Source organism: Phacochoerus africanus, chromosome 15, assembly GCF_016906955.1.
Source record: "Phacochoerus africanus isolate WHEZ1 chromosome 15, ROS_Pafr_v1, whole genome shotgun sequence".
NCBI classification, from domain to species: Eukaryota; Metazoa; Chordata; class Mammalia; order Artiodactyla; family Suidae; genus Phacochoerus; species Phacochoerus africanus.
In genome coordinates this window covers 3172642-3376435 of record NC_062558.1, presented here as the reverse complement: position 1 = coordinate 3376435, position 203794 = coordinate 3172642, and the positions used below count along the sequence as shown (strand labels likewise).

The window sequence follows — 203794 nt, the reverse complement described above, 5'->3', positions numbered from 1 at the left end:
GGGAGCTCAGGAAAGGGTGGCCCAGAGCGGGACCTGAGACTGGCTGCTGCTCTGTCCTCTCAGGGGCAGGGAGAGGTGGGGCTGGGGGCGGGGGGAGCTGGCTCCTGTCGGGAGAAGGGACACAGATGGCGACACTGAGAGAATAGCAAGAAACAAGGAGGGGCAAGTCTCTCTGCCCTTCTCCTGCCATAAGATCAGAAGGCCAGCAATGGGGAGCCCGCCACCAAGAGTCCCACACAGACACCCCAGAGAGACCTGCATACAGGTCAGAGATCACATACACTGACCTCCACAGAGACCCCTGACAGACTGACCCAGAGAAATCCCACCCAGAGACTTCTCTCTGAGACTCCCCCACAGGCCTCACAGGCATTCTTTAGGGTCTGAGTACCCGTGGCCAGGTCCTTTACAGTGGATCTGACGCCACTTGGACGGGCAGCAGAGGAGAAGGACCAGTGACTCCCTCCACCACCCCGAGAAGTCCGGGGCACCCGGACTGGGTCAGCATTGCCCACGTGGGGTTCTCTGCTTGGACGGATGCTCATGAATTTCTGTCCTTTTGTAAACATCATTGCCTCTGAACAGAAGAATCGCATGTTCCACCTGCAGGCCTGCCAGAGTCTTCCCTCCACGCGTTTTCATTAGCTTGAGCTCTGACCCACAGCTTAGAGAATCACACATTTTAAACATGAGCAAAATGCTGCCTATCTCCAATGAGAGAAAATAGCTCATGGGTCCCATTTTAGTCATCTTCCAGTCAGATGGTGTCAGTGTCACACTTTTTATTTCCTTGGGGACAAGATTTGAACTCAAGATGGCAAATTACTTTGCAAACAAGGTAAAGGCCTGCATCAACTGGGCTCTAGAAATAAAATAAACCCACAAAAAGGCATGTGGACACTCCGGAGGCTGTGCAACCAACACATTATTTTGCACGTAACAGTTTGTGTCAGGTTTGTGGGTTTGGTGTTACTTTTAAGTGAAATAGGCTCACCATTATGTGAAGATTTTTCAAACAAGTCATATATCTGGCAATGTTCCCTTTTTTATCCTCTGGAAAATATGCTTTTGCTTTTCCTTAAAATGTAGTGAAGACTCTAATGATATTATACATGCTTCCAAGATGTGACGAAGTCCTAATGTTCAGCTAACATAGCTTAAACTGATGAACTATTTAGAAGGATTGGTTTTTAAATAATTCCTTTAAAATGTACATTTTCCAAGACTCAGTCCATCGGGCTCCATTTTATATTCATTATGGGGCTAAAAAACGACACTTGGCTTCAAATAGTCTGGAATCTTATAAAAGATACCATGTAATCGATGCTTGAGATAGACACCCGGCTTAAGAAAATTACCAGAATGGGAGTTCTCTTCGTGGCTCAGCTGTGAGCAAACTCAACTAGGATCCATGAAGATGTGGGTTCCATCCCTGGCCTCGCTCTGTGGGTTAAGGATCCGGTGTTGCCATGAGCTGTGGTGTAGGGCACAGACACCGCTCAGATCTGGTGTTGCTGTGGCTGTGGCATAGGCCGGCAGCTGTAGCTCCAGTAGGATCCCTAGCCTGGGAACTTCTATATTCCACGGGTGCAGCCCTAAAAAGCCAAAAAAAAAAAAAAATTACCAGAAGGGGTGTTTTAACATCCGATTTGAAGAAAATGTACATTAATTATCAAAGTGTACATTAATGTTCACAAAACGTGCACATCAATCATCAAAATCCTCACATTACATATCCAGCTCTTCCCAAAGCGGCATTTTAGTGATGATACTACATATTTCTTGCTGCTCATAAACACCTAGTTTTCTTTTGCCTTTTTTTTTGCTTTTGTATTTTTAGGGCCACATCCACAGGATGATGGAGGTTCCCAGGCTAGGGGTTCAATTGGAGCTGCAGCTGCTGGCCTACACCACAGCCACAGCAAGGCAGGATCCGAGCCGAGTCTTCCACCTACACCGCAGCTCACAGCAATGCTGGATCCTTCACCCACTGAGTGAGGCCAGGGATTGAACACGCAACCTCATGGTTCCCAGTCAGATTTGTTTCCACTGCGCCATGACAGGAACTGCTCTTTGCTTTTTTAAAATCTATTTGAATGACAACTGTCAAGCTCGTGTCATTGGTTAATTCTCTCTGATTACCCATTGAGATGATAGTATCATGGTCTTTTCTCTAAGAGAAGCAGAGCTGAACTGAGGGCTCTTATGGCCTATTTATTTCACCAAAAATTCCCATCTTCCATTCTCCATAATTTACAAACTTTTAACTAATTTTCTTCCTTGCTCTCTAACAATGCCATTGAATCACAAAATGATGGAATGTGGCTCTTGATGTCTGATAGTATTCTATTGGGTGGCATTTGTTGGTTTATTTTTTGCTTGGGGGGGTGTTGGTAGGGAAAGTTATGCAGTTAAGTTTCCTGATCAAAACCCAATGGGATTTTAGGTTGAGATGTTGGTTGTACAACTATAAATATAATAAAATCCATTGAAATAAAAATCTAGGCGTTCCTGTCTTGGTGCAGCAGAAACAAAACCGAGGATGGGGATGTGGGTTCAAGCCCCAGGCTTGCTAGGTGGGTCGGGAATCTCGTGTTGTCATGAGCTATGGTGAAGTTTGCAGACAAGGCGAAGATCCCCCATTGCGGTGGCTGTGGTTTAGGCTGGCAGCTGTAGCTCTGTTTCAACCCCTAGCCTGGGAATTTCAAGATGCTGCAGGTATGGCCCTAAAAGCAAAAATACAAAAAAAAAAAAAAATTTTAAAAACTGAAATGGAATCTAAAACATGGCACTGGAGTTCCTGCTGAGGAGCAGTGAAAATGAATCCAACTAGGAAACATGAGGTCGTGGGTTCCATCCCTGGCCTTGCTCAATGGGTTAAGGATCCAGTGTTGCCATGAGCTGTGGTGCAGGTTGCAGACAAGGCTCAGATCCCACGTTGCTGTGGCTCTGGCGTAGGCTTCCATTAGACACATAGCCTGGGAACCTCCATATGCCACGGGTGTGGCCCTAAAAAGACAAAAGACAAAATAAAATAAATAAAATAAAACAAAACAAAACATGGCACAAATGAATCTATCTACAAAACAGAAACAGACTCACGGACATGGAGAACAGACCTGAGGTTCCCGGGAGTGGGTGAGACAAAGTGGGATAGACAGGAAGTTTGAAGTTGGTAGATGCAAACTATTAACACTTACAATGGGCAAGCAATGAGGTCCTACTGTACAGCACAGAGAACTGTGCCTGGTCTTTTGTGCTAGAACACGATGGGAGATAGTATGAGAAAAAGAATGTATATATGTGTATGACTAGGTCACTGTGCGGTACAGCAGAAATTGATATAACACTGTAAATCAACTCTAATAAAAATCAAAAATTTAAAAATGGGGGAGTTCCCGTCATGGCGCAGTGGTTAACAAATCCGAGTAGGAACCATGAGGTTGAGGGTTCGATCTCTGCCCTTGCTCAGTGGGTTAAGGATTTGGCATTGCCGTGGCTGTGGTGTAGGCCGGCAGCTACAGCTCTGATTAGACCCCTAGCCTGGGACCCTCCATATGCCACAGGGAACGGCCCTAGACAAGGCAAAAAGACAAAAAAAATTTTAAAAATTTAAAAATGGGATCAATTAGGAAAAATGTCTTGCAGGCAATACTTCACAAAGACTAGTATTTCCTTTTCAGGTTGACTGCTTTAACAGTATTATAACGGTATTAGACTGAGTGATTATTATTTAGTCCTTTGACTTAAAGTTGTTTAGGGTGGCCGTGAATCTGAAAACATAGACAAATGTCCACAATAAATACTCTATTGCTCTGACATGTGAATGTGTTGTCCCTCACTAGCAATTCATAGTTCAATAAACTGTGCAAAAGTGCAACACATAATAAGCGTTAGGCAATGTCCCCATCGGTCACTGCACGTGCATCTGTCACACGTTACCTCCAATGATGTGTGTGTCCAATTTCCATGACATGAACTTGCACCTTTACCCTGGATGAAACAATCTAGGAGGTTCTATCTATTTTTAAAACCATGTCTCTATTTCCAGACTTTATTGTCACCCTATTTTTAACAAGATTCACCTACGGCAAATCATAAACGTTTTACCATTCATATATACCAAACAGAAGTGGATTCCAAAAATAAGATTAACAGAGAAAATAATAAAAGCAAGTCTTTGGTTTATGACATTTTTCACATGAAAACCTTTTGCTGAAAACGAAGTGATTTTTAACCTGCAGATAAAAAGACCGCCTCCACGATATGAAGGATGTATTATAAATTTAGTTTTGAAATGGATTTGCCCTTAAAACAATTCACACACTGATTGTAATGAACCAGGCTTCCTAGAAAAAAATGTGGAGAGTGGCAATTATGTGATGACTTCTTAATACTCCAAGGGGTAAAGCTTTGTAAAGCTTTTTTCCAAACAGGCAAAAAAAAAAAAAAAAAAAAAAAAAAAGGCAAAAAAAAAGAAAAAGCAGTCATTTTACCACGTTAACCCTGAAGAGCTGTTCCCCTTGATAGGTCACAATGCTAAGTTCATTTTCATACACTTGTACTTTGTAACAAACTCCCACAGGAAGTGTTTTGCCAGTGTTCCCAAACATACACAGCCACACTTTGCCGTGTTCACCCCATGGACCCAGTAGGGAACATCCCAACCCACATGATCCAGAAGCTTCATAACTGAGGCTGCCTCTTTGACGTAGGTCTGGTTCATAATCATTCCTGGAACGGGAGTGGTCTTTCTAATTGTGCCTCTGGCATCTGGCCACAGGGGTTGTCGCAGTTCCCAAACAGGCACAAGTTCCTGTTCCTCAGCTTTGCCGTGGCGCCCTCCTGTGGCCAGTGGCCAGACTGGTGTCCTCGCGCCATAGTGACCAAAGGGCCATTTCCCCAGGGACATTCAATCGGTGCTCTCCACAGCCACGCTGTGCCACAGATGTGCAGATGGCACCGATGAAAATAACTTCCTCATAGCTATAACGTAGTGCTGAGCCAGACCCAATAAATGAAGATGTAAAACCCGCCAGCACCTTTCACAGCAAACCTGGGTGACTCAGCTGTCTGACTCCAGGCAACTTTGTGCTTTCTGGTTTCTCACCTTCCCTCACTGTCGTGACTTCTACAGCTCTTCTTTCCTCCTCTGAGTCCAAAAGCTGGATTCACGACTATACCTGTTCCCTGTGGTTTCACAATCTCTGCTATTTGTCTCCAAAGAATACTGCAACCAGACAGACTTCTCCCGGCTCATGCATCGCCATAAACTTCAGAAGCAAGACCACCTTCTTTTCTTTTCATTCCTGACATAATTCTATGCTGGTGACACTTCACTTGCCTAATTTCAACGTCAGTAAATATTTCAAGAGTGTAAATTTATTTTGCAGAATGTGGTCCCTGGAGTGAGATACACTTTCCACCTATCGGTTCTGTGATTTGGGCATGTCACCCAATGCCTCCAAATGTCATTTCCTTGACTTGGAAAATGAGGCTCAGAGTTAACAGTGTTGCAGTGAAAGAGAAATCAGTTAGAACATTAAAACACTGCACAGCGAGATTGAATCATTTTGCTGGTATGGTTGTTGTTATTTTTTCATATTATTACCAAGTTAGTGTTCATTTGTTAAAGTACACACAATTAGTTATTTTTTACAGAGGAAAATTTTCTAGCACAAAAGCTAGTGTCTATCTGTATTAAAATTTTTTAATTCTCTCTGAGAAAATAAACGATTCTTTCAAGAAAATTTCAAATCCTTCCTTGCCACAAGGTATTTAGTAGGTTTCTATTTGCATTTTAAAGGAGTCTTTCTGCCATCCCAAGGTCATTGCTTCTTTCACTGGGTCCAACAAGCTGGACTCACTGGGTACTTCAAAATCAACTCTGTCCTCCTCACCTGCCTGGTCACACCTGCTCACCCTCAATTCATGGGTGAAATCCAAGGGTCCTCTGGCTATCTCCAGTAAGAGGAGAAGCCTGATTTCAGCAGTTAAATTGAGCAGTCCAGCATAATAGTCAAAATGCCGCAGTGCATTTCGTTTTCTTTAAATTTGCGTATAGTTGATATACAATGTTGTATTAGTTTCAGGTGTAGAGCAATGCGATTCAGTTTTACACACATACATTTTCCAATTCTTTTCCCTTATAGGTTATTATAAAATATTGAGTACAATTCCCTGTGTAATACAGTAGCTCCTTTTTGGTTATTTATTTTATACATAGTAGTGTATATATGTTAATTCCAAACCCTTGATTTATCTCTCCTCACCTTTCCCTTTTGGTAACCATAAGTTTGTTTTTGTTTTTGTTTTTGTTTTTCTATGCCTTTGAGTTTCTGTTTTGCTAATAAGTTCATTTGTGTAATTTTTTTTAGATTCCACATATAGGTGATAAAGTATGATTTGTTTTTGTCAGAGGTCTGATGTACTTTACTGAGTATGATGATCTCTAGATCCATCCATGTTTCTGCAAATGGCATTATTTCATTCTTTTTTATGGCTGAGTAATATTTCATTGTGTGTATATACCACATCTTCTCCATCCATTCCTCTGTCAATGGATATTTATGTTGCTTCTGTAACTTGGCTGCTGAGAATAATACTGCAATGAATCTTGGAGTGTATGTATGGAGACTCCTTAAAACTGAAAAAATGGAGCAGCCATATAAGCCAGCAAGCCCCTCCTGGGCATATATCCAGAGAAACCACATTGCATTTCAATGCAAAGCGTCTGCCCCCAGGAGAAGTGCAGAGCTGGACAGGGAGCACATGAACTTCTCCATTTGCACTTGGTGCTGCTTCCTGTCTGCTGGGCTCGCGGGCTCCCTGGGTTACTGTTCTTGAATTCCGACCTCTCTTGGCTCAGCAAGAGGAGAGAGGGAAGGAAGAGAAAAAGAGCAAGAAAGGCTCATGTCACTGACAGTGCATGGTTACAAGCCCATCAAGGTGCCGTCTGGTCTTGATGGGGATTCAGAGTGGGTGTCCTCTTATGGGCATTTCATGCCACGTCTGGGGGCCTCACACCCGTAGTGCCTTGTCCTGGGGAAGCCCCTGCTCTGGTCTGTCCCCTCAGCTCCCTATCATTGGGCAGCGCTGTTGCCATCTCCTCCCCTCACAGAGCAGCTGGGCCACGTGGAACACCTTCAACCCCAAGGCTGGGAGAGCACTTATGCCTGGCACTTCAGCCAGCCCCTCGCCCATGTCTCCAGAATGGTCATATGGTTGTGCCCTGGGTTCCCCAGATGCCAGGGGAACTCAGGCAGCGTCTCAGAGTTGGTTCCTACATGCTGTCTGTAGGGGGTACACTTACAGAAACTTGAAAACACTCTCTAAAAATCTTATTCCAGCTCCAGCTCTCTGGACCATCCCCAAATTCCTATGAGGCTGCAGGGGAATGGTCACGTCAGAGTCACTCACATTCTACTGGCCCCTTTTTTCCAGGGCTTTGTTTCCCCATCAGGGAGCACTCACCTCCTAGGGTTGGTATTAGGCCTTTGAACTACTGCAAAGGCGTCTGTATTTAGGATTTTTCTTTTAATTGTCAACTCACTTGGGTACCAAATTTTACCCATTTTCATTTGAAAGAGCATTTCTTATCCCCAGGAAGTAGAATTAAAATATACACTTATAAAATTTTATATAATTTGAAAAGGTAGGGACTTAGGCTTGGCTGTTATTTATGGCATATGGGCATTTACCTATAAAGATTTTACCACTTTTCTTCCTTCTTTTACAAAGACCAGAAAATCAGTAAAGAGTAACTATGAAAACATCAATATTTAGGAGGTGGTTTTCCTTGTGTGTTTCTTTTTATGTTAAAATCTCTATCTTGACATCACAAAGGAGAGAGAGAGAGAGTACCTTTGGGGGTGGGGTGCCTTAAGGACAAACTAGGTCCAAGCATTTAGATTTCAAGGCTACCTGAACTTTTCAAGATGTTTCTCAAGGGTTAATGAAAAGCTCTAAAAACTCAGAGACAAATTGAGAATTAAGTCAAATGTAAAAAAAAAAAAAAAGTCACATCTACCCAATATTCTGTGATAATCTACGTAGGAAAAGAATTTGAGAGAGAATGGATATGTGTCTATGTATGACTGAATCTCTTTGTTGTACAGCAAAAATTATCACAACCTTGTAAATCAACTATATTTCCATAAAACTAAAAAATGGGGGGGGAAGCACCAAATCATTGAAATGAAAGCTGTCTGACCAGTTTTATGACTCTCTCCTATACCTCTGGTGGGTGGAAATGGTTTCTATGTGGAGAGCACAGCCCTGGGGACATCAGAGAAACCAGAAGGAAGACAGGGCATCCCCAGAATTGAGGCGGGTCCACCTCGCCGGGCTTAGCTCTGAGACACTTTAATGCTTAGAGGCAACTGGATCTCACAGAGAGACATGGAGGCTGTTATCACTGCTGTAGTGATTAGCTGTGGTTTCCTCCAGATAATAAATATTATCAGGTTTTAAATCACATTCAAGGAGTTCCCATCATGGTTCAGTGATAAAGAACCCAACTACTATCCATGAGGCTGTGGGTTCAATCCCTGGCCTTGCTCAGTGGGCTAAGGATCCAGTGTTGCATGAGCTTCGGTGTAGGTCACAGAAGCGGCTTGGATCTGGTGTTGCTGTGGCTGTGGTGTAGGCCAGCAGCTGCAGCTCCGATTGGACCCCTAGCCTGGGAACTGCCGTATGCCGTAGGTGTGGCCCTAAAAAGATCAAAAAATAAAAAACACAATAAAAATAAATCACAGTCAGGCACCTGTTTACCTGCCGGTGCGTTCCTTGATATCGTGGGCCAGGTGACATGTTGAGGGACACTGGTCCAGGCCAAGTGTGGGCACGTGGAACTCTTTGCTGAGTGACTTTGCAACCATGAAGTTTCACCCAACAGAGATGCTAAAATAAAACACATGTCCTCCTAACCTACTAGTAGGGAGAGGGTCCAACACTGTGTTTATCTGGGGACAATCATATGTATTCATTAAAAACTGTGGGCTCTCAGGCTTTGTGTGGTTTTTGGCGTCCTTGTCCTCAGTTCGTGGTCCTCTTTGTCAGGCTCAGGGTAACCCAAGGATCTTGCTATCCAGATAGACACAGGACACCACCTCCAATGGAGGGACTTCATTTCCTTCACTAGCTCTGTTTCCTAGGACACAGTTCATACATGCTAAAGTCATGTTTATGGGTGACTTTTATGATCTCCAGGTAGAATTAAATAACCAATGTGAAAATCATCCTACTGGAAACACAAAGCATGGGCATTTGTTTTCTGTAAAGAGAGACCTTACTCTTCGAGGCAACTGAGTCTGACCAGAGGTCACAGGCACCCGGGATGATGCAATGACAGTGGCTGATCCATTCCACATTAAGGACCAACACACTTGAGGACTAGCAAGGTCACTCATCATAGACCCAGGTCACCTCACAGAATCACAGGCTTTAAGAGCACCTTGCCCAGTCCAAGGGAATCCCAAGTGATCTGATGGGGGATCTGGTAGTTATGTCCTAAGAGGGCTAATGTCCTTTAACTATATCTTCTTGGTGACACCCAAAAGTAGGTAAAAAGCACAATTGTTTTATAAAACAATGAGAGAGTTGAATATGCTTCTTCAAGTCTAATATAATTTGAAAAATGTCTCTAATGCAAAAAGAAAAATCCCATTCTTTTTTTTTTTTTTTTTTTGCTCTTCAGGGCTGCATCTGCAGCATATGGAAGTTCCCAGGCTAGGGGTCTAAACAGAGCTACAGCTGTCAGCCTACACCACAATTTAGGGAAACAGCAGATCCCTGACGTGCTGAGCAAGACCAGGGATTGAAACTGAATCCTCATGGATGCTAATCAGATTAATTTCTGCTGAGCCAAAACGGGAACTCCCGGAAAAACCCTATTCTTATATTTTCATTTATTCCTTTTACTTTGCTGTGAATTTTCCTTTTTTTTTTCTTTTTTGGGCCACACCCACAGCATATGGAGGTTCCCAGGCTAGGGCTCAAGTCAGCGCTACAGCTGCAGGCCTATGCCACAGCCACAGCAACACCAGATCTGAGCCACAACTGTGACCCACACCACAGCTCATGGCAGCACCAGATCCTTAACCCACTGAGAAAGGCCAGGGATCGAACCTGCACTCATGGTTCCTAGTCGGATTTGTTTCCGCTGAGCCACAACAGGAACTACTGAATTTTCCATTTTAGAGACACCTGCTAGTGGGCAAGCCATGCTAATTCACCAATGCCGTGTTGTGTACCGTAGAGTAATGTCTCTCAAAGTAGGCAATAAAGAATCCTGTTTTATATGGAGTTCCTGTCATGGTGTAGCGGAAACAAATCTGACTAGTATCCATGAGGACACAGGTTCAATCCCTGGCCTTGCTCAGTGGGTTAAGGGTCTGGGGTTGCCATGAGCTGTGGTGTAGGTCGAAGACACAGCTCGGATCTGGTGTTGCTGCGGCTGTGGCGTAGGCCAGCGGCTACATGTCGGATTCAACCCCTAGCCTGAGAACCTCCACATGCCTAGCTGTGGCCCTTTAAAGACAAAAAAAAGTAAATGAATACTGTTTTATAAAAATATTCTGTAGGCAAAGAATTGGAAGATTCTGTCAAATAAAGCAAAGCCTTTGTGTTTCATTCTTTCATTGTGTGTGTATGTGTGTGAATTTTCTGAGACTTTACCACATAGCAAGGACGACATGAGTGTCAGAATCTTTCCCAAATTTATCTGACTTACAAAATTTGTCTTTCTTTGTGTTTTTTTGGTTTCTTTGTTGGTGTATGTTTTTTTGCTTTTTAGGACCTCAGGTACAGCATATGGAAGTCCCCAGGCTAGGAGTCGAATCAGAGCTGCAGCTGCCAGCCTACACCACAGCCACAGCAACGCAGGATCTGAGCCACGTCTGAGACCTACACCACGGCTCACAGCAACATTAGATCCTTAACCCACTGAGTGAGGCCCAGGATGGAATCCACGTCTTCTTGGATACTAGTCAGGTTTGTAACCCACTGAACCACAACAAGAACTCCAAGAACAGTTACCATTGGCGGATCCTCTGTGTACCTGCAATGCCCTCTTTATTTCATACTAAATGTTTTCCTCCAAATATAATATCTCTTGAAGTGAACCAGATGCAGAGTAGACTCTGAGGTATGTAGTAGCATATCAGAGTCATCAAAGTGACCTATGAAATTCTTTGAAACAATTAAAATAAGATAGGGATTTTTTTTTTTTGCAATTTCTTTGGCTTGCTGAAAATAGAGAATTGTCCAGAATCATCTGAATGCATCCGTGATAAAAAAAAAAAAATAGAGTAATGACATATTCAACAGTCTAACTTAATCTGGATGTTTGCACATAATGTACAATTCTGCAAAATGGACATCTTGTTTGAAACTTGCCCCCACGCCAGCCCCTAGGGACACAATTAATGCTGGTGTTGGATAGCACTTCAAAGAATAGTGATCTCCTTTTCTTACAAATTCAGAAGGAACTGCATCAATATTTCAAATAAGTGAATCCTTGAGGCATTTTTATTAATTGATAAAGATAAATTTATTCTGAAGTGGAAATATTACCACAAACGTAACTGAATTGGGGGGAGAAAATAAAAAGGTTGGGCCAAAGCCTCACTCATTTCACTCTGTGTTGATAAAACTTCATGATTAAACGTGGACGTTCTAGAAAGGTGGACAAGGGCCCATGCTGAAAGAAAAGCCAGTGTTTTCTCAGAGACTATTAATTGTTGCCTTTCCAAGGTTCACAGAAAAGGAAGAAGACTATTCAAATTTGAATCAGTACCATGTCAGTCTGGAAACACAAAGTCCCCTTTGTGCCCACAAAGACTTCCTGATGGACCTTGAACAAGGGGCTCATGGGGGCGGGGCAGGCTTAAGGGAACTGCTGAGGGATGTGAGCAGCCAGAAACCTGAGGACTAGCACACAGGAAGACACCTCGACTCCCAAGTCCGAAGGGGCCAGGGAGGGGAGGTTCTGAAGCTTGACCAGAGCCTGCTATGGAAGACCCTGGACCCACCGTAATTGTGGCTACAGAAGAATCCCGCCACTGCCAAGTCTGCATCCATGGAAGGCAATAGAACATGAGCAGTCAGTGCCCTGGGGTCTCCTGGGTCCTGCCCTTCTGTTCCAAAGAGCAGCTCCCACTGGCCAAAGCTGCATCTGGGATGGCTGACGAGTGGAGTGCAGAGAATACTCAGTCAAACTTCTGGAGAACGATCCCAGAGTACTGAATGTCATGTCTGTTCAGACATTGGTCTTCTAGGGACTTTACAATGCTTCCCACTTAACCAACACAGCTGTGGTATATATCAGGAAGGAAGGTACCTAGCAACTCCGGTGGGGTCTCTTTCTGTAACACAAAACGTTGCCATTTTCCTCATTTACAGTGCTTTTCTGTGTTTACAGTATTACTAAGCTCAAATAATGGCTGAGTCCAGGAGAGGAAAACATACAAACGAAAAAACACCAACCAAGGGAAAGAGGCAGCATCTGATGCGGAGACATCAAAAGTTTAAGAAAATGAAATGTCATAAAAAGCAGCAAGAAAATTACGCATGAAAAGGAGCATACTAGCTGTCAGATCAGAAATATTAAACTAGAGAACTGGTTCTTAGCAAAGTCATTGAAGAAGTCATTAAGATGGGCTCTATATAGATATGTATGATTGGGTCGCTATGCTGTACCGTAGAAATTGGCACAACACAGTAAATCAATGATAGTCTTTTAAAAATTTGGAAATGAAGGAATAACAGGCAAAATATTAAAGAAGAGGGGAACAACAATACAATTCAAAAGTAAACTTAAAAAAAAAAAAGATGGACTCTAATCCAATGTGACTGTGTCGTAATAAAAAGAGGAAATCTGGATACACAAACAGACACACACATGTGAAAATGAAGGCAGAGCTCTGAGCCATGCATCTACAAGCAAGCGACCCCAAAGATCACCAGCAAAACAACCAAGAGCCAAGAGAAAGGTCTGGAACAGATTCTCCATCACGGCCCTCAAAAGCATCAGACTACTGACACCTTGATCTCAGCTTCCAGCCTCCAGAACTAGGAGACAATGAATTTCTGTTGCCTAAGCCACCAAGGCTGCAGTACTTTGTTCCAGCCACCCCAGCAAAGGAACTCTGCCTTTCCTGAAAGAGTCAAAGCTAGCCAGCAAAAGAGCACGCCTTAGCCACGGAAGCATTGGTAAATCCGAGACACCTTTTCTGCTGTGCTATGGCTCTGAAGGTAGGGTGGTAAGACATCCAAGAAAAAGGTGTTCAGTCAACAGCCAAGTTACTGGTGATAGCAGCACCTGCAACTGTCAGCGCTTGCCAAGATGAAGGATGATGAGGGAAGAACTAGTCAAGACAGAAGACTCACTTAATTTTGATAGTAAAATCCATCTCTTTTGAACATAGATAGTGGTTTGATGTAAGAGTGCGCTGCTCCATCTGCTACATCCTGTTTGTACCACCCGGTAATCTGTTACAACAGACGCATCATTATTTCCCCTCCTCTGCGACCACTAACACCGTGGGGGAGACGGGTCAGGTAAACCTTTCAAGGTGAAGGTGGATGTGAGGAAAAGACTCAGGGAAGGTATGAAAAGCTCACACCCTGCTCTCAGATACAGAGCCATGGCATAAGAAAAATCACATCGGGCCAAAGTACTAGCTTCATTGACGCATTAATAAATAAGAAATGGTGTGGAAAGAGTGTCAATTAGAAACTTGAATAAAGCGTCAGCTGATGGCTTTGAAAGAAGATTCTTTTTTCAAGAGCATGCTATTGGTTGTCTGGATTACCCTGTTTATATTATTTTTGTTAGTGTGATGCTTTCTTTTTCCTTTATAAACTTATGGGTAATTTAGCACTGATAAAATACTTGCTGATTAAAACTTTGTATTCAAATACTGGGCCGGCTTTATGCTAAGTGTTTTGATAGTGGCATACACATAATCTTATTGGTGTTAGTATGACAGAAAACGGTCATGAAAAAGCCTGGCAGAGGAAAGTAAGATTATCCATGATAATGCAATCATAGATAGTGTGTAGAAAATAAATGAAGCTGAAATCGTTTTAAAGAGAGCTATTCAATGGCATGACCTCCGTTACAGTAAACTCTTCTGAGCAAAAACACGTGGTTGTAGACAATGTTTCAGAAATTATTACTCCTGTATTTGGGGCAAAATAATTAAAACCATCTTCAGTCTTATTTCCTTCATCTGTTAAATTAAGGACAACATCCAGAACATATGTGTGTGTGTGTGTATAAATATATATATATACACATGTATATATGAATACATTAAATCATATATCTACATACATATGCATATATGTATATGTGTAAAACTAAAAAGCATCATGAGGGGGAGAATAAAGCAAATAGCAATAGTGAAAATAGGAAGTAAGAGAAAATACTAAGTAATGTCAATATATGATAAATATGTTCTATCTTACTAATAATTAGGAAAATTCAAAGTAAAGCCATGTGATACAGTGAGCAAGATTTCTAAAGTATGATAATATCAGGATTTGAATTAAACCATAGAGAAAGAGAAATTCTCATATACCGTCCCTTTGGAAGTCCATTGAAAATGCCTATTAAAACTAAAAATATGCATATCTTACTCTCTAGCAATTGTATTTCTAAGTATCTACTCTGGAAAAATTATTTTTCTCAAGTGAGGCATAACAATATGTGTGTATACCTTCTGCAAAAAATTTATTTTATATTATTGCAACAAATGGAATGTTTAATGCCTGGGAAGTATTGCAAGAAATTTCTGTCTAAAGAATCATGCCGCCTTCCTGATTAATGTTGCTACCCAAGAATCCGGCATGACAGCAATGACAGAAAACAAAGAATGCAAAAAAGAACCATTAAGAAGCAGAAAAAATAATTTACTTTGTGGTGCTGAGTTCTAAGCATTTTGACAAATACATTCAATCAGATATCCAACATCAAAATTATCAATATAGAACCATTTTACCAGTTCCCAAAATTTCCTTCTGTTGCCCTTCATATTCCTTCTTCCCATTCCCAACCCTTGTCAGCCACTAAGTTATCCAACTCAGTACTTTTTCAGAATGTCATATAAACGAAAACCTACAGCATGTAGTTTTTTGGGTTTGGCTTCTTTCGCTTGGCAAATGCTTTCAAGATTCAACCATATTGGAGTTCCCCTCATGGCTCAGCAGTAACGAACCTGACTAGTATCCATGAGATTACAGGTTCGATCCCTAGCCTTGCTCAGTGGGTTAAGGATCCGGCGTTCCTGTGAACTGTGTTGTAGGTCACAGACTCGGCTTGGATCCCACACTGCTGAGGCTGTGGTGGCAGCTGCGACTCCAATTGGACCCCTAGCCTGGGAACTTCCATATGCCGCAGGAGCAGCCTAAAAAGACCAAAAAAAAAAAAAAAAAGAGATTCAACCCTGTTGTTTATGTGGATCAAACATGTTCATTCTTCTGGCTAAATAGTATTACATTGTATGGCTGTACCGTAGTTTGTCTGCACATTCACCCACTGAAAGACATTTGGTTTTTTCCAATTTTAAACAATTATGAATAAAGTTATTATAAACATTTATGATTTTTTTTTGTCTTTTTTTGTCTTTTTTTTTTTGCGATTTCTTGGGCCACTCCAGTGGCATATGGAGGTTCCCAGGCTAGGGGCTGAATCGGAGCTGTAGCCACCGGCCTACGCCAGAGCCACAGCAACACTGGATCTGAGCCGCGTCTGCAACCCACACCACAGCCCACGGCAACGCCGGATCATCAACCCACTGAGCAAGGGCAGGGACCGAACCCGCAACCTCATGGTTCATTAACCACTGCGCCACAAGGGGAACTCCAACAACATTTATGATTTTTAAATGACAGAAATAAATTCAAACACATTTAGTGTCACACTCAATATTTTGTGGCAAACTACTCTAGTAAAATATAATTATTTGAAACTGGCTTTCACCATTAGGTTCAGCCACATAGTTTTTAAAGGGACTCCAAAGAAAAAGAAGTTAAAAGTGCTATGGGTGCAGACAAACAGGAAATCATCCCTCCCATATGCTTCTCTGCTACTGTCTACTTTGACTTTAAAATGAGCCTTGGCACAGTGGGTTAAGGATCCGGGCATTGCCACAGCTGTGGCTTATTTAGATCAAGACTGTGGCCCGGATCTGATCCCTGGCCTGGGAACTCTGTATGTGGTGGGGCGGCCAAAATAAATAAATAAATAAAATAAAATAAACCAAGCTGTGTTTTCCTTATTCTTACATATACATGTGCTTTTTCTTAAAACTTTGCACTAACAAGATTTTATAAAAGATACTCAAATAAGTTCATTGTGGCCTCAAGAGAATTAAGACACTAATTAGTGCAAAAAAATGGATCTTTGCTGTAAGAAAAAGGATAGATATTTCATATGATGAATTTTTATTCGATTTTTCAAGAAAAGTAATAAATTGGAGTCATGGAAATAATCAGTGTTAATAGGCTCTCATTTTTCATTATCAAGAGGAGAAAAATAATTTTTTCAGTGTATTAATAGGATTTATGTTAGCATAACTATTGTAATACTAAGGACGCTTTCACTTTTTAAAGTGGCTCTGGTAGCACTACAGAAATGTGAAGTACTCAGTAAAAACAACATGAATGAAGAAGAAAGACTAGATTTTTTTTCTCTTTTTTTTTTTTTGCTTTTTAGCGCCACACCCGTGGCACATGGAAGTTCCCAGGTTAGCGGTCCAATTGGAGCTACAACTGACGGCCTAAGCCACAGCTATAGCAACACCAGAGCCAAGTCGCATCTGCGACCTACACCACAGCTCACGGCAATGCTGGATCCTTAAATCACCGAGTGAGGCCAGGGATCGAACCTGCATCCTCATGGGTCCCAGTAGGGATCTTGACCGCTGAGCCATGACGGGACTTCTGAAAAGTAAATTTACCTACTGGTTTTCAATTGTAGTGATCATCTCCAAAAAACTCTTTTTCTAAATTGATTATTTCCAGAACACACTGAATTTCTTTAACAATGAATGTCCAGAACACAATTGAAGTTCTGACTCATGAACATACACCACACACCTAAGGTATTTTACATGCCTGCAGGTCAGTTCAAAGAAATCTGGACTATTTAGGTTACCTTAGGATCAGACCAGAGTAAACGCTAAAGCAATGAGAAGTTTTGGTCAATGAAAATGCCCTCTAGCCAAACAGGGACATGCATTTAATATGTTTAACAAAGTAATCTGGACATCTAATACAAGGAAGAAATTGTGCTTAAAACAATAATTGTGCTTTATCATAAAATTATCCCTTAACTCCTTAAAGCACACATAGAAAAAAGTTACATTATTATTTTAGAAATGAAAGACCACAAAAAAATGTATTAAACGAGTGAGATTTTTCTTTGAATTAAAATTAAAAAGCAAACGTTTTGACATAGGCCTAGCTATAGAAAATTATAACCATAATATGGAGTTCCCGTCGTGGCGCAGTGGTTAACGAATCTGACTAGGAACCATGAGGTTGCGGGTTTGATCCCTGGCCTTGTTCAGTGGGTTAAAGATCCGGCGTTGCTGTGAGCTGTGGTGTAGGTTGCAGATGGATCCCACATTGCTGTGGCTCTGGCATAGGCTGGCAGCTACAGCTCTGATTAGACCCCTAGCCTGGGAACCTCCATGTGCCTCGGGAGCGGCTCAAGAAAAGGCAAAAAGACAAAACAAAACAAACAAATTATTGTATTAAAATAATAAATACAAAAATAAAAAAAGAAAATTATTACCATAATAAATGGCTTCAACAGCAGCTTCCTAAATGTTATGTTAAACATTTTTAAAGTGTGTGTTTCTCAATGTCCCCTTGCCATTTACTTCTTTTTCTTTCTCTTGAGTACAGATAATCAGTGAGACTCACTGTCAGCCTAGGAGAAAGGAACCTAACTAAGGTCAATACTCTGAGTAGGGTAGGCAGGACCAGAGGACACATTGGTTTATTTCATAGTTGCTTCTAAACCCTTCTGGAAGAAGACTTTCCTAGATGCTTCATTAAGGAAGGTTTGAATAAAGAAAGGAGGGGCTTCAGGCCTTCCACCTGGGTCCCAAGGCAGGAAGAGCATCAGTCTCTTTTCTGCTCTGGAAGAGCAAGAGTTTTAGAGCTGCAAATCTCCCTGTGTCTATAAAGAAGGGATGAGAGCACTTAAGAGTTCTCACAAAGCTTTAGTGTGGTATCATCTGGGTCTTGATTATAGCTTTTTTGAATCATCCTCCAATTAGTTAAGACCTCAGCCAGGGTCAGACAGGCTTGTCATCGTATGATGCTCAGCCCCCAAACCCTCATTCCTGGCATCTCTCATTGTTGTGATTTTACATGCATGCACGTGCAGGCTACTTGACTGAAATAGCTTAGGGGTGTGATGTACGTTCACAAGCCAGAACTGCAGTTCTGAACTTTCATGAACTATGCTCTATGCTATGCTCTAATAATATGTCAACATCTTCTGGGTGCCTGGTGTCTGAAAATACTGCATGAATACTTTTTCTGTAAGGAATAAATGAAACAATTACACATTATCAGGCCTCCTCCTTGTGCAGCCTTCCTGCCATTCAGATCCCATGGCCCTTCCCTCATTCTCTTTCTCCTTAGAACTGTGCTTCCTTCCCCACCATCTTACTGCTCAAAACTTCCCAGGCATTGCTGGCAGGTGAGCTTTCCAAAAACACAGCTGTGTCGGGTCATTCTTGAGCTCAAAATCTTCCAGAGCTCCTCCAAATCTGGAGCCCACACCCCAATTTACAAGTCCTGCCATCCCTGCCCAGCCCCTCCTCCCACATTCCTCTCTCCAAAACCCCACCTGAACCACACTGGACCATTCACAGGAATCTCCACGCATGCCTGGTGGCACCTGTACTGCCCTCTGGTCATGGCATCTTCACTTTCTTGAATCTCCTTTGCTGCTTGTTACAATCCTATCAAACTTAACATCAACTGCTTTTTTTCCATTGGCTTCTTCCTCCTGTCTGACTCCAAATGCAAATGCGATTGTCTCTTGGCACTTCCTTGGCATCTTCATTTCCTATTTGCTTCATGATAGTTTGAAATGACACAAATTAATTCTATGTGGTTACGGAGGTCAGAAGTCCAACACGGGTCTTCTTAGACTCAAATCAAGATGTTGGCAGGGCTGAGTTCCTTTTAGAGGTTCTGGAGGAAAATCCGCTTCCTTGTTTATTACAACTCTGAATGATGCTTCTCTTTCTTGCCTGTGGCCCCTTCCTTCATCTTCATCTTCACCATCAAGTCAACAGTGTAGTATCTTCAAATCTCTCTGATTCTGATAACTGACCTCCTTTGTCTCACACTTTAAGGATTCTTATGATTATATCGAACCCAGTGAAGTCATCCAGGATAATGTCCTTCTCCAAAAATCCTTAATCACAGCCGTAAAATCCCTTCGCATGTAAAGTAGCAGAGGTTGCAAGTGTCAGGATGCAAACATCTTTGAGGACACTTGACATCATAGCAATACGTTTTTTATGACTCATGGAACATTCCACCTACTATTTCAGTTACCTTTTTGCATGTTCTCTCTCTCCTGCAAATTCCTTGAGGACGAGAATCAAGCTGTATTTATTTATCTTTGTGCTCGTGGCAAAGTGTGCATGCAGAGTGGAAACCACACTCACAGGGCAGAGAAGCTCAGAACAAAATGAAAGGCTCTTTGCACTGAGCTTCAGAATCACGAGTGAATTCAGGACCTGTTGTTGGGTCCTTTGACCCAAAGGCATCTGCAAGCTTCTCTTCTTCTTTAGCCGCAATTTCCCACCACAGCCATCAACAACCAATGAACTTAAAGTGTAATATCTTTGCAAGAGCTAAATAGCAGTAGGAAAGCAGATCATTGTTTAGTAGATTTATCCTCTCAATTAAATTATAAGGAACACCAAACACATTTTTTCTGCACTATAGAAAACTAAAAACTTAATGTGCATAGATTATTATGCACACTGTGGAATGTGTAATGCAATTGAAAATAAGAAAAAGAAGTGTTTTCTCACAAAATTTGGAAGTAATATTCTCAAAATTCAAGATGTTTCTCTTTCTACATTTGATGGTGTCCAATTTTGTGGGTATGTTAAATGGCTCTTCATTGCCTGTTTTGTATCCTTTTGGTCAAACATGTTTCATTCATAATAAAGATCTTCCTCTGAAAACATGTAATTGGCTGAATTTAAATTATCAAGTATTGTATTAAAGTTTATACCTGGTTACATATTTACATGTGAATTTAAAACTAATTCCAGCTTCTCATGGCCAAGAGCTAAACATGTTTGATAAGCTATCATTTTTATACCCTTCCTGCCTTATCTCCAAAGCTACTATTCTGTTGCAATTGTGTTCTCTGGTACTTTCACATTTATGGTATTTTGTTCATAATTGCTGATGCATTAAATATTCAATTTTACAACTTAGTCATTTTTTTACTAGAAAAATAAAATATGCTGTTTTTTGTTTGCATGTGTTGTTTTCCTTTAAGTTGGCACATCTTTACTGAGCATGTCTCTATGATTTTAAAAGCTTCTATTAATTAAAAAAGATTAGCTTGTCTAATTTCAAGGGTATGCTACAGAAATTACAATTATCAGGAAAGTCAAATATTCCATGCTTCAAAAGGTGATCATAAAATTTTACTACATTGGGCACAGAATACACCTGCAGAAAGAGGACCATCTGTCATCAGCTCTGCCAGAGAGATCTGCCTACCTCAAAGACAATTTTCTTTTCACAGTCTGTTACTTTCTCTACTCCCCAATCCATTACCGTGTCATTCATGCCATTTTCTCTGAAGCAATGGGCAGAAGTCAAGAAATCAATAAATAGAGTTTTATATCTATATATACAGTACACACTTAAAATGCATATACGTAAACATTATAAAAGTGGGCCCCCAGGAGAGTCAAAAATAAGTTCACTAAACCTTAAAATTATAAGAATGAGTTAGAAAAACAAAGAAGAAAATGATATAGAAATACATAGAAAAGAAAGGAAGACTTTAAACAGAAACCATCAAACAGACAGCAGGAATCAAACCAATATATCTGTCATACTAGTAAAAGAAAACAGGAGAAACTTCACCTCAAGAGAAGTGTTTCTTAAAAGAGATCATAAAACAAAATCCAACTATAGCTGCTTAAAACTATCTAAAAACTATGTGAGTTGGAAGCAAAGATAAAAGTATGGGAATTGGTACAAGACATGGAGGTAAATGGAGACAAAGAGAAAACAAAGTAAAAGTAAACAGCTGAAAATAACAATACAAGTCAAGATTGCAGTGAAGATAAAAAGCAGTCGTGAGAGAAAGAGGAGCCTTTCGTAAAAGAGACCATCTGAGTGGATGCCTATAACCAAATCCAAGGGCAAATACTCAACAGGAACAGAAGAGGCAGCATCAGCTTTTATGAGGGTGGATCCAGGTCATTCATGGTGTGTGTAGTTGTTCCTTTCCAGGAATCAAGGTCCTAACATTTTCTTGCTGCTGTAGAGAAGGTGTGAGACAAATTTTTTTTTATTATGGCAAATATTATTTTATTTTATGTTTAAGACACTTATTTTCATTATAGTTGATTCACAATGTTCTGTCCATCTCTGCTGCACAGCAAAGTGACCCAGTCATAAAAATAGGTAGGTAGGTAGGTAGACAGATGGAAATAGAGACATAGATACATTCTTTTTCTCACATTACCTCCATCATGTTCCCCCACGATTGACTGGATAGAGTTCCCTGTGCTATACAGCACAATCTCACTGCTTATCCACTCCAAATGCAATAGTTTGCATCTACTAACCCCAAACTCCCAGTCCATCCCACTCCCTTGCTCTCCCCCTTGGCAACTTCAAGTCTGTTCTCCACGTCCATGAGTTTGTTTCTTCTCTGTAGAAAGAAATTTCTTCACGATGCCTTCCATTTCCAGATTTTGCTTTTAATATTTGAGATGGCCTAGGATTTATTAATAAACATCCACTGGCCTTCTTTGGCCATAATGTCTTGGGTGTTTTTTTTTTATGATTTTCCCATATTATTTCTTTTCTCTTCCTCCATTCTTTTTGAATGAAAGACTACATTTAATTCTAGTTTTTTCTCTATTACGTTGCAAGTTATGTCCTTTAGCTGTATCCTATTACCAATTACCAGAAGATTTAAACACTCATACTTAAAAATGCATACTCGAAAGTCCAAAATTCAACAATATTTCTACACTGTCTTTAAAAAATGTAAAGGGCTTGGAGTTCCTCAGTGGCTCAGCAGGTTAAGGATCCAGCATTGTCACAGCTGTGGCATGGGTACAATCCCTAACCCTGTAATTTCTGTGAACTTCTGGATGCCGTGCGCATGGCCAAGGGGGAGAGAGTGGAATGGACTGGGAATCTGGGGTTAATAGATGCAAATTATTGCCTGTGGAAAGGATAAGCAATGAAATTCCTCTGTAAAGCACAGGGAACTATGCCTAGTCACATATGATGGAGCAGGATAATGTGAGAAAAAATAATGTATACATGTATGTGTGACTGGGTCACTTTGCTGTGCAGTAGAAAATTGACAGAACACTGTAAACCAGCTATAATGGAAAAAATAAAAATCTTTATAAATGAAAAAAATAAAAGTAGAAATAATAAATAATACATACTCCCTCTTCCTTTTACATATTTACATATGTTAAAATTTATAAGGAGTTCCCGTCGTGGCGCAGTGGTTAATGAATCCGACTAGGAACCATGAGGTTGCGGGTTCGATCCCTGGCCTGGCTCGGTGGGTTAAGGATCCGGTGTTGCCGTGAGCTGTGGTGTAGGTTGCAGATGCGGCTTGGATCCTGCGTTGCTGTGGCTCTGGTGTAGGCCCGTGGCTACGGCTCTGATTGGACCCCTAGCCTGGGAACCTCCATATGCCTTGGGAGCGGCCCTAGAAAAGGCAAAAGACCAAAAAAAAAATTTTTTTTTAATTATAAAAGTTCCAAGGTTTTAGTTCTGTCTTTTTAAACCTAAACACTCCTCGTATCTAAACAGTCAATTTTCACTTGGATTTCCTTACCTATATTGATTTATTTTTTTCAGAATCCTTTCCTATATCTCAGTTCTTCCTTTAGGAATCTTTTTGTTTTCTTCTTGTCATGATACTTCCTTTAGAAATAACCTTGATGGTGGCTTATTGGGACTAAAATCAATTTTTTCCACTAAAATATTTGCTCTGGGTACATTGTTGGGTTTTTAATATTCTCTGCTGTGTTCTGGCCTCCATTGTCACTTATGAGATCCTGCCATTAATTTATTTTATTTGTTTTTAAACTGTGTTTTCTTTATGGATACTTTTAAGATGTGTGTTTTACCTTTATTGTTCTCTGAGGCAGACCTCAGAGATATTGTGGATTCAGTTCCAGACCACCTCAATAAAGTATCACAATAAAGCAAGTTACACAAATTATTTAGTTTCCCGGGGCATAAAGTTATGTTTATACTATAATATGGTCTATTAAGTATGCAATAGCATTATGTCTTTTAAAAAGTACATACTTCAATTTAAAACTACTTTATTGTTAGAAAAAATGCCAAGACCATTACAACAGCAACATCAAAGATTACTGATCACAGACTTACATAACAAATATAGTAATATTCAAAAAGCTTGAAATATTGTGAGAATTACTGAAATATGAAACAGAGACATGAAATGAGCAAATGCTGCTGGAAAATTGTACTGATAGACATGCTTGACACACAGTTGTCACAAACCTTTAATTTGCTTTTTAAAAAAAAAAGCTATATCTGGAAAGCACAATAAAGCATAGTGCAATAAAATCAGGTATGCCTGTAGGTTCACTATTATATGCCTAGTTGTGACTTCTTTTTGGTTTTTTTTCCTGTTTTAATTTCATCATGCTCCTAGACTCTAAGGTTAGCAAACCTTAAATTACAGGATATTGTGACTATTATAAACAAAATAGGAGTTCCTGTTATGGCTCCTGCGTTAAGAACCCAACTGGTATCCATGAGGATGTGGGTTTGATCCCTGGCCCCCTCAGCAGGTTAAGGATCAAGCGTTGCTATGACCTGAGACATAGGTCACAAATGCAGCTAGGATCTGGCGTTGCTGTGGCTGTGGCATAGGCTGGTAGCTGCAGCTCCAATTTGACCCCTAGCTCTGGGAACTTCCATATGCCGAGGGTGTGATCCTCAAAAGAAATAAATAAATTAATTTTAAAAAATAAACAAATCAGTCAAAAGCACTTTACGCTGAACAGTCTCAAATGTTGATGAAATAATCATGTGAGAGGTTATTACCGAAATCTGCCACAAGGAGACACAAGATTTAGCTCACTTTAGTGTGTAGAATCTCAATTGATTTTTGGTTACTGATTTTGTGAAAGTCCCTTTTTAATTCTAACAAGTTTTCTACAGATTCTTTAGATTATCTCTTATACAATGACATCATTTGCACAATTCTGTGTAGAAAGGGGTAGAGTGGTCATTTTTGTTTCATTTTGGACTTCACATAAAAAATTAAATACAATGTTTGCTATAGATACTTTTTATTTTTATTTTTACTTTTTTTGGCCATGCCCATGCCATGCATGGGCCAGCGATTGAACCTGCATCACAGCAGTGAGCCAACCTCAGCAGTGGCAATGCCAGATCCTTAACCCACTGAGCCACCAAGGAACTCCTATTTTTCCTTTTTAAAGTTCATCTATCGGGTTAAGGAAATGTCCTTCTATTTCTAATTTGAAAGAATTTTCATTATAACTGAAAGTTGAATTTTATCAAAGAGATTAGTGTTTACTATAGATGTAAAGACACATTTTTCTTCAATTCTGAAAAAAAATTAGCAGTTGTCTCTTTGAGTGTAACTTCTCTGTCACTCTTTCCAGTTTCTTCTATAACTCTTCTATTTACATATTTGAATTTCTCAAGCTATTTTTATGCCTTTTAATGCATCTTCCTATTTCAATATTTTTACCTCTCAATTTGATTCTTCATAAATTCCAAACTATATCTTCCAGATTATCTGTTTTATTATATCGAATATTGAATTTATTTCAATTATTGATTTTATTTCAAATACTATACATTCTAAACATATTATCTTTCTAACTGGTACTTTTTATGTCAGCCTGTTTTAATTTCACATCTGCCTTTTTCTGTTTCATGCTTTTTCATTTTAGTGGGTATTGTTTTATTTATCTTCTTGAGGCTCAGATATATTCTAATGCTAAAAGTCTTCTTCAAACTATTCTATACATTCAATCCACATGCCCTCAGCTAGTTTTCTAATATTAATTTTGCTATTGTTCTTCACACTAGATTTCTTTAGCAGCTGAGTGAATTGAATTTGTAGGCTCATTTGAGTAGAGGGAACTTCAGCCTGTGAGTTATCTGCGTGTGGTGTATGATGTGGTATGGTTTGTGGTGTGTGTGTATATGAAGTGTGGTGTGGTTTGTGTGTGCGTGTGTGTGTGTGTGTGGTGTGTATGTGGTGTCCATGTACATGTATGATGTGAGTGTGTGTGTGTGTATATGCATGAGTGTGTGTGGCATGTATATATGTGAATGTGTATGGTTCTGTGAGTGAGTGTGTGTGTGTGTGTGTGGTTTGTGTGTATATTGCACATATATGCATGTGTATGCTGGGGTTTTTGGTTGCACCCCCAGACTCCCAGCCTCCTCCATCTGGAACCAGGTTCTATAGTGCTTCAGCTCTCCTGCCCCCCAGTGACACTGGCCAAACCACAGACCAGCACTGACTTGGTTCCAATTCTGGTCAGAAGCCTGGTCTTTGAACTCTTGCTGCTCACATCTGCTGTTCCATACAAGCTGTAGGAACTGGTCTTTTTTTCTTCTTGTTCCAGGAGTGAAAATCTCACCCCAGACCCTGGTTTCCAGCACCGACCCCTATCTTGTAAAATACATTCCCTCATTCCCTGCATGAGTGGACCTGATGGCCGGAACCTGGCAGGCAGTAGCTCCGTAACCTCAGTCTCACTCACTGTTTTCACCACCCCCCATTCTCTGCCAAGGTACTGCGGATTTTGTTTAAGAGCTTATTTATTTCTCTTTGCTTTTCTCTTAGGTATTTTATCCATTAGGGGCACATTTGTTTTATTTTATTTTATTCTTTGTCTTTTTAGGGCCATACCCGTGGCACATGGATATTCCCAAGCTAGGAGTCGAATCGGAATTGCAGCTGCCAGCCTATGCCATAGCCACAGCAATCCCGGATCCGAGCCGCGTCTGCGACCTACACCACAGCTCATGGTAATGCCGGATCCTTAACGGTTGAGCGAGGCCAGGGATCGAACCTGCGTCCTCGTGGATACTAGTCATATTTGTGTCTACTGATCCACATCTGACTTTTTTTATTTTATTCCATTTTATTTTTTTCTTTACTGGCACATTTGGAGTAGAGAAGTTTCATCTATGTGTTAATTTACTGAATTGTTTTTACTGGAACTTCCTCTAAACTGTCTCTTCAGAAATACGATGATGGTTATTACGTGGCTTAAGAGCTCTCAGTGAGTCTCTGTCGTTTTGAACATAAAGACTACATTCCATATAATGATATAAAAATGCTTCTATAGCTGTACTTTTCAAGCAGCTCCTCTACACCTTTTTTGACTGTCACATTTTAGAAAACTATTTAGGACAATTAAGTCTTTTGAGTACGTATTACACACGCATGACTACGCATAGGAAAACATCTAGAACAATGGCTGGTACACGATGGTCCGTCGATATATGTTACTGGCTATTGCTGTTTTTACACTTAGCCAAATATTATACTCTGTCATTTCATCCTTAAGATATCTCTATTAGGTATAAATCATTCTTTTCGTTTTGTACATGATGCAACTGAACTGCGACTTGAAGAGTTTAAATAGATTTTCCATCATCCAGAGACAACATAAAAAAGTTAGGATTTAATTCATGTCACTCCTTTTCTTTTTTTTTCCTACTAAATATTAGGATATTCTTCTAAATCTATAAGCAATGATGGTCATAATATAAACAGATTTCTGCCACATTTTCAGACGGTAGGAAAGACTCAGTGTGAAACAATCTTACTTAAGGGCTAGCATTCTTTAACGCAACCATGATGAATCAATCAGATTTTATAAAAGGGATGAAAGCAATGTTCTCTCCCTGCCCAAACCATGCCACCGTGGCCTGACTGCTTCAAAGAAAGCAAATGGCTTCTTTTCAAGAGCTCCTCATTTTCAGAAAGTGTAAACCTACAATCTACTTTTAAAAGAACAAAAACTGGAATAATACATTTTACCAATGAAATTAAAAGTTACACAGTTCAATCATAAATTCTTACTTTGAAAAAAAAAATGCCATGTCTAATTTTCTGTCTAAAATTGCTGGTTCTTTGAAACATATTTGAAGTAAGGCAATTGGTTCTACTGTCTCCCAAATAATTGTTGCGTGGGAAGCATTGCTTAGGGGGAAAAATATCCAGATGACTTGGTAATAAGAGATCATGATAAATCAGTACAACAAAAGAACATGTGCAGGTCAGGAGGATCTTTTAAAAAATCAGAATTTTAAGAAAGAAGACATTGCAGAAGGGCAAAACTTCTTTTTTGTGTTCCAGACTGCACTGGAAATGTGACCTAGCAACACAGTCTAAATCTCAGCAACAGCTAGCCTACCAGCTCCTCCTGGGACTTCCGTTCCTAACCTCGAATTCATGGAATTACATTTTCTGCTTCTACTAACCCACTGTGATACATTTTTCTACTTCGAAACCAACACATTCCCTTCATGTGTTTGCCACTCAGTGGTAATAGAGAGAAATAGTCATAGAGAGTAATAGAGTATAAGATATAGTTATTACCACCCTGGAGCTAAGAAATTCTTTGTGCTTTAACTACAAAATAATGTTGTTTACAGAAAAGCAGAGAAGCCAGAAAGTAATCCAGAAGTTTGAAACAGAAACAGATGCCCCTGGAGTTATGGGAGCTTGTACTTGGAGCCAAAGGAATTTGAGCTCCGTACCATCATGTTGCTGTTATTATTGTCAGGTCACTAGAGGTGGCCCCTGAAGGAAGAGGCCACAGCGCACATCTCTGTACCTCTTCTAATACAAAGTAGGTATTATCAGTGAATCTCGGTCATAACTGGAGCCTGGAGCCTCAGTGATGGCTAGACACGGAGACCAGATGGACACACAAGAGTGGCAGGAGAAGAAACTCAATGTCCATGGGCAAGTGGAGGAGTCCACGGTCTCACCACACTGGACACAACCAGCCAGGTCAGAAGCACATCTCATTGCTACGCGTAGAGAGCTCCAGACTCCACCCCACACCTCCTGTCTCCACTCAACTCTTTGATCCCTGAGTGTTTCATTTTTCCATGATCACTGAGTCTCACTTATGCTGTCAATCAAATTCCTTTATCCTGTTGATGTTTTTAGTAAGACACTCAGGGTTGAGTAGTGGTCCCTCACATGGCATCTTCCAATTCATCCTGCCATCCTATGTGCAAAGCGGTCCCACAGCTTCCAGGCATCTAGAGGGAAGCTGCATCAATGCTTTTTCACTTTTGCTGAAATGCAAGTAGTTTTAGCCTGAGCCTTCAAAATGTCTTCAACAGTCACCAATATTCTTACACATTTCTGTTTATGAGCACACTACTTTTCTTTATTTCCTGACAAATTTACGTTTGTCATCATTTCCTTCTCTAAAACCAAATGACTGCTCCATAATATTCTTAATTTTGATCTATTGCTGGTGGACTGAATGTCATTGCTCTGGGATTACAATCAGATACAGCTGCATCCCCAGAAATAAGGGTCTCCACAGAGCCACATCTCAATCTTGTGGGTGAAGATGTGACCCTTCTGTCTTTGCAACGGTGTTGAATATTCCCAGCCCTTGAAAGTTACAAGCAGTTGAAGGGAGATACCCAGTGGGCATTCGACTTTAGCCACTTTATTACAAGTGAGGAGAATCTAGTCACTCAGAAGACTTTAAGCCAGGTTACCCTTCTGTGTGTTAGGATGAAGGAGCACCATGTCATGAGAGTAAGAGATGCCAGGGAGACGCACTAGAAATAGATCTGTGCCCAAGGTGGACATTTTAGGAAGTAGCTGGAAGAACCCTGATTCAGAGATCCCATAGATTCTATAATCCATAGAGTCCATCTGCCTTTTCTTGCTGATCTCTTAACTCCACTCGTGATATGTCTAGACCTACAACAGAGCTCTTCTAGTGATAGTATTGGGGCAGATTTATCAGCCACAATCTCTCTAAATCACCATTGTACCAGCAGACAAAGAAGGAGAGGCCAAGCCATTTTGCCTCCCGAGTAAAAGCAACTGAAGATCCAGGCAACCAAAAGCAATGATCCAAAGGGCTCCCCCAGTTGCTGAAGTTCAGTTTCACGCCATGAAGATGAGGCGGGGGCTGGTTATGCCCAACCTTTTCCTTTCCTTCTGCTTGACTTCAGTTTAAGTCAAGTCTCCTTCAACTACTGTACCTCCCCTGAAATGTACTAAAATGTTTATGCATCTGAAAAGTATCCAATGCTGCATTTGTTCATTAACATTTAGAAAATGCATTTCCCACTGCTTGCAATTCCTACTTAGATCTTTTTCTGTGGTCTCATTATCACCGTCACAAGACAACCAGACCAAAATCTATTGAAGCAGAATCACGACAAAAAGGAAAGATGTAAAGTTTGCAAGGTCTGCTTTTCTCAATACTGCCTGATGACATGCAATTACCTTCTGCTGCTCAGGGGGTCCAACAGGCTGAAAAAGTCGAAAGGAAATTTGCCAAGCTCAGTTTCCATCAATATCATTTTGCTGAGAAGACTGCAGCGTAGGCTGTTCACAGAGCACAGCCAGTAAGCAAAGCATTGCACGTTGAGAGTGAAGACGTAGAGAGAGGAAAGATGCATTGAAAGACACATGGAACCAGGCTAGAGGAATAAGGTAGAGACTTCAATGACAAAACCAAACAAAAAAAAAAGGCTTATATTTGAAAATGTCACAGGCTAAACTTATGACAGTAAATGGAGAACTAAGAAGGACTTGAGTTAATTTCTAAATCAGTTACATGCTATACGGAAAAATCCAACCAACAGAGCCCTGAGTCCCTTCCCAGGCCATGTGCTACAGCATTGTGGTGACAATTATTTCTCAATGATCACATTTTCCTAGTTCCCTAATACCTGGATTTTTACAACTTGTGCATCATGTCTGTTCTTGGCATTGCCCTTTCATGGTCTTCTAAACCCTAGCTTGAACTAGTTTCACTGAATACTCCCAGGAGAATTGGTGCAAGGGGGAAGTAAGGATATTGATGATCCAATGAAAGGAAAATGACACCAGGAACAGACAGGCCCTACACTTTTCCCTCCGCCCAGAAATGTGTTGTTGACTCTGAACATTACATTTCACTCTTAATGACTCCAGCATCGTCTTCATGAATTATGGAGCAGGAAGCGTTATTGAATAGGGTCCTGCTGCACACTGCTTACAAAATCAATACTCACATATATTGATAGAAAGGAAAGTTGTCTCTAATCGGAACGCCGACAACCTGGGGAGATGGTGGACTCGGCATCCCTAAAAAACCGCCTCTGGATATTCCGCTCGTGGCTCAGCAGAAACGAATCTGACTAGCATCCGTGAGGATGCAGGTTTCATCCCTGTCCTTGGGCAGTGAGTTAAGCATCTGGCATTGTCCTGAGCTGTGGTGTAGGTCACAGATGCCGCTGGGATCTGGCATTGGTGTGGCTGTGGTGTAGGACGGCGGCTACAGCTCTGATTCGACCCCTAGCCTGGGAACCTCCATATGCCCCAGGGCGGCCCGAAAAAGACAAAAACAAAACAAAATACCACCTCTGAAGATTCTGCTCAGCCATAAAAGGGTTTAAAGGGACACAGGGAAGTTATCTCAATTAATCATTGAGGGAAGGGGTCAGAGACCTCAGAACTGCCCAATGCGTGCAGGTTCATTGACTTGCTCTTTCCTTAAATGCTGTCTTGTCCACACAGATTGCTTGCAAGATTACTGAAGGGGAAGCTAGGGAAGCGATCTGGTCATCTGTCAATCACTTATTCTTCGCTTCTACCTCTTTGATCTACGAAAAGAACCAAGAAGTTAGGCAAAGTACTTTGTGATCAAAAGATTTGAAAGGTGTGCTAGGGCTTTAAGTAGAGTGTGGGAGTGTCTCCTGCAGAGAGCTCTTTCCTACAAGGAGCTTTTTCCTGCCAAAATCAGCTTACAGAAGGACCATGGCTTCCAAAATTTCTGGGAATATAGCTGTATTGAAGTACATGGATCTGTAGTTCCCAATGAAACGAATCCGACTAGGAATCATGAGGTTGCAGGTTCAATCCCTGGCCTTTATCAGTAGGTTAAGGATCGGGCGTTGCCGTGAGCTGTGGTGTAGGTTGCAGCCCTGGCTCAGATTCCAAGTGGCTGAGGCTGTGGTGTAGGCCAGCGGCTACAGCTCCAATTTGACCCCTAACCTGGGAACCTCCATATGCCGCGAGTGCAACCGTAAAAAGACAAATTAATTCATTCATTAATTAAAATAAAAAACAAAGTACATGGATCTTACTATCTGTTTCAGACACCTTTTTGTCCACATTTCTTTTGTTTGTTTGTTTTTTGTTTTTTTAGGTCCGCACCCACGGCATATGGAAGTTCCCAGGTCTAATCGGAGCTGTAGCTGCCTGCCTACGCCAGACCCACAGCAACAAGGGATCCGAGCCACGGCTGTGACCGACACCACAGCTCATGGCGATGCCGGATCCTTACCCCACTTAGCGAGGTCAAGGATTAAAGCTGTTTCCTCATGGATCCTAGTCGGGTCAAACCACTGAGCCACAGTGGGAACTCCCCTCATCCACATTTCTTAAAACATCATCAGAAGCTTACAGAATCCAGCCCCATCTCTCCCTCTGGTCCCTTTGCCATTGTTCCCCTAAACCCTATACTTAGCTTCAAACTGCTCTGGACACACTAGTTTCCCGGTGTCTTGTTTTGTTTGCTCACTCGATCCCCTTCTTTATGCCCCTTTTTCTGAAATGCCCCTCCTTACTCCCCAGGCTCTCCACTGCATCCTTCAAGACCAAGCGTCTCATCTTGCCTGAGATGCTTTCTCTAGCTCCTTCTGTCAGAGTAAGGGGCCACTTCTTCTGGGGACCCTTGGGACTCTGTGGAGAGCTGGGCTTCCGCCCTTGGCACATCACCTGTGTCTCTGACACCCTGGCTTATCGTTGTCACCTCTCATCACCTTAGCACATAACTAGGGTCCGGCATACGGGAGACACTTATAAATGCACTCAAAGAACCAATAAAAGAAGAAATGAGGAGCTCCCACTGTGGCTCAGCAGCTTAAGGACCTGACATTGTCTCTGTGAGAATGCAAATTCAATCTCTGGCCTCTCTCCCTGGGTTAAGTGTTATCCAGTGTTGCCACAAGCTTTGGCATAGGTCACTGATGAGGCTCAGATCCAGTGTTGTGGTGGTTATGGCATAGGCCTCAGCTGCAGCTCTGATTCGACCACTGGCCCGAGAACTTCCATATGCCACAAGTATGGTCGTAAGAAAAAAAAAAAAAAAAACTTTAAAAAAGAAGAAATGGGAGTTCCCTTCATGGCACAGCAGAACAAATCTGACTAGGAACCATGAGGTTGCAGGTTCGATCCCTGGCCTTGCTCAGTGGGCTAAGGATCCAGCATTGCCATGAGCTGTGGTGTAGGTTGCAGACACAGCTCGGATCTGGCGTTGCTGTGGCTGTGGTGTAGGCCGGTAGCTATAGCTCCAATTAGACCCCTAGCCTGGGAACCTCCATATGCCATGGGTGTGGCCCTAAAAAGGACAAAAGACAAAAAAATTAAAAATAAATTTAAAAAAAAAGAAGAAATGAACACTTAAGTGATATCATGCATGGATCACCCCTAAAATCATATAGTGCTTGTGGTCAATGAAAATAGCTCTTTCATATCTCTTCTATCACAGTGAACTAAGGTAAATTGCTTGCTCAGCTCTTCCTTGATCTAGCTTTTTTTTTTTTTTTTTTTTGTCTTTTTGCTATTTCTTTGGGCCGCTCCCGCGGCATATGGAGGTTCCCAGGCTAGGGGTCCAATCAGAGCTGTAGCCGCCAGCCCACGCCAGAGCCACAGCAACTCGGGATCCGAACCACATCTGCAACCTGCACCACAGCTCACGGCAACGCCGGATCGTTAACCCACTGAGCAAGGGCAGGGACCGAACCCGCAACCTCATGGTTCCTAGTCGGATTCGTTAACCACTGCGCCACGACGGGAACTCCGATCTAGCTTTTAATTTGCATCAAAGGCCCTGAGGAGTGCTTTAAATCCTCCATTCAAGACAGCCAGGTCTTTGTTACTCAGTCTTAACTCTGATGGTCCTAAAAGTCAGCCTTTTTTTTTTTTTTTTTTTTTTTTTTTTGCCGTTTCTGGGGCTGCTCCCTCAGCATATGGAGGTTCCCAGGCTAGGGGTTGAATCGGAGCTGTAGCCACCGGCCTACGCCAGAGCAAAGCGGGATCTGAACCACATCTGCAACCTGCACCACCGCTCAGAGCAATGCCGGATCCTTAACCCACTGAGCAAGGCCAGGGTTGAACCCGCAACCTCATGGTTCCTAGTCGGATTCGTTAACCACTGAGCCACAATGGGAACTCCCAAAGTCAGCCTTTAAAGCACAACCTGAGCTGGAACTTTGCAAGAACATTGTAAAAGCAAAAATTTTTTAAAGTGAGATAAACTTTAAAATGGATTTGATTTTTTTTTTCTTTTTTGAGAAGGATGTGGTAGGCACAAGAGAATCACTTTACAACTAGCATGGACAAATCAAGAATCTGTGAACTGAAGGCATGAAAAATTTTGATAAGCCGTTTCCACCCAAAATGCCCAAAATGAAATGATATTGAGATGTGAAATATTATTTCACCATGTTTGAATATGCCTGAACTTTCTGAAGAAATAATCCTTTGCAGTTTTAGAGAGAACAAACTAAACCAAATAGGATTGTGCAGGGCCATAGTTCTGATTTTGTCCAGCTAATAATGAAAATAATACAACCCCAAATCATAACAAGTTAGAAAAAAATCCAGTTAAAACAATTACTGTGTTCTACTTCTTAAAATATATACATGAATGAACTGGCTTTCAGAAGACAAAAACAAAGACAAAACAAAACAAAACAAAACAAAAAAACAGAAACAAAAGCCAAAACCCAAAATACCTAAATAATATACGAGACAACACATAAGATGGATAAATAGTCTATGTTTCAGAAATGACGATTCATTCAAAAGGTCTTAATTCATTTAGGAATTGAACAACCACAAGCTTGCTGTCTTAGTTTTCTCTTGCCAAATACCACAAACTTGGTGGCTAAAATCACATTCATTCATTCTCTCAGTTTTTTTCACTTTTGTAGGTCAGCGTTTCAGGGGGGCTTGACTGGCTCTACTCCCAGGCTCATGAGCTAAAATCAAGATTTTGGCAGGTGTGCACTTCGGGGGAGATTCTGGGGAGTATTAGGTTTACCGAGGGAGGAACGTCTAAGGCCAAGTTGGGAAAGCCAGAGAGATTTATTAAGGCATCAGAGGGGACAGGCTGAGCTCAAGACGGCCCCAGCCCTGACTGTGAGGAGATGCTAGGCTTATAAAGGATCTATGGTGGGAATCTGTGGCTAGATGGAGTTCGTGGCAGGAACCTGGACCAGGAAGGATGAAGAAGGAGGAGGGGAAGGTCAAGGGAGGGGTAGGGGGTTGAGTCCGTGACCGTGACCAAGGACAGCTAATCCTTGTAGGTGGTTAATTTATGCAGACAGTTGTTTTCTACAGGCCATTGTTTCTTGCTGCCCAACTTGAGCATCTACATTCCGTGAAAGTGCATAGATTTGTGCTGGGCTGTACCCACGTCCACAGCAGGTCTCCAAAGTGAACCACGACATTTGCCGGGTGGAGCAGTCTGTCTCCATCCTCCTGGGAACCTATCAGGGAACAGTAGGCTTCCGGGCTTATTCCAATTGTTGGCAGAATCTGTTCCTTGCAGTCAGAGGTGCTGGCCATCACCTGGAAATCACACTCTGCTCCTAAATGTCGCCCATATTCCTTCTCATGTGGCCAGGTTCAAGGTTAGAGTCAGATCCTTTCAGTGCTTTGAATGCATGACTTCTTCTGCCCCGTCTTCTTGCTCTAGAACAGCTAGAGCAAGTTCTCTCCTCTTAAGGGCTTTTATGATTAGACGTGGACCACCCAGCTAATCTCCCTCTTTTAAGGATAACGATGCCTTGCACCAGCATGGTCGGGGCTGGTGTTCCATCGGGCTCACAGTTTCCAGGGCTGAACATGGAAGCGGGTGGTCTTTCTCAGACTTCTTCCTACATGTGTAAGTCTGTGGATTAGACCCACACCAGATCACAAAACGCCAGAACTAAAGGGATACTTGGAAAATATTAGCTTAATTCTTCAACTAAAGCATAAATCCCAAACATGGAGCAAAGAATCTTCATTTAATTACATCTAATGATGGAAAATATATTTTCTCACTTTTTGACCATTTTAATCATTAAAAAACAAGAAATGCTGGGATAACTTTTGCTCCCAATAACTTTTAATTTTTAAAATTGAGTCCAATTTACTTCCTGACACATAGCAGTCTTATACTTTTTTCTACATTTCAGTACTCCTATGATTTTGTTTCTAGGCAGTTCACCGTGTTGCTTCTTCCCGAAATACCCAATATCTCTTATAAAATGTGGGCTAACAAGGAAAACGTCCTCGAGATGTGGCCTCATTCTCTGTAGTATATAGACATTTCTCCACGTGATTTTCTCTGCTACTAAGATATCTTTCCTTTTGAAATCATACTTACTTCAATTTCAGACTCACGGGTTCTCGTGAGTTTTCTGAAGAGTCTTCTAGAAATTTCCACCTCACACCTTCACTCATTCATTAGGTAAATATTGATGGATGCCTTTCATGCACTCAGGCTGAACCAGTGTGGGCCAAGTGGTATCTGAGGGACCCGGTTGGCACATAGGTGGCTTTGGCTCCTGATGACGAATTGAGACTATAATGGAGTGGTCATGGTCCAGGCACACTAACATGGAGGGGGGCAGCTATCTTGGGTCTGGTCCCAGGACATCAGGACACATCTCTGCACCACAAACCTTTGGTGCATCTATATTGGCCCACTGTTTTCAGTCCAATAAAAATCCCTGGCTCTCTTTCACTTGTGTTAACCTGTCTTCCGCAATCCAGCCCCAGCATGGAGTGCAATGTGCAGATTTTGGAAGTCGTGAGAGCCTGTCACATTTTACACTCAGTAAAAACTCTCTAGGCTGTTGACTTGAAACAAAAGACTTGCGGCTATTTCTCCAGCAAAGAGAGAACAGCAGAGAATTGCAGTGCAGGTTCTGCAACCATGTTGAGCCATGCACAAGAGCCCCGAAACAAAGGAAGGAAAACAATTTTACAGAGAGGAAAATGAATATAAACAGAGTTCATGGCTTTTCATTGACTAAGTCCTTGCCAGGAAAGGACTTCTCTTCCTGTTAAGCTCTGCTAGGATCTGCTAGGACTTCCTCTTCCTGTTAAGCTCTGCAATGATCCCAGGGTGTGAGAGCCCCCCCTTCCGGTCTCCCCATTGGATGTAATTGAGGCTTCTGTTCATTTTTTTCAAAGCTTTTTGTTTGGTATCTCAGATATGCAATTTTCTGAATGAAGGCATCATAGCTTCAATGGTCAGGAATCACTTGGGCTTGACTTTTCCACGGAGGGTTACCTGTGTCAGGCTCCCCCTCTGTGTGACCACCAATTTCTTTCCTGGGAGATGTTTTTGTCAATCAATGCATTGATGTCGGAGCTCTTACATTTCCAACATTTCAACATCTGGAAGCTTGGACACTTGGCCAGGGCAGGAATGATCATCCACTTGATTGACCTTTACGAAGGGGTCCCGAAGAGGCAGGCAAGTTCCCAAGCGCTTTACAGACAGGATCCGATCCTCTTCATAAACCTGTAATGCCGGGAGCATTGTTATCTCCACTTTGCATGTGAAGAACCTGGGCACCAGAGAATTCATTGGAGTGAGGCCAAGGCCACAGGCAGTCAGGCTCTGAAGCCAGATCAGCTCAGGTCTTGCAATCGGAAAAGCCAGCTCCCCCCACCCTCCAGCTCCCTACCTCCATAAAGGCGTATTTTGCTAAACTGAATTCAGTTGATCATGATATCTACAAATGTGGATAAGCTGTTTATGTGTGGAGTTAAATCAACCGTGCAATCTAGGAACCTAAGGAAAAGCCACACAGTGATTTTCTTCTTATGCTAAAACTAGTTCCAGACCTATCTCTCTTAGGGATTGCAACTGCGTTTACAAATTATTGAGCCCTATGTTTTCCTAGGCCAGTCATAAAGGGAGCAAGATGGAGCAGTAGCCAGAGATTAGAAATGCATTGGGCTGAGCAGGTCTGATAAGACATAGATAGCTGTATTTTAATGAAGACTGCATGGTTGGAAATTTCATTTTTAGTGGCCTCGGTTCCCTGTCTTAATACACCACCACCACTAATAGTGATGGTGGTGATGATGATGATATAGGACTCCCATTTCCAAAACCCCTTGGAGAAAATGATATTTTGCAATCTTTAAGAAACATTATAAAGTTACTATCAATTATTTTGTTGCAAAACAAAAATATACAATGTCTCAAAAATCAAGATTTTTTTTTTTTTACCCAGGAGGCTGGGAAAACAAAAATCCTAATGCACGTCTGTAACGCTCCTGCCTCAAAACAAAATCGTCTTTAAAAGAACTGGCGTTGCATTCGGAACCAAACTTGACTCATCTTACCACATGATCGGGTTTCTCCCAGTTCATGTCTGAGGACGATTAGGTGACAGGTGGTCAACCAGGACCTTTTGTACTCCTTTGGGTATGATTAATGGGTCCTTGGCACAAAAGTGGGGTTTTAGAATAAAAAACAGGAGACGCTTTGTTGAACAGACACAGAGACGCTTTGCACTAGAAGGTAGGTATCATTTCAAAAAGGACTCGCTCCCTGAGAAAACGCTTTCATGAAAAAAGAAGCCATTCAAGAAAACAAAATCCAAAAGCAGTTAAAGAAAAAGAAGGGGAGAAATAACCCTTGAAATTGTGGTTAAGACAATGTCAGCTGTAAAACAAGGGTGAAGCGTGCTGACTGGAGATTGCTGATCCCGAATGGCAAAACAGAAGCATAAACCGAAAAGTCTCTGATCAATTTAAGCATCAATTAACCACTTACTACACGTTAAAATTGTGCATAAAGTCTTTTAAATCTTTAGAAGATAATTTGTTCTGACCCTGTTAGGGCCATGGCGATACTGCCCGGACTAAGTTTGAGTCACAGGATGGAGAATTCAGAGGAAAGAAAGATGAATCTAAGCTCATGAATGAAGACAGTCAACCTAAATCGAGAAGTAGACTGAAGCAAGCTCCTATTACCACAACGTGAATTTTTCGGGAATAGCAGAAGAATTGCATTAGGCAATGCACGCATTAGTGCTACAGGCCAGTCCATTGAAGGGTTGGGGCCAGCTGTGTTTAAGGGCAGGAAGTGCGAAGAGGGGGAAGCCCAGATAGAGGCCAAGCTGTAAGTTCACTGGCTTGAGGATGGGGAGAGAGTCCTGGTGCGTGTTCACTGGTCAAGAGATAAGTCTAAGTCTTCCATAGATCAGGTATTTTTTGGACATCAGTCCCTCCATTCTTAAGTTTCTTTCTTCTGAAAGTGCATGCATGTGATTCTTCGTTTCATATGCTCAGTTCCATTTCAGATTAAAATCCTTTCACACGTCTAAAGGAGAGGTCTAATGCCTTGGATTCCTGGTTTTCCTTCAAATTTTGTTTGGGGAACCAAGTCCATCCATCCTCTTAACTTCTCTTGGTTCATGTCCCAACAACTGACCAGCCAGCCCCACTCTCCTGTGCCTTTAAGAACAGCCACCATTTCAGGGAACACTGTCCCTACCACCCATTTTTCTAGCAGGCTATCCAGTGCCCTGAAATCCTATTCCTTAACAGGATGGCCCAGGCGTCATTTGACACTAGAGTCATGGAGAAGAACCTGGGCCAGGAAGTGCCATAGGTGGACAGGGCAGCACCCAGCCCCTCCTTCAGAGGAAGTCGCTGTGCACTCCAGTTCCCCAGGCACAGCTCAGGTGAATGAGGTGAGAGTGGGTCCACCTTGGCTCGGAAGCCCCGTTGGAGCCCGCTCTCTCCCACCATCCTTGCTTTCTTCCTGCAAGGGACAGTCCCAGTAACAAGTCAGGCCAGTCAGAGAGCCCCATGGGCATACCAGCCATGTAGTCATGCAGTGCCAAAGCCAGGTGCAATTTATGGGTCAGCGTTATTGACTGTAATCGGAGGTGCATGGTGGCACAGCCGACAGCCCCTTTTATCGGGGTTTAGGGAAGCAGAGTTAGACAGCCAACCTAAGGGCAAATGTGCCCTCAAAAGCTTTGCCAACCCTCTACTCACAAGGTTACCTGGTATTTTGATCACAAGGATCTTTCAGAAGAGGGTGCTTTTTACTGTTGTCTGGCTTGGTTTGGGAGAATCAAATAAGAACAGAGATGAGCCCCATGTTTCCGTGCACTTAGATCTATTGATTTTTGTCTCTTCTTCATCAATTTCAAGGTCCAACTCTTTTAAATCATATCTTCTTTGCACTTCTCCACATCTCAGAGCCAAGCCCAGTGATCAAAGAAGCCAACATGAAAAGATGCTGGGCCAGAGCAAGGCATAGACATCTCTGGGTGAGTCAGCACAGGTTGAGTCCTCAAAAAATGGAGAGTGTAAACAATTCACAATAAGAGTATAAATATGGGGAGTTCCCTTCGTGGCTCAGAGGTTAATGCTCCCAACTAGGATCCACGAGGATGTAGGTTTGATCCCTGGCCTCGCCCAGTGGGTTAAGGATCCGGCATTGCCATGAGCTGTGGTGCAGGTCGTAGATGCGGCTCAGGTCCCTCGTTGCTGTGTGGCTGTGGTGTAGGCCAGCGGCTACAGCTCCGATTCGACCCCTAGCCTGGGAACCTCCATATGCCACAGGTAGAGGCCTAAAAAGGAAAAAAATAAAATAAACTAAAATAAAAATAAAAGAATATAAATGTTATGTTTGCAGGTCTATGGAATAAACTGATGCCAGGATTTATGTCTATGGATAGATAAGATTTTTATCTTTGACATTACTAATTGCTGTTTTGAATTTTTAAAGTGTATATTTCTTTTACAACCATTTAAAGGAAAAAACAGGTATTCATAATTTATGTTATCCTGGTGAGCCCAATCAAGGATCCTTAAATGCAGAGGACGTGGGAAGCTAGGTCTCCCAGGTCCTGCATGAGTGATTCACAAGGAGACAGATGGAGACCTGCTGAGTGCCCAGCAAAAGAGCAGCAGGTACCCCTGGGAACTAGAGGGCAACCAGAACTTGATTTCTTATGAGACCTGTGCCTCTTGCTCCCAGGAACCAGATCAGGGCTTCTGGCAAATTTGAAAGTCTCTGGCTCCCTCTCCTGGTGGATCTCTGCACAGCAACCATTTCCCTTGGTGAAAACTGGGTAAATCCATAATCCTGCAACACTGAGACAAAAATCACATACTTAACAATTCATGGTCATCTGATTCTGCTATCCCTGGAATGGTGTGCTTACTTCTCAAAGGGACAAACTTCATTAAACAGGAGTCTGAGTACCTAGAGCTCAGATTTCTTCCTCTGGCTGCCTCCTTCTCTCGACAGAGATACAGGGAATTTTCCACTGCTACCACAAGAGATTAAAAACATTTTTTAACTAGTATTTTTCTTTCTTTTTAGGGCCGCACCTGTGGTGTATGGAGGTTCCCAGGCTAGGGGTCAAATTGGATCTCCAGCTGCCGGCCTACGCCACAGCCACGGCAACACCAGATCTGAGCTGTGTCTGTGACCCACACCACAGCTCACGGCAATGCCGGATCCCTAACCCACTAAGCAGGGCCAGGGATCAAACCCGCATCCCCACAGACACTATATCAAGTTCTTAACCCTCTGAGCCACAACAGGAACTCCTAAACTAGTATTTTCAACTACAATCATGCTATTAAGGTAGAGTCCAACATTTGGAGTCCATATCCATGTCTTCTCTTTGTCTACAGAGAAGCCAAGCAGAGATGAAAGCACCTCTCTTCACAGATGTTCACCCAGCCCCAGCTCAGCTCTCCTTGCATCAGTGACGTTGGGGTGATGCCCACATCAGGCCATGTGAAACCCCATCAGAGCACTTGGCCTTGGGACTCAAAAGTATCCTAATCCCTGGGAATGTGTTACCTTGGGTGGCAGATGTGATTAAGGGTCTTGCAGGGCGTTAATCCCACACAGTACCTGGCTGGCCCCATGTCGTCATCATGGTCCTTGTAAGAGGAGGTGGAGGGAGATTTGACTACAGGCAGAGGGAGAGACGTGACAGAAGCAGAGCCACAGGGAGAAAGAGATATGGAGATGCTAGGGGGCTGAGTTTGATGGGGGAAGGGAACCCTGAGCAAAGGATGCGGGTGGGCTCTGGAGGTTGGAGAAAGTCAGGAAACAGATTATCTTCTGAAGCCCACATATTAAACCCTGACCTCCATGTTATAAAAGGATAAAGCTGTATTTTAAGCCACAGAATTTGTGGTACTTTTTTTTTTTTTTTTTTTGCTTATTAGGGCCACACTTGTGGCATATGGAAGTTCCCAGGCTAAGGGTTGAATCAGAGCTACAGCTGCCAGCCTACACCAAAGGCACAGCAATGCAGGATCCAGGCCGCATCTGCAACCTACACCACAGCTCACAGCAATGCCAGATCCTTAACCCACTGATCGAGGCCAGGGATCAAACCCAAAACCTCATGGTTCCTAGTCAGATTCGTTTCTGCTGTGCCATGACTGGAACTCCAATTTGTGGTACTTTGTAATTAGAAACTATATGGAAGTTCCAGGGGCAGGGATCGAATCCAAGTCAGAGCTGCAACCTATGCCATAGCTGCAGCAATGCCAGATCCTTAACCCACTGCACCACACTGGGAGCTCCATTCTTAGGGTGTCTCTTGAAAGCATAATAACAGACTCAGTAAGAGATCTAACATCTCACTTTTATAGGTCAAGGTCAAGGGCCTCTGACCCTTGGAATTGGAAACACACTCACCTCTGAAATTAACTCAGAGGTCGCTCTTGAGGTGTGCCAGAGGCATCGTGGTGGCAGCCACTGGTCTCTCAAGGAGATGAGAGATGTTTTCACTGTTCTTTCTTCCACGTGTTTGTATTCGTGTGACTTCTCAATAGACTTTGTACCTGCTCAGTGCTCTCTCTCTAATCAACCCTCCCTCTCTCTCTCTCTCCCTCTCCCTGCTCACCCCCATACTGGTACAGAGGACAGGTCTTCTGTTGTTTTCTTTCTCCAGCAGGTCCTCATGGCCACTCCTAAAGTTCCTCAGGGGCTGCCCAAGGCCCGGGGACCAGGCACCATCACTTTCAGATGCCCCGATGACAAGATGATGGGAACGTGACAGGAGGTGAGTGTCCTGGACGTTTCTGCTAGAACTCGGACCTGGGGGGTGGTCACTGGCTTTCGACATCCCTCCGGGCTCTGCCAATGGAAGGAGCAGGACCTTAGGGGATCCACTCCCTTGGGGATCCCAGATTCCTAAGTTGAGAGGGTTGCTCATTAGCCAGTCTCGAGGCTCCTGCAGTTTTCAGATCCTAAAAGCAGAGGGTACAGATGGAGGAGGCACCTCTCTCTCGATGCCGCGCTGTGACAGTCCTGGCCTGGCTCGTGAGTGGAAACATCTGCACAAACAACACAGGCCAAGCCCAGAGCAAGGATAGAGTGCCGAGGGGCTGATTATCACACTTGTGCACTGGTTCCAAAAGGCTGGCCTGAAGTGTGGCTTCAGGGGGACAGGAGGGAGGTGGGGGAGGGCAAGCTCAGTGACAAGGCTGAGAAGATTCCAGCCGGCTCCAGGCTCTCCTCATTTAGACAGATGTGCAAGCAGGACCGTAGTCTTGCTACAGTGTCTGCCTTTGAAAGCTCATCTCAGACGGCTCGCTCTTCTCCTCAGAGTTATTCACGGTCAGCTTCATGTGGCTAACAACATAGTGAATTTAGAGCAAACACAGTTTTCAGCCTGTTGGGATCCTGAATGAACAGGAATAAAATAGATAGTTTCTCTGTCTGTTGGAAATAAGAGGCGGAGAGCCAAGCTGGAAGCCATCCACAAGAGAAAGAATTGAAAAATGTCTCTTGTTAGTGCTGATTTTCTTAACATGCATAAACTGTTCCTGAATCACAGCTCAAATAGCCCAGTTCTAAGATAGCTGGTATTTACCACAGTTAACTTAAGGGAAAGAGCAGACCCACTGGCGGAAACGCTTCCCATCCTGATACATATGTATCTCTTTATGGTGCCTTTTCAACTCTCGCACCTCTGAACATAAACCCAAGACCTGCACAAAGAAGATAAGAGAAGAGCCTTTTTTATTTTTATTTTATTTTATCTTATTTTATTGTCTTTTTAGGGCTGTGCCTGCCGCATATGGAGGTTCCCAGGCTAGGGGTCGAATCGAAGCTGCAGCTGCCAACCTATGCCACAACCACAGCAATGCCAGATCCAAGGCGCAGCTCACAGCAATGCCAGATCCTTAACCCACTGAGGGAGGCCAGGGATCGAACACACATCTCATGGACACTAGTTGGGTTTGTTACTGCTGAGCCACAACAGGAACTCCAGAAGAGGCTTTTTTTAAAAAAAAATAAGAAATAGGATTCTTAGAAGTAGTTCTCCCTTCCTACAAAGTGGAAGGAAAACCACATAATAATGAAAACTAAATACAACAGCACATGTTTAATGCCATTTCGTCCTGCCCAAATCACCAGTTAAATGTAAATAGTACTCCAAATTAATTTTGCTTCTGTCTTCTTAGGGCCACGCCTGCGGCATACGGAGATTCCCAGGCTAGGGGTCTAATCGGAGCTGTAGCTGCTGGCCTACGCCAGAGCCACAGCAATGAGGGATCTGAGCCACATCTGCGATCTACACCACAGCTCATGGCAATGCCAGATCCTTAACCCACTGAACGAGGCCAGAGATGGACACAGGGTCCTCTTGGATACTAGTCAGATACGTTTCCACTGAGCCATGACAGGAACTTCACAAATTAACTTTTAGATAGCATCTAATCCCATGTTGAAAGTACATGACTCCCTTCCTCTCATCATCTCTGTACACACAAGTCTTTGATTTTGACTTTTTCAGGATGAAATACGCACCTTTAACATTTTACCAGGGAGTTCCCGTCATGGATCAGTGGCTAACGAATCCGACTAGGAACCATGAGGTTGTGGGATCCATCCCTGGCCTCGATCAGTGGGTTAAGGATCCAGCGTTGCCGTGAGCTGTGTGGTCGCAGATGTGGCTCAGACCCCCAGTACTGTGGCTGTGGCATAGGCCAGCAGCTATAGCTCTGATTAGACCCCTAGCCTGGGAACCTCCATATGCCATGGGTGTGGCCCTAGAAAAGACAAAAAAAAAAAAATTTTACCAGAGAACAGCATGTGTGGCCCTTTAAGTTGGATCCAGTTGATCTTTAATCAAAGTGTTAAAGTCCTATTTATAAAACAACTTAATAGGAAGGACCCCAGTGGTATAGACAAATGTATTTTTTTTTCTTTTTATGGCCACACCAGTGGCATATGGAAGTTCCTAGGATAGGGGTCAAATTGGAGCTGCAGCTGCTGGCCTACTACCACAGCCACAGCAACACCAGATCCAAGCCACTTGTGCCACGTACACCACAACTCATGGCAACCCGGGATCCTTAACCCACTGAGCAAGGCCAGGGATTGAACTCATGTCCTCATGGATACTAGTCAGGTTCATTACCACTGTGCCACAATGGGAACTCTGGCAAATGTATTTTTAATCAGGTCTAATTCTGTTTTGAATGGTGCTGGTGGAGACCAAAGAGGCAGAGCCCCAGGAGTGATCCAACACAGCCTGCTGTGTGCCGGGGCAGCAGGCAGCCTTATTTGGTGATGGTGGTGGTGGTGGTGGTAGTGGTGGTAGAGGAGGGGCAGGAGGAGAAGGAGACAATGAAGGCTTGATGTCAAATGTTGCTGATGTGACTTGTCCCTTCGCTGACCCAGCAGTGACCTGTGGGTCATGCCCCTGAACCAGGTCCTTCCTGGACAGGTGCTGTGATGAGGACAGGCAAAGCCCTTGGTGAATTTATGTACCAGCGGGGAGACAGAGGTCACAAGGTAGCACAAACAAGATAATATGGGGGGCTGACAAGGACTCTGATGGGAATCCAGGAGGGAATGGGACAGAGAGAAACGGTCCCTTCTTCAGGCTCCATGTCACTTCCTCTGTGAAGGCATCCCCGTCCTTCCCAGGCCGGGTCACTCCTGCTAGGTGGTCTCTGAGGCTTCTCTCCTTGGCTTGCAGGTGGCATCTGGCATCTTCTCCCTGTGTCCCCTCTCCTCTGTGTGCATCCCTGATGTCTCTTCCTCTTCTTATAAGGACACGAATCCCATCAATAAGGACCCCACTCTCAGGACCTTATTTAATTTCAAATTCCCCTGTAAAGGCCCCATCTCCAAATACAGTCACACTGGGGGCTGGGGCTGCAGCATATGGATTTCAGGGAACACAAACCAGTCCTTAACAGCAAGTTTAGTAAATTATGACCTTAAACCACCAAACCGTGGCAGCCATTAAATTAGCTAAATTTGGAGTTCCCGTCGTGGCGCAGTGGTTAACGAATCGGACTAGGAACCATGAGGTTGCGGGTTCGGTCCCTGCCCTTGCTCAGTTAATGATCCGGTTAACGATCCGGTTAACGATCCGGTTAACGATCCGGTTAACGATCCGGCGTTGCCATGAGCTGTGGTGTAGGTTGCAGACACGGCTCGGATCCAGCGTTGCTGTGGCTCTGGCGTAGGCCGGTGGTTACAGCTCCGATTCGACCCCTAGCCTGGGAACCTCCATATGCCGCGGGAGCGGCCCAAAGAAATAGCAAAGAAAAAAAAAAAATTAGCTAAATTTGTCTCTGAGATGCAATCGTGGATCTTAAACATATAAAGACATTTATGTCAATTAGCCTGTGGTAGTTGGGGTCATTTAACAGATAAAGTGACCCACGTTTGCATTTCAAAATCGTGTCTCATGAGGACAACCACAACTCAGTAAGGGATCACAGCATTTACCCAGAAAGCACCCAGTTTCTGTTGTTGTGCCAGGACTGAGTCCCAGAGGAAAATAGAGTTCACAGCCAGCCACCAACCACAGAGCAACTCCACACTGAAGCGCTCCCCCCACAGAAAGAGCCACTGCAGTGCGAGGAACCAGAGAGAGCCCAGGAATACCTGGGAAGGGGGCACTTACAGGAGGTGGGCACAAGGACCCGGCCCATCCACCTGCTGCCGCCTCACCTCCCAGACACAGGCGCACTTTGTCTTTCCTGTCTCAGGCTCCGTTGCAGTTGAGGCCTGTCCAGGAGTGGCAGGATTTCTCTCTCTGTTATTGTTCTTATAGGGTTTGGAGGAAGGATGACTGCAAGAGTGAGTATCATGGGCAGAGTGCGATGGAAGCCTAGGCACATCCAAGTGATGGAATCCGTCACTCAGGGCGTGGGCTGTCTCTTCCTTGGGCTCAAAAGCCCTTTTCCTCTTGCGCGGCTTGGTGGAGTCCGTGTCCTCGGGAAGCAACGTGAAGTCCGGTGTGGATGGAGGGGAGGCAAGGCTGGGTGAGACTGTGACCAACTACAAAGGCGAGGCTGAGCTTAAGATTGGACGCCGCGCCCACGTGCCCGGAGGATTGGCAGATGTGACCTCACTTCCTCTGCCAGTGGCTACCGGGGAGCCCTTGAATAAAACGGGAGTTGGTGTTGGGAGGCTGGAAATAGGCAAACGATTTGCAGAGAAGCTAGGGAGATGATGTGTGATTTACAAAGGAATGATAGACACGGATTATGTCCACAAAAAAATGAAGAAGTAGCTCCAAGATTCGAATGAGAGAATCCAAATGATTTGTAAAAAGTGTTTTCCGATCTGAATTTATTTCCTCATGTTTTGGCTGAACTGCAGGATTGGGTATCTAGAGAAATGATACGAACATAAGTATATACTCCTGTCATCGAGGCATACGTTAGGTCTTTTATGACCATGTGGGGAGCATGGAGGCATGTTTGCTAAGTGCTGGTGGGGTGGTTGACTCAGAAAAATCTGAGCTAGAGCAAGGATTGGGTATCTAGAGAAATGATACGAACATAAGTATATACTCCTGTCATCGAGGCATACGTTAGGTCTTTTATGACCATGTGGGGAGCATGGAGGCATGTTTGCTAAGTGCTGGTGGGGTGGTTGACTCAGAAAAATCTGAGCTAGAGCGCTAAACAGTACAGCCATCAGAACACAGCTTTCCAGCCATTGGGAGGCCTCGGGCTGGCCCTGGGGTGCATATTTTGTCAATGACTTGAATGAAGAGATAGGATTGTAAATGCAGAAGCCTCAAAGCTCTGTGCATCTTGAGTATTAAACCCTCCTGTAAGAGACAGGAGGGTTACCTCAATGCTGACTTTGACCACACTAACCAGTGTGGGGTACTAGCCAGCGAGGCAAGGGTGCCTCTGCCACTTAAGGAAACCAGCTGCAGAACTATCCCTCTGTCTGGTCATTGCAGGCAGACAAACAGCCACACCTGGGGCACTTTGCCTATTTGCGGATTTGGGGAAGGTTGCTGTGGGAGCAGGGGGAAGAAAACCAGTATCTTCCACACATTTGAAGGGCTGATCTAATGGGACTGGGTTTACTCTGTGCCCCCTCCCCCGCCCTCCAGAGACGATCATAACAGTAGGCTCCGTAAGAGACCAGCGTCTCAGTTTTATAGTTCAAAGTCAAAGGCCTCTCATTCTTGGAACTGTAAATACACGCACCTCCGAAATGACCTCAGAGCTTGCTCACAAGATGTGCCAGAGACATCATGAAGGTAGCCGCTGGTCTGTTAAGGAGATGAGAGAAGTTCTCACTATGCTTTCATCCACCTGCTGGTACTCATTTGTTTGTTTGTTTATTTTGGCCGTGACGTGCAGTGGCCTGCTGTGGGATCTCAGTGCCCACACCAGCGCCCAAGCCCAGGCCTCACAGTGAAAGCACCAAATCTCAACCATTACGCCACCAGAAAACTCTACATGTATTTTCAAAGACAGACGTGTGCTCTGAAAATTCTTCAGATTTTTTTTCTTTTCCCCAAAAGGCAGGGTCTCCGGAGCGACCCTGTTAAGTTTAGTCCAGATCTGATAGAGAGGGGGTGCGCGCCTCTGTCTGGCATTCCAAGAACCACTTGTTTCTATGGAAACAGTGCAACATCTGGATCTGCATATTCCTATGGAGCATCTTTGCATTGCGTAGATGGACAATGTAGGTATGTGCTGTGTATGTGGAATGACAAGTTTCAAGTCTTTGCCGTCCCCGGAAAACACAGTGCTAATTTAGAATCATAAACTCTTAGACATACTGGCTTAAAGCTATAAAAAGCAATTTCGTAGAAATTGCCTGGTTTCGTTTTATCAAAACACCACTCCTGTTTGTCACCATGACTGTTTGTCTCTTCATCCATTGCCTGAATTTTAAATATTTTTTTCTTTTGAGAGCCGCACCCGCGGCATATGGAAGTTCCCAGACTAGGGGACGAATCTGAGCTGTAGCCACTGGCCACAGCAAACCAGATCCAAGCTGCATCTGTGACCTACACCACAGCTCAGGGCAACACTAGATCCTTAACCCACTGAGTGAGGCCAAGGATCAAACCTTTCGTCCTCATGGATGCTGGTCAGATTCATTTCCGCTGAGCCACAATGGGAACTCTCTAAATAAATTTTTAATTATGCAAGTATATTTTTAATTATGCAAGTATATTTTCCTTGCAAAAACACCAGGTATTTAATAATATTAGACGGACCCTTCTCTTGACTATTCTTGATCCCAACTGCCTTCCTAGAGATCACGACTTTCAACGTAGTGTGAAAACAGAAAGACAGTACTGCTAGTTGTATTCTCCCATTTATTGGTGAGGAAAATGGAGAATCAGCAGTGTCATTTGTTCAGCCCAAACCACAACAGCTTAAACACGGGGCATCCTAGTCTTGGTTCCAGGCCTCCCAGGTGCAAATCTGTACACCTCCCTCCTTCTCCCCTTGGCTCACCTTGTTAGGAGGAATTTTCACCGCTAAATCCTTCTGACATCTCAGTAGCTGACTTTCTTGGCTGGGCTCCATGTTCACTGACTGCCTCAAACCCATAATGTTATCAGGAGAATCCAGATGTGAAAAGAACACACCCCGGAGTCAAGTCAACTGGAGGGGAAAGTGCGAAGGCAGGGGTTCCCTCTGCTGCTTTGAATCCTCAGCGACTGGCCCAATTCCAGGCCCACACCGATCCTCTCATAAAAGTTTGTTGATTGAATAAATGACTCAATCCAGTGAGTTATTAATGAAAAATTAATAACTTTCTGTATACCTCTCATGAAGACAAGATTATATGCTAAATCCCTAGGTATGGAAGGGTTTCTGTTTGTTTTTTATTGCAGCATAATTGACCTATTACACTGAGTTAGTTCCACGTGCAGGACTGCAATTTGACCGTTTTTTTTTTTTTTTTTTTTTTTAGGGCCACACCTGCAGCATATGGAAGTTCCTGGGCTAGGGGTTGAATCGGAGCTGCAGCCTATGCCACAGGCACAGCAACAGCAGATCCAAGCTGCATTGGAGACCTACACTGCAGCTTGTGGCAACACCAGTTCCTTAACCTACTGAGCAGGGCCAGGGATCGAACTTGTGTCTTCATGGATACTTGTCAGGTTCTTAACATTCGGAGCCACAGCAGGAACTCCTGGCATTTCTGTACATTACAAAATGATCGGCACAGTGAGTCTCGTCACCGTCTGTCACCATAGGAAGATATTACAAGATGACTGACTGTATTCCCCACGCTGTACACTTATTTATTTCATCCCCATGACTCATTTATTTTTTTAACTGGACGTTTGTACCCCTCAATCTCCCTCACCCATTTCACTCATCCTCCCTCTCCTCTGGCACCATCTTTTTGTTCTTGGTATCTGTGAGTTTGTTTCGTTTTTCAGATTCCACATGTAAGTGAAATCATATGGCATTTATCTTTCTCTGTCTGACTTATTTCGCTGAGCCTGATACCTTCTGGGTCCATCCACGTTGTTACAAATGGCAAGATTTCATTATTTGACATGACTAATGTTCCGTCATCACTATATACCATGCCGTCTTTATCCGTTTATATATCAATGGACACTTAGATTGCTGTCACATCCTGGCTGTTGTGAATAAGTCTGCGATGAATGGGGGGCATACATCTTTTTGAAATAGTGTTTTTGTTTTCTTTGGGAAAATATCCAGAAGTGGAGTTGCTGGAATGTATGGTCGTTCATTTTAAAAAAAATTAATTTTTTCAGGAAGCTCCATACTGTTTTCTCATCAACAGGGCAAACAGGTTCCCTTTTCTCCACATCTTTGCCAGCACCTGTTACATGTTGCCTTTTTGATAAAGCCATTCTGGCATGTGTAAAATGACATTTCCCTGTGCTTTTGATTTGCCTTTTCCTGATAATTGCGGATACTGAGCCTCTTTTCGTGTGCCCATTGGCCGTTTGTATGTCTTCTTTGAGAAAATGTCTATTCAAGTCCTCTGCCCATTTTTTATCTGGATTGTTTGTTTTTCTGATGTTGAGTTGCAGGAGTTCTTTGTGTATTCAGGATATTAACTCCTTAGCAGATATAGTGTTTGGGCATATCTTCCGCCATTCAGTATAGATGGACTTTTCTTTCGTTGATAGTTTTTTTTTTTTTTCACTGTGCAAAAGCTTTTTAGTTTAATGTGGTCCCATTTGTTTATTTTTCCTTTTGTTTCCCTTGCCTGAGGAGACATAGTCCAAAAAAATAATGCATCAAAAAGCATACTGCAGATGTTTTTCTTCTAAAAGCTTTATGGTTTCAGGTTTTTTATTAACGTCTTTAATCCATTTTGAGTTCATTTTTGTGCATGTGTGAGAAAGTAGTACAGCGTGATTCTTTTGCATGAAGCTGTCCTGTTTTCTCAACACCGTTCATTGAAGAGGCTTTTTCCCTGTTGAATAGTCTTTCGTCCTCGGTCGTCCGTGTAAGTGTGAGTTCACATCTGGGCTCTTTATTCTGCTCCATTGATGTCTTTGTTTCTGTGCCAGTAACATGCTGTTTTTGCATTTTAAAACCCCACTTTAAAAATGCGCGGGTTTGTTTGTTTGAAAGAGTTGACACCATTATAAGTGTGCAAAGGTAGATCAGTTTAGAATTTTTGAGGTTTTATAAATGCATATTGCAAACAAACATAAAGAGTTAAATAAAGAAAACACAGGTTTTAAAAAAAACACGTTAGCAAGTCCTTGCCTGTGATGGTTTTCTGTGGAGGCAGGATTGAAGGAATTCGTAAGACACTGGAGATATTTTCTCAAATAATTCTAAGAATTTTGCATTCTGACTGGATTTGGAGTCATACCTAATCCAAGTCAACCCGATTTTAGAGCTGACCTGTGTCCATGTCTACATGTGATTGGCTGCAGGAACACTTTAGATTTCAGGAATTCCTGAAGGACTGGACCCAGCTCAAAACTATCGAGCCAGAGCTAAGGGGCTGGCTGTCTTGGTGCCCACGCTGAGGCTCCCTGAGGGCAGGACCAGCTCACGTTTGCCACCTGCACCGAGTTGGGGACCGTTTCAGCATTAGGACCACTAAATGTGTCTTTACAGGTGATTGGGTCCAAAGATGGCAAAAAGCAGCATCAAAGCAGTGGCTGAGAGCAGTATTGGCTTGACTCTTCCTTGTCTGAGACACAGAACAAATGAAATAAAGGGAACATTGACAGAGTTCACTCCAGATAGAGGCAGGAGCACTCAGGGGACATTGTAGAGCCATGTACAGGTTCATGGACCCTTCAGCACTAAGATTCTGTGAGCTCACCATCTCTTGCCTTGAAAGCCTTAAGATTTAGCTTTTGGTCTTTTTCTTTTTTTTTTTTTTTTCTTTTTAGAACCACATCCACAGCAGATGGAGGTTTCCAGGCTAGGGGTCCAATCAGAGCTACAGCTGCCAGCTTACACCACAGCCGCAGCAACATCAGATCCGAGCTGCATCTTCAACCTACACCACAGCTCATGGCAACTCTGGATCCTTAACCCACTAAGCAAGGCCAGGGATCAAACCCGCAACCTCATGGTTCCTAGTCGGATTCATTTCCGCTGCACCAAGACGGGAACTCCGTGGGGGGGTTTTTGTTTTTTTGTTTTTGTTTTTAATCACCACACTTGCAGCATATGGGAGTTCCCGGATCAGGGGTCCAATTGGAACTGCACCTCAGCCACAGCAACACCAGATTCTTAACCCACTGAGGGAGGTCAGGGATTGAACCCAAGTCCTCAGAGAGACCATGTCAAGTCCCCAACCCACTGAGCCACAATGGGAACTCCAGCTTTGGGTCCTTTTAAACACATTATTTAGTAAATAGTAACTAGGCTGTGTTTAACTTTGAAATGGCTGGTTGCTCCTTATTATGAGGTAAGACATTAAAAGGAAATTAAGTGATTCTCACAGAGGGGAGCAGAGAAGAGGTAAAAGCCACCTCTGCCCAGTGGCATCTCTCAATCCCTTTTCTAGTTGGCAGAAGGTTTTACCCATTGTCCTAGCTAATGCTCTTTTGTTTGAAAATGATAGACATCCACTCAGGGTGACTTAATCCAAACCAAGAGGGCATTTTTTTTTTCCTTTCTCTTTTTTTTTCTTTTTTTCTTTTTGTCTTTTTAGAGCCACACCTGTGGCATATGGATGTTCCCAGGCTAGGGGTCGAATTGGAGCTGCAGCCACCAGCCTACACCACAGCCACAGCAACAAGGGATCCAAGCCACATCTTCAACCTACACCAGAGCTCATGGCAACGCTGGATCCTTAACCCACTGAGCGAGGCCAGGCATGGAACCTGCAGCATCATGGATACTCGTCAGATTCATTTCCTTTGAGCTACAACAGGAACTCCCAGGAGAGCATTTCTAGTGGCGTCATTCTAACATCATGGAAGCTTCCAGAAGGCTAGAACGGGAAGCTGGAAGAGCTGGGGATCAGATCCAGCTGCTCCAAGTAAGTCTCTTCGTGGGGCTTCTGACCTCCCCTCCCAGCTCCTGTCCTCACCTGGCTTCACTTTTCTTTGCAAACTGGATCTCTCTGCTTTCCTAAGCATTTGTTATATATGGCAGCCCAGAGGTTCCAACTTTAAATATTCTAAATTAATCTACAAGGACAGACCGGTATCTCTCAATCCCAATTTCCAAGTTTTTGAGGGAGAGTGTGGTTGGCCCAGGCAGGGACATCTGTCCCCCTTTAGACCCTACCCTCGATGACACAGGATGAAGTAATACAAATCTGGCCGACCTGGAGATGGGGGCAGGGCAGGCCTCAGAGATGGACATTTTGGACAGAGCAAACATCCCAAAAGCATTTACTAAGATCGTCTCATTCCACTCCACTCCTTTTGGGGTGGGGAAGCTGGCTTGTACTAAGATCTGCTGACTGAAAAATAGGGAAAGCTCTTATCTCTTAGACTGAGAGAAGGAAAATTAACCATCATTTCCTGTCTGTGGTCCTCACAGCCCTTCCTTTGGTAGCTAAGTAGAAAGCTCATCCTTTCATGAATTTTAGGATTAAAATAAATAAGTGAATGTGTCTAGAGACAGTAAACGCACAGTTGATGGTCCGTCTGCCAAAGCAGGCGAGGGAAGCAGTTGTCAGGGCCATTGCCCCGCCAGTCTCTAGAGCTCATTCCGACGGCCGTCGAGTCAGCAGTCCCAACACACCCTGCTATTATTCCCTTTTCTACCCTCAGTCTTTGCTTTGACTCAGGACTTCCTGTCACTTCCCAATTCAGTGAGGGTGTTTGTTTCAGGCTTCCAAAAGTTAGTTAAAAAAATAATAAAATGTAAAGCCTAAATAGAAGCCACATCTTCCCCCAGCATTAAATTCACATCCTGCATCCACCTTTCCCGCTTTATACATGGAAAGTGAGCCATAATACCATTATTTCCCTTGAAGGGAAAACTATAATCATTTCAAAAGAAATGCTGCGAAAGAGAAAGCAAAGATTCCCGATAAAAGTGGATCCTGGGGCAAGGCTTGTTCTCCATGGGAATTTCTGCTCTTATCATCCCCAGCCTTGTTGAGTTTTGAGTCTCAGAGCTAACAATGGAAATAATAATATGCTAGAAACAGGAGGTTGAAAACAGATACAAAATACTCCAGAGATCTGGCATTTTGTGTCCACAGAGATGAGAGCAAAAGAAAACAGTCATTTTTGTAACACTTTTATCATTAATAATATGTGACCTATGATCTCCACTGCATTATCCACCGAGGTATTAAAAATGGAAGCAGGAGAAAAGCTAGCTTTTGTATGCAAGGTGTTAGCACCAAAATACACAGAAGAAAAACCAAACAAACAAATGCAAAAAAGCATTTTACTGATGGATAAAGATTTAAGGGAAGGCACAAGTAAAACGGGGGATGATGAAATAAACACATGTGCAACATCTACCAGCATATTTAGAGTAGCCCATTTTATTTGGAGAATATTATGAAAACCTACATGTCATCATTGATGTTAATAACTTATTAAGTGGATAATAAAGCAATTGTATTTCTCCATTCTGAAGATTATGTTTGAGAACTGCCATAAACTTAATTTCCTTAATATGTTTAGTGCCTTCATTTTTTATGTCATTAATAATTTTCAGGAGACAAGAAATAGCAAAAAAGACAAAAAAAAAAGGAGTTCCTGTCGTGGTGCAATTGTTAACAAATCCAACTAGGAACCATGAGGTTGCAGGTTCGGTCCCTGCCCTTGCTCAGTGGGTTAACCATCCGGCGTTGCCGTGAGCTGTGGTGTAGGTTGCAGACGCGGCTCGGATCCCGCGTTGCTGTGGCTCTGGCGTAGGCCGGCGGCTACAGCTGGGATTCAACCCCTAGCCTGGGAACCTCCATATGCCGCAGGAGCGGCCCAAGAAATAGCAAAAAAAGAAAAAAAAAATTAAAAAATAAAAAATAATAATTTTCAGGAGAAACAATGCCATTGAAGTTCAATATTTCTTTTCCTGAAATCAATGTATTAAATAGCAGGCAACCATAGGAGTGTTTCTAAATTTTCAAAGAACAGATATATCAGTGAACATGGACTATTTTGAATGTGGAGGATAGATGTAATTCAACCCTGCTGTAGCAGGAAGGGTATCTCAGCTTGTGTAACCAATATGCTCAAGGACAAGCTTCAGGTACCGCTATATCTAGGGGACAAACAGTGTCTTGGATCAGGTCTTTCTCTTTTATCCATGCCTTCCTTGGGTTGGCTTCATTTTAGTCTCTCTCTCTTTTGTAATGACTCTTTTCTCACTTCCTTTGTGTTGATAAGTCTTTGTTCCTGTTCATTTTGTAGATGAAGGTCTGGGAAGGGAACCATGCCTGGAAGCTAGCCTCTATCTATCTCCTGAACCCAGGCGAAAATCCAGTTTTCCTGGAAGTGAATATGGATTTGAATAACAGGATCCTAGCTCTGAATGTGATGTGGGGAGTTTAGGCTGGGAAGGCTTTCCGTTAAAGTAAAAAACGATGGTTTTCCTCTTTTCAGAGTGTGGAGGCGTCTGCCTCACTGGTCTCACAAGGTGCCTGCAGGTACTTCCTTTCCTTTTTTGTGGGAGAGGGGCGTGCGCCTGCAGCATATGGAAGTTCCTGGGCCAGGGATCAAATGTACACCACAGCAGTGACCACAGTAGATCCTTAACCCACTTCGCCGCAAGAGATGTCTAGTACTTTCCTTTTCTAACCTGAGCTCCCTTCCTGCCACAGCACCCATCTTTCTCCCGGTATTCTCAGGCAAAAGGTCTTGAAGGATTCCTCAATTTCCCACCGCCCCCTCACCACTCCACTCTCTCCCATTGGACTTCTGGACCCCTCACTTCACTAAGCGGCCCTTCTGATGGTGCCCTTGGCCTTGCTATTCCATTTCCAGGAGACAGAGTCCAGGCGCCATTGTGCTTGACTTCTCAGCAGGAGAGACAACTGTGACAGCTCTCTCCTTCTTATAGCGAGAATATTCCAACTTGGAGTTCCTGTCGTGGCTCAGTGGTTAACAAATCTGACTAGGAACCATGAGGTTGTGGGTTCGATCCTTGTCCTTGCTCAGTGGGTTAAGGATCTGTCATTGCCGTGAGCTGTGGTGTAGGTCACAGACATGGCTCGGGTCCTGCGTTGCTGTGGCTCTGGTGTAGGCTGGGGCTACAGCTCTGATTGGACCCCTAGCCTGGGAACTTCCATATGCCATGGGTATGGCCCTAGAAAAGACAAAAAAAAAAAAGTATATGTATATATAAAAGAATATTCCAACTCCCACAGACCACAGAGCCTAAGTTCCCTACAGGGCTCAGTCCCAGACTCTCCCCTCTTCTCACCCTCCAGCCACACCCTTGTCTGGTCCCCTTCTCTGTATACAAAAGACAATACACACAGGTGCTCCATACACGTGAGTTCAGGGAGCAGATGGATGAATGAATCACGAATGAATAAACAAGCTTCCAGGCACTCCAACAGTCTGGGCACTACTCTGTAGGACTACTTAGGGGACCCCACCCCAGGGAGCTCCCCTGGGCAGGGCTTTGCCCCTCTGAGCCTAGAGAACCAACTCCTGAAGCTTTTCAGAATCTGCGCATCATGGCAGATGTGGGTTGACGAAGAAAGGCTTGCCCCTGGGGTCCTGTGCTTCCTAGGCGCTTATGGAGAACCATTCTTCCCTATCGACCCACTGACAGAGTGCGAATAACCTTGAGAGACAAAGATTTATTCCTTCCCACATAAATATCAGAGCTTTCTGTGCTGGCCCCAGACAAGTGTCAGAGCACTGTTGTCGGTGGTCCCAACAGCCAGAGAAGGACAGCACCTGTCACTCATCCCCTCTTCAGGGAAATGGCACCTAAGGACCTGATTTGGGGGTGACTGCTTTAAAAACTGCTTTGAGGGAGTTCCCGTCGTGGCGCAGTGGTTAACGAATCCGACTAGGAACCATGAGGTTGCGGGTTTGGTCCCTGCCCTTGCTCAGTGGGTTAAGGATCCGGTGTTGCTGTGAGCTGTGGTGTAGGTCGCAGACGCGGCTCGGATCCTGCGTTGCTGTGGCTCTGGTGTAGGCCGGTGGCTACAGCTCCGATTGGACCCCTAGCCTGGGAACCTCCATATGCCGCAGGAGCGGCCCAAGAAATAGCAAAAAGACAAAAAAAAAAAAACTGCTTTGAATTCCCACAGGCATGTCACAGGCAGCAAATTTTTCCTCAAAAATAAACACGATAAAAAATGTGTTTGATTGGGGGGATTATTTTTAAAGTATAAATACCAGCAAATGGATGCTTATAAAATCTATTCTGAGCAAAAGCTTTTTGAATTTTGTATGACAACAGAGCAATATTAACATGACAGGACTTTCAAAAGCCATTTTGACATGTAATTTTACCATTCCTGACAGTCTGAGTTATTGGTTTTTTTTTTTTGTAATCAGCAACCGTCTAGGCAAAATAAATAAGTAAATAAACTTCATTGCTACATTTTCAATACCTGAGGAAAGGAAAGAAATACATGTGTGGAAAAATCATGTGCTTTTTTATGACAAGAGAAGTTATTTTTCCTGTTATAACTGCAAGAGTAAGATGTGTTTATTTGTATATACATATATGAGAGTATCCCTTGATTTTAGATAGTACCGAATTCTCCTTTTAGTGTAATTTTTATATACTATACACATACTTCACATGGAATGAAACTAAAAAATATTAAGCATTAACAAAGAACAGTGAATAACTCCTACTGGGATCACTTATATTTATTTGTTTTGAGGGTTTTGGTCATATTTACTGTTCCAGAGATTTAACCTGAACGTGTTCAAAGGTGCCCATTTCCACATAATCCCAATTTGATTTTATTAGAGTTGATTTACAGTGTTGTGTCAACTTCTGCTGTGTATATATATGTGTGTGTGTGTGTGTGTGTGTATACACATTCTTTCTCTCATATTGTCTTCCATCATGTTCTATCCCAAGAGACCAGATATAGTTCCCTGTGTAAGCTGTAGGACTTCATTGCTTGTCTATTCTAAATGTAATAGTCTGCATCTACTACCCCCAAACTCCCCATTCATCCCATTCCCTCCCCCCTCTCCCTTAGTAACCACAAGTTTGCTATGTCCATGACTCTGTTTATGATTTTTAGATAGGTTCATTTGTGCCATATTTTAGATTCCATATACAGGATAAACCCAATTCGATTTTTAATATAGTCTCAGCAGAAGCTAACCTGCTCTGCACTGTGTAATAGCGCCACCTAGTGTCAAAATGCTTCATTACACAGCAACCCACAAAATTAAATTCATGTTAAAGATTTGTCAAAAAATCCTAACAACCATTGAAGCAATTAGATATATACAACTCAAAAGCAAAGACGGAAGAACTAGGATGTTTACATGTTTTTCACATATCAAATACATTTTAATATTTTGTGGTGTGTGTGAACTTTTATGTTCTGAAACAATCTCAAGCATTCCATTCCCTGAAATTAAATTCTAACAGGTTTTTGAAAGAATATTAAGTCACACTGAAAAATCAAATACCTCTTAACCTCCCCACCAGTTTTGCTTTCCCAAGTCTCATGGAAGGCTGTGTGTGTGGTGTTTTTCTGTTTATAAAAGCTATCCATGCGAGTTCCCATCATGGCTCAGTGGTAACAAACCCAACCAGGATCCATGAGGATGTGGATTCAATCCTTGGCCTTGCTCAGTGGGTTAAGGATCCAGCGTTGCTGTGAGCTGTGGTGTAGGTGGCAGACGCATCTTGGATCTGGCGTTGCTGTGGCTGTGGTATAGGATGGCAGCTGCAGCTCTGATTCAACCCCTAGCCTGGGAACCTCCATATGCCACAGGAGTGGTCCTAAAAAGAAAAAAAAACAAAAAACCCAAAAAAACCTATCTCTGTTCATTTCAGAAAACTTAGAAGTCACGGGATTTTATTCTTCTGGTCAAATCCATTGGGAGCACTTCCTGTATTGGGGGTGGTAGGAAGAGATGATTTCAGGAGGCCCTGGACACTGGCTTTCCTCCTCCACACGAGGGTCTCAAGCCCCTGTGGGACAGAAAGGACTGGAAATGCTCCCACCCTCCAGCACCCTCCACTCTCCCCCAATCCCTGCCTTCTCTCCTGCACAAGAGCCTGGACTGGGCTCTTCATAAATAAGGAAAATCAGTGACCTCCAAAGCACAGAGGAGAGGCTGCTCCAGCTTTAGCTAGTCAGCCCCAGACTCAGATTCCTGGGTCTCTGCAGTAGTACTCAGAGAAGAAAAGCACAGACCACCGCAGCAGAGCTGGCAAGAAGCTGAAACGGGATCCATTCACTCATTCAACAGTATTTTCTGAGTTCCAGCCAAATGCCAGACACTACGTCTAGGATACAGATGGATGAGACCATTTGGGGTCCAGAAATGTAATCACTAAGGTGGCTCTGAGACAAGAGGAAGGGGTCAGGACACCACCTTTGAAAGAATGACACAGACATTGAGGATATAACAAAAACTAGCTAGAGCCAACAGGATGGTGGAAGATTCAACTTCTGGTAAATCTTGAGCCTCCTTATACACTCATTGTAATACATTAGCTAAATGACATGACAGTTCTGAGGCCAACCAGAAAAAGGCCAAAAAGTGGGCAGTAGCCCAATTCCAGGAAACCCCTGCCCCTTCCCCCAAATAGTTGGAATAATCCTCCCTACTCATTAGCCTGTGATAATACTGAGCCCATAAAAACTAACCACTCCCACTCCAGGCCATTCTCACTTTTTTCAACAATTTTATTGAAGTATAGTTGACTTACATTATTGTATTAGTTTCAGGTGTACAGCAAAGTGAATCAGTTACACGTACATCCATTCTTTTTCAGATTCTTTTCCCATATAAGTTATTAAAGGACATTGAGTAGATTTGCAGTAAATTTTGAAGTCAGAAATGTGAGTCCTACAACTTTGCTTTTTCAAGGTTGTTTTGGCTATTCAGGGCCCCTTGAGAGTCCATATGAATTTTAGGATGGGTTTTTATATTTCTGCAAAAAGTATCATTGGGATTTTGATAGGAATTACAATAAAGTTTGCTTCATAGTATTAACTCTAATATTGATATCTTAGCAATATTGTCTTCCAATCCATGATCATGAAATAGTTCCCATTCATTTGTGTTTTAACATTTCACAATTTATTACAGTTTTCAGTCTACTATTCTTTTACCCCCATTATAAGTTAATACCTAAGTATCTCATTCTTTTTGATGCTATGGTATATGGTTTTCTTAACTTCCTTGTCAAATCGTTTCTTAATAGTGTCCATAAATGCAACTGATTTTTGTATGTTGATTTTGTTTCCTGGAAATTGCTGAATTCATTTATGGATTTATGTGTGTTTGTGTGTATGTGTGATTTAAGATTTTTCTAATGGAGACTGCTTCCTCATGGACGCCAGTCAGATTCGTTAACCATTGAGCCATGATGGGAACTCCTCCAGGGGGATAGTTTTTTGACCATAGTCTGTGGTAATGAGATAGACAGGAACCTACTAAGATAGTGCTTGGAACATATGCGGGGAAATGCCAGGCCTCGTGGCAGAGACCCAATACATGTCCCCAGAGTGGAGACTGACAACTTCTTACCCACTTTCCGAACATAAGTCAGTGTTTCAACTCAGGGGAACTCTTCAACTGAGGGGCAGGTTGTGTTCTAGGCACTCTGCCACATTGTCTCAGTCCGTGCCATGAATCTTTTCCCATGCATTCCCCAGAGAGACTGGTGGCCATTTACTTTGGAGACTACCTGTTTAATCTCTGGGAAGAGAAATACCTACATCTTTGCTGTTTCTAGCTACTGCGTTGGCACCGATGCCAATGTCTAGAGGCCCAAAAAGTCAGGGGAGGAAAGTCCTACTCTGAATCTGTCACAAGGTGGTCCAGAGTGAAGGAAGGGCAGTTTGTGGCTGTTTTCCCAGTCCCATCATGTACAGCGGGAAATAGATACATTGAGAAGCTAAGGATTTTTCATAGTATTGTTCATATAATTATGGCTCTTTGAAAAGAACTGTTGGAGACCACTCAACTGCTGAGTTCTGCAGAAGGCAGACTTGGTATGTCAACAAGCCAAGGCATGCTTGTGGTGGCAATGGTCTGATAGGCATCCATGCTGATGCAGGTTCTAAAGTACAGGGTCTCCTGCTAAGATAAAATAAGGGACAAATACAATCACTTTGCTGTCCTGCAAGCCACTGCATTGTGTCCTAGATAAATCCATCAGAGACTTGGTTGCTAGTAGCTCTCTGTAATCTCACAAGGAGGCAACCTTGAAGCTGCCTTGCCTGTTTCTGCCTAATTACATCATCTTCTCTAATAAAAGCTAGGTGGGCTAAAGCCTAGGGGCCTTTGTTCCAAGAAACAGAATGCCTCCTGGTCCCCTACCTTTTTTTTTTTTTTTTTGTCTTTTTGTCTTTTTTGTTGTTGTTGTTGTTGTTGCTATTTCTTGGGCCGCTCCTGCGGCATATGGAGGTTCCCAGGCTAGGGGTTGAATCGGAGCTGTAGCCCCCGGCCTACGCCAGAGCCACAGCAACGCAGGATCCGAGCCGTGTCTGCAACCTACACCACAGCTCACGGCAACGCCAGATCGTTAACCCACTGAGCAAGGGCAGGGACCGAACCCGCAACCTCATGGTTCCTAGTCGGATTCGTTAACCACTGCGTCACGACGGGAACTCCTACCTTTTTAAAATGTAAGGGAATCTCAGAGTTCCCGTCATGGCTCAGTGGTTAACAAATCCAACTAGAAACCATGAGGTTGCGGATTCGATCTGTGGCCTTGCTCAGTGGGTTAAGGATCCAGCGTTGCTGTGGCTCTGGCGTAGGCCGGCAGCTACAGCTCCGATTCGACCCCTAGCCTGGGAACCTCCATATGTCGCGGGAACAGCCCTAGAAAAGGCAAAAAGACAAAAATAAATAAATAATATATAACATAATACAAGGTAATAAAAGACTCTTGTGTTTTGTTTGCCGCGCCACCCCCTCTCAGGATCTCTGTTGCCCAAGAGCGCTGGATGCGGCAAAGAACCAGCAATACTCCAGAAGTATTTTTATTTTAATCCAAAGAAGATCAGCTTATTTTTCTGCTTATTCCGTTATAGAAATTACCCCGAAGTAATGGCCAAGGAAGAGAATGAAAGTTCTCTTCAAACCAAAGGAAGGTATCTAGTTGGAGTTCCTTTGTGGTACAATGGATTAAGTATCTGGCAGTGTCACTGCTGTGGCGTGGGTTCAATCCCTGGCCCAGGAACCTCCACAGGCCACATGCACCACCGAAAAAAAAAAAAAGAAAAGAAAAAGCCATCTCCAGAGTCAGAGAGTAATCAATCCACATAACACACAGCTCAGCACTGTTTATTCCTTCGTAAAACAACCACATTATGGTGTGCATACACATTTGTTCCTATATTTGGATTATGCAGGGCTTATGTAAGCCCTCCAATTTCAGTTATTCCACCTTCACAGAGAAATGTATCAACATATTTTACTCCCGTTCATACTCACGACATAGAGGTTTCCTTGAAAGTAAAATAAAACACGGCTGCAAACAGAGGTCTTGCCTGGCTTTCATGGATTTATTTGTATTTTTTCTTACAAATCACATCAAATATCACATGGTCCTCAAGTGGTCCCTCTGGTCCGTGCATGGAGGGGACGGTGATCAGAGCCCCTTCGGGAGCATCCCTTTCTTGGGAACCCTGAAGGAGTAACGCCGCTTGCTGCTCAGGTGTCGGGCCATTTGCTTCTGATGATTATCCACCATTTGAGGAAATACAAGCTCATCTTCATCTATACATATTTTAAAACAAATGAAACAATGATCTTCTTTAGACTGTTAAGACATCTCCCATCCCTTAAGCTCGCATTTCCTCACATTAATCTCACAATTGTCAATTGCACAAATACAACACTGCTCTGATTTTGATGATCTCTGCATCCACTGGTGCTAAAACTTTAATGTGGATGTCAGTCAGTTTATATGAAAAAGAATATATACATGTATGACGGGGTCACTTTGCTGTACAGCAGAAACTGGGGAAACATTGTAAATCAACTGTATTTTAATTTTTTAATTAGTTTATACGAAGTGTTTGTATAGAGACTTTGTTACTAGCAAATGAACCATTAGGGAAATGCACAATAACTAGAAAATCTCTTATGAATGAATGGATGGATGAGGGATGGATAGATAAATTTGTAAATGAATGAATAAATGTTACTGTTTTGTGAAAAAATCTGGGGGCATGGAATTAAAAATTCTATGTTAAAAAAAAGTGGGCATATATGGCACATTTCTCAAGAATATAAGCAGAGCGCTGAGGAACAGAATTTAATGTCCAATTGAAGTAAAGCTGAAAAACAACTCTAATGTGACTTTTATCTATAAAATGCCATCCTTTCGCTGGAAGGAGGGAGTGATTTGAGTTGGTCTTCTTCCACCTGGATTTGCCTTCACGTTTTGATACTACGTTTCTCTCCTTCGGGAATATTTGTGGCTAAAGGTATCAAAATAGCCTGAGATACACAGTGTAAATCCTCAAGAGCAAGGTGTGTCTGTGGATAGAAACAACTGCAGTGATTGGAAGCGAGGCCCCCTGCAGGAGGAAGAGGGGCTGAGGTGGGGGGAAGGCGACCCCACCTCCTCTCTCCTGGAGGTCAAAGTTTCTACTCACTGCCTCTTCTGATCTTAAGAGGGGGTGCAACCTTCTTTAGGCCCCTGCAAGTCCAGGGCTCACTCTCTTTTAGTTCTTAATCTCTAGAAATCAAGAGAACTGTCACCCAGAAACTCTCAAAACTGTCTTAGACTCCAAAGTGAAAAGAAGAGGGCTTGTCATGGGTTAAATTGTCATCCCTGCAAAAGATGTTGCAGTCCCGACCGCCACTGCACGTGAATGTGACCTTATGTGGAATTAGGATCTTTGCAGATGATCAAGATGAAAGGGTGGGCCCTAATGTGACTGTGGCCTTGAAAAAGAGGAAATTTGGACAAAGACATGCGCAGGAAGTACGCCACATGAAGATGGAGGCCGACCTCAGGGGTGATGTATCTACAAGCCAAGGATGACACAGCTTGCTGGCAAGTCACCATAAGTTAGGAGTTTGGAAAAGGTTCTCTCTCCTCGCTCTCAAAAGGAACCAGCCCCACTGACATCTTGCTTCTGAACTTGTGGCCTCCAGAAACCTCAGAAATCTGAGGCTTAAGCCCTGTGGTTTGTGGCACTTTGTTACAACAGCCCCAGCAAACTCATTCTCTGCTACACTAGCTATAAATATATATAAATAAAAGAAGAATAAATATAAGAAATTATATAGAAAGGAAGAAGAAAGAAAGAGAAAGAGAGGAAGGAAGGATGGAAGGAAGGAAGAATAAAATAAAGGGAGGAGAGAAGGGAAAGAAAGAAGAGAGAAACGAATCTGTCTGTGGCTTTTCTCACACTCCAAATCTGCTAGTCTTTTTTTTTTTTTTTTTTTTTTTGACTTTTTAGGACCACACCTGGGGCATATGGAAGTTTCCAGGCTAGGGGCCAAAGAGGAGCTGCAGTTGCCAGCCACAGCCACACCAGATCAGAGCCACGTCTGCAACCTACACCACAGCTCATGGCAATGCAAGGTCCTTAACCCACTGAGCAAGGCCAGGGATTAAACCCGCATCCTCATAGATACTAGTCGAGTTTGTTTCCACTGAGCCAAATCTGCCAGAGATTTAAATGAAGGTGGGAGAAGCTGGAGCAGGTGGGCGGTGCCTGCTTCTGGCATGTGCACTGTAGCTTGGAGCACATCTGGACGCATAGACAGCTGGGAAGCGAATGAGCATTAAAATGGCTGATTACATATTTACAGGTGCTTACATTTAACCATTAGTCCTGCTTAAAAGTAGCTGGAGTGTGCCCCAAGTAAATGCTTCTGTCTACACAGCTCTGCAAGTGTGAAGGAGAACCAATTCTTGCCACGAGTGCATCTGGGGACTGGGCAAAGGGCACAGAGGTCAGCTCAGATCCCCCCACTCACTAGCTCTGCGACCTTGGGCAGAAGGTTAAACACGTGGTCTCTTACAAATAGTTCTACTAAGAAGTCATTGCTTACTTGTCTTCTTATTTTTGAAATATATTAATCTAATTGTCTCCAAAAGTAAAATATTGAGGGATCCTTCACTATTCAAGGGTCGAACCTGAGATAACATTAAAAAAAAAAAAAAAAGATTACCATTTCAACACATACTTTTAAAAAGTTGAATTATAAGGTTATTTGCTTATATATAAAAAATGAAGAATAAATATATTCTATTTAAACTACCCCCCAGAACAATGTCGTCTTAAAAAAAAAAAAAAACCCAGAAAATATCAATTAAAGGGAATAAATGGTGTAACAAACTCATGGATAAAATTTCAGAAATCTGAATATCATAGATTAAAGAAATCTGAATGTTACTAACTTAAATAGAAATACATCTAATTTTTAAATTAACTTTTTAAAAGTTATTAGTAACTAAAAGGCTATCCTGAGAAGACTCATCTGCCTTCTCAGTTCATTTTATCAAACAGTTAATGTGGCTGGTTCACATTTAGAATGCTGGAAAAGTATATTTTAATATTTTATGTAGTGGAACAGTCCTTACAAAAGATTTTCTCACTGTTGATATTGTTTCAAATGAGAGAAAATCTCATATAATTGTGACAACTTCCTTCATCTCATTCCTGTACAAACTCCTTTGGCTGGTTCTTGCTATGTATCCTTCATATATATCAGGATTTAATTATTCTTAAATCTTCAGTGAAGTTCTCTCAATAAAATAGCTTTTTGCTTTTAAAGTTTATCTGTATTTTAAATTTTTTGTAGTACAGACACAATTTTTTTATTTTATTGTGAATCTGCGAAATTATTATTACTATTATTTTGCTTTTTATTAGGGCCATACCCACGGCATATAGAAGTTCCTAGGCTGGGATCAAATGGGAGCTACAGCTGCTGGCCTACACCACAGCCACTGCAATGCCAGATCCGAGCTGCATCTGTGACCTACACAACAGCTCATGGCAATTCTGGATCTTTAACCCACTGATGGAGGCCAGGACCGAACCCACATCCTCACGGATATTAGTCGGATTCTTTTCCACTGTGCCACAACAGGAACTCCAAATCTATGAAATGCTGAATGAGAATCCTACAACACCGTTTTGGTTATATACTTTTCCTTTTTTTTTTTTCTTTTGCTAGGAAAATTTTCCATCACAGGATGCAAAATTACACTACGTGAAAATTAATAATACAAGTAACTAAACTGAATGTGGGAATTGACACCTACATTACATGATATAAATATTCATATTACATTATCTATATAAATAAATAGTACATTTATATCCTGACAATCCTGCTTTATATAATGCAAATAAATATCACAAAATAGCTCTTGTGCTAGTACTAAAATGAACCAATTTGGGTTTTTTGGGTTATTTTTACTCTTAGTTAAGCCTCGAAATTACCAAGTGCACATCAGTAAGTCCAGCAAATGCACAACTGATTGCTCCTGGTTCCATTTTCAGTGGGTAATTCATCAGTCACACGACCTCAATGTCAAATCACCTTCTTGAGGGGGATGGTCTGGAGCCACTCCATGGAGTTCACATCAAAGACGTCCACTGCGTTGTCACTGTACACGGAGAGGTACGGGGCACTGTAACCTGGGAGAAAGGGAGGAGGGGACAGCCAGCGTGGGCTTCGTGATTCATTTTTTAATTGGAATTTTTATTAGGATAATTATAGATTCACATGCAGTTGAAGAAATAACACAGAAAGATCTCTTGCACACTGCCCAGGTTTCCCCAATGCAACACTTTGCAAAGCTAGCATACTGATGTTGATAGCATTGACCTAGCCGTCTTAGGCAGATTTCCCCAATTTTCTGGCACTTGTGTGTGTGGGTCTGTGTGTCTGTGTGTCTCTGTGTGTGTATGAAGATCTATACAATTTTATCACCTGTAGAGGTTCATGTAGCCACCATCATAGTCAAGACACGGACTATTTCCAAGGACCCCTAGTGGTGCCCTTTTTAATACCACTCAGCTCCTCTCCATCTCCTCCTCCTTCCTTAATTCCTGGGAATCCATATAATCTGTACCCCATTTCTAACATTCTGTCATTTCAAAAGCATTATGTGAGTGGAACCATATAGTGCTCATGATTAATTATATCTGCTAAACTCAAATACATTTTAAAAAGAAGACACTTCAGATTGGAAACTGGAAAGAATTCCATAAGAGTACTCTAATTATCATATAGTAGCAGCCTCAAAATATTTTTAATAGACACGGTTAACATAAATAAAAACAGCAAACGAATGATGCACATGGATCAAATTACAAAAACCTTTCTAACACCTTCATCCAACAGCAGCTTTATTAAGCAATTTCATAACATTTCAAAATCTGCGGCTCCTAAACCAGGTCATCACACAACAAGAGTATGGTATAAGATTAGAACGGTATAGGAGTTCCCTTTGTGGCTCAGTAGTTAACAAACCCAACTAGGACCTATGAGGATCGGGTTTGATCCCTGGCCTCACTCACTGGGTTAAGGATCCAGTGTTGCTGTGAGCTTTGGTGTAGGTCACAGACACAGCTCCGATCCCTTGTTGCTGTGTCCGTGGCGTAGCCCAGCGGCAGTAGTTCCAATCGGACCCCTAGACTGAGAACTTTCATATGCCGTGGGTGAGGCCCTAAAAACAAAAACAAAAACAAAAGATGAGGACAGTCTATGTGGGGAGTGAAATTAATGAACAAAGCAGTGAAAACTTCCAACCAATAACATTTTTGGAACGTTCTACTTTATTAATGATAACCTCTTGCAGATCCTAAGTACTCTCCTCAACATGAATATGTCTCCCCATTAGGAACAGCAATATAACCACCTCTTCCTATGCTCATGGTGTGCATCTTGGAAGCGTTATTTACCTTTCACGTCCTCCCCTTCCCAGCCCTCTGTCACTTCAGTCCACGGCAATCTGACTTGTGCCTTAAACCCTCCATTAAAACTGCTCTCACTACAAACCATCACCCACCAAGTGTTCTAAAACCAACAGACACGTTTCAGTCTTTATCTTGACAGTTCCATGATACTTGCCTCCCAGAATCTTCCATCTCAGTTTCCTTTGCGGGCTTCCTGCCCTCTGACCGTCCCTCTAATATTTGTATTTCGTGGTCCTCTGACCTGTGCCCTCTTCTCTTGTTACTCTGTTTACTCTCACACCAGCAGTACAGCCTCAGCCTAACCAAGGAAGAAGGCTGACGAGGTCAGAAACCAGTCACTGATTTCATCATTACCATGAGTGGGAGGGCCAGACATCATATGCCTTGATGGGACATATACAAAACTACTAATAAAGTATTCTCATTAGAAGCCTTTAAAGCTCATTTTCAGTGGCAGGAAATTCAGGATATAGAGGGAGAAGTTAGAAAGCACCGTGAGGGGACAGACAGATGCAGACTGTAGAACATCCTATAGGGCAACAAAGCAATGGCATGAAAGACCACTCAAGAGGAGAAGATATTTAAGAGAGAACTATAACATGCAATGTATGGACCTTTTTTGGATTCTGATTCCAAGGGATATACTGTCAAAAGAGATGTCTTTGGGACAATCAGGGATATTTGATAGATGTTGAAAAAGAATCATTGGTGATTTCTTAAGAGGTGATGATAACAATGTGGTTTTGCGAGAAAAATCTCCATATTTTCAGATGCATGTTCAAATGTGTAGAGATGGAATGAGAGCGATGGCTGGGATTGGATTTCAAATACTTCAACAACATAGCAAAAAAATTACATTAGCCTATCCCTTCCTCCTCTGCCCATCTGAATTTGTCCCACCTTGTGTTGTCCTATCTCAGTGAACATCAGTGGCAGCCACTCATTTGCTCAGCTAGGAAGTCTGAGACTCATTCCAATCATTTCTGATTCTCTGGTCCCTGAGCTTCCACTTCCAATCAAAGGCAACGTTTTGTCAATTCTATCTCTTCAATATCCATCAAACCCTCTCTTCTCCATCCCAACTGCCTCTACCATACATAGCTTTAATCCTCAGTTTCTACAGTGACCTCCAAGTTGGTCTCCTGGGCTCCAGTGTCACCTCTCATTATCTTTAACTGCACCACTGGAGCCTAGGGGTTTTTCTGAAGTGCAAATTTAACCACATCAGGGCATCTGTGTCCTGCCTCATGAGAATCCCTCCAGCCCCATCTCCTGAACTCTCATCTTGAACTCCATGCCTGAAACACTGAATTTATTATAGTTCTTCACCAAGTGCAGTGTGTATGGTCTATTCCAGTTATGATGGAGAATTACCCTCCCACCACCAAAAATTATAAAACTGGGAGTTCCCGTCATGGCACAGCAGAAACGAATCTGACTAGGAACCATGAGGTTGCAGGTTCAATCCCTGGCCTCGCTCAGTGGGTTAAGGATCCAGCATTGCTGTAAGCTGCGGTGCAGGTTGCAGAGGGGCTCAGATCTGGTGTTGCTATGGCTGTGGTTCAGGCCAGCAGCTGTAGCTCTGATTAGACCCCTAGCCTGGGAACCTCCATATGCCACAGGTGTGGCCCTAAAAGAAAAAAAAATTATAAAACTGTATGAAACATATGAAATAACTGTCTTTAGGCAGTTATCAGTAGACAGCACAGAACTGCCATTTGTCAAAAGAAGATAAATGCATAAGGTGGGTTCCATATTCCCCTATTTTTCTGCCTAAAGGATATCTCCAAAATTGCAATGCAGGAAAATAGAGCCCAAGCAGAGAGTTGAAGTTTTGCTGGGCAAAATAAACAGATTCTAGTATTTCTGGAATTTGAAAAGCATAGTATGCAGAGAAAGAAGCCACAAAAAAAGTGTTCCAGAAATCTGCATAGCAGTTCTCTGAAGTTCCTGGGCAAGTCCAAAACTGCACGCACATAGGGCAGAACTCCACAAGACCCACTTGGAGCATTGAACAATGAACGGAAATTTTACAGATAGTACAATGCTTGAATTATTTTAGATTTCTGACTCAGACAGAATAGAGAAACACTGACGAAAAATCTAGGCATTCAGTTGAGACCCAGAAAGGCCAGTGTTTAGGTGTAAGGACTAAAAGAAAAGCCAAATAGACCCACCCTAATAAATTCTAAATCCAAGACTCAGCAAAACTAAAGTGACCCATCAGTAGATTAATTGCATGTCAAAACAAAACACACAACCCTCTCTAGAGAAATATACAATATAATCCAAAGTCCATATATCATAGCATTCATAATGTCCAGCAAAGGATAAAAAATAATAAGACATGGAGTTCTGGCTGTGGCATAACAGCATCAATGGCATCTCTGCAGCACCAGAACACAGGTTTGATCCCTGGCTTGGCACAGTGAGTTAAAGGATCCAGCCCTGCCACAGCTATAGCATAGGCTGCAACTGCGGCTGGATCTGATCTCTGGCCCAGGAACTCCATATGTGGCAGGGCAGCCAAAAAAGAAAAAACAATAATAATGACATGGAAAATAACATCCTTAATCAAAAAAAGTAAATATAAGTGGACCTATATAAGCCATATGTTGGAATAATTATAAATAATTTTATAAATAGTTCAATATTTTTTAAGGGCCACAGGTGAGGCATGTAGAAGTTCCCAAGCTAGGGGTTGAATTGGAGCTACAGTTGCCAGCCTACACCACAGCCACAGCAGTGTCAGGTCTGAGCCACATCTGCAACCTATACCACAGCTCACGGCAATGCCCAATCCTTAACCCACTGAGCAGGGCCAGGGATCGAACCTGCATCCTCATGGATACTAGTCAGGTTTGTTACTGCCACACCACAACAGGAACTCCAACAGTTCAAGACTTTATGAAAAAAATATAAACAAATTAGAAAGGAGAAGTTTGGCAAAGAAGTGGAAATTTTTTTAAAAAAGTACTTGAAAATAGAGAATAGAAGATTATAATACCTGAAATGCGTAACAATCCCTGGACAAAGCAGGGGGAAAAGATCAGTGAAACTGAAGACAGAGTCAATATAAATTTAAACCAAAACAGAGAAGGGAAGACAGATTTTTAAAAAACAGAGCCTCAACAACTTGTGCAACAAAATCAAGAAGCCTAATATACATGTAGTTGGATCTCTAGAAAAAAGAAAATGGGTTAAAAAATTTTTAGAAAAGATAATGCCTAAAAAATTTCCCAAATTAATGAAAGATGTCAATCTTCAGATCCAAAAAGTTCTGAAAGCCCCAAGAAGAATACATACAATGAAAACCAAATATAAGCACATGAAAGTCAATCTGCTTAAAACCGAAGACAATGAGAAAATCTTGAAGGCTGTCAAATAGAAAAGACACAGGGAACAATCTTGAAGGCTGTCAAAGAGAAAAGACACAGGGAAACAACAGTAAAAACAGCTGATTTCTCATCAGAGACAGTGGAAGTCAGAGGACAATAGAACTACATTTATAAAGTGTTGAAAGAATAAAACACTTCTCATTTTTTCAGCAAGCCTTCCCAGATTCACCAGTTTAGAATAAGTGTCCTTCCTATGCTCTCCTGTAAAATACTATACTCCTCTATCACAGCATTTGCTTAATTATTGGTCTCATATCATGATAGTAATCTGCATAAGGATACAAACTGTCTATCTTACTGTGTTTAATATTGTGCCCTTAACTTCTGGCATAGCAAGTTGTTCATATTAAGTGTTCAACTGCTATTGTCTAAGTGAATTTTAAAAAAAAAGGCTGTATTTAATTTATAATATGATGACCTGCATCAATAAATTTAAACAGGCTAAAATTACTTAGGAAGCTTATACATAGACTTTATGGAAGCTAAACTTACAAAGCAAAAAGCAATTTACTTAGTAACTATTTCTCATGGTTAATTAACATTCATGTGACTTTCAGTGACCATGAAGATATTTAGGAGCTTACAAAAAAGCAAAAACTTGGATTACGGATATATTTTAGGTAAATAAGCCAATGAATATAGTAAAAATGAAAGGCCAAGTCATTTCCCACGTGTGACTTAGATACAGCTTCACCAGAGCTATTCTACTGAAAAAGACATAGACAAATTAGGAAAATAATCTTCAAAAATAAAGCCTGTCATTAACCATATTTGGACATAGGATACAGAACTGTAATGATGAGGATGGAGAGAGAGAGAGAGAGAGAGAAGGTAATAAATTGTAAGAAAGCCTTACGGCAGTAAGTTGGAGTTGCTGGCCACATCAGTTCCACTGGCCTCGATCTGAGGCCCCTGCTGTCAGTGTAAATTCCGATGCTCTTAAAACACAACAGGTACTCGATACTAGAGATCTCAACGGCACAGAGAGCATCCACTGGTTGATGTGCGATAAAAGACAGTGTAGGGTCACGGGAGTGCAACATCCTGTACGGAATCCCTTCTCTCTTCAAGGGGTATCTCAGGAATCCTGACCGGAATCCCACGCAGAGCTGTTCACTCAAGATGGCCATCCACTGGATGGTGGTTGGGGTTCGCAGCTCTTTGAATTTCCTGTGAGAAATTTTCTTGCTCCTAAATAGCTCATAACAGAAGACCTGGCTTTTCCAAGCAACACAGAGGCAGGTGTGGGCCCCTTGGCACACTGTTCCAGAGGTCATGGTCTGGCACCCTTTGGTTTCTTCCAGCTTGTGGGCATCAGTCTTCTGGCCATCCAAAGCTGACATGGGAAATAACTGGACCTGATGACTTCGTCCCGAGATCACTGCAACCATCCGACCCTGGGGGATGAGCTCAATCTGGTGAATGTTCTTCATGTCACCAACTCGAATAATTTCTACACAAATAAACATATTTGGCAGTCATCTTCAGATTCAAAATAATTTCTATTTATTTCTTTTCGACTGTTCTTCAAATTTTACCCAAAAGCATTAAGAAAGATCCCAATAACAGCAGTTCCTGTGTGGCACAGCGGGGTTAAGGATCCTGAATGATAGCAGCTGTGACACAGGTTGAAACTGCAGCATAGGTTCGATCCCTGGCCCAGGAACTTCCACAGGCTGCAGGTGCAGGCAAAAAAAAAAAAAAAAAAAAGAAGGAAAGTTCCCAATAAAAATGATCTGATAGGGAGTTCCCAGTGTGGCTCAGCAGGTTAAGAACCCAACCAGTGCCCATGAGGATGCTGGTTCAACTCCTGGCCTCTGTCAGTGGGCGAAGGGTCCATTGTTGCCATAAACTGCGGCATAGGTTTCAGTTGCAGCTTGGATCCGTTATTACTGTAGCTGTGGTGACAAGCAGGCAGCTACAGCTCTGATTAGATCCCTAGCCCTGGAACTTCCATATGCCTCAGGGGCAGTTATGAAAAGAAAAAGAAAAAAATGATCTGATAAATCTTCCTAATGTCATTAACTTGAATAATTTCTCTACAAATAAAACAGTAAGTTGCCTTCAAATTAGCTATGTTTTCTCATCTTTAAAAATTTCTTTATCAAGGTATAATTGACAGATAACATTAGTTTCAGAAATACAACATAATGATTCAATATTTGTATATATTGTGAAATGGTCACCACAATAAGTCTAGCTAACATCCAATACCGTACATAATTATTTTTTCTTGTTAAAAAAAAAAAAAACTTCTAAAACCTACTCTCTTAGCAACTTTCAAATATAGAGCATGGCATTACTAACTATGGTCAACTTTCTGTGCATTACATATCCAGGACCTATTTATTTTATAACTGGAAGTTTGTACCTTTTAAACCCCTTCACTCATTTTGCCCATTACCCCCACCACTGGCAACCACTAATCTCTTCTCTGTATCTAGAACTTGTTTGTTTAGATTCCACATATAAGTGAGATCATATGGTATTTGTCTTCTCTGTCTGATTTACTTCACTTGGCATAACACCCTTGGGTCCATGTTGTTGCAAATGGAAAGATTTCATTTTTCATGACTGAATAATATCCCATCGTGTGTGTGTGTGTGTGTGTGTGTGTGTGTGTGTGTGTGTAAAACACATCTTTATCCATTCATCTATTGATAGACACTTAGGTGGTTTCCATATCTTGAATATTACAAATAAGGCTGCAATGAACATGGGGGTGCTGATATATTTTCAAGTTAGTGCTTTTGTTTTCTTCAAATAAATCTCCAAAAGTGAAATTGCTGGATCATATGGTAGTTCTGGTTTTTTGTTTGTTTGTTTGTTTTTGAGGAACTTCCATACTGTTTTCCATGTGGCTGCATTAGCATACATTCCCGGGAGTTCCTGTTGGGGCGCAGCGGAAATGAATATGAATCTGACTAGGAACCGTGAGGTTGTGGGTTGGATCCCTGGGCTAGCTCAATGGGTTGGGGATCCAGCGTTGCCGCGAGCTGTGGTGTAGGTCAAAGACATGGCTCGGATCTGGCATTGCTGTGGCTGTGGTGTAGGCCAGCAGCTGTAGCTCTGATTCGAATGACTATATATACATTCCCAACAACAGTACACAAGGGTTCTCTTTTCTCCATATCCTCACTAACACTTGCTACTTCTCAGTTTTTTGATAATAGCCATTCTAACAGGTGTGAGGTGATATCTTGCGGTTTTGATTTGCATTCTCCTAGTACTTTTTCATGTACCTGTTGGCCATCTGTATGTCTTCTTTGGAAAAATGTCTATTCAGAGCCTCTGACCACCTTTTAATCTGATTGCTTAGGGTTTTTTTGTTTGTTTGTTTTGCTATTGAGTTGTATGAGTTCTTTATATGTTTTGGATATTAACCCCTTATAAGATAGGTGATTTGCAAATAATGTCTCCCATTTGATAGACTGCCTTTTCATTTTGCTGATGGTTTCCTTTGCTATGCAGAAGAATGTTTCCCCATTTTAAAATTATTTCCAATTATTATGCCAATGGATTTAAATCAGGCTCTAATAAAATCAGACACCAACTCAAAGGGGGTTTGAAAAGGATTTTTAAAAGATAGGAAGAGAAGAATAAAAGATCAAAAATCATATAGGTAAAAAAGGTAATTATTCCAGTGATAAATAATTACTTTAATGATAAAATTAGCATAATAAAGCACTAAACTTAGTCCTAAAACTTCAGACAGCAAGGTGAACAACTCTCAATGTCTAACAGATGGAAACATACCACTTCTTTAGGGGAAAAAACTGTCCTTTTTTCCAGTGCTCAATTGATTCCATCACTATACAAATATTTATTGAGTGACTACTATATGCCAGGCGCTGTTTAAGTGCATGGAATACAGTATTGAACGAAGAGTTCAATACCGCTCTTATGCTGACACCTGGTGGACACTTCATAGGCCTCCTCCCCAGGACTGAGTCACCCACACAGCAGGGAGGGCTTCAATAGAGAACAAAGCAAGTTCTCCTTTATCTAACCTACACTGGAATACAAGACATTCAAGAGCATAGCTCTATTAGAATGGCCCCTCTTCACTTCATCTACACCCTCTCCCCCTCTTTCTCAAACAACCATGACAGCCTAACAAAAACAGATATCTCTGCTGTCTTATCTGGGAAATACACAGTTTTATGTTGCTGAGGAATCAAGCAGAACTGTGTTTTCTTTCATGCACCAACTTGAACATGATAAACTAACTTCTTACAGTGGACTTATTAGATAAAACTGCCTGTGAAGATATTTAGACTCCAGGGGATTATGGGTTTCTAAAAGCAGAGAAGTCATCCTTTGCCTTGAAAACACCTCAAATCAGATGTGGAAAATTTCTTTTACACAAAGAGAAAAAAAACTGATATTGTTATTATTATTAGAGTTTAAAGTTATTCTAGAACAGTAAAGACTCTCCTTACCGTCTATGGTGACGTGGACAACAAATAACCCTTCTTCATTTCCCAGAGCAATTCTTTTGTGGTCTATATTTGACACATAAATAAAAACATCAGGCACTTTTTTGGGCAAATATTAAAGTGAAGCTAATAGGATAAACTGGACAACTTTATCAATGTTGAAGAAGTTTAGAAATCAAAGTAAATACATATTTAGTAATATTACAATGAAAAGAAACAGTAAGAATAATTAATTTGTACTATGATTTTGCTTTCAGATTACAGAAGAATAAAACATTACTTTTCTCAACAGAAAGATCATTATAAAGTAATCTTTATAAGTACTTAAAATAACATATACATTCAAATGATACACTTTGAAATTTGATATAAATGTGATGTTTCATGAATGAAAAAAATTATAATTTAATTTGTCAGTGACTGTGGCCTGAGCTGTAACAGCACAGGAGTGTGTGTGTAAGAACAGTGAAAAGTAAAACTGAAAAGTGAAAAGATAGCACTTATGAGTGAATGCTTTGAATACAAAGCACAGAAACATTTATTAGCTTATTCAATCCTCTCCATAGCTGAAAAACTGGAATTATCTGCATTTAACACAAAAAATTTAGCAACTAGCTTTGTGTTACCCAGGGGGCAATAGCTAAGCAGCTCTTACTGTCACCATCACATAAGGCAGAAGAAACGCTGTTTAAGAAATACAGGAGTTCCTATTGTGGCACAGGGGGTTAAGGATCCAACACTGTCTCTGCAGAGGCAAGGATTTGATCCCTGGCCCAGTGCAATGGTTTAAGGATCTGGAGTTGCTGCAGCTGTGGCATAGAGGGCAGCTGCAACCCAGATTCAACCCCTGGCATGGGAATTTCCATATGCCACAGGTGCAGCAAAAAAAAAAAAAAAAAAAAAGAAAGGAAGGAGGGAGGGAGGGAGGAGAAAAAAAAAGAAACACAGGTATTCTTGTTTATTGATAAAACTTTTTTTTTTTTGTCTTTTTAGGGCTGCACCCCCGGCATATGCAGGTTCCCAGACTAGGGGTCAAATTAGAGCTGTAGCTGCCAGCCTACACCACAGCAACACCAGATCCGAGCTGCATCTGCAACCTATACCACAGCTCATGGCAACGCTGGATCCTTAACCCACTGAGCGATGCCAGGGATCAAACCTAAATCCTCATGGATGCTAGTCAGATTTGTTTTCACTGAGCCATGACAGGAATTTCTACTGATAAAACTTTTGATATTAATCTTAGCAATTCATTCATTTATTCACTAGTTTTTCACTTATTTATTGAGTATTGGTTTGGGAATTCAGAACTTCTCAGGCTTGAGAAAGGTATTCCTGTAGATTAAAGTAACACTTTTTTAGGGCGTTCCCTCGTGGTGCAGCAGGTTAAAGATCTGGCATTTCCATTGCTGTGGCTTGGGTTGCTGCTGTGGAGCAGATTCAGTCCCTGGCCTGGGAATTTCTACATGCCATGGGTGTGGCCAAAAAGGAAAAAAAGAAGAAACACCCTCTTGGGCAGGGCCTGGGGAGCCATCATGGAATCAACTATATTTTTGCAGAGAATCTGATGAGTAACATAGGATGGAAGGGGAAGGACACTCCCACCCACCCCACCAATAGCCAGATTTCGAGGTGGTGAGGGGCGTGGACCTAACAGGATAAATATTATAAATCCATACCTACGATTGCAGCTGTCTGGGTGGTTTTGATCAGGGACAGGTTGCTGTCACAAGCCTCTTTCAGAACATAGACTGTGCGGTCTCTGCGATGACTTTTTCTCAATATCTTGTGCAGTTTGCTCAGCACTCCCACCCACGCACTCTTCTCATTCTCGCTATCTGCTAAGATTGGGATTGAATATCTATTACTAGGTGCCGAGAGCTGGGAAGCTGTGACCTAGAACGATTTAAGGAATACCTAGGTTATTAGACAGCAGACATTCTTTAGGCCAGACTGTTCAGCATTTCTCATTCAATGCACCATTGGTAAACGGCACTTCTGGTAATATTACCCTCCTCCTGTCTAAAAAAATAAATGATGTGAGCTCCAGAACCCAGATCAAAAGCAAAATGTCAGAATCCTTTCTATTTTGATCTTCATAAAACCATCCCTGTTCTCCGACTACCTAAAATCTTAATACTTCATTAAATGAAACTAGCTATGATTTACCAAGTGCTCACTCTGTACCAGGAACTGCTCTAAGGAATTTGCAGGGTTTTTTGTTTTTTGTTTTCTGTTTTTTGTTTTTAGGGCCGCACTCATGGCATATGGAGGTTCCCTGGCTAGGGGTCCAATCAGAGCTGTAGCCGCAGGCCCACAGCACAACCACAGCAATGCTGGATCCGCAACCTACACCACAGCTCACAGCTCACGGCAATGCTGCATCCTTAACCCACTGAGCCAGGCCAGGGATGGAACCCACATCCTCATGGATGCTAGTTGGGTTCATTAACCACTGAGCCATGATGGGAACTCGGAAACTTTCATGTTTTAATTGATTGAATCCTCCCAGAAACTTCAGTGAGTGGATATTACTGTTCTCTCCATTTTATCTGCAAGAAGCACAGCGAGGTAGAATGCAGGCATTACGATGCCGGAACCTACACTCTGACCCTCTATTTCTTTCATTCTAACGCACAGCTTTGCCCCTTTAGATATCTCTGAAATGGCAATGCTTTGCAACTGCAATCATTATAATCATTATAATATCGCATTATAATCATTGCGATATTACGGAGTGCTCAGGAGGTTTTCATTGTTGCTGTTGTTACAAATATTCAGAAATACTTAAGTTTTCCTGGCTGCTACCTGCCTCTACTTTACATCATTACTAGTAAATGGCAAATCAAATTTAAATTTTAAAATATATAATTAGGCTAGCAGGACCCTACATTCATTTACAAAACTTTTCTTTTGTGAGCATCAAGGAAGCAGCAATGACACCATAAATTCCCACCCGGTAAGTCAGCTCCAAGAGGCCAGGTCTCAGTAGGCTCTCTGGGTGGCTGGATAGAGTCTAAATAGATTTCTTAGCTCTTTGGCCTAAGGAACGAAGAGTGCTTCTGTCTGGCCTTTGTTAAATACAAGATTTGTAGGCTGACTGTAACCACACAGGTTGCAAGGGGACAGCAGTCCTTTGCTTTCTCTGTCACTTTAACTCATTCCGGAATCACTTTTTACATCACTTTTTACATACATTTTTTAAAGAGCAGAGTGTCTACTTTTTAAGAGATCACAAAACTACCTCCTTCTCCAATTTTTCCACTTTGTACTCTTGGCTTGAATCTGAATTATGACTTCAACATATTGCCTCAGAGGAAACTTATTTTACGAAAATGCCTCTGGTTTTCGAAGCCACACATTCATGTTACTGCAGGCCCATGAATCCTCAGCCATATATATCTTTCTCCCTCTGTCACTGTTTTTTCCCTCTTCTTTCACCACCTTCCCCACTCGAGTACTGTTCTGCTTTGTCAGCTTCACCTGTTTTCAGCTATGAATTGAATCTGTCCTGTTACCTTAGTGCGGGATGAATGGACGCCCTCAGGAATATTTGTATTTTAAGTCTTAGATTTAACTGTAGGATGGAAGACTAGGACATGTGCAAAAAGCTCTTCACAGTATTTCTGAATGAGAACAGGGTGATGGATTTATTGTGGCAAATGGGAGGGAGAGGAAAGTGACTCCACAGCACCTCTAAAATCTCAACTCAGGGGACCTCCGGCAGCCCAAAGAGCCTTGATCCCTATACACAGGCAAGGAGAGAAACAAAAAGGATCTTAAAAGGGATCCAAGGGCAGCAGGCATGCTTACTTTAAACATACGAGGCATTTCCTTTCTCCTTAAGGGAATGAAATCAGAGGGCCAGACTGAACTGACGGAAAACGCTCCATCCCTGGAGGAAAAGCAAGACACTGGGAGTGAGGAGAATCACCCGAAAGTGAGTAAAACGTCACACTCAATTTTAATTTCCTTGATTTTTAACATTCCTTTTTGACAGTGATTAAAATGGAATACCAAGAGGACCCGGCCAGCGACGTATTATCAGAAAATCCAAGTTGATTCTGGGCTGTCCCTGACTCACAGTTCAAATGAAACTAGGAGGAGTTCCTCTCGTGGCTCAATGGTTAATGAATCCGACTAGGAACCATGAGGTTGCGGGTTCGATCCCTGGCCTTGCTCAGTGGGTTAAGGATCTGGTGTTGCCGTGAGCTGTGGTGTAGATCACAGATGCGGCTCGAATCCCACATCGCTGTGGCTCTTGCATAGGCCGGTGGCTACAGCTCGGATTCGACCCCTAGCCTGGGAACTTCCATAAGTCGAGGAAGCAGCCCAAGAAATGGCAAAAAGACAAAAAAAAAAATGAAACTGGGAAATGAGCATCAGTCTGACTCCAAAGCCACAGACCCAGAATATGGGTCACGTGCCCTCAGATCAACTCCTTTCTATGCTTTTGAAATGTTCTTGAGATATACTCTACATATAATAAACTGAACATATTAAAAGTGGACAATCAGATTCGAAGTTTTGACTTATGTATGCACCTGTGAGACCCCCACCACACGGGAGATAATGAACCTGTCCATCACTGCCCAAAGTTTCCTCATGCAGTTTTCTAACCCCTTCTCCCCCTCCAACCTTGGCACTCCTCCCCCTTCCCCCACTGATCCACTTTCAGCCACTCTAGATTAATTTGCATTTTCCAGCATTTTATAGAACTGGAAACAAACGACACATGTTCTCTTTGTCTGGCTTTTTCTCAGAATAATTTTGAGATTAATTTCTGCTGCCACATGGATTAATACTTTTTTTTTTTTGTCTTTTTGTCTTTTTGCCATTTCCTGGGCCGCTCCCGCAGCATATGGAGGTTCCCAGGCTAGGGGTTGAATCGGAGCTGTAGCTGCAGGCCTACACCAGAGCCACAGCAATGCAGGGTCCGAGCCGCATCTGCGACCTACACCACAGCTCCCGGCAACGCCGGATCCTTAACCTGCTGGGCAAGGCCAGGGATCAAACCCACAACCTCATGGTTCCTAGTCGGATTCGTTAACCACTGAGCCACGATGGGAACTCCATTCATTTCTTTTTCTTGATGAACAATAATATTTCATTGTATGCATATGCCACAATGTATTCATCTGTTAACAGCCATGGAGGTTGTTTCAAGTTTGGGGCTATTTTAAACAAAGTTGCTATGGATGTTCATGTATGTCTTTATGGATATATGCTTTCTCTTGGGGAAATACCTAGAACCACAAAGACTAGCTCATACATTAGGTGTATATTTCACTTTTTTTTTCTCTTTATGGCCACACCTGTGGTACATGGAGGTTCCCAGGCTGGGGGTTGAATCAGAGCTGCAGCTGCCAACCTACACCACAGCCATAGCAACACCAGATCCAAGTCGCATCTGCAACCTATGCCACAGCTTGCAGCACTCCCAGATCCTTAACCCACTGAGTGAACAAGGCCAGGGATCCTGTGTCCTCACAGAGACTACATCAGATTCTTAACCCGCTGAGCCACAATGGAAAACTCCTATATTTAACTTTTACGCTCTTCCAAAGTGGTTATATGATTTACAAAGCAATGTAGGAGAGATTGCTTTGTATGAGGGGTCCTCCACATCCTGTCAGCACCTGAAATAGTCTTTTATTTTATTTTATTTTATTTTATTTAATTTATTTTTATTTAATTTATTTTATTAGTCTCTTTTTAATTTATTTTATTTTTGCTTTTTAGGGATGCACCCATGCATATGGGGGTTCCCAGGCTAAGGGTCAAATCAGAGCAATAGCCGCCGGCATACACCACAGCCACAGCGATGCCAGATATGAGCCACGTCTGTGACCTACACCACAGCTCATGGCAATGCTGGATCCTTAACCCTGAGCAAGGCCAGGGATCGAACCTGCAGCCTCATGAATCCTAGTCAGATTCATGAAATAGTCTTTTAATTTTAGTCTTTCTTATGGATGTCTAGTGGTGTCTCCTTGTTTCATTTGAATTTCCCTAATAATTAATGATGCTGAGCAGATGCTTATTAATGTGCTTATTTGGCATATGTATCTTCTATGTTCAAGTATCTTTTCAAATCCTTTGCCCACTTTTTTTTTATTAAGCTATTTTCGTATTGAATTTAAGAAAATTTTATAAAGATAAATTTTATAAATTTAGATAAATTTTATAAATTTATCTAAAGGATATAAGTCCTTTTCAGATATTTGAATTGCCCCAGTCCACAAATCCTATGACCTCTCTTAACCACATATTTCAGGGAGCAGAAGTTTTAAATTTTGAAGAAGTCCAGTTTATCAATGTTTTCATTTTATGTGTTGTCTTTGGTGTTTTATTTAAGAATTATTTCCCTTATCCAAGATCAGGAAAGTTTTCTTCTATGTTTACTTTTAGGTACTTTATACTTTAAGGTTTCACATTTAGTTCTATGATCTATTTTGAGTTAGTTTCTGTGTATAGTAAAAAGTATAGATCAGAGTTGATTTGTTTACATATGGATATCTAAAATTCCAATATCATTTGTTGATAGCTTTGCAACATGTTCAAAATATTGTATATATTAAAGTAACAGAATAGAAAATCCAGAAATATGTTTACAAATATATTTTATATATGAAAATATATATTTATATAACAAACACATACTTGCATGTATATTATAAAATATATATTTATGTATTATATATAAATATACTGTATATACTTATACATATCATATATAAATAAATTTTATATGTATATTATATATTTCCAGACTTTTTTTCAAAGTTGTTTAGGCTTTTCTAGCTCTTTTTCACTTCTCCATGAATTTTAGAATCACCTTGTCAATTTCTACAAAAAAGAATTAAGAAGCCTACTGGAATTTTAATTAAAATTGTGTTGAAACTACAGACCAGTTTCGAGAACATATAAATATGATCCCTGTTACTCCATCTTAGTTGGAAGTAGAAGTCTATTTGATCCAATTCACTTGATATTTTTCAACTTCTCCAATATTTAGAACAAACTCTTTTCTTTCCCCTAATGCAATCGTCTTCCATTATATCCTTAAAGCTGTCAGTGTTACTTTCACTTTCTCGGTCTTGATGACTTAAAACCTCAGTACCAGGGTTCCTGTGGTGGCTTAGCAGTTAACCATGAGGTTGTGGGTCCGATCCCTGGCCTCACTCAGTGGATTAAGGATCCAGCGTTGCCGTGAGCTGTGGTGTAGGTCACAGACGTGGCTCAGATCCAGTGTTGCTGTGGCTCTGGCGTAGGCCAGCAGCTATAGCTCTGATTCAACCCCTAGCCTGGGAACCTCCATATGCCACAGGCATGGCCCTAAAAAGACAAAAACAAACAAACAAAAAACCCTCAGTACCATCTGGTAGTGTTACTTTGTTTGTTTTTTTTGTTTTGTTTTGTTTCGTTTTAGGGCCACAGCTGCAGCATAAGGAAGTTCCTAGGTCAGGGGTCAAAGCGGAGCTGTAGCCACTGGCCACAGCCACAGCCACACCAGATCCAAGCCACATCTGTGACCTATGCCACAGCCTACAGCAACACTGGGCCTAGAAGATTCAGAAGAGTTAGGGGAACAGAGAACATATTGCATTTCCCTCAACAGAATATACTTGCTATACATTCAGAATCTTTATTAAACATCTAAACAGTGTCTGGAGTGACATCTGCAAAAATGGCAGAGTAAGGATCTCTAAAGAGTCTCTCCTGCATAAAATAAATGAGAAAACTAACAAAACTCATCAGAATCAACTTTTTCAGAACTCTCTAATTTAACCAAGGTTTGTGGCACTCTGTGATGTATTTATTAAAAAAAAAAAAAAAAACAGCTGAGGAGATCCTACTCTGGCATAGTGTGTTAAGGATCTGGCATTGCCAGAGCTATGGGTGGTGTCAATCTCTGGCCCAAGAACTTCCATATGCTGCAGATGCAGCCATAGAAAGAAAAAAAAGAGCAAACTAAACCGAGAACAAGCAGAGGAAGGAAATAATAACGATTAGAGTGAAAATGAATGAAATAAAGAATAGGAAAAATAAGAGAAAATCAAGAAAACCAAAAGTTGGTTCTTTGAAAAGATCAGCAAATGATCTTTGTCAAAATGACAAAGCTAAAGCTAAATGGAACAAGAAAAAAAATGAAATTACTAAAGTCAGCAGTGAAAGTGAGAACACTACTTCTGCTCTTTCAGAAATTAAAAGTATAAAGAAATACTATGAATGAGTATATGCCCCCCTCAAATTGGATAATCTAAATAAAATGGAAGCATTCCTAAAAAAACAAAACAAAACCACAAAGCTGACTCAAGAAGATAAAGAAAACTTTAATAAATTTAAAAAAGTAAAGAAATTGAACTACAGTAGAAAATTGACAAAACACTGTAAACCAGCTATAACGGAAAAAAAATAAAAATCATTTTTAAAAAAGAGAGAGAGATTGAACTAGTACTCAAAAAATATCCCATAAAGAAAGGTCCTGGGGAGTTCCCATTGTGTCACAGTGGAAACAAATCCAACTAATATCCATGAGGATGCGGGTTCAATCCCTGGCTTTGCTCAGTGGGTGGGGGATCCAGTGTTGCTGTGGCTGTGGTGTAGGCCAGCAGCTGCTGATCTGACTACTAGCCTGCCCATATGCTGCCCGTGCAGCCGTAAAAAACAAACAAAAAAAAACTTTCTCATCACTTGGTCTTTCCTTTACCTAGATCACTCCTTCACCAAATATTTATAAATTTCATTTCTTTACTAAGAGTTCTGAACAAACAAGTCATTATTTGGTATTAGAAAATAACATTTTAATACAAAAGGCAACTCAAAGTGGTTCAAAGACCTAAATAAATTCGACTCCTGCCCTGGGAAGTTCCATATGCTGTGAGTGCAGCCCTGAAAAGCGAAAGAAAGAAAGAAAGAAAGAGAGCGAGAGAGCGAGAGAAAGAAAGAAAGAAAGAAAGAAAGAAAGAAAGAAAGAAAGAAAGAAAGAAAGAAAGAAAGAAAGAAAGAAAGAAAGAAAGAAAGAAAGAAAGAAAAAAGAAGGAAGGAAGGAAGGGAGGGAAGAAAGGAAGGAGAAAAGATAAGAAAAGAAAGAGAGAGAGAAAGAGAAAGAAAGAGAGAAAGAGAGAAAGAGAAAGAAGAAGGAAAGAAAAGAAGAAAGGAAGAAAGAAGGAAAGAAAGAAAAGTCCTGGACCAGATGACTTGACTAGTGAATTCTACTGAACATATCTAATGCCAAAACTTCACAAACACTTACAAAAGAAGAGAAAGTACTTCCCAACTTATTCTGAGGTCAGTGTACACTAACACCAAAGATGGCCAAAGACAGCACAAGAAAAAAAAAAACTATAGACCAATATCCTATATTAATATAGATGCAAATATCCTCAATAAATTCTATTGAATCCAATCCAGCAGCATCCAAAAAGGATTATATACCATGACCAAGTGAGATTTACTCCAGGATTGTAAGGCTGGTTCTATACACTAATAGCAATCAAAGTAATATGTCATAGGAATAAAGGGGAAAACAACTACATGATCTTCTTAACAGACACCCCAGAAGCACTAGTCAAAACCGAGTGCCCTTTCCGGAAAAAAACAATCAAAAAACCAGAATGGAAGTTCATTTTCTCAACCTGATAAAGGGCATCAGCCATGAAAACTAATGAAGTATCGATAGATGCTACATGAGTGAACCTTGAATCTTCTTTGCTTAGTCAAAGAAACCAGTCATAAAACTCCACATGTGGTATGATTCCATTTGTGTAAATATTCAGACTAGGCAAATCCAGAGAAACAGAAACAAATTAGTGGTTGCCAGGGGCTGGGGGCAGGGGTGAATATAGAGTGATTGCTGATTAATAAGGCTTGTTCTTGGTGTGATGAAAATGTTCCAAAATTATATGATGGTTTTACAACCTTGTGAATATACTAAAAACCAGTGAATTACACACTTTAAAATGGTGAATTTTGTAATACATGAATAATATTTCAAGGTAGAGTGTCTAATTTTGAGGTTATGTTTCTTTTCCTGCTACACACACATACACACACAAAATAAACTTTTGACTAAAAAACTCTTAAAAGGATTATGCAATTATAAGCCATACCTAAGAGGTAATGATGCAAATCTTAGACAAACATCTTCTATTTTAAAGTTCACATGGCAATGGAAAAAATAATAAAGTTACCATAAGTTAAAGAACAACCCTATTGTTAAAATATCAAAAACAATTTTTATTCCCAGTTTTGTTTTTTTTTTTTCTTTTTGGCCATGCCTAAGGCATGCAGAAGTTCCCAGGCCAGGAATCAAACCTGCACCCCCGCAGTGATCCAAACCACAGCAGTGACAATGCTGGATTCCCAACCTTCTGAACCATCAGGGCATTTCTATTCTCAAATTTGTTTGATAAAAATTGTTCTCCCTTTCAAAGCTTACCTCAAGTCAATCACTTGACTCACTACAACACTGGGCTTTGAGTCTTTTTCTTCGTCCACATCATACAGAAAGAGTTTGAAGTCGCAAACTACAGCCAACGCCCTCTGCCATCCTTTTTTCATTCCTGCTTTCTTGGGGATCTTTAGTTTTTATTTTTCAAAAAAAAACAAATAAAAGCAATCCAAGCTGAAACATCAAATCCTACCCAATTATTACATATAAAATTAAAACAATAAAAATGTATTGGAAATCTATCACTTTTCTTGTTAAAGACTGGAACAGAACCATATACATAATTGAAATTTTAAAACAAGGCAGTTCCTTTGAGGACTGAACGATTCTTGTGTTGTGAAAATAAGATTAATACCATTTCAATTAACTTGAATACCAGTCACAGCTTTGCCTCGAGGTAATGTTAAATTCAAGTTGTGTAGCCTCAAATTCAACTCAGATTTTAAATATTTCCCAAGAAGATTATTTTCCTTTTAGTCTCATAATTTATCATTGCTGATTGGAAGTCAAAGTTATATCATGAGTAGAAAGTTTAGCTCTTGCTCATTGCAAGGTAATATCTAAGAGGAAACACTGGGACATTTGAAAACATCCTTTTGGGGACAGCTAAAATTTGTTCTGAAATTACTTTGGGATGGAATAAATATTTTCAATTGCATGTAATTAGTACTGTGTAACAAACATATCATAAATATTTCTGATAAATGTGCACACATCGCACATTTTGAAAAATGGTTAATTAACTCTTTAAAAGAGTTCATCTGGAGTTCCCGTCGTGGCTCGGTGGTTAACAACTCTGACTAGGAACCATGAGGTTGAGGGTCTGATCCCTGGCCTCGCTCAGTGGGTTAAGGATCTGGCGTTGCCATGAGCTGTGGTGTAGGCTGCAGACGAGGTTCGGATCTTGCGTTGCTGTGTCTCTGGTGTAGGCCGGCGGCTACAGCTCCGATTCGACCCCTAGCCTGGGAACCTCCATATGCCGCAGGAGCGGCCCTGGAAACGGCGAAAATACAAAAAAAAAAAAAAAAAGTTCATCTGAACCCCCAAACCGACACTTACCCAGACATGGCCTTCATAGGCCGTTCCCATGCCTTTCTGTGGGTCTAGGCAGAAAGCAACTTTCTTCTGATGAAAAGGCACTGGACAAGCTCTGGGAGCTTTTTCTACACAAGTTGTATGACATGAGAACCCACAGGCTTTTTGAAGGAAAGAAAGAGATATGATTGTGGTGATGGCAGGGCGGGGGGATACAATGATTTGACACCTTGACCCCCCCTGCAGAGGTCGAAACGGTAAAAATGACATTTCCCAGACTCTGTTGGAACTAAGTTTTCGACCTGATTTAAGCTCCACTAAAACCACAACTTTCTGTGAGACTTTGAGTAGAGTCAAAGCCTGGAGATGCAGGATGTAGCACATCCATTTTACTGGCTTGGATCTTGGTAGATGGAGGGTGAGTCACAGCCACAGAAGTGGCTTCCTAACCTGATGGGAGCTTTCTTAACTCTAGAGCAGCAGGGTCCTTCCTGACCCTGGCAGAAGTTGCAGGTTTTTAAGGGCTGCAGTAATGGTGACAACTTCCAGAGCTGCCATCTTGTGACACCAGTGGCAGCTGTCCTGGGCTCAGCAGAGACTGAGTGATGCTGGCAGCAGCAAACACTCCTGGGAGCCCAGCTCAGAAACTGCCTCTACTGACCTAGGAGAATTGTGTTGAGTACGTAATTCTCCATTTTAAATCCCGTTTTGTTTAATACACTGGGACTCATTTATGGCTAAGGTGTCTCTGACTTTCATGGTGTAGAGGGCAGGAAAGTTGTCTTGCTCAGCTCGTGAATGTGGTCCTCAGACTCTACTAGTGCTACAGAGAACAAAACACATCTCGATACATCTTCCTAGAAAGTGTGGCCCTGCCTGCAGGTGCTGTTCACACAGGCTGTGAGAACATGAAGCCCTGTGGAGTTGCACAGAGGTCCCCCTCATCCTCCCACAACCACCCATCCAATCTTTCTGATATGAAACAGATTCAGAGAGACTTTTAATAAAGGGATCAGTTCATGGCCACGCTGCTATAATTCAAAGAGAACAAAATTTTGGACTTCCTGTTGTGGCTCAGAGGGTTAAGAACCCAACTAGAATCCATGAGGATATGCGTTTGACCCCTGGCCTCACTCAGCTGGTTAAGGATCTGGTGTTGCCGTGAGCTGTGGTGTAGGTTGCAGACACAGCTTGGATCTGGCATCACTGTGGCTGTGGCGTAGGCTGACTGCTGTAACTCAATTCAACCCCTAGCCTGGGAACTTCTATATGCTGCAGGTGCCACCCTAAAAAGAGAGAGAGAGAGAACAAAATTTCTGCTTAACAACTTAATGCAATGGACTGAATGTTTGCATTCCTTCAAAACTGATACGTTGAAATCCTAATCCTCAAGTGACGGTATTTGGGAGTGGGGCCTTTGAGAGGTCATGGGGGTGGAACCCTCTTGAATGGAATTAGTGCCCTTATTTATAAAAGACACCCCATAGAGCTCCCTGGCCCCTTCTACCCGATGAGGACATACAGCAGGAAGTCAGGAGTCTGCACCCTGGAAGATGGTTCTCACCAGAACCAGACCATACCTGCACCCTCACCTTGAACTTCCAGCCCGTGAGGAATATATGTGTTTGAAGCCACCCTGTCTGTGTACACTGTTATGGAGCTGACTAAACCACCAAGCTGACAAAACACTGAGGTGTAAGTGCTGTGGCTCTGACTCCATGTATCTTTTCCTTTCTTACCGTCACAGGTGCAGCCTTGTCTTATCAAACCCACCATCAGAGACGTGCACTGGTGACACTTGGTGGGGGCAGTAAAGGATGTAAGGAAAAACCGGTGGGTCTTATTCTACAAAGCAAGGAGACCAAACACACACCAATGGTTAAATAACTTTGAAAAGGTGATTCTGGTGATTCCTCCAACCCACCCTGCCCCAAATTCAGTTTAAACCAAAAGAACAGCAGCTCCCCCTTTTCTCACCAGCATTTATGATTCTTGCCCCTAATTACCTCACAATTGGAAAATTCTGATTAAAGGATCCAAAACTTACCAAGGACAGAAAGGGGAGGAGGAGAGGGGATGGGGGGGGCGGTGGAATGAGAAAAGGGGGAGGAGGAGCCAGAGGGGAAGGGGAGATGGAGGGAAGGAGGAGGGAGAAAGGAATGGAGGGGGGGAGGGGGAGAAGAAGAAGAAGGAAGAGGAGGGGGAGGAGAAAGGGGAGGGGGAGGAGGAGAAGGAGGAGAAAAAAGGGGAGCGGGAGAAAGAGGAGGGGGGAGGAGAAAGGGGAGGGGGAGAAAGAGGAGGGGGAGGAGAAAGGGGAGGGGGAGGAGGAGAAGGAGGAGAAAAAAGGGGAGGGGGAAGGGGGAGGAGGAGGAGAAGAAAGGGGAGGGGGAGGAGGAGGAGAGGAAGGAGAAAGAGGAGGAGGAGGGGAAGGGAAAGGGCAAGGGGAAGAGGAAGAGAAGGAAGAAGAAGAAGAAAGAAGAAGGAAGAAGAGGAAGGATTATTTAGGTGGTGATCAGACCACAACCAACTTAGCTTCATTTTTCAAGGACCTGCTAAGTTTATAACTAAATCATATACCTTAGTTGGAAAGAGGATTCCACTATGACATTCTTTTCTCCTTATTGTTGGTGTGTGAACTGGAAGATGAGCAGAATCTGTGATCTGAATCAAAGAGATTAAAAATATAATTAAAAATTAAAAATAAATATAACCCATATCACCAAAATTACAAGAATTAAATTATTTCTCAAGTGTGGCAAAAGAATTATATGTGTTAGACAAAAAGACAAAAATACTAACAGTCTCACAGTGTTGAAAATATATTTTCAGTAATTTAAATAGATGTTTTAAGTTTCTACAAACAAAATATATGTTTCACACACTTTATTTCAATTTGGCTATTTTAAAATGTGTGTCATAGCATGTAGGCTACATTAAAAGGAGACTATTAATCATACACATATTTGAAAAATAGTTTGAATAAGTAAATATATGATCACAATCTTCAGAAGAGTCTTTGAACTACATGTCATATAAATGTAGGAGGGATTACATATGTTTTTCTGTAAACATGCAGAAATATACTAAAAATCAATTATCGAGGATTCAGCAAGATTTTGTGAATACCAATAATCCAAAAATATGTTCAGGTAATTTAGGTTACATTTTTGGCCACACCCACAGCATGCAGAAATTCCCAGGCCAGGGATCAAACCAGTACTACAACAGTAACCAGAACCTGAGCAGTGAAAATGCCAGATCCTTAACCCTCTGAGCCTCCAGAAAATGCCTACATCTTAAAAATTAGACTTCAAAATCATATAAAATTAAGCTGTCTATATGATATAAACTTTTTCTTTCCCAGGAAACAGTAGAAAATGTATTTTTTTTAAAAAAATTATGGCCACGCCTGAAGCATATGGACGTTCCCAGGTCAGGGATTGAATCCAGGCCACAGCTGCAACTTACACTGCAGTTATGGCAACACCAAATCCTTTAACCCACTGTGCCTGGGTCAGGGACTGAATACCTCCACAGAGATCCAAGCTGCTGCAGCCGGATTCTTAACCCACTGAGCATGGCAGGACTCCAAGAAATACATTTTGAGATAGAAGGAATTGGGATGCTTACAGATGATACTGGGTGATTGAAAGCAAAGATGCTACACAGTTGAGCAGGGCATACAAATATATGGACTTGAAGAATGCCTCTTTTGTTAGGATGCTAAATGCCATGGAGAAAAAATATAATAAAAAATTGGCGGTAATGAAGGAGATTCAGGACATTTGCCAAATTTTCAGATATTAAGAAAAAAATTACCATTTCACAGCCCTCTTTAACTATGCATCCCAACAAATACACTTTTTCATATGGATTTATAATATGGGTATAATAAGGATTCCCTCTTAGGAAGCAATATATTGATTACTTAACTGCAATTTTAGTTTTTTTTTTTTTAGGTTTAAATATGTTTTTTTGTTTAGAAGGACACTATTTTCCATCCAACAGGGGAAAAAAAAACACATTCTCATATCAGTTGAAGAAGAAAAAGCATTTGACAAAACAAGTTGTAAAACAATAGGATTATTATCTGTGTTTTAAGAAGACCAAGGATACAGCCTAAGAGGTAAAGTATAAGAAGGTGGACAGGGAGTTCCTGTCGTGGCTCAGTGGTTAATGAATCCGACTAGGAACCATGAGGTTGCGGGTTCCATCCCCGGCCTTGCTCAGTGGGTTAAGGGTCGGGCGTTGCTGTGAGCTGTGGTGTAAGTTACAGACGCAGCTTGGATCCCGAGTTGCTGTGGCTCTGGCGTAGGCCGTCGGCTACAGCTCTGATTCAACCCCTAGCCTGGGAACCTCCATATGCCATGGGAGCAGCCCTAGAAAAGACAAAAAAAAGAAGGTGGACAGGAAGAAAGCGCAGGAGCTCAGAATATCCAGTAACCTCCCAGGAAAAATAAAGATTCAGTCAGATGGGCTCAATTCTTCTTAATTATCTTAATTTTTTTTTTTTTTTATCTAAAACAGAAATGGTAAACTGTTTTTGTTCAATTTGTGGGAAGTAGGAATATGGGCTCTTGATCAATTATTCCTTGTACCTTCTTCCATGATGGAAATATTTTATTATTAAAATATTAAAACAGTAATCTAAAATAAACTTTTAGAGGTTCAGAGTTCCCTGGTGGCTTAGCAGGGTAAGGATCTGGCATTGTCACTACTGAGGCTCGAGGTCACTGCTGTGGCCTGGGTTCAACCGTGCATACTGAGGGTGTGGCCCCCAAAAAATCTTTTTTAGAGTCTCTGAGTGGAATCTGAAAATAAAGTCTAGCCCTGGTTATAAACCACACTGAAGTTTTCCAAACCAAATTGTATGCCTCCACCCAGCTCCCAGAGTTCCAAAGCGGGCAGCAAAGCAATTCTGCCCACATTAGTCAGCCTGGATGAGATGCAGAGAAGGGAGAGAACAGCATTTCTGAAGAGGGAGAACATGAGCGGAGAGACACCAAACCCTTTGACTCTCGGAGGAAACATTTTCTTCGGCAGAGAGTCCCACTCTCTGATTAACGTGAAGGGCCAATAAAGAGTTATTTTATGGACCGTTATGTAGGAGATGTGGAATTTGCTCTGATTTTAATAAGTGCAATCACCAATGTAGTTTTATGCCTTGCATAATACCAGGCTTGATGTTAGGATATGATTATATAAAATGTTCCTGTTATGACTCCTTAAAGTTCATCACAGCAATGCAACTAATGAGAGCCTTGCCCTGCCAGGCTCTGTCCCCTCATGGTTTGCACCACTGACTGTTTCATCGTTCACCTAACTGTGAGCTCTCTGCTCTGCTACAATCCTCACGTCAGAGTAGATCCCATCAGGAAGCACTCTGTTCAAGTGGGGGTAGAATTTGGTCTCTTTGTGTTGATTTTCAGGAGCAGGTTTCTTATCTGAGTCTCAAATCTCTGTGTTATCACTTAAACTTAATATTCTCTATAGCCTGTTCCTGACTGGGAGGTGCCTTTGATTAGGAGAGGAAGATGACACTGTTTCTGAGTGGGATGCAGCCTCCCTTTGCTGGGCTACAAGTGAAACGTGCCGCAGCACAGTTAACCCAGAGAGGCACCTTAACTGGGTCCACTTCGTCTCCACTGTGTGACGACGGGGATGTGGACCCGGAACTGACGTAAAACTTGATCCTCAGATTCTGCTCAAATACGCTCGCAACTGGATCAGCCTAGAAAAACAAGCGGGGGAAGACAAATAGTCAAGAGATCGCTGTGTAGAATCCAGGACTCTTTATTTATTTATTTTTTTATTCTACTTTATTTTGTCTTCTTAGGGCCGCACCAGTGGCTTATGGAAGTTTGGAAGCTAGGGGTCAAATCGGAGATCTAGCTGCTGGTCTACACCCCAGCCACAGCAACGCCAGATCTGAGCCATGTCTGTCCCACACCACAGCACATGGCAACACTGGATCCTTAAGCCACCGAGTGAGGCCTGCGTCCTCATGGATACTAGCTGGGGGTTCATTACCACTGAGCCATGATGGGAACTCCAGAATCCAGGACTCTTAATGGATGAAGTCATGAACATGACAACATTTCCCAATAATGGGTTACAAAACTGTAATTTTAGTATTTGTGTTAGAAATATATCAATATACAAGACCATAGCCAAAAGGTTTCCATAGTAGGCACGGCTGCTCCTGCCTGTACCTCTGAGCAACTGTCCTCAGCATGTATTGTTCCACATTCATCATTCTGTTCCATGCGGAAGTACCATGACATCAAAACAAAAAACAAAACTGAGCAGGTGGATTCCATCCACAGTGGGTAATAGAGAAATGAACTAGAAACTAAAGATAAGAAGGCCATCCCTGAGAGTGTCTAGTGAAGAGGTTCCGAAGGTGTCACCCCCCAAGTATGCCACTTTGGACACTCTGACCCTCCTTTGTCCTCCTGAAACAGGTTACGCATCTCTCCCGTGTAAGGCACCGTGCCTGGACCAAGAGGAGGGAAACACTCTCATCACCAAGCACAGGGACTCTAAAGCCAGAAAGGCTGCATAGACAAACCTTGTTAAACTAACCCGTATCTCCCACGGTACTTCCCCACTCATTACCCATAACCCAAAGCCCTTTGTCTTGTTAATTCTTCAAGAATATATTGTTTCTTTGTCTAAAAGGTACAGAAGCCTCCTACTCTGGTCACTTTAAGGCTCATTCTCTTGGGAAGGCTCCCAGGTACATACAAAAATTCAATAAAATGTGTATGCCTTTCTCCAGTTAACCTGTTTGTTTTTGGGTTTTGAGGGTTTTTTTTTTACTTTTTAGGGGCACACCTGCAGGGCAGATGGAAGTTCCCAGGCTAGGGGTCCAATCTGAGCTGTAGCTGCCAGCCATAGCCCCAGTCACACAACTTGGGAACGAAACCGGGTCTGCGGCCTACACCACGATTCACAGCAACACTGGATCCTTAACCCACTGAGGGATTGAACCTGTATCCTAAGTGATACTAGTCAGGTTCGTTAATAGTGAGCCTTGACGGGAACTCCCAAAACTTGTTTTTAACTATTTTATTTTAACTAGTGGCGTCTCATGAGGTTTGGAACTTTTAATATGTTTATTGTCTATTTGGAATTCCTCGTTTATGAATAGCCTGTTAAATTTCTTGCCACTTGCCCACCAGGTTAACGGCCTTTTTCTTATTGATTTATAGGGCTTCTTGTATGTTCTGATTTCATTCCCCCTCCCCCTGCCCCCACGGTGAGTGGTGGCTTGATGTGGAATCTCAGTTCTCAGACCAGAGACTGAACCTGGGCAGCTGCAGTGAAAGCACCAGATCCTAACCACTAGACCACCAGGAAACTCTCCTTTGCAAATTCTGATTATGAACCTTTGTTGGTTGTAGCATTGCAATATCTACCTCCACTCTAAGGCCCGTGTTTGATCTTTTCCCCCCACTGTTCTACAGTACTAGCTTTATAGTACATTAAATATTCCTAATACATTTTCTTCTGGGAACTGTTGTGTTCCAAAGATTTATGTATATGCTTTTGCAAATACCATACTGTTTTAATTACTGTCACTTTATAATAAATCTTGATATTTTATAGAGGAAGCTCAAGCAATTCGTTCTTTAAAGGCATTTTTACTTTCTTGGCCTTTTTCCTTTCCACATAAATTGTGACTACATGAAAAAAATTACCATGTTTTTCAAGATTATAATGAATCTTGATATACTGAACCTTCAATCTCGATGGAATCTTTTTAGGGTCGTACCCATGGTGCATGGAGGTTCCCAGGCTAGGGGTCTAATCACACGGCAACGCCAGATCCTTAACCCACTGAGCAAGGCCAGAGATTGAACCCGAAACCTCATGCATGGTTCCTAGTCGGATTTGTTCCCATTGCGCCATGACAGGAACTCCTGTCTTGATGGAATCTTGATTGAATTGATATATTATCAGTTAAAAGAGAATTCATATCTTTATAATCTTGAATCTTTCAATCTAGTATTACAGTGTTATTTTCTATTTAATTTAGGCCTCTTCAAATGTCCCTTTTTAAATTTTATATTTCCTCCTAGGGGTTGTTTAGCTGTTGTTATATTTGTCTTTCGCACTTGATTTCTGGAGTTCTCTTTTGGTGCAGCAGGTTAAGGATTCGGCCGTGTCACTGCAGGTGCCATGGTTTGATTCCTGGCCGGGGAACTTCCACAAGGCACAGATGCAGACAATAAATACAAATAGGAGTTCCCATCGTGGCGCAGTGGAAACGAATCCGACTAGGAACCAAGGAGGTGCGGGTTCGGTCCCTGGCCTTGCTCAGTGGGTTGACGATCTGGCGTTGCTGTGAACGATGGTGTAGGCTGGCGGCTACAGCTCCAATTTGACCCCTAGCCTGGGAACCTCTATATGCCATGGGAGTGGCCCTAGAAAAGACAAAAATAAATAAATACAAACATACATACATACATACTTGATTTCTTATGCTATTGTAAATGTGTGTATTAAAAAGGTAATTATCTAATATTTCTCCTTGGTATATAGAAATACATGTGATTTCAAATGGGCTTTTCTAACACACACCTTGAAACTCTCCCAGCCTTTACCCATTTCCCAGTTCCAAAGCCATTCACATATTTAGGTATTTATTAGCTTCACCACTGTTCCTCTTCTCAGCCCCAAAATCTGTCTTAGGATTCTCCAGAGGAACAGAACCAACCGGATATCTATATCACTATCTGCATCTATATATCTGTACCTTCCATTGGTTATGTTTCACGATCATGGGAGCCAATTCCTTATAATATCTATATCTTTTTACATATCTTTATGCATATTTACAAGATAGGAGGGAGGGGGCAGGGCACAACCTTTAAAAGAATGATACTTGTATCTTAGATGTTTCCCTTATGAACAGTACATGTTAGATTTCATTTTATTTGTCATTTTTTTGTCTTTTTAGGGCTGTACCCACAGCACATGGAGGTTCCCAGGCTAGGGGTCAAGTTGGAGCTGAAGTCACTTGGCCCACAGCCAAGCAACACCAGATCCTTAATCCACTGAGCGAGGCCAGGGACCAAACCCACAACCTCATGGTTACTAGTTGGATTTGTTTCTGCTGCGCCACAACAGGAACTCCCTGTTAAGCAAAAGCAAAAGCAAAAAAAAAAAAAGCACAAGGAAACGTTTGGAGTTAATGGATATATCTATCATCTTGATTGTGGCGATGGTTTCATGGGTATCTACATGTGTCCAAACTCATCAAATTATATACAGTAAATATGTACATCAGTTGTATATCAATTGCACCTAAATAAAACTGTTTAAAATAAATAAAATAAAATGTCTCCATTAAAATAAGTGGTAGTAAAGATTCTGTTTTCCTGACTGGAGCCAGATACAAATCCAAGGGTTCTCCAATAAGAGAATGGGTAAATAAGCTATAGTATCTTCATATAGTAGGCCGTTATACTGAAATAAGGTTGAACATATTACTGCTGCACATGGATGAAACTCAAAAGCTCGGAGTTCCCATTGTGGCGCAGTGGTTAATGAATCCGACTAGGAACCATGAGGTTGCAGGTTCAATCCCTGGCCTTGCTCAGTGAGTTAAGGATCCAGTGGTGCCATGAGCTGTGGTGTAGTTGCAGACAGGGCTCGGATCCCGTGTTGCTGTGGCTCTGGCGTAGGCCAGTGGCTACAGCTCCGATTCGACCCCTTGCCTGGGAAACTCCATGTGCCGCGGGAGAGGCCCAAGAAAAGGCAAAAAAAAAAGAAGCTCAATGCTGTGACACAAAAGAACATAAACAGGAGTTCCCTTCGTGGCTCAGTGGTTAACGAGCCCGACTAGGATCCATGAAGATGTGGGTTCGATCCATGGCCTCACTCAGTGGGTTAAGGATCCGGCGTTGCCGTGAACTGTGGTGTAGGTCGCAGACGCAGCTCAGATCCTATGTTGCTGTGGCTGTGGTGTAGGCTGGCGGCTACAGCTCCGATTCGATCCCTAGCCTGGGAACTTCCATATTTTGCAGATGTGGGCCTAAAAAGCAGAAAAAAAAAATCCATATATAGTGTGCCTCCACTTACATGCCTTCTAAAACTAAATCCCCTTGTGTGGGGATGCACACACTGAGTCCCAAGGACATTGTTACCATGAGCAGCAGAGTAGCAGTCGCTGCCAGCAGCAAGGGATGGCTTGCTACCATCCAGAAAGGCACACTTCTGAGGCAAAAGCCATGTTTTCCATCTTTCCCTGAGGGTGGGTTACCAAGGTGCTTTATGCACTTTTCTGTATGTGTGTCACTGCCCACAATGTCAAATTTTTGGTTGTTATCTTAATTCTAACACGGATGACTTTACAACCTACATAAACCAGCAGCCTTACTTTCCCTGATGCTTTTTCTCCTAGGTGTTCATGTCAAGCCCTCAGTCCGTTCACATGGAATGCTATTAAAATCATTTTACTGCCAGAGGAAAGTGCCATTTTGAAACACGAGCGGCTGTAGAACACACTCAAGAAAGCTGGGTGGGTACTCACTTCACACTGTGCCAGGGCATTGGTAGTTGTATTGTAAAGTGCCAACGAAGATGCACTTGGGCCTTGTTGCCCTAAACCTGGAAGACAAGAGCAAAGTTTTTTTTAAACTAGAAAACTGAAACTAATGTTCATGCCTTTTTTTACCTTAATCCCTTTAAACATTTTTCTCAGACTATATTTGCAGAGATAAATCTGATTTATCACCTATACATGTTTAAATAAAAATGTTTCTAGTTATTTTTATGTGTTACCTACATTTAATATAGCTAAGATTCTGCATCCCAAATGAAATAACTTTTAGCAAATTTATGGTAAACTTATAATGAAAGTATATAAATAAATCACCTACATTTGCATGAACTAATTCCTATGTGTCAAATCATTGCTTTCTTTCCCTCAATAGTATTACATTTATTTTTATTTTTATTTTTATTTTCAGGGCCCCACTTGAGGCATATGGAAGTGCCCAGGCTAGGGGTCCAATCAGAGCTACAGCTGCAGGCTTCCACCACAGCCATAGCAAGGCAGGATCTGAGCCACGTCTGCAACCTACACCATAGCTCACAGCAATGCTGGATCTTTAACCCACTGAGCGAGGCCTAGGATCAAACCCGCATCCTCATGGATCCTAGTCAGGTTCATTAACTGCTGAGTCATGAAGGGAACTCCAAAGGTATTACATTTAAATAAAACTTTAAACAGCTTTAGAAGCCCCAAGAGGATTTCAGGAACATGGTCACGCCAGTGATGGCTGCTTTCCTTGTGCTAGTTTCTCCCCACTCCAGGAGTCAATTTCAAATGATTCCTTCCAGGTATCCAGTATACTTCTCCCTCAGTATCCACAGGGCATTGGCTCCAGTACCCCCCTTGCAGGTACCAACATTCTCTGATGCTTAAGTTCTTTGTATAAAATGATGCAAATAACTTAAACACATCCTCCTGGAAACTTAAAATCATCTCTAGACTGCTTATAATACCTAATACAATATAAATGATATGTAAATAGTTGCTGGTGTGTGGCAAATTCAAATATTCCTTTTTGGAACTTTCTGGAATTTTTTATTTAATATTTTTAATCTGCAGCTGGTTGAATCCATGGATGTGAAACCCACAGATATGGAAGGCCAAATTATGCATTTCTTAGCCTTAATTAATTATCTATAAAAACATAGGCAGATATAAAGCAAATACTAATTATACTTAAAAATTTTATCATAGTATTAAGGTTTTATTTATTTAGGCAGAAAAAGTATCCAATTACAAGATGCTTTTCTCCTTAAAGGAATTTTCAAGAAATTCCATACATTATCATTCAGCAATTGTGCTAACTTTAAATATACTGTATTCAGAATGAAGTCTTAAGATCTGATCATAACTGTATTTAAATACGACGGACAGAAAACACAAATTCAGACTTCTTCTAACAAGCATACCTTTAGCAACTGACATTGCCAGGAGTGTGAATTTTCCAGCTATAAATCCCTAGCACAATTGGTTAACAGTCAAATAAAGAAGTGTGTTGAGAAATGTCACCTAATACTGCACGAGGATTTTATTGTTCTGCAGCATTTAGAAAAAAAAAAGGGTAAAAATAAAACTCCAGGTTAAAATGTCAACTTGATAAAGCATTGTGATAATATATGGTCTTTCTCTGTTAGGTTCCTTCTAACACATGTGAAGCCTATTACTACTCCTACCTATCAGTGTTGGGAACCCAAAGGACCCCATCTGCGGGTGCTTTGGGTTGGTTGGTAGTGAGAAATACTCTGGGAGTTCCCATCGTGGCTCAGTGGAAACAAATCCAACTAGTATCCACGAGGATGCGGATTTGCTCCCTGGCCTTGTTCAGTGGGTTAAGGGTAAGATGTTGCCATAAGCTGTGATGTATGTCGCAGACACGGCTTGGATCTGCCGTCGCTGTGGCTGTGGTATAGGCCGGCAGCTGTAGCTCTGATTCAACCCCTAGCCTCGGAACTTCCATGGGTGCAGCCCTAAAAACCAAAAACAGAAAAAGAAATACTCTGGCCACAACTTTGCTGGAGCATCTGCCTCGGGCCACCCCCACCACCTGAATGCACTGCATCACTTATCCCACCTACATTCACTGCCTCCTCACATCTCTCTTAAATTAGAACCTGTGTGGTTCTTATCTTTGCAAGGTACTCGAGTTCTCTTTAATTGTTTCTTCTACTGTCCATAAAAAAGACGACCCACAAATATTACTGAACAAATATTTACTTCCAGAGTTTGCCTATCCTGAGTTCCTTATTAACCTACCCCCTCCCTCCAGAATATTCATCAGCTAGTGCCATCCCATCCCACTCTGATCCAGTCCTATGTTAGACAAAAAAAAAAGGCTGAATGAAAGGAAAGGGCTACTCAGATTTATAGAAGCTCCACTAACTCATCTGCAAAAGAAGTAGCTTCTAGGGAGTTCCCTTTGTGGTGCAGTGGAAACGAATCTGACATGAGGATGCAGGTTTGATCCCTGGACTCACTCAGTGGGTCAGGGATCCTGCGTGGCTGTGAGCTGTGGTGTAGGGTCACAGATGCGGCTCGGATCCCGCTGTTGCTGTGGCTGTGGCATAGGTTGGCAGCTGTAACTCCGAATTGACCCCTAGCTTGGGAACTTCCATATGCCACAGGTGGGGCCCTAAAAAGGCAAAAAAAAAAGTGGCTTCTGGGGTTCCCTTGTGGTGCAGCAAGTTAAAGAGCTGATGCTGTCACTGCAGAGGCTCCAGTCACTGCTGTGGTGCAGGTTCCATCCCTGGCCCAGGAACTTTGGCATGCCACACACATGGCCAAAAGAAGGGAAAAAAATGAAGAGACTTCTGTCAAGAAAATAAAATATCCCTTCAATTAAAATCCACAGTTCATTCTTTTATTAAATTCTTGTATTATTAATACCACTCCAATGAAAAAAATTTAAGACATTTCATGTATTAAAAAGTGTGACACATTCTTAGCTTCTGGATTCATGGGAAACTGTTTAAGAAACCTTAATGAAAAAAAAAAAGGTTAATAGGTAGTTGAAAATGGGTTAAAGCAGGCACTCCCCAAGCGTGAAAAGTGGAGGATGATAACGAGGCACCTGATGCAAGGCTAAGGGACTTCTCAGCTGCACTTCGTCACCTCCCCTCTTAGCCTCCTAAGGCTCTGGGCACCTAGACACGTGTTGCCTTGACCCTGTCCACTTGGAACAGCAGCAGACTTTCCCATCACCAGAGCACCTTTGCCTCGTGCTGCACAAGAGAGCCTTCTAAAACTGGGAAATGACTGGTACAAAATGAAAAACCTGTATCAATTACCAAAATGTTTTTATGAAATATTTCACAATGCTGAAAAAGGTTAGTTCCACTTAGAGCAAAGTATTTTGCCTTCACTCTGGATAGAGCATAAAATACAACCAAACAAAACGGCTCTTTGAACATTTTATCAAATAAGAGTAGACACACACACACACACACACACACACACTAACCTTGGGCTCCAGGTTGGTTTATGAGAGCTAATCTTCCACCTGCATAGTAAATTGGCTCCCATATGGCCAACTGGACTTAAGGAAGTAGAGTGAAAGAGGTCCTGTTTTAGGCAACAATTAGCCCCATACCCTTTTAGATCTGAGCTCCTCACCCTTATTCAGGTGTTCAATTTCTAGCCACAGGTCAGACTGGTACTTCTCTCTGGCTTTCATTTTACTAGAAGAGGCAGAAAGAAGAGAAGTTGTTACTAAGGGCTAAGTGCCGGAAACTGGCCTATATCTGAAAGCCGTGTAACTGAAATGTTACACAGCTAATGCAGTTAGAATCTTCAGTTAAGCTGGATTTCTTACTTACAACCGTTCCAAATTAAAGAGATTTGACAATTGCATCAGGGTTTGTTTCACAGGGAACCAAAATAATAGAATGTGTGTGTACACACACACACACATATATACTATTTTCAATCTGATTCACATGCCTACTTTTGAGCAAATGTGTCAATGGACATGCCTTATGCATAAGATAAAACAATGTTTATTCTGGAAGATCACACAGATATTATTTGACAGCTCTTTACACTGTGTCGTTCACAAACTGAGAAATGTCTTTTCCTTTTAGTGTTTAAATAAAGTATCCTGGATTTATAACTGGATCATTTCTCACATCAAACCTTTGGCTCTAAGTAATTCAGCTTCTTGTACTGGAGTTGATTCAAATGTTAACGATTATAGTTAAGTGAAAAAGGCTTTAGGCATGAAAGTGGTCCTCAGAGGCTTGTGTTCTTCTCATCTCGCTGAAGTGACTCTTTTGAGGCACATTTGTGCGGAAAACAGAAGTCTTATAGTCTCACACTAGTTTTTCTTTTCTTTTTTTTTTTCTTTTACTCTCCCATATTACACCACCTCACCTACACTGACGTAGGTGATTCATTAGCTATGGTTACTGTCTGTTCGTATGATTATCACATTGTCATCTGCATCACTGAGGTTTAACTTGCTCTATTTTTGTGGTAAGAATGAAGCAAACTGCTCCACTAACCAGCAAACAGAATGGAGAGAGGTGCCCTTTAAAAAATATACATATTATAGTTCCTGTTATGGCTCAGCAGAAATGCATCTGACTAGCATCCATGAGGGCACAGGTTCAATCCCTGACCTCACTTAGTGAGGACTCAGCATTGCTGTGAGCTGTGGTGTAGGTCACAGATGTGGCTTGGATCTGGTGTTCCTGTGGCTGTGGCGTAGGCCAGCAGCCCCAGCTCCTAACTTGGGAACCTCCATGCGCCACAGATGTGCCCCTAAAAAGACAAAAAATAAAATAAATTTTTAAAATAATTAAAAATAAAAATATACATATTGTTATATGCAAGCTACAGCATATAATTAAAAATACGTGGAAACTGGGTGCCTGCTGTGGTGTGGTGGATTAAGAACCCAACTGAGGCAGCTCAGGTCACTGTGGAGGTACAGGTTCCATCTGGCTTGGTGTCTCGGGTTAAAGGATCCAGCATTAACATTCAGCCCCTGACCCAGGAATTTCCACATGCTGTGTGTTCAGCCATTTAAAAAAAAAAAAGAAAATGTGGAAACCAACCTCAGTAGACCTTTTAGAAGTTAAATGTTGGGAGTTCCCGTCATGGCTTAGTGGTTAATGAATCCGACCAGGAACCATGAGGTTGTGGGTTTGATCCCTGGCCTTGCTCAGTGGGTTAAGGATCCGGTGTTGCCGTGAGCTGTGCTGTAGGTTGCAGATGTGGCTTGGATCCCGTGTTGCTGTGGCTCTGGTGTAGCTGGTGGCTACAGCTCAAATTAGACCTCTAGCCTGGGAACCTTCATATGCCGCAAGAGCGGCCTTAGAAAAGGCAAAAAGCAAAAAAAAAACAAAACAAAACAAAACAGAAAAGTTAAAAGTCTATGGGAAGGAGGACACATTTTGAGTTTATCTCATTCTATTTTCATTCAAAACATTTTTTCTACATATACAAGGCATTTCTTCCTAGAGGACTTTGGGTGCCTGTAAATCAAGGAAATTTTGCAAACAATGGAGAAAACAACAGAAACTTCATTCACAGAGGATTAAGTTTTCAGTCTTATTAGGGATTACTAATATCCTTTTGCAGAGATGCTGGAATCCATTAAAGCCTCTCGTTAAAAGTAACTCATTGCTTTAAGACTTCATAGAAAAAAATCTATTCTATAAATGAAAAATAACTAAAATTTATGTCATAGGAAGAGAATAAACACTTAAATGTGCTTTAAGTATCCTGCAACCAGATTATAAATCAAGTGTTTTGCAAATGGCATCAATCATGCTCACCAGTTTAGAGTGACAGGAGTTGCCTCTGGGAGGATCTTTCTGGAAATTCGCTCTCTGTCCAAAGCTGCCTCCATCTTAAGCATAGCTGACATATCCAGTTTATTAAATCGCTCCATTGCCCCTGGGACTTTCTACAAAATCAGGTGAGTAAGTTTTGACTTCCAGCTTATATTCACAAAATTTTAATTCACATCTAGAAAAACTTAGGAAGTGCTGGAGATTATTACTTTTCTAAAATATAAATTAAAAACTTCTTGTTAAATGTGTTATTTTTCATCAAATTTGGGGAAACTGTTGAAAACTCATATGAACGGCCTCATTTTTATGCTGATAACTGTGACAACTGCCTTCCCTCCCCCCCAAAAAAAGCAGGGTTGATTTCTTATGAAAAGATTTTTGTAGGCTGAGAGCTAGAGAAATTTACATTCTTTAGCAATTTTATTATCATTGTTTTTAACTTTCCTTTTTTTACATTCCATGAGCCTTCCTGGGCTGTGACTGACACTCACTCTTGCTCCTGACACCACACTGGAATTTCTTAAAGACTCTGCTTCTTTGTTTTTTTCTAAGATCAAGTCCTGGGAATCCTTTTCATCCTTGATGCTAGAATATAGAAAGTAAAAGACAGATATAAAATGCAAAGATGGGGAAAAAAATCCATCTAAATAAGGACATAAGACACATGACAGCAAATCTTAGCATAAGACTGTTTGAATCAGGGAGTTGCCCTCATGGCTCAGTGGTAATGAACCTGAGTAGTATCCATGAGGACAGGGGTTTGATCCCTGGCCTCCATCAGTGAGTTAAGGATCCAGCATTGCCATGAGCTGTGGTGTAGGTTGCAGATGTGGCTCGAACCCTGCATTGATGTGGCCGTGGTGTAGGCCGGAAGCTAGAGCTCCAATTTGACGCTTAGCCTGGGAACTTACATATGCCATGGGTACAGCCCTAAAAAGACCCAAAAAAAGACTATTTGAATCATAAAAAATAATTTATAACCAATAGAAGAGAATACAAATACAGAGATGCTATCAAAATAAGTAGCCCTGGATTTTCACAATGCCCTTTGAAAATATGAAGTGGCTGGCTAGATTTAAGACATATTGAACAGGGGTAGACTACTTCCTAGGTTCCAATAATCTAATTGGAGAATCATTAATTCAAAGCAAAGACAGTTTTATTGAATTATTTAAGAAAGGTCACTACTCTGAACTGTTTATTCTTAACCACAGATTATATATTAACATAGGCGTTGAAAATCTATACTACGCCCATCTGTGAAATAGCTTACTGCTTATTAATGTTAACAGCCTTAAGCTTCCATTCCCAGAAGTATTGCCCATCCCATTGTCCATGGGATGGTTAGTCCCAAGACTCCCTAGCAAGTTCTGAGGCTGGCAAATAAAAATTCTGGGATGAAAGCAAACTAAAGAGAATTTTGGACATCAAAGAGAAAGTTTACTACACACAGATTTTTCTGAAAGAATTCCTCCAGGAAGTATCTAGTGCAAAACAAAAACTGAATTCAAGAGAGAGGGAAACAGGACACAAGAACAGCGGCAACATAACTAGTAACTTAGATTAAGTCTAAGATACTGTCAATAAATAATAATCTGGATCTAAAATTCCAGAGGATACCAGCATTAGGACTAATGTGGAACTATCTGAATTCTTTTTCTTTCTTTCCTTTTTTTTTTCTTTTTATGGCTGCACCTGTGGCACATGGATGCGCCCTTGCTAGGTGTCAAATCAGAGCTGCAGCTGCAGGCCTATTCCACAGCCATGGCAATACCAGATCCTCGCTGCATCTGTGACCTACACTGCAGCTTGCAGCAATGCTGGATCCTGAGCAAGGCCAGGGATCAAATCCACATCCTCATGGACACTATCTCGGGTTTTTAACCTATTGAGCTACAATGAGAACTCTGCTATCAGAATTCTTGACCAAAAGCTGGGAGATTACAAGAATCCTACTCTCATGTCTCCATTGGTCATTTGAACTTTGCAAAAGTCCTCATGGAATAATGCTCCACTGTACCTAAATCAATGCCTACAAGTAAATAAGCAAATTTCTTAAGCACTTCAGAAAAGATGTACTTTAAAAAAAGATTTTTTTAGAAAAGATTACAATTTTGAATATTTTTATAGTTAATGAAAACTTAGAATCCTTACAAGAGGCAATAGCACAGATGCTCGTATAACTGAACTTAATGTACTTGAAAAATACATTTACTTGAATCTGACCTACAGAAACTCTGTTAGGCTCAATTATGATGCTTTTGTGTTGAGTGTAATTAGAGTGGAATTTGCTGAAATAAGGCTGCATCTCAAGTATACTTACATGTGATACCTAATATAAAGGGCTTTTAGGAAAGAACAAATTTTTCTTTCTTTCTTTCTTTCTTTTTGTCTTTTTGTCTTTTTGTCTCTCTAGGACAGCACCCTTGGCATATGGAGGTTCCCAGGCTAGGGTCAAATAGGAGCTATAGCCACCGGCCTAGGCCACAACCACAGCAATGTACAATCTGAGCTGCATCTGCAACCTACACCACACCTCACAGCAATGCCAGATCCTTAACCCACTGAGCAAGGCCAGGGATCAAACCCGAGTCCTCATGAATGCTAGTTATGTTCGTTAACAGCTGAGCCATGATGGGAACTCCTAGGAGAGAACAAGTCTTTCTAGTGCGGGTTTTCTTTTCTTTTTTTTTTTTTTTGTCTTTTTAGCTATTTCTTGGGCCGCTCCCACGGCATATGGAGGTTCCCAGGCTAGGGGTCGAATCGGAGCTGTAGCCACCGGCCTACGCCAGAGCCACAGCAACTCGGGATCCGAGCCGCGTCTTCGACCTACACCACAGCTCACGGCAACGCTGGATAGTTAACCCACGGAGCAAGGGCAGGGACCGAACCCGCAACCTCATGGTTCCTAGTCGGATTCGTTAACCACTGCGCCACGAGGGGAACTCCAAGTGCGGGTTTTCTTACATGTTAATAATCTAAAAAGCAAATGGGGTACAACATTTGAACAAATTCCTATAGGAATTAAAAGGAAATCACTGCCTATGAACAAAATCACAACTACAAGAGATTAGGCAAGACACATACAACCCAAAATATGGGCAGGAAAAAACATAACAGTGAAAATAGTATAGGTCTGAAGTCGTATATTCCTGTGAACCAATATGGCTCTGGCTCCTAGAATTTGTGGGAGCCTAAATGTGTTAAGACACAAAATAGGGTATTAATATGTATTTAATTGGCAGAGTAGTTAGAAGCATCCAAAATAGATACATTCAAAGAATTGTGTGTGCATTCACACATCAGAATATAGATATAGATATGTATCTACATATCTCTCTCTCCGTGTGTCTGTGTCTGACACTGTGGGCACACCACTTTTTGTTATTATTGTTAAATATACGCCCAAAAAAAGAGTTAGCCTACAGACACTGGCATAATTTTAAGCCTCAGTCAAATCCTTAGACTTGATCAATCAGGAAAGTGAGCTGAAGACTGTTTAAGAGTAATAAACACCGTTAATTTCCTGATTCATTGATTTCATGATGTTTTTAAAACATAGTGCTACCTGGATTTCAAAACGCCATTTCCTGTTACAATTTGTAAGAAAAGAAAATAGGAATTTATCTAAAAAAAAAATAAATATTCTTTTGAAAGCAGAAGCCCTGAAACCCAGCTCTAAGTATTAAACACTATATATTTTAAAAGTGTAATTTAGCTATGACCAGTGAATTAATAGAAAATAACACCAGGTGTGGGTCTTGCGTACCTTCCCGAGGTCTTCTGTAGGGGCTTATAATCATTCATCCTACAGACCAAGGGAGTCCTGTCTTTGCTCATAGTAACATGAACACTCCCAGGGTTCCCCCTCCTGGAGATCTTGGTGGAGGAGAGAGGCTTGAAAATCTAGCTCCAAGTCCTCCAGCAGTCCAAAGGAGCTGCTGGCATGGGGTCAACTGCTGCTCCCCGGAGCTGGAAGGGTCCTGCTCCAGGATTCCAAGACGGCTCCAGCCTAAGTGGCAGTTAAACATAAAGACTCAACTGCACAGGCTTGATGGGCACCCGTGTGTAATGAATGGCCCAGGCTGTGGGAAAGGAGAAAACCCTTCCCTGGATCACAGGTGGCAGAAATCCAGGAGGGCATTCTGGTGATGACACTGTTATACGGGATCATTCAACACAGCCTTTGAACTATGACCTTTCATATATACATATATATATATATATATATATATATATATATATATGATAAGCAGAAATTGTTGTAAGTTGTTTCATAAGTTTTTTTATTGTTTTATTTTGCTGAGATATTTCCTTTTGATAAGATTTCAAACTTGCAGAAAAGCCAAACAATAAAGAACTCCTTTCAGTTCTTTATCAAATTTACCATTTTAAACATTTTGCCCCATTTACTTCATCTCTCCCCACGTGTCTTTTATTTTTTTCAGAACCATGTGAAAATAAGTCACAGACATCAAGTCTTATTACCCCTTAAATACTTAAGAATCAGAACACTTCTTTCGTAACCACGGTACAAAAATATAAACCTGGAAATTCAACATTGACACAAAATTATTAACTGAAACATAGCCTATATTCAAATTTTGATAATTATCCAATAATGTCGTTCATGATTATTTTTCTCTAGGTCAAGGATTGAATCCAGGACTGCTTGTTGCATGTACAAGCACACACATACACATATACAAATACACATATACATGTACACATCCCACACAAATACATATACCCTTCACACACATGCCTACATACATATTGCATATGCACACACTTACATACACACACAAACACACAGAGGCACAGACATGAGCTTTGCAAAAATAATAAAATGAAGCATAAAATACACATTTTAAATCTGATTCCTGAGCCTGACACTGTCACAGAACTTCATCTCTTAGGAAACGGAGTGGGAGACAGGCAACATGGCAGACAAACCTCAAAGCATCAGGAGTCACACTTTGTTTTGTTTTGTTTTTGCTTTTTAGGGCCACACCCACTGCATATGGAAGTTCCCAGACTATGGGTTGAATTGGAGCTACAGCTGCCAGCCTACACCACAGCCACAGCAACGCAGGATCTGAGCCACGTCTGTGACGTACATCACAGCTCATGGCAACGCCGGATCCTTAACCCACTGAGCAAGGCCAGGGATTGAACTCATGTCCTCATGGATACCAGTGAGGTTCCTTACCAATGAGCCACAACAGGAACTCCCACAGTCTTTTTATCACACCTGTTCACCTGAGAAACAGCTATGAAGCATGCTAAGCAAAGTGGCTGCTGTGTCTCTGATTCTTAAATGTTCTGTGCTCAAAATTTCTACATTCTTCTCCTAAAGTAACAAAGGCAATTCACATTTACTTTAATATTAGAATATGGATATACAATAACAACCCTTAGTCTATAAAACCTATAAATGAATACTGGATTCCTTGAGGACTTTACTAGCGCAGAGCCCTTATTTGGTTGGGCTCCTACTGAACAACGAAAAAAAAAGGTAGACAGTGGGAAAAGGGAAGACAAAGCCCCCACAGGTCACAATCTTGTCCCTTCATCTCAACTCTAAACCATGTACACATTCTCACTTAAATTTCCATTAACTCATTCAATGCTCTTACCTATAATAGCTTTATTAATATTAATATTATAGTAATATTCTATATTATAAATTGTCCTTATAATGTAAGCTTAGAGACCAGGACTGGTACAGTCATAAGAGTTTTTTGAGGGGAATTCCAGATTTGTTTGGTTTTTTTAACCACACCTGCAGCATATGGAAGTTCCCAGGCTAGGGATCAAGTTGGAGCTACAGCTGCAGCCTATGGCTACAGCAACACCAGATCCAAGATGCATCTGCGACCTAAGCCACAGCTTGTAGCAACACCAGATCCTCAACCCACTGAGCAAGGCCAGGGATGGAACCTGTATCCTCACAGATGCTATGTTGGGTTCTTAATCTGCTGAACCACAATGGGAACTCCAACACTCATAGAGTTTTAATGGACTTTCTGAAATCTCTAAGATGGAAGGCAGTTTGACAGAATGCTGCATCAAGGCATGTTGACACCTTTTGATGAATAGAAGTTCTAAATTTTTTTTTTATTTTTAAAGTGCTAGATGTTAACTTATGTGGTAATCATTTCATAATATATGGAAGTCAGCAGAAAAATATATATAAATAAAAGATTAAAAAATAAAATTAAAAATATTAATAATGTATGGACGTCAAGTCATTGTGCTATATACCTTAAATTTACATATTGCTGTATGCCAATTGCATCTCAACAAAACTGGTGGGGGAAGGATGTGGTTAAAATATTTCACACAAGCAAAAATTGAAAGAATTTATTTCCACAGGCCCACACTAGAAAAATGCTAAAGAGAACTTTTTAATCAGAGGGGAAATGATTATTGATAGGAATATGGTAATTCAGGAAAGAAGGAAAAAAATGGAAATGTTAATACACAGACAAATCTAAGTGAATACTGACTATTTAAACAACAACCATATGAACTATAAAATATATATATGAAAATAAAATGAATGATAATAACATACACAGCAGAAAAGTGTTAAAAGCAGTTAGTATTTTAAAGTCCTCACATTGCCAATAAATTCTAAAATGCAGGTGGATTAGAAATCTAAATGTCAAATGTAAAACAGTAAAATATTTTAAAAAACATTATTATGACGAACTTAAGATAGGCAAAGTTTCCCCCAAATAAGATACGAAAAGTACCATCGAGGAAGAAATGATAAATTGGACTCCCTTAAAATTAAGAACTTTTGGAAGGTCCCTTAGTGGATCAGCGGTTAATGAAAGTGATTAGGATCCATGAGGATGCCAGTTCAATCCCTGGCCTCGCTCAGTGGGTTGGGGATCCAGTGTCGCCTTGAGCTGTGGTGTGGCTTGCAGACGTGGCTTGGAGGATCCCATATTGCTGTGGCTGTGGTGTAGGCCAGCAACTATTCAGTCCCTAGCCTGGGAACTTCCACATGCCATGGGTGTGGCCCTAAAAAGCAGAAAAAAAAAATTAGAACTTCTATTCATCAAAAGACAACATTAAGAGATTGAAAAGGCACTTAGAGGGGGAAAAAATATTATCAGTTCATGTATCTGTTAAAGGTTTCATATCCAATGTGTAATATACCTGCACAATATATGTCTATATAATATAAATTATATTCATAAATATATGCAATTATGTATTATATTGTGTGTGTGAATCAATGAGGGAAAGGCTAGCAACCCAATAGAAATATTAACTTTATACTCATCAGGGAAATACGAATTAAAACCATTGTGTGATAGCACTACAAAACCACCAAAGTGACTAAAATTGAAAAGAGAAAAAAATGCCAACAGTTGGTGAGGATATGGAACAACAGGAACTTTCACACACTGCCAAAGAAAATGCAAATGGATAAAACTACTTTGGCAAACTCTGTAGCAGAATCTTCTCAAGCCAAATATACACCTATCCTATGATCCAGCAATTCTACCCTTTCGAGTACAATATAAATATCTAGATGTGTAGACAAAACATGGGCACAAATGTCTATCAGCAAATTCTTTCATGATAGCCAAAAACTAAAAATAGTCCAGATGTCAACCAAAAGTAGGAAAAAATTTACAAGCATAACATATTCAAATGATGGAATACAATAGAAATGAGAAAGAGAAAATACTACCACACGCAAATAAATGGGTGAATCTTTCAGATACACTACTGATGGGGAGAGAAGTCAGATGTCCAATAGTACATGTGTTTATTTTATTTATGATGCTCAAAAGTGATTAGAAGACTGGCTACCTTGAGGCTGCGGGGATCACAGGTTGAGAAGGATGCAAGAGGGCTTTCTGGTTAGATGGTAAATATTCTCTATCTTGATCTAGGTGGTGGTTACATGGGAGCATTCACTTCTGGTTGTAGATTTAATGTTTTTCCTTAGGCTGCAGATTTAATGTTTTTCACTTTATTGTATGTATGTTTTTTGCTTCAGCATTTCCTTAGGTTGTAGCTTTAATGTTTTTCACTTTATGGTATGTATGCTTTTTAGGTTGTAGATTTAATGTTTTTCACTTTATGGTATGTGTGTTTTTTGCTTCAGTTAAAAAGTTTACCTATGGAGTTCCCGTTGTGGCTTAGCAGTTAGCGAACCCAACTAGCATCTATGAGGACAAGGGTTCAATCCCTGGCCTTGCTCAGTGGGTTAAGGATCTGGCGTTGCTGTGAGCTGTGGTGTAGGTCACAGTCGTGGCTTGAATCCCAAGTTTCTGTGGCATAGGCTGGCAGCTACAGTTTCAATTCAACCCCTAGCCTGGGAACCTCCATATGCCCCGAGTGTGGCCCAAAAAAAAAAAAAAAAAAGTTTACTTATACAATAACACCTATATATAAAATTTTACTTATCAGATTGGCAGAGTTTAAAAAATTTAATAGTGCACTATGTGAGAGGAATGTGGGGAAATAAGCATTGCCACAGATTGCAGGTAGAAATGTAACTTGATTTGAACTCAGGAAAGTCTAAAAGCAATTAAATTATTCCAAAAAAAAAAAAAACAAGAAAGAGTAAACAGAAACAGAAAATGGAACAAGTAAATAGAAAATAAGTAATAGTACACCTAAATACAAACATACCAATATTATGTTAAATGTTAATGGCATAAACACAAAAATTGAAAGGTGGAGATTGTCGGAATAGATTTTCACCTGACTATATCCTGCTTGCAAGTAATGCACCTTAAATAAATGACACTCACAGGTTAAATGGAAAAGAATAGAAAGAGGCAAACCAGGCAAACACTGATAAAAGCAGGAGTAGTTACACTAATATCAGACAAAGTAGATTTCTGAGCAAGGAAAAAAATGGCATGTATAAAGAAAAACATTACATAACAATTAAAGTGTCAGATAACCAAGAATACATAACAGTCCTAAATGTGCATGCACCAAAAAACAGAGATTCGAAATACATGAAGCAAAAAACGGATGAAATGGATGGATCTACAGTTATAACTGAAGACTTCAATTTCCCATTCTTAACAATCAATGCAACAATCAGACAGAAAATCAGCATGGATATAGAAGAGCTGAACCACACCACCTACCAACTTGCTCTAATATTTATAGAACACTCTATCTAACAAGAGCAAAATTCAAATTATTTTCCAATATACATGGAATGTTCATCAAGAGAGATCATATTCTAGGTCATAAAATAAACCTCAACGAATTTAAAAGAATAAAATCCTACAGAATGTGTTCTTCAACCATAAGAAACTAAACTAGAAATCAATTACAAAAAGGTTAACTTTAAAAATTTCCAAATACTGGGAGTTCCTGTCGTGGCGCAGTGGTTGACGAATCCGACTGGGAACCATGGTGTTGCGGGTTCGGTCCCTGCCCTTGCTCAGTGGGTTAACGATCCGGCGTTGCCGTGAGCTGTGGTGTGGGTTGCAGACGCGGCTGGGACCCTGCGTTGCTGTGGCTCTGGCGTAAGCCGGTGGCTGCAGCTCCGATTCGACCCCTGGCCTGGGAACCTCCATATGCCGTGGGAGCAGCTCAAGAAATAGCTAAAAAGACAAAAAAAAAAAATTCCAAATACTGAGAAACAACAAAAAAAAACCCATACTTTTAAATAATCTATGTGCCAAAGAGGAAGTCTCAAGGGAAATTAGAAAATATTTTGAACTGAATGAAAATGAAAATACAGCTCATCAAAATTTGTGGAATGTAGCTAAAGCACTAGAGAGAAATTTATAAATTTAACTGCTTGTATTAGAAAAGAAGAAAAATATCAAATCAGTAATCTTAAATTTTCCTCTTAAGAAACTAGAAAAAGAAGAAAAAAAGTCAAAGCCAGTAGGAAAAAAAGAATTAGTACAGATAAGAAAAGAGGTCAGTAATACTGAAGACAGAAAAAGAATAAAGAAAATCAATAAAACCCAAAACCGTTTCTTTTAAAAAAATTAATAACTTTGATAAAGTTCTAGCCAGAAAGACAAAGAGAGAAAAACGCAAATTAACTATATCAGGAGTGAAAAAAAAAGATATCACCCCAGATCTCAAAGACATTAAAAGGATAATAAGAGAGTGCTATAAACAAGTCTAGGCACATAAATTAAACTTAGGTAAAATGAACCAGTTCTTTGAAAGCCATAATTATTCCAAAGCTCACCCAAGAAAAAAATAAAGCCAAAGAATCCTATATTTAACACAGAAATTAAACTCATAGATTAAAAATATTCCCAAAAAGAAAACTACAGGAGGTTCTCATGTGGCACAGCAAGTCAAGGATTAGGCATTGCCACAGGTCATAACTGCAGCACAGGTTTGATCCCAAGCCCAGGAACTTCCACATGCCACAGGTGCAGCCAAAGGGGGCAAAAAAAAAACTACAGTCCCCAATAGTCTCACTGAAAAAAATCTATCAAATCTTTAATGAAGAAATAAATCTTTATAAATAAAGGTTGCCAGTACAATTGGATATTCAAATGCAAAAGAAGGAAATCTCAAACTTAACTTCATACCTTGTATCAACATTAGCTCCAAATGTATCACAGGTCTAAATGTAAAATGTAAAACTATAAAACTTTTAGGAGTTATCATTGTGGCTCAGTGGGCCAACATAGTGTCCATGAGGATTTGGGTTCCATCCTTGGCCTTGCTCAGTGGGTTAAGGATCCAGCATTGCCGCAAGCTGTGGTGTAGGTCACAGATGAAGCTCAGATTGGGTATTGCTGTGGCTGTGGTGTAGGCCTGCAGCTGCAGCTCTGATTCAACCCCTAGTCTGGGAATTTCCATATGCTGCAAGAGTTAAAAAAAAAAAACTATAAAAATATTAGAAGAAAACATAGGAGAAAAATCTTAATTACTTTGGTTAGGCAAAGTGTTCTTGGCATGTTTTAGAAGAAAATAATAATAAATTGGACTTTATCAAAATTAAAAAATCTTGCTCTGTAAAAGATACTATTAAGAGAATGAAGACATGAAGGTACTAAGGTTTCTCCTGGTCTTCTGGCACAGCCCAAATGCACCATAAGTTTTAAGGTAAACTGATTATATATGTGAGGCTCATTTTTTTCTGGTGAGGTAAGGAGTGAAAGATGTAGAACAGCAAAGGACAAATCCTGTCAGAAGAATTTTTCAGCAAACTTTAATTTTCTACTCAACATTAGTAATAATCAGATATGCTGCCAGTGAGATTTCTTTCCTTGAATGGTTTATGGAAAGAGCCACCACCCATCCATCCTGAGACAGGCAGACAAAGAGGCAGACCTATGACCACACAACTCCAGAAATTTGACCTGGAGGCCAGGCTCCTGCCTCCCTCATTCATGTCTGAGATGACTGACAATGAGGACATTTGATTCTAACCCCTTCTTTCCCATTTGGGATTCAGGGAGGTGGGCCACCTCTAAGAGGAAGTAGGAAGCGTATAAAAGTTCTTGTGGCAAAAAACAGACACACGGACTAGCCCTCTCATGTTTTTATTCCCTCCCTGGGAACTTACTTAAATTGCGTCTTGGGAAGAAGATGGTCCAGCCTCGTGGAATTCTCAAGTGACAGCTTAGCAAAGCTATCTTTTCTGCAATGAAAGAAGAACTGATACAGCACAAATGACCAAAATTCTTATCCTGCAACATGGTATTTTCCAAGGGTCTACTGAACACCAGGCAGGCTTGAGTGTCCTTAATAAAGTCCCACATCATTGTCAGTATAGTTACAGCCAAACTCAATTACAGCCCTGGCCGCTGTCCTCTTAGTCTCCCAGCATCCAGTAGGCACCCCCAGATACATCTGTCCAATGGTTTCCAGTTTTGCAACCTCTTCCCAGCCCACACATTTACTTTTGCCTTTCCCCTTACCTCATATTTGCCCCTGTTCATGGTTTCTTCCAGCCTTTTCCAACCCAGTTCCTACCACTCCTCCCTATATCCTCTGCTCTCTTTTTTTCAGAATTTCACTCAATTCCTTTTCTTCTCAATAGTTCTTTTCTGTTTCTCTGGTCCCTCCTATTCACTTGTTCAGTGATCAAAAAAACATTTATTGAAAGAGATAATAATAAGTGTTGGCAAGGATGTGAATAAATTGGGACCCCCATACACTACTGATGGAAATATGCAATGGTGCAACTGTTAGAGAAAAAAGTCTTGCAGGAGGGAATTTAGGGATTGTGGTGAAGTAGGACATGCCAGGAATCTGTCTCTCTACCCAGACAAAAATTGCACCGACAGAATCTGTCTGATGTAACTATTTTGGGAATCTGGAGTCTATCGAAAACTTTCAACTTCCAGGGAAAATCTTGGAAGGTAAACTGCAGTCAATTTGGGGCAATTTCAGCTCTTAACCCAGTAGCAGCTGCCCATCCCCCAGCTCCGGCCATGTGGCAAACAGCTGTGCATATGTTCCTTGGGCAACTCAAACACAGCCTGTGGGAGACAGGATGAGTAAAGAGGATTCTATCTTCCAAATATGGGAGAATCTTTGCTCTGATTGTTGACTGCTGCTTCTGATCACACAGGCGCAGATAAAGAGGCAGGCAGCCATTGGTGCTGCTTCTCCTCCCATTGCTGTAAGCCCCTCCTCCTTTGGCTAATGTGATTTCAAAGAGATTTCAAAGTCTGATGCCATTTCATCTCCTCTACATATTTTGCTTTTCTTCATTCAGAAGCCAGATATTAAACACCAAGAAATTCTAAACAAGGGCACATACAGGAAAAAAATAGAAAGTGGCCATGCATGCCCAAGGAAAGACCCAGAAAAGATAGAAGACACTACGTTTATACCATTGGCTGATCCTCAGTACAGAAAGGCTACAGTGCTTTTAAAAACAGACAAAAACTCGGAGTTCCCGTCGTGGCGCAGTGGTTAACGAATCCGACTAGGAACCATGGGGTTTCGGATTCGATCCCTGGCCTTGCTCAGTGGGTTAAGGACCCAGCGTTGCCGTGAGCTGTGGTGTAGGTTGCAGACGCGGCTCGGATCCTGTGTTGCTGTGGCTCTGGCGTAGGCCGGTAGCTGCAGCTCCGATTCGACCCCTAGCCTGGGAACCTCCATATGCCGCGGGAGCGGCCCAACAAATAGCAACAACAACAACAACAAAAGGCAAAAAAAAAAAAAAAAAAACAGACAAAAACAATGACAAAAAAAGCAAGTCCTGGGGAAGGGGAGAAATTTTGATTTCCAGAGTTACCGGGTTATCACATTCAAATGTCCAGTGTTGAAAAAAAATCACAAGGCATACAAAAAACAAAAAATATGGCCCATTCAAAGGAAAATAATAATTCAGTAAACTTTGCCCCTGAAAAAGATTTAGCAGAAGATACAATAGACAAAGACCTCAAAATAACAGTCTTAAAGATGCTCAAAGAAGATATGGAGAAAGTCAAGACAATGATGTATGAACGAAATGGAAATATCAACAAAGCAATAGAAAACTGATAGGTTCCTGGGGCATGGCAGACGTGACTGTTCAGGTTGAGCAACACGGACAAGGACACGTGGAAGGTCATTTGTGAAACACGATTGACCAAGGATTGACTACTTTGCCTGCTTAGGCCAATCCCTGCCCTTGGCAGAGGGTAGCTGCAACTATCTGGACATGAGACATGGAGAAGAGACACATACTCCTTTGCCACACCTCTCCCCTGCACATTGTCCCTCCCCAAATTTCTCCCACCACCAGCCCGTTATAAGCAGAATGCCTCCTCACAATCATTGCTGATGCCACCTTGAGCTCAGCCCATCCGTTTCAGATGCCCTAATAAATCTCTCTTACTGATGACACCTGAGCTCAGCCCATCCATTTTGGATGTCTTAATAAATCTCTCTTGCTTTACTGACTTGGCCTTGTGTGTTCTTTTTTTTTTTTTTTTGTCTTTTGTTTTTGTTGTTATTGTTGTTGTTGTTGTTGTTGCTATTTCTTGGACCGCTCCCTCGGCATATGGAGGTTCCCAGGCTAGGGGTCGAATCGGAGCTGCAGCCACCGGCCTACGCCAGAGCCACAGCAACGCGGGATCCAAGCCGCGTCTACAACCTACATCACAGCTCACGGCAACGCCGGATCGTTAACCCACTGAGCAAGGGCAGGGACCGAACCCCCAACCTCATGGTTCCTAGTCAGATTCGTTAACCACTGCACCACGACGGGAACTCCGGCCTTGTGTGTTCTTACCTCATCAAACCTAACAAAAACCTAAAAAGAAACCAAAAAGAAATTCTGGAGCTGAAAAATACAAAAACTGAAATTAAGGAGTTCCCGTTGTATGGGAGTTCCTGTTGTGGTGCAGTAGAAATGAATCTGACTAGCATCCATGAGGATGCAGGTTCAATTCCTGGCCTTACTCAGTGGGTTAGAGGTTCAGAATTGCCATGAGCAGCAATGTAGCTCACGGACTCAGCTTGGATCTCGTGTTGCTGTAGCTGTGGCTGTGGCTCTGATTTGAACCCTAACCTGGAACTTCCATATGCAGTAGTTGCAGCCCAAAAAAGCAAAAAAAAAAAAGGAGTCCTCATTGTGGCTCAGCAGGTTAAGTACCTGACATTGTCTCTGTGAGGATGAGGGTTCAATCCCTGACCTGCAGTGTAGGTCACAGATGCAGCTCCAATTCGACCCCTAGCCCAGGAACTTCCATATGCTGCAGGTGTGGCCATAAAAAGAAAAAACGTTTTCGAAATGAAAAAATTTACTAGAAAGATTCAAAGACAGTTTTGAGAAGGCAGAATAAAGAATCAGTAAATATAGGACAATGGAAATTGTTAAGGCTGAGGAACAAAAGGAAAAAAAATACTGAAAAAAAAGCAAATAGAGAGCCTAAGAGAAATAGGGGACAACATCAAAATAACCAACATGTGCATCGCAGGAGTCCTAGAAGAAGAAAAAGAGAGAAAGGGGCAGAGAGAACACTTGAGAAAATCATGACGGAAAACTTCCCAAATTTGAAGAAAAACATGAATATAAGCATCCCAGAAACTCAAAAAACTCCAACTAAGATGAACACAAAGAGACCCACACAAAGACACATTATAATCAAACTTTCAAGAACTAAAGATAAAAAGCAAATCTTGAAAAGCAACAACAGAGAAGTGGATCATCACCTAAAAAGGTGTAAGCAGACTTCTCATCAGAAACTTTGGAGGCCAGGAGACACTGAGCTGATATATGAAAAGGGCTAAAAGAAAAAAGAAACCTCTCAAGCAAGAATGCTATATCTGGCAAACTGTTCTTCACACGTGGGGGGTGGGGGCAGGCAGGGATCAAGACATTCCCAGAGAAACAAAAGCCGAGGGAGTTTGTGACCACTGGACCTTCTCTGAAAGAAATGGTCAAGGGAGTCCTGCGAGGTGAAGTGAAAGGACAAAAGCAGTAACTCAAGGCTGTAAGGAGAAAGAAAGATCTCAATAAAGATGAATACACGGACAAATAGGCCATGGAATGTATACATGTATGTATAACTGGGATACTCTGGTATACATCAGAAATTGACAGAACATAGTAAATTAACTATAATTTTTAAAAGTAGCCATAAAAAATAAAAAACAAACCAAAAAGGAAAGATACATGTTTAGTAAACAAGGCAAGGATGCTCACTTTCACTACTTCTACTCAACACAGCACAGAAAGTTCTAGCCAGAGCAACTAGGCAAGAAAAACAAATAAAAGACATCCAAATTGGAAGGGAAAAAGTAAAATTATCTCTATTTGTAGACAATAGGATCTTATATGGAGAAAATTCTAGACTCCCCAAAAGAGCTGGTAGAACTAATAAATGAATTCAAAAAAATGACACAAAGTCAACATAGAAAAATTAGCTGCATTTACATACACATATAATGCACAATCAAAAAAGGAAATTACAAAGACAATTCCATTTACAATCATTTCAAAAAGAATTAAATATGTAGGAAGTATCTTAACCATGGAAGTGTAAGACCTGTACAATAAACACTATAAAATATTGCTGATAGAAATGAAAGAAGGCAAAAGAGATGAAAACACATTCCATGTTTTGTTGTTGTTGTTGTTGTCATCATATTTGGCCACACCCATAGTATGTGGAAATTCCTGGGACAGGACAGAACCCATGCCATAGCAGCAACCTGAGTCACAGCGGTGAGAACTCCAGATCCTTAATTAGCTGCACCACCAGGGAACTTCCACACTCCATGTTCACAGACCGGGAGATTTAATATTGTTAAACTGTCAGTAGTATCCAAAGTGATCCACAGAGTCAATGGAATCCCTATCAAAATCCCAAAGAAGAGTGCTCATTGTGGCTCAGCAAATGAAGGACCCAATGTTTTCTCTGTAAGGATGTTAGATCCCTGGCCTTGCTCAGTGGGTTAAGGACCCAGCACTGCAAAAGTTGTGGCACAGTTCGCAGATGCAGCTCAGATCTGGTGCTGTCCCATCTGTGGTGTAGTCCGAAGCTGCAGCTCCAATTTGCCCCCTGGCCTAGGAATGTCCATATGCTATAGGGGTGGCCATAAAAACAAAACAAAACAGAAAATCCCAAAGATATTTTTTGTAGAAATAGAAAAATCCATCCCAAAACTATACCAAATTTCAAGGGACCCCCAAGTAATCAAAGCAATATTTTAAAAAGAACAAAACCAGAGCACTCACACTTCTTAATTTCAAAACCAACTACAAAGCTATGACAATCAAAACAGTGTGACGCTGGCATAAAAACAGACATACAGACCAATGGAATAGAATAACAATGTCAGAAATAAACTCTAACATCCATGTCAGATAATCTTAACAATGGTGCTGAGACCATCCACTAAAGAAAGCCTTTTCAACAAATGGTGCTGGAAAAACTGGGTATCCACATGCAAAAGATAAAGTTGGGCCCTCAGTTAACACTATATACATAAGTTAGCTCAAAATGGATCAAAGATCTAAATGTAAGACCTAAAAAAATAAAACTCAGAGAAAAAAAAAATAGGACAAAAGCTTCATACTAGATTTGTCAATGATTTCTTGGATATGATACCAAAGGCACAGTTTTAATGACTGCACTAGTCTGCTTGGGCTGCCTAAAAATGCTCTAAAAGAAATAGCTTATTCCTTAAAAAAAAAAAAAAAAAAAAGCCAGAGTTCCCGTCATGGCGCAGTGGTTAAGGAATCCGACTAGGAACCATGAGGTTGCGGGTTCGGTCCCTGCCCCTGCTCAGTGGGTTAACGATCCGCATTGCCATGAGCTGTGGTGTAGGTCGCAGATGCGGCTCGGATCCCGCGTTGCTGTGGCTCTGGCATAGGCCGGTGGCTGCAGCTCCGATTAGACCCCTAGCCTGGGAACCTCCACATGCCGTGGGAGCGGCCCAAGAAATGGCAAAAAGAAAAAAAAAAAAAAGGCCATAAGCAGCAAAGACATGAACACTGTTTTGTTACTATTTTTATGGTGATTACGTTGCTAATCTGCCTTAAAGGCAGCAAGGAAGTGCTTTACATATGTTATCAAATTTCTAACCACCTGCTCATTCCTTTGGGAATTCTAAAGGTTTTAGAACCCATGTGTCAACAACGTTTTGGATTGAGAAAACTATTTACTTTCCATAGAAATGAAGTTTTAGCATTTATTTATTTTGCCTTTTAGAGCCGCACCCACAGCATATGGAGGTTCCCAGGCTAGGGGTCCAATCAGAGCTACCGCTGCTGGCCTACACCACAGCTACAGCAACGCGGGATCTGAGCCATGTCTGGGACACAGCTCACGGCAACACTGGATCCTTAACCCACTGAGTGAGGCCAGGGATTGAACCCACAACTTCATGGTTCCTAGTCGGATTCATTTCCACTGCGCCATGATGGGAACTCCTGAAGTTTGAGGATTTAAATCCACAGTTAATCATAAAAATAAAAAGGAACCCAGTGTTAATGTGGGTAGCCCTGCAAACCTCTCAATGCAATTATGCAAACCTGCCATTGAGAAATCTAGCTCAAAGAAATTCAGCAAAGGAGATCAGGATGTTGTAAACTCATCTCGTCCTGCTCTGTGGATCCTGAACGTCTGACTCCAGAAACCAATTTTAATCAAGGTTTTCAAGAAGACACGGGACACTCCTACTTTCCTTGCCTCTGTCACCATTTCCCAGCCAAACAAGATGCACTCTGGGCTCAGGACTAGCATTGCCACACACCTGAACACACATATTTTTGGAATGAAGAAAGAGCGGTTATTCCTTTCCTCCAGTATGTGAGATATAAAGGAGAAAAAACATTTTGGGAGAGAGCTTGAGGTTGCAGATAGAAAGCACAATAGGGTTGCATTTAAAAATTTTAATTGAATCCAACTCAATCCAAACTTTGAGGGAAGGATTTTGAGGCTCCACCTAGGAGTGTCAGGACCTTGCCTCTGGGAGGCTCTTTTTACAAAATGGAGAACAAGTTGACTTTTAAATCAAGTACTTATGAGGAGTTGGGAGGACAGGGACTATAAGAAGCTCTAATGCCCCCCTCGGCACCACCCTGATTCTACCACCTCCTTTTTGAGCCCCTCTCTGAGTCTCAAACCTCGACCAACCTGGCAGCTCATGACAGGCTCTTTGTGGTCCTCTACCCACTTCATTCTTGGCTAACGCTACCTTGTCTCCCAGGCAGATTCAATCGACCCCTGACCCAGGAACTTCCATATTTCAGGCACTCCTGAGGCTCACCCAGGGAGACAAAGGCCACTGTAATGGCCACAAGGGCAAGTCGGCGGTAACTGATGGAAGAAATTTTCAGACATTGAGGTATGTGGAGATCATTCTGGCTTATACATAATTTGGCTTGAATTTTATGCTAACTAGAACAGCCTATCCTGTGGCCCGTCAAACGTCCATTGTGCATCTGCTTTAAGCATGAAAGATGAGGGAGTACTTGAGTTCCCTGGTGGCCCAGTGGGTTAAGGATCTAGTGTTGTCCCTGCCATGGCTCTGGTTACTGCTGCACAGGTTTGACCCCTTGGTATGGGGAAAAAAGAGAGAGAGAAAGAGAGGGAAGGAGGGAGAGAGAGAGGAAGGAAGGAAGGAAGGACAAAAGAAAGAAGAGAGAGAAAGGATGCATTGTACAGGAATAGACGGTGTCCATTTCAAAGACAGAGGAAACAGCCTCCCTTCCCGGGACATCAATGCTAGTTCTCCTTCCAAGGTGCTAAGGCTCTACTGTGCATGTGCCAATCTGTCTTTTTTGAAATCTTGAAGGAACATGCCCCTATCACGTTTGATGTTCTTTGTTCTGACGAAATATAAAATGGTCCTGAAAATAAGGCTTCTCTGGAGCATTTCCTCAGCACCATCTGAGAAACTATCTCCCAGGCTATGGTCCCCAGCTTGGCTGGAACAAAACTCTCCTTCTTCTAGATTGGTGTATTCATCATTTCCATCAACATAATGAATGGTAGTGAGCTCAATCCTTAGTGAGCTCACTAAGGGGGTCTTATTCAAACCCCCTTCATGTACAGATCAGAAACTGAGGTCAAAAAAAGGTGGAACGACTCACCTGAGGACCCCAAGCAAATAAGCACCAAGCACAGAAGGAAGGACAGTCACCAAGAGGTCACCCTTGTCCACTGCGCCAACTCCTTCCTTTAAACCTTGGTCACTGATGTAGGAGGAAGAAGGGAGGTGAAATCCTAAGCGTGACCTGTAAAGTCCTTTTGCCATATGCTCTGATCATATTTTTTGTTTAAGGTACATGCAAATGCTTTCTTCATCCTAGACGACCCAGATGAAGACACCGGTGTGCATGTCTGGCCCATCTCAGCTGGGGATACTGGCAGGTCACCTGGTCACCCCCTGACCTTGCTCAGAACTCATCCTCCAACATCCTGGTAATGGCCCCCTGCCCTTCTGTCCCCACTGAAACTGGAACTTGTGATAACAACAACTGCCAGGTATTACTGTCTATTACTAAAGCGCTTCATATTTATTAAACCATTTTATCTTCATGATAATCCAAAGGGACAGTACCATTCCCATTGTACAGATAAGAAAATCAAGACAGCAGAGGGATTTTTTTAATGTGCTGAGAGCCTTAAAGTTCAAAGCTCAAGCCTCCTACTCATGCCCATTGAACCTATTTAACTGCACTTGGCCTATACCCATCTCCCGACCCCGCTCTGGGGACTATGGCCTCCTGTCCCCACTCTAGCTCCCAGATGTGAATTTGAAGCCTTCCTAGAAGAATCAAACTTAAATCTTTTTTAAATTCCATGCTCACATCATCTGTGGAACACAAGCTAGATCCAGAGCCTCAGGTTCCTTGACTATCTAATAGAGGTTCCTTGACTACCTAATGTGATTACTTTGTTTCAGGGTCTTCATCTAAGAAAGAAATGTAGTAGATGGAAAAAGAGGGAGAAGAAAGAAGGGAGGGAGAAAGATACTAAAGCAAAACTTTCCTATACTGGCTTATCTCACTACCCTGGGAGTAGTGCAAAACAGTGTATTGATATGTACATACACACGAAGGTGTGTATATATGCAGGACTGTGTAGACATGAATATATATATATACACACATAATGTATATATTTGACTCTAAAGTATAAAACTGGTAAGGATTGCTTGTACATGACTGTGAGTGATTGAAATGGAAATACTAAATGCCTATGAAGAGCTACTTCCTAAATGACAAATGCAAGTCATTTGTCTCAATCAGTGGAATAGGAAGAGGGGACACTTGGGGATCCTGTAACCACCAGGTGGGGTCTGACTAGCTCCCATTTCTCTTCTTCTCTGTCACTCTGGAAGGTCACTGACTGCTGGTGCAAAGTGACCCATCCCTGCCTCCATGCCTTTGCCTGTGCTGTTCCCAGTCTCCTAAAAACCTCACGCCCATTCCTCTCTGTAACAGTTTTCTTCTGGGTTTAATTGCCTCTTTTTATTAATTTGCTTGATGTGGGACCCACTTAGGTTCTTTTCTCCTGCCCTCCATCCCTTTAATCCGCTTTGGCCTGGTCACACGTAGGTCTGCCCACAGCTATCATGCTGGAACCTCCTTCCTTTCTTTTCTGTGCAAGTTACCTGTGCCATCGTCTTTCTTATTTTGCTTACTCATTTAGAAGCTACATATCACCCAGGAGTTTCTTGAGAAAGAGTACAGATCAGTTTTTAAGGCAGATTAGTTTTTAAGAACTTGTGGTATTTACCAGTATTTCTGGCTCCATTTTCCAGATGTCAGGTAACATCATACCCCCTTTTGCCACATGAGTAGAAGCAGCACATCCCCTTCACACCAGAGCAATAATTGCCAGTGTGACACAATAATACGGATATCCAGGATGATGGCTGTTGTGTTGGCCTGGATCATGAAAAAGGGAGGCACTGCAGGCTCCCCCACTCCCAAATTTACAAAGGTGTGCAGCATGAGCAAGAAATAAACTTTTGCTATAGAAAGCCACAAAGATTCGGGGGATGCTTGTTACTGCAGCATCACCTAACTGATCCTAATGGATGCACACTCTTACGTCTTCATTCTACTTTTATTATTGACTGACAGTTAAGGGTAGAATCCTTTGTTGGAAATCATTTCCTTCAGAAGTTTGAACACACTGCTCTACTGTAGGGCTTCTAATATTGCTAATGAGATGTCTGATGCCATCTTTGTACTTGATCCATTTATGTCACCTATCCTTGTTCTCCCCTTTTAGAAGATTTAGGAATTTTTGCATTTTCATTTTTCTGCAATTTTACAGTGGTATAAAAAGTTGTAGGACTTTTTACAATCAGTGCATTGGGCACTTGAGGGAGTCTTTCAATCTAGAAATGTGTGTCCTTTGGGGAATTTTCATGTATTATGCCTTAGATGGCCTCCTCCCACCTTCTCCTACATGCCACCTTTCTGGAACTCAAGTATTTGAATCTTGCAAGTCCTAAACTGATTCTCTCATCTGTGTGTCTTTTGTCTCTATTTTTTTAATCTCTTTGCCTTTTTGTTATACTTTCTGGGACATTTATCTTTCAAGACATTTAATACATTCTTTCATTTCTGCTTCCATGTTTTGAATTCTCAAGAGCGCTTCTGTATTATCTAGATGTTCTGTTTCAGGCATAGGGCTCTTGCTCCATGGATACATTCTACCCTTTTTTTCTCTCCTGAAAATATTAATTGTATTTTTTCCTTCTTCATTTCACATTAACCCTGCTTTCCCAGGTTCTCTTTTAAAATAAACTTTTAATTTACAAGAGTTTTTACTTTACAGGAAAATTGTGAAGATAGTACAGAGAGTTCCTATAAACTCATAACCAGTTCCCCTATTACTAAATAGCTTATACTAGTATGGTATATTTTCCACAATTCAGAAGCAATTGCGCCAAGCTCTTTTTGTTTATTGTTTTGATGTTTTCTTTCATGTTAAAGGTTTTTTCCAACTCTGTGGTGAAAGAGTCGAAATATGAATAGTCACACTTAAGAGCTAGAAAAAGACTGATACACAAAGTAAATGGGTTTATTACTGGGCTTTAATAATACATCTTTTTGGAGACAGACTAAAGTCTGTCATTTTATTAATATTCCCTTTATCCAGTCTCTCTGAGTGGGCAACATTCCAAGGCAGGAAAAGATAAAAATTTTAGAAATTATTTTTAAATTTTAACTAGCATCCGTGAGGACGCAGGTTTCCATCCCTGGCCTCACTCAGTGGGCTGAGGATCCAGTGTTGCGGGGAGCTGCAGTGTAGGTTGCAGACACAGCTCAGATCTGGCACAACTGTGGCTGCGTCATAGGCTGGCAGCTGCAGCTCCAATTCTACCCCTACCCTGGAAACTTCTGTGTGCCATAGGTGCGGCCCTAAAAAGACCAAAAAAAAAAAAAAGATCAGAAATATTTTTTTCAGATGTACTAGAAATGAATATCTAATATGATCAAATAAAAGTAATATCTGAGGAAATACGGTTAATAGGGGAAATAGGAGATACTTTTAAAGTAAATACAGTTAATACACCCAGAAAGGAGTGCTATAAGGCAGAGCCTGTACACCTCTTCTCTCCTGTATCTACAGTCATTTTTTTTTCATGGTCTAAAATGCCACTTGGTCACTAGACTATCACTATCACTATCACTGACCTCACCTCTGTTCAGATGCAAACATCTACCTGCCTGTGGACCTCTATGTGGATGTCTAACATCTGCTTTCAAAGTTGCTGACCTTCAGTCTTCCCTGTCTTAGAAAATGATAATACATTCAGTCAGCCGTTCAGGCTAAAGACCCTGGAGCATCCTTAGTCCACCTTTCTCCCCCATGCCACAGTGGCAAAACCTATCAGCTCTGCCTTCAAATGATGTGTCTGGTTTGATGACTTCTCACCGCATCCAACTCTACCACTTGCATCTACCTAAGTCATGACTTTCCTAGTAGCTTCATTCATCCTACACCAGACACATTCATATTTTTGGTGTTTCTTGAACCCATAAAACATTTTCTCAACACTTGGTCATTCCTTTACCTGGATCACTTTTCCACCAAACATTCATAAATTTCATTCTTTTATTAAGAGCTCTGACCAAACAAGTCATTATTTGGTATTAGATCAGAATAACCATTTTAATATGAAAATAAACTCAAAGTGGTTTAAAGACCTACATGGAAAGCATGACACCATAAAATTCCTAGAAGAGAATATAGGCAAAACATTTTCTGACATAAACTGCAGCGGTATTTTCTTAGATCAGTCTCCCAAAGCAAAATAAATAAAAGCTAAAATAAACAAATGGGACCTAATCAAACATATAAGCTTTTGCATACCAAAGGAAAGTGGCAACAAAATGAAAAGAAAATCTATGGAATGGGAGAAAATATTTGCAAAGGATGTTACTGACAAGGGATTAATTTCCAAAATACACAAGCAGCTCCTATAACTCAATATCAAAAAAAAAAAAAAAATCCAAACAACCCAATTAAAAAACGGGCAGAAGACCTAAATAGATATTTCTCCAAAGAAGACAGACAGATGTCCAAGAGGCACCATGAAAAGATGCTAATTATTAGAGAAATGTACATCAAACTCACAATGAGGTATTATCTCACACCAGTCAGAATGGCTATCATCAAAAAGTCTACAAATAATAAATGCTGGAGAGGGTATGGAGAAAAAGGAACCTTCCTACACTATTGGTGGGAATATAAATTGATATAACTATTATGGAAAATGGTATGGAGGTGCCTTAAAAAACTAAAAATATAGTTACCATATGATCCAGCAATCCCACTCCTGAGCTTATATCCAAAAAAGACAAAAACTCTAATTTCAAGATACATCACGCCAATGTTCATAGCAGCACTATTTACAACAATCAAGGCACTGAAGCAACATAAGTGTCCACTGACAGATGAATGGATAAAGAAGATGAGAGACATATATACATTTACATATACATAGAATAGAATATTAATCAACCATAAAGAAGAATGAAAAGCTGCCATTTGCTTCAACATGGATGGATCCAGACGATGTTATACTGAGTGAAATAAGTCAAAGACAAATTATATGGTATCACTTACATGTGAAATCTAAAAAAATAATGTAAATGAATCAATCTATTTACAAAGCAGAAACAGACTCATAGACATGGGTTTGATAACTTACAGTTACCAAAGGGAAAAGAAATGTAGGGGAGGGATAAATTAGGAATATGTGATTAACAGACACATACTACCATAGATAAAATAGAAAAGCAACAAGGATTTACAGTATAAAGCAGGGAATAATATTCAATATCTTGTAATAACCTAAAATGGAAAATAATCTGAAAATATGTATGTGTGTGTGTGTGTGTATATATAGAACTGAATCACTTTGCTATACATCTGAAACTAACATAATACTGCAAATCAACTACACTTAAATATATAAATAAATAACTTAACAAAAATAACCATGTGGAGTTTCCGTCGTGGCTCAGTGGTTAATGAATCCGACTAGGAACCATGAGGTTGTGGGTTCAATCCCTGCCCTTGCTCAGTCGATTAAGGATCCGGTGTTGCCATGAGCTGTGGTGTAGCTTGCAGACGTGGCTCAGATCCCATGTTTCTGTGGCTCTGGCGTAGGTCAGCAGCTACAGCTCCAATTCGACCCCTAGCCTGGGAACCTCCATATGCCGCGGGAGCGGCCCAAGAAGTTGCAAAAAACAAACAAACAAAAAAAGAATAACCATGTTACAGCCATAGAAATGGTTTTCCAAACCATTTATACCAATATGTAATAATAAAAAACTCACTTTATAGTCTCAAATGCCTTACACTGTGTGGACATCTCAATTCACTAATGGACCATTTTCTTTTTAAATACAAAATATGTGTGTGTGTGTGTAAATATGTGTATGAGTATGTGCATACTCTTAAGAAAGAGCATTTACCCATTTCTGTTTTCAGAATGAATTCTCAATTATGCAAAGCCTTTTGCAACATCTCCATTCATCTCAGACATGAACACTATAATATTAGTGCAGGGGCATAACTCTGGAAAATTTATCATGACAGCACCCAAATAACAAACTGGTATCTCTATTAAAAAGTAAAACCAAAAACAAATAAAAGAAAGCAAAAAGAGTTCTGTCCAAACAATATCTCTTCAGAGAGGTCTTCCATAACTACTCTCTGTAATTCTTTATTTCCATACATCTTTTCCTTTTCTTAATAGCACTTCATGACATTAAGTCATATATTTAGTGGCTTATCTCTTTATTATATGTTAACCCACTAGAATGTTAAGCTCTAGAAGAGCAGGCCTGAGATTATTTTATGCATTTCTATCCTTCAGTGTCTTAGGAAGTGGGTGTTCAATAAATAGATGTTGTTGAATGAATCAAGTGAATTCCACCAGAATTTTTTATAATCTGGCATTTTAAATAATTAACATTTTTAGAAATTAAAAATGATCACTAAAATTAGATTTTTTTTTTTGTCTTTTTGCCACTTCTTGGGCCGCTCCTGCGGCATATGGAGGTTCCCAGGCTAGGGGTCTAATCGGAGCTATAGCTGCCAGCCTACGCCAGAGCCACAGCAACACAGGATCCGAGCCGTGTCTGCGACCTACCCCACAGCTCACGGCAACGCCGGAACCTTGACCCACTGAGCAAGGGCAGGGATCGAACCCGCAACCTCATGGTTCCTAGTCGGATTCATTAACCACTGCGCCACGACGGGAACTCCAAATTAGATTTTTTTAATCTTTGCTTATTTTAAGGAAAGCTGTATCCGTGGCATATGGAAGTTCCCACGCTAGGAGTGAACAGGAGCTTCAGCTACCAGTCTACACCACAGCCACAGCAACAGAGGATATGAGCTGTGTCTGTGACCTACACAACAGCTTACAGCCAACACCAGATCCTTAACCCACTGATTGAGGCCAGAGATAGAACCTCATGGATACCAGTTAGTAATCCCTTGAGCCACAACAGGAACACCCCCAAATTAGATTTTAAATCAATGATCTTATAGGCACAGCTAAAGATAAAATTAGTGGACTAGAATATTGACATCCAGAAATTTGCCAAAATGAAACATAAAAGGACAAAAATTGGAAAATTGGGGGAAAAATTAATTTATATAAAAGATAAATATATACATGTAAAGGAAAAGGAGTTCTTTACTGTGGTAAAACTTTCATACATAACTAAATTTACTATTTTAACATTTAAGTGTATAATTCAGTAGACTTAAGCATCCTTTTATGTGCTTGTGACTATTTGTATATCTTCTTTGGAGAAATGTCTGTTCAAATCCTTTGCCCATTTTTAAGATGTTGTTTGTTTTTTTTTTAATTCAGTTGTAAGAGTTCTTTATATATTCTGGATGTTAATTGCTTATCAGTTAGTTTGCAAATATTTTCTCCCACAAATAAGAATTTTTTAAAGATAATGTAAATAATGAGAAGGAAATAGTCAAAGAAATTGTTCTGGAACAGAAGAAAGACATAATTCTCAGTCCCTTGTTAATTAACCTAATGTTTTTATTTGCATCTTAAGACCCAAGAGGGGAATAAGACCACAAATTCAATAAGGCTTCTCTAATCACCATTCTTCCTTTCTTTCTTTCTTATCCATAGGTACGAATAAAACAGCTATTTATGATAAGCGCTCTCTAAAAAAATGTACCAATTCAGAAAATTTTCCAATTTAAAGAATCTATCATCTGGCCATTGATGAGTAGGCTCTTAACTGTGACTCAAAGCAATAAGCCTATTTATGGAAAACCTGGAGGTAACTTTCCAGGTTTAGTACCATTGATGCAAGAGAGGTCCCTAGCGATGGCCCAGATGATATAGCCCCCATGATACAAAGGTTCACTCCCCAAAATAGTCTGAGAAAGTAGACCTTTGCTGCATCACTACCAAAGCAATGAAGTTTGAGACAACAAAGTCTTCTTATGAATGGAACTCCTTATAACAAACTCCACTGAGGGCTGGCATGGCCACACAAAGAGACAACTACATCTTGGAATCCCAGTCTATTTGACTGGCTGCCAAATGTACACCAGTATGTGCAGAGACGACAGAGTTTTCTCATTCATCAATAAACCAAGCTCTTCAAGACAAATAATTAGACAGAACAGACTTAGACAACACGTTTAGAGGACCTAGACCTGAGTCCTACCCTATGGAATTTCCTTCTTAGGACAAAAAAACATGATACACAAAGACGAAAAAAGAAAAGAAAAGAAAAACCCATAACCATCTCTAGGAGGAAAAGAATCAACAAGCCAAGAGTACGCTACCAAATTTATTTTCTCCTGATGATCGAACTTCAGAAAGGAGATAAAGGATTCTGACCACTCCCATTTCCCATAGAACCTGCAGGCAGAGATCTGGGAGACTGACCCACATGGTAAGAATTCTCACCTTCTGCTGGCTTTTGTCAGGTGTCCCAGGATCTCATAACTGCAGCAGCCTTTACGCAAGTAATGTCCAGCCAGGAAAGTTGAGTCCCTTCCTGGTCACCAACTGCCAAAGAGGAAGGAATTATCCTCTATCCTTCCAGGTTCTTCTGAATGATTTAATGACATGACACAGATCAATCAGAAAAAGATTATACAAACTTTTAGCAGCATGTGTAGATGGAAGAGATTCAGGAAAACTGAGAAGGAAAACTGAGTAACTTACCAAAACGGCTGAAGCCCTCGCCTTAAATATCATCTTCAGCTAAAGAAAAAAAGAGGATGTGGGGAGTGGTGGTTTGGGATTTCAAAGGAGAGGAATAAAAAATCATCAAGCATTTGAGGAAAAACAACACATGAAAGAAAACTAATGCTCCTGAAAAGGTAATAAATCAAATACTGAAAACACTGAGATAAGGATAATTGTAATCTCAGGGGAGCCATAGTAGTTGTTTATATTTGCTATCTCCAGTTCTAAAACCTAGTTCAATCAGCTCTCACCTACAACACTCCATCAGAACTGCTGTCATCAAGGTCACTGGTGACCTGTCCTCAGAGTCACAGTCATTTCTTGTCTACCTTTCCTGGCTTTTCAGCAGCATTTGCACCAATGGCTGCTCTTTTCCTGGAAGCACTTTCTTCTTTGGCTTCTAGAACACTACACCCACTCTGTTTTCCTCCAACCTTCCTGATGCTTCATTCAACAGCTTTGGCTGGTTCTGCACTGGGGCTCAATCCCTGAGACTCTTTCTCTTCCATTCCTTAGGTGATCTTATCAGGTGTGTTTAAATACCATTTAAACGGAAAAAATGCCATTTTCCAATGACAACTCCCAGGCTTACATCTTTAGCCCTGACCCCTCCCCTCCATTCCAAACTTGTTCCTCCAGCTGGCTACTTGGCATTTCCCTGGCAGCCTCCGAGATGGAGCACACAACCTAGCCCAAACCAGCACTTGATTATTTCTCACCAAACCTGCTCCTCCTGCCTCCATCCTCATCTTAGTCACTGGCAGTGCCATTCTTCTTCCTCAGGACAAAACCTTGACTCATCTCTTTTCCTCATACTCTTTAACTAGTCCATGAGCAAATCTTAACCTTACTTGCAAAGTGAGCTCTTCAGAATGCTGCCATTTCTCTATAGCCTCCCCAGCCTGCGCCCCTATACATCACCTGGGTTGCCCTAATGGCATTTTAACCAGTCTCCCTGCCTGCACTGGACCTGGGCCCGCTGCCCCCAGAGGCCAGAGATGCCCTTACTCTGCCCTCACCTCTGCTCTACACCTGCCTCCCTCCCTTTTCCTGGCTTCCTGCTGTGTGATTCCCTGGGTTGCCTGCCTTTCTTTCATCCCTTCTTGGCTTCTTCCATTGCCTCTGTTAAAAATCCCCCTGTTTTACATACAGTTGAAAACCAAAGAAGACGTTATAATTGCTAGGGAGTCCAGATTTCAGAAGTACTGGCTTTCAGTACCTCCATCCCGAGAGCCCAGCACCAGGTCTGACCACACAGTGGCCAAGTTGTGAACACCTGTTGCGGGAACCTGCCTGTAGCTTCCCACACCTCGCTCAACCAAGCGCCATCCTGAGGTCATCACCTGCAGCTTCAAAGACGGAAACCTTCCCCCGCCCACGCAGCCTCTGGCCACCCAGTACGCAAGCGCAAGAAGGCGGTGCCTAGCTCCGACAGCCCCGCCTCCCGGGCGCGTCAGCGTCACTGGGCCGCGCCGCGCAGTGCCTGACGTCTATGCGGCCCGCCTTCCGGAAGGAAACCCTAGCGGCTAACTATGGCGGCAGTCGCGGAGCAGTGGGTGCTGGTGGAGATGGTCCAAGCGTTGTACGAGGTGAGTTTAGAGGCTCCAGCTGCTCGCGACCTTGGGGAGTGGGACGTTTTGTGTGGATTTATGGTCTGAGGCCCGACCGAGGCTGGCTTGGTCATGCCCAGACGCTCGGCGTCCCTCAATGGACGGATTCACAGGTGCACACCTTTCTCAGCGGCGGAATGTGGGGAGGCACAGGAGGAACCGGGGGTCGCGTTTTGCGCTCTGGTGAGTGCGGTGCCTTCTTCAGGCCCTGTCCGGATGCAGGTGAGAAGCTGGTCAGAAACCAGAGTTGGGACTGAGGGTAAAACGGGTGTTAAAAATAGAGTGGAAAATCTCCGTCTGGAGAAGTCCTGGGGAAGTCAGGTTCTTGGAACTGTGGAGCAGGTAATAGGGGAAAGAATTGTAACAACTTGGAGTTTGTTTTTGTCGGCAGATAGGGTTAGAAAAGAAGCCAAATGATTTAAGAATGTGAACGAGTTTGTCATCCCTCATATTTCCCATTTTCTATCTTGTAAAGATAAAATTATTTAAGTTTTTTTAAGGAAGACTAGTTGGACTTTTTTTTTTGGAAAGGCCAGCTTTTTCAGGTATGTAAGATAATATCAAGTGAAAATGTCAGTTTTGGAGGACTTCATTCATTCGACATTTAGTGAGTTTCCCTGCATTGTACAATAGAAATTTCTACATGTTCCCTATCTGAACTGTACCATGTTCCAGTACACTACATGTGGCTGTTAAGCACTTAAAATGTGGCTAGAGCAACTGAGGGGCTGAAGTTTTCACTTAATTTAATTTTGATGTGTATTTAAACAGTTGAAAGGTGGCTGGTGGCTACAGTATTGGATAGCACAGATCTAGATGCTAGGAATAGTGCAGTGAACCACAGGCAAAAGTCCCGTGGTTGTAGAACTTACATTCATTTAAAGTAAATCTCAGTTTTCTTTTGATAATTTTCTTAAAACTTAATATTTAGCTTACTGGCAGGGGTGATGTTGCAAGATTTATCATTGCAAGACCTATCAGGACTTTTTGAAAAAACAGTTAAGAAAGCAAATATGGCTAGGTGATATCCAGCCTTAGGTTCGAGTGACTAACAAGAGCCACTAAAACATAAGATTTTTTTTTTTTTTAGAAATGAATAGCTTCTACCATATATTGCTGCTGCTTTTTTGAAGACTGCCTTTTGACTGTGTAACTTCTCATACCCTGGTATTGACCATGAGTAAGATTAGAGAGAAATCCTCCTGGATGTTTCATTTCCTGGGGAAGGAAAGAAGCTGCGTTTGTGATTTTTATTCACTAGACATTTCAACTTAGGATGATTTCTTTGTGGAGTGTAATGTTTACTGACTTGGACATGCATTTGCTGACTAGAATCCAGTAATAGAGAACCCAAAGGGTTTTTAATACCAGAGTTCTTATTCTTAAATTAATTGTCTTTAGGAGGGATCAGCACATTTAAAAAATAATCTTAGAGAAATTTCTGTGTACCTTATATGTAGAATTTGAGGAATCTTGCTGCATATCTGTGCATATGTAACATGTATGTAGTTTTAAAGTTATTTGTGCATTGATCTGAAAGTTTATATATGAATTTGTCAGCAATTTCCCTGTCCCCACCTTCTGAGTTTTTTAAACAATTTTGAATCATGATCACTCTCTTTCTGACTAATTTTTGAAAATAATTTGTATTTACATTTCCTTTTTTTTTTTTTTTTTTTTTGCTTTTTAGGACTGTACCTGCAGCATATGAAGGTTCCCAGGCTAGGGGTCTAATCAGAGCTACAGCTACCGGCCTACACCACAGCCACAGCAACGCCAGATCTGAGCCACATCTGCAGCCTCAGCACAGCTCACGGCAACACCGAATCCTTAACCTACTGAGCGAGGCCAGGGATCAAACCCGAAACCTCATGGTTCCTAGTGGGATTCGTTTCCACTGCACCATGACAGGAACTCCCTATATTTACATTTCTAAATACTTCTTTTAAAAGACTTTTTAATGACAACCTATTGAAACATAGCACCCCATAACTGACTAATGTGAATTTTTTTGATACCCGGCATCTTCTACATGCATTTAGTGTGTCTGATTTTATAAAACATAAAAATCAGCCTGGCTTTTAACCCAGAAATGTACAGATGAAAAGAAGACCTGACAATTGTACTTTCATTAAGGTACCTTTATGCCTGTTGACATGGAAAACGGTACATACTTTTGGGGAATGAATGAAGAGAGACCTGCTCTTTCTTTAAGCATTTATGAAGTCTTTTTTTTCTCCTGCCATGTCCCAAGGAGGATTTAAAGAGGCTTATCAGGGATACAGAAATATAGTAAGATGTGCAAAGCTCTTTAAGAATTGTGAAAACTGGTTTCCAAATAATTTTCAACTCATCCATGGTACATGAAGGTGGTAGAAGAAGGCTTGTGAAGTTGTGAAATGTTTGTTACAGTCATTTCCTACCAGTAAAAGTATAACTTACCTAAAGGATCTGATTGTTGATATTGTTTGACTATTGGAATTCTGTGTCAGGTTTTATTTTGAAACTTAATTTTTATTCCTGAAGATATTTTAAAGCTGCAGTTTTAGAGATTTTTCATGTTAGGAGAGATTGCCTTCTGATAGAAATTGGAAAATAAATGAGTAGTAATAGGTTAAAGGTCATGTGTAGAAGTATATTCAGGAGCATTATATTTTATGTGCAGGTTTTGGAATTCAGTTCTTGTTTTGTTTTTGTTTTATTTTTGTCTCCTAGGCTCCTGCTTATCATCTTATTTTGGAAGGAATTTTAATACTCTGGATAATCAGACTTCTTTTCTCTAAGACTTACAAATTACAAGAACGATCTGATCTTACAGTCAAGGTAAGAAGTTAAATCTTTGTTTTATTATTCCATGTGTGCTTATAGTTGCCGTTTCTTTCAAAAAGAGAACTTGTGATGGCTCAACTATATATGTTAGAATATTTCCTGGAATGTAAGGAAATGACTGGGAATGAAATGCCAGGATAAGCAAAATATGAGGAAGTCAGGGATTGAGTGAATATACAGAGGAGTACCCAGTTACAGGTCCCTGTATTTTGCTGGGTGTCAACAGCAGTCTGGAAACACACTCGGTGCTAGAAGGGAAGCACAGGCAACTGCTAATTTCAGATGTCCTTGCACAAGATTACATGAGTTGCTTGGGAAAAGCACCACTGTTTCTGAAGCCTGAATGAAAGTTTTCCCTGCAGTCTTCATAAAGGAAATTGGGAGTTGGAAAGAATCTTTCCCATCCCACCACTCCCTTCCTTCCCACCCCAAATTGAATTTTGATGTGTTCTGTATGGTGAGGGACCCAGCTAAATAAAGCCCAAGCCGGGCAGACTTTAGGAAATAGAAGTATCTAGAGGACCTAAGGTGCTACCCGCTTAGAATCTGATGGTATGAGGGACCTTGGAGTTTGTGGAATCCCCTATCCTCTCAGGCAGGTAGGAACATTTAGTATCTGTGCCCCAGATGTGAGAGGGGAAAAGCAGTTTTGACTGCAGCGTGGTTTCTGTCACTTGCATTCTTTCCCTTCCCAGTCCCTATAGCAGTGTGCCAGAAAACTGAGCAAGATGGGGATCATGACAGATGTTTTCCCACAAAAATGTCTAAAACTTTGGTTTACAAGGCAGCATTGCATACAGCACAGAGATGGAGCACTGCACTTTACTTGCCAGGCATGTTGGGGAGAAAGTGCAAGTAGAGTGGAATTAACAGCATTGTGGTGACTGTTTCCCTGGATTCAATGACCAGCCCCTGCTGTCCTGATCATTAGTATTTATTGTGAGATGATCAGGCAGTCCTCCCTGAGAAATTTATGATTTGATTTATTCAGCTTACATTTTTGAGTGTTTGAGCATCAGGTGAATATGCTCTTTGCCATGCCCTAGAGTTGTCTATCAGAAGAAAAGGACACAGATGCATTTAACAGAATTATGAAAATGAAAGTATTGAGAGTGGGCTTATCTGTAAGGCAGAACATGCTGTGGCTGTCATGTTCATTAGGTGTCTTACCTCATCCTGTACATCCAGACGACATTTTCAAAACTATTTTTTCCAGTTCAAGAAAGAATAAGAGGAGTTCCCATTGTGGGTCAGTGGTTAGCGAATCCGACTAGGAACCATGAGGTTGCGGGTTTGGTCCCTGCCCTTGCTTGGTGGTGGGTAAAGGATCCGGCGTGGCCGTGAGCTGTGGTGTAGGTTGCAGATGCGGCTTGGATCCCGTGTTGCTGTGGGTCTGGCGTAGGCCAGCGGCTACAGTTCCGATTCGACCCCTAGCCTGGGAACCTCCATACGCCGCGGGAGCAGCCCAAGAAATAGCAAAAAGACAAAAAATAAATAAATAAATAAATAAATTTCCAAACAACTGAATCCTATTAGAATAGTTATGTCTAGAGTCTTTTTTTTTTTTTTTTTGTCTTTTTAGGGCCCCACCTACGGCATATGGAGGTTCCCAGGCTAGGGGTCCAGTCAGAGCTATAGCAGGCCTATGCCACAGCCATAGCAGTGCCAGATCTGAGCTGCATCTGTGACCTACACCACAGCTCACAGCAACACCGGATCTTTAACCCACTGAACAAGGCCAGGGATCAAACCCACATCCTCGTGGATACTAGTTGGGATCATTAACCGCTGAGCCATGATGGGAACTCCATTTTTTTTTTCTTTTGGTCTCTTTAGGGCCATGCCCGTGGTACATGGAAGTTCCCAGGCTACGGGTTGAATTGGAGCTGTAGCTGTTGGCCTACACCACAGCCACAGCAACTCAGGATTCAAGCTGTGTCTGTAACCTACACCAACAGCTCACGGCAGCGCCACATCATTAACCCACTGGGCAAGGCCAGGGATCAAACCTGCATCCTCATGGATACTAGTCAGATTCATAAGCCATGACAGGAACTCTGCAAGAGTCTTTTTGTATATTCCGGTTACTTCTGAATGCCTGCTTATGGCTTGTGGAAACAGTGCTTTGTGGTGTAGTTGATCCCTTCTCACCATAGTCATATCTATAAGAACTTTGTGCACAGCCATCTGTAATATCTTGCCATAGGGACTAAGTTCGCTTATTTGTACTCATACTTCTCACATTCATGTTGTAAACTTTCTTTTTGTTTTACTGTCAATGGCAGTTATACTTCCTACTTTCCACAGTGAAAAATCTTAAATATTAAAAATTTTAAAAATTTTCCAGTCACCCACCAAGCTACATGGAAAGAACCTTTAGCCTGAGTTAAGGAAAGAGGTGAGGAGTTAAGTACACAAAACTCAAAAGTGATTCTGTCATTTCACCCGCAATAGCTAGACCACTATCTCTAGCACTGTGTTCATTACAACAGTTCCATCACAGCAAACGATTTCGACTCTTGACAGCTAGAGTCGCTGTCAAGTAAGTAGCATTGTGCCGTATTTTAACTGCTCTTCTCCTGTAGGAAAAAGAAGAATTGATAGAAGAGTGGCAGCCAGAACCTCTTGTTCCTCCTGTCTCAAAAGACCATCCTGCTCTCAACTACAACATCGTTTCAGGGTAAATTGGTTTTGTCACTCAAGGGCTTGTATTTCCTGTAGGTCAACTTGCCAGAGTACGCAGTGATTTATATAGTATTCCTTTTTTTGGGCCACACCTGTGGCATGCAGAAGTTCTTGGGCCAAGGATCGCACCCAAGCACATTAGTGACAGTGCCACATCCTTAACCACTAGGCCACCAGGGAACTCCCTATAGTATTCCTTTTTTAACTGGGAAGCAGAAGCTTGAGTCTGGCACCTCAGACCACTTGGCCATCCTGACATGCTTACCTTTTTTAACTGAAATAAGACTGTTAGAAATTTCCAGAGATCAGAAACCAGCTGCTTTAGTTCAGCACCATTTCTACTTTTTCCCACATGGTTTGTTTCTGAATTTAGATCTGTTGTAAGTTACTTTCATAACTACATATTAATAGTATGCTTACACTGCTATTTCTTGATCAATTAATGATAGAAAATGCCTATTGACTCTCACAGTGTGAATTATGAAACTTCAGCTCAATTATGCTACCTCCCTCCTGGCTTCCAGTGTTTGATATGTTTCTATTTTTAGTTCTTTTATTTAAGTATACAGAAAATATCAGACACCTGTGTATCCATCACCCAGAAGTAATAAATATTGACATTTTGCTATCTTTCATTCAAATCAATTTTTTAAAAGAAATAAAGCATTAGAAATACAGCTGACCTCATTCTGCTGTATAGCACAGGGAACTGTATCTGATCACTTGTGATGGAACATGATGGAGGATAATGTGAAAAAAAAGAATGTAAATGGATGTATGGTTGCGTCACTTTGCTGTGCAGCCAAAATTGACAGAACATTGTAAATCAACTATAATAAAAAAAATTAAAAAAAAAAAAAAAAGAAATACAGCTGCCCCCGAAGAATGTCGGGGTTAGAGTGCTGACCCTCCATGCAGTTGAAAACCTGCATATAAAATATAGTTAGCCCTCCAGATAAACAGTTCCTCCAGATATGTGGTTCCGCATCCAGCCAACTGTGGGTCATATAGTACAGTAGTATCTACTATTGAAAAAACTCTGTGTCTGAGTGGACCTGCACAGTTCAAACCTGTGTTGTTCAGGGGTCAACCGCATAGCTAAAGAAATCCCCTCCCGTCTATCACTTACTCTTGCCTCACAGACAGCATAACCGCCGTCTTGAAGTTGGTGAATGTTTTCTCTTTGCTTATATTGATATTTTTACCACGTATGCCTGTTGCCATGAAAGGATTTGTTATTCTCTTCAAAACTATGATGCCAAGGAAGTTCCCATGGTGGCTCAGTGGAAACAAATCTGACTGGTATCCATGAGGACGCAGGTTTGACCCCTGGCCTCACTCAGTGGGTTAAGGATCCAGCGTTGCTGTGAGCTGTGGTGTAGATTGACAGACACAGCTTGGATCTGGAGTGGCTGAGGCGTAGGCCAGAGGCTGCAGCTCCGATTGGACCTCTCGCCTGGGAAACTCCATATGCCATGGGTGTGGCCCTAAAAAAACAAACAATAAAATTAAATTAAAATATGATGCCAGGTATTCGTCGTGTGTCCTTCTCCTTGCAGTCTGATTGGAGAAAGGCCTGTGTTCTTTACTTTCATAAATTTCTTTGGTCTTAGAAAAGTTTTACTTGTTCGGAAATCAAACTTATCAATCATTAACATTGTAGTTATGAAATCCTTACTACCACAGAGGTCTAATTTGCCTGTTTTCCATATGACAGTCATTCTTTCCAATATTATTAGTTAAATAGTCCATTTTTTACCTACTGATTAGAAATTTCCCTTCTTTCATATGTTAGGTTCCCTTGTAAAGAATCTGTTTCCGGCTTTATTTCTGCTCTTGGTGAATTTGTCTCCCCGTGTCAGAAACTCACTTGTACCACATTTAATAATAGGCCTTGACTAGGGGTCCTTCACGTCCTTGTTCTTCAGAGTTGTCTAGGCTGTTCTTGACTCTTCACTGTGAGTGTAGGTTGAGCTGATCAGATCTGATCAGAAAATGAGTTTGGGTTTGTGACTAGTCATGCACTGCATTTATGGATTAGTTTGGAGAGAATAGTATATTGCTAATACTGAATCTCATCACCATGTACCTTTGTGTATCACTTGTATATTTAGGTCTTTTATGTTTCTCATAAAGACTTTGCTTAACTTTTTTTCTTACTTTTTATTTTGAAATGGTAGTAGATTCACATGCAATTGTAAGAAACAACACAGACAGATTCAGTGTATCCTTCTTCAGTTCCCCCCAGTGGCAATGTCTTGCTTAACTGTATCATAGCCAGGAAATTGACACTGCATATATCTTTCAATAGCTTTGTCTCTAGGTACATTTTCATTCTGTCATGAGGAGCGTCATTGTCTTTTTGTTTCTATGTTACTGCACTGGCTAGGATCCCTCCCAGGCAGTGTTCAATAGCAGCAGTGGTAACAAGGGCCTCTGGGTCCTCTTCCTGATGGCTTTTAAGGGATAACCTATATGGTGCCTTCCTTTCTCTTCCTAGTTTGCTAAGGGACTTTTTGTTAAAGTCCAAGTATTCAGTTTTATTAAACTGTTTTAATCTCTTGAGATGATTACTATATTAACTTGCACTAGTTGATATTTTTGGATTAATTAGGCATACACATAAATTATTATGAGAAAAATTATAGGTAACCATGCCATTTATCCTCACCCCAGGTTCCCACTTTGTAGACTTGCAGTAAGATGGGAGAGTTACTCTCTGGAAAGGCTAAATATAAATTGAAAGTCCTAAGAATGAGTGAGGGGACAGATGTCATTGTGAAAACAGAATTTGGAGTTCCCGTTGTGACACTGCGGAAACTAATCCAACTAGGAGCCATGAGGTTGCAGGTTCGATCCCTGGCCCAACTCAGTGGGTTAAGGATCTGGCATTGCCGTGAGCTGTAGTGTAGGTCACAGACTCGGCTCGGATCCTGCATTGCTGTGGCTGTGGTGTAGGCCGGCAGCTATATCTCCGATTAGACCCCTACCCTGGACACCTCCATATGCTGTGGGTATAGCCTCAAAAAAAAAGAAAAAAGAAAAAAAAAACAGAATTCAAGTATAAATCTGCAGAATGAATAATAATCCGATTTCCTCCAACTCAGCACTCAGGAAGTTGAAAACCAGCTTTATACCTCATACTCACCTCACTGAAGGATTCTTCTTTGGTAAAACTCAAAGACAAGAGAAGGAAAATGGAAAATACTGTTTGGGGTCTCCACAAGTGAGCAAACAGATCCATTTTCACTTACGTGGAATGAAGCCCTCTGTCTGTCAAGATTCTGAGCCCTTTCCACAGTGCCTAAAATTAGCATTTCAGTGTCTTATTTGTAAAAACGGGTGGACAACCTTTTAGGCCATTGATTTTCAGCTGAGTGCCAAAACATTGCAATAGGGAAAGAAAAGTCTTTTCAACAAATTGTGATGCAACAACTGATCATAGACAAGTAAAAGAATGGCAGTGGGTCCTGACCTCACACCATGGAAAATTAATCACAGACTTAAACTTAAGAGTCCAAACTGTAAATTCTTAGTTTAGAAGAAAGAAAATGAAAGCGTAAATCTTCATAATCTTGATTTAGGTGGTGATTTTTAGATATAACAGAAAGCACAAGCAACAAAAGAAAAAATAGATAAACCGGACTTCATTAAAATTAAAAATATTTGTGCTTCAAAGTACACTATCAGAGAAATGATATACAATCCCACAAAACAGGATAAAATAATTTTCAAGTCATATATTTGATAAGGGGCTATATCTAAAATATAGAAAAAGAACTCTTAAAACTCAGTAGTAACCCTATTTAAGCATGACTATCTGGTTAATTTTTATGCATTGCTGGATTTTTTTTTTTGCTAATATTTGCTATTTTTAGCATCAGTATTGAAAAATGAGTTTTTTATTTTCCCTTACCGTGCAGGTTCATATTTGGTATCGGAGAGATATTAGTCTTACAATTTTCTTGGCAACAGTCTGTATTTGTTATGTTGTTTGTTCTTTTGAGCATGGATTTTTAATCATGAATTTAAGGTCTTCAGTGAGTTTTTAAAGCTGTTCATATTTCCTTCTTGAGTTTTGGTTACTGTCTTTTAATAATTGTTCATTTCTTCTTATGTTTTCAAGTGCATTGGCATGAAAAGTTCATAGGATTCTCCTGGGCAGTTAATGTAGAAAATATGTGCATGCAGCTCCATGTACAGATGTATATAACAGCACATCTGTGGGCTTTGTGCCTCCTTTCTTACTCAGATTTGCCAAAGATTTGTCCTCTGGTGTAGTTGAGTCTCTGTTTTATTTTCCTTCATTTGGGCCTTCCTTGCAGACACAGGCATTAACCCTCTCTTTAGTGCCACTCTGTTCAGCACCGCATACGGCATCTTTCTCGTCTGCTTCACTCTTTCTTTGCTTCATCCCCAGCACCTGCGTCTGTTCTCCTCCCCAGTAAGGTATCCCACTGTAAATACTTGCTTTCTGTTATTGTTTCATGGTATTAAAATCTTATATTTTATTATTTTTATTATGTATATATATGTGAAACCATATAATCTTAATGTTTTGTGAATGTGTGTTTTTAATTTTGTGCTCTGGACTTCATTCTGGTTTTTTGACAGCCACAGCTCAGTCACTGCTGTGGCATGAGTTCAGTCCCTGGCCCAGGAACTTCCACATGCTGCAGGTGCAGTCAAAATCAAAAACAGCAGCAAAAATAAATAAATAAGTGAAATTTTAAACAAATTCTTGGTTCCCTTGGGACAGGAAAACCAAGAATGAAATAAATATAGTGTTAACTGATGTTGAGTGGTTTGAAGAAATATAAAGCAGGACAGACAGAGGTGGGATAGCCAGGTGGACTTCCTGTCCAGTTCTTCTCACTGCTACATATTATTCTGTTGTGTGTGGCCACCATGTTTTACTTCGCCATTTTCTTCATGATGGGTACTGAGATGCCCCCACTCCCCACTGCCGCAAAAAACCTGGTGATTAAAGCTCGTGATTAATATCCTCTTGTGAACCTGTTTGAGTCTCTCCAGGGGTCTGGAACCAGGAAGCAGGTACTGACGATGTCTGCCTGTCTCATTTCCCTGTGGGACTTTTCTACATCAAGATTCTCCTGAGTTAGTATGAGGGGTTCCAGTTTCCTACAGTCCATGTTTGATAACATTGTTTTATTTTCATTTCTCTGGTTATTTGAGCCTTTAGGTATCATTTCATCTAGTTATTATTAGCTGCTGGGGTTTTCCCTCCTGTGAATGCCTCTTCGTACCTTTTACTTCTTTTTCTGTTTTTTTTTTTTTTTTTTTTTTGCCTTTTCTAGGGCCACTTCCCACGGCATATGGAGGTTCCCAGGCTAAGGGTCTAATTGGAGCTGTAGCTGCCAGCCTACGCCAGAGCCACAGCAATGCAGGATCCAAGCTGCATCTTCGACCTACACCACAGCTCACAGCAACGCCAGATCCTTAACCCACTGAGCAAGGGCAGGGATCGAACCCACAACCTCATGGTTCCTAGTTGGATTCATTAACCACTGAGCCACAACGGGAACTCCTTACTTCTTTTTCTACTTGATTCACAGCCTGTCTTTTGATTAGCTAGAGTCCCCTATACTGTGTGGATTTTAATCCTTGGTCAGTTTTTGAGTAATACTCTATTATAGTGTTCGTTGTTGAAACATAACATGGTGATTTTATATTTCTGTACATTTCAAAATGCTTACCATGATGAGTCTCGTTACCATGTGTCACCATACAAAGCTATTACATGATTTTAACTTTATTCTCCACACTGTATGTTTGTAATTGAAAGTTGATATCTCTTAATCTCCCTCACCTATTTGTCTTTTCCTTTCATCCCCTCTTCCTTCTGGCAGCCACCAGTTTGTTCTCTGAATCTGTGACTTTGCTTCTGTTTTGTTGTATTTGTTCATTTGTTTGTTTATCATAGTCCACATATAAATGAAAGTATATATATTTGTCTTTGTTTTATTCCACTCAGCATAATACCCTGAGGGTCCCTTCATGTTGTTATAAATGGCAAGATTTTTTTTTTTATGGATGAGTAATATTCCATTGTATATATATACCACATCTTCTTATCCATATATCTATCAGTGGGCAGTCAGGTTTCTTCCATATCTTGGCTGTTTTTAAAAATGTGGAAATGAACATAAGGGTGCAAAAATATTTTCTCAGTAGTGTTTTTGTTTCCTTTGGATAAATATCCAGGAGTAGAATTGCTCGATTGTGTGGTAGTTCTATTTTGTTTTTTGAGTAATCTCCATACTGCCTTCCATGTAGCTATACCAGTTCACATTCCCATGAACAGTATACGCAGGTTGCTTTTTCTTCACATCCTTGCCAGCATTTGTTTTTTGTGGTCTTTTTGGTGATAGCCATTCTGATAAGTGTGAGGTGATATTTCATTGTGGTTTTGATTCACATTTCCCTGATGATTTGTGATGCTGAGCATCTTCTCACGTGCCTTTTGGCTGCTTGTATTTATTTCTTTGGAAAAATGTCTATTCAGGTCTGCTGCCTACTTTTTTAATGACTTTTTTTTTTTTTGGTGTTGAATTGTATGAATTCTTTAGATGTTAGGGTTTTATTAGTTATATCATTAGCAAATATCTTTTCTCATTTAATATGTGACCTTTTCTTTTTAATAGGGTTTTTGCAATTCAAAGGCCGTTTAGTTTAATATTGTCCCATTTATTTATTTTTTTCTTTTGTTTCCCTTACCTGAGGAGTCATATCTAAAAAAATATTGCTAAGGCCAGTGTCAAAAAGCAAACGGCCTATGTTTTCTTTTAGAAGTTTTATGGTTTCAGGTCTTAGATTTAAGTCTTTAATCCATTTTGAGTTGATATTTATATATGGTGTAAGAATGTATTAGTTTGACTCTTTTGCATGTAGCTGTCCAGTTTTCCTAACACCATTTACTGAAGAGGCTGTCTTTTCCGCATTATATATTCTTTTTTTTTTTTTTTTGTCTTTTTGCCATTTCTTGGGCCGCTCCCGCGGCATATGGAGGTTCCCAGGCTAGGGGTTGAATCGGAGCTGTAGCCACCGGCCTACGCCAGAGCCACAGCAACTCGGGATCCGAGCCACATCTGCAGCCTACACCACAGCTCCCGGCAACGCCGGATCGTTAACCCACTGAGCAGGGGCAGGGACCGAACCTACAACCTCATGGTTCCTAGTCGGATTCGTTAACCACTGCGCCACGACGGGAACTCCGCATTATATATTCTAATCTCCATTGTTGTAGATTAATTGCCCACATAAGTGTGGGTTCATTTCTAGGCTTTCTCTTTTGTTCTTTTGATCTTTATGTCTGTTTTTGTGACGGCATCATATTATTTTCATCTCTGTAGCCTTGTGGAATAGTTTGAAATCAGGGGTCATGATACCTTCAGCTTTATTCTTCTTTCTCAAGATTGTTTTGGCTGTTTGCGATAAAATGTTTTTGAAGTATTTTTTCTAGTTCTGTGAAAAACGCCATTGGTGTTTTGCTAGGGATTGCATTGAGTCTGTAGATTGTCTTGGATAGTATGTTCATTTTAACAATATTAATTTTTAAGCAAAATTAATTCATCCAACCCATGAGCACATTACTTCTTCCCATTCATTTGTCTTCAGTTTCTTTCATCGTTGTCTTAGAGTTTTCCAAGTACAGGTTTTTTACCTCCTTGATTAGATTTATTCCTAGGTATTTTGTCCTTTTTGATGCAATTGTAATTGGTATTGTTTTCTTGATTTCTCTTTCTGATAGTTTATTCTTGGTATATAGAAGCACAACAGATTTCTGTATTTTAATTTTGTATCCTGCAACTTTACCAAAGTCATTGATAAACTTTTAGCAGTTTTTGGTGGCATCTTTAGTATTTTCTATGTACACTGTCATGACATCTGCAAACAGTGAGTTTTACTTATTTCTTTCCAATTTGGATGCCTTTTATTTCTTTCCCTTGTCTGATTGCTATGGCTAGAACTTCCAATATTGTGTTGAATAAAAGTGGTGAAAGTGGGCATCCTTGTCTTGTTCTTAATCTTAAGAGGAAATGTTTTTATTGAGTATATTAGCTGTGGACTTGTCATTCATGGCCTTTATTATGTCAAGGTATGTTCCCACGTTGTATAGAACCCACTTTCTTGAGAGTTTTTCTCATAAATGGATGTTGAATTTTGTCAGATCGTTTTCTTTATCCTTATTGAGATGATCATATGATTTTTATTCTTCAGTTTTGTTAAAGTGGTGTTTCATGTTGATAGCCTTGCATATATTGAACTGTCCTTGCATCCCTGGGATAAATCTTACTTGTAGGCTTAGGCTCCTTGCTTCTTGGGAAGAACCTTTGCAGTTATAATTAAACTCCCATTTGTAGGTCGCCAACCTAGGAGTATGGGTCTTGACTCTGTCATATCTCTGCCTCACCTACCTGTCTTGGTGTGATACCTTCTTTATATCTGTAATTGTAGAAGATCTTATCTGCTAGTCTTCAGGTTATTTTTATCAGTAGTTGCTCTGTAAATAGTTGTAATTTCAGAGTGCCCATGGAAGGAGGTGAGCTCAGGATCTTCCTTCTCTGCCATCTTGGCCACTCCCAGCTGCAGTAAATTATTGTTTAATCAGGTGTGTGCATTGTTTTTTAGGCATAATGCTATCGTACACCTAGTAGACTACAGTGTAGTGTGAACATAACTTTTACATGCACTGGGAAACCAAGAAATTCCTATGACTCTCTTCATTGTGATATTTATTTCATCGAAACTGAACCTGAAATGTCACAGTTTTCTTGAGTTCTAGATTCTTTCTTGGTCTAGTGGCTTGTTCTTGAACCAGTGCCAAACCTGTTGTTAGTGGAGGTCTGTAGTGTTTGTTTCTTTCTGGTAAAGCACCTTTCTTCTTTTTTTTTTTTTTTTTTTTTAAATGAGAGTTGCAACGTTTATTTCAGGTTCTCTCTTATTTTTTTTTTTTTTTGTTTTGTTTTTTTCTTTTTTGCCACACAGGCAGTATGTGGGAATTCCTGGGCCAGGGATTGAACCTACGCCACACAGCAGCAACCAGAGCCACAGCGGTGAGAACGCAGGAGCCTCAACCCGCTAGGCCATCAGAGAACTCCCGCACCATTCTTCTAATGGTAATTAATGACTGTCATTAATAATGTGGTTGTGGGTTTTGATTGGGAGGGATTTTATTTTCCCTCTTTAGACTCTTCTGAAGACTTGATTGTGGAGATTTTTGTTGTTGTTGTTGTTGTTGTCTTTTTCCTTTTTAGGGCCACACCCGCAGCATGTGGAGATTCCCAAGCTAGGGGTCAAATCGGAGCTGTAGCTGCTGGCCTATGCCACAACAACACTGGATCCAAGCCACGTCTGTGACCTACACCACAGCTCACGGCAACCCACTGAGCAAGTCCACGGATTGAGCCCACAACCTCATGATTCCTAGTCAGATTCATTTCCATTGTGCCACAATGGGAACTCTGGGAGATGTCTTTTGTATTGGTTTTATCTGCTTCTGTGAGGACCTCTGAAAGTTCCGCAGCTCCAGGATTTCTGTGACGCTCCCTCTCAGGCTTGCTTCTGCAGACCCTCATGGAGCACAGGTGTGAGCCTTTCACTTCTCTGCTCCAAGTGCCGGACAGAAACAGCATGTCCGCAGCCCTACATCATGCTGGTAGTTTATTGTCTATTGTCAGGGACTTTGGTTATACTTACTCCTGGTAGTTTGAGTCCTCTTTGTGTAACAGTTTTTGCAGAATGAAGTTCTGAGAAGTAGGAAACTGAATGTCAGTGGATTTAGAATCAGAGAGGATGATTTAAAAGAGAAGAAGCCCTGGAAGCTATAGGGGGAAAGAACTCAACAAGCACTTCTTATAATAAGTTGGAAGATAGGTTCTTACCCCACTTTATAGATGAAGAAACTGAGGCTCATGGTGGCCAGAAACTGAGTTTCTGAAGCTGTCAGTAGCCGTGATGTTGATGGGATCTGCCTGACTGACTTCACAACCCATGTTCTTTTCCATGAGTCTTGTATGAATTCATCTGCTTTTGTGGATTTACTTCAAGTTGTCTTTCCTTCCCTAGTTTCCCAGCAGCTTTCATTGCTTTTCTCATGTAAAACCAGTTCTGTTAATACTAGTGAGAGTAGTTTTTCCCAGTTTTTTCTGACCCACCAAGCAGCCACACAGACCACTGCTTGTGTGTAACAGAAACCGTTCCATCCTTTCCCTGGCCTCACAAGGTGCATTTCCATTCTGTAGGTAAAATAGTCTGGCTGTGACTAAGTAAACTGATCTCACAACCCTTTAATAGCCCGCCTCCCATAGTTTGATCTGTGTTTTCATTTTTGGCTGCACTTGCGGCTTGTGGAAGTTCCCGGGCCTGGAATTGAACCTGCGCCACAGCGTGGACCGCTGCACTGTCAGTGCCTGATCCTTAACCTACTGGGCCACAAGAGAACTCTTTAATGTTTTTGAAGCATGACTTATAGCTAGAGCGTTTGTCAGCAAAAGACATAGTAGGTCATCTCCTCAAGAGCTGAACTCAGCTCCATGCTCCTGTGTAACTGGCCACTCCATTTCTTCCCTTTTGAGTAGGAGAGGGGATTCCTTTTAGATAGTATTCCAACATTAACTTCAGAAATTGGGAACAAAGGTCACTTATTCTTTTAGTGGCTTCCTATAGATAATGGTTGTTTTTTTTAATTATGGTTGATTTACAATGTTGTGCCAATTCTGCTGTATTGCTAAGTGACCTAGTCATGGAAACACATATTTTTAAACTACTTACCTGTAAGATTGATTTGCTCTGCCTCTTCATGCCTTCGATCTTGATCTCTTCATGTTTTCCCCCTGTTTGTTTTATTCAAGATTTTTTTCTGAGGTACTTTATTTAGCTGCTACTTTCTTAAGTGTTTTAAAACCAAAACAAAGGTTTGCCATTTATCTATCCATCTTGGAATTCTAGCTCACTTTTGTTTTTTATTTAAGTGGCACAAGGTAGCCTATTAAGAATAGAATTAATGACCAAGTATCTATGCCATTTTCTAATTTTACTTTTTAAGAATAAAAAGAGAGGTAGGGGACCAGTATGTAGGGGGAGTAGAGTGACAACACTTGTGTGTCTATCCGCCTTGGGGCAGTGTAATAACCTGTGTCCTGTAACACAAATGACTGCTGAAGTATACCACTTTTGTCTCTTTCCCCAGCCCTCCCAGCCACAACATTGTGGTAAATGGAAAAGAGTGTATAAACTTCGCCTCATTTAATTTTCTTGGACTGTTGGATAACCCTAGGGTCAAGGTAAGTAGCACCTGGGCTGAAATGCACAGGTTACAAGACTGACTTAGAAACTGGACATAATCAAAGAGACACATGTAGACCATCAGACAGAGCTATAACCTAGTTTTCAGCAGAGGGAGACAAGAACGTCTGATCTGGCTTAGTGCTGGGTGACAGCCAGAGAACTCTATGAGCCAAACTCAGGTAATACTTGGAGATGTGTCTAAGAAATTGCTTCATCTCTTTTGAGGTTGGGGGCCAGTAAACTTTTTTTCAGGAAAGGCTAATGTCCACAGATGCCAAAACATAGAAATGCATTGAGTTAGCCAGGTTTTGATGATCAAGCTATTATATGATTCCATGTGTTAAGTCATATATCTAAATCTGCACATCCCTCTTTTCTGTATATCCTGTTAGAATTGTCTTAGTTCTAAGAAAGGAAGAAAAGCTAGGGGGCTGGGAAGCTATGTGGGTTAAAGAGTACGAAATGTCAGTTTCAAACTCTTAAATTATCACAATCTAATTTTTCTTTTCTTTTTTTTTTTTTTTTTTTTTTTTACTTCTACAAAGGCAGCAGCTTTGGCATCTCTAAAGAAGTATGGTGTGGGGACTTGTGGACCTAGAGGATTTTATGGCACATTTGGTATGTTTTTGGTCATACTTTTCAGACAGCTATTTTCAGGAATTAAAATTCAGTTCGACTTCAAAACTGCTCGGAAATGGTATCCTTAATTAATTATGGAGTTAAGCTGGTGAACTTTCTAGAAGATTTTGTTTGGAACTGTTGGTGGGAGATGCATGGGTCTGGGGCTGACTGTCCTTGTAAGAGCCATAGGAACCTAAGGTGCACTGTCTCGGTTGGGCGAGGCCTGAGCTGCTGTCACACTTGCCCCAAGAGACAGTGGTGTGAGGAGACAGTTTTAAGGGGAAGCATCCAGTTGCAAGTGGTTCTGCTCTTTATAGTCATGCACGAACCCAGATCTTCCCTCTTGTGGCTCTGGAACTGAGGGCACTGTCCTTGTCTGCATGGCCGAGACCAAGTGATGAGTCTGGAGGAGCAGGAGTGCAGGTACTCGTGTAGGTGGGCAAGCGGTGTGGCACATCATTCTGCCCACATTCCATTGGTGAGCACATAAGCCAGGTCATGCCTCTACAGAGGGGCCCGGGAAATTGCTCTAGCTGGGCGGCCACCATGTGCCAGGAGGAAAGGTGAGACCAGGTTGGGGAGTGATAGAGTATGGAGCCCTTTTCTTTCTGGTATGAAGATGAAGGATCATTGATTTCCTTGTTTGTGAATGACCTAGATGTTAGGATCAGAGTGTGATTTCAAATGTCACGAACTGCCTAATTTAGAGGCATCAAAGAATCATATATTGTTCTTTGCTTCTGAAAATTTGTTAAGTAATTGTTCAAATGAATATATTACTGGAAATAATCGTCTGGTTTACAAAATGTCAGAGGGTGGGGAAAGTGGAGCCAGAGAAGTCTGTTTTGTCTTCTTTGCTCATTTTCATTTCTGGGTCTTTGTGTGTGGTTTTTTTTGGTTTTTTTTTTTTTGTTTTTTTTTTTCCGTTTTAACTGTTAAGATGTTTTTATTTAAGGGAGCACCTTTCTTTATCCCTTAGCTAGTTTAGTGCTTAAATTATTTATATTGGAAACAGACGATGGGAATTAGTGTCCAAGAATCCTGCAGCTAGAAAGCATCTTTAAAATCTTGTATTCCAGCATCCCAGATATTCAAAAAAGGAATAGAAAGCCCAGAGATGTTAAGTGACTTCCTCATGGTCACAGAGATAATTAATTTTAGTGCTTAAACTGGGAAACAAGTCTCCCAGTTTCCAGTCTCAATGGCAAGATCAAAGGCTTAAAAGAGCTCAGATCAGAGTCTCCCTTTTTCCTCTAGCCTAGTGTAGACATGAATTATTTGCCTGATTTTTCTTGATAGGATATTATTTCCTTGACAAGAATTAGAAAACTAGAAAAGGCATTTTTTAACAGGGTTGTTTGATGTAATCTGATCAGCAAGGCTTTCTTTTCATGATCTACTTGCTGTAATAAAGAAAATGCTTTCTTAAAAGCCTCTCTTTCTAGTAGATTTTATTTGCATGTGTGACCTTGGCTCTTGCTCGGGAGTTAATCTGAGAAGACAGATAAGAGATTTATTGCTAAATCAAGTTGTAAAAAATAAAATGTTTCAACCCTTCAAGAGCAGTTTTCCCAGAGCTGTGGAAATACATTGTTATAATAATAGCCCAGTCAACTTTCCGTTTGGATCACCTGAAATTTAAAATACATAGCAGCATGCTATGTACTTCTGACCTCGGGAGTCTTTCAAAGTAATGGTTTTTAAATTATTTTTTTTTAATTGAAATGTAGTTGTCATACAATATTATATTAGTTTCAGGTGTACTAGACAGTGATTTGATGTTTGCATATCTTATAAAATGATCACCATGATAAGTCTAGCAACCATCTGTCCTTAAAGTTATGCAATATGATTGGCCATATTCCTTATCCTATGTATTGCATCCCTGTTGCTTATTTATTTTATAACTGGAGCTTTGTACCTCTTAACGCCCTACATCTAATTCTCCCCACCCCTCATCCTCTTCCCCTCTTGCAGCCACCTGTTTGTTCTCTGTATCTATGAGTCTGTTTTCATTTTGTTTGCTTTGTTTTTTAGATTCCACATATAAGTGAGATCATATGGTATTTGTCTTTCTCTGTCTTATTTTGCTTATCATGAAACCTTCTAAATCCATCCTAACTTGATTTTCTTGATTGTATAATTCAGTCCATGATACAAACTTCAAGAGGTTTAGAGAGGTAGTGAATTCTTCTCCCCGCCATTACACCCCACAAAAAAAGACGGCTGCTAACAGTAGTTCCTTGTTAATTCTTCCAGAGACTTTTTTTCAGCATGTGCAAACCACTTCCGTACATTTCCCCACCCCACCCCCACCAGTTTTAGAAAAATGGTAGTGTACCACATACATGTTCTGTGCCTGACTGTTTGTTTTAAATTTAGATTGGATTTGATCTTTCAGGTGTCTGAATGGGCCATCAGAGGCAGTATAATGAACATGTTATACTGCTGAACACCTTACACTGCCTCTGATGCTCCTCTGTAAACTATTTTATGTCAGTGTGTCATCCTTATCCTAATGTAGTTGAAGATACAAACAGACTGGTATCTGGACAAAGGTTGAAGGTTAATTTGCCTTGTAGTGGTTTTGTTATAAGATGAGTAATATGTATTATTTTCTGAATACACTGTCTTTCTTGTAAACTTGTCCTTCTTAAAACTTGTTTCATTTTTCTCAACAGTTGCCCATGTTTGCTTGTCATCTTTTTGCCTTTCTTTATGTGTGTATTGTACATATTTTTACTTTTTGGTTTTCTAGCAGGATATTTTCTGTGTTACTCCTTATTCTGGAACTAATCACTTAAATTATTTTAGTTATATTAAATTACCTTGAAATTTCAGTGTTGTATAAGTTCAGAGAAGCTACTCGAGGTCACCTAAGGGTATATTTTAAGTCTCTAAAATGCCCTCCACAATTAAATTATTCTGAATATTTAGGGTCACTTGTCCTTTGCACTGAGCATTAAGTTGGAAGTAAAGGCCCCTTTTCTCCCGTTTGAAGGTACTTTTGTATTCGTGAGACTAAGGTCTCTTTCCTTGGAGAAACTGCTTTTAATTTTGTTGTTTTCCCCCTGCAAGTATTACTCACTGCATCTTTTTTTCAGTGATGAAATACTCTCTCTTTTAGCTTTTTACTCAACTTTTCAGATAATGAATGAAAGTTACTTTTTGTACAATTAAATTTCCTTATTAAACATTCTCTTTGTTATTTCACAATAATATATTAGATGAAATTAGATGATTACTACAGAAAAAGGAAATTGACAGTCGAATTAAAATTCTTCTAGTTTCTTAGGCTAAATGCTCTCCTGCCTCCTGAAGGCCCAGCAGATTGTTACCCACATGGTCTTGTAAGGTCTGTGTGGGTCATAGGTTTTTCCACCCTCTCATCTTACTATTTTTATGTAAGGTTTGTTTGGTTTTTTTACCATTTTATTTTATTTTATTTTTTGGCCACACCTATTGCATATGGAAGTTCCCAGACCAGGGATCAAACCCACACCATAGCAGCAACCTGAGCTGGTGCAGTGACAATGCTGGATTCTTAACCCACTACACCACAAGGGAACTCCTCATCTTATTGTTTTAATGTGTATTTTAGAATCTGTCAAGTGGTTTTCTCACGTTGTGGAGCCTTTTCTCTAAGGCTGACGGGATCCCGGTGCACTTGGATGATTTCTCTTTGTTGATTGGATTTGTTTGTAATGCATTCATATCTCATTTACCTGTGATTTATTCCTCCTTTGCATGTCTAATGTGTACTTGGCTCTTTGGTCTTAAACTAAACCAAAAGACAATTAGTAGCAGGCTTTCATAGTGAGAGATAATGGCATTTAATTGTGTTCTAAAGCTATTGGTAAACAATCGTTCGTTTATTTTTTTTTTAATATTTTCTTTCATTGTTTTAGGACAGTCACCTCAACTGTGACTGCATGTTTTGATAGGAAGGGGATTTCCTAAAATTCCTAGATCTGCCACTTCTTCCTACCAGTCATGGGGTTGTAGTTTTCCCTGTATAGGCAAGGAATGATCTTTGCACAATGTAGAACATTTTGGTAAGAATCATATAAGATACTCTGTGTGGAAACATTCTGGAAAACATTCACTGTTTTGGATGTTCTAACGTGTGCATAAGTGATATTTATACTCTTAAGAAAAATTGTGGAATCTCAAGGGATTGTTAAAGTATGTAACACAAAAATATGAAGATGTTAAAGAAAAACATGGTTTGTTTTTAAACTGTTCTAAAGTTGACAGTTTTGTGGTCTTCCTCTGAAAAACAGCCAAGAAGACCATAAGACCTCCTTTTATGCTGATAAATAGGAAATTGAACAAGTGACTTTAAGATAGTTCTTAAATATCCAGAATTTGGATAATTTCACTAGAAGATAGTATAACCTTTTTCCTCCTAACAAATACCTTTTCTGATAAGAAGGGAGGGGCAGCAGAGTGGTGGGGACCATTAAGAGAGAGAGCACTCAGCACTAACAGGAGGAAAAGGAAGACGAGATGCGCCCGTGCTCAGCTGCATGGGAGGTGGCTGTTTTCCAGTGCTTTGCTGCTTTCCTTGTTTCCTTGCCAGATTCTGCCTGAAGCCTTTTCCTGGCAGCACCTCTCAAGGAAGGGCAGGCAGGCAGGAGCAGGAGCAAGTCCCAGACTTGGAGGTGTCAGTGTTACAGATTTAATGCTGGAAGAGCTAAGTGCCATTTTGGTACCATTTTGATTGACTGGGAAGTGTATTCTTCCGAACGTTGTTTTTATAAAATCCCGTACTTTTAACGTTGATCTAATGAAAGTTATTATATAAAAATGACTATCGGATAATGGAATTCAAATGATTATTTCATGTGGTTTTATGTAATAGACTATGTTGATACACATTTTAACTTATAAATGGGAAGAAATATGCCTAATTTTTTATCATTACTTGATTGGAATGAGATAAATAGTTCATTTTCACGATTTTGTATCATGCTTTAAGAAGTCTACAAATGAAGTGAGCTTCAATTTATTTTATTTTTTTAATTGCTGCTAAATTTTCTAATTCCTCACTGTACATCTCTTGCCATCAAATTGGGGTTTAGTTTGGACCAGTTGTGTCTTATCTCTCACTCAATAGCCTGCTCCCACCCCAGCCTAATTCACAGTCAAGGGTCTTCTGTCTTTAGTCTGAAGTCACTGTGGATGTGCAAATGGGCCCAGGGGCTTTAGACCCAGACCGCATAGCTCAGCCTTATAGCTCCCCTCTGGGCGCAGAGTTCTCCAGTGACAGCTGCCAGACATCTGTCTTAGCTGTCTCGCTTTGCCCAGTGGTAGAAACCCCGTGTTTCTCCCTGATCCAGTGCTTATCTTCATGTGGTACTTACTAAATGTTTGATTAATAAATGAATTAACGAGATTATTGTACAGCCATCATCTAAGTACTTCTTAAAGTAGTCTATTGTGAAGTTGCACCTTTTATAATTCCTTTATTTTTTTTTGTCTTTTTAGAGCCACACCCTTGGCATATGGAGGTTCCCAGGCTAGGGGTCGAATCAGAGCTGTAGCCGCCGGCCTACGCCACAGCCACAGTAACACCAGATCCAAGCTGCACCTGCAACCTACACCACAGCTCACGGCAACGCTGTATCCTTAACCCACTGAGCAAGGCCAGGGATCTAACCCGCAACCTCATGGTTCCTAGTTGTATTCATTTCCGCTGTGCCACAATGGGAACCCTGAAGTTGCACCTTTTAAAATTCTGAATTTTGTCTTTTACTAGTTAAAAAGCATCACAATAAGTCTAGCTTGCCTCTGAAAAATCAGTGAGTGGGTTTACAGATTTGAGACACTTTATTCAAATGTTCTAAAAAGTCGTTTATTCCTCTTGCTGAGCTGACTTACTCATTTGCCTCTCCCTAGAAGGTGGTGAAAATCTTACCCATGACAAGTAACCATGTCATGATTACAAGTATCTACAGGACATCTATAAAATCTGGACCCAACAGACATTCTTTTGTTCCTTCACAGATTAGAGCCGTTTTTGATGGCCTTGTATCTGCCTGCCTGTTTCCAGAGCTTACTGGGACAGGAGTGACTCTTGAGGGGCACACAGCAGCACGCTAGCAGGAGTTACATGCTGGGCAGGGTAGTTATGGGGGATTGCCGTGGAAATACTCAGTTCACTCAGAGTCCAGCTTTGTACGCAGCTGGGTTGTTTCTTTTGTGGATCTCAGTCCTTCAGGTCTTTTCTTTCTCTCTTTTCTCACCAAGAAGGCCTCTGGTGGTTAATGGCCTACTGATGCTGAAAGCTATCCTGGAGCGGTGCTCCCCCACCACAGGGCCATCGACATCTAGGCTGGAGCCATGAGCCTGCTGTGCCATGAGCCTTCTCTGTGACCCTTCACTGGGCAACATATGGGTCCTCTGCCACTGCCTGCTCTTCTGAGTTCCCCTCAGTGGACATTCCAAGGCTCTGTCCAAAAGTCCCCTTTACTCCTCTGAGTTCCCTCCTTTCTCCCACAAAGTTCCAAGGCCACACGCTTTCTGCATCAGCTTCTGCTCTGGGTTCTTCTTGCACAGGACATGTGGTAAATCTCTGATCTGGTTCTCCAGGCTTGGGTCCTGCTGTAGTTAAAAGAGCTAAAGGAGGTTTAAATTTTTTTTTTCTCTCTTGGGTAATACCTCATTTTAAGACACTGAAGTTTTCTGGTTCACAGTCAGTCAGTGCACTCTTTATTCTCGACATCACTGGTCCCTCCATCCTAGGGCGTGACTCCTCATGGCTTAGCCTGGGAAAGTGAAAGGCTGTAAGGAACCATCATGTAAGAGGGGAAAAAAATTCCAGTTTAATAATTACAATTTATCTTCATAATTACAGCAGCATTCTTCTTAAGATGTCTTTAAGGTGTGCATTAAAGAACCATATTTCTCTTTGTATTATATATTTGAATTTGCCTGTACATTTAAAAAGAAATTCAGATAGAAACCCAGTCCTCTAGAGTGATGGCAGGTGCCACAACCAGGTGCTGACACAAACTGTCAAAGAAGTGACTGGCAGCAGTTGAAAAAGTCTCTCTTGCTTGATGTGGGGTTTTTGTTTGTTTGTTTGTTTTTTATTAACTACTCTTCTTTCTTCTTTCTTTTCCTCATAAAAGCTGTCCCAGTGCAGAAGTTTGGTCACTGCTGCTAAAATGCAAATAGGCATTAATAAATTGATGTTGTGCATTGGTAAAGCCTCAGCATTGTTGGTTGAGGGATGTCAAAGCAGGTAAAGTCACTGGACCTTGTATTCTCAGGCTAGAGTGATGCAAAGCAAAACCGAGTCAGCATAGTCCCAGGCCCACGTGTACAGACACATGAGGGGTTGATTCATTTTACAGAGTATAGAAGTAGTTTTGGTCTAGAATTATCTTTTTTTTTTTTTCTTGTCTTTTGTCTTTTTAGGGCTGCACTAGCAGCATATGGAGGTTCCCAGGCTAGGGGTTGAATCAGAGCTGTAGCTGCCAGCCTACACCACAGCCACAGCAATGCCAGATCCCAGACTTGTCTGCAACCTACACCACAGCTCACGGCAACGCCAGATCCTTAACTCACTGAGCAAGGCCAGGGATCAAACCTGTATCCGCATGGATCCTAGTTGGGTTCGTTAACTACTGAGCCACAATGGGAATCCTAGAATTACCTTAACAGATAACTTACAACTCAAAAGACAATTACATTTGACCATAAGGTAACAGTGATAATAACTAAACTGCTTATATGATTTTTTTATTCTTTAGTTAAAAAAAAAAGAACTATAAAGCAGTTTAACCATTTAACTTTGTACTCTTGAAATAGATGTGCATTTGGATTTGGAAGACCGCCTGGCAAAGTTTATGAAGACAGAAGAAGCCATTATATACTCATATGGATTTGCCACCATAGCGAGTGCTATTCCCGCTTATTCTAAGAGAGGGGACATTGTGTTTGTGTAAGTAATCTTTACCTACATTTCTTATCAAAATTCCTTTGGAAATAATATTGGTCCTCCTAGAGAATTCCTTTGTTAGATGTCATCTGCCTATAATAATACTGATTTTTTTTTTCAGTTTTAAAGAAATATGTAGTCACTCAGCCAAGCATTTCTACAGTTAGTGAGACCTCCACTGGACGGATCCTTAAAGGTGTCAGTACTCGGTTATCTGCCGTTATAATTTTATTTATTGATTATTGAGAAGGCCAGACTTATGCAGGAAGTCTGTCTTCCCCATGCAGTTTTATGACATTGTGGTGTCCTTGTGAATCCATGGTCATAAACCTCATGACCCATATCACACTACCTGATAAAGTCACTTCACTTCTCCGTACCATTGCCACAACTCCTAGGTCCCTGCCGATCTTGCTTTATGGCTTGTTGAGGACATAGAACCCATGATTTGGGGACTTGCTCAACTTCCCATGAACAAATCTGCACACTTGGGTACATGTGCACTGGGCGTGTGATGTAGCTCTTTACTGTGGAGGAGAGAGCAGGAGTAGAGTGAGGGCTGGCCTAGCCCAGGCAGCTGGTTACACCCATCAGAAGCACCTACCGCTAGCTCAAGCCCCTGCCATCTTCTGGTATTAAATGACTCTTAATTTTAGGTCTCAGATTGACTTTTTGTTTGCTCTTTTCCTTTTAAACACTATAGCCAGAATTTTGTTTTTTCATTTTTTAAATTTTTATTGAAGTATAGTTCAATGTTGTGACAATTTCTGTTGTACAACAAAGTGATTCAGTTGCACATGTCACATCCATTCCCTTTCAGATTCTTTTCCCACATATATAATATTGGGTAGAGTTCCCTGTGCTATATAGCAGGTTCCTTTTGGCCAATCATTCCATATACTACAGTGTGCAAGCGCCAATCCCAGACCCCCAGTCCATCCCTCCTGCCGCACTCCCTGTCCTCTTTGGTAACCATAAGTTTGTTTTCAAAGTCTGTGAGTCTGATTCTATTCTGTAAATAAGTTCATTTGTATCCTTTTTTTTAGATTCCACATATGAATGATATCATACAATGTTTGTCTTTCACTCTCTAACTTCACTTAGTATGATAATCTCTGGGTCCATCCATGTTGCTGTAATTGGCATTATTTCATTCTTTTTTGTGGCTGAGTAATATTCCATTGTATATATGTACCACATCTTCATTATCCATTCTTCTGTCAGTGGACGTTTAAGTTACTTCCATGTCTTGGCTATTGTAAATAGTGCTGCAGTGAACATTGGGGCGCCTGTATCTTTTCGAATTAACATCTTCTTGGGATAGATGCCCAGTAGGATTGCTGGATCTATGATGGTTCTATTTTTAGTTTTTTGAGGAACCTCCATACTGTTTTCCGTAATAGTTGTACCAATTTACATTCCCACCAACAGTGGTAAGAGTGTTCTCTTTTCTCCACGCCCTCTTCAGCATTTATTGTTTGTAGACGTTTTGATGATGACCATTCTGTATAGCCAGAATTTTAAAAATGGGACTCAGATTTTGTCACACTCCATTTAAGAGCTTCTGTAGTTCCTAAAATAAAGACCCAAGACTTTATTAGGATTTTGTGCCTTTGAGACTACCTTTTCAGGCTCATTTTCCACCATTTTCCCTTAGGGGGTCATTCTGTGTAGCCTTACCAGCCTTAACTGCTAGTTTCCTCTCACTTCAGGGCTTTTGCACTTGCTAATCGTCTGTTGTTCCTCCTCTCATCTCCTACTTAATTCCTGCTCATCCTGCACATATGCCACCTCTTCAGGAAAGCCTTCCCTAGCTTCTCAGACCAGGTCAAGACCCTTGCTGCAGGTGGAGAAAATTTTGAAGCCAGAGGAGTTTGGTATCCTTGTGAATCCATGACCACACAGGCACTCACATGCCTGTCAAAAATCATGCTGCTTCTCAGGCCTCCCTTATTTACATGTGCGCCCGTACACCCGCACACCCTCTGCTCTTTGTTCATCTTGCTTCAGGCTCATTGTAATCTTCTTTTATAGCACTTTCAACAGTTTATACCAGCCCATTGCCTAGGATAGCATGTGCCACTTAATAGCACTCACTAAATAACCAGTTCCATGAGTGAATGAATGGAAGCCAGAGCCCACACGAGGAGTCCAGGTGACTGGCCTTCAGAGCTCGGCTAACCTCAGACCCTGTACTGTGCCACTGCCTCTCACTCAGTCGGAGCACCTCTAGTGCAGAGAGCTCAAGTACGTGCTGCCCCACTGGCTCTTCCTGGGGGTTTTCAAGGTGCCCGTAGCCCATTCTTCCCCACAGCCCTGCAGCAGTTACCTGGGAGCATTCCAGCACATGGCCTGGGTCTAAGTGGAGTGGTTTCCCAATGTGCCCATGAAAACAAATGTTTTTATTAATTTTTTGCACATAGTTTTAAAAAATCCAGTAGACTCATCACAAATTTGAAAGCAATGGATTTAAACAGTGATTGTAGGTTTTTAATAAAGCATAGTTACAGACAGCTACAGTGTCATCCAGTATCACTTTATACGAGCACCCCACCATAAATTCCTTTTTGAGTTTCAAGTCCAGAAAAAGTTTATAGTCACAGTTGAACTTGTATGCTTCTTTTGTCAGATAATAGATACTGTATTGTCCTTTTGGTTTTAATTGCTAGGAAACCAAGTCTAAATTCACTTTCAAATTTTATGCCCAGTGTCTTAGAACTTAAGTTTCTAGTGACTCAGTGGACAGCTAATTAACCCCTTATCAACAATTTTAAGTATGTTGCCTGAAGTTCATTTGAAAGTGGGAACACTAGAGGTAAAAATATTATTTAGTAAATTGTTTGATAAATTGATTTTGATAAATTCATTAGGCATAGAGAATGTGTCCAGTGTTTTCTTCCTTTTTTCAGTAAAGCAGTGAAAGTGCTTTGCCTTAAGTCTCAGAACAATGCTTGTTTATATACTTAAGTCTTTCCCAGTCACTCTGTCTTCCTATTCCTTTATGTACCCTTTTTAAGTGAAACATGTTATATTGAGATAATTATAGAATCACATATGCCTTTAGGAAAAAGATTTCCTGTGCCCTTTACCCAGTCTTTCCCAATACTCACCTCTTGCAAAACTCAAGTAATGCAACTCAAAACTGAGCTATTGACCATTGGCGAAGTCAAGATAATCCCTCATGTTGCCACACCTATGTCCCTTCTACCCTGCCTACTCTTTAACTCTTGGCAGCGACAAATCTGTTCTCCATTTCTATAATTTCACCATTTCAGAATTGTTATCAAATATAATCATACAGCGGGTAACATGTGTGGATTAGCTTTGTTCATTCAGCATTAATTCTCTGCAGATACTCTGGAATTGTCTGGATCAAGTATTCCTTTTGATTGCTACATCCTGTTCCATAGTATGGATGCACCACAGTTTGTTGAACCAGTCACCTATAAAACACATCAGAATTATTTCTAGTTTGGGTTATTACAAATAGAGCTGCTGTAAATATTCATGTACGAGTTTTCCTGTGAACATAAGTTTTCATTTCTTTGGGATATATGCCAGGGAGTGTGGTTGCTGGTCATATGGTACTGCATGTTCAGTTTGTTTTTGTTTTTTTAAGAAAATTGCCAAACTTTTCCAGAGTGGCTCTGTTATTTTATATTCCCATCAACAGTATATAAGTGATCTAGTTTCTCCAGCATCCTCAGGAGCATTTGATATTGTTGCTATTTTTTTTTTTTTTAATTTTAGCATTCTGATAGGTCTGTAGAGTTATTTCATTGTGGTGTTAATTTATATTTCCCTGATGACTAGCCATCTTTACTCTTTTTAGACTTTGTGTGGTCTTGGCATCAGGATGATACTTCATAAAGACAATCTTAAAGTGTTCCCTCCTCTTCTGATTGCTGGGCTGCCTCTCCTTTCCTGTCCCTTGGCTTCAGAGAGCAGGAACAGGAATGCAGTACTTGTTGGCATTTTCAGTTTGCCACCTTCATCAGTTCCAAGTCAAGAAAACCCAGGAACTCATTTCATGTCATTTCTCTCATGTCAGGTCCGTCTCTTGTCTGCCTTTTGTCTTATGTTTCTTTTATATACAATGTTCAGGATTATTTATTGTAGACGGGGAGAAAAATAGGGAAAATATGTCCACTCTGTCTTCCCAGAAGTTGAAGTCTTATATGTACTCTTTTTTGGTGTGTTGTTCGTTAGTTTGTTTTGGCCATATCCATGGCATGCAGAAGTTCTTGGCCCAGGGAGCAGACCCATGCCATAGCAGTGACAAGGCCAGATCCTTAACTGCTAGGCCACCAGGGATCTCCTCCCATGTACTTTAAAATAATACACTTAATTTTAAAAATATATTTCCCCCCTAATTAACTCAACTTAGATCTTACTGAAGTTTAATCTGCATGACTCAGAAGTTTTCCCCTGGATTATGTCGAGTCAATGATCCAGTATTGCTTTTGATGGCAAAGTAGTGTGCCAATCAAATGAGAGATGCCACTGATGATGAGATGCACCAATATTTCACTTATTTTTCAAAAAAAGAAAGTTACTGTGAGTAAACTGACAGGCCATCCATAGTAAGATGCATGCTGACTTCGCAGATGTCAAAAGTCAGAGTGTGCTTCTTGGAACAGCATCGGTATAGTAGTTATGTGAAAAGACTTGCAGAGTGAAGTGCAAACAATGATGTGTTAATGTTCAAACGTGTTTTATTTATTTGCCACGTTTCCATTAACCAGTGGATATTGATCAACTTACAAAAGCAAGCGTTCCTTTCCTGAGAATGTTGACAAGACCCTTTAAACCGCAGTTTTGTCGGCCTCTTTTCCTTGCAGAGATAAAGCTGCCTGCTTTGCTATTCAGAAAGGATTACAGGCATCACGTAGTGACATTAAGCTATTTGAGCATAATGATATGGAAGACCTGGAGCGACTACTGAAAGAACAAGAGATTGAAGATCAAAAGGTATGATTCTTTTGAAGAAAATTATGCAGTTCTTTTGTACTTTCTAACCAGCTAAATTATAAATGAAATGCTAATTTGTCATGAAAACTTGCCTGTGGATCACATTTGGATATTAAATAAGGGTGTTCCTGCTTATTAAATGTACCTTAGTTTAGAGAGCCAAGTCTGATAGTAATTGCCCCATCTTTGCTGTAATTATATGTCGCAAATTTGGGGGGAGATAGTCCAGGCAGCTTTCTAGAAGAAAGAAAAACAGCATTTTGGGAGGTGGGGGGTGGGGCCTGTACTCAATTCTACAGAAGTAACAACAGAACTCATTAGGGTGTTTACAAGAGGTACCTAGTGTATTCAAAATAAATGTATTCATATCAGAATAAATCATGTATGGCTTAACTGGAAGGAACAGTGGCAGGAGATCTTAACTTACGAATTTATGAACAAAGTGAGACTATTGCTTCCGATCACCACCTCTTTGCCTTGCCCTAGAGGTCTGAGCAGCTGCCTCTTAGGGAAAACAACTGCCCCAAGCATGGTTTCCTTCTATTTTGCAACATGCTTACACTTCTTCCATACATCTCCATTGCCGCTTGGGGCAGGGAGGGACTAGAGGGTAGAGAGCTTACTCCTTGGTGTTCTTATTAGAGGGTGTAACAGGGGAAATGTATTCAAAGCATTACTGTTAGAATTAGCATTTATTTTCCCCTGACAGCATGGATGCAGAAGGTAGTTCTGGTCTGTGGTTCTGTAGCAGGAACCACTAGGCGTGAATTGTACTGGGAACCTGGTCACCACATACTTTGTTTCATAAACCGCTTTCAAGTGGACTTTCCCAGTGCAACTCATTCATTACTAGAATAACTGATAAAAACGCTCATTACATTGCTTAATTTTCTGTTAATTTCCATTTTTTCCAGATATTTGCGTATTCCTCATCCTTGTTTAGGTGATAGGCTAAGAGCAGCACTTCACGAATGTACACATTCTCATGATGAACATGCATAGATTCTGCTATTTTATGGTAGATGTGCTATGGGAAATGTTTCATAGTTAATACAGTTTAGAAAAATCTTGGAGGAAATTTTAAAATTGAGACTGTGTCACCAGTGAATTCTTTGTACAAGTTGTAAAAAGGTGTTCCTTATTGTGACTTAGTAATAGAATGCTGCCATGTTGAAGAACACGGCCTCGGCACAGTGGGACCAGTGGGCCTGTCTCTCCTCTAGGGTTATTTTGCCAGGTTAGCACTGTACAAGGTGGGAAAACATCATAGTCAAGCCTTGTGTGTCTGCGTGCGTGCGTGCGTGCGTGTGTGTTATAAGCTTTATAATCCATGAGGCTTTTTTCTTTATGAATAATAAGAAATACAGTTATCTTAAATTTTATTTCCATTTTATAGTTTTTACTTTTTTACTAATTAATTTATACCATATTTTCCTGCCAAGAGTAGGCTTCCAAATTACTTTATATGTTTAATTTTATTTTATTTTATTTGTCTTTTTAGGGCTGCACCCATGGCATATGGAGTTTCCCAGGCTAGGAGTCGAATCGGAACTGTAGCTGCCATCCTGTGCCACAGCCACAGCAATGCAGGATCTGAGCCGCATCTGCAACTACCCCACAGCTCCCGGCAACACCAGATCCATAACTCACTGAGCAGGCTAGGGATCAAACCTGCATCCTCATGGGTGCTAATCAGATTCATTTCCACTGAGCCACAACAGGAACTTCTATATTTTGGTTTTTAGAAATTATTCTTTTCAATTTCATTTTCATAGAAATAATAAATGTTAAATTTTTGAATATTTTCTATTTAGATGCTTATTTTTTTTTTGAAAATGAGTTAAAATATGGTAGTTTAGTCTGCCAGTTTCCCAACTGTTGGGATTTATATATTTTTTCATTCCTCTTTTTACAGAGTTCTCTTTCCCGTATTAATCCTCCTTTAAAAAAGAAAAAAAAGGACAGTAGATAAAAAAAGCAGTTCATAGAAGAAATAGAGATAACTGTGAGCAGATAAAAACAGTCTGACCTCACTAGCAATTGCAGGAATTAGAGTAAGAGTTTTTGCCTGTCCACTAGGGAAAACTTTTTATAGTTATTATTACCATCAGTGGTACCTGATGTTTGTGATGCATCAAAAGGTCCTCCTGTAACTCTGAGAAGAGTTTCAGTTGTCACAGCCCTTTTAGAGAGTAAATGGGCAGATGTATTCCAAGATTAAATATCCATACCCTCAGACCTATGTCTGGAATACTGTCTTTAGAAGATAATCAGAACTGGTGTCAAAGATCAAAGGATATTCACAGTGTGATGTTAAAAAAAAAAAAAAATGAGAGAAACAACCTCAGACTAGCACTGTGCATAAATAATTTATGGCATCTCTACAAGGTGGAATATTAGATCTCCATTAAAATCATGGCTTAAATAATGTTAAATAATGTGGAAATGCTCACAACATAATGTTTTTAAAATTCGCATCCTAAAACTATTGCAGTAAAATCCCGATTTGAACAAAGTCATTTACAAAGGTACACATTTACAAGAAAGACAAAAGTTAGCAGTGTGTGGTATGATGAGCTCATTTGTTAAATTCTCTTTTGTGCTTCCCATTTCCTAAGATTCCTTCATTGAGTATTTTTAGATTATAAGAAAAATACTTTATTTTTGAAAGGCAGAGAGAGGCAAGATGCCCCCATGTCCTCCTCTGTGACCCCCAGCAGACCCACAGCCTCAGGTTTGAGTTAGAGATGGAGTGAGATGACCAAGAAAACTCAGTGGTGATGATGTAAACTTCTGCATATTCAACAGACACTCTTAATAGCTGTACAGCTGAGGTTCTAACGTACCCCTGGAGTAGCTTTGATGTTTGAGTTTCTGGCTGTTCATTAGACAGAAGCTTAGAGGCAAGAAACCTTTGAGTAGTAGGAAGGTGGTGGCCGACTCTCTCTGTGGATTTATTTGTCAGCCCTACATACCTAAAGCATCTCCACATTCCGCAGTGGGAGTGGCTTCTTAGCGACTTGACATCAGTGGGGTGTGGGAAGGCCTGTGTTATTTGAAAAAGTCCCCACGCCCACTGCCTTCAGACATCCCTGGATGAGGTCATAGTCCAGTTTTACTTAACCCAGTAGTGAGGGAGGAGCAAGGAAGGAAAAGGGCGTCTGTCCTCTGTTGTTCAGTAGACTAGGGAGATCAGGGTTTGTCTTCTATCACTTTTTCATGGGAAAATTTCTGGCGTGTTCAAAGGAAATGTAGTGGTATAGTGAAGCTGCCCCCTGTACCCTTCTCCCAGCCTTGTTTTCAATCTTTCGCCGTTCTTGTATCATCCGAACCTTCACCTGACTCCCCACTCGGTCTCTGTGGTGATGATGAGGATTTTGTCGTCCTCACTCTTAATTTGTTTCAGGTAAAATTTACAGACATTGAAATGCACAAATTCTAGTCATACAGTTTGGACAAATGGTTATGCCCACATAGCCCAGGTATCATGACCCCATCATGACACAAAACATCACCATCTCCCCAGAAAGTTCTCTCGGGTCTCTTCCCAGTCATTCTGGGCTTAGAGGGCTTTGTTTGTGTTGTAGTATCTGTGTCTAAACAGTTTGTGTGTGGGAGGCCTCCTAGTTGACTGTGTGAACTGAAAATGTGCTTGAGAGACGAGAGCCCTGTTTTTCATCTCAGTATAATAGGATCTCAAACCTTGAGCTTGAAATTAATTTAGTCTGTTTATTTATTTATCCTGGTGAATAAATCTTATAAGGTAAAGTGCTCGAGAGCATGTAACAGATTTTGTCTATGGAGTTACTGAAATTTAAAATGTCTGTTTTATTTTTTCTTCTACAGAATCCTCGAAAGGCTCGTGTAACTCGACGTTTCATTGTAGTTGAAGGGTTGTATATGAATACTGGAACTATTTGCCCTCTTCCGGAACTGGTGAGCAACCATGTTTATTCATTATTTTAGTCTTCAGACTATTTGACAGTTATACCTTTTGTCTGTTCACCACTTTTAATGTATAACATCAGTATTGCTTTGCTTAATAGGTATCATAAACACATTCTTATCATACCATGGAAGTAGATTAACATTAAATGCCAACCCTGGCCTTTAAAGAGTCATCAAGACTGTTTTTTGTTTGTTTGTTTGTTGTCTTTTTACAGCCACACCTGTGGCATATGGAAGTTCCTGGGCTAGGGGTCACATTGGAGCTGCATCTGCAGGCCTACCCCACAGCAACACTGAATCCAGTCACAACTGCTACCTATGCTGTTGCTTGCGGCAACGCCAGATCCTTAACCCACTGAGCAAGGCCGGGGATCAAACCCAAGTCCTCACAAGAGACAATGTTGGGTTCTTAACCTGCTGAGCCCCAGCGGGAACTCCAGCTGAGTTTTTTTAAAACCAACTTTATTGAAGTATAATTGACTCATAATAAAATGCACTTTAGACAAATAAATAAATAAATAAAGTGCACTTCAAGTGTGTAGTTGGATAAGTGTACATTTTGGCAGATGTATGCACCCCTATCACTACCACAGCAGTCAAGATACAGAACAATTACCTCACCAGAAATTCCCTCTTGCCTCTTTGTAATCAATACCCTCTGATCCCTGGCCCTAGGCCACCATCAATATGCTTTCTGTTCTGTAGTTTTACTTTTTGTAGAATTTCGTATAAATGAAATCATAAATATGTATTTTGTAAAACTCAGCTTTTTAACAAAGGGAAGCAATAAATGGGTTTTTAGAACCCATGACTATTGAATTTCTTTTTTTTTTTTTTTTCAGGTAAAATTGACATAACATAAAATTAGCCATTTTTAAAATGTGTAGTTCAGTGACGTTTAGTGTATACACAGTGTTGTGCACCCATCAGCTGTCTGGTTGTAAAACCTTTTGGTCACTCACTTGCAAAGAAGACCTAGTACCCATTTAGTAGTTAGTCCGCATTTTCCCTTGCCCCGGTCTGTTTTCTGTGTATATGGATTTACCTACTCTGGATATCTCCCATAAATGGAATCAAATAACATGACTTTTTGTGTCTGACTTCATTCGCTTATCATACTGTTTTCTTCATTGTTTTATCCAGTTTGTCACATCATGTGTTAGTACTCTATTCCTTTTTAATACTAAATAATTGCCTATTTTGTTTTTTGTTAATGGATAGTTGGATTATTTTACCCTCTGGCACTTGTGAATAGTGCTGCTATGAACATTCACGTGCAAATATTTTTTTGAATCTCTGTTTTCAACTCTTCTGTTTATGCGTCTAGCAGTGTAATTGCTAGATCATTTAGTAATTCTGTGCTTAGCAATTGAGGAACCGTCATACTGTTTCCCACAATGACTGTACCATTTTACATTCCCACTAGCAATAGAAGACAGTTCCAGTTTCTCCGCATCCTCACCAACACTTACCTGTGTTTTTGTTTTGTTTCGCTTTGTCTTTAATTTTTGCCTTTCTAATAGATGTGAAGTATATGGTTCTGATTTGCACTTTTTTTTCTTTTTTTTTTTGACTGCACCCATGGCACGTGGAAGATCCTGGGCCAGGGAACGAATCCACACCACAGCTTTGACCTATGCCACAGCTGCAGCAATTCTAGATCCTTAACCCACTCAGCCACAGCAGGAACTCCTGATTTGCATTTCTTAAGTGACTACTGATATTGAGCCTCTTTTCTTGTATTTGTTGGCCACTTCTATCTTTGGAGAAATGTCTATAGAAGCCCTTTGTCCATTTTTATTTTTTTACTATAGTTGATTTGTAACATCCTGTCAGAGTCAGATGTACAGCAGAGTGACCCAGCCATACATTTATATACATTCTTTTTTTCACACTATCCTGCATCATGTTCCGTCGCAAGTGTTGGGTTGTCTTTTTAAGTTCTTTGCGTATTCTGGATGTTGGACTCTTATCGCATACATGATTTGCAAATTTTGTCTCCCATTCTATAGATTGTCTTTTCGTTTCTCTGATAGTGTCCTTTGATGCACAGAAGTTTTAATTTTGGTGAAGTCCAGCTTATCTAGTTTTTTTGTTGTGGCTTGTGCTTTTGGTGTCATGTCTAAGAAATTCATTGCTAGATCCAGGGTCATGAAGATATATGCATATGTTTTCTTCTAAGCGTTTCATAGTTTTGGCTCTTATTTTAGTTCCTTGATCCGTTTTGACTTAATTTTTGTATATTCTGTGAGAGTTGGGTTCAACTTCATTCTTTTGCATGTGGTTATCCACTTGTGCCTGTGCCATTTGTTGAAGAGACTGTTGTTTTCCCATTGAATGGCATTGGTACCCTTGTCAAAAATCAGCTGACCATATAGATGTGAGTTTCTTTCTGGGCTCCCATTTCTATTCCATTTGTTTATACGTATAACCTTATGCTAGTGTCACACATAATTACTTAATTCCTCTAACTTTGTGGTAGATTTTGAAATTAAGACAAATTTTCCATCTTTGCTCTTTTTCAAGATAGTTTCAGTTGTTTGAGGTCCTTTGAAGTTCCATTTGAATGTTAGGATAAGCCTTTCCATTTCTGTAAAAAATGCCATTGAGATTTTTAGTAGAGATCGTATTGAATATTTAGATTACTCTGGGAAGTATTGCTATCTTGATACTAAGTCTTCTCATCAATGAGCACAGAATATGTTTCCATTTATTTAGATTTTCTTTCTTTCAGCATTATTTTGTGGCTTTTTTATGTCATCTGTGAATAGAGCTAGTTTTACTTCTTCCTTTCCAATTTGGATACCTTTCTTTTTCTTGCCTGATTGCTAGAACTTCCAATACAGTGTTTTCTAGCAGAAGCCAGAGTGGGCATCCTTGTCATTGGGGGAAGCTTTCAGGCCATTACCATTGAGTATAATTTTAGCTGTGGATTTTCCATCAATGTCCTTTATTAAGTTGAGAAAGTTCCCTCTAGTTTCTAATTTGTTGAATGCTTTATCATGAAAGGTTTGGATTTTGTCAGATGCTGTGTCTGCTTTATCTGCATGATCTTGTGGTTTTCTTTCATTCTATTTATTGTTGTTACGTTGGTTTTTCTTGTATTGAACCACTATTGCATTTGACCATTGGAACCTAAATCTATGAGATTGTCAATTGAATAAGGATTCAAAATGACGGTTTTATGTCTTATTTTTTAAGTTTTTCCCTATTTCCTGAGGAAATCTAAATACATCCTAAATATCAGTAAGAGATGATTTGTTTTCCTCTCCTTCCTTTTGTGAGTATCCAAGACTGACAGAATATTTTTAAGAGAAATAGTGGACCACAGGATACTAGAACTGTATCTTACAGGGATATAGTAATAAAGCAGTACTGATGGGCAGATATATAGCCTCTGAAACAAAATGTAAAGTGTAGGAATAGATTGAGTAGATATAAATACTGAGTATGTAAAAATTACAGGATGGAGTTCCCATCATGGTGCAGCGGAAACGAATCCAACTAGGAACCATGAGGTTGCGGGTTCGATTCCTGGCCTTGCTCAGTGGGTTAGGGGATCTGGTGTTGCCATGAACTGTGGTGTAGGTCACAGATGTGGCTCGGATCTGGCGTTGTTGTGGCTGTGGTGTAGGCTGGCAGCTGTAGCTCTGATTGGACCCCTAGCCTGGGAATCTCCCTCCATATGCCACAGTTGCGGCCCTAAAAAGACAAAAATACAAAAAAAAAATTTTTTTAATTAAAAAATAAAAATTATAGGATACAAATTAGGGTTTGATAAAGGGATTCCTGTTTTATTTCACTTATTCATCTATTTATGTACCAGTACTGTAATGTTACTAAATATTTTCTAAAACATGATTTTTAGAAACTATCTTATTTATTAAACAATCTCATATTAATGGATGGGAAAGAGTCACTGCTGAAAAGATGTAATTTTCCCCAAACTAGTTTGTTCATTGTTAGTGAAAATTCAGCTGGGGACCCCCTGCCAGTTTGATATTGATTAGCAAGATTAGCTTGTAAAACCTTGATTGTTAAAAAATAAATGATCAGAGAGTCATGATATGGAGCATTACATCATCATTGCGTGCATTATTTCTACAGTTTCAATGGAAAGATATTTTCATAATTAAATGTTTAATAATTAAAAGTATGATTCTGGGAGTTCCCATCGTGGCGCAGTGGTTAACGAATCCGACCAGGAACCATGAGGTTGCGGGTTCGGTCCCTGCCCTTGCTCAGTGGGTTAACGATCCGGCGTTGCCGTGAGCTGTGGTGTAGGTTGCAGACACGGCTCGGATCCTGCGTTGCTGTGGCTCTGGTGTAGGCCGGTGGCTACAGCTCCGATTCAACCCCTAGCCTGGGAACCTCCATATGCCGCGGGAGCGGCCCAAGAAATAGCAAAAAAAAAGACAAAAAAAAAAGTATGATTCTGACACAAGAGAAGATTACATGAGTTGTGGAAAATTTTGAGAGCCCAACTTCTCGAAAATTTAGTGATTGATAATCACTTTAAGAGATTACAAAACTAATTGCAAAATACATATCATACAGGGATAAATCAGTTAAACATCAGGGGAGAACAATCTATACATTTGTTCAGCTTCCCAATATATAGACCAAAAAAATTATGAAATAGTTAAAACATATTAATATGCATCTAAACCTTTGACTTGAAAGGAATTTTCTTATAAGCCTAAAAGCAAAGGGGGAATAAAAGATTTAAAGACGTATTAATGAAAACTTTTTCTACATTAAAAAAATGAAACTAAATTAAAACTTTAGTGGCTCTGAGAGAAGTTTATGTGCAACATTTCCTAGGGATTTTTTTTTTTTTTTTGTCTTTGTCTGTTCTAAGGCCGCACCTGCGGCATGTGGAGGTTCCCAGGCCAGGGGTCGAATCGGAGCTGTAGCCTCTGGCCTGCGTAAGAGCCACAGCAGCGTGGGATCTGAGCCGCATCTGCGATCTACACCACAGCTCACGGCAACACCAGATCCTTAACCCACTGAGCGAGGCCAGGGATCGAACCCACGACCTCATGGTTCCTAGTCGGATTCGTTAACAACTGAGCCACGACGGGAACTCCTTCCTAGGGATTTTTATGTATAATCAGACCAGTACTTAACAGATACTTAACAGATAACAGGTAGATCACGTGTCTGTGTTCATAATGTCTTATTAACATTTCCTTCTTTAAAAATTGGCGTTGTGGGAGTTCCTTTCATGGCTCAGCGAAAACGAATCTGATTGGTATTCATGAGGATGCGGGTTAAATCCTTGACCTTGCTCAGTGGGTTAAGGATCCGACATTGCCATGAGCTGTGGTGTAGATCGCAGACTTGGCTCATATCTGGTGTTGCTTTGGCTGTGGTGTAGGCCCATCCGCCAGCTCTGATTAGACCCCTAGCCTGGGAACTTCCATATGCTGGGGGTGTGAGTTTAAAAAGCAAGAAAAAAAAAATTGGCGTTGTGCTGTCTGTGTTATTGAGTTAAATCGAATCATTTTAGAGCATCTAAAAGTACAAATTTTCATTATTCATGGTAGTTATGCTCTATACACACGTGTGTGTGTGTTTATTTTTCTTCTATAAATGTGTTGCAAATGCTGAATTACTGAACTCTTGCTCCTAGGGCAAATACAGAGTTAGTTTTATACAAGCCTCTGATCACAACATTTCATCAGTTGCTCAATATATAACCCTATTTTATATGTGTTTTTGTTTAAAGACACTTTAGTGTATGTTTTTGATTCACTCCCATGGAACTCAGAGCCAGCAGTACTACAACTCAGGCCTGAATGAAGCTTGTGTACCACATATATTTTCTCCATAAGGCTCATCACAGCCTACTTGCACTGAGGAACACTACATGGGATTTCAGCACTGTGTTTGGGGGTCATTTTCAACAACAGAAGCACCAACAAAAAGCACAAAATGCAAAAAGTATAGCAGTAAATTAGAATGTAAAAAGGACATGTCTTTACCTCTAAGCTGAAGCAATCTCCTGTTACCTCAGCAGGGCTGGTGCATGTCACATGACTCAAAATTTTCACCACTCTGTGACTGTGCCCTGAGTATTGGGTTTGGAGTTACAAATAAATTTTAGCAAGTAGGGGAGTTCCTGCTGTGACACAGTGGGTTAAGTATCTGGCTGCAGGGGCTCCAGTAGCTGCAGAGGTTCAGGCCCTAGTCCAGCACAGTGGGTTAAAGGATCCAGTGTTGCTGCACCTGTGGCTTGGCTTCAGTCTCTGGCCCAGGAACTTTCAGTGCCTATGCAATCATAAAAAAAAATTTTTTTTTTAGCAAGAAGGCAGATCTACAGATATGAAGCCACCAATTTTGAGAATCAGCTGTACATGCGTTTTCCCCCCTTTTTTATTTTAGGTTTAATTTTGTTCTTTTCTTTATGTTCTTTGTGCTCCTAACCTTCAGTACTTTGAAGCTGTGTTTATTTACCGCTTAGGTTAAGTTAAAATACAAATACAAAGCAAGGATCTTTCTGGAAGAAAGCCTTTCATTTGGAGTCCTGGGGGAGCATGGCCGAGGAGTCACTGAACATTTTGGGATCAACGTAAGTTCTCCTTTTTTGGAACATTCCCTCTTGTGGAAACCATGCAGTTCCGTCCTGCTGGGCAGGTTTCATGGGCACAAGACAGTGCTCTTCATCCATGTGCGGGGTACTGCTTTGGTGTCTGTCACTTCACTGAGCCCAAGGAGGTTTGGGGCAGCCAGAAGAGGGGCCCCATCTTCCCTTAGAACCTGTAAACTCAAAGTGGCTAATCATAGAATATGTTCTGTTTACATGGTAGCATTTCATCCCAGCTTTCAGTGTCTCTTCTCTAGAAAGTTAAATTTGCCTTCTGTTTTTTCCTTAAAACCAGTAAGAAGTCCCTAAGTCATTCTTTAGAAAGTATTCATGGTGGCAGTGAAAAGATGCTCATTCTAATATTTAAAATTCTATATTGTGTGATAGTTTTTATATAATGTTAGAAATGCCACCAGCATGGATTCAGCAGAGCCCCTCAAGGCCCTAGACAACTGGAGTGAGTTTGTCATGTTTTCTTTTGCTGAAGGGAAATGAGCCTCAGCTAGCCTCATGCTTAGTGGTTTGAGCTGCTAGAACCTGAGAGAGGGGTGACTTGGGCCCTTCTGCAGAAGCTGTCCTCACCCACCACTATGAGGTCAAGTTGAAGGAAGCTTTTCTCCAAATGTGTGCATGAAAGTTTCGCAACCTGTGTTTAAAAAATGACCTTCAGAGTTCCCGTTGTGGCGCAGTGGTTAACGAATCTGACTAGGACCCCTGAGGTTGTGGGTTTGATCCCTGGCCTCACTCAGTGGGTTAAGGATCTGGTGTTGCTGTGAGCTGTGGTGTAGATCGCAGACGCAGCTCAGATCCCACGTTGCTGTGGCTCTTGCGTAGGCTGGTGGCTACAGCTCCGATTTGACCCCTGGCCTGGGAACCTCCATATGCCAAGGGAGCGGCCGTAGAAAAGGCAAAAAGACCAAAAAAAAAAATGACCTCAGATTATCCGCATCCCTATACCCATACACCCATACAGACCTAGAGAAAAGTATAGAGCAGAATGAATCACACAGAGTTGATTGATGCGTACTTCTCAAAGACAGACTGACATTTGACTATTAAATGCATTGAAGAATTTAAGATAAATGAAGTATAATCCAAGGAAAATTTACACTGGAACAGTTTTTAAGGCATGAAAATTTTAAAGAAGGAAAAGCATTGTCTAAATTCACCATCTTTTAGCAATTATCTCTGAGATAAGGCTTGAGTAAGAGTGCAATGTATGGACCTTATTTGGATCCTGATTCAGATAAATGCTGTGAAGAACAAGCTTTGTGAGACACAGATATTTCAACACTTAATACTCGATACTTAGAGTATTTTTTTTACTTTTTACTATGGTTATGTTTTTGAATGAGTGCATATATTTTATAGATGCACACTGAAATATTTATAGATGCACACTGAAATATTTATAGACGGAGACATGTAACGTCTGGGATTTGCTCCAAAGAAATGATGAGGGTCATAGGGGGCTCTACATTGATCCATGATTGATAATTATTAAATCTGATTCAGTAATTGTCTAGGTGCAATTATTGTCTCTACTTTTGAATATGTTTGAAATTTTTCATAATGAAAGGTTAAAAAAAAAATCAGAGTGCACGGGTTTCCATCTTGGATCTACGGATCCCTTAGAAAAACACACCAGTCATTATCATGGCCAATGCCAACAGTGAGTAATTATTGAATGGCTGCTGTATAGCAGGGTGGAACTTGGTGCTGGGGGCTAGAGGGGAAGGTGAGGCTCAGAGGTGTGCTGAGGAAGTGAAAAGCTCGTGGGTACTCAGGAGCCCAAGGGGCACATTAGGTTTATCCCCTGCCCATTTGGTCCAGTTTGGTCAAAGAATCCATGGCCATGACATTTGGATAAACTGTTTCACTTTTGAAAAGGTGAACAAGAGAAATGGGATGTAGTGCACATCCTAAAGTGCTCAGAACCCTGAGAGGTTTCTTTTTATTTCTGGAAGTACCTTCTGTTGAGAAGGCCAGCTGAGACCACTGATCTTTCCTTAGCAGGGAAAGGACCTTATCTCGTACCCTTGAATATTTTTAGTATCAAGCAGCTTTAGGTTTCATCTTTTATCTATCTCTTCACCTGTGAATAAATTGTCAGTGCATGATGAAATGGCAGAAAGTATAAAGTGAGGCACCTTCAGAGGTGGGCATCAGTCCTTTTAAAGATGGGTTTTGTATGGCTTCTCCTTGATTTTCATGTAGGTAATTTGTTTGAATCCGGATGTCAACATGATTAGTGCTGACATTGGCCCATTTTTTTTCTTTCCTTTAAATTGAGAAATAACCACCATTGTTTCTCTTTTCTGACAGATTGATGATATTGATCTCATTAGTGCCAACATGGAGAATTCACTTGCTTCTATTGGGGGCTTCTGCTGTGGCAGGTCTTTTGTAATTGACCATCAGGTGGGTTCTTTTGAAAAAACAAAAGCAAAAACTGAAACTAATTGCATTGGTCACCTAAAGATGTAACTGCTAATTACAGAATTTCTTTCTAATTTAGTTTATCACACAGTTTTTATTTAGAAGTAGATTTATTCAAGAATCACTCGAAATATTGACCTTTAGCAGTTATCTCCCTTTAGAAGAAAAGTTTTGTTTTTATTACGTGATAACCTGTACATGCCTGGATCTTACCACCTTGCCGTTTGTACGTACTGTTCATTAGGTGCTACAGAGATTTGGTGCCTTTAGATTTTTTAGCCCCCAACATATATATATATATATATATATATATATATATATATATATATGTATATATATATATATATGTTTATGTTTTTAACTTCTTTCTTTTCAGCGACTTTCTGGCCAGGGGTATTGCTTTTCAGCTTCGTTACCACCCCTGTTAGCTGCTGCTGCGATTGAGGCCCTCAACATCATGGAAGAAAATCCAGGTATAACCTTTAAACCCAGGAAGTCAAAGATGTCGCAGGCTATTTTAGTCATGCAGCTGGTTTGCTTTTGTGGGTGGGAATTAGCTCGAAGAAATTATTTCCCAGACAGAGCTATGGCTCTGAATTGTGTTATCTGGCATTTAAGGGAAGAAGGGCGGTGAGGAAACTGTCCCTGCCTCCGGGTTTCATTTTAGAGCTTCTCTCCTGTTTCTGGAGTTGAAGCCAGAGCCAAAGCAGGGCTGGCTCCCAAGGTGGGTGGCGGTGCCAGAAAGAGGATGGTTAGCTCTGGGCCATTCTCCATTTGGCTTATCAGGGGTTTTTCTGAGGAGTTAGCTGAAGTATGCTCATTTTTAGTACATGTAATTTTATAACTCTTGCCTAGTTTTCCCCTTCGGTCTTTGAACCATGAGTGGATACTTAGGCCAGGCTGGTTTACCAACCATTAAAGCTTGCATAATGAACAGTTGACTAAATTTAAAATGTGGTTTGGGGTTGTGACAGTGCCTCCTCCCCAAAACCTAAAACAAAAATGGAAGAGCAGGCCTGGTATTTGTAAGTTTTACATTTTCTAAACTTCCAAAGTTTCAGCATTGGGTTTAATTCAAAGAATCGTAAACATGAGCACTTCTGTGTGCACATTCATATATTTGCTTGTCAGATAGCCTGGCACTCCCATCTCCTGCTCAGCTATTTCAGTTTGTGAAATTCTCTTAAAGAAAGCAAAAACAATTAGGAAGAGATCATAGACGTTACTACGAGGTCTGTTGTTTCCCAAAATGTTTTAGCATCCAGAAATAAGTAATATATTTGTACCCTTTTATTCTTAGCCAGATAATTTATAGACTGTTGATAAGAACAGAGCCATTGTTTTGTTGTGGAAAACCTCATCCCAGATTTTGCTGAAATTGGGGTGAGACGGCGCAGGCTAGTATGTGCCAGAGACTGAAGTAAGGGCCTTCACAGGAGATAATGGCTATCTATTTGTGCATTATTAGTGGGTAGAAGGATTTGCAGAATTTTAAATTGAAGAACTGGATCTAAAAAACATTTTTAGATTAGTAACACAAATCTTTCAAATATACCATCAAATGTATTTTTTTGTTCAGGTATTTTTGCAGTGTTGAAGGAAAAGTGCAAACGAATTCATAAAGCTTTACAAGGGTAAGTTTTAGATATTTTCAACCAACCCGAAGTGCACCTGCACCACATTTAAATAACTCATGAAAAATTTTGAATGTCACCTCTTTGGTTTGAGCCCATTTCATAAGCCTGGGTCAGTTTGACTGAATTGCAACTAAGAAACCAAAAATGTAGTTCAAATTTGTCTGTGTGTGTAAAACCAGAGCATCCATTTTGTCTTTGCTTTGAAGAATCATAACGTCGTTATTCTAAAAATGATGTAAACTCATTGGTAAAATACTAATAGGCTTAGAGAAGCTCACAACCGTGAAAATAGGAAATAATGCAGCATGCTACCACCAGAACTAACCAGCATAAGTGCTGGCGAATCTCTCCACATCCGTACGGACAAAAGGATGTAGTTAGGTGATCCTGGGTTCATGCTGTCCATGTTACTGTTTAGAAACTTCTAACTTTTATTTTAAATTACTTCAGGAAAAAGCAGTGAAGTAGAAGTGACCTTAGGAGAGTTCTCTTTGTTTTCACTACAGAAGAGTAGTTCTTTAAGGTCCCTCCAGAACTGAGAAAAAAAGGAGGCTGTCTTCAGGCAGATTTCTGGTCTTAGAGGAAATGGTCTCCCCTTGCCCCTGGTGCTTCCTGTTGTCTTTCCAAGGCGAAACCTGTCTTTTTTAGGTATGGAAGTCCTATCCCAATTGCCAGCTGTGGAAACTAGAATCTTTTTTAAAAAGAAAAGGACAGTTGATAAGTAAGCAGGTCACAGATGTTCCAGAGAAAGTAGGGACAGAAATAATTAAAGTCTGGGTCTGACTTCATGATGGTAATAAAAGTTCTTGCATGATTTATGGTAGAGATATTGTTGTTTCCAGTTACATTGGTTTATGAAATATTAATAAACCAACCCATCCCAGCACATTGGAGTTACTGTAAATTCATGAACACCACCTCAGATGCTCTTTGTTCTGTCTAGGAGCGTTAATGTGTTGTTGTTGTTTTTTTAAAATCCGTTTGTCTGCTTTTCCCAGCTCTTTCACACTTTATTTTCTAAAACCCCTAACCCTCTGTCGCCCACTTTTGACTGACAGCCTTGCCTCATGCTGTCACTTGGGAACTCCCTCATTCTCTCTCACAAACCAGTACACCTCCGGAGAGCCGACCAGTCTTCCCTCCTGTTACTGCCAAAGAAATCATTCTCCATTCACCACAGCTCTGCTTTCCTAAGGACCAGGTGCCTTTGGTCTTCCCCTCTCTTCTCCCTTTAGCTTCTCTCCTCTTTCCTTAGTCATTTGATTAGCATTCAGGTACTCTGCCCTCTCATCTTACATGCCTCTTTCCTGTGACCCCACCTTCCCCTCTAGCAGTTAGCCCATTGCTCTGCTTCTCTTTTTAACCAGTCTTTTCCAGAGTTGTTTACACTTTCTCCACATCCTCATCTCTTGTGTAGACTTGAAACTACTGAAACCCACCTCTGTCCCACGCTTTACCCAGAGTGTTCCCATGGAAGGCCGATGATGCCATGTTGCCACATTCACTGGAGCCTCTTCAGAGCTCGTCTTATTTACCCTTTAGCTTTCAGCACAGCTGACAACTCTTCCCTTCTTGCAGCTCTTTCTTTCTTTGGATTCCGTTACACCACACGTCTGGTGTTTCTTCTGCCTCTTTGAATTTCTTCATCCTGATTACTCTTTTAACGTCCCTCTCCGCAGAGCTTAGTCCTTGCTCCCCATTTTTCTCTTACCTGCCTGGAGAATTGCCTTCTTCCACACCTGGAGCTTCGGCTCATTTCAAGACACCTGTATATAGATTTGTTATCAACAGACTCTCCCACTCCTTAGGGCCCGAAGTCTCACATCCAGTGTCCTGCTCAGGCTTTCTGCTTGGAAGACGTCACAGGTGCCTCATCCCAGCACACAGTGAAGGACGTGTGAGCGCAGATTGTACAGGTGTCTAGTTATTTATAGGGAGCAGGAAACAAGACAGCAAGGAGGCCACTGTAGCAAGAGGGGAGAAGTGGAGGCACCTAGTGAAAGATAAAGACCAGATGACAAGGGCCAGACCGTGCAGGGCCTTATTGGCCATGACAAGAACCTGGCCCAGACGGGAGTCCCTGGCTTGGTTCTGAGCAAAAGAATGGCATGACATGGCTGAAGTTCATGTCTTAGCAAAATTACTCTTGTGTTATATGAAAAAATAGATTATATGGTGGCAAGTACAGAATCAAGGAGACCAGTAAAGATATTGTTGGCAATGCTGCATAAGAAAAAGATGATGGCAAGGAGTTCCCGCTGTAGCACAGTGGGTTAGGAACCTGACTGCAGCAGCTTGAGTTGCCGTGAAGGCATGGGTTCAATCCCAGGCCTGGCACAGTGGGTTGAAGGATCCAGGATTGCTGCAGCTGTGGTGTAGCTCCCAGCTGTGGCTCAGATTCACTCACTGGCCAAAGAATTTCCATGTGCCGAGGATTTAGCCATTAAAAAAAAAAAAAAAGATGATGGCATCCCTGAACTTCGTGGTAACCATGGAAATATTTGGATTTGGGGTATTTTTTGTAGGTAGAGCTTGGTAGATTTTCCAAAATTGCACATGCAGAGTGAGTAAGAAGACTTAAGCTTGATCTTAAGGTTTTTTGGTCTGAGCAACTAGATGGAGTTGCTAGTAAGTGAAATGATTAGAACTATTTGGGGAAGTTTGTTGGAAAGTTGAGTGTTGGCTATGGTAAACTTGAAATGCCATCAGACATCAAATAGAGAGTAGTCATTGAATATACAATTTGAAGTTTAAGGGAGAGAGCTAGAGGTAAATTTTTGAATCATTAGCACGTATATAGTATTTGAAGCATTTTAATATTGAAGACATCAGAAACCAGCCAAGGAGACTGAGAAAAAGTGGCCAATGAGGAAGAGACAGACCGGAGATTCTAGGTTTCTGGAGGCCAATGGAGAAAGAGTATCAGTAGGAGGTGAGCATGTCATATGTCAGCCTCGCTGACTGGCCTTTCGTTTCATAATGTGGAGGTTAGTGCACCTTGGCGAGTAGTTTCAGGGCATTCGAACCAGGTTCAGGAGAGGCTGGGAAGGGGGGGAATTGACTACAGCTCCGATCACTATTTTGAGAAGTTTTGCTATCAAGAGAAACAGAGACGTGGGATGGTATCTGAAGGAAGAAATAGGGTCAAGAGCGTGATCTCTTGGCTTATTCTAGGACCGCTGTCCTTAGGTTCTAAATATCATCCTAACACCACATTCTTTGTTTACTGCTTAAGGCTATCCTATACCGGTTTCCCTGTATACCCGGATCTGTTTTTAAGCCTCCCTTCCACTTCATTGGTTTATTTGCTCAGTCTTTAGATCGTTTTCATCACTGGGTCTGTTTTTATCACCATGTAAGTTTTTTAGTAAGTTTCACTGAAAATATGGCTAGAAGTTTAATTGTAACTGCATTAAATTTTCTGACTAATGTGGAGGGAATTTGTATGCATGAACATGATCTTTCATTTGTGTCTTTTAATGGAATTTAAAGTTTTTCCCTAAAACCCTTCTATCTTTATGGGACCTTTAAAGGGAATTTCTGGATACCCTTTGGATTTTGTTGCTATTATGACTGGCGTTGCCTTTTCTCTTAAATTTTCTGCTTGACTATTGCTGATTTGTAAGAATGCTAAGTTTTTTCGAAACTGACCTTATATCCAGCAGTCCTTCTAAGCTCTCATTAATTCCAGTAGTTTGTTTCATTCTGCTGTGATGTACATAAAAATCCATTGTCTGCAGTAATGACTTTCTTTTCCTTCCCAATTCTTTTTTTATTGCATCAGTCGGAGTCTCTAATACTCTCAGTGATAATAATAAGCATCCTCTCACGCCCACTATAAAAAGCATTTCTTCACGAAGTATAAAACATCACACTGTAGATGTTTGATGGTGGCCTTTATAAAATTACTCCTAGATTTGGAGACTTTTTAAAAAGTCATTCATTTGTCTCATGCTGAATTTCATCACTATACTGTCATCCCTCGGTATTGAGGGATTCCACATCTACAGATTCAGCAACCCCAGATTGAAAATATTTGGGGGAAATAAATCTCTCTTCCTCCTTGAGAAGCAGCAGATTTCGGTGCTGTTAATCCTAAGAAAGAAGAAAATAATCATAATTAAAGTTGAACATGTAAATAAGAAGGTAACTTTACCATCTAAACATATTGCTGGTGGTCAAAATATAAGTTTTTTTTTTTGCTTTTTAGGGCCGCACCCTCGGCATATGGAGGTTCCCAGGCTAGGGGCGCAATTGGAGCTACAGCTGCCAGCCTACACCACAGCCACAGCAACACCAGATCCGAGGCATGTCTGCAACCTGTACCACAGTTCATGGCAACGCGGGATCCTTAACCCACCGAACGAGGCCAGGGATCGAACCTGCAACCTCATGGTTCCTAGTCAGATTTGTTTCTGCTGTGCCATGAGGGGAACTCCTCAAAATATAAAATTTTAATGCCACAAAGCATCACTGTAATTTATGAAAGACAAGATACAAACTAAAGATTAGATAATAAGCAAGGAAGCAACGTTATCAATTATAGTAAGTAGTCCAGGAAGGAAACAGAGTAAGTCATAGAAAATGATGGTGCAGATGCTTCCCTAAGGTGGGTGATGAGGGAGGCCCCCAGTTGAGTGACACTTGGCCTGGGACCGGGCAAGGCTGGCTCTAGCAAGGCAAGAACAAGAGAGCAGATGAGAGGAATCGACAGGGCTGAGGCCCAGGGGCTGAGTGGGCCTGCGAGGGTCCTCGTGGGGGGGGGCGGCCCCGGCCCAGATGTGAGGCGTGGAGACCGCCTGGTGGAGGCTGGGGATGACACATTCTCGGTGAAATGTGAGCCAGCGTGTCCACCGGGGCCTGGGCCCTCCTCCCGGCCCCACTCAAAGGAACAGCGCTGCAGGGTGTCCTAGACTCAGAAGTATTTTGTCAGAGCTGCAATCCCACCACATGATGTTTCCCACGAAAGTCTCAAGTTTCTGTTACGTTCATTAATGCAGACTTTGCAAAATTATTTATAGGTGAGAAATCGGAGCTCAGAAGGGATTTGTATGTGTGTGTATGTGTGTGTTTCCTTTCCCCAGCATTTCTGGATTAAAAGTGGCGGGAGAGTCCATTTCTCCAGCATTTCACCTCCAACTGGAAGAGAGCACTGGGTCTCGAGAAAAAGATGTTCAGCTACTTCAGGAGATAGTAACTCGAGTAAGTATCAGATTACTCAGGTGACTCTCTTCCTGCCCTTCAGCCTGGAACCCAAGCAGTGTTTAATGTCATTTTTAAGAACAGGCTCTGCCCCCAAGGGATAGGGGACATTGGAAATGGCGGTTGCCCCTCTGGTTATGAATCATTCTGATGCCCAGCCTTCCTGACCTCTGTCCCTGCCTGGCGTCTCTGCCGACAGGCTGCAGCTCATCCCATTGGATGAGTTTTCAGCTCACACTGAACTTATATCCTGTGTCACATCGTAGTAAAATACACTTCCTTTCCACTCTGAATAATTAGTCTTCCAGAAAACCCATGTGCTTAGCATTCCCGAAGCAGGTTTTCGCACATGGCGGCGGGGACGGCATTGTGCGTCATGACGGCACTCGGCACAGGACAGCTGAACGCGCGGCATAGCTCAGAAACAGGGGACGAGACTTTTGTAACCAAAAAGGAAAGAAGAAAAGCCACTTCTTGACTGCACCTACCTCAGGAGGCTGGTGTAAATGTCTTCCACTTCTGAAAGTCATTCTGCTGCGAACTGTGCCTTAGTTATTACCTGAGGAATGCGTCACAGGGGAAAGAGCCCTCGACCTTTTCTGTTCAGCAGAGCGGCCTTCTCCCAAGTCCCCTCTCCTTCTGAAGAACCTCAGGTAGCCCCGCAGCACTGAGCAGCAGGGTGGCACCTGAATCTGAAATACATGGAGCATGTGTATGAAAATGCAGGCGGGCTGCACTCTGCTCCCTTGTCCTGCTTGTCCTCACGGCTCCTTCTGGAGGCTCCTGCCCTGGGTCTGTGCTCCAAGGGGTCCAGACCGTAGTGGCGGCTCCGTCTGCTGTATGCCTCTGCCCGGCTGTGGCACAGTGAGGCCAGGCCCATGTCCAGTCACGTAGCTGCTCACGGGTGGAGACTGGTGCGAAGCCAGCCTCTGGCCGCACTGCTGGCTTCAGGCGCCCTGTGATCTGTGAGCCATGAGCCCAGGGTCATCAGCTCATGGAGAGCTAGCAACTTGCGGCCTCCTTGGGTCAGGCTGGGTCTTAGAAAAAAACAAAACCAAGCCTAGACCTGAGAGCGATTCCTAATTGAGGAAGCGTGTCAGATCAAGAGTGATCAGGCTGGAGTGGTTCTCATCTTGCTGGGCGAGGAAATGTCACGGATGTCCCCTCAGGTACAGCTCTGCAGATGTGAAGAAAGACAGACTCTTGAAAGGGAGAAATCATTCCACAGGCCGTTTTTACTGCCTCGGTGTTTGTATTATAATATTACTTAAATGTGTACAGACATAAAGAAAGTACAGCGTCCTTGTAATTAGAGTTCTTGCCAAATTATACCAAATGTTATACCAAAACACATTTATAAATTAAGCACAAGCTAAACAGACAAGCCTAGGAAAAGTCAAATGAATGTCATCACCTTCCTGTGACAATGGAATTTGTTTTCTAAATTGAGTTGCCAGTGGTGTGACTGGTGCTGGGAGCCGCAGAGCAGCCTCTTGAAGCCGAGGGTCCCCTGAGTCTGTGTGACGCTGTTATTCACTCAGAGCCCCCTCAGGACGCTTCTCTGCACACCCCCTGTGTCTCGGGATGTGGGCCTTCTCTAGGTGCCAGGGCGTCAGCTCCATATCAGATCCACGTCTGTTCTTTCCTCACTGGAGAACAGTGAAGGGCTTCCTGCTGCTTTGTTCCAGAGAGAGACACGGCACAGGGCATGAGAGCCAATGACTCAATACTGCATTTGCACACGGTATCCTCCTAACAAAAAAGAGATCCAGAATTATATTTGTGAGCCTTCAGGAAATCATCCTGAGAGTTGCAGGGGAAAGAGCAGTCTCTGGGGAGGGAGCAGAATGCTCTCTGGAAACTGCATTTAGGAAGAAAGAAGAACGATCTTAACAGTTTCTTTGCATCATCACAGCTTCCATCTGAGAAGTCTTTTGTCCTGTTCTTTGCTTTTTCTTTTCAATGTTTGAAAGAGAAAAAAGAGTTATGGCACTGTACCTCATGTTTAAGCTTTGTAGAACTGAGAGGTTCTGCCAAGTTTTTGTTGAGTTGCTTGACAAAACACTGTTTTTATAAACTGAGGTATGGTTTATAATGTTTCTTAACTAGCCAGGACTCGAAACAGAGCCAGTCCAGATGTTTTCAGAAGGAGTTAACTTTTCCAAGTGCACTTACAGAATGTAGAATCAGCAAAAGTCATTGCCTGGCATTGTTTTCCATGTTTTCCTGGCGATAAAAACTTGCTTTGCAACTTACAGAATAGCCTCTCTTCAGGCAAATACCTGCATGGCCACATGCTGACTCTGACTATTCTTTTCTTATACTGCCCCTTGCTCTGACTGATTTTTTTTTTTTTAATGCAATTCACATGCATTAAAACTCACCCTTTTAAAGTATAAAGTTGAGGAGGTCTCCTGTGGCTCAGCAGGCTAAGGATCCAGCATTGTCACTGCAGCGCTCAGGTCATTGCTGTGGTGTAGGTTCAGTCCCTGGCCTGGGAACTTCTGTGTGAAGCAGGTGTGACCAAAAAAAGAAAAATAAATAAGAAAATAAATACCACACACAATTGAATGGTTTTCAGTGTACTCCAAGTTGTGCAGTCATCGCTATCTAATTCCAAAACATTTCATCACCCCAAAGAGAAACTCTTGGAAACCATTATCCTGATCTGACTTTATGCTTTATTTTGATAGCGATTATTTTCATTAAAATAAAATACCCACGGGTGGGTAATGTATGGGAGAGCTGTGCAAAAAAATGTGTGACACCAGCCTCTTCTGTGCCGGGTAGCACCAGGCTCAAGTGTAGCACACAGGAATCAGAGCTGTTGCTGATGTTTGACTTGTGAGCAATTTCTTGCTGAAATGCTAAGTCAGTTCTTGGTTGGCCTACCGGGCTTTCCTGAGACTATTGCCCCTGGCCCTAACTCTGCTTTGCCTAAAATGGTAACCACTAGTTACCCATGACTATTTAAATTAAGTCAGATTCAAAGTTCAGAGTGCACTTGACTAGCCATCTGTCAAAGTGCCCAAGAGCCACATGTGCCCCTAGCTACGAAACCAGACAGTGCAGAGTGAACAGCTCCTCATTGCAGGACGTTCTGCAGAACAGTACTGCTCGAGATGGTTTTATGGTATTTTGTTTTGTCTTCTAGTAGTTATAATTGGAAAAGCTCCTGCTGAGGGTAGCATTTCAGTGTACCTTCCGGTTTTCTTGACCAGATAGCTGTCATCCAGGTTGCAAACATCTTCCTTTTTCTCACACAGTGCATGGACAGAGGCATCGCGCTGACTCAGGCGCGCTACCTGGAGAAGGAAGAGAAGAACCTTCCTCCGCCAAGGTTGGTAGACTTTAAAACATGACCTGAGTTGCTGCTTCTGACTTTAAACTCTGTGTAAAATGGATCATGTTTTGAAATTTTTAGAAGACAGTCACAGGATAAGGAAGAATGTATATCTTAAAAAATAGTACATCACCTATTTCTGTTCTTAAACTAGATGTTTTCCCATTTTAATTGAAAAGTCCTTCAGGACTCTGTAGTTAATTTATTGAAATAGCTGCTTCCCGTTGGCCACGGCCCACCGATGAGTGGCGGTGCCCATCCCACCTCTGGCCCGAGCGCCATGTGCACTTCCTCTGACAAACATTTATTAAGTTAAACACCCAAGGAAGACCTGCAGCGGCGGCGAAATCTAGAGAGGTTCGAGCAGCCCTCCATGAGAATGTGCCTCAGCTCATGATTTAAAATTGGTGTCCAGGGAGTTCCCGTCATGGCGCAGTGGAAACGAATCCGACTAGGAACCAGGAGGTCACGGGTTCGATCCCTGGCCTCTCTCATCAGGTTAAAGATCTGGTGTTGCTGTGAGCTGTGGTCGCAGATGCGGCTTGGATCTGGCCTAGCTGTGGCTGTGGCGTAGGCCAGCAGCAATAGCTCTGATTAGACCCCTAGTCTGGGAGCCTGCATGTGCCGCAGGTGTGGCCCTAAAAAGACAAAAGACAAAATAAAATAAAATAAAATTGGTGTCCAGAGACACTGTCTTGGGAAAGCTCCCCGGTGTTGTCCTTACTTGCCATAAGTAATAGTAAATCCCTTCTTCTCCCGAATAAATAAATAAAAAAAATTGGAGTCCATTCAACCAAACATCCTGATTCTGTCCCCTAAGTACTTAGAGTGTAGTCGAAGGAGGTAAACACCCAGAGCATGAGTGTTCGGGGCCATGACACAGGGTCAGTGAGGTCACAGAGGAGGAGGGCAGGGTTAGTTCTGGCCTGGGAAGGACTCGGGCTTCCATGAGCAAGCGATGCTTCAGCTGAGACTGGAGAACTGATGGAATCAAACAAGCTGGGTGGGCATCGGACTTTCCAGCAGGGTCTGCAGCAGTGGGGAGGCCTACGGATGCATCTGGGGAGCCCAGAACCCAGGTATGAGAGGAAGCCGAAGGAGGCCAGAAAAGAGCCAGAAGCACACTCAAAGTGGGAGCACGTGCAGGCATGAAACGCCAGGCCGGGTTCTGGAAGGCTGCTCTGGCAGCAGCTTGAAAGTGCTTTGAGGATCCTGCTCTCTCAGTTCTGATTGTGAGCCTGGGTTTCATTAGGACAGGGGCCACCCTCCTTTTGTGCTCTCCATGGCCAGCCCAGCTCAGTGCGTGTCTGTCCAGTGGGCGATGCGGCTCTTGGCAGAAGAGAGTGAGAAGGACGGACGTAGAATTGCTTTGTCAAGCTGATATTTCTTGCTTCAGTTGCCTGGAAACTTGAAATTTTCTGCCTTGCATCAAAGTATTGTAGAACTTCTGTGTGACTTACTCAGTTATCAATATGCATAACTGTATACTCACTGATTGGAAAAGCATTGACCTCCTGCCTTGGGCCTGGTACTCCTTGCAGCACTAGATTATTTAAAGGACAGAATTTCCTGCCACCCCTGAGCAGAGCCCCACTGCGAGGTTACTTTGACTAGATTGCCGCTTGTCTAGTGGGAAAGGGCAGACTCCTGTAAATGGCCAGATGGTCGACGCATTAGGCCAACAGGACCCAAGGCCCCTGCCACGGCTGCTCGACGCTGCCGGAGCCGTGGGAGAGCAGCTTGGGCAGTGGGCCGGTTCCAGTAGACCTTTATCCACAAGCACAGGTGACAGGCTGAGCCTCGCTGTAGGCTCTCATTTGATTATTTTTTTGTCCCTTATCATTTCTCAGCATTAGGGTTGTGGTCACAGTGGAACAAACAGAGGAGGAATTGGACAAAGCTGCTTCCACGATCAATGAGGTGGCCCAGATCGTGCTGCTTTAGTCTGTGTCTCCAGCCTGGTGACTGCTCGCCACGCAACACACAGACAGCCCTTGGAGTCACTGCAGAGCAAGCCAGGGACGGGCCCGCGGGTACTGGATAGGGTGTCACTGGATGGTGTATGACATGAGAAGGATGCTGGTTACTCTTTAAAGGAAAACACATCCAAAAGCCCAAGAACTGATTTTTTTTTTTTTTAATGAGAACTAATGACAGCATATAACTGATATTCAAATTGTGCTATTTAGTACCGTTTAAATGTTTTATTAATACTTGTATTTTATATTCTTGTTGTTGTTGTCATTGTTTAAAAATGGAGCTTCAGTTTACCTTCCTTGCCTTCTTACGGTAAAGATTGTGAGCACTCCTTAATATTTCATAGACAAATGTCTACATTAAAGTTTAGAAGCACTTCAGTATATGTGATACAAAATGTATTCTTGAAGATCTCATTCAACCACATATTTTTCAGTCTTCATTATGTGAAGCTCAAAGGTGGCTAATATATAGAGGAACACTTTTTGTGTGATTATTATAAACTTTTCATTATAATATATATGAATCATAGAATTTTTATATACAATACACTAAATGCTAATGTTGCACCATTTCTAACAGTGAAGCTCAGCATCCCTAACCAGAGAATGGTCATAATTCTTCCTAAGTGAGCAATAATTTAAATCAAATATTATTTTATTTTACTATAGTTGACTTTTACATTTATTATGGGTTGGCTTATAATCTGTTTTTGGAAAGAGGGTTATTGTGGTGATCCCAAAATAGAAATCTTATCGTTGATATGTTAAAATATCTTGAATGTATTCTTTTTTGTATAATGGGTTTGCCTAGGGAGATAAAACTTCAGGCTTTTTCTAAGCTGATGAAAATGAGACCTTTATTTCTTTTCAGCTTATGAATTCCAGATATCTAAAAAAAGATGTGAAAGCACTAAAAATAAAAATTTTAAGCTGTGCTTTAGCTATGTTTTTTCTTTAGCAAACAAGTTGGGTGGTATACATGTTTGTGATACATGCCACAGGACAGTGCATCGATATTGCACTGTTATTCCTTCTCTTTTTAAAAGGAAAGGAATAAAATTGTTTTAAAAAAGTCATTTTTATAATCTACGTTCATATTAACAAGTGGTCTTCAACATCTTTTTAAATAACATATTTTTTAATGTTTAGTTTCTATTTTGCTTGAGGTATTTTGTACGTATGTGCCTTGTGATTGCTGCTGCTTTAAAGGGGGATGAATCTGTTTTTTGTTTTTTAATGAAATAAATCTACATTCCTGATAATCAGTCTATTTGCATATGTAATGTATTCAATAGAATAGTCTCTTTGGGGGATGAATCTGTTTTTTGTTTTTTAATAGAATAGTCTCTTGATTTTAATTTTTGCAGACCTAGGACAGTAGAGTGAGTGTGTGTGTGTGTGTGTGTGTGTGTGTGTGTGTGTGTGTGTATGTTGGTGTATTGGTGTGTTGGCATGGGGGGGGTTAGAAAATTTAATTCCTTAGTGCCTTTCTTCAATGTAGAGTATCTGAAATTTGCTCGGTTCTTACCAATTTAAGCCTTGGCCACATATGACCACAAAAATACCAGACCTGTTGTTTTTATAAACAGATATGGGGGGGTTATAACTTTTCAGCTACATTGATAATACCTGAAAAGTCAAAACTGCAATACCTAGAGTTTATTTCTACTTTAAAAAATGATCAGAAGCTCCCAGAAAAGATGGTGGAGCAACTCCCATTGTTCACCTTCAATCCTTGAAACACATCCATACGAACCAAAAATGAAGTCTTTATATTAAAGCTATAGAGTACCCGCAATCCAGTAATGCACGCATGAAATATCTGCTAGAAACAGTAAATCTGTATGAAACAAGCAAAATGCTGAGAAACAACAAGCATCTCAAATCCAAAGCAGGTTATAAATTGCCGCTTTAGAAGCAGAGGGTGCTGAAGGGCTCTGTCAGTGACCCTCCATTTAGAAAGGCAGTGGCTGGGTGAGCAGCCTGGAAACCTCTGAGAGCCGTTTCCACTCAGCAGTTGTCCCCAGGAGAGGAAGAAGCCACATGACTGCTCCCTCTGTGTTGTCTACAGGAGGCTCCCTGAGAGAATTAGGACCGGTGGACCACAGGCCTGAATAAAGCCAAAATCACGAAACTTCTAAGGAGAGCCTTGGAGAAAATATTTCAAATCTCTGGTAAGGTGACCATGAGTATAATCCCAAAAGCATAAACCAAAAAGAAAAAATTGGTAAATTAAGCCTCATAATTTTTTTAAAAATTTGCTCTTCAAAAGACACCATGAAAGAAATGTGGACGAGCCACAGACTATGAAAAAATAGTTGCCAATCCTTGATAATAAAAGATGTGTATCCATATACATAAAGAATACAACTCAAATCAAAAAGCATAATTTAAAAAAGACAAAAGATGACATTTTACCAAGAGACATTCAGATGTCTAAACTCATGAAAACGTATTCAACCTCTTTAGTCATAAGAAAAATGCAAATTAAAGCTACCAAGAGTTCCCGTTGTGGCACAGCAGAAATGAATCCAACTAGGAACCATGAGATTGCAGGTGCAATCCCTGGCCTCGCTCAGTGGGTTAAGGATCTGGCATTGCCGTGAGTTGTGGTGTAGGTCTCAAGACATGGCTGGGATCCCCTGTGGCTGTGGCTGTGGCGTAGGCTGGCAGCTATAGCTCCCATTCGACCCCTAGTCTGGAAACATCCATATGCCACAGATGTGGCACTAAAAAGCAAACAAAAAAAACTACAAAGAGATACCATTACACACTCATTAGAATGACTATTCAAAAGTACAGATAAATACCAAAGATTGGTAAGATAGGGAAAGGTAAAACCTCATACATTGCTGGTGGAAAGGTAAAATGATACAATGACTTTAGGAAAGAGTTTGGCAGTTTCTTAAAAAAGTTAACATAAATTTGCAATGTAGGCTGGAAATTCCACTCCGAAGAGAAATAACGTGTTTGTGCAAAACCTTGCACACACGTATTCCTAGCAGCATTATTCATACGAGCCAAAAAATCAATCCAAATGTCTGCCAACTGACAAGTGAATAAGCAAAATGTACATTCATGCAATGGAATGCAATTCAGCAATAAACAAACTGTATAGATAATTCTCAACATATTGGTAAATGAAGAAACCAGATGAAAATGACCGCAAAATTACATGATTCCATATATACCTGATGTCCAGAAAAAGCCAGTCTGAAAAGAAGATAAGTTAATGGTTACCTGTGGCTATGATGAGAATGGAATTGACTGAAGACCAGCACAGGGGACCTTTCTGGGACAATGGAGAGGTTCTAAACTGGGTTATGATGATGGTTGCACATCTCTGTGAATCTTCTAAAAGCTATTGGATCAAGTATTATCTGGGATAATGAGCATAGCTACCAATGAATTGACTTTCCATCACTACAGCAAATGTTGTCGTAACCTGCGTTGTCCCTAATATATTTGGAAATCTTTGATGTGGACCAGATGGCAGTCTCAGCAGCACAGGATAGATAGGATGCCAGACCTGAGAACAGCAGGCAGCCAGAGGCACATCTGAAAACCGAACAGGCTCTGGTTCTAGCTCATCTACTCAACAGCCGTGAGTCCTCAGACAGGACCCAACTCCTCCTTGAACAAGCCATGAAATAGAAGGTGGGGCTGGAGGACTTTGTTTGAATTATCTTGAATCTTCCTGCTCTCAAGCCAAGTTGGGAAATTCTTGGCTCCAGACAGACCTCCAGCGCTGAGAACTACCCATGTGCCTCTCCCTAGGGGAGTGTGGAGAGCCTTGCGCTCTCTTTCACACCAACCAATGTCCTATTTTGATGAAAATGCACCGGCCAGAAAACTTCAAATATTTGGTTCTATTCCCCCGATTGTTGCTACTTATCCACAGAGTGACACTTCAGTGTCCCCCTGAACCCCATACCATCTCTCCCCCACTTAATAGCTGCCAAGAACTTTCTTGGAGGCACCCTCCCTACTGCAGGGCACCATGGGGCCCCTTTGTCCTCCCATTCAAGTTTATTCCACAGACTTTGTGGCATCTGAAGAGGCCACCAAGGGCTCCATGCACAGTACAGAGAAAGCCCCGGAGGCAGGTCACCTAGACAAGGACCAGCATCACCCCTTGCCATCTGTGTGAACCTGGTGAGTGGCTTAAACTGACTATGCCTAGTTTCTCAAACATCTGTAAAATGAAAATAATCGTACCCAAGCCCACAGAGCCATTGTGAGAATTAGGTAAAATGATGATGCATGCAGATACTTTAAATTGCACCTAATGTGTCATAAGAATGACATCTATGTTATTATTATTATGTATTATTTTTATTATTAATAATATTGCGAGTGAGACAATTGGCAAATTGGCAAAAAGAACTCCCTCTTACCTCTTACATGATGCAGTAGGAAGTCACTCCAGGAGGGCTTGTGATTTCACACAGCATCGAGGTCCGTGATTTTTTTTCCTGCAACTGCTTTACGGAAGCCACCCCAAATACTGAAAGCATCCACAAAAAGGAGTACTTCTGTACTTTTAATTCACATGCATGGCTTAGAAGCAGCTTCCTGCATGTTCTGTTGAGAATCCAGATCTCCTGGCAGTCAATTCCAAGCCTGCCCCTCCAACTCACACATGGGGGATGATAAAAACTGAGTGCCCCACCCACCCTGGGGGCTGGAGCTGAAGAGAGAGACCTCTGTTCAAATTCCCGCCGTATTTCTTCAGGCTCTGATGCCACTGAGAGTAAAGGAGGCAGGGAACGTGGGGTGTGCTGTCGGGTTCCCCATCTCCTTCCAGGGAAGGAAGACTTGTATTTGCAGCTCAGCCTTTTCTCGGCTCATAAACTTAGAACAAGTGAGGTCTAGAGGCCAGGCCTCCCAACAGGCTGCCTCCAGGCAGACAGGACTGAGCCAGACGTCTCTCTGTCTTAACATCCTGACCCTGCAGCCACTAAGCCATGTTGAGTTAGAACAGGGCCATTTTCTCAGCCTCAGACCTGTGAGAGATACATCATTTTATGGCTGTCACATCTGCCTCTTCCACATTCTGGATTTCTCTTCTTCAAGGGAAGAGGAAACTCCCATTTGTCCCACGCAATCGACCCAAGGTCTCTGCTTGGAGCTGAGTGAGCACCAAGGGGATTTGTGAGTGCACATGGCCCACCGCTCTTCCACATCTGTTTCCTGTCCCTTAGCATCTGGGTGGCCTCCTGGCTCATCTGACTCCAGCTTCGATGGATGTGCAAAGTCCTTATTCGGGGAGGGGGAGCTTTGCTTTCTTGTTTATGTTTTTTTTAATTACACAAGCGATTATATGTTCAAATTAAACATCCAAATGGAGAATAGAACTTAAAAATCCTATGTCCACCCAATTCCACTCCTCCGTCCTGTGTATAAGGCCTAACTTATTCACAGTTTGATGGAGATCTCTCCATGAGCAGGTTCTGCTTACGCATGTACCTGTATTCAAATGGATTTTTATAAACACAGAACAGCTGCATTGTTCTTGTTCTGACTTAACGCAGGGATTTTCCCATACCAGCTCCTCATTCCTTTCACTTTGTGCAGAGTAAAAGTTTGGATGTCCTACAATTTATTTGACCAATGTTCTTTCCTTTTTTTTTTAATATGGAAGTTCTCAAGCCAGGGATCAAACCCACACCATAGCAGTGACCCAAGCCTCTGCAGTGACGCCAGATCCTTAACCCACTGCACCACAAGAGAACTCCCATAACCAATTTTCATTTTGTAGACATCAAGCTTCTTGGCTTTTTTCCCCTGTGACAAACGATGCTGAAATGAACACCCCAGAGCATGTAACTTGATGTTCTTCTGCAGGAATTTCTATGATGTGTAGGAATTCCATGGGCTTAAGTTTGGGGAAGTGGTAGGAGTAGCTTCTTTAGCATTTTCTGGTGTTACTTGAAAATTCAGTAACATAACTTATTGCATTTTTAGAATGTAAAACATTTATTGGTTTACGAATCATTGCGCTCTACACCTAGGACTAACACAATACTATAAATCAAGTAAACTTTGATTTTTAAAAATTAATTTAAAAAAAACCTGGAGTTCCCATTGTGGCTCAACGGTTAATCAACCCAACTGTATCCCTGAGGACGCAGGTTCAATCCCTGGCCTTGCTCAGTGGTTTAAGGAATCCTATTTTGTAAATATTATGTTGCTATCATTTTTGGAGTTACATTTTAAAATTTTTATTTTTGTGCAACATTTTCAGTATAATTCTTACTGTGCAACTCAGTGAGATAGTTTCTTTAATTTTTTGAAAGATATAGATGAGACTCTTTGGCATTAGTTCTTTTACTTTTTAAATTTAAAATTAAATTGTATTTTTTTGTCTTTTTTTTTTTTTTTTTTTTTTTTTTTTTTTAGGGCTGCACCCACAGCATATGGAAGTTCCCAGCCTAGGGGTTGAATCAGAGTTGTAGCTGCCAGCCTACGCCACAGCCACAGCAATGCCAGATCCAAGCCATGTCTGCAACCTACACCACAGCTCCTGCAAATGCTGGATTCTTAACCCACTGGGCAAGGCCAGGGATGGAGCCTGAGTCCTCATGGATGCTAGCCAGATTTGTTTCCGCTGAGCCGCAATGGGAGCTTCTTAAATTGTATTGCAGAATGTGCACCTCAACTGTTGCCATCTTCAGCCACACTCTCAAGAGGCAGCCATTTTCTCTTTATTTCTTCTGGAGAACTAAACATTTGTCTAAATAATATTATGTCCCTATTTCCTCATTTATCGACCTTAAGCAGTAAGTAGGAGCTCCTATTTTGAAAGTATTTTGTTCACATCTTTTCCCCATTTCTCTCTTTGAATTGCTCTCTTTCACTTGTTCACTCTTCTAGGAGCTCCTGGTTTATGCCAGGTAATAACCCCTTAGTTTCCTGCAGTTGAGTTATTAAATATGGCATCTACCTCTTAGCCATCTCATTAAAGAGAAGCCTGCATTTTGATGTAATGAAAGCCATCCATTTTTTCTTATAGTTTGTACTTTTGAAGTTTAAAGACTTTTCAACATTCTTAACTCTCTATTGATTTCAGATCTTTATCTTTCACATTTAAATCTTTAATCCATCTAGAGTTTATCCCTGTATTGGAATTAGGTAGGCGTCCAGTGTTTCATTCTCATTCTTCTTCATACGGTGAGATTCCCAAAACATTCCCCCCACATTCCTCAGTCTGTTGTTTCCTCATTAATTTATTCTTATACTTCATCTTATATTAAGTCTCATATAAACATGGGTCGGTCTTTAAGCTGTTATGTTCCCTTATTCTGTTCATATGTTCTTGTGCCAGTTTCACCATGTCTTTGTTAAATTACGGCTTTTTAGTTTGTCTTAATATTTGACAGGACACACCCTTTGTTTTCTCTAAAATTGACTTCACTCTTCATAGATTTTTATTCCTTCATATATGTTTTAAAATAAATTTAGTCAAGTTCCTCAAAAATATCCAAGTGGAATTGTCTGATACTGCATTTCATTCATAGTTTAATTTAGAAAGAATCAACATCTTATAATATTAAATTGTTCTATCTAAGAAAGTTAGATGCCATTGTATTTATTCAGACCTTCAATCTCCATTATTAGTGTTTTTAAGTTTTCTCATAGAGGGATTTTGGATTCTCAGATAATTCCTGGGTATTTTTTATGCTTGGGTATTGTAATTTGTCACTTATTTTTATATTATACCCACTAGTCAATTATTGCTGGTATTGAGAAGGCATTGATTATTGTAAGCTGGTCGGGAAAACTTGCTGAACTCTTACATGTATTCTAATCTTTTTGATTCTTTCGTTTTTCTAGGTTGATGTTCATTATACCTCTTATTTCTTTTTCTTTTGTTGCAGCATTGTCCAGGATCTCAAAAACACATTAAGTGGTGGCAGTGATAGTGGGTACATTTACCTTATAATTAATCATAAAGAAAATCCATCTAAAGTGTCTCTAGTAAATTTTTCAAATTAAGTTTCTGTTGGGTTTTGGTATTAGCCCTTAGCAAATGAATAAAGGGCAAGTCCTTTGGGAAGCAAATGACAAGATAGACATAGACATTCAAGTGATTTGACCTATTGATATGTGAGTTACACAGTTAATTACTGAATGTTCAACTAGCCTTGCATCCTTAGAATAAACTCCACTTAGTTATGATGTGTAATTTGTTTATTGGATTGCTGGATTTAATGTGCTAATACTTTGTTGAGGATTTTTGTGTCTCAGTTCATGAGAAATATTGATGTGCACTTTTATTTTTACTTTTTATGTACTGTTTTTGTGTTGTTTTGGTATCAAGGTAATAGTGACTTCCTAAAATGAGTTGGAAAGTGTTGGTTCTTTTTACTGAAAGAGATTTTGTAAAATTGATATTAATTCTTTACATGTTTGGAGAAATTCTCTATTTGAAAACTACTGGAATATGGAGATTTCTTTTTCAGGAGACTTTATTTTACAAGTTCTATTTCTTTAATGGTTATAGGACTATTCATGTATCTGTTTTATCTTACTGAGGTTTTCAAGGAATTGCTCCATGTCTTCCAAGCTGCCAAATTTAATGAGTATTGCTTGTAGTATTTACTTGTTATCATTTTAATAGCTGCAGGATCTGTTATGATAAACTTCTTTCATGTTGACATTGGTGATTTGTGTCATCTCTCTTTTTATCTTTGTCAGTTGCATTTGAGGTTTGCCAATTTTATTGATTTTTTTTAACAAATAGGTTTTTTCATTAATTCCTTTTATTTTCATTGAAATTCTGCCTTTTTTGTGTGGTTCATTCCTTCTGTTTGCTTTTAGTTTTTGTTTTTGTTGTTATTTCTTTTCTTTTTCTAGTCTTTGGAGCTAGGAACTTCAATTATTGGTATATTTTCTCATTTCCAATGAAAGGACTTAGTGCTATAAATCTCCACCTCGGTTCTACTTTAGATGAACTTCACAAAATTTGATATGACTGTATTTTTTTGCTTCATTTATGAAATTTTTATTTTTTAATTTCCTGTGAGACTTCCTGTTTGACCCATGGATTTTTTTTTTTTTAATCTTTTTGCCTTTTCTAGGGCTGCTCCCATGGCATATGGAGGTTCCCAGGCTAGGGGCTGAATCAGAGCTGTAGCCGCCAGCCTACGCCAGAGCCACAGCAATGCGGGATCCAAGCCACATCTGCAACCTACAGCACAGCTCATGACAATGCCGGATCCTTAACCCACTGAGCAAGGCCAGGGATCAAACCCACAACCTCATGGTTCCTAGTCGGATTCGTTAACCACTGGGCCACAACCTGACCCATGGGTTATTTAGAAATATGATGTTTAATTTCCAAGTATTTGGAAATGTTTCTGTTGTCTTTAAGTCACTGACTTCTAATTAGATTTTATTATAGACAGAAAACATACTCTGTATGATTTCAGTTCTTTTAAACTGGTTAGGATTTGTTGTATGACCTAGAACATGGTTGTGATGGTGAATGTCCCATGAGCACTTGAATAGAATATGTATTCTGCTATTGCTGGGCAGAGTGTTCTAGAAATGTCTGTTAGATACAGTAGGCTGAAGGTATTGTTGATTCCTCTGAATCCTTGCTGATTTTATCTCTACTAGCTCTATCAAATTCTGCAAGCTGCAAGCTGGGTGTGGAAATACCCAATGGCAATTGTGAATTTGTCTATTTCTACTTTCATCTCTTACTGGTTTTTGCTGGGTGCTACACATACTCAGGATTGCTACATCCTGGTGGACCAATTGATCCTGATATCATTATGTAATGCTTGCTTTTGTTCCTAATAATTTTCTTGCTCTAAAGTTTACTTTATTGATGTTCTTATAGTCTCTGGTATTTTTTTTCTAATTCCTATTTACATGATACATCTTTTCCCATCTGTTTACTTCCTATTTATCCATGCTATTTTTGAGCTCATTTTCTTAGTCTGTGTATATTTAATTCATGTGTATTATTCACTCTATATCTACCTATTTTTAATTTTTTTCCAACTCTAGTGAGGAAGAGTTGATCTCTATCTTTTAATTGTTGTATTTAAATTAATCATTGAGGAGTTCCCTACGTGGTGCAACAGAAACGAATCTGACTAGGAACCATGAGGTTGTGGGTTCAATCCCTGGCCTTCCTCAGTGGGTTAAGGATCCGGTGTTGCCATGAGTTGTGGTGTAGGTCACAGATGTGGCTTGGATCTAACGTTGCTGTGGCTATGGCATAGCCTAACAGCTACAGCTCTGATTAGCCTGGGAACCTCCACATGCTGCAGGTGTGGCCCTAAAAAGACAAAAAAAAAAAAATCATTGATGTGTTAGAGCTTAAGTTCTACCATTTGGTATTTTTCTATTTATCCCTTTATTCTCAGTCCTCTATTTTTTCTTGCTTTCTTTTATGACAATTTGAACATTTTTTAGCTTTAGATTTTTCTTTATTTATAATTATTTTTTCTTGTACCACTTTGCATAACTTTATTGGTGGTTGCTCTAGGTAAATTGCCTATGTAATCTATCACCACCTATGGTGCCAGAGTTTTACCCATTTGAATGAAGTATGGAAACCCTGTTTCCATTCTGATGTCTTTACCCTCCCCACTTTTTAAATGTAATTGTCTTACATACCTTGAGCACTATTATCAAAAGATGATATGATTTTTGCTTCAAACAAAGTATCATTAAACTTAGAGGTAAAGAATAGTCTACTGGGTTCACCTCTACATTTTCTCATTCTGGGGTTCTTTTTCCTCTCCGAAGTTCTCATGATTTGTCTGTTGTCATTGTCTGTATTAGTTTGCCCAGGCTGCCGTGACGAATACCACAGATTGGGCAGCTTGAAAAACAGAAATTTATGTTGCACAATTCTTGGGGCTAGAATTTTGAGAGCAAGGTGTTGGTAGGCTTAGTTTCTCTTGAAGTCTCTCTCCTTGGCTTGCAGATGGCTGTCGTGTTGTGTCCTTTCCTATGTGCACATGCCCCAATGTCTTTTTGTAAAGGCACTAGTCCTATCAGATTAGGGCCCCACCCTATGACTGCACGTAACCTAATTACATCCTTCAAGGCCCTGTCTCCAAGTACAGTCTTCATTCATTTCAGCATACAAATTTGGGGGGACACAATTCCATCCATAACATTTTTTTAAAGATTGGAGAACTTCCTTTAACCAATCCTCAAATGTACATCTGATAGCAACAAATTCTCCTAATTTTCCTTCTTCTGAGAAGTCTTATTTCCCATTCATTTCTGGAAGATAATTTTGCCAGATATAGAATTCATGATTGACAGTTCTTTTATCACTTAAAAAGTGCTATGCCACTAAGCTCTAGCTTGATGGTTTCACAAGAGAAATTGGGTGTCATTAATTTGGTTTCTTGTAAAGTTAATTTCGCTCTGATTTTTTAGGGTTTTTTTTGTTTGTTTGTTTTGTTTTTTGCCTTTAATTTTTCAGAAGTTTAATGATGATGTGTCTTTGTTTGGATTTCTTTGAGTTTATCCCATTTGGACTTCAGCTTTTTGAATCTATAGTTTTATGTCTCTTGCCAAATTTAGGAAGTAATTAACATTATTTCTTTGAGTATTTTTTCAGCCATACCCTCTTTCTCATTCCCTTCTGGGACTCTGATGATATATATAATCCTTGAGGCTTCATTCATTTTTTCAGTCTATATTTTTCTGCTTTGTTCAGGTTGAATGAGCACAATTGATCTGTCTTGTTGGTTCATGGATTCTATCCACTGTCATCTCTGCTCTAATATTGAGTCCTTTCAGTGAGTTTTTTTTGGGGGTTTTTTTGGGGGGTGGGGGCAGGGGAGTGGTTGGCCACCCATATGGAAGTTCCTGTGCCAGGGATCAAATCTGTGCCAAAGTAGCAACCCAGCCATAGCAGTGACAACAGTATATCTTTAAGCCACTGCACCACCAGGGAAGTTCTGAGTTTTTTAAAATATTGGTTATTGTGTTTTTCAGTTCTATAATTTCCATATGGCTCCCTTTTACAACTTATATCTTTTGCTGAGATTTCTATCTTTTCATTCATTGCAAGAGAGTTTGTAATTGCTTACTGAAGCATATATTTTTTTGGGCCACACCCAGGGCATATGGAAGTTCCCAGGAGAAGGGGCATGTTGGAGCTGCAGCTGCCAGCCTACACCACAGCCGCAGGCACACCAGATCCGAGCCATGTCTGCAACCTACACCGCAGCTCATGGCAATGCCAGATCCTCAACCCACTGAACAGGTCCAGGGTCAAACCCGCATCCTCATGGATCCTAGTCGGGTTCGTTACCACCGAGTAACAACGGGAACCCCTGAAGCATTCTTAATTACAACTTTTAAAACTCTTGTTGAATAAATTCTGCATCATATTCATTTCAGTGTTGGCATCAGTTGAGAAAAAAATTTTTATCATGAAGAATGTGGTTTTCCTAGTTCTTGATATGATGAATGAAATTTTATGTATCCAAATATTTTGGCTATTATATTAGGAGACTTTTATTTTTATTTATTTTTATTTTTATTCTTTTTCATCTTTTCTAGGGCTGCTCCCACAGCATTATGGAGGTTCCCAGGCTAGGGGTTGAATCGAAGCTGTAGCCACTAGCCTGCGCCAGAGCCACAGTAACGCGGGATCCAAGACTAGTCTGCAACCTACACCACAGCTCACGGCCACACGGGATCCTTAACCCACTGAGCAGGGCCAGGGATCGAACCCGCAACCTCATGGTTCCTAGTCGGATTCACTAACCACTGCGCCATGACGGGAGCTCCATATATTAAGAGACTTTTAAATGCTACTTAAATCTTTTTAGCAGATACCTTTTTTAAGTGTAACGTCTAGGTTCAAAGCTACTTTTGTGGGCTGTAGTTCAAGTGACATCTTAGTTTTCAGAGCCCTTAATGTTCTATTCTGTCTGCTTCATTCTTTGGATATTTGAGGGCTCTCACTCAGGCCTTGCAAGTGCTGCCTGAAATTGCTTCCCTGGGCTACCTAGAGCTGCAAGTTCGCCTTCAGCCAAGGATGGTGGAGAGACTGAAGCCAGAGAATCTGGCTCTTCTCATGCTGTTGGGTGGAGGATGGAACAATGCTAGGCTGAATCAGCCTACCTGCCAGCACCCCAGGTGTGGAGAGGGGATTGGGCCAGCCCAGTGTGGCTTTGAAGGCAAATGGCACTCCCTGCTGTGCCCCCTTAGCCCCCTCCATTTTGGCTCTTTCAGATTTCTCCTTTCTGGGTTCTTTGGTCATATTTTCTTGTTTGCTTGTTTGTCAGCACACATTGGTGCTTCCAGTTTTCAGGCCTCTCTGGCATCCATATGAGGCATAAGGAAGATAAAAAGAACTCACCACATCATCAGCCCTCAAGTCCTGTGTTCTCTAATCAGTGCACCTCTTCTTCCCAGCTTTCAGAATACTTGATCTTTGTCTGTTGGGTTATGTCCAAGCTATTTAGTTGTTTTGGGGAGGCGGGGGAGGAGAAGGGATAAATGAGCTTACAGTTTCTTGTTCTGGAATGGGATGTGCTAATAAAGATTTGGCAGATGGAAAGAGGAATGAACCTCTGGAATTCCATGGCTGCAAGAGCCACTGCTGGGCCTTGGTACAGAGTGGACACGCTATAATCATTGGTTGAATTCATAAGCAGATGGCATTTGCATACTTTAACTTCAGTATGCTAAAGGCAGAGCCTCTTTTCCCCTGAATTCTTGGACAAGGACTTCTCAGGGCTTTGAGGCTTCCTCTTTCTGAGAAAAGACCACAATGTCCCAGGTAGCCTGAAGGTAGGAGTTTGCTATTGTCCAAAAGCTGGTGACACTGTCTCTTTTTGTCTCTCTATACCTCTGTCCGTCCATCCATCTGTCTGTATATATGCATGGATCTATCTAATGACCTCAAGCTGAAGAAAAGGAACTAGAAAACCGTTTAACCATTTAACTTTTTGCTCTTTTTTCCAAAAAGAAGAAAATTCGCTCTTCAGTATCCTGATATACTTAGCATAAGAAGTCAGGACTCGAAAACATTCCCTTAGCTAAAATCTTCCTTCAAGAAAAAGGCCAATATTTAAAATATAGAAATAATAAAAAATTTAAATTTTTGCTCATAGTAGCACCAGATTTACATGACAGAATGTCAGCATTTTTCAAAGAGGTTCATGTGGAGATTTCAATGAGATTTCCTTCAGCTCATAGTCCCTTTGCTCTGTGCATATTATGGTGCCTCTCAGATGTGGCTTTTTAAATGAAAGAATTTTAATGAAGCAGTAAATAACTCTACAGTGAGGGGATCAACTATGAGGGGTGTGTTTCATACAGGATCACACCCGCAGGTTTTGTTTTTGTAAATCTGAATGTTCCTCCCCAACAGATACCCCACTTTTTGGATTCAAGAGATGAAATACACAAGGAATTCATTAAGGAATCAGGCTTTGGTGGGACAGCTTTGATTTGACACTTTTGAAATATGATCCAGGTCACAGCGGTGAATGGTGCAAACCTCTTTTTTGGCAACAGCATCTGGACTTGATTATTTTAAATTAGGTTGCG

General features: G+C 41.1%; 2 protein-coding genes across 2 annotated transcripts; one reads left to right on the top strand and one right to left on the bottom strand.

The window, feature by feature from the left end:
- Window positions 1-65014: 65014 nt before the first annotated feature.
- Window positions 65015-131946, bottom strand: LOC125116233 (serine/threonine-protein kinase MRCK alpha-like; the record flags this gene model as incomplete). Its single annotated transcript, XM_047761264.1, has 17 exons — window positions 65015-65515; window positions 66931-67028; window positions 72567-73163; window positions 76153-76215; window positions 77829-78045; window positions 79963-80044; window positions 86594-86733; window positions 87665-87801; window positions 89380-89485; window positions 90218-90301; window positions 93261-93371; window positions 98181-98257; window positions 101814-101878; window positions 103979-104109; window positions 104488-104581; window positions 115536-115610; window positions 131852-131946. Coding segments are annotated over 17 exons (2268 nt in total), but the record flags the coding sequence as incomplete, so codon positions are not given.
- Window positions 131947-133615: 1669 nt separating this feature from the next.
- SPTLC1 (serine palmitoyltransferase long chain base subunit 1) lies at window positions 133616-190509 on the top strand. The gene is made up of 15 exons (XM_047760338.1): window positions 133616-133725; window positions 136462-136569; window positions 139161-139255; window positions 150473-150566; window positions 151116-151188; window positions 159010-159142; window positions 163981-164110; window positions 167957-168046; window positions 174525-174632; window positions 176973-177068; window positions 177463-177559; window positions 178666-178720; window positions 183808-183925; window positions 187192-187265; window positions 189119-190509. The coding sequence occupies exons 1-15, from the start codon at window positions 133669-133671 to the stop codon at window positions 189210-189212; spliced, it is 1422 nt and encodes a 473-aa protein (XP_047616294.1). The 5' UTR covers window positions 133616-133668; the 3' UTR covers window positions 189213-190509.
- The last annotated feature ends 13285 nt before the right edge of the window (window positions 190510-203794 follow it).

Coding starts and splice junctions, on each gene's coding strand:
- SPTLC1 (XM_047760338.1), top strand. CDS start 133,669: ATGGCGGCAGTCGCGGAGCAGTGGGTGCTGGTGGAGATGGTCCAAGCG. Junction 133,726..136,461: donor TGGTCCAAGCGTTGTACGAG/GTGAGTTTAGAG, acceptor TTTGTCTCCTAG/GCTCCTGCTTATCATCTTAT. Junction 183,926..187,191: donor TTCAGGAGATAGTAACTCGA/GTAAGTATCAGA, acceptor TTTCTCACACAG/TGCATGGACAGAGGCATCGC.